This window comes from Hyperoodon ampullatus (assembly GCF_949752795.1).
Source record: "Hyperoodon ampullatus genome assembly, chromosome: 19".
Classification (NCBI taxonomy): Eukaryota; Metazoa; Chordata; class Mammalia; order Artiodactyla; family Ziphiidae; genus Hyperoodon; species Hyperoodon ampullatus.
Genome location: NC_136932.1, coordinates 1,336,490 through 1,624,847, shown reverse-complemented (window position 1 = coordinate 1,624,847; position 288,358 = coordinate 1,336,490). Strand labels below are relative to the sequence as shown.

The 288,358-nt window shown below is 41.7% G+C and overlaps 4 protein-coding genes across 13 annotated transcripts; 2 read left to right on the top strand and 2 right to left on the bottom strand.

Moving 5' to 3' along the window:
• Positions 1-55,351: 55,351 nt before the first annotated feature.
• On the bottom strand, positions 55,352-190,757 carry SPAG9 (sperm associated antigen 9; the record flags this gene model as incomplete). Of its 8 annotated transcripts, none has more annotated exons than XM_079725956.1 (30): positions 55,352-55,467; positions 57,818-57,967; positions 61,383-61,559; positions 63,873-63,986; positions 65,901-66,072; positions 67,072-67,220; positions 69,151-69,218; positions 69,921-70,001; positions 71,214-71,339; positions 72,771-72,966; positions 73,249-73,467; positions 75,410-75,581; positions 76,042-76,209; positions 76,460-76,549; positions 77,246-77,375; positions 77,921-78,094; positions 79,108-79,164; positions 81,775-81,905; positions 85,555-85,606; positions 86,075-86,227; positions 87,940-87,997; positions 94,623-94,744; positions 99,457-99,556; positions 100,099-100,306; positions 108,138-108,179; positions 117,519-117,669; positions 123,412-123,506; positions 128,182-128,252; positions 144,165-144,285; positions 190,287-190,757. In XM_079725956.1, 30 exons carry the CDS (start codon positions 190,587-190,589, stop codon positions 55,352-55,354), a joined length of 3,966 nt encoding a protein of 1,321 aa, XP_079582082.1. The 8 variants fall into 8 exon arrangements, with proteins under 8 accessions (XP_079582082.1, XP_079582085.1, XP_079582084.1 ...); XM_079725959.1 differs by lacking the exon at positions 108,138-108,179 and adding an exon at positions 89,638-89,649; XM_079725958.1 differs by lacking the exon at positions 108,138-108,179 and adding an exon at positions 62,479-62,517.
• Positions 190,758-210,994: 20,237 nt separating this feature from the next.
• Positions 210,995-224,234, top strand: LOC307067801 (nucleoside diphosphate kinase A 1). Of its 2 annotated transcripts, none has more exons than XM_079725409.1 (5): positions 210,995-211,049; positions 218,811-218,940; positions 221,958-222,059; positions 223,105-223,217; positions 223,925-224,234. In XM_079725409.1, the coding sequence occupies exons 2-5, from the start codon at positions 218,815-218,817 to the stop codon at positions 224,040-224,042; spliced, it is 459 nt and encodes a 152-aa protein (XP_079581535.1). In that variant the 5' UTR covers positions 210,995-211,049; positions 218,811-218,814; the 3' UTR covers positions 224,043-224,234. The 2 variants fall into 2 exon arrangements, with proteins under 2 accessions (XP_079581535.1, XP_079581536.1); XM_079725410.1 differs by having other exon boundaries at positions 211,016-211,033.
• Positions 224,235-225,458: 1,224 nt separating this feature from the next.
• On the top strand, positions 225,459-229,264 carry LOC307067800 (nucleoside diphosphate kinase B). Its single transcript, XM_079725408.1, has 5 exons — positions 225,459-225,600; positions 225,881-226,010; positions 227,224-227,325; positions 228,115-228,227; positions 229,008-229,264. Exons 2-5 carry the CDS (start codon positions 225,885-225,887, stop codon positions 229,123-229,125), a joined length of 459 nt encoding a protein of 152 aa, XP_079581534.1. The 5' UTR covers positions 225,459-225,600; positions 225,881-225,884; the 3' UTR covers positions 229,126-229,264.
• A 5,998-nt stretch (positions 229,265-235,262) lies between these two features.
• On the bottom strand, positions 235,263-274,176 carry MBTD1 (mbt domain containing 1; the record flags this gene model as incomplete). 2 transcript variants are annotated; one of them, XM_079726354.1, is made up of 15 exons in its annotated part: positions 235,263-235,381; positions 245,172-245,249; positions 245,741-245,975; positions 246,379-246,461; positions 247,456-247,603; positions 251,903-252,007; positions 252,350-252,405; positions 253,227-253,461; positions 253,671-253,759; positions 254,031-254,165; positions 256,555-256,672; positions 267,241-267,323; positions 267,894-268,017; positions 269,502-269,635; positions 274,023-274,176. In XM_079726354.1, 15 exons carry the CDS (start codon positions 274,174-274,176, stop codon positions 235,263-235,265), a joined length of 1,896 nt encoding a protein of 631 aa, XP_079582480.1. The 2 variants fall into 2 exon arrangements, with proteins under 2 accessions (XP_079582480.1, XP_079582481.1); XM_079726355.1 differs by having other exon boundaries at positions 267,903-268,017.
• Between the last annotated feature and the right edge of the window lie 14,182 nt (positions 274,177-288,358).

The window sequence follows — 288,358 nt, the reverse complement described above, 5'->3', positions numbered from 1 at the left end:
TGTCATTATGATTACAAATAAAGCCAAGTGGAGAGTTTGGACAACCAACAGCTGTGCATTCTGTGCTGTGATGAGCCTGCCTCCCCATCCCCCACCCCCTCCCTGGAGAACCCATTTTCCAACAATAGATTTGTGGCTTCATTGGCTCAGATGGAAAGCTGAGGTCTCAGAGAAGCCTCACGCTTCATTGTTTGGGAGGAACCCAGACTGATGTTCTAGGGGCTAATTAGCTTGGGTATCTATTGTAGCAGCCGCTTGAACTTACAGCCCATAGCAGTAAATCAGTTCCAGAAGTCACATCTCCTACATGAAACCTCCCTGGGCATGGTATACATTCCTTCCCACCTGCCTCGTCCAGGCTGGACCAGCTGTCCCTCAGATCTATCCCCTTCTCTCCATGCCCATTGTCCAGGCTTCCGTTCAGGACAACTCAGTTTGCACCTAGATTATTCCATAGTCCTCCTGGTTGGTCTCTCCATGTTATGCATCTCACTTTCTCTAACAAGATCTTCCTAAAACACAAATCTCTCCATGTCTTGCCCCTGTCTTCCAGGATAAACTAGATTCCCCTTAGCAGAGCACAGAGCCTTTCCTATCTGGCCCATCTGACCCCCACACTCCTGCTGTACCACTCCAAGACCATCTCAAACACAGCCAGCCCCTCATACCCCTGGACCTTTGCACATGTAATCCCTCTTCTTTGAATATCCTTCTGCCTCCTTCACATGGAAAACTTCTAGACACCCTTCAAGGTCCAGTCCAAATACCTTCTCCTCAAATGAGTCTTGTTGAACTCCTTCCAAAAGACACCATTCCTTGGAGCTCCCACTGGACTTTACATTCACTTCTCTAATTGTTCTCTCTCTTGCCCTTATATGTCCATCATTGCTTGGTCTAATATTTGTCCTCTACTGTCTTAGATCCTGTGTGTCATTGTGTCATTCTGGAAATGTAGATGCATTTTGGGCAGGGATTCTACCTCTGATATTTTTTTTTCTTTAAGGCCCAGCCCAGATAAGGGCCCTATGTAGATGGTGCAGGAATGTTCTACGTGATAAAGCTGCTGCTGCATACATGACTAAGTGTTTAAACCACTGCTGTCCACTAGAATTTTCTGTGATATTGGAAATGTCCTATATATACATTGTCCAACATGGTAGCCACTAAACCACTTGTGTTTATTGAGCACTTGAAATGTGACTGGTACAATTGAGAAACTAAAAGCTTAATTTTATTTAATTTAACTAATTTAAATTTATTTATTTAATAAATTTATTTATTTATTTATTTTTAGCTGCATTGGGTCTTTTTTGCTGCGCCCGGGCTTTCTCTAGTTGTGGTGAGCGGGGGCGACTCTTTGTTGTGGTGCCCAGGCTTCTTATTGCAGTGGCTACTCTTGTTGCAGGGCACCGGCTCTAGGCGTGCGGGCTTCAGTAGTTGTGGCCCACAGGCTCAGTAGTTGTGGCTCGCGGGCTCTAGAGCGCAGGCTCAGTAGTGTGGCGCACGGGCTTTGTTGCTCTACGGCATGTGGGATCTTCCCGGACCAGGGCTCGAACCTGTGTCCCCTGCATTGGCAGGGGGATTCTTAACCACTGCGCCACCAGGGAAACCCTAAGTTAAATTTAAACAGCCACATGTGGCTAGTGGCTACCATAGTAGATAGCACAGGTTTGGATCAAGCCAATTTAGAATAAAAGTTAGCCTAAAGAGGCAGCCTACCTGTATCAGATTTAGCACCTCACAGCTATATTACAATCTTTTTTTTTTTTTTTTTTTTTTTTTTTTTTTGCGGTACATGGGCCTCTTACTGTTGTGGGCTCTCCCGTTGCGGAGCACAAGGCTCCAGACGCGCAGGCTCAGCGGCCATGGCTCACGGGCCCAGCCACTCCACGGCATGTGGGATCCTCCCAGACCGAGGCACGAACCCGTGTCCCCTGCATCGGCAGGCGGACTCTCAACCACTGCGCCACCAGGGAAGCCCTATATTACAATCTTTGATTAAAAAAACGCTAACAGTGATGATAATAATAATGAGTTGAATGATATTTTCATGGCTCAAACTGGGGTGATATCACAGGGTCATCAACCCAGTCAAACTTTTGAGGGTCTGGGGCCATATCACCCATGGCCTTGATTAAAACATGTGCGGACTGGCAGGATCCTGCCAGTAAGTGCTTTCTAAAGAGTCAGAGCTTGAAAACAACTAAGTGAGTGACTCCTAAATGGGTAGTGATATTTTCCCAAGCAGGGTGAAAGGTTTCTAAGGTATCCTGAGGTCTGAGAGACATTACAGCCCAAGATTCTTATGAAGAAGATCTTAATTTACCCTTAAGGAGCCATTTATCGGCCTGCGCCTAAATACTTCAGAACAGGGGGAGAATAGGACCAGCCCAGCAAACGTGCAGTGCCAGGCTCATAGATTTCCTTAAACTCCTGCTCCAATGGAAGATCTTTATTTTGCCTGTGCTTTCCTACCTCTTGGCAATTAGCAAAGCATCTGAACACAGAAAGAAAGATTCAGGACTTCCCTGGCGGTCCAGTGGTTAAGACTTTGCAGGGGGTGCTAGTTCCATCCCTGGTCCGGGAGCTAAGATCCCACATGCCTCGGGGCCAAAAAACCAAAAGCGATATTGTAACAAACTCAATAAAGACTTTTTAAAAGGTCCATATCCGAAAATGTTTTTTAAAAAAAAAAGAGAGAGAGAAAGGAAGAAAGAAAGAAAGAAAGAAAGAAAAAGAAAGGTTCATCCTTTCTCTTTGGACAGCTGCATCATTTGGAGTTAGGGGCATCCAGAGCTCTCTGGTAACTGATGGCAGGTGGGACAATGTGACAGGGAGGTGAGAGCTGGGGTGGGACTGACAGCAAAAATGTGAAGTTCTCCAGCTACAGGCTGCCTGCTCCAGCTATCAGCCCACGCTGGTGAAGAGGGAGGGCTCAGGAACAGAAGTACCCACCGCCCCCGGCCTGGGGAAGAAATGGTTTTACCTTGGGGGTGGCAGGCAGGGAAATCAGGGTGAGGCTGCCAGTGTGGCAGTAGCTCTGTTTAAAAACACTCTCACGGGATGGTAAGAACTAGCAAAAGGAAAATAATTATGGCATTTCAGCTAACAATGCATCTGCTTAAACTCAGGTATAAATAGATCCTTAGGCCTTCTCTACACAGCACAGCCCATTAATCTCAACCTCGAGCGGCCGCTCTGCGGGGAGGGAGGGCAAGGGAATGTTTCCTGGAGAGGCAAGGGGGCTCCGTCCCGCTTCCTGAAGCACCAAACCACCTTACAAAACCAGCTCAGTGCCTGGGGAGAAGAAAAGGCCAAGATGTAGAACAGGGAAGGGCTGCGTTCAAAATCCCTCCCACTCATACACTGTAAAATGGTACAACCATTTTGGGAAACAGTTTGGTGGTTTCTTAAAGAGTTAAACGTATGCTTATCATACAACCCAGCAATCCCACTTCTAGGTACTAATGCAAGAGAAATGAAAACATACATCCACATAAAGACTTATACATACATGTTCATAGCCACTTTATTCATAATAGCTGCAACCCAGAAATAACCCAAATGTCCAAAAACCAGAGAATGAATAAACAATCTATGATATATCCGTATAGTGGAGTATTAGTCAGCAGTATAAAGGAAAGAACTACCAATAGACACGATGACATGGATGAATCTCGAAATTATCATGCAAAGCGAAAAAAGTCAGACACACGAGGACAAGCAGTATGGTAATATATATCAAATCTAATCTATAGGGACAGAAAGTGGATCAGTGGGTGCCTGGGGCCAGTGTAGGGGGCGGTGATTGACTGGGAAGGGGCCTGGAGGGAATCTTTTAGGGTGATGGAGATGTTCTACACCTTGATTACTGTGGTAGCTACACAAGTATATGCACTTATCAACTCATTGAACGGTACATCTAAAGTGAGTACATTTTATTGTGTATAAAATAGGTATAGTTTATTGTATGTAAATTAACCTCAATAAAGTTGATTAGAAAAATAATTCCTTCCCAAGAGCCTGGATGAGGGGCCAAAGCCTCCGTCTTGTCAGAGTGGCCACAAGCCTGAAGCTTGTCCTACAATAATCTTACCACGAGCCGGTAAATGTCTTCCCAGAAAGCCTAAGCGAAGATCAGGGCAGTCTCCCTCAAGGCCTGGTAATACCGCCAAGCAGGCACTCCCTGGTGCCCTGGAAAAGTCTCCTCTCTGGCCCTTGATCCTTAAAAGTCTGGAATTTCTGGCTGAACAAGAAGGCCTGGGCCCAGTCCCTGGGCAGCTTCTCCTCAGCTCGGGGCAGGACGCCTAGCCACTCCTCACGCAGGTGATGGCCTGCTGCCCAAGCACGGGGCCCGAGGGCCCTGGCAGGTCCCCCTGGGGCAGAGGTGGGAGACCGCCCAATGCCCAGCCCACCCTCTGCCCCCACACTGCACCACGGTGGCAGGGCCTCTGCCTAGAGAACAGGCTCGCAGGGGAAGGAAGCAAGGCCCCAGCACTCAACCTGCTCCCCCAAACAAACTCTGGGCCAGGGGGCCCAGAGAGTCACCCAGACCTTGACTCTGAGTGGGGATGGTTTAACAGCCCCCAGAGAGGCAGGGAGTCGGTGACAGGACAGGGCCTGGAGGCGTGGACTTTGAACTCTTAGCCCAGTGCCCTTTCCCCCACTTCAGACTGGGCTCCCAGTTACTTTCTAGGGGCAGGGTTTTTAATGGGGCTGGTTCTGAGCATGAGTTCTCCAGGGCAAGGCCTGTGAAACAAAGGGACTGTCTCCCGCAGTGGCTGGCGGCCCCTGGGGAGTGGGGCCTGGGGCCAGATTCTGCTCACCATAGGATCTGACCTTCCAGACTGCCCGGGTCCTCAAGGGTCCCAGGAGCCCCGCCTCCTCTGCTCTGTCTGGATCCGTCTGTCTCTCCTTGTCTCTGTCTCTCCCTGCCTCTGTCTTTGCCTCCCCTCCCCCATTCCCTGTTGTCACCTGCCCCTGTTTTTCCTGCCTTGCTCAATCTCGCCAGTCCACAGGCTGTTCATTCCCAGGGGTCCCCTCCCCTTATCTTCCTGGCAGCTGTTGGCCTTGGCCTGGAGGTACAGGACTAGTTACCTCTTCCTCTCCTCCCACCCACTGCATTTCCAGAGAATCAGCAGCAGCGGAGCACCAGGGGCCGCCCGGGGTTAGGGTTCGGGAGGTTTGGGGTCTGGCCCTCCCTGCCTCATCATGTGCCGTGAGCCGGGCCCTTGCCTCCTGCATCTCAGTTTTATCATCTGTAAAATGAGAGCATCTTCCCTTCGTACTATCCCAGCTCTGCACACCCCCACCCCCAGCACACACACACGCTCCACACGCGTTTTAAAAGTTCAGAGTTATCAAATTACATTTTTCAGTAATTATTAATTCAGGAGCCAATTTTGTATGAAATAAAACCAACCAAAGCTTCTGAGCAGCATGCCATGGTTTTGTTGCACATAAAACAGGATCCTGAATTAATAATTACTGAATAAATGTGTGTTTATCATAGTTTCCATTATAATTCCAGCAAAGAAACTTGACATTTTAGTTAAGCCTGTGTAGCCTTCACACAGATAAATGTTCTATTTCTGCTAGGCTTTTTGGAAAGCTAAAACTCAGCTCCAGGTCTCTTCCTCCCCGCTGTTTTCTGATCTCAGGTGCGAAGTGGGCAGCCAAGGATAGGTGAACTTTAAGACCCCTTGGATTGCTGGAGAAGTAGGTCCGAGTGTGTCTCACTGGCTATCATATCAGTCACTCATTAGGCACCAACATCATTGGTCCCGCCTACCAATGCCTGGCCTCCCAGCAGGTAACGAAGAAAATCGCCAGCAGGACAGGGCCTGGGCCCCAAGACATGCCCACAGCACAAACCCTTCTGCTCCTCACCTGCCAGTCCAGCCCACACGTAACCCCAGAATTCAGAGCTAGTGATCGTGGAAGCAGGAAGAAGCCATGGTCGTCAGGAACGCGTCAGGATTTTCCCAAGGGAAAGAAGCCAGTTGCCTTGGCAAGGAGACAGCATTTGGGAGGAGAGGCTGTACACCAGACCACCTCGAGGGGCTTAAAGGGAACGTGCGAGGAGACCTGGGCCCCCTGGTACAGCCGCCCACTCCGTACCCTTCCACAGGAGGGGGACTGAGGCCCAGGAGTGTCACTTCCTTGCCATTCTCTTTTTTTCTCTGTCCCCGCGCCCCCCTCCACTGCTGCCCGCCCGGCATCCCAGGTTCCCATGGAATAGGTCAAAGGCACTGAGCTGGATGGGATAACCTGGGTTTCTAATCTGGGACCCAAAGTGAATTCCAGGTCTGTAGCCCCTGCTCCTAACTTTGTTCCCTACTGGACACTGCACATGATGTCTTAGAAGTGCCTCCAATTCAACCTCTCACACAACCTCTCACACCAACCCACTTTCCCCCTTTGGTGGGGGAGTTGCCCCTCTGGTGGGGTTCCACAGCTTTGCACCTGGCCACCAATCACCCAGGCTCTGCCTTCTGACCCAGGGAACCCGCCACCCGCTACTCTTCACCCCTCTCAGCCCAGGCCTCATCCTAGCCCTCCTAGAGCACGGTGGTGGTCCCCCAGCCTCCCACCCACCCCCACACTAGAGTCAGAGGGGACTCATTCCCTTCACTTATGATCCATCACTCACAACCTTCGTCAAAACCTTGAGTGACTTCATCGTTCCAAGATTCTGCATATGTGCGGAAGGCAGAATGAGGAGAAATGAAGGAATCATGGAAGTTCTTGGAGGAAAAGATGGGGAACCATTCATCAGACTCAGAAACAGGGAGTGCCTGGCTCCAGGTCACCCAGCAAGGCAGAGGCAGAGTGGCATGTTTGGGGGACAGTAGTGCTCTCTGTTCACCAGGGCAGCTGACCACCCCTCCCCCGCTGTCGCCCCCACTGGATACTGGAGCTTCCATGTGCCCTAACCTTGCACACTCTTTCACACCTCTGCTTCTTTCTTCATGCATCAGTGCCCTTCCGCTCTTCCCCCACCTCCAGTTAGCCAGCTGCCCAAGCCTAGCTGAAATTCTTCCTCCTCCAGGAAGCCTTCCCTGAATGCCTGTCCTGGCACACCTCTCTCCACGTCACTCAGCACTCTTAGACTTAAGTTAGAATTATTCCTGTGCATGCCCGCTGGGAGGGGTGGGACTCATCTTACTCACCTTCATATCTCCACGAGCACCCTGCACAGTGCCTGGCCTGTCACAGGTGCTCAACAGGTATTTCTGGAATTAACTATCATTATATTTATATTGTCATTATAAACGTCTGGCATGGACGGAGCCCACATTTGAATAAGCCACTGGACTCTATGCAAGTCAGGGCGCATGTGTCTTCACAATGATTAGCCCTGATGATTAGCCCCATTTCACAGGTGGGAAGACTAAGACTCAGAGGAAATAAGTAACTTGTCTGGGTCTCACTGTTAGAAGGTGGCAGAATTGGTACCCGACCCCAGTGTGGCTGATTCTAAAGCCTGATGCAGCCCTGTGACTCTGGATGTCTGTGCTCTGTCTGCAGCCCAGACGACAGTGCAGCCGGGCCAGGTGAGCAGTTGGTGAGGGCCCCAGGACTCTGCCGGCCCCAGGTGGCCTTTCTAGCTTCATGACACAGGCTCCACTCAGACCTGCTTTGCGATGGCCCTGGTGGTTTAGATCCTGCCCTGGAATCCTGAGTCCAGCCAGGTGACAAGAGTCCTCCACTGGCCCCCTGCCACAGGAACACAAAGTACCTTTGCACACAACCTCTCTTTGCTGGTGATGGCAAATAGGGAAGGCCCAGGACAAAATGGTGGAAAAAGTCTGTCTTGGACGCTGTTTGCAGCCTCTCTGTCCTGTTCTCTTCCCACTTGGGGTTTCCTGCTGGCTGCCCCCGCCCCTTGCTGCCCACGGCACGCTGCAGTTTAACCCGTTTATAACCCAGAGTGGTGTGAAAGGACTGCCGAGGGAACCTGAGGCTTTTGGGGAGATTTGTGATGAAGCGGGGCTTTCTCCTTGTTCATGGAATCTGGACCAACCAAGAGCTGGTCCCAAAGAGAGCCTGTGATTGTTTTGCCCCTTGAGTGCCCCCCAGTCACAAAGCTCAGTGGGAAAGAGTGCTGTCTCTCTTGTTTCCCTCACTGGATCCAAGTCCCTGTGTGGAGGTCCCCAGATGTGGGGCCTGCACCGCCTCCTCGCCCTGCTGCTACTCCTGTCCCCCTCCCCACACAGGGCCTGCTCACACTCACCCCATCTTGTGTGCCAGGCCTGCACGCAGCCTGCAGACATCAGCTCACGTGATCATCGCTGGAGCCCTGAGCTCTCCACCCCATTGGATGGATGAAGATGCCGAGGCTCAGAGAGGTCCAGGGAGCTGCTGGGATGTGAACTTTGGCCCGTGTGGCTACAAAGCCCGTGCAGCCTTGACTTCCTTTCCATGCACTGTGCCCCTGGGCAGGGACAGAGCCTGACGCTTCTGCTGCCCTCAACTGCCCGGCACTGATGTCCCCAGGGGACAGAGGCCAGCCAGGGACGAAGGAGAGGGGCTGCCCAGCACTGCGGCGTCGCCCCGGACGCAGGGTCAGACTGCCTGGGTGGGCTCGTTCCTGCTTCTATGACCAACCTGAACCTCAGTTTTCCCTTTTGTGAACCTATTTCTAGGGATGCTTCTGAGGATTAACCGAGGTAGTTTGAACTGCGTGCTTCCCGGAGTGCCCCATGGCAGGCGCTCAAGAAAACCTTGCCGACTGCCTGTGACCTGGGTGGGGGCAAGGTGGGGAGGGGACGGTGATGAAATGGCACGGAAACCACAGGAAACTTCACCACAGAGACTGACAGCACATGCAAGGGAAGTATCAAAACAAGAAGAAGAAAACTTTAAAATCTTGGCTGAGTAAAGGCAACAGTATAATTACCATCATTTATAAAAACGACTTCCCATTAATGCCTAATTCCCATGAAGCGCAACAATGATTATCTCATTAACTATGTGTCAGATTAACTTTGTTGTAGGTTTTATTTGATTAAAACAGTGAACTCTCAATGTGTTTGCTCATTCTTCATAGTCTGTTAGTTTCTGGAGCACAGTCTTCTGCTGACAACTTTTTCTAAATTAGAAACCATATTTCCAGGGAAGTGGCTCGTAAAATTCAGTTATTTTGGTTTCCCAAAGCGACGTGAAGCAAGGCGGAGAGAGAGTCTCAGAGCTCCCGCCAGTGCCCACCTTGGAATCTGCAAAGGCCAGTGATGAAAGGTGAGTTATGTGTCAATGTTTTAAAAACTTTGGGGGCTTTTGTACTATTTGAATATTTTACTATGTGCATTTGTATTATTTTGTGGTAGTGGAGGATGCTATTTTTTCCCCCAATACATTGAAAACTCTAAAGTTGTTACATCCTGGATTCTACTTCCCCCATGGGGAGAAAACGTTGCTCTCTGTCACATGCACTTAAGCGCCTGACATTCTTCTCATGTTCTGATAGGCAGTGCAACCCCCTCCCCCCTACTCTTCACCCTACCTTAACAGAGAAAAGCTGCTGGCTGACAGCTCCCATCTCCACAGGGTGATCGCTAAGAATTTCCAATAGGGAAGTGTCGTGCTTTGCCAACTCTGGGGAAGACGGCATAACTGGCTGGAATCACAGACCTCGGCAATGGTGCGAGAGAAGACAGAGCTGGCTGGGGAAGGGTCCCCCAGAGGTGGGCTGCTCATCTTCCACGATGCCAGACTAGAAGCGTTGTGTCCAGAGGCCCAGGCCGTTCAGTGGCCCCTCTCACCTCCAGGGGCCCTAGTGTGTGCCGCTGACATGTGGGAGAGTCTCTGCAGCCCACACCAGACCCCGAGGACCCTCTTCCTGAGCTCAGGTTGTATGTTTGTGGTGGGAGGAGTTCAGAAGGAAGACTCCAGTGCAGAGGGGAAGATGGGACGGGAGCAGCAAAGGTCCCTGTCATCATTACAGAAGAAGGAGGCTGGAGATCCAGGAGAGGGTGTTATCCTCCTGTCCTGATTCCTCGGGGCTCTGTGCACACCAGGGGCCTGCAGGTGGAGGATGAAATGCCAGGTGGAGATGGCTCACTCTGATTCAGACTCGGCTCTCAAGGCCAGAGACAAGGGCAAACTTGGATCCTGGGGGACCAGGGTAGGAGGGCCTCAGAGAGAGGAGCCCCTGACAGTGAGGTTGGGGAGGCGCTTACTGGTTTCACCCCACCCTGATCAGAACCCCGTGCCCAGATGTGGTCTGTAAAAAGAGCCCTCAGCTCAGGGCCCCTGGAGACCAACCTCCCCCAGCCCCGACCTCACCCTTGTGGTCTGGCTTGCCTTTGGCTGCTGAGCATAGGGCCCAGGGCAGCTCTGTCCAGCTGAAATACGCCAGCACATACACAAGTTAAAATTTCTCTAGAGCCACATTTTTTTAAGTGTGAAAGAAACAAGTACAATTAATTTTAGGAATATATGTTGCTCCACCTCACGTTTCCAAAATACTGTCCTTCCACTACGTAACCAATATAAAAATTAGTGCGATCTTATATATTCTTTTTTTGTACTAAGTCTTCAAAATCAGGTGCGTAGGGACGTCCCTGGTGGCACAGTGGTTAAGAATCCGCCTGCCAATGCAGGGGACATGGGTTCGAGCCCTGGGCCAGGAAGAAGCCACATTTTGCGGAGCAATTAAACCTGTGCGCCACAACTACTGAAGCCCGCGCGCCTAGAGCCTATGCTCTGCAATGAGAGAATCCACCGCTCGCTGCAACTAGAGAAAGCCTGCGCGCAGCAATGAAGACCCAATGCAGCCCCCCCCAAAAAACAAAAAAAAGCAAAATCAGGTGTGTAGTTCACTCTTGCAGCACCTCTCAGCTTGGACTAGCTCCGTTCCAGGGCTCAACAGGGCACTCGTGGCTGCCACACTGAGCGGCCCAAGTCTAGGGCTTTCCTTGTGCCCTGCCACTCCCCAAAGGGTCCGTCGTTTGGCCTCCTCAGAGGCCCCAGGTCCAGATCCTTTTGCCTTTCCCTGACCCGGGAGCAAATCAGCCTTTGGGTCTGGGTGCTCATCTATTTTTCTTTTGTTGAACAACGGAGGCCCGTGGGGAAGCTGTGGCCTCCCCTCTCCGGGCCCTAGTTTAATCCTCTGTCAGGTGAGGGGTTTTCATTAGACTTGTGACTTTCAAGCAGTGGAACCTGTTTTTCAAAGGAGATCTTATGCAGAAGCCCAATATATACATCAGAAGAAAGAGTTGCTCTTCTATCTGTTTCAAGATGATGAGGGGCTTGGGCCCTGCTTCCTCCAGGGTGGGGCCTGGATCAGTACATGATTGGCCAGGCCCCAGAGTACCAAGAAGGAGAACCTGCATCACTCTGCAACTCACATTTCACACATCATTTTATAAACATGCAAAACTACACTGTAGGTTGCTTATAGACCCATATATATAGTAAAAGTATGAAAACACATGGGAAAATGTATCGTTCTCAAGTTAGTGGCCTCTGAGGAGGGAGGGAGGAAGGAGATGGGTTAGGGATGGCACTTCGGTTCTATTGTCAACGCTTAATTTTTTGACCAAAGGAGACCTAAAGAAAATACAACAAAATATTAACATTTGCTCAATCTTAGTTGTGGGTGTGGCTGTCTAAAATATTACTCTGTACTTCTCTGTATGTTTGAAGTACTTTATAATTTAAATTTATTTAAAATTTTAAGAAGGGTAAAAATATATAATTTGATGTCACTTAAAGCAAAAAACAGTTTTTTTAAATAGTAAAGTAAAATGTAAGTCCCCTTCCAGCCACAATCCCCGCCCCCCACCCCTGCATTATCCCTAAGACCCCTTCCACCCTTCCTGCTCTGATAGCCCAGGAATCCAGGAGCTGAACTGACCAAGGGTTGGGGGCCTGGGGAGGAGGACTACAGCCAAGCAATTACGCAGTAAACATTGATTGTACCTACGGCTATCAGACATGTGCGGCCCCTGGGGTGACTAAGACCCAACCTGGTTCAAAAGAAGCCTAAGAAAGGAGACCTCCCATGGCCCCTGGCCTCGTGCTGGATGTGGGAGGGCTGAGGGAGGAGACTGGGGTCTCCTCCCTCCCTGGCTCCTGGGGCTCCCAGCCTGTAGACTTTAGGGAGGCCCCTCTTCTCTAGTTCTCACGAAGTTCCCCCTCCAATCCCAGCCTGCCTCTCCATTGCACGGTGGATTGCTCTGGACTCCTCTAGCCAGCTCCGGGGGACACTGCTTGCTCACTCGTTTGACTGTCTGTGTCTTCTTCCCTGAGCCCTGGCTCTGGCTCCTCTCAGTAGCCCCTCCTCCCACCTTGGCCCTTGAAGTCCCGGAAGCTGAGGAAGGTCACCTTGCTGGGCTGGGCAAGAGGGAGGTGGAGGGCTGTGTGCGGGCAGCCATGTACTGGGTCCAGTGGGGTTATTTCATTCCAGCAAACAGGTCCTGCTGGTTTGCCATTTGGAGATTTTGGCCCCAATTCCCATGGGCTGGTTAAATGGTAACTTGTCTTTGGTTGTTTGTGGAAACATGACAGAGAAGGAGCCACCAGCTCTGATGAGGAGCGCTGAGTGTGAGACCCCGCTAGCTCTGGGTGCTGGACTGCAAGGGAAACTTATTTTCTTTGTTTTTTACTCTTTTCTGGGATCTCCCCCTGGCACACAACTTCCCAGATGAGTAAGAGCAAGGAGGAGTGGTGATGAGAATAACAGAGTTCCACAGCCACCCAGGCCTTTCACGGGGAGACTGCTTAACCAATAGCCGCGGTGCCCATTTTACAGCAAGAGTAAAAAAGGCCAAGTGGAGTGAGGTCACTATGAGTCACTGGCCTTCCTGGCTCAACAAGGCTGGGCCAAGAGGCCGAGCAGGCCAGGTGTGGGTGGGGCTTCACCTTACAGCCTCCGCTTTTTCCAGCAGAGCCGACTGTCCCTACTGGCCTTCAACCCTGCATTGTGTGGTCTGGGGTGGGGCCACCATCCTCCCTTTGTTCAGCATTTGCCTGATTACAGAGCTGGGCACACAGATCTCAGCTGCTCCCACGACAGCCCTTGCAGGCAGGGCTGGTTTTGCAGCTGAGGGAACCCAGAGTCAGAGAGATTAGGGCCCTCTTCAGAGTGTGGCAGCTCGTCAGCCTGAAGGAGACCAGGTCTCCAGGCACCAGCTCAGGATTCAGGCTTGTCTGAGGCTCCCAGGCTTGTGCCAGGCCTGCCTCTGCTTCCAGAGGAAGGACCCCGGAACGCAGCGTTTCTGGTCTGAGTGTGGGAAGGATGAGGGCTGGGAACCCGCGGGGGTCCATTTTGGAGTGGACAGCCCATTTGAGAGCGAGGCTTCGGACCAGCCCTCCGTTTTCCCCTTTCTGCTGGGTTGGCCTGTCTCAGCCCTGAGACGGTCTGTCTGCTCACTCCCAGGGCGTCAGTGCTGCCATGCTTACTGGCATTAGTTTGGCCATTTCTCAAGTAGGGTCCCACCTGTCACTGTGTGCTCACCTGGTGTCAACATCCTAGTGAGAAGAAGGAAGAAGGAGGGTCCCCACCCCCGGCCCAGAATCCCAGGTGGGCAGAGGGAGTTCTCTCCAGCTTCTGGAGACCTTGGGGAGACAGGTGCCCACCCACCTGTTCCCAGGGTGGGCGCCGCTCCCCAGTCAGAGACTGTGTGCAACACAGGACAGGCCTGGGTCATCCTGGCTCCATGGAGCATGAACGGTGACTCCTGAATTTCCTCCTCTGTTCCCTGGAAAAGATACTACCTTCCTCAGCAGGTCTTGTGAAGGTGCAATGACGGAACGTGTGTGCAAGAGCCTCAGGCAGGGCCTAGCTCACAGTGTGGGCCCAGCAGCCCCCTCCCCCATGGCTCCCTGGGCATCTCTGCTGTGATTTCAGCCTCGGAGGAACGGGAGGCTCCAGGATTTCCCCAGGAGGGAGCATGGTGTCCTCACCCTCAGCAGCTGGCTCCTGCTTCATCGAGGCCACTTGCGGCCATGCTGGGGCCAGAGGATTTTGCTGAGGAATCTGCAGAGGTTAGAGGGAGGCAGGAGCCAGGGTCACAGGGCAGGTAGGCTAAGGTCAGCTGCCCATGGCAGGCCACGGCTGGGGCTCTCCCCACGCTGAAGGCTGGCTGGTTTCCTCCTGCAAAACCATGTTATGTAAATAGGTGTTGGGTTGAGCACACACAAGTGAGCGTGGAGGGTTGAGCGCCCAGGGTGTCCAAAGGACTGTCCCAGTGTGCAGCATTGTTTAGCACGCTCTGGAAGCCTCTCTAAGGCCAGAGCAGCTGGCCCAAGGAGCTGGGCTCCTCCCCAATGTGTTCTGGGAGGGGACACTAGGCCTCTGGCCCCAGTGATGGGCCCATCCTCCTGCAGAGAGGATGCTGAAGGATGTAGCTTTGGAAAGCCCGTCACCTGGCTTGGGAGGAGAGACCCTCTCGCCAGGTACTTCCAACCCTTGGTCCAATTTCTCCCTCCCTCCGGAGACCCAGATGGGAAAGGGTGTGGCTGGTTTTCCAGGGGCCCATGTCTGGCCACTGCCCTTAACAGGGTCAGGCAGTTCCCACCTGCTGAGAGAGTGTGTCTCAAGTGGGCACCAAGTTCCATTTCCAGGGGTGCTGGGACCTCTATCTCAGAAGGGTCGTTCCTTTCCTCTGCACGCTTCTGGACCTCCTGCTTCCAGACACTTGCCTCCTCCAGGGCACCCCAGTGGGTAACTCTCCCACTCCTAGGACACTGGCCTGGGGCTGTCCTTTCAGAACCAGTTTGAAGCCAAACAGTGACATGTCCCAGTCCAACTGAGCAGGAGGCTACAGTGGGGTCCGCACAAGTCAGTTCAAGGCTAAGAGAGACAAAAGATCCATAGAGACCCAAGGGTAGACCATGGCATGTGTGCAGTATGTGTCCCCCCCCTGGTCTGCAGGGACTACGTGGTCTTACAAAGTAACCCGAGGGTCCCTTCTCTTCCTTGTGGCCCTATCAGAGCTTATGATCAGCACAGGCCTTCCTCTCTGCAGCTGAAGGCCTATCCCTCGCCCTGGGGGGTGAAGGAGGGGGAAGAGAATGAGGGGCTGTGGCCTCCATAACATGAGAGAGGACCATTTAGGTCCAATTGGCTGTCTAGAACTTATAGAAGCACCCTGAGAGGTTGACCAGTGACCCCTGGCTCCGTGGGAAGTCTGTCCTCCCCCCAAGGGAGCCGAGAGTCCTGAGAGATCTCCTGGGTTAGAGGGCAGCCCGGATGGATGTTGGGCAGAGTCTGGCAGGACGGGGGCCAGAGCACGGCTGAGCCATTGTTGGGGGACAGGCCCTAGCAATGCCCTTGGAAATTGAGAGACTGACAGGGCACAGGCTGGGAGGGGAAGAGCTGGTGGGGGGCTGCTGGACAGGCAGCAAGCTCTGTGGGGCCCAAGGCCTCTTCCTAGAATTGCCCTCAGTCATGTGTCTGAGGCCTGGGGAGGCACTCACCATGTGTGCGGGGGCAGGCTAGGGTGGGTGCGGAGGTACTCTGGGGCACGCTGCTGGAGAACACACGCGGTCCCTTGGCCGGAGCTTAGGAAAAAAACTGGCCTAGGGCACCTTCTGAGCTTGCTGCCTGGCCCCTGCCCAGAGCCTCTGAAGAGGGAGGCAGCAAAGAGAAAACCCGAGGGGCCTTTCTCAGCCCCTGGCTGCCTGGCTTCCCTGCTGCCAGGCACCGCGGGGGTGGACTCCAACCCACAGCTCCACCCACCTCGAAGGTCGCACCCTCTCCCGCTTTGTGCTCCTGACTTTCTGTTGTTGATTTCCTGCAGAGCAGTCTGTTATTCCCACTGTGTGGAGAACAGCGGTGGCTCCACCCTCAGGGCCCACCCTCTGGGCACCGGGGACTCTTGTTGACAACCTGACTCCATCATAATGCAGGGCATGATTGGGCCAGTCACACCCGCTACCTGACCCCTAAATCCTCATCTGCTGACTGAGGGCGTGAGACCAGAGCCCCCCTGAGCCGCCATCCAGACCCTACAATCTCCCAGCCCGTGACTTTCCTCACCAACACCGTCCTTTACCTGCCCCTCATCCAAGGGGAGTTGATGGCTAACTCTGCCTTCTCCTGCCCAGTTTCGAGGCGTCTCTCCCAGATCCCATGTCCAGGGGCCCAGCGGTCGGGGGGCCTCCCTTGGAAACACCCGAAGTTGCCACTCACCACTGAACCAGGTTTTTACAGTTGACCACGCACCTGTCTGTTATCCATGATTTCCTTTCACCTTCGTTGCAAGGTAAATATTGTTAGTTCTATTTTACAGATGAGAAGACTGTCTCAGGCCCTGTGACTTTGCTTAAAGCCACCAAGCAAGTCAGGGGCAGGGCTGGGTTTTGAACCCGGATCTGCATGCAGCCCGGAACTGGGTCCCAGCAGGGCCCCTGGGTCGCCCTCCTCTAAGGGGTTGCAGCGGGAACACCCAGGCGCCTCCATTCAGGGCTTGTCTCTGCAGCCGGCTGAGCCTAGTGATGTCAGCATTGCCATGGAAACCCTTCCCCTGGTGTCGGGGAGGCTGGGGCAGGACCAGCCTCCCCGGCGCAGTTTCCCTTTGTGTGGACTTTGCAATGCGTTGCCAGGGCAGTGGGGCCTGCTGGAGGGTTCGCATGGGGTGGAGAAGGCAGACAAACCCATACTGCATCCCAGCAACGCAGCCCATGGTGCCCTCAGGAGGGAGAGGCTGCGGTCTAGGGTCTTGGGCTGGTGGCCAAGGCCATGAAGGTGTGTGGGGGGAGACCCTGCACCCCTGCTTATGGCCGCAGCCTGGTAATAGCTCTCAGCATATTTAGTGCTGTCTTGGGGTCCTGCCACTTCAAAATCACCTGGGCCGGGGTCTTGTGAAAAAGGCAAACCCCAGGGTCACTGCAGAGCTACTCAGCAGGGGCTGGGAAAGAGCCTCAGTTTGACCTCGTCCCAAGGCAGTTCGGGTGTACAGTCAATTCTGAGAACCGCCGTTTAGGGAAGGTGAGGTTTACTGAGCACCTAGTTGTGTTAGGCCCTTTGGCCTCACTTATCTTGCATAATCCTCTCGCCAGTGCTGAGAGGGTAGGTGAGCAGAGGAAATGGGTTTTCGGTGGGTCTTTCTAAATCCCCGTTTCACAGTGGAAGTCACTGAAACTCAGAGAGCTTAAATCTCCTGCCTGCCTACCATCACCCAACTTGAACGTGGCCGAGTCTGGATTCAAACTCAGGGGTCCGAGGTCCTACCCCGTGGCCTCCCCACTGGCTAGGGCCAATGGCATGGGCCAGCAGCCTGGCATCGTTAGCTTCCTCCTCCTGCTGGTTTTCCAGGAAGAATCCTAAAGTACCTTTGTAGAGTGGGCCAGCTCTGTCCTGAGCCTCCCACATGCTCCCGGATCTAAGAGGGCCTTGAGCCAACAGAGAACCACAAAGCCGGTGCCTCCCCGCCTGCGTCTGCGGCCCGCCCTGCCCAAAGGAAAGCCATGCTGTGCCCCCTCTCAGCCCCGCTACACCCTCTTCTGCCCGACTGTCTGCCCCGACATCCTTGCTCTCTTGAAGGAATCCTCAAGTCCCTGGTCTCTCCCCCTGCCCTGGGGTAGGTGGCCGCTGACCCAGTCCACAGAGATGCCCCTTTCTTGGAAGTCTCCAGGAAGAGAAACTCCGTGACCTGTGCCTCTGGGCTGACGGCCAACAGCCTTCCTTTGTCCAGCTTCACCCCTCCTGCTTTCTCTGACTATTGGCTCCTCCAGCGCTGTCTCCCTCTCTCTTAACCTCTCAGGGTGCTCAGAGGGACTTTAGTCCTGGGGTTCTCTTCTGCTGGTAACCCTGGGAGGAGGCTGAGACCCTGGCTGATGCCACGGCCACCGGGCTGGAGCCCCTCCTCCCCACCTGCCTCTCCTGCGTTAAAGGTCAACAAACACCAGTGATGTTGGATGAGGGCCGAACACACACCAGGGATGCCAGAAACTGTTGGATGGGGAACGGTGACGGTACCTCCAGCCCTGTGCTGGGTGTATCTAAAGCCAGCCAGCGTTCCAGCCCCGACCATTACCCGACTCTGCTTGTCATTCTTTCATTGAACAAGTATTTCCTGAAGTCTGTGCTACATACTAGGAAGGATTAAAAAAAAAAGAAAGTTTCCAAACAAGCCAGAAAAGATTGACAAGAATAAACAAAACCCAAACAACGGAATACCTGTGATCCCCGCCCCCACAGACGAATGGAGTCTAGTTGTAACTCGTGTTTAATATCACTTCGGAAGAAAGGAAAGCTACCTCCAATTTACTCAGAATGGTCATCTTTAGCTGGTGGCATCGTGGGGGACGTTTAGTACCTTTGTCATGTTTTCCAAACTCTGTAAGATGTTACATAAGCGGAGCTGCCCCAGTAAACACAAGTGTTCCCTGGGATCCTATTAAGAACGTATCCTTTACAGCCTCTGGGTCTGGAGGACAGGTCGGAGGTCAGGTGGGCCATTCCCTCTCCCACAGGGGCATGCCCAGACAAGTGATAAGTTCCCCAGCCACGCCTCTGCAGGGAGGGTGAGGCTGCCTGGGCAGAGAGACCTGGCCACGGGGCCCTGGAGATTCCGACCCCAGCCAGAGAATGCAGAACAACCAAGGCACAGAGGGCAACTCCTACCACAGGCCTCTTAACCTCCTCCCTGGGCCTGCCAGCCTCAGGGAGCAGAGAGGAGAGATGGAGGGTAGAGATTTCCTGAAGGGGAGAGGCACCGACAGACCAGGCCTCTCCCATTCTCAGTTTAGTCATCTGTAGATGAGGGCGTTAATACCTCTTGCACTGATAGGGGAAATTCAATGAGATAACTGGCCCCTGGGCACTGAGAGGGCACCTGGCACACGGCAGGTGCCACTGCTCAGTGGAGGAATGCACAGCCTGGCTGTTCTCCCTTACTGAGGTGGACCTCCCCATTTTTACCTCGAAGCTGTAGAACTTTTATAATCTGGGTGAGAAGTCCTTCCTACTCCTCACATTCTGGAGCACAGGCTGCAGCAGAAAGCCCAGGGCTGAAGACGCCCTGGTGTCCAGCTCTCTGGAAGTTTTCCCAGTGCCCTGGGGCCCAGGCAGCCCCAGTGGGACTGCCACGTCCAGTCCCACCACACCCCAAGCAGCAACCACAGGAATGAAAGGGATTATGGCTGTCTTGTGGGAAATTCAAACATTTAAAAACCCTGTGAAGGCCAGAAGTCCATCTGTAGGCTACAATCTATGTTCTAAATCTCAGCGTTAGTCTTGCTAAAATAACACCTTTGCATTTTATCAGGGCCTTTCCTCCAAAAAAAGAGACCATTTGTGAGGGAATCGCAGGCCCTTTGGCTGCCCCTGGGTCACACCAGGCATCCGTGTGTCCTGTGCTGACTGACCCTGTCTCCCCACAGTGCATTTATTTATTTATTTATTTATTTTCCAGTACGCGGGCCTCTCACTGCTGTGGCCTCTCCTGTTGCGGAGCACAGGCTCCGGACGCACAGGCTCAGCAGCCATGGCTCACGGGCCCAGCCGCTCCGCGGCATGTGGGATCCTCCCGGACCGGGGCACGAACCTGTGTCCCCTGCATCGGCAGGCGGACTCTCAACCACTGTGCCACAAGGGAAGCCCCCCACAATGCAATTTTAGGCACCAGTGGATTAGAGATTTTGTCAACAGTCTGAGGCATTGAGTTTTGCCAGCAAATAAGGTGGGGGCCTCTGTGGAAGGAGAGAACATGGAGCCATATCCTGCATTTGCAGAGAGGGGGTCCACTGCACGGCTGGGCTTGGGATTCCTGGGAGGCCCAGAAACAGCCCCTCCCACTCTGAGTAGATCGGGCTTTGCACCTGCGCTTGCCTTCAGAAATCCCTGCATTTGATTTTCTAACCAACCATGAATGAGACCATGATTCCCATTGCAAGTGAAGAAACTGAGGCTCGAAGGATAAATTACCAGAGGTTGCACAGGGAAGAAATTCAAGCCCAAAGAACTAGGATCACGTTATAGCAGATTTCCCAAAGGCCCTGTCCTGTCCTATCTCCCCCAGGAGACTGCGTCTATTGTGGCTAGTGGGATTTCTTTCCCTTTGTAAATTTTATCTTGTAATCATTACACAAACCCCATGTTAATACCCATGACAAGAACCCAAAAAAACCAAAAGATAATCTGTAACCAAAAAAAGTCAGTTGTATTTCCACGTTTCCTTCCAACCATTAGTCATAGCAAATTCCTATTTCAATGCCTCTGAGATATGCATTTTTCACTTTTCTAAAATATAAATGCATTTATAATTGACGTATACACATAATGTGCCTGTATTTTTCTTTTCTGCCCATAAAAGCTCTTGGTAAATCTCTTGTGTCATAGAATCAAAGAAATAGGGTAGGTCATTTTGTGGAGGTATATTAAAACCGTCAATGTGATTTGCCTCCCACTCCATTCATTTCTCTGTAGATCTCTCCACATCAGCAAAAGTTTTAAAGACGTCCAGCCCCTACTGGATGAGACCCAGTATATCATAATCCCCGGTTGGCTACCCTCACACAGAGCCCTCGGGTGATGTGACTAACGTCAACACAAATCAAAACAGCAGTAGGACGTATGTAAGCCACAACTTATAAATTCCAAGGGGAAATAGAAAGGAAAGACACTGACATTTAAGTGAGCACCTACTCTGTGCCAGCCTTGTGTTGGGGAATTTGAGGAATGAGGAGGGCTCTGGCCCCATATGATAAAGGAGGCGTGCTTAACAATTCTGAGGTCAGAGTGGGGAAGGTTTCCAAGGGAGAGTAACCCAACCTGTAGTGTTCCCTGACCTTCAGGAATCAATAAGCCAGAGTAAGGTGTTTTTTTTTAAAGCATCTTTAAACTGAAGGTGTCTTGTTAAGCTGCTTGTTTTCAGATGCCAATTTATGGGCAGCCACCACCTGTGCCTCCCACCTCAGTCTGAAATGATGAGTCTCAGAGTTTATTGAGAATCAGAATCACCTGGAGGGTAGGTTAAATCACAGATTGCTGGGCCCCAGCCCAGAGGTGCTGAGTCACTTGGTCTAGGGTGGGACTCCAGAATTTGCATCTCTAACAAGCTACCCTGGATGCTGGTGCTGCTCGTGTATGCCTGAGGATGGCCTGAGGAGCTTTTAAAAATGCTGGTGCCTGGGCCCTCCCCGAGGACTCTGGGTACAGTCTGGGCAGCAGGATTAGCAAAGCTCGCCTGTGATTCTAATGTACTGACAAGATTGAGAGCCGCCGGGGTTTATGGCAAAAGCCACCAGACATGATTCAGGTTCCTCAGGTCTGGAGGGCTCCTTGGATTTCAGGGACAACCTGCTCAGTCTTCCTAGATCAGGGCCTGCCAGGTAGTGGGTCTCTGAGTGTCAAAGGGAAGCTGTCTCATGCAAGCCACACTTCCATACCTGTTTCTTTGAAACCAAATAAACTGTTTGCTAATGCTGGAAAAAATGTGTAAGCCTATTACCCACGTATAAATCAGGAGATGTCATAAAACCAAGCCTTCTGGTCCCTCTGGGCAAGCATCTGGGCACGTGGCAGTGTCTGGCTGGAGCTGAGAATGGCCACCCTTTCAGATAGGCACGCACTTGACAGCTCGCCACAGTTCCCATCACTTCCTGTGAATTAGCTGCCCTGGGCCTGACACACCCACTGATCTTGGCTCCTTTTAGTGGGTGGGTATGAGTGGACAGGTGACCTAGGAATGGGAACCCAGACTGTTACCTTCATCTGGAGACAGGAGACCTGGGGAAAGGACTGTGGCAGTGTGTGTGTGTGTGTGTGTGTGTGTGTGTGTGTTTGGTGTGTGTGCTGGGTGTTGGAGAATGAGGTTAAGCCCTGCTCTTAGCCTGGAAAGTCAGGGTGGTGGGGGGCTCGAGACTGAAACTCAGGAGACCCAGGATTTCAACCCAGCTCTGTCACCAGTTTGCAGGGTGACCTGAGACGCTAACAGCCTCTCTCTATGCTGCAGTTAACCTCGCTTGCCAGGTGCGAGTGTGAGACTTGCCGACCTGCTGGGTCCTTCCCACTCTAGGAGATAAGAGAAGAGAGCCCGGGTCCTACAGCCATCATGAGTTGAGAGGAGGAGGCCTAGGGAGGAGAGACAGCAGGGCCCCGGCTGCGGGCTGGGCAGGGTCTTGCCTGTGCCTATCTCACCATAGGCCTGCGCCAGCCCCAGTTCCCTCAAGCTGGGCTTTTGGGTCCCCACCCGTGGGCTCAGGCCCACTTAGTCCCTATACCAACTCTAATGTGAGGCACTGTGGGTAGCCAGATGGGTCTATTCCTGTGACTTTGCCACCTCCCTGGTTGTGAGGCCCTGGACGGTTTCTCTGACCTCCCGGAGTCTCAGTGTTCTCACACGTAAAATGGGCTAGTAATGGGTTGCTATGACGATCAAACAGCTGAAGCGTGGAAAGCATGTGGCACAGAGCCCTGGGCGTAGTAGATACTAAGGGTCACCCTCCTCCTCATCCTCCTCCTCCTCCTCATCACCAAGAGGAGATACTCAAGTTGCACCCTGGGTCCTGTCCATCCCCTGAAATCTCAGTCCCAGCCCCAAGATGCATCTCCTGATAACAGGGATACCACTGCCCTCTTAGGTTCCGACTGAGCCTAAGTTCCCTGAAATGGGGTTCTGGCCCAGGCCCGATTCACCTGGGTGGCTCCCCAGCTTCCCTGCAGACTCAGGCCCCTGGAATCGGGCTGACTTCTGCGCCCCAGGCCTGGCCCGACTCCTCCCCCTGTCGGCTGCCACGAGACAGCCCACCCCGCACCCGCTGTGTGGCCTTGGGTCTCTCTGAGCTTCTGTCAAATGGGAATGATCACCTCCACTGTATATCCCTAAGCTCCAAGAGGACTGGGACAGTGTTTTACTCACCAATACATACCCAGCACCTAGTCTAGTGCCTGGCACATAGTAGGTACCCAACAGATATTTGTTGAATCAATGAATGGATTAAATTTAATAATATATGTGGAACATAGTACCAGGCACACAACAGGTGCTACATTAATGTTTCTTGGATCTGAATCTCCTGACTCCCTGGACTTCTGTGTTTTCTTCCTTGTCCTTTCTTAAGGCCCACTATTGGGACATATCCCAGGAACTTTGACCATGGATCACCAGGCCATTGGTTATCCCATCTGGCTCCCACCTATGCCTCCTTGGCCAGTTTCAGCAGTAGAGCCAGTCCCCAGGGCCTGCCCACATCCCCTCAACACGTCATCTGCCCTATGGCACTCAGTGGCCTCCTGGTACACCTTCATTCATTCACTCATTCGTCCAACACCTTTTATGGAGAGTCTGCGGTCATCACACCTCCTCCCCAGATCTCTCCCCAAGTTTTGGACTGAACATCTAATGAGCTGCTGGACATCCCCCCTCGGACCTGTCAAAACGCAGCAAAAAGGCCATATCACACCTACTCTTCCTCCAGGGCTCGCTCAGCTGCTGATGCCACTGCCCACTGGGCCCCCCAAGACGGAAACCCAGGAGCTGCCCTCGGCACTCCCAGCCGGGCACCCAGGCCTGACAATTTATTTCCCAAACGTTTCTCACATCTCATCCCTCCCCGCCTTTTCTAGCTCTTTCCTATTCCGAGGTTGTTGCCTCCTCTCCAGTCTATCACCCCTGCCCCCCTCCTCTTCTCCGTCCTCCTCCTGGCTGCTGCCCCCAGAGGTTCCACTTCCTGCCTCCACCTCCCAGCTGCTCTCCTGCCCTTCAAGGCTCCCACGATCTGGGGTCCCTGCCACCTGCCCAGCCTCATCTCCTTCCCGCTCCGTCTGCTGCTTCATCAGGGGCCTCCCTGCTCATGGTCCCTTACTCACCTTTCAGAACCAGGTCAACGTCACCTCCTCCAGGAAAGCTTTTCAGAACCCACCCAGCCTAGATTAGAGACTCCCGCTCTGTTCCCACATTACCAGAGCATGCCTCCACTGGTGTGCTTACCACATTATTTTGTAATTATCTGCCTCTGTGTTCAGCTTCGCCATTAAATTGTTATCATGTTGGGGGCAGAGACCATTCTTTTTTTTTTTTTTTTTTTTTTTTTTTTGCGGTACGCGGGCCTCTCACTGCTGTGGCCTCTCCCATTGCGGAGCACAGGCTCCGGACGCGCAGGCTCAGCGGCCATAGCTCACGGGCCCAGCCGCTCCGCGGCATGTGGGATCCTCCCGGACCGGGGCACGAACCCGTGTCCCCTGCATCGGCAGGCGGACTCCCAACCACTGCACCACCAGGGAAGCCCCCAGAGACCATTCTTATTCATCAGTCTACTCCTCTGCGCACAGTGCCCGTCACAGAGTAACCCCCCTTTTCACATACTACTGCTTCATAACAAATCACCCCACAATTTAGTGGCTTAAAATCGCCATTCTGTTTTGCTCATGGTTTTGTGGATCTGGAATTTGGGATGGTCTCAGCCGGGCAGTTCTCACTTGGGGACTGCCATGGGCTGCAATCATGTGAAGAAGTTTCCACCGGGATGGATGCACAAGATGGTGTATGCTCACGGCTGCGGCTGATGTTGGCAGTTGGCTGGGGGCTCGGCTGGTCTTTCGACGAAAGTGCTACAGGTGGCCTCTCCAGCATGGCAGTCTCTGGGTAGTCAGACTTCTTACATAGCTTAATTTCCCCTAGAGCAAGCTTCCCAAGAGAGCCAGAAGAAAGCTGCCTGGCCTTTTCTGATCCAGCCTTGGGGCTCAGGCAGTGTCACTTCTATTGCATTCTATGGGTTATAAGTGAGTCACTAAGGTCAGCCTAGCTTCAAGGGGAAGAGACAGGGACCCCACTTTCTAAAGGGAAGAGTGTTGAAGAATTTGAAGACACGCTTTAAATCCTCCATAAGCCTCAACTCATTTGTTGGATGGATGGTTGGGTGGATGGATGCTCCCCACCTATCCTGTCCTATGGGTACTTAGTTCTTTCTTTACTACCTCCTTCTCCTGCCCCACCATGACACCAGCTATCTGAGAATGGGCAGGGCAGAGCAGCCTGGTGGTGGAAGAGCCAACTGGCTAACAACCCATGGCCTGCTGCCAGCTTCTGGGAAATGGTGGGGCCAGTCCCTATCTAGTCCTGGGCTTCAGTTTCCCTGCTCAGATAACAAGGCGCTGGGCCACATCTCTCTAAGGCCCTCTCTGCTCTAACTTTAAGAACATCCAGACCTTCCTTCTTGCTTTCTGAGAAGGTGGCTGGAGGTGGAGCCCAGTCTCCACCTGCAAGGAGGTTTGTTTCTAAATGACATAAGCACAATACATGCTGGTGTGAGAAATTCAAATGGTGCAGAAGTATAGGGAGGAAAAGCTGAACTTCCCTCTGACTTTCCTTCAGGCTCTGCCTCCCTGCAGAGGGGACCAGCCCCATGAGTGCAGGGACCACCCTCGTGGCCCTTTTAAAAAGCATCTACTTTCCTGTACATTGCAGATGCAGGGATAGCTTTGCTGGGGATATGTGGTTTGCTTTTTCTTTAACATAAATGAGACCATATTGTTCATGTTGTCCTGCAACTTGCTCTTTTTCACTTAATTCTGCATCTCTGACATCTCTGAATAGAGATCACCCCCAAGTCTTTTGTACTCCTCTAGAATACACCACAGCGAGAACGCTCCATAGTCCATTTGCCCATTCTCCTTATCGTCAGACATGTTGGTAGTTGCCAGTTTTCCATTATTCCATGCAGTCTTGCAGTGGACATCCTCAGGCTGTGTCCAGCACCCCCGGGGCTTGCAGGGCTGCGCAACACTGCATCTTGGCCCAGTGATGCCGAGAGGCTCTTTCCGGGCAAATCCAGTTCAAATCCTGAGTGCAAGTCCGGAGCTGTGCGGCCTGGGACGCCTCACTTAGGCTCTCTGAGAACTCGCAAAGGAGCCGATGAGCACAGCGACTGCCTCCTCTGGGCAGGCGGCCGCAGAGGCAGGAGGGCCCGGCCGCTGGCTGCTGCGCTCCCCGGCCCGGCTCTGGTGCGGTTATGTAAGTGGGCCGCTAATGCTGCTTTCATGGTCGGTGGAACCCAAATTTAAAAAGGAAGTTGTCCTCCTGATGCTCAATTCGCCTAATCCCCATCTGTCTCTCCCCTGGTCCCCCCTCCCCCACCGCGCTCGCCGAGCGCTAGCGTCTAAGGGCCTTGAACGCGCTCCAGATTTCTAATTTAGTTTGCTTATGCAGCCAAAAATATTATGGCCGCGGCTCCTGGGGGTGACTAAGTCTGTATTCTGGGCTCCAGGCACACTAAAAACGGCAGCGCCAGGGCCCCGCGCCGCGCGCGCGCGCACCACACGCCGGCTTTTTTTTTTGGTTCCTCCGAGGCGCCGGCAGCTCTGCAGCGGTGGGGCCGCAGGAGGGAGAGGCCGCCGGGCCGCCCGGAGCGGGGAGGGCCGGGGCAGTCCGGGAGGAAGGAGGGCAGCGCCGCGAGGGCCGGCCTGGGGCGCCCGCACGCGCCGGGGGACGCTCTGGTCGCCGGCGCCTGCGTTCCTCTCGGAACGTCAGCCTCCTCCCTTTTCTTTTATTCTCCGGCTCTCGTTCCTTTGTGCCCGGAGCAGGAATCCGTCTCTCCCGCCTGTGCCCTTACCCAGAGCTCCGTTGAAATGTGTTTGCTGCACCATTGTTTATTCTGGAAGAGCGAAAAATTGGAACCAGCGCTTCTATCAATGGGGATCCATCTAGTAAATGAGGGGAACTTCGACCCTCTGGGGTACTGCGTAGCTGATAAAAAATAATGGGTTGATCAAGATGGCTTGACGTGGATTCAATTAAATTAAAATTAAATTTAAAAAAAAGGCAAGTCACAGAAGAATAGAGTACGGTTTTAATTGTGTTTTTAAAAAATCATCAATGTGAAAACGGAAGGCTACAACGGACTGTAAGGTGGCCGCCTCTGGCGGGCGGACTGAGACTGGAGGTGGGGAGGGTGACCGAGATTCTTGGGTTTCATCCTATTTCTGCATTTTTTGAATCATACAAAGAGACTATATTCGTGTATTACTCCCATAGTTTTCATTTGCTTTCAGTGTTACAGGGGAGCGGGAGAGAAGAGCAGGGAGCTTCCCTGACTCATCTGAGTCTCTGGAAGCAGTGGTCAGATCAGGAGTGGGACGGGCAGGAAGGCATCTGCTCTCTGCCTGCCCCTGGTTAGGGCTTCCAGATGCAGGACTACTGTGCTTTGAGGTCTTGCTGCCGGAAGTTCTTGGGGCTGAGGGCCGGATGGGCACCTGGCCTGGCAGGGCAGATGCTGAGGGGCGGAGCCCTGGACTGGGAACCAGAAACTCGGCTTCTAGTCCTGAAGGTCTGGCTGGATGGCCCAGTCTCCCTTCTGCCCGCCACGCTGGCATCCACTGCCCTGATGGCCAGGCCGGGGCTGGGTGGGAAGGTGTGGCGACCTGGTCACCAGCTCTGAGGCCTGGGGCCGAATGTGAGACCTCGGCCACTTCTGGAGAAGTGTCCCCTGACTTGACTTCTCCGGGCAAGGCCAGGGCTCCCTGAGGCCCCAGATGCAGAGGGCAGGACGTGTTTCCCAGGCCTAAGACAGGCCCAGTCTGTGTCTGCACAGCACTAATCAGCCAGGCAATGGAGGCATCCGCACCGTCACCAGAGAAGCAAGGAGGCTGCCCGTACACAACGGGGCGTCTCTACAGTGTGCTGCAGACGTCCCCAGGTGGGCGCTGACTCCTCCAGTAAGGTGTTGTCATTCCAAACCAGGAAGCCCTGTGCGGGACTAGCTTGACCAAGTGTCTTTACTTCATTACTTCTTGAGGCCTTCAGTCTGCTCAAGCACATGGAGACTCTTCACAAGGTGCACTGAATGCAGCTTTTACCCAGAGTAGGTGACTCGGGAGCCCTTTCCTTCCAGAGCCTCTCAGGGGCTCAGAGCACTACAAACCAACGAGCTAGTGAAGGCGGGAGATGGACGGGAGGCGAAGGCTGCACTGGCACAGTTTGGGGAAACTTCAGAGGAGCGTGATGAGGTACAGGGATGTGTGGGGGACACGGGGGCCACCTCATCTGTGAGAGATGAAAACTAGCGGTCCTGCCAATGGGGGGCACATCTGCCAGGGCAGGCGCAGGGAGCCAACATTAATCTGTTTCCTCAGAGCTTGACCCCCTGCAAACGCGCATCACAAGCTCACGTACAAGCCTGTACTCACACAGCTGGCGTGCAGGCAGGCGCACAGCACCTCGCACGAGCACACCCACTCGTGCACACTCCCACACACCCCCTCACATACAAGCAGGCTCACCACACATGAGAAGAAGAGCACACGTCCGTGCACACTCCCAGTACACACCCACACAAACCCTCGTGCCCAGGCAAACCCACGGGTGCTCACGCACAAGAAGGCAAGCACACAAAAGACACCAAAGCACAAACAGGGTCACACGCGTCCACACACACGCCAGCACCCACCCACGTACACACACGTGCCGGTGAACACGGATGCCAGCCCACTGGAGCTGCTCAGGCAGGCGCACACAGAGGACACACCTGCATCTGCACGCTCATGCCCTCATACACATGGCGGATTTCTTTTTTTGTTGTTTTTTTTTTTTTTTTTTTGCGGTACGCGGGCCTCTCACCGTTGCGGCCTCTCCCGTTGTGGAGCACAGGCTCCGGACGCGCAGGCTCAGCGGCCATGGCTCACGGGCTCAGCCGCTCGTGGCATGTGGGATCTTCCCGGACCGGGGCACGAACCCGTGTCCCCTGCATCGGCAGGCGGACCCTCAACCACTGCGCCACCAGGGAAGCCCCACATGGTGGCTTTTAAGGCCATAGCAGGTTCCCTGCTTCTTCTTGCAAGTGGGGCCAGCGGGTGTGGAGTGAAACTGTGGTTTAGAGGGAAGCTGAGGGACTCCTAAAGCACATTTAGCAAAGCAGTTCACAGAGGCATATGTCCTTCGAGTATTTTTATCTTTAGCACTCATATGTCTAGCAGAGTCTGGGTGGCTCAGTATTGCTACCAGGAAGGAGGACAAGTGGCAGATGGCCTCCGGTGCAGAGAAAGGGTACCCCTTGCTCCTCATCACCCTCCCCCCCCACACACCACAGTGTTCCCTCCCCCAACCGATTGGGTTCCCCAGAAGCCTGCCCAGGCTGCCCCCTTCCCACGAGGAAAACAGCCAGCAGGGCAGATTCTCCAGCCCCCACCCAGATGCCTGGAGAGAGGCTCAGCCAGCCCCGTGCCCCCCGCCTCAGGAGCTCAGGTCTCCAGAGCACTTGGGGCCATAACCATCAGCCTTGGGCCTGGGCTGTGGCTGATTGTGGGAGGCCTCTCCCCAGTTCCCCCAAATGTATGCATGGATGGTGTTTTCCACGACTCCTGAGCTGGCAGAAGGTCTGGGCATATGCCCCAGCCCTCTGGCTGGTTGCAGACAAGCCAGTGGACTTCGAAAGCTATTTAATCCCTGGGTTCTGACACACCCAGTTCACCACCAAGCAGGATCTAGTGCCTACGGATCTGATGTCAGAGGGCGGCCCTGGCACAGCTCCATCCTTCCTGCCCACATGAGCGTGGCGGAGCCGACAGAGAGAAAGAAGAGCCCCAAAGCCTCACCTTGTGAATCACAACCATTTGCTTCACGCTAGGCCTGCAAACATCAGCACCTTCTAAAAAATGATGCTGTGAAAGAATAACAGCAAAAGGAAAAATAATCAGGAGCTATCAAATGAGGAGAGCAGATAAGCAAAACATTATGACCTTGTGTTTATTTTAAAACAATACTAAATGTATTTAGGCAGAGAAAAAAAATGGAAAAACTAAAGCAATTATTTCTAGAAATTTATCATTCAACAAATATTTGTTGAGCACCGAGTATTTGTCAGATTGTTTTAGGTGCTGGGGTTATAACAGTGAAGAGACAAAACCCTTAGGGATCTTGGATTCCTGGGAGTTAACAGACAATAACAAACACCTAAGCTCAATATAATTAATTAATTAATATATATATGCTAATATATATATGTTAAACCGTGATAGGTGCAACGGGAAGAGGGCAAAGGAGAAGAGATGTGGGTCACTGGGGAGCTGTAATTTTTAATAGATTTTATTTTTTAGAGCAGTTTTAGATTTATAGAAAAATTAAAATAGTACAGAGAGTTCCCCCAAATCCCTCCCCCTGTACACAGTTTCTCCTGTTATCGACATCTTAGAATGGTGCATTTGTAACGCCTGATTAATGAACCAATATTATTATTAACTAAAGTCTATTGTTTATTCAGGTTTCCTTAGTTTACCTAATTTTCATTTTCTGTTCCAAGATCCCATCCAGGGCACCACATTATACTTAGTTGTTTTGTCTCCTTAGTCTCCTCTTGGCTACGAGTTTCTTAGATTTTCTTTGTTTTTTCTTTTGTTTGTTTTTTTTTTTTTGCGATACGCGGGCCTCTCACTGCTGTGGCCTCTCCCGTTGCGGAGCACAGGCTCCGGACGCGCAGGCTCAGCGGCCATGGCTCACGGGCCCAGCCGCTCTGTGGCATGTGGGATCTTCCCGGACCGGGGCATGAACCCGTGTCCCCTGCATCGGCAGGCGGACTCTCAACCACTGCGCCACCAGGGAAGCCCAGATTTTCTTTGTTTTTGATGACCTCAACAAAACTATGAAGTCCTGGTCAGGTATACTGTGTTGGAATTTGCCTAATATTTTCTCATGATCAGACTGGGGCTATGGGTTTCCAGGAACAAGATCACAGAGGTAAAGTGCCATTTTCATCACATATCATATCAAGGGTACATATTATCAACATGATTTATGGCTCTTGATGTTGACCCTGTTCACCCGGCTGCAGCAGTGTTTGTCAGGTTTCTCTACTCTCCCCTCCCCTCTTTCCATACTGACATCTTGGGAAAGAAGTCGCTTGGGAAGGAAGTGAGTGCAGCCCACACTGGAGTGAAAGTTATGCTCCGCTGCCCCCATTTAGGGTGAAGTATCAACGTAAATTATTTGGAATTCTTCCACATGAGCGATCGGTCTCTTCTCTCCCATTTATGAATTTACTCAACACACTTATAATGGACTCACAGATATTTATTCACATTTGGGTTATAAAATCCAATAATACTTCATTTTGTTGCTCAAATTCTTCCAGCTCTTTCACTAGCTCCTGTGGCCCACTGACATGCCCCCATCCTTTTTTTTTTTTTTTTTTTAGCACTCCCTTACTCTCTGGCACAAGAAGATGCTCCAGGCTTATCTTATGTACTTCCTGCCCCAGTCCTAGAATCAGCCATCTCTCCAAGAAACCCTGGATCCTTTTATTGTAGAATGATACTAGAAACCAAGATCTGGGTACTAGGTATGCTCTGTAATTTTTAATATGATGGTTAATGAAAGCTTCTCAGAGAAGGTAATATGTGAGTGAAGGCCTGAAGAAGGTGAGAACAAACCATAGAAATATTGGGGGAGGATCACTCCAGGAAGAGGAAGACTGCAAGTGCAAAGGCCCTGAGGCAGGCATGTGCATAGTATATGCAAGGAACAAGGAGGCTAGTGTGGCTGCAGCCAGATGTGGGGGAGGTGTAGATAGAATAGAGCTATCACGAAGGGCTGTGGCTTTCCTCAGATTGACAGGGGAGCAGACGGACAAAATGATCTACTTTGCTTCTGGGTTTTTTTTTTGACACACCACGCGGCATGAGGGATCTTAGTTCCCGACCAGGGATCGAACCTGTGCCACCTGCAGTGGAAGTGCAGAGTCCTAACCGCTGGACGGCCAGGGAGTTCCCCTAAGTTATTTTTTAATAAAATCACTCTGGCTATTATGTCAGGAATAGAATGAAGGGGACAAGCAGGTACCATTGTAGGAATCCAACGAGCAACGATGTTGGCTTAGATCAGGTTGAAGCAATGGAGGTGGGGTGAGGGGCTGAAATCCCCAGGCAGAGCCGACGGCGTTTTCCGACAGATTGGATGCTGGGCGAGAGCTGGGAGCTGATCATCTGGAAGGAGGCCGTTGTGACTAGTCCCATTTCGGGAAGACTGGAGGAGCCACAGTTTTGGCAGGGTTTCAGGAGCTCACCTTTTGGACACATTAGTTTAAGACGCCCACTGTTCATCCCGTCTGGAGCTCAGGGGAAGGGTGGGCTGGAGATATGAGATGAGAACAAGGCCCAGGCGAGAGCCAGGTCTCCAGCCTCTCAGCCCAGCACTGAGATGCTCATTGATTTTAGCCAGTCGGAGCCTCAAGGCCATGGGCTTAGGCCTGTTTGGGGCCGATGCCACTCAGCCCAAGCTGAACAAAGGACCAGGAGCCACAGCCCTCAGCCATGCAGGGGTGGAGGAGTCCCTGAGGGAAGTGGCCCCAGATCTGGGTGAGGGCTTGGCCAGTTCCCAAAGAACCCTTGGCTTTGCTTTAGACCAGGATTTACCACGCATATCTGGGGCTCAGGGCATGGAAATGCTCAAAGTGGGGGTGGGCTTTCTCTCCAGCTGGGTGCTCCCCAGGGTGGGACTTGGGAACCACATTTACTTTTTCCTCAGCACCCAGCCTCTGGGCCCCAAGCCAGTCATCAGATCTGCCAAGCGAATGAAGGACATACTCTGGTGGGCAGCACCTCTGGTCTGTGGGCCAGAGGTCACTGGAGCCCTGAAACAGGAGGGATGGAGGAAGGGAGGGACGGCAGTAGAAGAGGGGTGAGGTGAGGGGACAGGAGACAGGGCGAGGGAGGGGGCGGGGGTGGTGGGAGAAGGAGAAGAGAGGGGACACAGGGGAGGCCGGCAGCCCCGGGCCTCTCAGGACTCGGAAGCCTGGGGAGGGGGCAACAGCCAGGAGCCCTGCTTGCCTTCTCCCTTTCTCTCACCCACCCTCCTACCCGTCAGCAGATGCTGTGGGCTTCACCCACGGCTGGACACGCAGTCAGACCACCCCTCCCCCGACTGACCGTCTCCACCCTGTCCAGGCCACCACTTTCTCCTATTTGCGCCTCTATAAGAGCTTCCTCCTGCTTTTGCTTCTACAGTCTGTTCTCCTCAGAGCAGCCAGAACTCTGCTTCTACAACAAAAACAAGGTCAGGCCATCCCTTCAAAAACCCTGGAATGGAGAGGCCTCCCCCTGGCTCTGCTCGACCTGCCTCCACCCTCCCGGCTTCCCTCCAGGCCTCTCACACTGGCCTCCCCAGTGACCCTGACACCCCAGGCCGTGCCCGCCTTGGGGCCTCTGCACTTGGGGTGGCCTCTGCCCGCCCGACCACTTTCCTCCACTTTCCCACGTGCCTTTCCCCCTCATTCTCTTCAGGTCTCAGTTCAGATGTCACCTCAGGCCTTCCCTGGGCACCCTCTACCACTGCTGCTCACTACCCCCTTACCCAGCTTAGTTTTTCTTAATACTTATCACCGGTTCATATATATATTTAAATTTAAGATTTCCCCCATGAGGATTGTTTTGCCACCAAATGTATCCCCAGTACCTGGAACAACTCCCAGACAGGTAGGCACTTCATAATATTTGTCAAATAAACTAATGACCATCTCTCACCTCAAGAGTCCCCCAGGGCTGGTGCAGGCCGTCCTCATCAGGTCTGACCACTTGGCTCTCAGAAGTTCTTAGACCTAAGTAGAACCTGCTAAAGATGGGAAGGAAATGCACCAAAACCGCAACAGAGCCAATCACACCCTCCTGCAAATCTGCAATTCCACGTGAGGCTGAAACCTCACACTTTCCCAGAGCCTCCTCCTCCCCTAAGCCTTCCAGCCAGCCAGGCCCCAGAGCCTACAGGTCACCTCCAAAACATCTCCTCAGCCCCCCTCTTGTCCAGCCCCATTGCCCCCTGCTCATCAGCTCACAGCCTCAAAGCTTGCACAGGAACCCGGCGTGGTCTTGCTAACAAGCGCATCAGGACTGTTCCCCGCCCCTGCTTAACTTCCTTCTGCGCTCATCAGGATAAAGTCCAAAGTCTGGATGCATCTGCCTCTAGCCCCAACCTCCTCTCCGGCCGCCGCCCCCCGACCCGGGTCCTCCTTCCTTTGAGCTCCTGTGGGGGATTGGCCCCATGCTGCCCTCGCACGCCCCCTCCTCTCCACAGCCCTCTTCTTCAGTGACTGCAGTTAGTGGTGTAGCTGTCGTCCTGCCTTCCCACTTTGAGCTCTCAGGGCTCTGTCTTGAGTCCTGTCGGCACGGCAAGCTGGCTGACCTGTTTGGAAGTCTGCCAAGAGCGGCTGTGATGGGTGAGGGGCGGTGGAGGGGGGACCGTGGACGGAGGAGACCAGGACGGTGCCGAGGCCGCTGGCCTAGCCCTTGGCGTCACCACTGCTGACCTGGCGTCGGACCCTAGGCTCCGTGGGCAGGACTGGGTCTCTCCGCTCCAGGGCCTGACACAGAAGAGGCTCTTAGGAAACATCCAGTAACTGTTTGGCTGAATGGTTGACTCCAAGTAGTAGCTTGGAGTGATATCTTCTTTTCTATGTTTCTGTATTTTCCAGTTTTTTAAAATAAGGTACATCCCTCAATGTTTAGAATGAAAAACAAAAACTAACCTTGACAAATCATTCTTATTAAAATGTTGATTAAAAAGTAACACTTCCTGTATCTTCCAAAGCTGAAGAGACGCACACCCCTTGCCCTGCAATCCGTCCTGTGGGCATATACCCAACAGAGATGCGGCCCTGTAGTCACAATCGGTCAAGACTAGAGTGTTCATGGCAGCCGGGAACTGGAACCTACCCAAACACCCACCAACCGCAGAATGGGTGAAAACGTTATGACGGGGTCACTTGGTGTTCAGCTACCAGCCATGAGGACTTAAAAAGACTTAAATAAAACATAATATTAGGCAAAAGAAACTAGAACAAAAGAGCACATGCTGGGCTTCCCTGGTGGCACAGTGGTTGATAGTCTGCCTGCCGATGCAGCGGACACGGGTTCGTGCCCCGGTCCGGGAAGATCCCACATGCCGCGGAGTGGCTGGGCCCGTGAGCCATGGCCGCTGAGCCTGCCCGTCTGGAGCCTGCGCTCCGCAACGGGAGAGGCCACAACAGTGAGAGGCCCGCGTACCGCAAAAAAAAAAAAATATATATATATATATAAATAAATAAATAAAATAAAAATAAGAGCACTGCTGTATGGCTCCATTTCTGGACAGTTAGTATGTACAGTTTAGAAGCAGGCCTAGGGGTTTAGTTTAACTCTGGGGATAGTAAGTGAAGGTGTCCTGAGGGGGCTTCTGGGTGCTGGTGAGGTGCTGTTTTTTGATCTGAGTGCTGGTTCCATAGGCATGCTCAGCTTGCGCAAATTCATCCAGTTGTACACTTTTGAGCTTTACAATTTTCTGTACGTATGTTTAACTCCAGAAAAAATGTTAAGGCAAGAAAAGGGCATGCATCCTGGAATGAGTTAAATCCGCCTCTATTTTCTGTCCAAAGGGAGGTAGAGTGCAGGTGTCCAGGGTCCCTGGTGTACTGGCCTCTCACCGGTGCCTCCAGAGTTCCCCTCCCGTCTCTGAGACACCCAACCCCGAGACTCAGAGATTCTGTTTCCATCAAGCCTAGAGGATGCCCAGAGCTCTGGGGTCAATTCCCACCATCACCATTTAGGACCTAGAAGCAGGGCTCTGGGCGGCTACAGGCTGTCGCTCGCTGGCTGGGTTATTCTGGGCTTCCCTGCCACCAGACGCCAGCTGTGAAGCAGGGCTGGGACTGGGGGCTGGGGGCAGGGGGCGTGCTCCATGTGGGAGGGCAGAGCACAGCACAGGCCGCCTGGGTCCTTGAGTCCTGTCTGGCAGCCTCGTGGCACCCTCCCGTCCCTGTAGGGCAGCCTGGCAGGAGCGGCTGTCACACTTCAGTGCCTCCGCCGCAGCCCCCATCTCCAGCAGAGGACAGGGAGCAGGCACCTGCTTCCCTGCACCCAAGGGCAAGGGAGGCCCAGGGACCTCATCTGACCTTGTACTTAGCCCCCAGAGGTCACCACATCGGGGCTCTAGGGGCTCAGGTCGCCACAGTCAGGATGGGGGAGAGCAGTGATCCGTCCTAGCCGAGCGGCAGCCCGGGGAGCGGCGCGGATCCAGCGCTGCCCTCCGCCATGGCCGCCAGTGAGGTTATAAATAAGCCCCGCGGGTCGCGTTACCTCCTGACCTCCAGCTGGAGCCCAGCGATCCGCAGCGATTAGCATCTCCTCGCTCGTCGCCCGCTGCGAACAAATACCCCTCTGTGTGCCTCCCGGGCGCCGGGCCTCACCGCTGGGGCCGCAGGAAGCAGGATGTTGGCCCAGAGTCAGGCACCCCAGGATCCCCCCCACCCCGCACCTCCCCGGCCTGGGTCTGCCCACAGGGGTGCCCCCTTCAAAGCCAGGGGGAAGGAGGCAACACTGGTGACTGGACCCCCTCCTCCCAAACGTTTCTGGAGTCACACAAGACAAACAGCATTCTCCCCAGCAGGGGCCCACCTTCCTAGATAGCAGCCGAAGCTCAGAGGGGGATGTGACTGGTCCAGGGTCACACAGCCATACATGGCAGACCCCCTGCTCCTGGCGGACAGGGAAGCACCCAGATGTCAGATGTCCTAATTTTGACCCTGAGTAGCCGTTGTAAAAGGAGACTGGGGATGGGGAGATTGGCTTATTCATTCAACACATGTTTGCTGAGCATTTACTAGGTGCCAGGCACCGTTCCAGGCAGAAACCCTTACCCTTGTGGAGCGGTAGTCTAGGGGACGGGGTCACTGACTCCCTGGAGCCTGGGGTCTCTTGATGGAGCCATAGTCCAGGCAGCTGCTGAGGGCCTTGAGGCCCAGGGAGGGAGACTGGGTCAGGGGGTGAGAGGGCCAGGCTGAGGGCGCTGTGGGCAGGTGGCCACGGCCAAGTGAGTGTAACATCCCAAAAGCTACGAGGGATTTGTCTCATTAGTGGGCGCCCTCCCCCACAGCGCTTCAAATGACCTTGCACCCAGGGCAGAGGGTGAGGTCTCACACAGTGCCCAGTCGCGGTGTCCGTCCTGGGGGAAGCCGCAGGACTGGGACTAGTTGAGGAGCTGGCTCTGCCCAGTGCAGAGAGGAACTGAGTCAGGAGGTTTGCAGAGGCCAGCGGTGAGGGAGGGGGCCTTCTGGATGCTTCCTTCCTTTTCTGCCATGCTCGCAGACACTTGGAAGCACTTGCAAGAACTTGGGCTGTGTGACTTCACCATCTCCTTGCCCTCTCTGGGCCACGATTTCCACAGGTAGGAATGGAAGGGTCTGGCTGCCTGGGGCCCTGTTCTCGGGACTCAGACCCCCCCCTCCGAGCCAGGCTCAGCCTGCGCGCGTCCCCCGTGCCCAGTGAAGCACAGGGCAGAGGCCAGTGGAGGAGCCGGGTGTGGCCAAGTGGCTGTGCGTAGCCAGTGCTGGCCAGCCCCCCACACCGTGTGTGCAGAAGTACTGTGCACACGTTGCCTGTGTGAGCGTGCGGGACATGCTTGCAGCCGCGTGCGTGGGAGTGTGCCTGGTGGGCCGGTGGCTGTATAAAGCACGTGCGCAGAAGGGTGTGTATGTCCTGGTGTGTGGGCATAACTGTTTACGTGGGGGAGGAGATGGGATAGTGTGTGTGAGAGTGCGGAGTGTGCGGGGTCCCTCGTGTTGGTCCAGGTGTGCACACGGAGGGCAGTGTGTGTCTTGGCCGGGCTTAGCTTGAGGCGCAGGATGAAAGCCTGGCGGGCGCTCCCGCACTCTGCAAACTCCCTCTGCCCACAGGGTCAGCCTGTGGCCGATGGGCCCTGACCAGTCAATGAACTCAGGGTCTGGAAGAGTCAGCAGCTTTTCCAAATGAGATGTCAGCACAGAGGCAGGGGTAGGGGTACAGGCTGGGGAAGGTGGCAATGACTTTGTGACAACTGGCTGCTGGGGAGGGGGTGGGAAGCTGGGCCTGGCTGGAGTGAGGAAACCTGCCCCACAGGCCCCTGTTTGGAGCAAGGCCTGGGGACCCACTCTGGGTGGGAGCAGCAGCCCAGCCCCAGGCTCACACTTCTTGGGGACCCCTTGGTTCCCTTTGTGGGGGGCGTGGTTATGCCAGTTTCTCCCAGGAGGGCGGGGAGGGGGACCCTGGAGCACCGAGCACCCTCCAGGGGCTTTCACAAGCCATCCCATAAGCTTACAGCAACCCCATGAGGTAAGGACTCTTATTCCTCTTTTGCAGATGAGGAAACTGAGGCTCAGAGAGGCAAAGGGATAGAAGTATCTGAAGCCATGAAGCTAGAGTAAGTGGAAGAAGTGGCCTAGGAACGTGGGTCAGTGTGTCTCCCACTCCACCCCACCGTGACACGGGACGGCGGCAGGGGTAGCCCTTCAAACGGCTCCTCTGTGAAGGCCTTGAAGTTTAGGCATTGGACCTTCTCTGAATCCTCAGACCCTCCATGTACTTCTCTACAATTTGGGGGACAGTAGACATCACTCACCATGCAGTGGGGCCACCACAAGTCATCAGAACCCTTTCTCTAAGCACAGGTGAGAGGCTGGGCCCTGTTTTGAGCACAGTGCCTTGGTCCAGGCTGCCTTGACTCACAGGGATCAGGCTTGCTCCGCTCCTTTGTGGGGTTAGAGGGGCCCCAAGGTCACAGACCCAGGGGTGGGTGTGAGTACCATCTTTGCACCCAGAAGCTGAGATCACCTTTGGGGTGCTGTTTCTTCAGCCATTTACTAGTTTCTCATAATAATAACTACCCCTGCCTATGCCTTATAGTTCATAAAGTACTTTCACAAGCATTCTCTCATTTAATCCTCACACCTGCCCTGTGATGAGGAGTTAATATACCCATTTTTTGGAACCAGAAACTGAAGCACGGGAGGTTCTGGGACTAGTCTCAGCTCTCATGGCCAGGAAGTAGCAGCCACCCAGCCTTCCTGACCCCTGCCCAGACCCGCTCCTTCCACAGCAGCAGCCCTTCCCAGAGGAGCGTGGTGATCATCCGACTTCGCCAGAGGCAAGCGTGCCCCACTCCCCGCACTGAGACCAGACAATGTGCTCTTTTCATCTGGGACTGTGTGAAGACTGGTCCCCATCCTCCCCTCCTGCAAATACTGGGGGCTGGGATGGTGGGGAAGATGTACAGAAGCAGAAGTGACTGCTGCAGACGAGAGCTGGAAGTAGGTGCTGGGGAGGGTTCCCCATGGCCCTTGGCATTGGGCCCAGCAGAGGGGTGGCCAGGACCGGCGGTTCCTGGAACATGAGCCCTGTACAGCTGTTGCCATGTTCCCATCTGCTTGTGGCAAAATGAGAAAAGTAAGGACAATATAGTGGGGTTTTCGTACAGGTCAACCTGCTCAATCTGAAGGACCGTCCTCTTACCTGAGTTGTGTATTTTCGTGTGTGTGTGTTTGTCTGTGTGTTTAAAAGCACTTTTCCTTTGACATTTCCTTTTAATGTCCTTAACTCAGCAAAATGAAAAACTGGTGACCATGTCAGAATCTAAATTGTTGTTTTGGAAATATGAGTGACCTGAGAAATCCTAAGACTGGGAGCCACTGAGCCAACTCCAAGTTCTTGGTGGGACCTGGCATAGAAGCTGTTTTTTAATTGAGGGATGATATCTGAACAGCTGGAAAAGCCCAGGGGGCAGAAGGGGCTCGGCGGGGTTACTGCCCAGACTCAGCCCCACAGCCCCCGAACCCAGGTATCCCCAGGAAACCTGAGCGGAAGGCACATTTGAGTGATGCACAGGGAATTCCGAGAAAGGCCTCAGGGCGAATTCTCCATGCCACCCGCCCTCAGCTTCTTCTGTGGTCCAGAGGCAGGCACAAATGCTCCCCTAAACCTCACCCCTGCCTTCCCCAGCCGTCTCAAGGCTGGTTCCAAAATAGCCCCAGCCCTGGAGGAGACGTCATGGGTCAGGCTGGCTGCCTGCCCCTCGGAGAGGGCGCATTGGTAATGCCAAGGCCAAATATAGAGGGACCCAGAACACCGATGGGGGACTCCGGGCCTGGGGAGCCGCACCAGCTCCGAGATGTCTACCCTACCCCACCCGCGCCGAGGCCTGTACCCGCTAAACCCGGGCAGCTGGGAGGCAGTGCCTCCTGGTCTGGCCGAGGCCCAGGGACATGTCCTAACAAGTCCTGACGGGAGCTGGAAGGGGGCCGAGGGGTGCTGGCCTGGGCTGGGTGTGAGCGCGGGGGCACTGCCTCCGTCTGGGGTCTCTCAGCGCTTTTATAGGCGTCATTTCCCACAGGCTGTGCCTGAGATCAGGAGACTCAGGGGACAGAGGAAGTGGGTGCCTCCCAAGTGGGAGCACTCCTGCCCTCCTTTCTTCCCAGCTTCCGAAGGAGACCAAGGCCATAAACCCAGGGGTGGGAGGCAGAGAAGAGGGCAGGCAGCCAGGCCAAACCCCAATAAACTGCTTGGCTCAGTCGAACTGCAAATAATTAGTCCTGATCGCCAAGGTTGCCTCCACCCTCCACTCCCGGGAATTAAAAGTCAAAGGGCAGAGCTGCTGACGCAAATGTCAGGGGAGACGGGTGCTTTGGAACAGCTGGGATCCTGCTTCCCGGGCTCTGCCACCCCAGTGCCCTGGGCACGGCGTCCTCCAGGCCAGGGCCCGAGAGCCCAGTGTCCACGCAGGGAAGGGGGTCCACTGCCTCTCCCTCTTCCCGGTTCTAAGGTGAAACATATTTGATTGGAGGTTAATCAGAAATTCCCATGAGGGCTTCCCTGGTGGCGCAGTGCTTGAGAATCTGCCTGCCGATGCAGGGGACGTGGGTTCGAGCCCTGGTCCGGGAAGATCCCACATGCCGCGGAGCAACTGGCCCCGTGAGCCACAACTACTGAGCCTGCGCGTCTGGAGCCTGTGCTCCGCAACAAGAGAGGCCGCGACAGGGAAAGGCCCGCGCACCGCGATGAAGAGTGGTCCCCGCTCGCCGCAACTAGAGAAAGCCCACGCACAGAAATGAAGACCCAACGCAGCCAAAAAGAAAGAAAGAAAGAAAGAAATTCCCATGACATGGCGTTGCCGATGCCCGGGGGCCTGGGGAGAAGCAGCGGCTCAGCACCTTGTGAGCCCGTCTCCCTCCCACGAGAACTCCGCCCTCTCTACCGGGGTGGGGGGCGGCTCCCTAAAACCCGATGTGCGTCCTGCCAGGTCCACCCTCCAGCGGGCAAGCCCTGGGCAGCTGCACCGTGGTCTGTGCACCAGTGGTGACCCCCAGTGGTTAGTGTGGGACTTAAACTTGGGCTACTGCAGACCCAACCCTGAGCCTCAGCCCAGAGCAGTGGCTGGGGAACTCCGGGGTGTGCAAAGGTTAGGGATTTGATTTTGGTAAGAGGGCTGTTGGCATTTGGAAGTACTTTTGGATGTGCTGATTTTTCCTAATTGAACTGTGGCTGGATCTCGGCCTACAGGTCCCACTGTTGGCGAGTCAGCTTCAGCATGTCTACGAATGCATTCATCTGCTAGCCCTGAAACTGCTCCTCCTCACTTCCCTGTTTCTATGAATAGCATCACCACCCTCCCAGTCCCTCAGGGGCTGAACCTCGAGCCTCCGAGTCATCTTCCACTCGTCCCACCCTGGGCTGGGTGCCTGGTATTGCCCCTCCTCACTCTGCAGGTCACCCTTAGCACCCTTTTCCCTGGTACTCATGGCCGCCGCCCCAGTTAGTCGTCCTATCGCCCGAGCTGTCGCCACCCTCAACAATGCCTCTGGGTCAGACCTGGGTATGGGACTGGTCCTCCACTTACTCGCTGTGTGACCTTGGGCAACTTACTTACCTTCTCTGAGCTCAGCTTCCTCAGTTGTAAAATGAGGATAATAATTACAGTCCCCACCTCACAAGCATTGCAGAAATTAGATGACAGAATGTACATAAAAGAGCCTATCAAATAGGAAATGCTCAGTGCATGTGAATTATTAGAAATCATCCATCCAGTCCAACTTCTCCAGTTTAAACAAGTAAACTGAGGTCAGAGGCTGGAATGAGAGCTAATGTCTGGCACTGAGTTCCAAGTGCCTTTACAGCACGCTCCAGTGCAGGGCAAGTGGAAGTTCCTGGAGTCTTGAAGCTCCTCCACCACCACCCCCATCATCATGTTCTAAACCCAGAACCAAAGGCCACCTTCTGAGTTCACTGGGCCCACCTGCCTCCTTCAGGGGCAGGTATGCCTGGTAAGAGTTGAGGTCACTCAGCCATAGCAAATATTTTCTGGGATGAGACAACTACAGATCACGTCGAGTGGCTGTGAGTCAGGGCGACCCATCTACAAGGTGCTGAGTGAGGTCCAGCACGTTGACCTGGCCTCCTTGGGGCTGCTGGCCATGCAGGGCTGTGGCCATAGAGCAGAGGTCAGAGGAGGGCAGGCTCCTACTCTTGCAACCCTGCCCTTGCGTCCCTCTGCCCACTCACACCCACCCCACCTCCAGGCCCCTCGGGACTTCGCTTGGGGGTCGGAGGGAGGGCAGGCTGATTCAGCCAGCTTCCCATCTAGGCACAAATGGGCACCTGGCATCCACAGCCTCATTAAAATGGAAGGTGGGACCCTTGTTCTGGGAAGAGATTTTCAAAGGGACTTTTAAATTTTTAAATAAATTTATTTATTTTTGGCTGCGTTGGGTCTTTGTTGCTGCGTGCAGGCTTTCTCTAGTTGCTGCGAGTGGGGGCTACTCTTCGTTGTGGTGCGCGGGCTTCTCACTGCGGTGGCGTCTCTTGTTGTGGAGCATGGGCTCTAGGTGTGCGGGCTTCAGTAGTTACAGCACTCGGGCTCAGTAGTTGTGGCTCGTGGGCTCTAGGGCGTGGGCTCAGTAGTTGTGGCACATGGGCTTAGTCCGCAGCCTGTGGGATCTTCCTGGACCAGGGCTCGAACCCGTGTCCCCTGCATTGGCAGGCGGATTCTTAACCACTGAGCCACCAGGGAAGTCCCTCAAAGGGACTTTTCCCCACAAAGAAGCAGCAGCAAGAAAAGCAGATGACCCAGGTTCAAACGTGGGCCTATCCTAGGGCCCTTGGACACCTACTGTCTAAGACAGTGGCTCTGGAAGAGGGATGGTTTTGTTCCCGAGGACACCTGGCGGTGCCTGGAGACAGTTTTGGTTGTTATAACTGGGGAGGGGTGGTGTGCATATCCTCCTGGCATTTAGTGGGTAGATATTTAGCAGTCAAGGATGCTGCTAAATATCCCATAATGCACAGCACAGACCACACGACAGAGGATTACCCAGCCCAATGTCAACAGTGCCCAGGTTGAGAAACCCTGGTCTAAGAGCCATCTGTTCAGCAGGGGAAACCTTCGCCTCAGAGCTGCCTTGAAGATTGAGGGAAACAATGCATGTGAAGAACCACGACTGGACCTAGCTCATGCTCCATGTCTGCAAGGGACCTTTGTTTTCTGAGGCCTTTTCTTGGCCTGGGATACCCTTGCTGGTGGGCGGAGGTGGAGTGGGCACACCCCCTCACATGAGAATTGATCTTTCTGAATTGATCTTGGTGTTTCTGCCCCACACAGCCTGAGGCAGAGTTTCTAGAACAGTCTGGTGCTCACTTGCAAACCCTTTCAACAAACAGAAAGCAGGCTCTGGAGGAGGAGCCCACTGTTTCGGCAGGTGGGTTCCGTAGGGAAAACGGGGCACTTGCCTTTCCACCCATGCCTCTCAGCCCTTGGGCTCATCAAGTCTCCCTGTGACCCACCCATCCACCCCTTTCACTCGAGTCTGTGAGGCAGAGAGAGGGGAGAGGACAGGAGGCAAAAAACACCTCCTCCAAGCTGTCCTCAGGCCTAGCAGATGCCCAGCAGGGAGGAAGATTTGTTTAGAAGCAGCCCCGCGCAGAGGCTGCTGTGAAGCACAGTCAAGGGTCCGGCCAGCCCTCCCTGCCACTCACCTCAGCTGGCACCTGGCTCTCCTTCAGCCTTAACAGCCGAGGGGTCGTGTCTTCTCTACAAAAATCGGTCCCAAATAAATCATCACCTTCTCCTCTGCGATGGGACTGGTGAACCCCGATCAGAATCCCCACACCCTGGCCCCTGAGCTCTGCTTTGCTGGTCTACCAGCTCAAGCATAATAGATTATCGGATTATAGCCCCGATGGGGGTGGAAGGGTCAGGCCAGTTGATAAAGATGGGACCCTGAGACCCCTTCTGGCACTGCTCATTTGTGGGGTCTGGGGGACCTGGGGGATTAAAATCACACCCTCCTTCTCTGGGTCTCGGTTTAAGGCACCTGTTCAATGGGGGACACCACCACCTTCCAAACCTCACTGATGGCAGTAGGCCAAGCTGGGGGTGGGTGGGGTTTCTGAGTCTGGAAATCCAGACTCCAGGACAAGCCCAGACACACAGCTGTTCTCAAAAAGGAAGCAGCAGCAGTGGGGGAAGGGCAACACACCGAGAAGGGGGGAAAGAGGAGACCCAAGAACTTCCGACTGATTGAGCACAATTAAAAGGGCCTAACGAAAGATCTGTTCTGAGTCTCCAGGTCAGAGCTGCCTCCTGCCACAGGAATCTCCTTCCTGGGGAAACACTGGTTTTTTCCTTTTCTTTTGGCTGCACTGCTAGGCTTGTGGGATCTCACCTCCTCAACCAGGGATCGAACCTGGGCCCTCATCAGTGAAAGTGCAGAGTCCTAACCACTGGACCCCCAGGGAATTCCCTCTGGGGAAACATTTATGGGCTTCCTGCTCAAGGGGTGATCCCATCATGAAAGTTCTAGGCTCAAGCTGCTCACCAAATGTTCCTTCCAAGGACCCTCATCCCTCTGGCTGTTCCAGCTTCCAGGTTTCCTGTCACTTTTTTTTTTTTAATAAATAAATAAAGTTATTTATTTATTTTTGGCTGCGTTGGGTCTCTGTTGCTGCGCGCAGGCTTTCTGTAGTTGTGGCGAGCGGGGGCTACTCTTCCCTGAGGTGCGTGAGCTTCTCATCGTGGTGGCTTCTCTTGTTGTGGAGCACAGGCTCTAGGCACGTGGGCTCCAGAGCACAGGCTTAGTAGTTGTGGCGCACGGGCTTTGCTGCACCATGGAATGTGGGATCTTCCCGGGCCAGGCTTGAACCCGTGTCCCCTGCAATGGCAGGTGGATTCTTAACCACTGTGCCACCAGGGAAGTCCCTTTCCTGTCACTTTCTAATGCCACAAACTTTCTGACATCCTCCCCTCCCAAACCAAGCTTTTCTCCCAAGCTTTTCCCTTCCTCAACTAGCTTTACACTGGGTGCCCCCAGATGGTGGGATCTGGCCTGTAGCTTGGCACAGGTGGCTGGGCAAAGATGGACAAGCTCCGGGTGGTATGTGGATGGTAGGAGCTGTCTGTCTCTCTGACCCCAGGCAGGAAGAGGGGGAGTGAGCGACAGAAACTGTGTATGAGGCCTGTCGGCCCCTCATACCCACCCAAAGGCCCTGGAGCATCCCTGAGCCCTCTCAGGCACTGAACTCCCCAGGCTTGAGGATGGCAAATATCCCTCTTCTCCAGGTGTGTGGCTACTCCCCTGTTCCCGTTTCACCTGTTTTGTGTGTGAGTGCGTGCGCGCGATGCGTGTGCACACACACTGACTGGTCTACAGCACTTGAAGGCCAAGGGGGAGGTGGCACGGGTCCTTTACCCTGTGCCCCCCCTGCCCCATCCAGGGCAGCTGTGATCCCCCCCCGCCAACCAGTGTTGGCCGGCCTTATCTCCCTCCTTGGGGCCCTCACCTGCCTCCATTAATGTAGTAATATCTCACAATACCCCTTTCCCATCAAGAGGATCCGACAGATTCTTGCACCTTTGGTGGTGGTGGGGGTGGGGGTGGGTAATGAGCCCTAATTTCCACTCTTTTGCTCCTAATGTTTAGAATCATGGGGGCAGAAAGGGACCTTGAACTCACCCAACCCCCTGAATACAAATGAGGGCTGAATACAAAATGAGGGCTGGAGAGAAAATGACAGCCTAAAGCTCGAGGCTACTCGCAGCAGCTTGGGACAGGGGTCTGAGTTTCCTGGCACGAGGCCCAGAGTGTCTGGATGCACTGTAACTCAGCAAGCCCCTCCAAGAGTTAACTGAGTGGTGGTGTGGAGAGGCAATTGGAGATTTATTCCAGTCACACAGATTCTATCCCTCTAATCCTCACGCCCTCCTCGTTTCCTTTTCAGCAGTGGTTATAAAATCCAGGAAATAAATGTGGATTGATGGCCTATAAAGGGCTTAGTTGGTGCTGTGACCTACTGAGTTATGTAACTCCTATTTATCATCAGCCTTGGATGAAGAAGTTTCTTATTGAAGCAACTCACTAAGCTGATTCCATGCTATTTCTTTTTGCCTTGTTCAGAGGTGGCAGTAGCAGAAATTCCTTTGCAACTTCAAAAACCAGAAATAGGCGGTATGGATACTTTCAAAAATTCCCTTCTTTAATCCTTTGGGCCAATGTTTCTCTCTTACCCATAAAAACCCCTGCTCACCTCAGCAGGGTCCCAGGCTCTAGACCACCTGCCTTCCCCTTGGGTTCCTGGCCTATAGGTTGCCTTGGCTGGGGAGGCTCAGAAACGGTGTTTTCCCTGCCCCTGGTGAACAAAAGGAGTGAGCCATCAGGGCTATGGGGATCTAGAGAGAGTCCAGTAGAAGGAACACTTCAATCTCTGCTGTTGGCTAACAGCCACTCTGGGCCTCTGCTTGCTTGTTAGTAAAGGGAACCAGTTTACCTTATCTGTACACTTTGACCCCCAGTAGGCGCCCTCCTTGATCTGGTCCAGCCTGGTGAGGATGAAGGGGAGGGACGAGGGGCCGGCAGTCTTTGGAAGGCTAAGCTCACCGCAGCGCCACCTTGTGTTCAAAGGGCAGCAGAGCCCAGCCTCTCCACAGCAAGGCCACTTTCCCAAACAAGTTCATTTCCTGTTCCCCCACCCTTTTCTGCTCTGGGAGGGGGGCTGGTACTGGGAAGCCAAGGATCCTCCCTAATTAAGCATCACTTCTCAGCCTTTCTCTTTTTTCCCCAAGTGATGCCACAAAAGGGCCCTAGGGAGAAACTCTCTGAAGGCTCAGCTGACATTCTAAAGTAGACTTTTGGAGACCTGTTCCCAGGTTCAGGGAGGGAAAGATGGACACCCAAGGGAAGCTCAGGACCCACAGAACTCAAGTGTCTCTCTTCTTAATAAGACATATTCCTTCCATTCATGGGAGTGATACTCTGATGCCTCAGGGACACACTGGTGCACAGGGACAAACTGGTGCATCAAAGCAGTTGGTTTTACCAAGTGGTGTAGGCTACACGAATTCCATTAAGGGTCTGGCTGGGGGCATGAAGGCTACTAGTCCACACAACTCAAACTGCACATGGCACAGATGAGCCAGCCTCAAAGAATATCACCCTAGAAGAAGCCTTAGAGCTCATCTGAGCCAAGTCCCAACTTTTACAGGTAAGGAAAGCTGAGGGTCCAGGGAGAGCGATGACTTTTGGTGGATCCGTAGCAGGAAAGGCCAGAACCTTTGGTTCTTTAGGAAGATGTGGCTTTTGAGATGTTTTCTGGTTCCCATCATATCACACCAGAGTGGGCTTTCAAAGAAAGGGCTGTCACCTTGGCACCCCAGAAACATGGACATAATAGGAGGCAGAATAGTCTGATAAACCTTCAACTGGGTAAAAGCCCAGGACTGGGTCTCTAAATCAGCCAAGGTCTGCCTTGAGGCATCTGCCCAGTTTCTGCTTATCCCCAGCCAGGCTCCTCCAGGAAGGAAGGATGTTTGAGATGCCTCTTAGAATCAATATTGGAGTCTTTTCTGGTGAAGAACATGCCAAACTTTTGCTCCTAGTTCCTTATTTACAGCCCCAGGCAAACTCTCCAAGATAGAAATGTAGATTTTTCCTACAGAATAAACGCCTGTTTCCACAGAAGCATAATGGGCCAAAATACAGTAAAAGGCCAGCAGCTGAAAATTCACTCCAGGATTTGTCACTTTGGGCTAGCCAAAGGTAAAGAAAAGTAAGTTTAATGAGAAAGGACAACAGGAAAAGAAATTGAGGCCTCAGTGGGGAAAGGACACAATGTTTGTTTACTGTTGAGTACATTATCTCATTTCATCTTTCCAACAATCCTTTGAACGATGTATCATTACTACAATACTCCTGAGGACCAAAATTCAAGTTTTTGAAAGACTGCTCCACTCTCTTTGGGGATTTCTGTACCTGAGATGGCCCACAAAAATCTTAACAGATGAGGGTTTGTGATCTTCCTCGGGCGGAGTAATGCTAAGCCTCTTAGTTTTGTTTTTTTAAAAAATATTTATTTGTTTATTTATTTGGCTGCACCAAGTCTTAGTTGCAGCACTCGGGATCTTTTAGTTGCGGCATGCGGTCTCTTAGTTTCGGCACGTGGGCTCTTAGTTGTGGCATGCAGTCTCTTAGTTTCGGCACGTGGGCTCTTAGTTGTGGCATGCAGATCTAGTTCCCTGACCAGGGATCGAACCCGGGCGCCCTGCATTGGGACCGGGAAGTCTCTCACCGCTGGACCACCAGGGAAGGTCCATAAGCTTCTTAATCATGTAGAGAGCATATGATCCTCCCTGCCACCACACCACACCCTGCTGGGCATCAGATGTTAATATTTTATTTAGCCCTGTATGTCTTCTTTCTACCTGTTTATATGCAGTGACTAGGAGTTTAATTCTTGTCATAAAGCATTATGAGCAACAGATACTGGAAAAGTATGTTCTGATGGCATCTAAAAATGTCAAGCTTACCACTGTTTTCATGTTTCAGCATGTCCCTCGGTGTGCCTGCCCAAGAATGAAATGCACTCTTAGATGAAAAAGAGAATATGGATCTCCTCCTGTGTTTAATTTTCATGGAACACTTCTTTCCCTTCAACTGGGGAGCGTCGGGGCAAGAGAGAAAGGCGTTCCCTGAAAGGTCCAATAGACCTGAGGTAACTCTGTTTCCTAACACAGTTCCTTTAGGACAGCCAAGGTCTAGAACACTGATAAAAAGACTGGAAATAAGAATATTCTGTACTACATAAGCACCGAAGACAGTTTTCCCCTTGTTTTTACCACATTACAAAATAGCCAAGCAGACACCATACCGGTATCATTTTTCAGCTAATGCCTCAACGAATGGCCATAATGCTTGACTCCACTTTACCATTTTCGTGTCTACTTTCCTCTCTTACCCTAATCTCCTTGAAGGTGTCTTACTCATCTTCATACACCTGATACGTAGGGACCGCCTGCCAAAGCCTGCTGTTGAGTGCCTAGTGGGGGTAGGTAATGTGCCGACTGCCATCACACCATTACTTCATTAAGCCATCACAAGAACCCTTTGGGATGTTACTCTCCTTTTATAGTAAGGAAACAGAAGAGTTAAGTGACTAGTGAAGGCTCGCAAAATTAGGGAACAGTAGACTCAGGACTGAACCCCAAACCTCCTGATCTGAGATCTAATACTTTTCCCAACACACTTGCAGTAGCCTCTAGTGTGGAGTTAGTCTGGTTATACCTCTGGTTATATGAGGACCCTGGGACTTCACTTATCTCAGCTAGACCTGTTTACCAACGGGCAAGGCCCCTCCTGTGGCTAGGCCTCTGGTTCACCTGAGGACAATAATATACTCCAAAGGGTGGCTCTGTGGATCATCTGTGAATTTATGGAGTAAACACCTTGAGAAAATTATTAGATGTTATGCATATGCAAGCTAGTCATAACAACTAAAAGGTTATAGTATTTTCTATGAAAAAAATAGCCTTACCAAATGAATGGAGATGAAATATTCCCTTTAAGCTTTTACTGTAGCAGTAAGTTCAAAGTACCCTAAACTTCAATTATCCATAAATCAAAAAGGAAAGAGCATTGGGTTGAGTCTGGGGTGAACCTGCTAGCAGGTCACCATGTGCTGGTAATAAATGGCTACTAAGAATGAAGAAGCTTTGTGCTCCTGGAAAACAGATGTTTGTGAATCCAGCTGGGCTGCTTGAGTTCCTCTTAAGCAGCTATTCCCAACAGCAGGATCAGGATCACCAGGGTAACTGTTTTACCAAACACACTAGTAGAATCTGATACTCCTGAGGTGAGAGGAAGAAGGAAATAATTTCATTCTGCAACTAGCTCCTGGGTGATTTTGGCCACACCTCCCTCTCCTGGCCTGGTTGAGAACTACAGCTTTTCCGTGAAGTTGCTGCCCACCCTGAGCCGTGACTTATTGGTCCATTTCTCCCTTGAGGCCTCAAATCAAACCATAACTACTTTCTGTCTGTGGGTGGGAGCCAATGTTCTGCCTGGACATAAAAGCAAGGAGCTAAACTGTCTCCTTTTGCACAGTGACGTTCTGATAAATTGGATTTTCACAGTAATCAAATTCCACCTGGACTGGGCAACCCTGGACCTGCAAGCAGGTATGGTTGGTGTCTGTATAGACAACACATCAAGGCAAATTAGAGACAGGGTCACAGAACCAGAAAGGTTAGAGCTAGGATTTTTTTTAAGATCACCTGGATACACCAACCCTCCTTTAACACATGAGAACTAAGGTCCAAAGACGTTAAAGAAGTCCTCAACCTAAGCAACACATCATGCTTACCTATGACACTTTACAGATGCCTGGGTCCAGACCCCAAAAGAGAGTCAATTCAACAGGCCTGGGGTAGTGTCATGCCTCTGTGGGTGGCTGTGGAGTACTGTGTTAAACTGAGTGGCCAAGGGTCACAGTAGGGGCAGGGCCTGCTCAGGACTACTGCCTTCTTTCCCACCAATACCACTGTCTCTAAAGGAAGTGAGTTGTAAAACTGAACTGTATTAATTACCAAATATTTAAGGTATTCTGAGAAGTTCCCTAACTACAATACCTTTCCTAACATACTGGCCACTGCTGAAGATGGAGTCCGTGCTTTTGTGGTCACCAGGGCTCTCCTGCCCACACCAAGTGTGGGAGGCCTTGGGGCTGGTGAGGAAGAGCTCGGAGGTTTAGGCAGTATCTTTCCACTAAGTTTTGAAAGAGAGTCTCACCACTGGGTGGGACTGAGGGCTACAGTTCCAGGTAAGACTACAGGGCTCCTGTCCTGTTCCCTCAATAAAATTAATATGAATGTTTGCTGTCCTGGGCTGTTACTCTAGTCTCTCACTAGAGACTGGCTGAATCACGGACATGATTAAATGAGGCTCAGAAAAAGCTTCCAAAACAGTGACTTGGCAGGCCCCAAAGGACTAAGGGGCAGTTAGGTTAGGTCCTGTAAAGTAGGAATGAGACAGGCTATTCATTATATTCTAGAGCATGCAACCTCACTGGATAGATGGCTGTGCCTTCATCTAGTGAACTGTCCTATCACATGCCAATCAGGACTACTTTTACTATCATGTCAGAACCCCACAATCTTTTTTTTTTTTTTTTTTTTTTTTTTTTGCGGTATGTGGGCCTCTCACTGTTGTGGCCTCTCCCGTTGCGGAGCACAGGCTCCGGACGCGCAGGCCCAACGGCCATGGCTCACGGGCCCAGCCGCTCCGCGGCATGTGGGATTTTCCCAGACCGGGGCACGAACCCGTGTCCCCTGCATCGGCAGGCGGACTCTCAACCACTGCGCCACCAGGGAAGCCCCCCCACAATCTTGTAAACAAAGCACATGACATTAGACTAAATACCACTGTACTGAATATGGATTCACACTGTGCTACCACATGGTCAGTTTTATAATCATCCTTCCTTCCGGAGTCTCTCCCAAGCAAATGGGTCACAATAAGCACACCATATTATTAACATCTACATTACAGCCTGCCTCTTATTCCTGAGTAATCTGGCAAATGGTAGGCCTTGGTATCATGTGTGGGTTGTTACTCAGCTCGCCCACATTTCTAGAAAGCCCTATTGTCTATTATTCATATGTCACTTAAACACGTGAGCCAAGCAAACATGTTCTTCATGTATTGCTCACTGCTTACCCTCAGCCAGTGCCAAACGGCGACAGTCCTGACCCTTGGAAATGACATGTTTGATGGGAGATGATTATTGGACTTTCAAATATAAATCAAGGTCAGACCCCTAGGAAAGGCAAAAACAAAACAAAACACTCCTCGTACATGTTTCATATACATATTTATATATATTTCATGTACAAAGTTACATTCCGAACCCCAGGGATTCCATAATAGAAATAAATACTGAAATAACTACATTGCTAAATGAGCTTTTTGCTCATAGAAATGAAGCATCAGCCTCTAAAGAAACAGCAAGTGGGACCCTCTAGAACCCATTTTTAAGATTATAGAGGCAAGTAAAATTCTGAGTAAAATGTCCTGGACAAAAAACAAATTCAGACCATAAAATGGCTAAAATATATTCAAGTGTTGAGAAACGTATGACAAAATTAATAATAAAAGCTTCATTTTTTTTAAAGAAAAGAAAAGACATTTAGTGTTACAAAATAGCATAACCCTGTTGGAAAAGCATTTATGATTTCCACTTTTAATTCTCTCTTCTCTTCCCTTAGTACAAACTGGGACCAAAACGAGTCCCTTTCTCAACATGATCAATTAAGAAGAGCCCTAAATCTGGTTGAATCCTTTGGTAATGGTCATAATACTCACAAGGAAATAAATATTCAGTTCCACAGCATTTGCAAGACACACGTTCTTTAGGACAGTTAGTATTATGAGACAATTGTTTTGCTTTGTTTTGTCACTAAGGCAACCTATGTTAAAGGGTCCATTCTCACACGTAGGAAGACCTTTACAAGAAATGAACAACACAGAAACTGAGAGAATGTATTTTAACCTTTTCTATGCAAACACGCTTCATGTGAAAAGTTATGTGCCGCATATTTTGTACTCAAAATGTTTTACATTCTCAACAAGCTGCAGCTATTAAGATATTCATTCCTATTTAAAAAATTTAGATCCACACAAATTAGAAAAAAACACTCAAAACTGAATTCCTAAAGAATATTATCCCTTTGCCTCACAGGGATTTTAACCTGCATTGAGCAAGTGAGTATTACGTTGATGTATATGATACTGTCATTTTTGTAAATCAGCACTGTTTGAACATCAGCAATTTCACATGGTTCAACATCACACATAACCCAAACATAACAGAATGAGAAAATTCTCAGGTATTCCTTATTTCTTCCAATAGGGGTAATTTTTTTTACATGGAGAGACCAACCTGAGGTACTCAAGCCTCTTCTTTACCACTGATGTGGTAGCTACAGGCAATTATACCAACCACTCGCTGCTTACAAGAAGCTTACATTTTGGCATTTTCTTTCTAAGGCTACCACCTTGACCAAAGTGAACGCTACAAGAATATAAGCCTATTGTTGGGGAAAAGGTGGAAGTAAAGCAATCTGCAAAAAATATTTAACTGAAATCACAAACATAAAGACAAAAGCTCCTAAAACAAAGTTTACAGACATTTCTGTACTCTCTAGTCCCTGAAGTTAACAGGGCCACAGATAACTGACAGTTTCAGATAAAATAACTACACACCTATATTCCTTAAGTTAAAGCCGGTAAGCTTAAAAACAGCAATAAACAACCATTGTAACATGTTTGCATTTTTCATCTTTAACTCCTGATTTCCTAAATTACAGTCAGTCATAGAAACATGTAAAAGACCGAACAGTACATGGGGTCTGATTCTGAGATGTTTACTTCTTGGGATTAAAATTCCCGAACACTTTGGTGTCTCTTTTTTGTGAATTTATACAACATTCCTCCAAAATATTTAATAATGTGGGGTTTTTATTAAGGTATTGCCAACAATGGCTCAGATTTATAAAATAAAATAAAATAAAGTAAAATAAAATAAAATAAAAACATAGCTTATAAGCTATGGAAAAGTGACCTAAGTTTTGGTGCCCTGAAAAAAGTGACTAAGTAGCTCAAGTAAAAAAATTATCCTTTTAATACAGCTTTTACCAAAAGAGTTTTTTTTCTCCTAGCCATCTAAAGTGGCCACAATTGTACTGTGTACATAATGTGCTTATAGACACTTGTGGCCAAATGGGTCCAAAGGCCTCCTCTGATGCATTAAATCCTGTGTACTTTATAATCTAGCCTAATCATCTATATGCTTAAAACACACTGGTAGTACTTTTTACAAATATCTTTCCATTACAGTTCAGAAAAAAAGTCCTTGGTCCTTAAGGATGCTTAGACAATCTGAGACTTTTGTTGTTTCCTTTTCCTGAAGCAGTCCTTCCGATGACTGGGGGGCCTTTGTCCAATAACTTCATATTTTAAGACAGTGCTTAAACTTATATTTAGTTTTGCTTAACGTAATGGATTAAGAATGATAAATCATAAATTTTCAAGAAGTCTGAGAGGGAAAAAAACTGCAGCATAATGGTTTTTAAAAACTTATTAAACAAGAAAATCAATTATACCCAGACTCTATTTTTTAAATGGGCAATTGTGAGTGAAAAGACTGTAATGTCAACTTTTACTTTAGGCTGTTTTGGCTTTGTCTTCTTCTCCTTCAAAGTCTTCTTCATTGAGGATGGCATTTTAATCTCACAAGGGCACAAAAGCTTAAATACCATTTACATACAGAATATCAAGTACTGGCAGTTGTATAGTTTTATACAGAACAAGAGAAAACACCGTTTCTAATTAAATCTCTCGTTCAGCTCATTAGGCCATTACTCCATCACCACGACAGCTTTACTCTTACTAACTGATAAGAGCAGTCCAAGAACAACTGGTAAACAAGTGAATTTTTTACACGGAAAAAAACTCATCCAACTACCATCATCCACTGATACAAGAAATCCAAAACACAATTTCCTTAAAAAAAAAATCCTCCCATTGCTGAAGTGTATCTTCTAAGCCTTATAAATAATAAACCTTTCAAACATGTCGGTATGAAAATGAGTGAGACTAGTCTCAAAAACAAACAAATAAGCAAACAAAAAACCACAGACTATTCAGAGAAGCAGGCCTCATAAACTTTAGAGCTCTAATAAGTCAGAAACAAGAAACTTTTATTTAAATAGTGTAGTCTTAATTTCTTTAATATAAAACCCCCCCCGCAAAATCTGATGAAAACAAAGTTTTATATACCATATAAACAAGATTTGTCAGATTTGAAAGTGAAAGTTAATTTACAGTTAGCTTTTAGCCCTCTCGGGACATTTAGATAAATCCTGATAATCTACCTGATATTAGTTTGTGTCAATTTTATAATACACTGGGGAAAACTTTACTATTGTACTTAATGGTACAGTTTCATTTATCAAGTGTTTCCATTAATTCCATTATGAGTGATAGCTAAAAAGTGACCCCATCAAATGAAGTAAGTGACGTTAGCTGTGGCAGAGTAAACCACAACTGGATTGCTTTCTAAAATTCACCAGTTTGCAGAAAGTAAACATTCTTTGATTTGTTCATAATATACTGAAATTGCCTATAACACTGGTGCAGTAGAACAGCTAGTTCCTGTATTGTTACAGTAGGACAGATTTTATAGCATAGTTAACAGAAAAAAGATGCTCATATATTATGTGGTGAAACTTATTTCACAAAGAGAGCATTAAATAAAGGGAAAAAGGGAAAATAAACCATGCAGAAGAGATGGCTTCCCCATCGCCACCTGTTTCCTATGGGTTCACTCACTACCATACATCACTTGCCACACTATCAAGTGACTCCTTTCCGCTTTGGTGACAGAAGGTTCGAGTGGAAGATCCTCTCCAAGAAGCTCTGATTCTCCACCTTCATCACCTGGTGGATGAAATGGAGACTCCGGTTAAGCATTTTGAAGATACAGGCTGATGCACATCAGACTCATGGTTAGTCCATGAGCAGCATGCATAGAACTTGTCTGACGCCCATTTCAGAGAACACAGTAAAAGAAATGCCATGCGTCACAATCTTCACTGCCTAACTTCTGAAAAAGACTACTGTGATCGATTTCTCATAGTTAAAATATTACAGGAAATGAAAAAGGAAACGGAACAAAAAAAAGATCAAATTCAATTTTTAAAAAGTATACTTACTATTAAAATCAACCTATGCTTTAAGACAAATTCTGCTTTTCAGGCTGGATTACCTAGAGATACTGACAAACCTGGTTAAGCAATTTTATGTTATTTTTAGGAGCCAAAATGGAAGAAATTTTTAGTGGAAATGAAAAGACCACATAAAGATTTTACTGACATACTCTTTAGTATGGTTCAGACTACCATATTGCAATCGAAGAAAAAGTTCCAAAAATCACCCAGCCTAGTGAAGGCCATCTCTCTCTATAAAGGAATTCTGCACCAACAGTCAGCTCACTTTGAAGTGACTCCATTCCTACTGACACCACCATTTCTAAACTTAACATTAAAAGCCCTGCCTTAAAAATGTGTCAACAAGCCTTCTGCATCAGAAATTTTAGTTTATACTAATTACAGGTGGCACACTGTCATTTATATGACCCTAAATTTTATATTCTTTTTTTTTTAACAGAATTAAAACTAAAGTATTAGTCACCAGTCTACAACATTATATTCTCTAAGGCCTTACGTTTAGAAACTTTTTCAATCATTGTGATTTTAGGCCAGTCCAAAAGCTTCCTTTGTTTATAGCAAATAAATAAATTTACATCACAGTGCTTTACAGTTTACAAAGCACTACACTTTCACAAACATCAATTCCCTGTGTTTTCTTTGAAACCTCTCTGGCCATTGCTTCTTAGATCCCTTCATAAGCTCTAATGATTCTTTAAATGGAGTATTAAAACAGGGTTCTATCCTAGAACCTTTTCTTCTGGCCCTTACATATTCTCTTTGGATGAACTCATCAACCCTTGTGACTTTTAGTACCACTGCATGTCAGTAGTCCTCATATTCCTCCCTCCTGAGATATGAAACCCTTATACCCAAAAGCCCGGTGGACATCGTCCACCTAGATAACTCCCGACTTCCACGCACTCCAAGGTCAGCATGTCCAACACAGAACTCCTCATTCCACTCCCTCCAGATCTGCTGCTTCTGTTCTGATAGTCATTAACTCTAAGTAAATGGATCACTACCTCTTCCTTCACATTCTGTTAGTTACCAATTCCCCATCATAGTGCTAGTCTACTCCTACTGTTTCTACCTTACTCATTTATTTTTTCCTAGCCCGTTCCCTACCTCTAGTCTTACACCTCTAATCCATTTACACACACATATAATCATACTGCTCTTCTATTTAAAAGTCCTCCAATAATTTTCCTTTGCTTTAAAGTGCAAACTCCTTAATGAGGTATATAAAGGCCTTCCATAATCCAGCCCCTCCCTCCATTTCTAGATTTATCTCTGGTCAAATTTATATTTGCTTCTACTCCATGCTCCAGTCATTTTTAAGTAGTTGTTCTTCATCTAAGGTGGTTTCACATTTCTAAGCCTTGGTCAAGCTATCTCTTACCTTGGAATGCCAGTCTCCCCAGGCTTCCCCATACCATCCCCACCCCAATTCTTCAGACTCATGCTCCTCAGTACTGACTCATCTCAAGCATCATTTCCTGACTTCCTTCTTCCCCTACCCCTAGGAAAAACTGACTACTCCCCATCAGAGCATCTGTAACACTGTAACTTATTAACATGTTTCTATCTCTGTATTGTCCTATAATTTATTGGAGGGAGACTTTGTCTGATTTGTTTTTGTATCTCAAGCTCAAGGCTAACAGGTACACAGTAGATAATTATTCTTTATAAGGTGAGAAAATGAACAAATGAAATGAATTTGGTTACAAACAACACTTTATGAAGTATTTTTATTTCTCCACTTTGCAGGTGAGGAAACTGAGGTTCTGGGAGGTTGAATGATTTCCCCAAGGCCTTCTGACTCCATGTGCTCTTCACATATACCTCAACATACGACCAAACCCTGCTATTTTCTAATGCTCCTTCAAATAAGCACACCTTGGTATAAAAAGGAAAAAAAAATCATGAAAGTAGGGAAAAAAGAAATATAAAATCATTTTCCAAGTAAAGAGTTCAAAGAAAACCTCTTAGAAATCATGTATCTGAGTTTCTTGCTTACTGTGGGTGAAAATCCACATCATGGAACAGTGGAAATGAAGCCCCCAGAACCAATGACCTACCCATTCGGAAGTCAATGTAGCCCTCTCCTCCACTGATGACAAGCATAGACTTCAAGGGTGTCTGGCTGCCAGGCTCCTGTGCAGATGGCCCTGCTCTGTCAACTGTTAGATCTGTGCCACTGCTGCCGCTTTGTGGGCTGATGACTTGACCTATTTATACAGGAACAGAAGCGAATATTACTTATCAAGCATTGGGGTGGGAGAGACTCATTTTTTCTGAATATTTTCAGAAAGCTGAACAAGGTAAGTACATTCTAATACAGCCAAAGTACTGGGGATGTTAGAAGCCTCTGCATGATCAGAAAACATCTATAAAGGTCATGAAAGCCCAATTTGAAATCCAAGTAAAGCTATTTTGTACCAAAACAGAAATAGGTCCAGAATTCAATATGAAATCTGTATATGGCTCAGCTGGTCTTAGCTGCCTGCTTCAGACTATTATAATCTACATTGTTTTATCTGAGGGGTAGTGGAAAGATCTCTCCCCTGGAAGGGTACATGTGTGTTTATGTAAGAGACTGAGAAAAGTCTTCAACTTCAGCCTTAAGAATTTGGATATTCATAATTAATATTTGAATTGATTTCAAATCCATGGTTTCCTCATATTTAAGAAAAGTACATCTTATTTTTAATTTAGATTATGCAAATAAAATTACTGGGTAATGTGTAATTTGTTCTAACATTTAAGTTCTAATGTAGAATCTTTAAGCATGAAATGATAGAGAGAAACCTTGAAATATCATTCACACTATAACCTCTATGAGTGTGGGGTATTTTTTCTTGCCAGGTCTGCTGTCCTTTGGTCAAACTACACAGACCATGCTTTTAGGTGATAACAGGACAGAGTCCCATGATGTGAAACACTTTATAAACAATTAATTTATGTTGGACATGGATAGGACAGTTTGATTTATTTTCACAGTGCCTCATTCATGCATTATTCAATTATACTCTAGAAGAAATCAAGCCTGCTAGAGATAACTTCTGTTAGCAGACTAGTTAGTTTTGCCACAGAAGCAAGAGCACAGTGGTATGATATTAAGGCCATCCTGAATGGTTTAATCCTTAGGGCCAACTGGCCAACAAACAACAATGTTGCCAATTCCACTTCCAGATTTATACCCAACAGAAAACTCTCTCCCATATGCACAAGAAGGTCTACTGCAGTACTGTTCTTTAATAGTGGAGGGAAAACAGAGAAAAAGCCTAGAAGTTGATCTATAGGAGAATGGATAAAAGGTAGCATACTTATTCAGATACTAGATTACCACGGTTAAATGAATGAACTAGACCTTTATGCATAAATATTAACAAATCTCAAAAATGAGAAATAAGTTGCAGAATAATATATATGTAACATAAGACTTAAAAATACAAAAAATACTACACATTGTTTATAGATATGTTCTAATGTAGTAAAAATACAAAAACATGGGCAGAAGGATACATTTCAACTTCAGGATAGTGGTTACAGATAGACAGGAAAGGAGGAAGGGAAGGGGATTAGAGAAAATACAAAGGAGACTCAAAGGGGACTCTACAGCATTCTTTTTTTTTTTTTAAAGCAAGAAAAGGAACTTCCCTGGTGGTCCAGTGGTTAAGAATCCATCTTGCAATGCAGGGGATGCTGGTTCGATCCCTGGTCGGGGAACTAAGATCCCACATGCTGCAGGGCATGCGCCCATGTGCCACAACTACTGAGCCTGCACGTCACAACTACACAGCCTACATGCTCTGAAGCCCCTGTGCCACAAATACAGAGCCCCACACAATCTGGAGCCTGCATGCCACAACTAGAGAGCCCGCACGCCACAACTACTGAGAAGCCTGCGCATTGCAACAAGAGCCCGTAGGCCGCAATGAAAGATCCCACGTGCCACAACTAAGACCCAATGCAGCCAAAAAATAAATTAAAAAAAAAATTCCGCTTCTAGAAGTTTATTCTGAGGAAATAACTATACAAAAATATACATGTACATTTCAAGAAGTTCATTACCATGTTGTTAAGAATACTGAATAATTGGTTAGGGTACCATATACCAACCCTATACTATATACATTTAATCATTTAATCTTTGGAACATCCTAGGGAAAAATTATAGTGGCCAATTTTATGTGTCAAATGTCTTGGCTCGGGTGCCGAGACATTTGCTCAAACTCTGTGAAGGTATTTTTTAGAAATAATGAACATTTAAATGAGTGGACTTTGAGTAAAGCAGATTACTCTCCATAATGTGGGTGGGCCAATCAGCTGAAGGCCTTAAGAGAAAAAGATAGGTCCCTCAAGGAGAAGGGAATTCTGCCTCCGGGTTGCCTTTACACCTGAGCTGCAAACATCAGCTCTTTCCCAGGCCTCCAGCCTGCCAGCCTTCTCTGCAGATTTCAGACTTGCCGACCCCCATAATCACATGAACCAATTCCTTAAATTAAATCAATCTCTCTCTCTCCCCCTCTTTGCACTCGCTCGCTCTCTCTCATACACACATACACACACACACACACACACGAACGCACACACGCACACGCACACACCCTATTGGTTCTGTTCCTCGGCATAACCCTGACTAATACACTGAGATACCACCATGTCCAACATCACACAGTTGGTGTGGCAAAGCCAGATTTGAACTTTGTCTAACTCCTAAACTTGCCTCTTACAGGGAAAAAAACCCCCAAACATAGGTCCTGCTTACAGATGATCAGTAACAGCACTTTAGTATTCTCAAGGGACAGAACATTTTTCATTGGACGTCATCACTGCCACCTTTCATCTGGATGGTGCTTTAGAGTTCCCAAAGCCCTTTCATTAGTCTTTACAACAAATGAGGTTGGCAGAGCAGATATTAATCACATCCACTTAGGAAATAAAGAAATGAGTATCAGAGGTTAAGCAATTTGCTCAAGACAACAAGGCAAGTGGTAAAGGCCCAGACCCCGGGACTCCTACTGTTTTTTGCCACAGCGCTCAAGGTATCAGAGCACATTTTCCATCCCTTCCTGAATATAGCCTTGATGATAGGGACTTCTTTCTAGAAATCTCCTTTATGAGGCCAAAACCATTTTCAGTATTCTGCAGTGACAAAATAATACCATTGCTTTTCAAAAGTAAAGAAGTCTCCAAATAAAAATCAAGTTTGTTTTTGGGGTAGAGGAGAGATTCCAAAACAGCTTCTATCAAGTATCTCTATAGCACTTTATTCATACCTCTGTTATAGAACATTTCATGTGCTATATTGGAATTATCCGTAATTTCAGTACTTAGTATTAGACTAGGGAGAGGAACCAAGGGACAGGCAATTACAGTTGGCCCTTGAATAATGCAGGGGTTGGGGCACTGACCCTCTGCGCAGTCAAAAATCTGAGTGAAATTAATAGTCAGCCCTCCATATTCATGGTTCCTCTGTGTCCACAATCTGCATCCAAAGATTCAACCACATGGATCATGTAGGACTGTAGTGTTCACTACTGAAAAACATCTGTGTACAAGTGGATCAGTGCAGTTCAAATGCACATTGTTCAACAGTCAACTGGACATACAACTTCTCAACAGAAAAATCTAACTCACCTGGGACTGCCACAAAGAATTTCACAGCATCCCTGTGCCCATGGAAGCAAAGCTGTGCATGTGCCATTGAACAATAGGGTATAAATGTCCCTGGTGTCACTTTATCACTGTTTTCATCACCATATACACGGATGACACTTCCAGGACGACTTCCTGATGCTCCTGAGGTTTTATTTGCTGCAATAGAAAACCAAACACCAAATATTTTCCCCTAGAAAACAGTAATGATGCAAGAGATTACTGGTTAATCCTTATGATATTATCTAAAAGCTACAGCCAGTTGAGATAAAAAGAGGGCAGCAATGCCAACTCAAGACAAAGCTGGAAAATAAAAGATACACAGCATGCTAGTTATTTTGAAGTTTCTCAGTAACTGGAGTAGGGGATTTTGCCAGTCTAGCAGTAGCTAAGTTTACTTTGTAAACACATCTATTAATTAAAAAAAAATCATTTCAGTGAACAAAAGAAAAGATGTCTTAGGTATGTCTGTTTTGTTTTTTAATCCTCATTTTAGAAAACTAACCAGTTATATAGCTTAAAGTAAATACGTATTTTTTTTAGCAGAAGTTTTGTAGTTTATCTTTTGATTTTTTTCTCCCTTCTGGTAAGAATATCTCCCGTGAAGGGTAGTAAAAAGTTGTGTTTAAAAGGATCCATCCAGTACAATAGAGCAGCTTTTATGTACACCAGACTGATGGTTTGCTGAATTAGTTTAGAATGACCAGACTCACAAAACATCCCCATTCCATGGACCAGTAAGTAAATGAAAGAAACATGATTGGTAACAGGAGTAAACAATGTAGATTAATGACAGTTTTCAGAGATGTTTCGTGTTTTTATTGGAGGGAAAACAAAGTCTGAAAGAAAGGTCAGCTGCAACAAAAGATGATAAATAGACTAAGCTGCTGAGCAGTAGCTTGGTGGCCATGTAACAAACATTAAAAAAAACAAAAACAAAAAAACACCTGCTGCAATGCAGTGACTGCAAGTGGATGACATTTAGGAACATTCAAGAGGGTATCTAGAGACGTGAGAACGGCCTCACGGTGGCCATGAGAAGCCAGAAGGAAGAGTGTGGTTCAGGATCTGCACTTACCCCTCAGCCCCAGTAAACGTCCCTGGTGGAGGATTACGGCTAAAGTGAGAAAGGAGGAAAGGGGACATGGAGAGGTGCATGACAGGGAGGAGAAGGATTACTATGAGATGCCACTCTCAGCGTCTTCTATCTGGCAACTCAGGAGCTCAGAGCTCCTAACTACATTAACAAAATCCAACTTGGTATAATACCAAGAAACACACAAAGTTCTTACCAAAGCCTCTAAAGAATATGTCTGCTCGAAAAGGACAAGTTTATTTACTGTGATTTTGCTTTTCTTAATTATAAAGCAATTTAAGTGAATGAGAACTTACTGGGGAACGTTTTCTAAATGCTAATATTTCCCCTTTTCTTTAAGAAATCCCACACAAGTAACTCTGCTAAAATGGAACTCTCGTCTATAAAGAACTGAAATGAACTCTGGGGATCCTGGAATCTCTTAAGATACAAGAAGTGATCTAAACATGTAGATTTATAAGTAGTTGTAGAAAATACAGCTGGGATTAAGAATTTAGGTTCTTTAAATTGGTGGTCCAGTGGTTAGGGCTCCTTGCCTCCACTGCCAGGGGCACGGGTTCTCTGCCTGGCTGGGGAACTGAGATCCCACAAGCCTCGCGGTGTGGCCAAAAAGAAAGAATTTAGGTTCTTTAAAGGCTCCAGATATACCACCATCCAGTCCTCCTCCTTTCCCCTGAAAATTCTGAGGTATTTATTTATTGACTTATTTTATGGACTTATGGCACTTTTTTTTCAAATCATTCCCTGCCCATGAATTTTGCAACACAAAAACACTTATTTAATGAATGATCAATGTAATGGAACATAATATGAAAAACACACAATGCACATTTTGTTCACAAAAATAATAATAATGAAGCAAATATAAAAAACATACAATGTACATATTGTTCACATTCTTTTCAAATAGAGGTAGATGGCTTGTCTCCAATGTCAGGAAGGATTTGCTGACCTCCTAAGAAACTTCTCCCACAGCTCTTAAGCCAAATGGAATATCCTAAACTAACTGCCACAGAGATATGGAAAACTAGGATATTAGATAGTTAGGTAATGTTTCTGGATACTAGTACAATAAAGCTGAAAGAAATAATGGACAGCAACCATTATTTGAGATGAAATAGGACCATGATGCCTGAAATGAGAAAGAGTTTCTCACAATGAAAAACTTTTAACTGTAAATATTGGTCCTGATATACTTGCTAGAGTCTATAAATTTCATAGAAAAAGTGAAGGAACAATAGTTAGATCTCTGCCATCAGTTTGACTTTCTGAATTACCACAGATTTGCCAATAACTAAACAATTCCTTCTACCTGAATTCCAGACAAGGCTGTTCCCCACAACTCTCCTGTGACAGTTACCTAAAAACGTACTTACTTTCTGTCAATGGGATGGAGATAATGACACCGTTTCCTGTCCCTACCCACAAACGATTGCAAGACACCATAAGAGCTGTGATCCTCACAAAAGAGAAGCCCAGTTTTCCAGTACCTGTATGATGGGAGAGAAAACATTTTATTGAAAAACTAGAGCAGATGATGTTTTAGGTTCCAAGTCCCTAAGAGTAGCTGGACTAATATAGCAGAGAGGAAATGTGACCAGAGCTAGTTGGATGTTTCCTGAAGAAGGTGCACATCAATCAAGGCGAACTCTCACTTGGCTTTATCATCTATCTGACAATTCATGGTTAATGGAAAAAGAAAACTCTAGAAGTGGCTGGCATTACATTATCATTCAGAAGGAAGATGCTGTGCATCAGGAAATATGATACAGGATTTACTTAAGGAGCTGCAAAACCAAACCAAACCAAACCAAACAAAACAAAAAAACCTCAACAAAAACAATTTACTAGATTGGGGAAATTTAAATGTCCTTCCATTTTATAAACTGAGAGAGTTCTTGCTTGCCTTAATTTTCTTTGCACAGGTAAGAAACAATCTTTGCTAACAAAACCTATACTCTTTCCTTATTTATATATTTGAGTCTAAAGCAGTTTAGAAATTTTAGGATACCATATGCACGTAATTTAGGGAGAATAAACGCACTTTTTTATTTCAAGGGAATTTTTAAACTGATCTTATTTTCAGGGATTTGAGAGGCAAAATTATTAAACAGATAATACATTTAAGACAAACAGCATCTAGTTACTCTTAAGTTCTACTTACCAGACATGGGAGTGTGATCATAGAATCACAGTGTTAGAAGGAACCTTAACTAGTCCTAGCTAGAGACCTTTAACTTAGGGGCAAAGTATATTCCTGAAATCAGTTTATGTCTATGTGTATATATGGCTGATCCAAGGGAGAGGGCACATCAGGTTTCCTGAGGGCGATGACTCTAAAAAAGTTAAAAACCACTGATGCAGTTCAACCTCTCTTCATAAAGAAACCATCTGTGACATCCCTAACAGTCATACAGCACTGGACTGGGATGCTAAGGACACTGCAAGGAACAAGGCAAAGGTAGTCCCCGCCCTTCATGAAGATTAAGTTCTGTGGGGGAGAGAGACAGTATGTATGATACTGGTACAACCACAGTAATGACAAGCCCATGAAGAAAAAGTATAAGAGGTCCTAAATAAAACTGGGAGATCAGGAAAGGTCTCTTCTGGACGTGACACATAAGCTATGCCCTGAAAGCCAAGTAAAAAGGACTAAGAAAAACTTCTCAGACAGAGGATACAGCACATGTGAGGGCCTTGAAATGGGAAAGAACCTGTTGAGTTTAGCTCCGTGTGGGCAGAACAGAGTGAGCAAGGAGCGCGGCCCAGACCATGTAAGTTCTTCTGATAATGTCACAAAATGTCATCTCACCTAAAGACAAGAATATTCTGAAAGTGGCTGGCATTACATAAGTGGAGGTATGTCACGGTGATATCTGCACACTGGTTACTATGCAGAAAACTGACTGGAGTGGAGATAGGAAGACCAGTTAAGAGGCTCACAGTCATCTGGGGAGGAAAGAATGGTGACCTGGCCTGTGGGAATAGTGGTGGATACAAAGGTGTAACTAATTTAAGGGAATTCCCTGGCGGCCCAGTGGTTAGGACTCGGCAGTTTCATTGCCAGGGCCTGGGTTCAATATCTGGTTGGGGAACAAAGATCCCGAAAGCTGCATGGGGTGGTCAAAACAAAACAAAAGACGTAACTGATTTAAGATATTCTGGGGGAAGACCTGACAGTTCCTGCTGATGGGTTAGATGTGGGGAACAAGAGAGGAGTCAAAAATGATCCCAAGTTTCTGTCAAGAACCACAGGGTAGATGGAGCATTCGCCTGACACTTTCAGTGATAAGAGCTCACCATTCCTGAGGCAACTTACTCATTGGTTCAACCCAGCATTTGAGACCATTTAAAAATAAACCATTTTCTTTGACTGACAAAGATAAAATGCTTTACAAGCTTACCTAGCATTTTGCTTACATAAGGCTCAATGTCCACATCCTGCAGATGTTGATAAGTGTGTGCATGATAGAGACGGAGTGTGGAATCCAAACGAATGGAGACCCACACACCATCACCCACCCAGGCAAGCTGCCGCACTTGGCTCTCCTTCCTGGGGTGTGCATCAAATGATTTCTAGAAAAGATTGTTCAATCACAATGTTACTTTTATTATGCAGGAGTTCGTGTTTAAAAACTGTGCAAATTTGCACAATCATTTGGCAGACTATATATTAAAAGAGGAGCCTAAATATGTTTACTCTTATATACACAATTGCTATCATCCTAGACTGCAAAACAAAATGAAGAACTAAAGGATGTTGGATTTCAGCACTGTGTAGGACATCAACTTATGAAAGCAATGCTGACACATCCATTCTATGTAACAGCATTCAACAAGAAGATTGAATTTAACCTCAGGATTTTGTATTGTTACCGAGCAATACACAAAATAAGATCCTGTTTATAATTAAACAAAAAGGAACCTACAGTGCTGTATGTGTGTGTATAGATATCCGCATGTAAGGAATACATCTAAAAAATAAACGCCAATGGAACTTCTAGGGTTGGGAACAGGATTTGGGACAGAACTGGGAGAGAACTTTCATCTTAAAAATTTCCTACTGTTTTTCTTTTCTTAAACAATTAGAATAAATTTATGTATTGTGGCAAAACTTTAAGAAAACAATGCTAATGCTAAGAGGTTTTTGTTTTCACAACCAATTCCCATCGCAATATTATTCCTCAGTCTGTGACACATACACGGATTTGCCTGTATACACACTGAGTAGTGGGGGAGGCTTGAGAGTACTGCTCTCAGACCACCTCTACATACCTAAACGTTTCAAGAACCATGTATTCAAATAATACATGTATGCGTCTACGGATACTCAGACACACATTTAGTCATTCATGTGTGAATCCTCCTTCCTTTTTAAAAAACCACTTCCCCTGCTCATAGTCAAAAGCAGAAGGAGAAGTAAAGTAACACAGAAAGCTGAGAATTCATCCAAAATATCACTGGAGTACAAAACACGCAGATTCAGATAACAATTTCTAAAGAAGAAAATAATTAAGTCTTAGGGTCTTCAGGTAATACAAATTCAGTAAGTACAGAAAACATGGGTTAACTTGCCTCTATTTTCATGGCCTTTGGCTGAACCACATAAATTTTGTTCCTATAGCCACACCAAACTTTGTCATGTACCACAGTCATGCATCGGATGGAATGGTGAGGTCGTCCAAGATCTAACAAGTGATAGTTTGACAAATCCCACTGCCCGTCTTTAAAATAAGAAACAGATGATTAGTTTATGCACACTACCTTTTACTCAATTTTAATTCAAGAAACATTCTATTTGGGTGTGTAATTAAATTTATTGATGAAGCATCCCCTGGATACCATGGATTCAGTGTATATTTACAGAGATTGAATTCTTTTGTTCTATAAGCTGCAAAGTTGGAAGAGACCTCAAAGGTCATATGGTTCAACCTGTCACCCAGTACCTGGACCCCCATGCTCTCAACAGCAGTGATGTGATAAATCAGTTATAAGTTACCTGTTTATAATAATATTTTAAGAATTAGAATGGATTTAAGGTTATTTTGGGGATAATACTGCTCTCGCTCACTTGCATTTTGATATATCTTCTTGGGTAGAAGTCAAGGGCAATGCACTGCTAACACTTTAGGAATTATGCATACTCTAATTTTAGTGATGACAGAAATACATACAAATGAGAACCAACCACTGTAAGCTTGCTCTGCTTGAACAATTTCAGTGAAAGAAAACATACTACCTCACAAAGCAGCTGTTCCATTGTAAGAAAGCTGTAATTGTCTTAAAAATATTCCCCATACCTAGCTAAAGTCTGCCTGCCTTCTTGTATGTAACCACTCATTAATCTATAGCTTTGCCTAATGGAAACACAGAATAAATCCAGTCCCACTTCATTGCTACTGCCCTGTCTTCTCCTTTCAAAACCAAGCACACCACAGTTTATGGAACCTTCATCCTAACTCCGCTTTGTCCAGATCCATTTAATGTTGATCTACTAGAGTGGAGCAGGATTATCACCAGCCCTGCTCTGGACTCTAATTTCTATGAGGCTTAGGATGTTAACTCGTATTGAGTTTGATATCACTCTTCAGACATACCTCCTCCATCTACTCTTCTGAACCCAAATGTAGGACTTTACAGGTATCCTTAGTAAATGTATTTTGTTTATCTTGTTCAATATAATTTTGGATTCAGTTTACCAAAATATTTATTATTCCATTTTTTCTAGGTTCTTCTACTCACTAGTTGAGTGACCATGAACAAGTGACTAAAATACTCTGTGCCTCAGTTTCCTCATCTATAAAGTGAGGATGACAATAGAATTTTCTTCTTAAGTTGTTGTGAGGATTAAACTCAGATAGTCTATAAAAGGGCCTGAACAAGGTAAAACGGAGGCCTCTCTTTTTGTTATGGAGTCATTAACCAGCAGTCTCTATCTAGCACCTGCGTATCATCTACCTCACATTTCTTGAGGCCCCAAAGGACATGAGACTTTGGGAAAAGCCTTGTGAAAATCTGAATTTAGTGGATCTACGTTTTTATAATATTTCCCTGATCTACCATTCTAGTAGGTAGGAAATGAAATATCACTTTTGTTTGATACATGTACCAAGGAGTTACATGCTCAATTCCCTTAATTTAATTCACTCAAGGCAGTTTTCTGACACCGCCACCCTTCTGTGTGCAGATGGTAGAAACACTGGTTTAAAGGGGAAGAATATGAAGAACGTGAACATGAAAATGATGAAACCTTAGCAAATTAAAAATTCTTTTTAAAAACATTCCAAATGTAAGTGGTTGCAAATTATTTTTAAAATACTGGGCAAAAGAAAACATATCCTCTCACTAAATTTCTCCTAGCTGAATAAGTATATGAGTGAAAAACAAATACCTCCATTGCACATTATATAAGAGGACCATGAGGACTATCTGCTCATTACGGTAAACAGGTTTTCACTGAGGTATACTATTAATGTCTGTCTGCAGGCAAGAACTCACATATTCACTGATGTCACACACAGTTAGTATTCAGTTTAAACCTTTATTCTTTCTCCTATTAAGTATCATTTCTTTAAAACATAAGAAGCCAATCTGCTTGAAAATGCTCTTGCAAAGCAACAAATTAGCACACGTTATATATTCATAACAACTCACCAACTCCTCTGTGAAAGATTGCAAGGGTACCATCAGCCAGGGCCACTAACACAATTCCTTTCACATGTCTGCAAACAGGAATGGGGATTTTAGAACTCTCCACTTGGGAATACGGAAGGCACTGCCTGCTACTGAGCTAGTTCAGAGTTTCTCAGAAGGCCAATCTGTGATGTATTAGGAACTTACACGAGAACCTAAATGAACATCATTCTTTTCTTCACTAAGAAAGTCTTGCTATGAAAATGTCTGCTCAACTAAATAAAAAGCATGTGTGGTGACTCAGTTGTTTCACTTTCTAGCCCCAGTTCCTCCTCTCATCACAGACTACCGACAAAAGGTCCACAGACCAGAGACACACACCCTAAGTAGAACTAACAGAGTCAGCTCTGTGGACCTAACAGACAAACTGACTTTTGATAGTCAACATACAGAAAAGGACTAGTAAATCAATGCCCCAATCAACATATTCACAAAGTATAAAGAATACTCTAAAACAAATATAAATTAATGGGGTTTAACTGGTTTTCTCCCCCAAAGTACTAAAGAACTCTCAGTATGGTGAGGAATCAACCTGGCAAGTTTTCTCTTATACTTAAAGTTCTCCGGTTTACTTCCTAGTTAAGAGTTTCAATCTCACTCATAAAGAGGGTTACAAAAAAATATGGATACTGACTTAGTCATGAGGCACATGTTAACTTTAATAGTCTTAGAATCTAGTTTACACCAAAATACATATTTTTGAATGGAAGAATTTCTAAAATAAAACTTACACAATACTGAGAATCGAATCTTTAAGTTTAATAGAATGGAGACATTTCCTCCACTGGGCTACAGATGAATGGACATACAAACTGCAAGAACAAAATCAAGACTGGTAAGGCATAGGGAACATCAAGTAGTTGTTTATATCTAATAATGAACACAAAGTTCTTTCAGAAGGAAAGAAGAGTAACATAAAAATTTTAGGAAAAAACAATAATGAGAGTAAGGGTAGGCCTAAAGCAGAGAAATAAGCTGCTTAAGCAAACAGAAACATACAAAGAATGAAAAGCCAGAACTAACGCATAGTTAGTTAGTTTCAGGTTACCCCATACTTCAGAATCCTTGGCTATAAACCTTTTTAAAAAAATAATCTTACTTTTCTACTATACTGAGCTGATGACAGAGTGATTTATATCAGGGAGCGGCAAACTAAGGCCCATAGGCCAAATCTAGCCATCTACCTGTCTTAGTACAGTATGCAAACTAAAAATGGTCTTTACATTTTTAAATGGTTGGAAAAAAATCAAAAGGAGAGTATTTCATGACATATGAGACATACGAAATTCAGTGTTCATAAGTTTTATTATTATTGGAACATAGCCACACCAGTTCACTTCAATGCAGTGGCTGCTTTTGCACCACAACAGCATAGTTGAGAAGTTGCTACAAAGATCATATGGCCACGAAACCTAACATATTTCTTATGTGACCCTTCATAGAAAAAGTGTGCCAAACCTTCATTTTGTAGTATGAGACCTTTATGGAAAAGATGTGCTAGTGATCCTGTTTAACCTTAGGAAAAGCACAAGTTCGTAAGACTCCCCACACTACTACAAAGTCCTATAATGTTTGTTATCACCTCCTAAGCTTTCAGACTCTGATTTGTCCTGGTTTTCCTAGAAGTTATGTTTACAACTGGGCCCTCCTGAAGCCAAAGAGATTGTTTAATCCTTGATATTCCCAGAACACACTCTAGCTTATATAAACCTTTTGTTGTTCAGGATCTCCTATTTCTAGATCACCCAGATTTTAAAGTTTTATTTACCTCTTTCTCCAAGAATATTATATAAAAGGAATATCTTGTGACAAACATATGGTTTACCATTCAGAACCAATGCAAGTCAAAGTCCAGTTTATGAGGTAGTTGCAACATAACCTCAAAATTGTATGTATATAAAATTCTTTGCTTTAATAAGCACTTTTTGTTTGTATTTGTATGTACCACATTTTAGTTATCTTCTGATTTCAAAAGCAAAAATGAAAGACTAAAGATTTCTAATATTAAAAGAGTTGGTACCTACCAGCCATTCTGAGCTCCAAGCCACATAGTTGGTAAAAGGCTACTCATTTTCTGGGCTTCCTCTCTCATCAGGTCTTGTTCATTTTGTAATACTGATGTTTGATCTTTGTATGCATCTGAGTCATTACTGGAAAAGGTGAGACAAAGGAAAAAAATCTGAATATGTTTAGCTACAGTTTTCAGGGATTGATCATTTCTATATTTTAGTTTACAGTTAAAAAAAAATTTAAAAATCGAACACTAAATTCCAGTAAAGCCAAAGTTAAATGCTTATATTAAACATTTCAAAGAGAGAGAGAGAGAGAGAGAGAGAGAGAGAGAGAGAGAGAGAGAAAGAAAGAAAAGAACAGAAAGGGAAGAAGAGAGAGAGAGAGAGGGAGGGAGGGAGGGAGGGAGGGAGGGAGAAAGTGGGGAAGGAAGGAAGGAAGACAGGCAAGGCAATGGGGTGCAGGGGGGAGGGAGAGATAAGAAGGAAATGAAAGAAATATAAATACATATATTTCAGCAATTGTACCAGAAGTAACATTAAGATACTAGGAAGCTCAAGGTACAGAGAATGGAGTTAAGACACAGTGATGAAAAATAGCAGCGAATATCCAGACTATAGTTAAGGTTCTCCCTTATAGTTATTTTGAATTTTATGAGTTTCTTCTGTGGGGAGAGAAAGAGGAGAGATAGTTTGTTTAAAAACTATACACACACACACACACACACACACACACACGAGGGTGAATTATAAAGAATTTGCTAAAATAAATTAGTAAGCTGAAACATGCTTGTATTCTACCCCAAAGCCTTCATTCTTTGGACTGTCAGAGGACATTTAGTAAAAAAAAAAAAAAAGCATAACTGGGATATCAAATTCAAAACAAACAAATCAGTAAGTCCAAAAAGATGACTTTATTCTTAAATTAACTATTAAAGGTTAAGAGACACTTGGTTGCTCTATTCACTAAGAGGAAGAACATTAAATCATAAAAAGACTCCAGTTTTGACACACTCCCATCAGCTTTCTATACAGCCTAGAGAAGGCAAGAAAGAAAATTAAAGAATTTGCTAAATGGGCCTTCTTTTCAAAGGAAGAGTCTAAAACAAATTGTTTTCTAATAAAATGTTTGACAGAAATCTAAATTAAAAGGTCATTAAAACCCACATGGGAAATTTAAATTTAAATGGCCAATTTCACTGATAGAGTGGGTGTGAGAGTAGGAGAAGGGATTAAAATCGCAGAGAGTTATTAACAGAATAGAAGACAGTGCGTACAACAATTAACAAAAAATCATACCAAAAGAGAAAATGACTGGGAAGATTTTGACTAACATACTTTAGAAGCAAGATTTTTTTAAGTTGGAAGGAATAGAGAACAAATGGGGGAAAAATATGTCTAGAGAGAATGCAATGGAAGGAAAAGATGAAGACATAGTTGGAATAAGTAATAACATCTAAATCTGCCACAACAATGTCAAATAGTAGGAATATTTTGACTGCTTGAGGTCATTTTGGTTCCTTTTATGTGTGCACTTATCTGGTTTCCTCAATTGTTAACCCATTTGTGTACCTTGACTGATATACTGGTGAGAGGTCTTCTGGGATTTGAACTCCCAAAGGATCTGTAAAAACATGCTCTGTGTACACGCCAGCTTGGGAGATGTCCACGGTATCTTCCGCTGACCCTGCATTGCCTTCTGTAGCTTCAGTTGCTTCTTCTGCTGTTGGAACATTTTCATCAACCTCACTATCTTCTGTTTCCTTTTCTACAAAATAAATACAACATGCTAACTACCCTAAGTTTGAGCTTTTCTTCCAATCCTTTTCCCCCACACAGACCCCCTCTACAGAATCCCACTCTACTACTCTCTGTTCCTCCACACTACATGATAAAACTGAGGATCCTTGATTTCATGTAACAGTCACCACTGGATCCTCTTTCAAGCTCTTTCATCCTTGTTACTTGAAGGTCTAAGTTAAGTCCATAATGAGGCATCTGGGACAGGCTCAGACTCTATACAGATGGTATCTGAGGAGGACAGACATACCTGGTGGTTTTTCTGTCACTGGAGACGTTCCGTTGGTACCAGGGGAAGTGGCAGCTGCTGTCACGCCTTCTGTAGAACAACCAACCACCGTGATGCCTCCCAACAGGCTGTCTGTCTCTGCTGAGCTATTGCTTGTCATGCTTCCACATAAAGATGCTTTGTCTACTTGTCCGGATTCTGAAAGTTCTTCTCCTGCGGGGTAGTCTGTTTCTCGTGCTCCTGAAAAACAAGATAAACCTTCGTTTAATAGCTCAGTAAACTCCTATAAATACCATTTTCTCCATTAAGGCAACAATAGGTTTGAAATGAGAGTGCAGGTGAGACAAAGAGCTATTCAAATACACTGCCAAGATGGTAACTAAATTTTACTTCAACTAATTTAAACTCAATTCACAATTTGAGAAAGTAGCTTAAAAAAATTAAGATAATACTTCTATTAACGCAAGCACAAGTAAACCTGAAAATGTCGGAAATGACATTTCTGTTCTTAATATGAGCTCTTAAGCAGCCACCTAATGAAATTGAAAACAATGAAATCTAATTACATCTGACAAGGTAGCAAAAAAAATTTTTTTAATTATCTCTATTACTATTTGAAATATGAACTTCCACCACTATTAAAAATTAATACAGGGCTTCCCTGGTGGCGCAGTGGTTGGGGGTCCGCCTGCTGATGCAGGGGACGCAGGTTCGTGCCCCGGTCCGGGAGGGTCCCGCGTGCTGCGGAGCGGCTGGGCCCTTGGGCCGTGGCCGCTGGGCCTGCGCGTCCGGAGCCTGTGCTCCGCGGCGGGGTAGGCCACAGCAGTGAGAGGCCTGCGTACCACACACACACACACACACACACACAAATTAATACAGGACTTCCCTGGTGGCACAGTGGCTAAGAATCCGCCTGCCAATGCAGGGGACACGGGTTCGATCCCTGGTCTGGGAAGATCCCATATGCCATGGAGCAGCTAAGTCCGTGCGCCACAACTACTGAGCCTGTGCTCTAGAGCCCGTGAGCCACAACTACTGAGCCCGAGTGCCACAACTACTGAAGCCCGGGTGCCTAGAGTCTGTGCTCCGCAACAAGAGAAGCCCGCGCACCACAACGAAGAGTAGCCCCTGCTCGCTGCCAACTAGAGAAAGCCCACATGCAGCAACGAAGACCCAACGCAGCCATAAATAAACAAACAAACAAACAAATAAATAAAATTAATACAGCCTAGGTGTATACAGTGCCTTAAGATATTAGTAACGCATTTAAAAACTAAGCATTTACCATAAAAAAATAAATCTCTTCAGTTCTCTTTATTTAGAAAGCTGTTTTTATTCCTATCACATTAAAAAAAACTTTTTGTAGTAAAATATACATATATACTACACAAAATTTGCCATTTTAACCATTTTAAGTGTACAATTCAGTGGCATTAATTACATTCGCAATGTTGTACAGCCATCACAGCTATGTCCAAAACCTTTCTGTCACCCCACATAGAAAATCTGTTCCGATTAAACAATAACTCTCTGCTCCCTGAGCCCCTACCACTGGTAATCTCTAATTTAATTGTCTTTATGAATTTGCCTAGTCTAGATAGCTCATGGAAGTGGAATCATACAATATTTGTGTCTGAGTTGTTTCCAAGGTTAATCTATGTTTTGGCATGTATCAGTATCTCATTCCTTTATATGGCTGAATAATATTCCACTGTGTAGATATAACATCAACCTCTTTAATTTTTCTTTTTTTTTTGGGGCTGCACCGCGTGGCATGCGGGATCTTAGTTCCCCGACCAGGGATGGAACCCGTGCCCCCTGCAGTGGAAGCACAGAGTCCTAACCACTGGATCGCCAGGGAATTCCCTTTAATTATTAAACCAATGTTTTAACATCACATAATATTTAATATAGAACTTCAGAAGGCCTTCCCTTACTATTCAATCTAAATAGCCCCTTGCCCTCTGCCACCCACTCATCTTCTCAAATTTCCATTGTTTTATTTTCTTCACAGTATCTGAAAATATCTTTGTTAGTCATTTGTTTCCAGTTTATTTTTGGTCTTCACCAACTAGAAAATAAACTCCACGAGAGAGTGGTACATAACTAGCTCCAGTAACCAGTCGGTTCCTGCCAGTAAGGAGCTGTGGACGGTGGGAAGAGAGGAGCATGGTACTCTTACCTGGTACACTTGCTATACACAGAACATGAGAGTTGCAAACAGTGAAACTATCTAGGATGTTGCCTGGTTGGACAGCATCAATAATGATAACTTTTGTAGCTGCATGAGTGCTGGTACAGATCCAGACTAGACTGGATAATTCTTCTTGATTTTTTAACTCCTTCTGCTGCTCCTGCATAGGCAAAGTAAGGAAAACGAATGTTTAAAATGAGACGTATGTGTAAATATCCATATGGCTGTGCTACTACAGTAAAGGACAATACTATTTCAAGTTTATTTCCAGATTATTTGGAAGGCTGAAAGTATAACCACCTTTCAACAATAATTAGTAGACTAAGAACTAGCAGTTAAAGCAGATCAGTGTTAAAACTGTTCTATATCTTGACTGTGATGATTGTTACATAGGTGCATACCTTTGTCAAAACTCTTTGAACTGTACCCATTTAGAGCGTACATTTTATTGTATGTAAAATATATGCCAGTAAAACTGATTTAAAAGAGAGAGAGGGGGATGAGGAGTAAGCAAGGGTGTAGTAACCCCAATTAGAAGTTGGACCCAGAAGTAAGTTTGAGACCAAAGAGCTAAGCGATTCGTCTCAGAAACTGGGTCAAATGTTAGTGCAAGCACTTACCTTAAGTTCCTGATCTAACTTGTCTAAACTGCTCTGAGACGCACTTCGCTGTTCACTGCCCTCTGCATCCAAACCAGCAACATCCTTATAAAAGACACTCGCTCCAACCACAGAGCCACCGTCTCTGGTCTTCCCACCTGACAAACTGACTCCAACAGCACACCACAGCTTTTTTGGGTTAAAAAAAGATCGTATTAAGTCACTTTCTCTCTAAAAATGTTTACAACTTTTCACATTTCTTTAAAAGATCTAATGATTACAAACAGAGGGCTCTAAAAGTATTCAAAGTATTCCAGTCTAAAACTACAAAATGAACAATAACCTTGCCCACAAAAGTAGAATTTAAACATTTTTGGTTTTAGGAAAAAATCCACCAAGATTTTAAGTAATATTACCATTAACTTCAAAATTAATTTACCTTCATTGATGTATCTTTTTCATCTAGAGGTCTGAGATAGACAGGTACAGGTAAATTTTTCATCTTATTTTCCCCTTGTCCATTGGTTACCTAATAATTGGGGAGGGGAGAGAAAGACACACTGGGTAAGCCTCATCAGAAGTGAACTTACAGAACCACTTACAGCACTGCTGTAACATATTTACTCTATGAAGTCAAGTTCAAGTTAACTTTGTCATTCTTATTTGAAAAATAAGCAGAAAATCAAGTGGCAATTAGAGAAAATAAGATGCTGCTTTGGGAGCTCAGAAAAGATACACTAATTCACAGACCTGTTAGTGCACACATGTGGTGTGACTGTGACTGTGTGTGTGTGTGTGTGTGTGTGTGTGTGTGTGTGTTAGGGGTAGGGAATATGGTAAAGTTCCTGAAGACCTGAATTGAGTTTTAAGTTAACAGTTTGAAAGCTCCATGACAAAGGTTTCTTAAAACTTTTAAACAACAGATAGTTTTTTTTTAAAAATCTTCAAATATTAAAACAGAATAGGATACCCAAGTCACATGTACTCAGCCACCTCCTATTGACCCCTCTCCTTCCTCACAGAACTCAGAGACATTTCTCTTGAGCTGAAGGGCTCTAGAAAACCACCTAAAAACCACTACCCTCAATACTTCTCTAAACGTGTGCCAAATCCATGCCACTTGAAACTGAGCAGGCTTGAGATGTGTAGTTCGAGTCTTCATGCCCAGGCCTACTCCTCCCCCCTGCATTTCCCATTAGATACTCTTACCATGTTCAGACGTTACCTGTTTGTACTTTTGAGGCAGACTCCAGCCAAAGGCCTGCACTCTACCATCTTCCTTCTGAACATGTGCCTTTACCTGACGATACTGTTCTCTCTTCTGTTCTCTGCGTGAGGCTAAACTAGCTTCAGTTCTAAAAGGAAAAGAAATTTCCTTTTTAAATTAAGTGAATATAACAACAGCTTATCTCCCCTCCCCTGCTAAAACAGCATAAATAACAAGAAAAAATTACCTTGTGTCAGGCAGTTTAGAGACACTTTATAATTTAATCCTAACACCTCTAAGGTAGGTTATCATACTCATTTTATAGGTAGAGACACTGGGGCTCTGAGAGATTAACTTTCCCAAGTTCATCTACCTAGTGAGGAGCAGGGTCAGGATGGAAAGCCAGTTCCTTCTGACAACAAAGGAAATGATCAAACAACGAGGACAAGGGCTTATACAGGTCTTCAACATTTCTATTAATATTTATCAATGTTGTCAAACTAGCAAAAAGGAGATTTTAAAAAATTTCTCCTCTTTGTGAAAACTAGGAGCAACGTACTTAAAGGCAGCAAGTTATACGAATAGTTTCTTTATAGATTTATCCAAACACTTATAGCTGATCTGATAAGGGGCAAGAATATTCTGAACTGTTAAGTTATTTAGGGTATAACCGCTAGTCTGAAAAACACTTACTCTTCGCTAAGGAAATCAAAGGCTTTGGACTTATCCCCAGGGAGTTGAGATAAGGTGCTGCTTCTTTTCTTGACGGAAGGAGTAACATGAGAGGTGGGTGCATTGTACTTCAGATTAACCGGTGGTTCAGGCTTCTTAGTAGTGTTACTGGAGGAGCTGAAAAGTCTGCTGAAACTTAAAGGACAATAAGAGAGGATGTGTGTGTGCAGTGTGTGAATGTATTACGTGCATGGTTAAGAACAATCCATAATTTTCCACAATTCCAGAGACCTTTTACAAGGAAATGAGTTAGAAACCAGCAAAAAGATTTTTTTGTAGTTACACACTGCAACCTCAGCAATAACTCACAGCCAAACTCAGACATTCAGGAAAGAGAAACTATTGCCTAGAATGGCGGATCCCTGTTCTTTAATTAGCAACCCTCAAAATGAAAGGAAGGAGCTCTTGAGTACAGGGAACTTCTCGTAATGAAGAAATAAAATAAGACGGTTCCTTTAGCCAGCCAGTGGTTGTTAAACAGCAAGGTTATGGCTGCACGGTTTGAACAGAAGCTTAGTAAGCCACTTCTAAAAATAGTCATAATAAAGTACTAGAACACAGACTACCATTTTAACACGTACCTTATACCTTTTCTTAGTAACTTCAATTTAAATAACTATTTTCACATCCACTCAAAAAAGAGAAAAAAACCTATGTCTATTAAATAGAGGAAAAAATTCATCAAAAAAGGGCAAGCTTTAAGCACAGTAAATGCACAGTACTTCCAGCACAAACACAGTTCAAGTCCAAAACGCACACAAACACACACAACTCAAACCCCACAAACACTAAAAAATTTCTAATCTTCACTTTGTAAAGTTCCTTACAATCACACAACCAGTGAATCAGTAACTTTAATGGGGATCCAGAAAATTATCAACTCTAAAAATAATTCCCCATTATTGTATTTAATTTAGTAGAGGATTCCACCAAATGCATAACCAACATGATGCATCTTACGATAGTCCTCAAGAACAGCCTTACCGAGCTGGCATACTACATACCAAAAAGAAAAAGTTCAGTTTAGCTATATACCCTAAATTTAAGAAAGAAAGCAAAAAGAAGGAAATCATTTGTGAAAATAAATTTTGATTCTAATCTCGTCTCAAAGTGCTATCTAATGTCTTTGTGTGTTTTTAGATACTTACAACTGCCAAATGCTTGACCTTTTTTTTTCCTGCATGGCTGGATTTTCTCTTGATGCACTACAGGGAAAGGGAAAGAGAAGGGGGGGGCGGGGGAGAGAGAGATGATCAGTGAGGTAGTCTAGCTTTCTATCTGAAGAACAAGGGACCCAAGAAGTTCATGAAATACATGGAGAAGAGTCAACAATTTCAGCAAACAGTTACTCTCACCTATTGTGTCAGTCAGTCTGTTAAGGCCAATACAACTTATATAAATAAAATTCCATTCCTCCCTCAAAGAGCTCAGACTACCGATAAGAGACAAAATTATTATCTGGGCTGGACAGATAGCCAACAAGTCTGAATGTTAATATTTCAATTTTTTATTGAAGAGATATCCTCCAACTTTCCTTTTTATTAAAATATTGCATTGTGGGCTTCCCTAGTGGCGCAGTGGTTGAGAGTCCGCCTGCCGATGCAGGGGACATGGGTTCGTGCCCCGGTCCGGGAAGATCCCACATGCCGCGGAGCAGCTGGGCCCGTGAGTCATGGCCGCTGAGCCTGTGCTCCACAACGGGAGAGGCCACAACAGTGAGAGGCCCTCGTACCGCAAAAAAAAAAAAAAAAAAAAAAAAAAAATTGCATTGTAATTCCCTGTCTCTACATAAAGGTACCATTTGTTTTATACTTCCAGCTCTCAAATATTAGCTTGTAACTTTATTGTTCTGATGGGTCATTTTTCACAGGACTAAAACTTTTCCATTACTGAAAAGCTTACCTGCCACCAGGACTTCCCTGGTGGTCCAGTGGTTAAGAATCCGCCTTCCAATGCAAGGGACGAGGATTCAATCCCTGGTCCGGGAACTAAGATCTCACATGCCATGGGGCAACTAAGCCCACACACCACAACTACTGAGCCCGTGCGCTCTGGAGCCCACACGCCACAACTAGAGAGAAGCCTGGGCACGGCAACTAAAGATCCCGACACAGCCAAATAAATAAATAAATATTTTTGAAAAAAGAAAGAAAAGAAAAGAAACTGCATTGATTCGATAATTCGACAAAATTTCAAAAAGAAAGAAAAGGCACTGCAAATTGATTTAGTAAGGTTGTAAGGATTCTGCTATCAGAGTCCCCTTTTCATTTCTTTTTTTAAGGACTGAATTTAAAACATCTTTTAATTCAATGAAGAAAGTTAAGTTACCATTTTTATTCACTTGTTGACTACCATTTCACTGCTAGAATTAAAAACAGTAATGAAAAGTGGAACCTGACAATATGCCTCAGTTTTTTAACTATTCACTCATTATTTATTCCATATCCCTTAAAAGCTGGAGTTAAGAACATATTTGTTAGTATATTAGTTTCTTTGTCCAATAAATAAAGATTAAGATGGTAATCTTCTTCCTTCTTAGCAGCTACAAGGAATTACAACTTTTGCAAACTGTAAATGTGCTATACAAAATGTTTTTACTACTATTAAGTAAAGGACATAATCATAAGGAAGTAAAAGTTGCTGGTTAGAAAATATTTTCATAAACTTTAAAACAAGGTGTCAAGTGTGTACTGTTATTGGTAAATCTGATGTGACAATCCAAACTGAAAAATATGGGCAAATTAGGGGACAACTAGTTTACAAACTTTTCATGAGCTCTTTCTAAAATTAAAATAAGGAATGCTGTTACTGAAGATATGACCATTAGATGGCAGCATTAGGTGAGATTTAAGACCCAACCGACAAAGATGTCAATTGAAGGTTGTTTTTTGCATGACTACTCAGAAAGCAGGGGGCAAAAATCAGGAATATTTTACAGGAAGTCACTGAGTAAGACTGATTTCATTTCCTATGTGGCAAATGAAAACTTTATCTCTTCCTGACATCACTGCAAAAGTAGTGTCAATTTCTACATTCTTTCAAAAAATGACTAAAGAAATTTTCACATATTGAAGTGTGGGGAAGTATTCTGGCTTACACATGATTTAACTCAAATGTTATGAGAACTAAAACAGCCTATTTGTGGCCTATCAAACATATACTGTACATATGCTTTCATTATTAAAGAAAAGGGTGCACTGACCAGAAGTAAAGAATGTCCGTGTTAAAGATAAAGATGAAATGCCTCCCTTCCTGGGACACCAATGCTGGTACTCACTCTTTTGAAGATAAGACTCCCTTCCCAGGTGTCAAGGCCATACTGACTCACTGTGTACATGCTGATCTGGTTTTTTGGAAACCTTGAAGGAATGTATCTGTGACTTGTTTGATGTTATTTGTTCTGACAAGGTATAAAACTGTGCTGAAAACCATGCCTCTCCAGAGCAGCTCCTCAGAGATATCCAACAGGCTGTCTCCCAGGCTATAGTCCTCCACTTGGCTCAAATAAAATTCTTTTCTATTCCAATTATAGATTGTTTATTGATTATTTTCACTGACAGACCATCATTTAATTGCCTTTTAGAGGTTGTGGGAATATTCTCCAAGAGGCCTCACTGGCCTAAAAGGGACCCTCTTTGATCACATTCTGTTACTAATTGCCAGTGTTTCTTTAGACCTCTCTTAGTAAACAGAAAAAGGGGCTTGGATCACCAAGGCAGGACTCTAGTTCTGAATAAAGAAATGAATATTAGTAAACAATTAGTAACCTAGTAAACAATGAGGAGAAAGACACCAGAGGTACTTCTCATACAAACCGAATCATCTCTGTCCATCGAACAGCTTCCTGAAGCTCCATCAATCTCTCTTTATATTGGTTTCTCTCCATTAGAACTCGGGCCATTTCTACTCTAGTAAACCGCTTCCTTTGGGCTGTGGGAATATCACTCTGTAATGAAAAGAAGACTACAGATCACTCTGGGAGCCTGTATCTGTTTTAGTGTTATTGCAGGCTTAAGTAAAATTTTTAAGCTTTTAACATTCCTTAATTTCTAATCTAATGGATAACAAAGAAAAATGGCCTAATAAAAATAAAATCAATAAAGAGATATACTTAATTATTTATGACTGAAAAAAGTAGACAACTTAATTCCTCAATATAAATACAAATATTTGAATATATTATAAAGGAAATACAAAGAATAGTGCAGATTTTGAAGAAAAACAAAAAAGCTGTTATCCCTATAGATTCAATACACTCACCTGGAAATGTTGTTCTCACAACAGTATTTTAAATTCATGTTCTATAACAAATGCTAGTTATTCAGAAAATAGTTACAAGTAAGTTCCTAAAGGGGTTCATTTATCTCAAACTACCAATCTACATACACACTCCAAGCCAGCGAAAAGCATAAAAACTTGTTGGCTAGCTACCAAGGTACCCAATGCTAGGAGTCACTAAAACACCAAAAGAAATATAACGAGATGGAGACAACTGTATTAACCAGAATTATTATTGGGGAGAATAAGGAATGTGAGCATGGTAAGACCCCAAAGGGGCATGCTCAAGTCAACTTCCTTCTACTGCTGATTTCTAAAGGCTCTTCTGGAGAGGAAGGCTGGGTTAACTGTAGGGCTTTTGTTTTGCTGAGTGCAGTATGCACATTTTGAATCAAAGCTGAAAGGCACGGGACAGTAAGAAAGAGGCTGAGCTTAGCTTATCCCTCAGCAGTCTCCTTCTTTGTCCTCCTGCTGCAGAACTTAACCTCTCCTTTAAAAAAAAGTCCAGGGCTTCCCTGGTGGCGCAGTGGTTGGGAGTCCGCCTGCCGATGCAGGGGACGCGGGTTCGTGCCCCGGTCTGGGAGGATCCCACGTGCCGCGGAGCGGCTGGGCCCGTGAGCCATGGCCGCTGAGCCTGTGCTCCGGAGCCTGTGCTCCGCAGGGGGAGAGGCCACAGCAGTGAGAGGCCCGCCTACCGCAAAAAAAAAAAAAAAAAAAAAAAAAAAAAAGTCCAACAACAAATGATCAAAGGATTTTGAGTTTGCAACACAGCAATCCCACTACTAGGTATATACCCTGAAAAACCAGAAGACTCTCACTGTAATGTTCATAATAGCATTGTTGGTGGTAGTAAAAAGCTGAAAATAACCTAAATATTCATTTACAGGAAAACAGATACAGAAATTGTAGTATATTCATAATGGGATATTATAAATCAGTGAACATGAATGAACTATACCACTATACTACAACTAGGGTAAATATAAAAAACATAATACTGAGAAAAAGAAGCAAGTTTCCAAGGCTAAACACATATAAAACACAAAAACAGTGAAAATTAACCATACCTTGTAAGGATACATGTGTGGTATGATAAAATTATTTTTTTTTCAAGTTAAGAAAATGATAAATACAGCATAGTAGTTTCCTCTAGAGGGAAGTGGTGTTGGGAAAACTGGACAGGGACATGTAAAAGTATGAGATTCGATCACTCCCTAACACCATACACAAAAATAAGCTCAAAATGGATTAAAGACCTAAATGTAAGGCCAGACACTATCAAACTCTTAGAGGAAAACATAGGCAGAACACTCTATGACATAAATCACAGCAAGATCCTTTTTGACCCACCTCCTAGAGAAATGGAAATAAAGACAAAAATAAACACATGGGACCTAATGAAACTTAAAAGCTTTTGCACAGCAAAGGAAACCATAAACAAGACTAAAAGACAACCCTCAGAATGGGAGAAAATATTTGCAAATGAAGCAACTGACAAAGGATTAATCTCCAAAATTTATAAGCAGCTCATGCAGCTCAATAACAAAAAAATAAACAACCCAATCCAAAAATGGGCAGAAGACCTAAATAGACATTTCTCCACAGAAGATATACAGACTGCCAACAAACACATGAAAGGATGCTCAACATCTTTACTCATTAGAGAAATGCAAATCAAAACTACAATGAGATATCATCTCACACCAGTCAGAATGGCCATCATCAAAAAATCTAGAAACAATAAATGCTGGAGAGGGTGTGGAAAAAAGGGAACACTCTTGCACTGCTGGTGGGAATGTGAACTGGTACAGCCACTATGGAGAACAGTATGGAGGTTCCTTAAAAAACTACAAATAGAACTACCATATGACCCAGCAATCCCACTACTGGGCATATACCCTGAGAAAACCATAATTCAAAAAGAGACATGTACCAAAATGTTTATAGCAGCCCTATTTACAATAGCCTGGAGATGGAAACAACCTAAGTGTCCATCATCGGATGAATGGGTAAAGAAGATGTGGCACATATATACAATGGAATATTACTCAGCCATAAAAAGAAATGAAATTGAACTATTTGTAATGAGGTGGATGGACCTAGAGTCTGTCATACAGAGTGAAGTAAGTCAGAAAGAGAAACACAAATACCGTATGCTGACACATATATATGGAATTTAAGAAAAAAAAAATATCATGAAGAACATAGGGGTAAGACAGGAATAAAGACACAGACCTACTAGAGAATGGACTTGAGGATATGGGGAGGGGGAAGGGTAAGCTGTGACAAAGTGAAAGAGCGGCATGGACATATATACACTACCAAACATAAGGTAGATAGCTAGTGGGAAGCAGCCGCATAGCACAGGGAGATCAGCTCGGTGCTTTGTGACCGCCTGGAGGGGTGTGAGGGAGACGCAAAAGGGAGGGGATATGGGAACATATGTATATGTATAACTGATTAAATTTGTTATAAAGCAAAAAATAAAAAATGAAAAAAAAAAATGAAAAAAAAAAAAAAAAAAAGAAAATGATAAATACAGCATAGTAGTTTCCTCTAGAGGGAAGAGCATAGGGTATCTTCAATGTTTGATAATGTTCTAGTTCTTAGGTTAAATGGTAGGTTCATAATGTTAATTTATTATAATGTTAATGATAAGTTATTATTCATAACTTACATGTCACATAGATTTTTAAATGTATCAAATATTATATAAAAACACAAATAAGAGATTGAAGGGGCACAAACTAATCATTCTGATCAGGACATCCATATATCTCAAGTTTGATATGTGACCGGCAAACACCTGTGATAGGAATGATAACCTAGCTACTGACAGAATAACTAGCATGCTAGTAACATTGGCAAGAAGTTCATATTTATTCTTTTGTATTTATATGTTGACAACAATATGGGCTAACTGCCTAGTATGAAAGTTTCTAGACTTCAGCTTTTTATGTTTAATACCATTAAACTGTTTTTATTCTTAAAGTTTTCATATATTTCTAAGTTAAAATTTGAAACAAAACAAAAACAAAAAACTCCAAAATATCCCACCTGGTCCTTGAGCTTGAATATGCAAACACAAGTCAGAGCACAAAGCCACGGAGGAAAAATGAGCACACTGTGTGTAGCTAGAAAGCTTAGCATCTGGATACTATGTGGGAGCATGATCTATCCTATTCATGATCATAAACACGATTTTAACTTTTTCTTTTCATCTTTATAATGCTATACCCAAAGCTTAATTAACAAGATTTCCCCAAAATACCAAAATATGGTAAGTTAAGAAAACAAGTCCAAAATTATAAACCTACATCATCATCATCTTTTGCTTTTTGCCTTGCATCTTCAGCTTCTGCACGCGCTCTAGTGGGGGGTAAAAAACAAAACATGTTATTTGAGTTGACTTCACCTTTTTAAAGAATAAAGAACAGGTCAAAAATTTTAACTACCACTAAATGATTATTTTTCTTTTTCCAAACAGGGTATTTAGCTGCTTTCATTTAGGGGAACATTATCATAGCACTGTTCTCAGAAAACCAGGCATTAAAGAAAAGGAAAATAATGAATGTTTACAGTTTCCTGATTAGCAATATTTGAACAGTTCTTCTAACTTCTTTCACATCATGACTTGCACAAAAAATTATAATATTCAATAAATGGAAGGGTCTGTTCAGAGCAGAGGCGATCAGCCAAGCACTTAACCCTATCCCAGACAGCTCTGGGGCCTTCGTGATGAGCACGCTAAAGGTAGCAGTCTCGGAGTTACACCTATAACCTTGGTGGCACACTGGCAAAGCTTGTTTGGTTTAGAACAACATAGCGAAAACTTACTTCCTAAGCTCTTCCTCCAATTCTTTGTTCTTCTCCTCTAGCTTCAGCTTGGCTTGTTTCACAGCCTCCAACTCCCCTTGCAGCACGTCTTTCTCACAGGTAAGTTCATCCACTTTTGCTATCAAATCATTCTTCACTACATTCAACGCATTTCTAAGAAACACAATTTCAAGAGCACCATTACAAGTAAATATTCTATCTCACAGCTTATTTCTCTTGTAGACTAAAGTAACTACAATCATAAAGCTAAATAATGACTGAAACCTTCAAAGGTATTCTACCTGATGCTGTCTGTAGATAAAGGTTTAAAAAAAAAACCCACAAAGCAATGGTCTGTTTTCTTATTAAACAAAGAATAAACGGAGGAACTTCCCTGGTGGTCCAGTGGCTAAGACTCCATGCTCCCAATGCAGGGGGCCCGGGTTAGGTCCCTGGTCAGAGAACTAGATCCCACATGCTGCAGCTAAGAGTTCACATGCTGCAACTAAAGATCCTGCATGCTGCAATGAAGATCACGCGTGCCGCAACTAAGACCCAGCGCAGCCAAATAAATAAATAAATAAATAAATAAATAAATAAATATTTTTTTTAAAAAAGAAGAATAAATGGATAAGGCAAGGCAGACCACTAAATTATTAAAAAGTCAGAATTAAATAAAATTAAACTTTTAACAAATAGCATCCAGGACTTCCCTGGTGGTGCAGTGGTTAAGAATCCACCTACCAATGCAGGGGACGTGGGTTCGATCCCTAGTCTGGGAAGATCCCACATGCCGCGGAGCAACTAAGCCCGTGCGCCACAACTACTGAAGTCTGTGTGCCCCAGAGCCTGCATGCCGCAACTTCTGAGCCCATGCGCTGCAACTACTGAAGCTGGCACGCTCTAGGGCCCACGTGCTGCAACTACTGAAGCCTGTGCACCTAGAGCCCATGCTCTGCAACAAGAGAAGCCACCCCAGTGAGAAGCCTGCGCACCACAATGAAGAGCAGCCCCCGCTCGCTGCAACTAGAGAAAACCCGCACACGGCAACAAAGACCCAACGCAGCCGAAAATGAATAAAATAAAGTGGTTAATTAAACAAACAAACAAAAACAAACAAAAAAACAAATAGCATCCATAAGGGTACCGTCCTTAATAAGTTCTGAAAAGATATTATCTAATCAACAAAGTAAAATTAATCCTTGAATTTACCTTTAATAATTAATAAGAAAGTCTAACCTTGAAAAAAATGGAAAAAAATCTAAGATCTAGCTCCTTTTGGGTATCATGGACATAGGACCTCATTAGAGCTACATTCTGTTTTTGGATATACACAGATGTTCCAAAGTTACTCTGACACAGCAAATTAACAAAGGGGCCTGATCTGCTTTTCCATGTAACTCAGGACCCACTGCACTAAACAAAACTCCAATGTGTTTGAGGGCCTAAGTAAGACTCCACAAATTGCTACTATGGAGGAGAGTTCTGAAGAGGTGGGCCGCATATAGATAAAAACATTTATGCAGAAATAAAAGAAGCCCCAAGAGGAGAGAGAAGAAAATAGATATCCCAGGGGAGGGAGCAAAAACCACATAGGACACATCCAGAAGATTAAGAGAAAGGCATGGATACTTGCAGGGTAGAAAGGAGATCAAAATCTGTTTCTGAAAAGAACAGAGTAATGAAACATACCATCAGTGAAATTAGGTCCCATTAACTATTTGCTTGTGTACGTGTGTATTCATAAGCCCACACACAGAGAAGGGGAAGGACATGGGGTAGTGAGACTGCATTTGTGCTATGTTAAATTAAAGATGTGCCATTGAATTGGATGAGAAGAAAATTCAGTATCTTTTGTTCCCTATTAAAATTTTGCATATACTTACTTGGTTTCCAACAGTTGTGTATTTTCCAATATAAGATTCTCAACTTCACGACCCATTCCTATCAAAGAAAAAAGACAAAAACTTTGAAAATAAATTTATTAAAATTATATAAACTTATAATAAGCTATAGTCACAAATTTTATTTTATAAATTTTATCTGTCCTTTAGTAATCTCATTTTGTCTATAATTTCATTTTATGTATCTACTTGTATAGATTATAAAATTATAAATAATTATCTACCACAAAACAAAGCTAAAGATTTTCTTAGTCTGTATTTTGCTTCTCATAGATAATATTTCAAAAGAATGAAGACTTTTCTGCCAAATATTCTAAAAAGTAGCAGTATTTAGGGGGAAAAAAGAGTAGCATTAATATGGATCAGAAATCATTTCTAAATCACACCTGTTATTGCAGGCTTTTGCCTAAAAATTAGGTCTTATTAATAGAGAACAGGAAGAAACAAGAAAGACCCCAATGCAGATGAAACCTTACCAAAGAAATTATGGTCTTAAAGCCCATGCATTCCATGTAAAGCAAAAACAAAGAACAAGAAATGTTTTATGTAAGAAACAGAATGAAAACAGATAATTAATCTGTAGTTTTAGACATGATATGAAAAACATCTGAAATCACAATGTCATGATTTAATGCATAATGATGTGCAAAAGACATAAATCAAGGTGATTTCCTTCATTCATAAGGATGTTCTGATATGTTACCAATTATTTTGCAAAATAAAATTGAATATAATTAGAGTGAAAATCCCAGATCAATAATATAAAGATTTCTTCAAAGTGCCACCTCTGAAATGATAATGCTTAGTGGTCAATTTATACAATCATGCTTAATAATTTAATGAGTATTGTAAGGTAGGCGGTAGAGCATTCAAGCAAGATCCAATGTAGTGATCTTTAGGGAGAAGAAAGCTATTTAGTTTGCTGCTCACAAGAAACTGAAGAAATCAAACAACTAGGGAATATACCTCAGAAAGTTACAACAGAGCAAAGCAAGCACCACAAAAAACCCATCACCCCACTAATATTGGTAAATCACATACAGTGGAAGTAATATTCATAACCCACCTAAAAAAGGAAGTAAATATCTCTAATGAAAACAATGTAAGTTAAAAGAGTTAACATGTCCCTTTATATTAAAAAAGAGGTAATATTTCAAATAACTTAAAGATAATTTAAAACGCAACTAATCTAGGAATGCTAAAAGTTCAATGCTCACATATGGACTCATATTTTGTCTGTATTATAATTACCTCAAATATTCTTAAAGAAGAAGGTACTTCTGCCACGAAGAATAAATATCAGAAACAGTAGCTTATTTAATCATCTACATATTTCCAAAAGCTGAAAATAAAGACAAACTAAAAGTTTCCAAATTCCAATTTAAAAATGAATTTTGACAAGATATGTTGAAATATTTGCTTTAAACACTAATGTTAACTTTTCAATAAAGCTATAGAGTCAAAAGAAATATGGTTAAGGTTGGGTGAAAAAAGTTTATATAATGACTATGTTTGCTAAACTCTCAAGCACATAGGGAGATAAGCATAAAAGCTGAAAATATATGCAGGGGGAAAAATAGTTGAGCAGAAAAAAAAAAGAGAAAGCATTAAATGAGAACAGCAGCCAAGACCACCTAGCTTAAAAAGCAGTAATATTAAAGTATTTAAAAGCATACACACCAGAATATTCCCCTGGGTAAGCAGCCCAAGAGAAAAAACGAATGAGAATCTCAATTAGATTGTTTTCAGAAAGCAAGATCTACACTCACTTATTTCAAAATGAGAGAGAGGAGCCAATAAAATTGAAAAGATGTAGAGAAACCAAACCCAATAAAGTATAAATATTATAAATAGGAAAAATTTTTGAAATATGTACTCTATGGAAATCATATCCTATAATGTAGTTTCTAGAGTTTACATCTTCCCAATGAGGAGTTCTCCTAAAATCTAGTGTATAAATTTAATATATAACCAATAGGATCGTCCAAAATTTTCATTTTGAAACGTATCAATAAAAACTAATAACTATAAGAAAAACATAACTTGAAGTGGCCCCATTTCTATTCATGACTTCAACTAAGCATAAACTTAGGTCTGACATATTTGGAAACCTTACCTATTAAAACAAGCAAAAAAAGTGCCTGACGGTTTTAAAAACAGACATCTCATTTGGATTTTAGCACTGATTCTCAAGCTCGGTCCATACATGGGCTCTGGATTATCTGTCACTTCCTTGAGAAAGTATGCACAATTTAATCTATTTCTGTATGTGCATTTTTCCAGAAGTACACTACTCTCTTACAAATTCTCCTGTAAAGGAGTTTTAATTCCAAAAGGTAAAGAAGCATAGGTTTAGAGGTGAAACAAAACTGTTAAAACTATTTAACAATCCATTCACTTAGCTGCTGTGCTATGTGCCAAAGACTCAACAGTGAGCAAAAGATACAGTTGTCTTTGCCACATTGAGCTTATCGTCTAGCCAGGGAGACAGGCACACTAAAAAACTACAATAAAGTATTATGAAGAGTTGCATAATAAACTGCAGTGCTATGGGAATATGTTTCCAGACAACGGAGCTTTAACTAGGGGATCAAGGCAGAACTCCTTGAGGAGGATATTCCATTTAATCAGAGGCAAGAAGGAGATATACAGACAGATACATAGATTTTCTTTTTTAAGAAAGGAAGCAAACAATCCTTCATGACTGGTTTTGAGGGAAGTGTGAGAGATTTAGGATGGAGAACTGAGTTGATGGTGAGGTTATTCACTGAGTTAGTATATGCTGGTATAAGAACAGCCTTTGGGGACAGGACAATAAAGAAAGATGTTGATGAACTGAGCTTTAGGCATATCAACTATAAAGTTCTACAAATCATCTTAAGGCATATCAACTATAAAGTTCTACAAATCATCTTAAAGATGTCTAATGGGCTGTTTGGAAGTAATAGTCTGGGGCTGTAGAAAAAAATCTTGGATGGAGAGAAAGACTTGGGAGCAATTAGCCATGAAAGCCAAGAAACAAGAGCAAATAAGACCTCCCAAACATGGAAGCAAGACTGGGCTAGGAACATCGGAAAAATGGGCGGAGAAAGAGGAACCTGCAAAGAAGACTGAAAAGAAATAGTCAGAGGCAGGAAAGAATGCAGGGAAGTCTGATACCACAGAAACCCAGCAAAGACCGTTTTAAAGACAAATGCTATTTGAGAAGTCATGTGAAATAACTTAGAAGGAACAGCTGGATACAGCAAACAAGAAGTTGTTTCAGGGAAGGTTATTGTGGGGCAGAATGCCAGATTGTAGTCAGATGAGGTGCAAGTGGAACTGGGGAAATCCTCCCAGTTAAAGGTAGCCACCCTTTCAAGAAGTCTGTTTTGTTCACTGGTGTATCACAAGCATCTAGAATAGTGCCAGGCACATAACAGATGCCTACCTCACCGATATTTCTGCAAAAAAGCACGCCTGGAAATGGGAGAAGAGTAAGTGATAGGGTGGAAAGGTACTAAAGATAGGGAGTCAAAGGAGGGCAGTAGCTTTATTTTAAAATGGAAAAGACGTGAACATGTTTAAATGATAACAGGAAGAAGTTAGTAAAAATAGTGAAGTTGAAAAAATAAAATTTAATCAAGAGAAAGAAAATCTCAAGAGTAGGATGTATGAATGTATGATTTCCAAGTTCTAGAACGTGGCCATGGAGGGTAAGTGACTAAAGTGAATAGAGAAAAGGATCATTGGAAATAAAGTCAAGAGATGAGACATCAATCAAGATAAAGGACAAACTGTGGGGGATTATCTCTTTTAAATTATTAAAATCTGAAAAAAGTAATCTAAATACTGACTACATGCATAATGATTTCAAAAACAAGGGAAGAGTTTTACAACAACACAGCAATTAGAAAAATGAATGATGAGTTATAGAAATGGACTATGTACTTATTTATCAACCAAAGTTCATTTAAGGAACTTTGTGAGAAACAATTTTACTAGTTTAACTATGTTCCATTTAGTGAGTATTACACTGCAATTACTATCGCTGAACTGACCAGAAGAGAAGCCAAGGAAAAACTATGTGCCTTGGAGATGTCATTTAACATCTATGACCAAAAGTATTCATGTAGGCTTAAGTCACTACACTTAAGGTGATATATTAAAACTTCTAATCTGGAACATTCTAAAGATAAATATATCAATATCTGCAAAAGGGAAAAGACAGTAGTTTACAGTCTATTTCTTTTTTCAAAGTGGAAAGGAAATCAGAATTTTGCTTTTAACCTATTTATTATGCTTCATTTTCTGACTTAAAGAATGGAAGCTTTCGGAAAATACTTGATTTAAAAGACCACAATTATTTCTAAGTACTATGTGGCTTCTTAACTCTACAGGGAAGAAAGTTTGGGGCCAATAACCTCAATAATGATATTATTCAATACTGGATTATAAGGAAGCAGAGTGTACAAAGAACATTTAAAAAGTACTTCATTCTGGTTAAAATACAAAGGGGAAGCAAGAAGGAATTTTTTTTAGATGATGTATATTGATTCTGGTGGTGGGTATACAACTCTATGCATTTGTTAAAACAAAAAATTGAACTTCACTGTATATAAATCTGAATATAAGTTTAAACATTAAAAAATTCTTCTTTCTAACATTTTTTTGCATCTGCCCCTCAATTTTTGCCAGGGAATCAGTTTCTTAAACCAATCAAATCTTTTTTTTTTTTTTTTTTGCGGTTCGAGGGCCTCTCACTGTTGTGGCCTCTCCCGTTGCGGAGCACAGGCTCAGCGACCATGGCTCACGGGCCCAGCCGCTCCGCGGCATGTGGGATCTTCCCGGACCAGCGCACGAACCCGTGTCCCCTGCATCGGCAGGCGGACTCTCAACCACTGCGCCACCAGGGAAGCCCCCAATCAAATCTTAAAAGGAACTTTTCATGCATAATTTAATCTTAACAAAGAGTATAAATTTAAATGTAAAAATGGAATGCTCCTTAAGAATTAATCTTTTAGCCTTTCTTGAGAAATGCAAGCTCATTCAATTACATCCAACGTTTTACTAAGACTTTAATGGTGGGAGTCTATGTCTAACTCAGTTTTATTTATGTACTTTCAATCTCTCTTACTTTACATAAGACTGTGAGCTCTGTTTAGACAGAACTTGTATTTCCTTCAAAAAATACCTGTCGGGGCTTCCCTGGTGGCGCTGTGGTTGAGAGTCCGCCTGCCCATGCAGGGGACACGGGTTCGTGCCCCGGTTCGGGAAGATCCCACATGCCGCGGAGTGGCTGGGCCCGTGAGCCATGGCCGCTGAGCCTGCGCGTCCGGAGCCTGTGCTCCGCAATGGGAGAGGCCACAACAGTGAGAGGCCCGCGTACCGCAAAAAAAAAAAAAAAAACAAAACCTGTCGAGGACATAACTAGTAACCAATAAATTTAACATAAATGAATGCAAGTAACACCTGTCTAGGTTCACAAGAACTGACAGACAGCACCTTTTGAGAACAGTGTAATCTGTACTGAATTTACACTAAGGGATACAAAACATGTTTGGAGACCAGAATCCATCCCAAAGGCATAGATTTTTTTTAATACTATAACATTTTCAATTTCTGTAAGGTCTTAAGTTATAAGAAAGGCACACCAAAGCTAATTGACATGTCATGTAAGTTTTTTTTTTGGCCGCGCCTCATGGCTTGAGGGATCTTAGTTCCCCGACTAGGGACTGAACCTGTGCCCCTGCAGTGGAAGCACAGAGTCTTAAGCACTGGACATCCAGGGAAGTCCCATTCATGTAATTATTGTTGAAAGGAACTTTAGAGATCACCTCGAGCAGAGCAAACCTTTTCTGTAGAGGCCAGATGGTAAATATTTTAGGCTTTGTAAACCACATAATCTGTCACAGACAACTTAACTCTGCTGTTGTGGGGTAAAAGAAACTATAAACAATCTGTGAAAAATGAGTGTGGCTGTGTGAACTCTATTCGTACACACAGGAGGTGAGCTGGCTTTGGCCCATGAGCCGCAGCTTGTCCAACCCTTGAACTCTTGCCCAACTCTTTCTTTTTATACACACAGAAACTAATGCCCAGAGAGGTTAAGCTATTTGGCAAAGGTCACCAGATAAATAGTAGAAGAGTCAAATGCATTATCCTTTTCAAACCAGATATTCTTCAACAATACAAACTCTAAAATGATTACATTTCCCAAAGAGCTAAAACAGAATACTCTGTGAAATCTCAGAAAAATCAAGTGTTATAATTTCTTACTTAATTAAGGTCCAGAGGATTTAATGAATGCTATTTAAGACAGGAATTAACTATCCATCAATCCATAAATCTATACATCTATACATATACCCCATATATATATATCAATCACTGTGCTTCTTCTATGTAATACTGTTCTCAGGATATAGCAGGAGTTCAATAAATTGTGTGACATGAATTCAAAATACAAACTAAAATGCAATTCAATTCTAGGCACATCCATAAGTGAAGATATTCTCATTTACAACTTTCATTATCTCAAAGAATACATTCTTATTAATTATGTAAAAGTGCAATAACTCTGCCCCACTGGACAGTTAGAGACATTTTAAAGAAATTTTCAATTAAATCATTTTAAAAATCTATTTTTAATACAGTATGATACTACTTCAGATAAACTATCATACCTAGTAAATCTGCTCCTTCATCCACATCTCCAATTAGACCTGAACCAGCTGAAGACAGTTCTTCAAAGAGAGACTCTGTATTGCGATCAAAAGCTTTGTTCTCTATGCCTTTGGTGGGAGTGCTAGGCAGAAAAAAACAAAACCAAATCAACAAATATGTCAAAGATGTTTTCAACAGTGCAAAATGCATACAAAAGGCTAAGTTACATAGGAATTTTTTACCTGTAATTTACATTTAATATAAAATATAATTTAAAAGTATTTCTCAAGGGTTTCATAAGAGATTCCCATTAAACTCCACAGAGAGAACTGTTGACGAATATACAGAATGTTTTTGCGATGAGATCCTAGCAAACACAAACAATAAATGGCAGCTAAAAGAGAGCACTACTCTGCATTGTTCAGGCACTGGTCTAAGTCCTTTCACAGACTACCTTATTAAAATCTTCACACCTACTCTACAAAAGATCTGCTGCTATTATCCCAACTTTACAGAATAGGAAACTAAAGAGGTTATGGAATTTGCCAAGATCATCCAGCAAATGAGTCAAAGAGGCAGAACTCAAACCCAGGCAGCCAGGCTTCAGAATCCATGATCTTAACTACCATGGTCCATGTCGTCTGGGTATAAATTAGCATGGCCATTTTATTTTTCTTTTAAGGGCAACTTGGCAATATCAAAATTTAAAATGTAAATACCCACTGACCCAAGAATTTGATGTTAAAAAAATTCCTACAGGGAATTCCCTGGCAGTCCAGTGGTTAGGACTTGGTGCTTTCACTGCAGTGGCTGGGGTTCAGTCCCTGGTTGGGGAACTAAGATCCCTCAAGCTGTGCAGCGTGGCCACAGATAAAAAAATAAAATAAAAAATAAAAAATCCTACAAAGCCCCTGTCACAAGAAGGCAATTATCTATGTAAAAGGATGGTCAGAGCAGCAAAAAGTTGGAACAACCCAAGTGATCATTAACAGGGCACAGATGAAATAAGTTATGGATATACCTAAAAGTTTCAACTTTTAACTTTAAAAACATTAAAATACAGCTTTAGAAATGAAAGAAACCCATTATATAAAGGTGCTTTTTATAAAGCAAGTTGTAATACAGTATGTATAATATAAGCCCCTTTTGCAGGGGTATGGAGGAGAATGGGGAAATGTACATGTTTGTGCATTAGTGTTACATTAATAGAAAAAAGTCTGCACAGGATTTCCAGTTAAATACGATGGACATAGTCATTTATCACCCAATAATTCAGAAACTCAACTAAAATGACAGTAAAGGAATTTAAAAAGTATACACCCACAAGGACATAGGGAACAGAAAAAGAAACTACAGCAGATGAAATGTGAACAAAATTATATAAGATGGAAAACAGATGGGCAAACAGTAGAAATTGATTTAACAGACCAGACAAAGCTTCAACTTAAGCCATTAGTGTTTAGGAAGGAAGTCAGCATGCTGCCAGAACCCCTGAAAGGCTCAGGAATTGAAGGAACCAAGCAATCTGCATAGAGAAGCATGCAAGAGGGAACATAAGATAGAGGGATGTGATGAAAGGCAGCACAAGAAGCTATATGAGACCTAAATCCAACCCTCCAGGACAGTGAGACCTCCCTTCTCCTGGCATTGCTCCCTGAACAATGGAAGCCAAGGTTAAATGTTATAGGCAGAAAACTGGAGAATCAATGTCATTTACTTAAGTATGAGCAAAACAGCCACAGAGAACCAGACGATCAAAGAAAGCCTCTAACATAAAATTGAGTCCAAAGCACTCAGAGTAAAAGGAGACAGTGAATGCAGACAGCAGGAAAAACTTTAAAAATTTTTTAAAATTTTATTTTCATAATAAACTTACATCCATAAGAGAACTGTAGGGTGCTATAAAAAGTAACTATCCAAGAAAAACAAAAAACTTTTAGAAAAAAAAATTGACGAGGGTTGAAAGAGAAAGTTGAAGAAATCATCCAGAAATTATAACAAAAATAGAAGAGACAGAAAAGAGGGGAAAAAGGGAATTATAAGGGTCAGTCCAGAATGTTCAATATCTACCTAATAAGTGTTCCAGAAAAAGAGAAGAAAAGACAACAAAAAGGAGAAATAAGAGAAAATTTCTCAACTGGGAAATATGAATTTCCAGATTAAAGGACTACTGCAGATACAAAAGAAGATGCCTACATCAACACATCATCATGAATTTTTAAAAAGGAAAAAACAAACAAAACAACAACAAACAGGGATAAAGTAAAGATCCTAAAAGCTTACAGAGAATATATTAAAAAAGCAAGAATCCAAATGGCAACACTCCACTAAACATGACAATGAATTAATGTCCTCACAATTCTGAAGAAAAACTTCTGAAGATTTCCCAACCTGGAATTCTATATCCAGCCAAACTATCATTCCTTTAAATGACATTTATCACATTCAAGTTCTCAAAAAACTTACTTCCAAAACAGCCTTTGCCAGGAAAGCTAGTAAGAATATATTCTGTCAAAACAAAGGCATAAATCAAGAAGCTAGATGTCATGGTATCCAGGAAATAGAAGATGGAACAAAGGAGAGAGGTGAAAAGAATTCCCAGCATGAAAATGAGAGCAAATTCCAGGACCAGAGCAAACACAAAAACGTCTACATTGGAGAATAGTGATAGAAGGTTCCAGGAAACTGGTTTTATTTATATTTGGCCATTTTGAGAATGTTTACATTTATGATTTGCAGGGTATCTGTTAGTGAATTAGTGATAGGTATGTAGAAACCTAAGCAAAAGAAACAAACAGAACAAAACCAAAAAAACCCTGAGGCTCTACTAAATTAAAGAAAAATGAAGTTGTAAAAGAAAGGAAATGTAATCATAGTATATTCTGTGGCTAGGCTGTTATTAATATTTATATAATCATAATGATATAAACAATGAATGTTAATTTAACAGAAACTGAGATATAATTATATTGGGAGGATGAAAGGAAAGATGATGGTTTAAAGAGCTATATCCTTGTCATCTTCCACTATAAAGTCAATAGCTAATATTGCGGCCTTTTTTAAACCAGGACTCCTTATTTGATCCACAGAATACAGAAAATGATTTGAGTAACTATTTGCTCAATTCTCTCAAAGAAAGTATATAGCTAGTACTGTTCTAGATGCACAGGAGTATAAATATTTATTTATTTATTTATTTTTTGGCTGCGTCGGGTCTTAGTTATGGCACACGGGATCTTTCGTTGCGGTGCATGGGCTTCTCTCTAGCTGCGGTGTTCAGGCTCAGTAGTTGCAGTGCACAGGCTCCCTAGTTGTGGCGCATGGGCCCAGCCGCCCCGAAGCATGTGGGATCCTAGTTCCCTGACCAGGGATTGAACCGGCATGCCCTGCATTGCAAGGCGGATTCTCAATCACTGGACCACCAGGGAAGTCCCTGCACAGGAGTATAGCTAATTCATTATATACAAGGGGTGCCTCAGGGCATTTGGACTTGATTTTCTCACTGAATCCCAACTGAGAAAGAGAGAGACCAAGGAAGAACAGCATAAGGATGTGATTTAGATACCTGAAGATAAATACCCAAAGAGACCTGAGAAGTGATAGAGATTGCCTCTTGGGAGTGGGAATGAAGGGTCAGTAGGGGTAAGGGCCTACTACTGCCCTTCATGTTTTGTATTACGATTTGACCTTAATACTGCCATACATGCTTTAGTCTAATAAAAATGTTTTTGATTTTTAAAAACAGGTTCAGAATGACAAGAGCGCACAACTGTTAGCAAGCAGCTACATCTCTTAGGTTTAGGAGAGGATGAATAAGAAGCAAATTTCACTGTTTACACTCTGCATTGTTTAATGTCTTAAATAAACAATAAAGAAAAAAATATTTCAATAGAGCACAGCCTTTGAAATCAGAGTCCTAGACTGAATCCCAGCTTGGTAATCTTGGACAAGTTACTGTACAACTCTGAGCTTCCTTATCTGTAGAATGGGGGTGAAGACATCAACCTCACAAGGTTATAATTAAGATAAAATGATATAAAACAATAATGTTAGCTAACATTGATTGAACTGGACACTTTGCCAATGATTTAACATATATTGATTCGTTTACTCCTTACAACCATCTGAAGATTATCATAATTCTCTTTCATGGATGAGGAAACTTACCTCAGATTCAAATCCAAGTCAGGATTTGAATGCATGTAGTCTTATTCTAGGCTCATGCTTTTTAACCGCTACTGCATATAATGTTTAGCAGTGATCAAAAAAATGGCACATATTTTTATAGTCACTATTAATTAAAAAATAAAATTTATGGAAGAAATTAAAAGGCAGCAGCTCCTGTGTGACATTCTTGAACATCAATATATTTCAGATGATCTTCATTAAGATGATACATACCATTCTCTTCTAACCTCTAATAGCCTCCCCATGTAAAATGATACTAAAATGAGACTAATTTCTTCTAGTCATGAGATCATTACAGTTTTGAAGGGAATATATTGTCTTCTTCCTGATTGGGGGAAGGAATAAAGCTTCTTCAAATTATATTTTCCCCACTTGCTGTTATGTTTTTCCCAAGTTCCACAAAGTAGGGACTACTCCTTGGCTGTCTTTTTTCCCCATCCGTCCACGTGCTCCTAGTCCCTGATGCTGCAAAGGTAACACTTCACAGAAGATTTAAACTATGTACAATATCCAGCTTCAAAAAAGAGAAAACTGAAATATAATATCAACATTGCTTCAGCAAAACATCTGAATGCATTTTATCTGGTCAGAGACCAGGGGACAACAGTGTGCTTTGGGAGAGGCGAAAGGGAAGGATAAGATGTCCTAATCGGGCTTCTACAGTACCTTGAGCCTTTATAGCCACTGAGGTCTTTGTCCATATCCAACTCAGGAGTGGATTCAATGATTGCCTGAACTTCTGACTTCTCTTCATTTTCAGCAGAGTCTTAGGAAGGAACAAGATGACAAAAATAATGCATATAACACATACTGCCCCTGTTATGAAAATTGCTTCTATGGTTGTAAATACATCATTTGATCATAAAAAATTTTAAAGAGTTGATTCTAGGAAACACAAGGTTAGATAGACAATATGTCATATATTCAATTAACAGTAAACATGAGCAACTAAAAAATAACCAAAGAAAGTTTTCATTTGTGTTTCTTTGGACACAGTGTAGTGTACACCAGGCCAGAACTCACTGTTTTCCTTGTATTTAAGGGGTGAAATACAGAGAAATTAAAGACAAAGACTAATGACCTAAGGTAGGGAACAGAAAAAGAATGTCCTCCTGCCTTTCAGGCTCTCAACCCCTCAGCCACTGCCCCACCACTTTTCTAAAACTTTATTTAATCATCACATCTTAAAGCTTATTTACAATTGAATACAGTTTTATAAATCTATGGCAGCAACACCCCAAAGATGTCATATCCACATCTGGATTTATTGAATACTGTGTCAGTATGTAAATAACTAGGGTCACTTACCTGTTGATACATTTCTAGTTTCTTGGACTACCTGTACTTCAATATGCTTGCTTCTCTCTGACTTATCTGGTGTATCTGCAACCTTCACAAATCCTTCATTCTCTTCATGTAAGGGCGTATCACTAGGAATTGCTGCCACATCTGAAGCAGCTGTTGATGCTGGAGTGGTAGCTTTAGATCCTCCCTGGCTAACATCAGAAAGTTCATCCTACGGATAAATATAATTAGGGAAAACATTCTGATAAGTAATTTATTTAAAACTATCTTTTAAATGGGTTAAGAAACTTGAAAGAAAATTCTACTAAAGAACAGTAAGTCACTGATTACCAAAGGAAATCAATAAATAATTTCTGCAGATTATTTTCAAGTAATTGGGAAATATTTAAGCAATCATATTTTTCCAGACATACATGAGATCCTTCTAAATAGAAGACCTGAAGATAAAAGTAGAGTGGCAGTATTAGCAATAAAATCATACATTACTGTCATCATCAGAGTTTGTAATGGCAGTCCGAATTTGTAAAATCATTTGATAATAAAGACTTGTTTCCAAACACTTAGAGCATGCACTGCGTGGTAGCTACTCTAAAACAGCAATGGAATAACAAGATTCTTAATCTCAGGATACAGTTTTGTAAACAGTGTTCTTAAAACATCCTGCATCCAGGGAATTCCCTGGTGGTCTAGTGGTTAGGTCTCCGCACTTTTACTGCCAATGGCCCGGGTTCAATCCCTGGTCGGGGAACTAAGATCCTGCAAGCTGCAAGGCGTCACCAAAAAAAGAAAAAAAGTCCTGCATCCAGATCACTTGAAGTGCTTGTAAAAAGGACAGATTCTAAGTCCAAGCCCAGACGTTAGGCAGTGAGATCAGGTAATCTGCATGTTTAACAAGCAATCCAGGTCATTTATATATAATCATTAAAATTTGATAACTACTTCTAAGATCCACAGATAGGCTTCAAGAAGTACATGCCCAGACTGAAAATTTATGCAAACATTTATGTACAATGAATTTTTCTAGGAAAAGAATCTACAACTTCTATCAGATTTTCAATGGGGTTTGTGACTCCAAAATAATCAAAAACAGCTGTCCAATAGCTACCAATAATGAGGCAGTTCTTTACAGCAAAGTACCCAGGTCTTAAAGAGAATGTGACAAAATGTTTAGTACTAGTAATGATGATGATGATGATTAGGGTGAATTTAGTGAATTTACCAAATGTATAATTTTGGATAAGTTACGTATTCTTCCTATAGCTATGTTTTCTCATCTGTAAAATAGAGATAATGGTACCTAATTCATTGGATTATTCTAAATGTTTCTATATAAAGACTTAGCGGTGTATTCACACATACTAAGTGTTTAAAATGTTGGCTATTTATTACAATTTATAACAATACACTATGCACAACTTTGAAAATTTTGCAATACATGCTTTAGGCCTAAGGAGAAAAAAAGAATATATAAATATATTAAATTGTGCTGTGGTGGGGGATGATTATTAGTGACTTTTATTTCCCTCTTTAAAATTTTATTTTTCTTAACTTATAAAGAACATGGTTTAAAATACATTATAGCTAAATCAACTATAGTTCAATAAAAATAAAACAAAATACATTATAGCTATAAAAATAATGGAATAGAGTCCAAGCAATTAAAAATAACTAACACTATACCAATCTTACACTGTCTGAGAGATTTAGGTTATTTTAAGTGCTGAAAAGTAAGAGGGTGTTCAAGTTTAAGACTCTCTACAAGTATAAGAAAACATTTTTTGACATATAGTCAACTTACACATGCTATGATGGACAGCAACTACAGTGAAAGTAATCACACTTGGAGAACTTAACCATCACCAAACCTCTTAGTTTTACAACATTAAAATGTTTCATCTCCATTTTCTTCTCTTAATATTTTAATTTACTATAATGCATTTTGATGTATGGCTGAACTAATATAAATCAATTAGCAGATGAGAACAAAGAGCATGCAAAAGAAAATATATTTTCTATGGCAAACATAGAGCTCTTTATCCCTTCAACAGTCCTCCCACCCACACTCTTCATCCCTATCCCAGGCTTTTGGAGGTTTTTCCCCCCTTATTTTTGTTTTTAATAATGAGAAATCTATAAAGTCACAGACTGTGACCTAGCATGTTGTACTCACTAAGAGTCTTGAGTATCTTAGCTCTTCTGGTGGGTTTAAGCTCTAACACGTGGATAAAACCCAAATATTTGCTGAAGACCGTCATCCTAGTAAATTTTTGCTAGTCTCATTTTCTGACAGTTTATATTGTACTTGGACTTTTATAATAGTTGGTCAGCTACTGATTATTTATTGCTCAACATCATTTTAAGAAACATATATATCCATGACAGATGATCAATTTAGCAAAAACAAATCTCATCTGAGAATCAGAATCTATCAAAAGAAAAATAAAGTGGCATATCCATATTAGCATACAATACTTAAAATGAATTTTCAATGACATAGGAAAATGTTATGTTAAATTAGAAAATATATATATATATACTTTTAAGGAAATAATCAGAGATGAATAGAGGATGTCATTTATAACAGCAAAGAACTGAAAACAACTTAAATGCTCCAAAATAGGAAATTAAGAAAATTATAGAACATCCATAAAACAGAATACTATGCAGCAATTTAAAAAACTGTGTTGTAGAAGAATACCTACTGAGATGGAAAATATTCACAATATTCTCCGAAGATACTGGGGACTAAAACAGTTCTGTATAGTATAATCAACTAAGAATGGCTAGAAAGAGCTATGTCAGGACACTCATGACAATTCTAAAAGTGGTTGCCACTGGGTAGTTTGATAATGAGTGACTTTTGCTTTTACTATGCTCTTGTTAGCACTTCTGAATATATATATTTTAAGTAGAAGAAAATTATAAAATTCAGAATATAAATCTATATATGAAGTATGGTCTCAAAAACAATTTCTATTTATTTGTTTGTATGGCTACATTGGGTCTTTATCACTTTATTTATTTATTTATGGCTTCTCTTGTTGTGGAGCACGGGCTCTAGGCACGTGGGCTTCAGTAGTTGCAGCACTTGGGCTCAGTAGTTGTGGCGCACAGGCTTAGTTGCTCCACAGCATGTGGGATCTTCCTGGACCAGGGCTCGCACCCATGTCCCCTGCATTGGCAGGTGGATTCTTAACCACTGCGCCACCAGGGTAGTCCCTCAAAAACAATTTCTTTAGGTATATAAAGAGACTAGAGATAGTAAGTTTTACTATAACTAGATGAAATTCTTTTCAATTTGAAAGTTTTGAGAAAAGAAAAACATTTATACTATTTATGGGTTGGGACTATCCATTCATTATTGCCTTGTGTTTAAAATAACTGATTACAAATATTGCAATATTAACCATATGCTAATAAAATCAGCTGAATTACACAGCCAACTATTTTCTTCTGTGCATCTCAAATACAGAGCTGATATCCAATGGGAAGAAAGACAAAATCAAATACATTAATAGTTCAATCCTCTATCACCTCCTCCCCTGTTAAAATTAAAAGACAAAATTATTTGACTATTTCCTGGAGCTGGAGACTGGCACCTAATATAAAAGTATCTGATAAAAATTTCATCAAGCTGGGCTTCCCTGGTGGCGCAGTGGTTGAGAGTCCGCCTGCTGATGCAGGGGACATGGGTCCGTGCCCAGGTCCGGGAAGATGCCACACGCCGCGGAGCCACATGCCATGGCCGCTGAGCCTGCACGTCCAGAGACTGTGCTCCGCAACGGGAGAGGCCACAACAGTGAGAGGCCCACGTACCGCAAAAAAAAAAAAAAATTCATCAAGCAAATTAGCTTGTTAGAAGTTGAGTCTGGAAAACTGACAATAATATTTCTGGAGCCAAAGAGGGCTATAGTGAAAACAACTAGAAGTCACCCTGAGTACCACTCTCTTGGTCTTTGTTTTGATGTGTACTCTATTTAACAGAAAAAATAGAAGTGGCATTATTTTGGTTAATCTAACAGCCTGGCTAATTCACATTTATGTTATCATATACATGAATTCTCAAGCTTTAAAAGTTTAAAATATAAAGTACATTTAAAAATTAATATAGGGCTTCCCTGGTGGCGCAGTGGTTGAGAGTCCGCCTGCCGATGCAGGGGACACGGGTTCATGCCCCGGTCCGGGAAGATCCCACATGCTGCGGAGCGGCTGGGCCCGTGAGCCATGGCCGCTGAGCCTGCGCGTCTGGAGCCTGTGCTCCGCAGTGGGAGAGGCCACAACAGTGAGAGGCCCGCGTACCGCAAAAAAAAAAAAAAAAAAAAGAAAAGAAAAGAAAAAAATTAATATAAAGAGTCCAGGTTCTGATGAAGTATTGATCAACAGCGCTTAAACCCATCAAGACTATGGATTCAGAAAGCCCTAGAGAATATCAAGTTCACCTACAATGAGAAAATTATATGCCTTTGAAGCTATTTGAAAAATAACTGGAGGTCGATCTTGACCTTGTCATTTCCATTTATCTCTCAAATAAAAGTCAAGTAGAGAAATTATTTCCTCTTCCTTCATATCACCCTACCCCACAAGGTCTAGCTATTTTTACCTTTAAAAAAATTCTGTAGTAATTTAAAAGTTCACAACATGAACAGCTTGGCAAAAGCCCTCTTCCCCAAAATCATTTGTGGATCTGGGAGTATGAAATAAAGTAACCAGGAGAGAGCTGAACCTAAAACAGGAAAAGGACTCCGACACTTCAGGGGATCTCAAGATTTAGGGCTACAAGGAAGTGGTAAATTAGGATCTGCTTAGAAGATGATATTTTAAAATGCTATCCAAATAACATGAGATTATTGATCTGTAACTCACCTCCCTTTTATACTTTTACCACATAAAAATATTTTACACACATTAAAATAGCTCACAGTGTGGGCTGTACTTCTGACAGCTGGATCCCAGGGATAGACCATGAGAGCTGAAGAGGGAAAAGCTCTGAATTTTAGGGAATAGTTTTCAAAAGACTTATTTCTCCTTGGTCTCCCAGATAGTGGAGACATAAAGCTCCCAAGATTAGCAGGAAAGCAATGAGGTGGGAAGTCTCTGTCATGTGTTTGGCCAAGGGCACAATATTCTTATATTGTATCTCCTATGGAAGAAATTAGAAATTCTGTCACTAACAATGCCTCCAACCAAAGATAGAAGGAAAAAAGACAAACCTAAATATTAGCCGGCTAAAAGAAAAAATGTATCACTTTTGGTCAACAATAAGTTCATATGATACCAGGTACAAAACGAGGGAAAATTTTTTACTAGGACCTAAATGGAAACTGGAAGCATTTACATAAATTATTCAACATAAAGTTATAGGGGAGTTGCATGCTGTAGCTTCGCATTCAATCTGTGACTTCTGGAGACTTCTAATTCCTATTTTATGCTGGTCATATGCCAGGTGTACTGTTTTGACTAATAGTTTTGACTACAAATGCTGCTTTATTTATCTGAAGACCACTGGCCTATCAATTTCAATTGCCTGATGCCATTAAGATATCCTTTTCAATGACACAGGTGGGTGCCAAAAATGGAGACTTACCAGGTGGTCAAGGCTCTTTCTGATAAACGTTACTTGTTTTGTAACCCCATTCCCACTCTTTCAGTCTTTAAGAAACTCTTACATTGTAGGCTTTCACGTCACTGGAAAATGCCCACAAAAACGAGCAACCTGACTTGGGGTTCCAGTGTTATAACTATAAAGGAATGGCACTCCTGTGCAACAAAACAAAATAACAAGTGCTGGTGAGACGTGAAGAAATTAGGACACTTGTGTACTGTTGGTGGGGTTGTAAAATGGTGCAACTGCTATGAAAACAGTATGGAGTTTCCTCATAAAATTAAAAATAGAACTACCACATGATCCAGCACTACCCCTTCTGGGTATAAAACCAAAAGATTTGAAAATAGGGATTCAAAGAGATATCTGTATACTCATGTTCACAGCAGCACTATTCATAGTAGCCAAGAGGTAGAAGCGACCCAAATGTCTACTGAGGGATGAAATGGATAAACAAAATGTGGTGTATGTATACAATGGAATATTATTCAGCCTTAAAAAGGAAGGAAATCCTGTCACATGCTACAACATGGATGAACCTTGAGGACATTATGCTAAGTCAAATAAGCCAGTCACAAAAGGACAACTACTCCATGATTCCACTTCGATGAGGTATCTAAAGTGGTCAAATTCATAGAAACACTAAGCAGAGTGGTAGCTGCCAGGGCTGAGGGGAGAGGGGGAAGGGGAGCTGTGGTTTACTGGGAACAGAGCTTCAGACGTGCAAGACAAAACAGTTCTAGAGATCTGTTTCACAGCAGTGTGAATACTGTTGACGCTACCGAACTGTATACTTAAAAATGGTCAAGGTAGGGCTTCCCTGGTGGCGCAGTGGTTGAGAGTCCGCCTGCCGATGCAGGGGACACGGGTTCGCGCCCCGGTCCGGGAAGATCCCACATGCCGCGGAGCGGCTGGGCCCGTGAGCCATGGCCGCTGAGCCTGCGCGTCCGGAGCCTGTGCTCCCCAACGGGAGAGGCCGCAACGGTGAGAGGCCCGCGTACCACACACACAAAAAAAAAGATAGTAAATTTTATGTTATACGTTTTTTGTCACACAAAAAACAGAACAGGTGTCATTACTTTTAGCTTCACTTGAGATACCATAGTGAAAACAATCTGGTCTTTGTGCTATTTTCCTACTGGTTTTAGATTATCAGGCTAAAAGTCTATAGGCCTTTACAAGATACTTCCAGATGTTCCATTCATCAAGTGCCTCCTGTACCCAGTGCTGTATAGAATACATATGTCATGTGTTATCTGGCATTGCCCCATTACTATTTATGTTCAGGAAGACTATAAAGTAAGTTCACAGCTATAAAAATAGATTATCCCACTAAGGACAACTTAGAAATGTTCCAACACAGTGTTTTCCTAAGTAGCCGCCTGATGTCATCTGAAATAAGCTAAAAAGGGGGCAAGCAACTCTGCTACAGAAGTTTGTCTTTAGCTTCAAAGATTTTAAGCCTAATGTAAGTAAAAGACAAAATTATAGAAAGTAACTAGCCCAATGGATACCTACTATAACACTTATCACCTTATATTTAATTTCTATGTTTACATTTCTTTCTCCCCAAGTTAAAGTTGTGTCCAAAGCAGTAGTTTTAACACTCTTTTGATTTACAACTCTACACCATAAGAGAATCACAAAATCCTGTGTATACAAGTATTTTATGGAGAGCTTCGTACCTTTAATTTGATTCCTAGAGGAGTCCGTGACCCAAAGAAACACTGAGAAGCATAATTCTAGACACATTTAGGTGAAATAAGTCTCGATGTAAATTATACTGTAGGTTCAAAAGAATTTAGAGAGGCACGGATGACCTACCTCTGAAGGTATTTCTGAAAAACACACTGTTCCACTGTCATGGACCTGCTGAAGGCCTTACCCTGGTTAACCCTGACCTAGTGGGTAGGAGAAAGTCTTATTTTGTCTTTATATCCCCAGGGCCTAGCATATCAAGCCTGACATGAAGTAGGCTCTCAAAAGATGTTTGCTGAACGAAGCTGAATGGTGCCCTGACTGGGGCTGAACAAATCTGTTTAAATAGGGAGGCAGCCCATGGTAAAATGACATACTAGGCTGTCTCCAGGATACATACAAGTTATGTACATTCTGCCCTGAGGAAGGTATTTGTGCAAAGCATACAAGTTTTCTTACCTAGAGCTGGATAAATAGAAATAGGCTGAATTTCCACAGGATTTACTTATTATTTTCTCCTTTATTTCAAAATGCTGACTTTAGAGAAGGAGTAAATTACAGATTACAGTAAAGCCCTAGCAACCACTGTAGGAGAAAAAATTTTCTTTTTTATTTCAGGGAATAACATCAGCAGTCTTCCAAACTGAGCACTTGATGTCTTGAAAATAGCAGCTGAGAAAGTAACCAAAAGTTAATCACTTTCATTTACTTTTTGCAAAACGTTTTGAAACCCCATTCTCACCTCCTGTTCTATAGCCTTCAGAGGTTCAGGACTACTGCTGACCTGAGAAGAGGGAAAGATTATAAAAGAGAAAAAAAAATCATGTATTTACTAGGTCTTAGCATATTTCTAAGTATCTTTGGCTTGTGCTACCTCTCAGAATAACAAGATCCATCTCTTTTACCTACCTCGTTAAAATGAGGGTTTAGGGGTTTTGTTTTGTTCTGACTTAAAATCACCTCCTTTAAGCCTCTTTTTTAAGCCATCTCATGACTCAAAAGCCACCTCTTGGGTCTTGTCTTACCTTATACTTTGTCAATAAGCAGTTTATCACTTAACCCTTTTTTCTGTTCACACAGCTGTGTGAAATCTTCCTGAAATTTATCCTAATCATTTTGAGTAATTAACATAATAAATATTCCAGTTTAGCACACTTGGAAACATTAACCACACTCTTCTCCCCGCCCACCCCCCTCATTTCTGAAACTGTTAAGAGAACACTAACAATCGAAGGGTAACCAAGATTCAAGTCCTTTTTCACAAAAACATCTATTTACTCATATTCTTCATTTCTATCTGTACATTTGCCCTCTTTGAGACAAAAGTGTTTTTCTTAAACACAAAGCAACTTCAAGTTTTAAATATTCTTAGTCTGGGGCTTCCCTGGTGGCGCAGTGGTTGAGAGTCCGCCTGCCGATGCAGGGGACACGGGTTCATGCCCCGGTCTGGGAAGATCCCACATGCCGCGGAGCGGCTGGGCCCGTGAGCCATGGCCATTGAGCCTGCGCGTCCGGAGCCTGTGCTCCGCAACGGGAGAGGCCACAACAGTGAGAGGCCCATGTAACGCAAAAAAAAAAAAAATATATATTCTTAGTCTGGAAATCCATCAAAGTCTTTTGAAAAGTCTAAAATACAGCTCTCCTAGCTCTCTGTTAATTCCCACAAAAAAAACCCACAGATGAGCAAGGCATGATTCACTTTTTTTCTTTTTTTTTAATTGAAATATAATTGACTTATAATACTATACTAGTTTCAGGTGTACTTCATAGTGGTTTGATGTTTTTAGACATTACAAAATGATCACCACGATAAGTCTAAGTACCATCTGTCATCATACACAGTTATTTCAATATTATTGACTATATTCCCTATGCTGTACATTACATTCCTTTGACTCCTTTATTTCATGAATGTAAGTTTGTACCTCTTAACCTTCCTCACCTATTTCACTCATCACCTCATGCCCCCTCCCCTCTAGCAACTACCAATTTGTTCTCTGTACCTATGAGTCTGTTTCTGTTTTGTTATGTCTGTTCGTTTTGTTATGCCTGTTCGTTTTGTTTTTTGAGGTTCCACGTATAAGTGAAATCACATGGTATTTGTCTTTCTCTGTCTGACTTTTTTCACTTAGCATAATACCCTCTAGGTCCATCCATGTTGTCACAAATGGCAAGATTTCATTCTGTTATATAGTTGGATGATATTCCATTTAATATATAGCATGATTCACTTTATACAAACCAGACTGCCTCTCCCTTAATATCTGTTTACATGATCTTTGATTCTGGATTCTCATCTTCAACTCTTCTCAACTATCATTTCATCAAAAGCTAGGTAAATAACTCTCTAAATAAAAATGAAAAGATTGTGAACATACATTTTAAAATGAAAAACAAAAAGCAAGCTGCAGGAAATACTTAGAGCATAAACCCATTTATCGTTTTGGGTTTTTTTTTGATGTGGACCATTTTTAAAGTCTTTATTGAATTTGTTACAATATTGCTTCTGGGTGTTTTTGGTTTGGTTTTTTGGCCACAAGGCATGTGAGATCTTAGGTCTCCGAACAAGGATCAAACTGCCATCCGCTGCATTGGAAGGCTAAGTCTTAACCACTGGACTACCAGGGAAGTCCCTAAAACCATTTATCTTACAAAGACATATATGAGTATGTATTATCTATATACATATATAAAGAAAAGGGTATGAATGATACACCAACTATTCACAATGACTGAGGCAAAGGAATGGAATTTAGAGTTGGACAACTATACACTTTTACTCTAGATCTTCGATATTATTTGATTGTGAAACATTATTAATATGACTTTTAAAAAAATTATTAAGCCTACTTTCTAAAATATTTGGACTCTGAGCTACTTTACAACATTTCTAGCATCTGACATTGTGTGTGACCTGGTAGGCATCAAATTTTTTTAATGCAAAAAGGTTAATTTTTCTTCAACAGGAAATACTTAGAGCTATTTTTCCTACTCAAAGAGCTTGTTTAAACATTAAATATCAATAGTAATAAATACTCATGTGCCAATTACTTCAAAAAAAGTCACATTAGAAACATAAGCTTTAAATACCATCATTTTTAAATAGTGCTGTTTATTTGGAGTTTTACCATTTTCCATTTTCCACATACTAGCATCTTGGTCAATAAACAACACAATAAATATGCCAAAAAGAGGAAAAAAATCTCATTGATTAACACCCACTAAGAAAGAATTAATTCTACTGCCTCTTCTCTAAGCAAGAGTTTAAAAGGGGAGAAAGTATGTATCTTATAATTTTATTTGTCAGTTACGCCTCAATAAAAATGAATAGGCAAGTACCAAAATATTAAGAAGAGTAAACCTTAACTCCCTTTTCCCTTCAAACTGCAACTGTCAGCTGTGGATGATTCCTGAAGTTATCTAATGAGGATATATATGAGTGGGAAAGTTTGTAAATAAAAATTGAAGTTATAGAAGAAATTCCTTACCCTCTGTCCCAAGCAAAACCAACCTGAAATATTACAACATATAATCCATTTTTCTTAAAATTCTATTTTTATTTTACCCTACTGTAAACACTAATATAAAAATCCAAAAGGAGGTAATGTATACTATAAACTAATGGAAAAACCCAACATAAGCATCAACGGAAGAAAGGGCCTAGAAGCAATCACATTCCAACCAGTAAGCACATTTAGTGCCTAGATCTTGGTTCCTAAATACCATTCTCCAATAAACAGAACCAAGGCTTCTTGGAGAAGCACTTGATTGCACAGCAGGGACAGGGAAAATGCAAGAGCCTGGAGCATCTGATGGTGTCAGGAAGGAAGAACTCAAAAGAGCATGGGCATGTCGAAAGGGTATAGGATGACTCCTGAAAGAGCTCCTGATGTCCAAGACTGAAACACTCTGAGCAACAAAATAAATAGTAATGGGACTTCCCTGGTGGTGCAGTGGTTAAGAATCCGCCTGTCAGTGCAGGGGACACAGGTTCGATCCCTGGTCTGGGAAGATCCCACATGCCAGGGAGAAACTAAGCCTATGCGCCACGACTACTGAGCCTGAACTCTAGAGCCCACGAGCCACAAATACTGAGCCCGTGCACCACAACTACTGAAGCTTGCGCACCTAGAGCCAGTGCTCCACAACAAGAGAAGCCACCGCAATGCGAAGCCCGCACACCGCAAGGACGAGTAGGCCCCGCTCGCCACAACTAGAGAAAGCCCACATGCAGCAACGAAGACCCAAAGCAGCCTAAATTAACTAACTAATTAATTAATTAATTAATATTAATAGCATTGGATGACCTACAGAACAAAATAATACCTTTGAGTTCAAATATGAAGGAAAGAAGGGAGGGAGTGAGCAGCTCTCCCTCCCCAAAGAATTCCAGTTAATGAATGTAGGATGAAGAAAATAGAAAATAAGCATTACAACACCACAGTAATAATTATTGTAGGTAAGATTCACTGATGCACACTAAAATCAGTAAATGAAAGTTTGAGGAGGAGCAGGATATTGGCGCAGTCTCAAAATATATCCACCAAGATATTAATTAAATTATAAACAGAAAGACAGTAACTTTACAGTGAAGAAATCTAACACACACCAGCTGAACCAAGCAATCGAGGTTTACATCACCACTACGGCACTCTACAGTATTCTTGCCAAAAATATATAGCCTCAATCTAATCATAAGAAATCATCAGAGGGCTTCCCTGGTGGCGCAGTGGTTGAGAGTCCGCCTGCCGATGCAGGGGACACGGGTTCGTGCCCCGGTCCGCGAAGATCCCACATGACGTGGAGCGGCTGGGCCCGTGAGCCATGGCCGCTGAGTCTGCGCGTCCGGAGCCTGTGCTCCGCAACGGGAGAGGCCACAACAGTGAGAGGCCTGCGTACCGCAAAAAAAAAAAAAAAGAAAGAAAAAGAAATCATCAGAGAAGCCCAAATTGAGAGACATTTTACGAAATAACTAACCAGTACTCTTTAAGCCTGAAGGTCATGAAAGACAAGGAAAGGCTGAGAAACCGTCAAATGTTAGAAGAGACTGAGGAAACATAACTCAATGCAATGTGGGATCCTGGATTGCATCCTGGAACTGAAAAAGAACAGTAGTGGGAAAATTGGCAAAATCTGAATACAAGTCTGTAGTTCAGCTAATAGTATTGTACCAATGTTAATTTCTTAGTTTTGATAATCTTACCATGGTTAGTTAACATACCAATGTTGGGTGGGTGATGGGTATCTTTCCTTCTGTACTATTTTTGCAACTTTTCTATAAGTCTAAAATGTTTCAAAATGAAAAGTTAAAAACAAAACAAAACAAACCAAGAGCTTTAACGGTTTTGAAATTTAAAACCACACATGCGTTTTACAACAGGATCTTTAATTACAAAAGACACAGGAATAAGGTCTAACTACTACAGAGGTTCAAGCTTGGGAAAACTAAAGAAATAGGAACAATTTAACACAAATGGAGGAGGATGGAAAATTCTTCTAAACAATAATGCTGGCTCTGTTCAGAAATTTTCCATTCTGCATGCTAAGCACGTCCCCTGACGAATGCAGCACACATTGACCACTGGCTTTATATACCAATCCTGCTAACAAGACCTTCTCACAGCAGTTCCACTGAAGTATTTCAAGTCATGTGGTTTCAAAAGTACTCTTTAAAACTTTCACAAGTAGGTAGCAATCCAATTGCTTTTTAGCTAAAATTGTTTTTCTCAGTTCTAAAAGTCACATTCTACTAATAACCAACAACCCAGGAGACTCTAAAGGAAAAAATAATACTTTTTCGGAGTATGTATACATATGTGTACACTCACACACGTCTTTAGGCATGTGCAGGTGCATACACATGCATAGGTGTATATATACATATATATGTGTACATGTGAAACTAGATGGAATCTATGAAATCACTGCCAAAGTGATACTAACCAAGGTCTAGAAAACAGCATGAAAATTTTATGTGTAGGATATTTTAAATGATATTTAAAACACTTTGTTTTCTTTCTATATTTGGGCACAAGGGAGAGATATCTGAACTCTAAACTTGTAAAGCAATGAAGAACTTATACAACATAGCTGGTGAGAATACAAACAGCTACCATCCCTTTGGCAGGCAATTTGGTGATATCTAGCAAAATCTTAAATACATGCTTTAATCCAGCAATCCCACTTATGGGAATCATAAATACAATTACAAAATTATGTACAAGGTTATTCAATGCAGCATTGCTTGTAATAGCAAAAGGTTAGGAAAAACTGAGACGTCCTGTCAATAAAGTCGATTTTAATGGCAGATGGGATATGTGCCCCCTGTCCCCTGGCCCTTCCTCAGTAATTCTGATGTATCATCATCGTCCTTCACTCCGTTGTTTTCAATTTCTTTTCCTACCGGACTCCTCGTCTAAGCACACAAACATCCCAGTCTCGCGCCTTCTGAGAGTCCTTTTCCCTTCACCCTCTGCCAACTGAAAACACCTTTTCACTGTCCTCCCACCACAGCCACCTTTCTTGAGTAATATACACTTTCTATTTCCTCCTTCGTGAATAGAATTCAGTTGGATGAACAACCTTACCTTAACATTTTTACCCATTTCCACCCTAGCATCTTTATAATACATTTTCAACAGAAAATGTCATTTAACGTAAGAGGTTCCTTTTTACCAATTTTGCTAGTAGCCCCCCATTAAGAAATTTCTGTTAATGATACAATATAAAATTCCTGTGCTTTCTGCCTTAAACTGATCTCTAAACTCGATTTGAGGACCATCAAAAGGTGTCAGGTGAAGCTTCATGTAAGCTGTGGCATTTAGATTGGCCTTGAAAGAATACTTCTACTGGTGGTAACCTAAGCAGGATACAAATACGTATGTGGGAAAACTATATAGAAAAGCAACTGGATGCACAGGTGTGGAGTTCAGAAAAGGGGTCAAGGTCAGAAATTCAAATTTGTGAACACTGATGGGTGGATGGTATTTACAGACATGAAACTTGAGCTACCCACGTTAAGTAGAGGAGGGGGCTGAAATTTAAGCCCTAGAGAACTACAACATTTAGAGGTGCAAAAGCAGCAATGGAAAAGGACCTGTGAAGAAAACCAGAGAGAGAGGGGGAGGGGGAGGGGGAGGGGGAAGAGAGGGAGAGAAAGAGAAAGAGAAAGAAAGAGAAGTATCCTGGGAGCAAAGTGAAGAAAGCATTTCAAGAAGCAGAAAGTGGGCTTTCCCTGGTGGCGCAGTGGTTAAGAATCCGCCTGCCAATGCAGGGTCACAGATTCGAGCCCTGGTCCGGGAGGATCCCACATGCCACGGAGCAACTAAGCCTGTGCGCCACAACTACTGAGCCTGCGCTCTAGAGCCCGTGAGCCACAACTACTGAGCCAACGTGCCACATCTACTGAAGCCTGCGCACTCTAGAGCCTGTGCTCTGCAACAAGAGAAGCCACCGCAGTGAGAAGCCCGTGCACCGCAACAAAGAGTAGCCCCTGCTCACCACAACTAGAGAAAGCCTGCACGCAGCAACAAAGACCCAACGCAGCCAAAAATAAAATAAATTTTTTTACAAAAGAATGATAAAAAACAATTTAAAAATAAAATTAGAAGAAAACTAAGTTGGAAAGACAAATTTTATTTAAAAAAAAGAAGAAGTAGAAAGTATTCAAATGTGTCAAATGTTGCTACAAAGCAAGATGGGAATGAGAATTTTCCATCACACTATTTATTTATTTATTATTTATGGCTGTGTTGGGTCTTTGTTGCTGTGTGCAGGCTTTCTCTAGTTGCGGCGAGCAGGGACTACTTTTTGTGTGGTATGCAGGCTTCTCTTGTTGTGGCTTCTCTTGTTGTGGATCACGGCCTCTAGGCATGTGGGCTTCAGTAGTTGTGGCATGAGGTCTCAGTAGTTGTGGCTCACAGGCTTAGTTGCTCTGCAGCATGTGGGATCTTCCTGGACCAGGGATCGAACCCACGTCCCCTGCATTGGCAGGCAGATTCTTAACCACTGTGCCACCAGGGAAGTCCCCATCATACTATTTAGAGAGATGGATATTTGGGGTAACCGTGAAAAAAGGCACATTGGTGCAGTAGGTAGCACTGAAGTCTCAGAGGAATGGGATGAAGAGAAAAAAATACATTCTTCAAACACACCAAAGTCTGTCCCCATCTCGGGGTCTTTACAGATGCTAGTTGGTCATCCTGAAACACACAGTCCTCTGAACCTTTCCATGCACCTGTACCTCCTTCATTTCAGGGCACAAGTCACCACCTCCAAGAGGCCTTCCTTCACCACTCTAAAATAAGCACTCCTCCTTACTAATTACTCTCTAGCTCCTTACTTAGCTTTTTAAAAATAGTACATAACACTACTTGAAATTCCATGATTTCGTTTGTTTGTTTGTTGATTTCCCCCACAAAAATACAATAAGTAAAGGAATAATATGTACAAATACTTCTTTTTAAGAACAACTTGTGTATTTTTCTAGGTGCATCAGTCCTGGCAGATTTTCCAGTACAGCTGTCCCTTGGTATCTACAGGGGATTGTTCCAGGACTCCCTGTGCATACCAAAATCTACAGATGCTCAAGTCCCTTATATAAAATGGTATAGTATACCTGAAGATTTCAGGTATACTATATAGGACTGGATTAAATAACAATCTTCTCTTTAAGGTATCTTTTTGGATAGTAGTTAAAATACAGTTACCATATGGTATACATTTTTGATATCCTAGAAGTATCCCTCCTACTTAATTTTGTTTTGGGAAAGGGACACGGCAAGTAGGCGATTGAGAGCTGGGTGTTTTGGAAGATCTATGAAACCAACAGGCAGGCTAAAAAAGTCAGTGTGGCCACAGGGGTAAGAACAAGAAAACTTCCTAGTGGCACCACTGTGGACTGATACCGAGCAGCTGCATAATTACCTTCCAATAAAGTGAGCAAAAAAGAAAGGAGAATGAGAAAAAGGTGAGGTTAGGCCTACTGTTAAAAATACTTTTCAGTGGGAGCAAAGCTATGAAATATTTATTGACTGTTTACTGTTTTGAGCACATTTCAAAGGTCAATGGAATGATTCTAAATGCCTCTACCTACTAGAGCTGAAAAACAGACCATTTATATTATCTTCAAAAAGAGTCTTTCTAACATCTAAAACAAATAATTCATTTGACAAACATGTTCTGAGTGACGATTATGTGCTAGACACCTTTTCTAAGTGCTAGGGATACAGCACTAAACAAACTGCATGGATTTGGAGAGAAAGTAAGTAAGTAAATGACTTCGTAATCTAGAAGTATCATAAGAGCTATCTATATAAGTACTTAAACCATGATAAGTAATTTGGAGAAAAAGAGACCAGAAAAAGGAGATAAAGACGTAAGTAACTCAACTGTATTCACTGTAGGTGGCCTGTTTGTTTTATGACAGAGTAGATTTTCTAATGTAACAAGGTTCCTTTATAATCAGTGTTCCCTTTATAAATATTGCACTTTATAAGATATACACTATAACTTCAATTATTTTCAATTATTAGTATATCTCCACTCTTAGAATATATTATTATTTATATTTATAAGTTATTTGGTGACAAGATCTTGGTCAAGAACATAATCTATAATGAACTAACACCAGGTCTTTTTAGCTAAACACAATGCACTTTTGGATATTGCTTTATGAAGGTTTTGAAGAAAGTATCTTTTTTTTTTTTTTTTAAGTGAAGCCCTACTAAATTGTGAAGCTTCCTAGCAGTGAACCAAGGATTTCAGGTGGCAATAATTTTCAATTCTAAAAAACATAATTAGGTTCACTGGTCACCCCATCCTAAATTCATATAATATAAATCAAATAGAAATAGCCTAAATCAAATAGAAATGCTTGTCATTAGTATGACAACCAAGATGTAACAACGCTTGACTCTGTTTTCCTATATAACTTGAAAAAGTATAATAAAAAACTAGAACTCTTGGGAAGAGCTCATTTCCAATTTAAAAAAAAGCATCTGTTTTACGAACTAAAATGTGTACATACTATTTCATTTTATTATGTTCTGGTTGTCTAGCACTTCAATTTGGATAAGAAAGCTTATAAAACATAAAGTGAAGATTTTCACAGAATAAAGCTTACCTTCAGGCTGGTATGAGAACGTGGTTGACTTAACTCCTGAAATTTCCATTGCTCTGATCCAGGGGTCTCGCCACCTTTCTGAGTGTCAGGTGTAAGCAATCCATCTCCAGCAGGTAATGGGAAAATCCCTAATGATATAGGGCGTTCTTTTCTATTTGGAGAGGGGAGAAAAATTAAGCATTAATTCGTTTTTAATTGTTATTCATCATGACTGTAAGTAATAAGCCTGGGCTGTCATTGCTTCAGAATTATCACTCTTAAATAATTCTGTCTGCCTATCTGAACAAGCAGACTTACCAAAGAGAAAGGACAGAGTCTCAGAAGCTAAATTAGCCCCAGGGAATCAACTAAGAAAGGTAGTAAAATATAGTTTAGGAAATCTTATTAAGTTACTGATGAGTCCCTTACCCCAACTCCTGCTTCTAGCCTTCCCAATTCCTCGTGTTAATCCCTAGATATTTACCATGCCTCTTCAGGGTATCTCTTTTCTGCCTAGAGGAAAATCAATATATGGTCTAAATCAGGGCTACTGATTAAATGGTAAAAAGAACATGTGGACCAAAAAAATGTTGCCTGCCATTTCAGTAAACAAACAACGTTGTCTGCCATTCAGCCATCAGCCACTGCAGCCAGCCCTGATGGAGGGCCCTGAAGGGAATTCAGGATGGAGAAAAACAGTATACTGACCCTAGATAGTTAAGACACATATCAAAGGAATAATTTCAATGAGCATCCCATACATAGAAAAGCATTAAAATCATTAACTTGAGATGTCTGTCTTTTGTGATTAGCAGAAATCTTTTGATGTTCCACTATATGTTGTTTTTTATTTATTTATTTATTTTTCTCAGCAAAAACTCCTATATATCCTGGTTCCTCCCTTTGCCGGTTTGGGACGATTCCTCAGAGCTATCTGAGAGGCTGTCCTGCTGGGCTATAGTCCTTAGTAATGTCTCTGAATAAAACATTAATTCTCAACTTTTAGGTTTTGTGTGTGTGTGTGTGTGTGTGTGTGCGCGCTTTCAGAGTTTTATCCCCTAAAGTAGGAAAGCTGTATTGTTCTACAGAACCAATATATGAGACCCTTTCCACCACGTTATGTATGAGAAAACAATTGTCAGTTTCTCCAAACAAGGAGGCCAAAAAATTCTATGAAAGACTGTAGAGTTTCCAGTGCTTTGTGGGAAATTCCAGTGAACAAGAGTTTCAATTTTAATAATAGAATTTTAACAAGAAACACATCCTTTGTTAATGCAAAGGACTTTTAGAGGGTAGGAATAAGCCTGGGTCATCCTGGGTCATTAACTCAAATGGAAATTAGCAAGAAATGAGACACTAAAGGTTTGGAGCTTCTAAGAACCATAGTGCTGCTGGTAAAAAATGTAAGTTAGAACAGAAACACTGAGGTTATAAATAAATGTTGGAAAATATTCAGTTTTTCTAAATAAGTCTTTATTCTGTAAGCTTATTTTCATACCAAGAAACTTGAGCCACTTTTGAAATGTGCCCTCACTGAACACAAAGGGTACACTGCTTTCATACCTAATGATAATCAGAAAGGATTAGTACAACTGTCAAACACCTTCTTAAAGATTAGGTGAAGCAAAAGGGTTGTGAGACTGCATTTTATTAAAGTTGTAGGCACAAGGAAATAGAACAGGACTTTTCTCTATCAAGAGTTAATTATATATAACTTCTTCACACTTGGGGTACTTTTCCTATTTGATTTGGGAGGAAAATTCAAACGCATGTAGGCAGCATAATAAAAGGCTAGATTTTAAAACCAAATCTAAGTTTGTCTCCACGACCTGCCAGAACAACCAAATAACAAAGTAGTCAGCTGTTCTTTATACCAGTTACTCCCAAATGCTGGTTCAGCAAGAAAGTTGTCACAAGTCCACAGCGAAGAGGCATTATTTATTATACCCTTACTGGGTAATACAGAACACGTTATACACATACATGCTTCCACATAGCACAGAACCTGTTCTTTCTTGAGAATGATTCACCCCTTTGCCACATCTTTTCTGCTTGATTTTAAAATGCCCTTTATTTCACCAAATGACGGTGACAACAATTGGAAATTTTGGGTGGGGAACGTATTTTGGGAACTGAAAATCTAAGGGTCTAAGAGCTACTAGATTACTTATTTTTTTTAACATATCTTAATGACTTTAGCAAAAAGTGACCAGGAATTTAATAAGATGGAAGTTAATGGAAGGCTCTCTAACCCCAAGTGCAAAGAAAGACAATACAAACTTCATTCGAATTCATCACACTGCCAACAGAAATCAAAATACAGGCCAGTCATGAGAATGATCTTCCTTCATGAATGACAACACAATCATTTTCACACATGTTAAATACTGGAAAATCTGGGGGAAGGAGTCGGCTGTGGGTCCAAGTTTTACTTTCCTACTCCTGTTAAATACTAAATCTACAACCCAAAATATAAGTAGAATTCAAACCTTTGTACTGCTTATATTTATCCTTCAGAAACTGCTTGACAGGGAGGGTATTTTTCTTCAGAGACTGATAGCTGTCAAGAGGGTCAGTGATGCTCTAGGTTACACTGTTCCAACTCTGGAAAAATTGTATTACTACACACATCTTTTCTCTCCTTTTTTTACTGATAAACTACGTAAGACTTGGCGGGGAGGGAGAAGGACATGTAATTATGCACGTTAAGTAGAGTCCTATTTTCAAAAGGAAACCCTGAAAAGTGAACATTAGTCCTGTACTATATTGGTATGCATGTTTGATACTCTATATATTAAACACTTCAGTAAAACTCACAAAAGAAACCAAAGAATGAAATACATGTGGGAAAATATCAAGTGGCAGATTTAAACCGCAGGTGTTTCAATAATGCATTACTACCTAGAAACAAAGCTATTATCAGCTATCAGAATCCTTGTTACATATTTTTAAAAACTGCCATATATCCATTTTTAAATTGGTTATTTAAATGTTACCTTATGTGCATAAATAACTTTGCAAATATGTTTTGAAACAGCTTTATTATTCCCATTTAAAACAAATAATAATTAATAAAATCTACTGTACATATTATAAAGAGCAGTAAAAAGATTACATTTGTTCAACACCCACCATGTGGCAAGCACTCAGATGGATGATTTATTTACATTATCTCATTTAATCCTCATAAGGAAATAGGAATTATTTTCCCTGGTTTCAGATTAGGAAAAGTGACACTCAGAGACTTTAGGCACTAGTAATCAGCAGAAATGGGATTCAAAGTCAGGCCTGTTTTGACTTCAAGACCCATGTACTTTCCTTGGAACTACCTATTTCTTGACAATTTAATCTTAATATTAAAGACTGAATATGGAAGACTTTCTTCAATCAGATCAACAGCAACTTTTATGTCAAGGAACTTTTTGAATTTAATCATAAGTTATTTTATGAATAAAACAGCTAGAGCTAAAATAGTTTTGCTAAAAATGTAGTAGATATAAGTGACTATGAAAATTATTTACTTGTTTAATTTACAATATATCTTGCGACTGATTGAATACGAAATAATCATCTCACGTGTTTTTTAAAACGACCCAATGGGGTAAGAACCTCAGAGGAGGAAACTCTGGCACAGAGAGTAAGCACCTTGCCAAAGGCCCCACAGCTCACATGTGGCAGAGCGTTTGTAGCCAGGCAGTCTGACTCCAAACCTCTCACCCACTGCACAGCACTGCATGGCACAGCACAGCACTGCATGGCACAGCACAGCACTGGCATCTTAAATGGAATGGAAACCTAAGCCAGCCCTTTGAGACTAATCTTATTTTAATAGTCTAAATATTCTTGAGTCAACGTATTTTTCAATTTCCTAAAAGCCTATATATACATACATACAAATCCTTTATGTATTAAAATATACACAAGTAATAAGATTTGCTCCTGATTTTTATAAAATCAGGAAAAAAAAAAATGACCAAGTACCTAGTTTTAAGACCACAGTTGAAATTTAATTTTTGGACCTTAAACTAATGTTGAACATGAATGGACCATGAATAAAAAAAGAACACATTGAGGGAATTTACTACTTTAATTCACCTTACTTTAAGTCCACAATTAGGAGTTGAGTTTTAAGTAAACACTTATAAAAAGCTATACACTATGAACCCTCATTTAAAACGATGCACAAAGCAAAAATCTCAACAAATCAGATAATTTTAGTTTGATGAGGTAGAAAACAAAAGAAACCAAAACATTAAATCTCTAAAATACAGAAGATGGTTCTTAGAGCGTGCAAGTAGAGTGAAGAGCAGAAAAGCTACAGAGATTAATGACTACCCCCACAAGCGGGCATGGATATTTGTCACCCAAGTCTACAAAGAAAAGGCAACATCTGACAAAACAATAGTGAATAGGCTCTGTAAAGCTTTCATAACTTTGATGTGTAAATAATTGGGGGAAAAAAAGGAATTCCTTGCCCTAAAAGGTTTAAATCCTTTTGCTTTAAAATATATTTAGTTTTAGGAAGAAAATATTTAAGTTGTCAGTTCCCATGAGCTGCTATCAAAAATTGCAAAAACTGCAAAAAGGATGCCTGAACCTCCATCAGTCAAAGGATAGTTGGGACAAAATAAACACCTATGGCCTGTGCCTAATCAACTACAAGTCCCACCATAAAAGATTATTTGCTCCTAAATACTCAGATACTAAACGAAGAGACTGTGCAAATTTAGACCCAGTGCTTGACTCCTGCTCTCCCTTTACTCTTTGAACACTGCTTAAAACAAGAGCACACTGATCTTGTACTTGTGTACAAGTACAATCTGAAAATCTTTTTCTTAAGTTGGTGCTTTCCAAACACCAAGCCGTATCCCTAAGTGATAGCCCATAAATTACTATAAATAAGAAATGAAATCTCAGCTTCAATCCATTTTCCATTGTTTCAATCTGCAACAGAAATGGTTACAAAGAAGACCTGTGAAGCTAAAAATTCAAGAAAAACCAACTAAACAGGGACTTCTAAGAGAGACTAAAGTACCTGAGTATCCTTGGTAGGTTCTGCGTCAGAGCTGGCACTCCGGTAGAAATAGAAAAGTGCACAAGCAGCAAAACAGAGAGAGACACTAAGATAGCAGAATTAATGACCACCGCCCCGCCAACAAAGCCAAACACAAACAGCAGCATGCATCCAGGACTCATGGCGCTGTGCTGGCATGGTGAAACACCGGAACCAGGAGGCCTACACGGGGGCCAAAGGGGTATCTTTGTAGTGAGGATCTGTCATTCAGCTGCTGCCACAAAAACAATGCCATCAGCAGCAGCTTTCCACTCCATCCTGCAGCAGCTCCGAAGCGATGACGTCATCCCGCTCTCCCCACCTCATAACCATAGAGCTGCTGCTCCTAGCATTTATGCAGCAATCCAGAGCGACTGCAAGCCTATTAACTGTTTTCCTCTCCACTAAGAGTCCTGGCTTAGCTCATTGGCTACAATGCTTGGAGATCTACATAATTTATTCACACTCCTACATCAAACAGAAGTCTTAGCTAACTAACCCTTTCAAACATGCCTCTCTGTAACAAAAAGGACTTTTAAACCAATTATACAGGAGAAATGAAAAATTTTCATCATTCTCACAAATCAGACAATTTTAAACCTAGTGTAATCTTCATTAAATATCAGAAATCAATCAAAATACCTCGACGTGTTGCCATATAGCATGGCTCACAATTTACCTCTTCATTAGTGAAAGCTGTTCTGTTCCATGCTACTCTCTCCTGTAGCATTCCAACTACAGTAGAGAGCTTTTTGAATCAGCTTAACTATTGTTCCAGGATTAAAGAACAGAGAGAAACAGAAACAAACAGATTATTTTATTTCCCTTTTTCCCAAGGCAAAAATGTATTAAAAAGCTTACCTAATTCTACTATGAGCTGTGGACTCTAGTTGATCACCCCCTGAGAGCTGATGAAGTTTTGTTCTTTCTAAGTGTTCCATATAATTATGGATCATCTATTTTGAAGAAAGAAAAGAATACACAAAATTTTAAGACTAATACCTGGAATAAAGACATACTATTTTAGCAAGGGAAACCTCTTAATATAAATTTCTTATTTATCAGACTACATTCCATGTAAAAGAATATTAAGGATGAAATTTTCTTTTAACGGCAAAGGAATATGCAAATGCTTACATTTAAGGATGCTAGTGTCCGCAAAAGTAGCCAACATCTTGCTTAGCATAGCAAAAAACTTTTTTCGAACCCTGGCCACGCTTTCACTGTTGTGGCCAGGGTTCAATCCCTGGTCAGCGAACTGAGATCCCGCAGTGGCCCAGTGTGGCCGGATAAATAAATAAATATATTTTTTAAAGTATGCTTTTGTTGTGAAAATTTTACTTGGCATGCATGCATATACAAAAATTAAGAAGTATGTAAATCAATTTGAAACTGTTATTTACTTCAAATAAACAAAAAGATGAATTCTGATGCATGGATTAAGATGGGTAATTCTATCAAATCAAATATAAAAGAATCAATCAGGCTGTTCCCCAATTAAAACTAGCCCAAATAAGAAATGTATCAGACAAGGAAAAATGAATACAGAATCACATGGATAAGGCATATGAAAGCATTTTTAAAACTTTTAAATTTAAAGATTTTCTCTTTATCACCATTTAAAAAACAGTTTTGCAGAAATACAGTTTTTGTCTTTGTGTCAGTGAGTCAGAAATAATGAGCTGTTTCCTTCTTGTATCAGGGAAAACTTTAAGGGAAAAAATTTAAATGAGACTAGTATAACAAAGTGATGGTTGGGCCAAATAGATACCAATTTAAATTTTCAAAAGATTTTAGAAAATCTAAGTCAAATACTTTTATAATGGAGAGTGATTATATGAATTTGATTCGTTCAAATGGAAGAATCTAAGTTTCTTTAAGCATTCAAATGAATAGAAATCTCCCCTAGACTGCTTTTATAATAATTTATTGATATTTATTCAATATAGACAAATAAAAAGATTAAATAAAATTCAAAGATACAGAATCAGTTCTACCCCAAATAGTGCATTCTATAGATTGATTCTTGTCTTAAATGAATACGTTAAAAAATTTTTAATTTAGATGTTGAATTCCAAACCTTCTTCAAATGAATGACCCAAGTAACTATTTCTGACATTCCAAAATGGTCGACATAATGAAATTGGTTTCAACCCAATTAAACTAACACTTAATAGGAAAGAACAACAACAACAAAACTGGCAGCTAATATTTATTGAGCACCAACTACAAATCAGCCAGTGCATGTACATTGTTTCAATTAATCCTCACAACAACAATATGATTTTCTAGATAAATTCCAGTTTAAGGAGGCTAAAATAACTTGCCCAACTTGACCAGCTAGTTAATGATTAACTGTGCTCTAACTGTCAGCTAGTTGGCTTTGTGGCCAGAACTCAGGTCCATCTGACTCAGTCATCAGAGTAGTTAAGCATTATAGGACTCATGGTGTATCTGCCCTTTCAGTCAATTCTGGAGGCAGGCAATAAGTTCATTGTCCTTTCTTCCTCACACCCACAAGAAAACCCCACATCCTAAAGCATTTCCTGATGTCTGAAATAAAATATGCACCATATTCTATATATGCACAAAAAAGTAGAAACAATAAATTGTACATAAAAATTTAAGTTTTAATTACAGGGCTTCACAGAGTAGCTCTGGTTTTCTTAATAAAAAACTGAGTAGGGGGCACTGCTGCCAGGTAGAAAAGGGAGGTAGAGTAAAATAGGATACGCTTTAGACAACTTACTATTGGGTCCAACAGCCCCATCCCTCCTTATCTCAGAATGGCAACTCTCAATTTTCTCAGGTATGCACATTAATTCACACATATCCAGGAGTCATTTCAGCAACAAGTAGCTGGGGTCATGAAGAAGGGTCCCAAGCACACTGTTTAGAACATCCCAACTCCCCTCCCACTTAGAGAAATCTTCACAGCAGAGGTTGACTGTCAACTTTGGCTAAAACTGAAATGCAAGGCAATAGTTATTAGAAAAGCAAGGCAAAAATAGAGGTTTTGAAGACAAGTGGCATGAATCCTTTTAATTCTGTTGGCCTTGAATCCTTCCATATGCAGCTCAAAATCCTATAAGTATATCCACAAAGCCACTATTCTTAAAGTGGTTGAGATGGCATAAAACAAAGAGGCAAAGAAAATTTTCTAGTGCATTTAATGTCCATGTGTTTCATAACCTAAAAGCATTATTGAAAATTCAGGCAAGGGAATCAGACAGACCCAGGTTCAAATCCAGTCACATACTAGCATGGCATTTGGGACAAATCACTCCATCTTCTCTTTCTAAGCTTCAATCTGTAAAATGGGGGTGGATGATAAGAATTTACTCAGAGGATGAGATCAAAATGCATTTAAACAGTCCCTGATGTAAGACCGGGGTTCAAGGTTTTAGTGACTAATATAAGAGTATGTATATTTCCTCCAATGCCCTCTTCAAGGCATGTCTTCTTTCAAGCAAATTCAGTAATGTGTATAAAATTTTGAAGTTAATTAGAGAACAGTTATTCACATTACAAAAAGCGCAAGAGATTTCCCTTAAGCAGCAAACAATGCTTTTGATAAAAGTGCTTTTAAACAACTTTTTTGTAGCCTATAACAAAGGTTACCTTAGTTAGAAGTAACAGTGGAAAGATCAAGGTTAAATCCTTCAGACTTCCTTTCCCTGAAGGTTTTCAGAATTTACCTTTAAAGGACACCTAGTTCTTTAGCATTGGATAGCTATTTATAATTGCTAATTGAATTGTATTTCTAGTACAGCTGTATAAACACAGAAAAATGTGGGCTAGAATAGAAAAGACCCACATTTTAAAGCAGCCATATCTGTGTTATATAAACCTTCCTTGAGGCAGAACGAAATACAGAGAGCCTATCAGGGCAGAGGATAGAAGCTGCCTACGACTAAGGGTGGGGACCCTATGAAAATGCTACATGTAAGATCTGCCTTGGTTACTAGAGAGACCCAAATCTCTGCCTTGGTATTTCGGATTTTCCTGAGATCTTTTCTTCTTCCTGGGCTGTCCTTCTCTGAAGGAACAGAAATAGAAAAATTATTATATCTTTTCATTTGAAATTAAGATGTCAGGTTGCTTTTTCTGCTGGAACACATCTTCACTTTTGCTAAATACGTATATGAGAGAAAATATGAAATTTCACTTTACAATGATTTTTTTTCTAGACTGCATATTTTATACATATTTCAGTTTAACAATCCTCAACTATTACAAAGGTTAAAACTTCAGTGAAAAAACAAAATGACTATTCATTATTCATCACTATCAACTATTTATGGCACATAAACCTATTCCCCCAAACATGCTTATAATTATCAGCATTGATAAGCACTACTAATACAGGGCATTGTTCAGGCACTGAATTGAATGGTGTGAAAAGAACCAACAATAGACCTTTAACAATCAACTGTTCTTTAACAGTCTTAATATCTACCAAGTACCGTCTTATTAAAATGTGGTTATTTTTTACATACTGAAAAGGCTGCTGTGTAAGCTGTTCCTTTTTTTCAAGAGATCTATGGTTCCAGCCCTCTGTGGCCAATCTTTTCCCTCCACCACTAAGTATCAATTCTGTGACACTTCATGCTTAGTTTGTGGTTATGTAAGTTAAAACAGTAATAATCAAGCCTCACATGTCAGGAAGAAATTCCAGCACCTCCCCAAGAAAGTGTTAAGCACACTACTCTCCAAAGCAAATGAAACAGTGCAGTGGGGTTTTACATTCCTTAAAAGCAACAATATAGGTCCCTACCAGAGGCAGGATAAGAGATCACCCAAACTAGTGAGAGGAAAATGGAAGCTGAAGACTGGAACCATCTGTATCATGGGAAAGACTGGACTAGAAAGGGAAAGAGAGCAATTATTTTTTTCAGGTAACAGTGCATGCATCTATGAAAATTCTATTTATTTAGGTATGTGAACCCCAGAATGACCATGATACACAGAAACAATTTTCACATTAAGGAGATAGAAAGAAACAAAGGAAACATATAAAAGGCTGACAGAGAATCATAAAAAGGTTAAAAAACCCTCAAGTACATTTTCTAAATTGCTTTGAAGTGATTATGTGCTAGAGTTGTTCATCCAAAATACTGAAATTTCATGCAGAAAACCTGTTTTAGAGTCATTTTAATACATTATAATTTGTTTGTTATTTGTTATGAGCTTGATGCAAATAAGTCCTTTATACTGTATAAAGTCCCTACTGAATGTAGAGACTCTGACCAACAATTTACCAATCCATCATTTCCCAACAGGTAACAAAACAAATTATATCTGTTCTCTCACATTAGTATCACGTGTACTTTTTATTATGCACACATTAAGTTCTTACTTAACCAGCCAAAGACACAAGTATTGGAACTGCCTTAATAATTACACTACTCTGTGGCACACTAATTCACCACATGAAAAGTTAATGCCAGATAAAGGACATTAAAAGTCAACATTTGGTAACTAAGTGTATGATACATGAAATTTAAAGTCTTCTCAAAATAATCCCCAAGGATTATACTAACTGATTTTCAAAGAGAAATTAAGACACATTTTCTAAGGTTAATTTCTTTATCTCAATATTAGCATGGTAAGAACAACCTAGAAACCCACCTCTGTGTGTCTCTGATGTAATGCATTATATTCCTTCTTCAGTTCTGCTTCTCTTTCTTCAAGTCTGCTAACTGAAATTAAGATACATACACTTAATCAAAACAAAATATAAGAAATTTACTTGAAAATTCTATCTTTAAAACTTGGAATGGGTTATCCATAATCCTTGATAACTTCAGGACTCATTGCTCCATATGAAATTCTTGACAAAGCTCGTGACCTCATTTCATCATCCTTAATAAAACTTTTGGAGAGGGAATGAACAGAATTTTTAAAAAAACTAAACATCTGATTGCTTCTCCTAATATGTATATGTTTATCAGGTCATCCCCATCTAAGTAGGTTTTTAACATGATATAGAATTACCTCTTGGAAAAACACTTAACAAATCTCCTCATAGAAGTTTTAACCTGGGACTATGGTCCAAATCATTGATTTCTAATATTATTCCAGCTCTTTTTCACTACTGAGCAGTATGTGAACATGTCACTATTTGTAAGTACTTTCTCTACTTCAGGTCTTAATTTCAGGGACTCATCTTCTTTCATTTAGCTCCCTCTGCTGATGGAGTTTGTGTGAGCCACTACGTGGCTCATGGAGCACAACTTTGATACTTTAAAAAAAAGTTTTAAGATCCTGAGATGTAGAATGTCAGAACAGGATTTCACAGGAAAGAATGGTATCAGAGAGGAGTGATTCTGAGAGAAGATGGAATCCAAGCAGGACCACGAAGAAATTACAGTACCCAAGATAGATAGTGATGACAGTAGAGCAGGCAGGCACTGTTATCACAGAGAAGGGAACACAAAACCATGGAGGTGGCAAGGAAGAGGGGAGACCAGCCAGCCTGGAGGAGCCCATACTGGCTAAGGAGCAGTGGGAGACAGTCTGCTGGGGAGAAGTAAAGCTGGTGCTAAAGGAGCTTGTCAAGATACTCATTTAAGTCTGTCTGAAAGCATGAGAGAGAGCAGTTGTAAATGGTCTCTTGGTATAAGGGTCAGCTAGCTACAAACATGCAAGGCTGTTTGTAAGTGACAGCCAGTGACTGTGTCAGCTGGTTGTAGAAGTAACTACTATGAACTATAACAGCACATGCATGAATGTTTTCATATGCCTAATATTAACACACCAGACACCATATATCACATAACTTGTGCTGCCTGGTAAACTCATTTTTGGTTTGTGTAGCTTTGTTTGAATATATTGAAAATATACCATTAATTAGGAAACCTGTAGCTTTGACTTTTGATTTGTTTCTAATCAAGCCTATGTGTTGGCTCATTAAATTTGCAACAGTGAGTAAACACACTACAGTATCCATAGAATCACACTTTATCGGGCCAGGCAAGGCTTGAGGACATGGGCTGCTTATCTTATCTTGTGGCTGAAAGCAATAAAAAGCAAACCTATAAGGCAGCTGTTTTGTGATAACACAACAGATACTGAAACCATAATAAATTTTAGTGCAGCTTCTGTGATTTTTATTTAAAAACAGGAAATCCAAGTCACTTACCAATTAAGTTAATCTAAAAGCATAATCCTAAAACCACTGAGTGAACCATAAGTATTTTTAATTGCTCATCTGTGTGAATCAAAATTTTCCTGGTATTATGCAACCAAAACAAAAAATTAGAGGCTGAGACTAAAATAAAATTCCAACTATCATCCATAACCCTCAATTTCAAACTTGTGCTCAACAGTAGAGCCCCATTACTCCTGTCAACTAACTTAGTATAAATTCATAAGATAAATTTATATCACCATCACCACCACTACTACTAACAGCTAACATTATACAGTACTTGTTATGTAACATGCACTGTCCTACGTACTTTATATTAACTACCTTGAGCCTGACATTAACCTTATGATGACAGTTTAATACATTTCATTTTAGAGATAACACAACTGAAGTGAATAGGGGTTAAGGAACTTGCCCAAGTTCACAAAGCTAGTAAATGGCAAAACTACAATTCCTAATGGAAGAGACTAGATCCAGAATCAGCTTTTAATTACCATGGTATTCTGCCTCTCAAGAGATACTCTTTTAATTTGTTTTATATATTGGAGTCTACTTTAAAATTTCACTTTGGGGAAAAAAAGTATAAAGAGTACTTCTTTATTACTTGAAATAAAAACCCCTCTGTCTGGAAAGAACCTAATCACAGATACTACAAAACTCAAAGATATCAAACTGCCAAGTAAAATATGTACACAACTTTATTAATCATGATGAAATGCATATTAAAACCAAAATGTGGGAATTCCCAGGTGGTCCAATGGTTAGAACCCTGTGCTCTCACTGCCGAGGGCCCGGGTTTGATCCCTGGTCGGGGAACTAAGATCCCATAAGCCAGGCGGCGTGGCAAAAAAACAAACAAACAAAAAAGTAAAAAAACAAAATGCAACACTACTAAATACCTATCAGAATAGCTAAAATGAAAAACAGTGTTGGTAAGGAACAAGTTCTGGTAAGGAACTTTTATACACTGCTGGTGGGAGTATAAATTGGTACACCCAATTTGAAAACTGGCAAGATTTAATAAAGTTAATATTTGCCAACCCTATGACAAAACAAGTTCATTACTATGAAATATGTCTATGTGTCCACCAAAAGGCATTTAAGACAATACTCAAAGCATCACTATTTGTGCCCCAACCTGGAATCAACCCAAATATCCACCAACAGCAAAATGGATAAATATTCATGTACTGGAATACTATATAATAATGAGAATGAGGAAATTATTGCTGTACACAACATCATGGACAAATCTCACAAACAGGATATTGAGGAAAAGAAGCAGAAGCAAAAGAATACAAAGTTCATATACATACATAACTAATCTAAAACTAATCTAACGTGTTAGAAGTCAGGATAGTGGTTACTTTTGGGGAGGAGTTATGACCTGATGAATTTACTGTGTATACAGCCCAACCCCACCCCAGTCCAAACATAATGTGTACCCATTCACACAAGCACTTTCTTTGGCTTGAATACTCATCATTCTTTATGTTCTCCAACAACTCCTATAAATTCAACATATAGCACAGGATTTAAACAGACTATTCAGAACCATAACAAATAAGCTGTATTGATTCATCATTAAAATGTATAGGGAGATGAGCAAAAAATGTTACCAGATTGGAGAATTTTAAAAAGAAATAGGGCTTCCCTGGTGGCGCAGTGGTTAAGAATCCGCCTGCCAGTGCAGGGGACACGGGTTCAAGCCCTGGTCTGGGAAGATCCCACATACCGCGGAGCAACTAAGCCCGTGAGCCACAACTACTGAGCCTGCACTCTACAGCCCACGAGCCACAACTGCTAAGCTCGCGTGCTACAACTACTGAAGCCCATGCACCTACAGCCCGTGCTCCACAACAAGAGAAGCCACTGCAACGAGAAGCCTGTGCACCGCAACAAAGAGTAGCTCCCACTCGCCGCAACTAGAGAAAGCCCGCGTGCAGCAACAAAGACCCAATGGAGCCAAAAAATAAATAAATAAATAATTTTAAAAACAAAGAAAGAGGGCCTCCCTGGTGGCGCAGTGGTTGAGAGTCCGCCTGCCGATGCAGGGGATACGGGTTCGTGCCCCGGTCTGGGAGGATCCCATATGCCGCGGAGCGGCTGGGCCCGTGGGCCATGGCTGCTGGGCCTGCGCGTCCGGAGCCTGTGCTCCGCAACGGGAGAGGCCACAGCAGTGAGAGGCCCGCATACCACAAAAAAAAAAAAAAAAAAAAAAAAAAACAAAGAAAGAAAGGAAGAAAGAAAAAATGATTGCCATCATTGGAGGATAAATCGGAATTACTCTTTTGAAGGTCACATTGGTGATATGTATTAAAATAAGCAATGTGTATATCCTTTGACCAATTGTTACTATTCATTTGAAAAGGGCCTAGAATAGGACCTCACACACCTGTGTCTTTCAAATACAACAATTAAAGGTACTGTTAAAATGAATGCAGTATTATCATAAATGCTGACATGGGACGGTGCCTAGAAATTAATGGAAGGATGTTGAATATTACTGCTATATCTGAAATTTAAAAATATAAAACAATGCATAGTATGATGTCACTAGGATGTCTACAAAGTCAAAACGAACTGATTTTCTCTCCCAAACATGCTCTTTCTCATAATCTTCTTACTCAGGCAAAAATCTTGCAACTAGGGCTTCCCTGGTGGCGCAGTGGTTGAGAGTCCGCCTGCCGATGCAGGGGACACGGGTTCGTGCCCCGGTCCGGGAAGATCCCACATGCCGCGGAGCGGCTGGGCCCGTGAGCCATGGCCGCTGAGCCTGCGCGTCCGGAGCCTGTGCTCCGCAACGGGAGAGGTCACAACAGTGAGAGGCCCGTGTACTGCAAAAAAAAAAAAAAAAAAAAAAACCACAAGGAGACATCATTTCATACCTGTGGGAATTGACTGTTACCAAAAAGACAAGAAATAACAAGTGTTTGAAACGATGTGGAGAAAAGAGAACCCTTGTATACTGTTGGTGGGAATGTAAATTGGTATAGCCACTATGGAAAACAGTATGGAGGATCCCCAAAAAATAAAAAACAGAATTACCATACAATCCAGTAATTCACTTCCGAATATTTATCTCAAGATAATGAAAACACTAATTCCAAAAGGTATATGCACCCTAATGTTCATGGCAGCATTATTTACAGTAGCTAAGATATGGAAGCAACCTAAGTGCCCATCAACAGATGAATGGATAAAGAAGATGTGGCATATATATATATATATATATATATATATATATATATATATGAAGTGGAATATTGCTCAGTCATAGAAAGAATGAAATCTTGCCATTTATGACAACATGAATGAACCTGAGGATATTACCCTAAGTGAAATAGACAGAGAAAGACAAGTACCATATGATCTCACTTACATGTAGGATCTAAAAAACAAAAGAAATATAACAAAACAGAAATAGACTCATAGATACAGAGAACAAACTACTGCTTGCCAGAGGGAAGGGTGGTAGCAGAGGAGTGAAATAAGTGAAGGGGATTAAGAGGTACAAACTTCCAGTTATAAAATAAATAAGTCATGGGGGATGTAATTATAACAAAGAGAATAGTCAATAATATTTTAATAAGTTTGTACGGTGACGGACGGTAACGACTTATAGTGGTGATCATTTTGTGATGCATAAAATATCAAATCATTATGCTGAACACCTGAAACTAATATATTTTAAGTCAATTATACTTCAAAATTAATGAAATGGTAATAAGCTTCTCTAGCATAAGTATTATATACTTCCATCTTCCTCTTCACTCCAGTACAACTACTTAGTCTACTTACCTGAGGCCCTAAAATAATTTATTTCTCTATCCCATTAAAATTAAATAGGTTTTGGGACTTCCCTGGTGGCAGAGTAGTTAAGAATCTACCTGCCAATGCAGGGCACACAGGTTCGATCCCTGGTCTGGGAAGATCTCACATGCCACGGAGCAACTAAGCCAGTGTGCCACAACTACTAAGCCTGCACTCTAGAGCCCACGAGCCACAACTACTGAGCCTGCACACCACAACTACTGAAGCCCGCACACCCTAGAGCCCATGTGCCGCAACTACTGAGCCCATGTGCTGCAACTACTGAAGCCCGTGTGCCTAGAGCCCATGCTCTGCAACAAGAGAAACCACCGCAATGAGAAGCCCACACACCGCAACAAAGAGTAGCCCCCACTCACTGCAACTAGAGAAAGCCTGTGTGCAGCAACGAAGACCCAACACAGACTCACACACACACACACACAAATTAAATAGGTTTTTTCTTTTGTATAGTTACACCCAGGTGTATTATACAAATCAAAACAAGACCACTAATATATTACCAGTTAACTAGTAGACAACCATAATCAAAAGAATATGATTCAAAGATAGTTCAAATATTAAGTTATCTACTTCTCCACTTATGAACTAGTAACTAGACTCATCAGGATGCCAATGAGAAACCCAAAGGATATCTTCCCAAAGTGGATGTTCACTGTATTAAACTCTACAAAACTAGGTAGGCTTTCAGACAGCCAAGGAAGAGTTTTGGTTGATTCTAGTTCTGAGACCAGCAGGATAAACAGGCAATTAAAGGGGTCGGGGGTGGCCATAAAATGTAGTATATATGCATATGATGGAATATTATTCAGCCTTAAAAAGGAATTAAGTAACGACACACGCTACAACGTAGATGAACCTTACGCTAAGTGAAAGAAGCCAGTCACAAAAGACCATATATTATATGATTTCATTTATATGAAATTCCAGAATAGGCAAATCCATAGAGACAGAGAGCAGATTAGTGGGTACTAAGGGCTGAGGGAAAGCCAGGAACCATGAGTGCTAACAGGTATGGTGTTTCCTTTTGGAATGATGGTGTTCTAGAATTTTATAGTGATGATGGTTGTACAACTTTATGAATATACTAAAAACCATTGAATTGTATACTCTAAAATGGTGGATTTTATTGTATGGAAATTACATTTTTTTAAAGGGGCAGGAAGTGTCATTCAAAGTCTATTCCTTAACATAAGCATCGGAAAATTGCATCTCAATTTAACAGTAACCTATTTTTTTAGAGTAAAAGTCAGGAAGTTAAGGGAACAAAAAAGAAAATCTCAACACTTAGTAAATGTTTGTTGAATAAATGAATGAATATTCAGTGAAGAGTTTTAAAGCGATAATAAAAATTAAACCAGAGTAACCTTGAAGTTATTAAAAAAATCAGATGAGAGTACAAATCATAAATGCTATATTTTCATTAAAGTTTCCTCACCTTCTCTTCCTCAGGTTACTCACAGTAGAAAGAATAGGCATATGGTTGCTAAGCTTTAGTTACATTCCCTCCCTTGCCTCAACACTTGAGCAAAATCACGTACCATCTACTAAGGCTGTTAGGCTAAGGCAAAGACTAGCCGATACTAACCAAAGCAGTTTCTCTTTTTCTTGGGACACATAGCTAGACTACATATCCCAGCCTCTGTAAGTGAGCTTCTAACTGAGTTATATAGCCAATGAAGTAGAAGTGAAAGCTATGTGTGCTACTCCTAGGCCTGGCCCAATAAAAACCTTCCACACAATCCTCCATTCTCTTTCCCCTTCCTCCAACTCAATGTAGGTATGACAAACTTGGAGCAAAGTTGGAAAGGGCGTGTGTCTCCAAAGGAGCCACCCATGTATCAGAAACATCCAATTTAAATTTCACATAGGGAGGGAATTCCCTGGCGGTCCAGTGGTTAGGACTCAGCGTTTTCAGTGTTGTGGCCTGGGTTCAATCCCTGGTTTGGGAAGTAAGATCCTGCAAGCCACGCAGTGCAGCCAATCAATCAATCAATCAATATAAAGAAAGAAAGAAGTTTCACACGAACAAGAAATAACATAACATCTGAATCATTATATATGTCTTTTGAAGCTTGTTTGCTACAGCAACTAGAGTTACCTTAACTCATACATTAGCTTGTAAACACACATTAAAAACCTTTTAAAAGGCATTCTAAATTATCAAAGGCATGTCACTTCGTGGTGCTTAAGAATAGTTTGTTATTCTGGATGATTTTCTGAATGTTGTTTTGGCCATTATTTTCTCCAACCTAACATCTCCAGCAAGTATCTTGACAGAAACTATCAATGACTTCCCACATTTCACGTTTTCTTTATCTGTACTGTGATTCTGAATATTAGCATTATATTTTTAGGTATATGAGTTAACCAAGATCATATAAAACAAATTCAGAACCTCTCACTCTCTTCTTAAAATACTTACATCAGTACAACAACACAGTCAATGGACTCAAGTTTTCTCAAGGCCTAAGTCACATGAGATGGTATAGTGTTTAACTGAGAAGTACCTTTAAATGCTGGGAAGAGCTTTATCTTCAAAGTCCTGAATGCCACCCAGTAATCAGTAAGGGGAAAAGAAAAGAGAAGTAGAAGGGAAGGGAAAGTTGGGAAAGAAAGGCCCACCAGGGCAACGATGGTAGACATCCCCCAAAACCTCAAGTATCATAAAGTTAACCTATACGTACACTGTTGTATTATATCTGAAATGTTTAAACAAGAAAAGATCGTTTCTTGTTTAACAGTTCCCATGTGAACCCAAACCTCAAAATGATCTCAGGAAAAATCCTCAAATCATATGATTTTACTCAAACTAGCTACAACCTGAGATTAACTTGAAATAAACAAGATTCTGCTCATCCTTCCTATCCCCAAACAACAGATAATCTGCCAATTTTTTTAAGCTGCTAATATTCTAGGGAGAAAAAAAAATCAAACAAATCAAGGCATTGAAAACAATAAGGGGGTAGGGGGAAAGATAAAAGAAGAATCAAAAGACTACTTCAAAATGTTCCCCTTATAATAGCTAATGAAGATACTTCAGCCTCATTTTAAATGCTCTTTCTTTCCATCCAGCTTTCCAAAGAGCAAGAGGATATGATTAAGGCAGGAAGAGCCACTTGCTCTACCTGCTCACAGTCAGAGCTTACCTCCTTAGATTGATGGCCTTTGCCAAGTTTGGGACACCTTCCATCTCTGCTGTCCTCTGCCCCATCAGACTGCTGATAGGCCTATGGGGGGAAGAAAGAGAAACAGACCTTCTAGAATGCCATATCCGACTCGTTATTCGCCTTCTCAAAAGGAATCATCAGTTCTTACTATTCGAGGAAGGCAGATAATCCAACTGTGACTTGGCCTCAGAAGATTGACATTGGTCTTTCAGAAGCTTTCCTTAAACAATTTAGCATCAAACGTCTCAACAGGTAAGCAAGAATCAAGGGCTCACTTAAGAGCAAATAAATCACAAACACAACCACATCAAAACAGCAATAAAAACCTCTGCTCTGCCAACTAAGTCCTTCACCATGTCCCTAAACTTAAAAAGATTTTTCAGACAGATATTATATGCCACCTAAAGTCTATGTAGGGAGAGTCCATGCTTTCCCTCAGCACATATTCCTACGTATCACCTTCATGGTCAAGAAGTACTGTCTCATGATCAACCAAAAACAACAAATTCATTTTCTCTGATTTAATCTTCCAAATTTACAAAAAAACAACTTGCTATCTTCCTTACTCATTCCTTTATGTTTCAAGAATAACCAAATCACTCATGTTTATTCTGTTCTCTAAGCTAAATCACCATCAATCCTTTAACTCTTACTCATAAAATTAATGTTCCATGAAACCTTTAGTTCTAGATATTAATTATGAACTACAACCTTAAGATTCTCAGTAAACAACAGTAGACTTCAGAAATGAACAGTCCAAATACAGATAATAAAATATAAAACAGGTTTGAAGACCACATAGATATTACCTAATGAAGCAGAAGTAATAAAATGTTAGCGTTTGCATAAATTATCTTGTGCCCAGTTATCAGTTTTCCCTCTCATACACAAGCTCTTTAAAAAAAAAATCCTTGGGCTTCCCTGGTGGCACAGTGGTTAAGAATCTGCCTGCCAATGCAGGAGATACAGGTTCGAGCCCTGGTCCAGGAAGATCCCACATGGCATGGAGCAACTAAGCCCTGCCCCACAACTACTGAGCCTGCGCTCTAGAGCCCGTGAGCCACAACTACTGAGCCCACACGCCACAACTACTGAAGCTCACATGCCTAGAGCCCATGCTCAGCAACAAAAGAAGCCACCGCAATGAGAAGCCTGCGCACGGCAAGGAAGAGTAACCCCCACTCGCAGCAACTAGAGAAAGCCCGCACGCAGCAACAAAGACGCAACGCAGCCAAAAATAAATAAATAAATAAAAATTTAAAAAAAATCCTTACATAAAGTTTATTAAATATACAGAAATATACAGATATTCTTAATATCGCAAAGATATTAGATTCAAGTTAAATGAACTAAAAAACTTTCTATATAACAAATTTTATTTTTGTAACTTTTTAAAATAAGGAGATATAAATCTGAATCTCCTCAAGCTGCCTTAATAAGTATGCTTTCAACAAAAATATAAATCATCAGTTGTCTACTTTCATCATTCTAAAAATAATGTAGAAAGGGACTGCCTCTTGACAAGATAAAATAAAAATGAATGAAGTAACCTATTACAGTATTATGGAAATTCTGAGAGTATTAACATTCTTTGCCAATTGCAAAGTACAGTAAAGGAGTTAATAAAGCTTTTTATTTGCCTGAAAGTATTTTTTTAAATAACTTAAAAAATAGTGACAGAAAATATTTAGGCCCTCTCAACTATTAACTTTGGTGTGAAGCTATACCTGTTAACTGAAAAAGATTATTTTTCTTCTGTGTTGTGAAAATTCTCAATTTATCAATCATATCACTAACACAGCCCTTGCTTATAAGTAACTCCCAAATCTGAAGTATGTTTTAAGCCATTTATTCCTTTAAAATTAAAAACATGTTTATGATTATACTACCGTCCCATTATTTTCCATCTAATGATGTGCTAATTCGTTTTTTGTTTGTTTGTTTGTTTTTGCTGTACGCGGGCCTCTCACTGCTGTCGCCCCTCCCGTTGCGGAGCACAGGCTCCGGACGCGCAGGCCCAGCGGCCATGGCTCACGAGCGCAGCCGCTCCACGGCATGTGGGATCCTCCCGGACTGGGACATGAACCCATGTCCCCCGCATTGGCAGGCGGACTCCCAACCACTGCGCCACCAGGGAAGCCCAGTGTGCTAATTCTTATGACCAAAAAGGAGAGTTTTCCTTCCAATAATGTGTTTCAGGTAAAGGCTTGAAGGTATTTTATTAGACTAAAATCTATACTAAGTTTAAAAAGCAAATGAATGTTATATGGGAGATGGGAAGTGTAGAAAAGTCAGAGTATAAAGCTCTAGCACAAATGTCTTCAGGTGTCAAAAATATTTTTCCATTTAACTTATTTATTTATTTATTTGGCTGCGTTGGGTCTTCATTGCTGCTTGCGGGCTTTCTCTAGTTGTAGCGAGCGGGGGCTACTCTTCGTTGCGGTGCTCAGGCTTCTCACTGTGGTGGCTTCTCTTGCTGCAGAGCACGGGCTCTAGGCGCACGGGCTTCAGTAGTTGTGGCACACGGGCTCAGTAGTTGTGGCTCGGGGGCTCCAGAGCACAGGCTCAGTATTTGTGACACACGGGCTTAGTTGCTCCGTGGCATGTGGCATCTTCCCAGACCAGGGCTTGAACCCGTGTCCCCTGCATTGGAAGGAGGATTCTTAACCACTGAGCCACTAGGGAAGTCCCCATTTAATTTTTAAAAATGGATTTTCATTCAAAGGAAGAAAGGGCAGATTCAGAGATTATTTAAGTAGCTTAAAATCACTGCCATCTAAATCTTGCCATCTTCTCCACAATTCAAGGAAAAGGTCATCTCTTATAAACTCAAGTAGCTTGAGAGCAACAGAATTTTCCCAAGAGAAAATCAAATAAATAATAAATGGTTTTCTACATCAGCTCTGGGTGCTAATATGTTGTAAATAATGATTCAAATTCATAAGTTATGATAAATAATGTGGAATTTGTTACTAATTCTTCCTTCTCCAATTCTGTTCATATAAAAAATGACCAAACACTACTAAATACCAAGAACCACTATAATGTTCATATTCCTTGCCCTACTTCTGTAACTATATCCTAAGAAAATTCCCAAAAGAGGGCAATTTACAGGGGTGAAAAAATATTCACTGTAATATGATTCACTACACTGGAAAGAATGTCCAACCAACCAACAGAAATTTTGTGAGTTTTTAAAAAAATTCGCCTATATTTATTTTTACCAATTCATTCAGTCCTTAATTCCACAAAGGATTTGAGATAGTTTATAAGAACATATCTTAACAATTCACTATATATGTATAAAATGTGGAACAGGAAAAAAACAATTTAAATATGCCACCCAAGTAAGACCCAAACCAGTTGTTATGGTTGTACTTCAAAATTTGTTCTCCGTTCCTGAGTAGCCAAGTTAAAAAAACAAAGTAGCCATTAAATAATTCTCACTAGAGAAAAGGAGAAAGCACACACAGTTCCTCAGGGAAAACAAGAATTCTTAATAGACGGCATAGCTTCTGGATGATAGGTGTTGACACATTTAAAAAATAAAGATTATACAATAAGGAAAATACTTATGATAATGTTAAAGGAAAGATGCAAAATTATATATACACTCTGCAGTGATATAAAAGCACGGTACATATGGAAAAGACGAGACGGTCATACACATAACCTTTTCCCCCACAAAACTATGATTTCTTTGACTGTAATGACCATATCATATTCTTCTGTGCCAAAACCATGCCTAGAGGCTGAATGCTAGGCAGATAGTAGTAGTTTTTTATTTTTAACATATTAAAATGTCTGTATTTACTTAAGATAGTATTTGGCTTACAAGAATAGAAATAATCAGTATATAACAGAAATAATGAATATAAAAAGTATTTTCTGATGAAGAACTCATTGCTGCCACACTATGAATGGCCAGGTTGATTGCTTACACCTTACATAGCTGAAAAGCACTAAAGGCCTCAATCCACAACTTCCTTATTCCACTCCACATATATTTCAGATTCTTCCTTAAGGCTTACAAGATGTTAACTACCAAGAGGTATTACTATTATACCCAGATACAGAACAATATGTGGTCTTTTAAAAATTGCTTTATTTATGTTGGAAAAGCCAAAATAATTCTTATGTAGTTCAAATTTTGAAAAGAGAGCAACCAGAAATCTCCAAAATCAAACATGACCATAAAATTATAACAAATTTTTTATATCATCAAAAATTTAAAACTCATACCACAACAACCTGATAAGATTCCATACTATTAACAGCTGTCAAGTGTGTTCTTTAATTCAGTTCCTATTTCTTGACTTTTTCTTGCTAGTCAAATAGCAAGTAACTACAACCAAAATTTCCCCTTTTAACATAAGAAGTAGTCCCAGAGCAGAACTTGGACTTTCATTGTGGCTACTTTTTAAAAGGGATACGTGCCCTAAAACACATCAATCAGAACTGACAGTCTTTTAAAGTTAAAGACTCTAACATATTTATAAAAACAAACATGGAAATTGGACAATATTGTTATCATACGGCACTCAAAAAATAGTACTAAACACAAAAAACTGCACACATCCTTCCTCTCTATAGGTATCATCATCAGTAATTTCTTTGGCCTTAAATGCTTATTTAAATACAGATGTTCAGAACACTAAAAAACACATTTAGTTTGTTTTTTTTTTTATTTTTTTGCGGTACGCGGGCCTCCCAGCGCCGTGGCCTCTCCCGTTGCGGAGCACAGGCTCCGGACGCGCAGGCTCAGCGGCCATGGCTCACGGGCCCAGCCGCTCCGCGGCACGTGGGATCTTCCCAAACCGGGGCACGAACCCGTGTCCCCTGCATCGGCAGGCGGACTCTCAACCACTGCGCCACCAGGGAAGCCCAAAAAAACACATTTAAAACATTTAAAAAGTTAAAAAAATGTTGGGTTAAAATAAATATAATAAAAATCACTATACAGTCTTAAAAAACCAAAATTACAATATTGAAGTCCAGATATTCTGTATCCTATTATACAAAAAGAGAATTAATATGCTCTGACATACATCCATTTAAATATGTCTTCATCTTTTTAAAAAACATATTCCCAGTCCCATTTTTCCAATAGGATAGGGCACTGATGATACTTAAATATTACCTCCTACCACCACCTTTTTAAAAAATAAAGGGACTTTGGGCTTCCCTGGTGGTGCAGTGGTTGAGAGTCCGCCTGCCGATGCAGGGGAAACGGGTTCGTGCCCCGGTCTGGGAAGATCCCACATGCCGCGGAGCGGCTGGGCCCGTGAGCCATGGCCGCTGGGCCTGTGCGTCCGGAGCCTGTGCTCCGCAACGGGAGAGGCCACAACAGTGAGAGGCCCACATACCGCAAAAAAAATAAAAAATAAAAAAATAAAAAAATAAAGGGACTTTGAGTCATATTGGAGTTCTGGGGAAGGGAAAACTAAGGCCGTAAAATGAAAAAAGTCAAACTGTTTCCACCCCCCCCAATTTTTTTCAGATGTTTAAAATGTGGTAAAATAAAGACTCAGAAGAAAATTTTTAGATATATTTAGATTTCATATTATATTCATTTAGAAAAAAACAGAAGAGCGAGGAAAACAATTAGATGGAAAAGAGAAAAAGATTCCAAGGTATCAAAGGAGAAGGGAGTAAGTTCCAAAGCATAAATGAAAGGAGACTCATTATAGCCTTAGCTCATGGACCAAGAGACTATCAGCTTTGTGCATCTCAATGGTCAATTCTGATTAACCACAGTTTTAAGTTATTTAACTGTTACTTAGACAACAAGATTTATTTCAAAATGGAATCGCAGGGGGAAAAACGGGGATAGCAGACATCCAGGGGGAGAAATTCTTGAAAGAATATTATATTAATAACAAAAATAAAGTTCTCAGATCAAATATAGCTCAAGACCATATCCAATACTTGGTGAGTAATTTACTCATCCCTTCCATAGAGAATTATCAATTATTTTTAAATGACACCTTATTTTTTAAAAAATTATTTGAATTAAAATAGGAAACATGGTAATCAGTATTTCTGAGAGAGAAATGAGAGAATGGACACCAAAGAACATGACAATTCCAAAAAAGGTAGGTATGACTCACTGGACTGGAAAACGATCTTAATTTTAAAAGCTACTATATCAAGTACAAGGTAATTCTTCCTTTAATATTTTCCTATCATAGAAGCAGATTATTTAGTGCATCAAAAGATTCTAGAAAAGGAGTTCCTTTCTAAGTCAAAAGAAAATTTCTTTATCCAAAACTTGATACTCCTCAGAAGTCAAGAGGTAAACGTACTTGGTACAAGAACGAGGTTGGTTCTGTCACAATTGCACCTTTAGTGTTTTGTTTTGTTCTAAAATACTATAGTCCCTGATATGAAAACGCAATCAAGTTAGGATTCACTGTTAACAAAGGAAGGGTACAGCACTCTAGGTATCTACAAGCCTAAAAGAACAAAGACATGACACATGGCTCATTTTGTCTCACTCTGGTGGCCTTCCATTACCAAATATCCACTAGCTCCCTTCTATGACATCTGCTTAATAGCCATTTGAGTTCTCCTTGAATTCTAGAATGCCTAAACTCCAGATTCCCAGTGATTCTAGGTTTAGCTCTACTGGACTCTTCCAGAGTCCTAAAGGGAGCAGCCAGTTATCATACACACTCTAAGCCTGGTAGTGAAGGTTATCCTTCATGAATGCCCGTCCTTTTACAGCAGGTGTCACTATGTAACCTCCATGGGTGGTGTGGGAAGAGTAACTGCGGGCCATCTAGAAGTTTACAATCCTGGGAGGGAAAACTGGAGAGTGATCTGCCTGAATCAAACATGAAAATATGCCATAAAGTTTCCTTTTTGAATTCTGACTTAATTAGGTCGACTTTCATTAGACAAAAAGGGGAAGAAGTCCTTGGAATTTGGAACAATAACTATATTAGAATCAAGAATATATGAAATTATATTAAAAATGAAATGATTCTGAAAAACGTCATTCTATTCCCCTCAATGTCCTCAGTTTTCCATAAGAAAGGAATGAAAAAGAATTCAGTAATTTTTTTATACATACTTCAAAGCTAAAGTTTCTCTTACATTTTTAAATTTCAAAGCAACACAGAAACCAATGGAACTTTGTGTAACTGATCAAAATTTGAAGAACTGATTCACATGTGCACACCCCAGAATCCTGCACAATGGATACAGCATAATGTTAACTACTATACAATGTAAGCTACAAACAAAAGCTGAGAGCTAAATTGAAGAAGAGAGTCCTATAGGTGTCTGACTTAGTCATTTCTGCAGACATGGGTACCACATGAAAATGTGAACAAAAAAGAATAAACCAAGCTCCCAAGTCTCAGTCTTGAGTGTGGGGTGACAATTCCAAGCATATATCTGTAACCATAGTCAAATGTCAGGTTGAGTCATTCCACTCTTTAACATATTTTACTTACTCTGGTCAGCATAGTTTTTGGCCTTGAGTTCAAGTTGTCTTGTTTGAGATTCTAAAGATTCCACTCTGGTCTGTAAATCCTTTTTTTCCTGTTCTTGAGAGTCTTCAAATTCAATGAATTTCTAATAAAGAAGAAAAATACATTATTTTCATTAGATAATGAAAAATTTTTAACATTATAAACCCCTGTGTTTCTTGGTATCAAGAATCACAACTAGGCATTAACTACTCAAGAAGATCTCAGAATCATGAACTTAGGTTGATTTTTAGTTTCTCTATAAAAATTAAGGTTTAGAGGACTTCTCTGGTGGTCCACTGGTTGAGACTCCGTGCTTCCATTGCAGGGGACACGGGTTCGATCCCTGGACAAGGGAACTAAGATCCCACATGCTGCACGGCACAGACAAAATATTAAAAATAAAATTAGTAAGGTTTAAAATCTCCAAATATAGAAGGGAAAAGATGACAAAATAATATTTATGAAAGTGTTTCCACTTCATTATAATAGGCATTCCAAAGAAAATACATAGAGATTGGTTCAAGATGGCAGAGTAGAAGGACGTGCTCTCACTCCCTCTTACAAGAACACCAGACTCAGAACTAACTGCTGAACAATCATCGACAGGAAGACACTGGAACTCACCAAAAAAGATACCCTACATCCAAAGACAAAGGAGAAGCCACAATGAGACTGTAGGAGGGGCAAAAATCACAATAAAATCAAATCCCATAAATGCTGGGTGGGTGACTCAAACTGGAGAACACTTACACCACAGAAGTTCACCCACTGGAGTGAAGGTTCTGAGCCTCACGTCAGGCTTCCCAATCTGGGGGTCCAGCAACGGGAGGAGGAACTCCTAGAGAATCAGACTTTGAAGGCTAGAGGGATTTGATTGCAGGACATCGACAGGACTGGGGAAAACAGAGACTCCACTCTTGGAGGGCACAAAGTAGTGTGCTCGTCGGGACCCAGGGGAAGGAGCATTGACCCCATAGGAGACTGAACCAGACCTACCTGCTAGTGTTGGAGGGTCTCCTGCAAGGAAGGGGGTGGCTGTGTGTCACCGTAAGGACAAGGACACTGGCAGCAGAAGTTCTGGGAAGTACTTCTTGGCGAGAGCCCTCCCAGTGTCTGCCCTTAGCCCCACCAAAGAGCCTGGGTATGCTCCAGTGTTGGGTCGCCTCAGGCCAAACAACCAACAGGGAGGGAACCCAGCCCCACCCATCAGCAAACAAGTGGATTATTAAAGTTTTACTGAGCTCTGCCCATGAAAGCAACAGCCAGCTCTACCCACCACCACTCCCTCCCATCAGGAAACTTGCACAAGCCTCTTAGATAGCCTCATCCACTAGAGGGCAGACAGCAGAAGCAAGAAGAACTACAATCCTGCAGCCTGTGGAACAAAAACCACATTCACAGAAAGATAGACAAGATGAAAAGGCAGAGGGCTATGTACCAGATGAAGGAACAAGATAAAACCCCAGAAAAACAACTAAATGAAGTGGAGACAGGCAACCTTCCAGAAAAAGAATTCAGAATAATGATAGTGAAGATGATCCAGGACCTTGGAAAATGAATGAAGGCAAAGATGAAGAAGATGCAAGAAATGTTTAACAGGGGCTTCCCTGGTGGCACAGTGGTTGAGAGTCCGCCTGCCGATGCAGGGGACACAGGTTCGTGCCCCGGTCCGGGAGGATCCCACATGCCGCGGAGCGGCTGGGCCCGTGAGCCATGGCTGCTGAGCCTGCACGTCTGGAGCCTGTACTCTGCAGCGGGAGAGGCCACAACAATGAGAGGCCCGCGTACCGCAAAAAAAAAAAAAAAAAAAAGAAATGTTTAACAAAGATCTAGAAGAATTAAAGAACAAACAAGCAGAGATGAACAACACAATAAATGAAATGAAAAAGACACTTGAAGGAATCAATAGCAGAATAACTGAGGCAGAAGAACAGATAAGTGACCCGGAAGACAGAATGGTGGAATTCATTGCTGCGGAACAGAATAAAGAAAAAAGAACGAAAAGAAATGAAGACAGCCTAAGAGGCCTCTGGGACAACATTAAATGCAACAATATTCGCATTATAGGGGTTCCAGAAGGAGAAGAGAGAGAGAAAGGACCCAAGAAAATATTTGAAGACTTATAGTCGAAAACTTGCCTAACATGGGAAAGGAAACAGTCACCCAGGAAATAGTCCAGGAAGTACAGAGAGACCCGTACAGGATAAACCCAAGGAGAAACACGTCGAGACACATAGTAATCAAGCTGACAAAAATTAAAGACAAAGAAAAATTAATGAAAGCAGCAAGGGAAAAACGACAAATAACATAAAGGGAACTCCCATAAGGTTAACAGCTGATTTCTCAGCAGAAACTCTACAAGCCAGAAGGGAGTGGCATGATATATTTAAAGTGATGAAAGGGAAGAACCTACAACCAAGATTACTCTACCTGGCAAGGATCTCATTCATATTTGATGGAGAAATCAAAAGCTTTACAGACACGCAAAACTTAAGAGAATTCAGCACCACCAAACCAGCTCTACAACAAATGCTAAAGGAACTTCTCTAAGTGGGAAACACAAGAGAAGAAAAGGACCTACAAAAACACACCCAAAACAATTAAGAAAATGGTCATAGGAACACACATATCGATAATTACCTTAAACGTGAATGGATTAAATGCTCCAACCAAAGGACACAGGCTGGCTGAATGGATACAAAAACAAGACCCATATATATGCTGTCTACAAGAGACCCACTTCAGACCTAGGGACACATTCAGACTGAAACTGAGGGGATGGAAAAAGATATTCCATGCAAATAGAAATCAAAAGAAAGCTGGAGTAGCAATACTCATATGAGATAAAATAGACTTTAAAATAAATGTTATAAGAGACAAGGAAGGACACTACATAATGATCAAGGGATCAATCCAGGAAGAAGATATAACAATTATAAATATATATGCACCCAACATAGGAGCACCTCAATATATAAGGCAACTGCTAACAGCTCTAGAAGAGGAAATCGACAATAACACAATAATAGTGGGGGACTTTAACACTTCACTAACACGATTGGACAGATCATCCAAACAGAAAATTAATAAGGAAACACAACAGCTTTAAATGACACAACAGACCAGATATATTTAATTGATATTTATAGGACATTCCAACCAAAAACAGCAGATTACACTTTCTTCTCAAGTGTGCACGGGACATTCTCCAGGATAGATCATATCTTGGGTCACAAATCAAGCCTCAGTAAATTTAAGAAAATTGAAATCATATCAAGCAGATTTTCTGACCACAACGTTACGAGATTAGAAATGAATTACAGGGAAGAAAACATAAAAAGGACAAACACATGGAGGCTAAACAATACGTTACTAAATAACCAAGAGATCACTGAAGAAATCAAAGAGGAAATCGAAAAATACCTAGAGACAAATGACAATGAAAACACGATGATCCAAAACCTATGGGATGCAGCAAAAGCAGTTCTAAGAGGGAAGTTTAGAGCTATACAAGCCTACCTCACGAAACAAGAAACATCTCAAATAAACAATCTAACGTTACATCTAAAGGAACCAGAGAAAGAAGAACAAACAAAACCCAAAGTTAGCAGAAGGAAAGAAATCATAAAGATCAGAGCAGAAATAAATGGAATAGAAACAAAGAAAACAACAGCAAAGATCAATAAAACTAAAACCTGGTTCTTTGAGAAGATAAACAAACTTGATAAACCATTAGCCAGACTCATCAAGAAAAAGAGGGAGTGGACTCAAATCAATAAAGTTAGAAATGAAAACGGAGAAGTTACAACGGACACCACAGAAATACAAGCAACCTAAGAGACTACTACAAGCAACTCTATGCCAATAAAACGGACAAAATGGAAGAAATGGACAAATTTTTAGAAAGGTATAACCTTCCAAGACTGAACCAAGAAGAAGCAGAAAATATGAACAGACCAATCACAAGTACTGAAATTGAAACTGTGATTAAAAATCTCCCAACAAACAAAAGCCCAGGACCAGATGGCTTCACAGGTGAATTCTATCAAACAGTTAGAGAAGAGCTAACACTCATCCTTCTCAAACTCTCCCAAAAAATTGCAGAGGAAGGAAAACTTGCAAACTCATTCTATGAGGCCACCATCACCTTGATACCAAAACCAGACAAAGATACTACAAACAAAGAAAATTACAGACCAGTATCACTGGTGAATATAGATGCAAAAATTCTCAACAAAATACTAGCAAACAGAATCCAACAACACATTAAAAGGATCATACACCATGATCAAGTGGGATTTATCCCAGGGATGCAAGGATTCTTCAATATATGCAAATCAATGTGATACACCATATTAACAAATTGAAGAATAAAAACCATATGATCATCTCAATAGATGCAGAAAAAGCTTTCGACAAAATTCAACACCCATTTATGATAAAAACTCTCCAGAAAGTGTGCATATAGGGAACCTACCTCAACATAATAAAGGCCATATACGACAAACCCACAGCAAACATCATTCTCAATGGTGAAAAACTGAAAGCATTTCCTCTAAGATCAGGAACAAGACAAGGATGTCCACTCTCACCACTATTATTCAACATAATTTTGGAAGTCTTAGCCATGGCACTCAGAGAAGAAAAAGAAATAAAAGGAATACAAGTTGGAAAACTTGAAGTAAAACTGTCACTGCTTACAGATGACATGATACTATACATAGAGAATCCTAAAGATGCCACCAGAAAACTACTAGAGCTAATCAATGAATTTGGTAGTTTCAGGATACCAAATTAATGCACAGAAATCTCTTGCATTCCTATACACTAATGATGAAAAATCTGAAAGAGAAATTAAGGAAACACTCCCATTTACCATTGCAACAAAAAGAATAAAATACCTAGGAATAAACCTACCTAGGGAGACAAAAGACCTGTATGCAAAAAACTATAAGACACTGATGAAAGAAATTAAAGAGGATACCAACAGATGGAGAGATATACCATGTTCTCAGATTGGAATAATCAATACTGTGAAAATGACTATACTACCAAAAGCAATCTACAGATTCCATGCAATCCCTATCAAATTACCAATGGCATTTTTTACAGAACTAGAACAAAAAATCTTAAAGTTTGAAGGGAGACACGAAAGACCCCGAATAGCCTAAGCAGTCTTGAGGGAGAAAAACAGAGCTGGAGGAATCAGACTCCCTGACTTCAGACTATACTACAAAGCTACAGCAATCAAGACAATATGGTACTGACACAAAAACAGAAATATAGATCAATGGAACAGGATAGAAAGCCCAGAGATAAACCCATGCACCTATGGTCAACTAATCTATGACAAGGAGGCAAGCATATACAATGGAGAAAAGACAGTCTCTTCAATAAGTGGTGCTGGGAAAACTGCACAGCTACATGTAAAAGAATGAAATTAGAACACTCCCTAACACCATACACAAAAATAAACTCAAAATGGATTAAAGACCTAAATGTAAGGCCAGACACTATAAAACTCTTAGAGGAAAACAAAGGAAGAACACTCTAACATAAATCACAGCAAGATCCTTTTTGACCCACCTCCTAGAGTAATGGAAATAAAAACAAAAATAAACAAATGGGGCTTCCCTGGTGGCGCAGTGGTTGAGGGTCCGTCTGCCAATGCAGGGGACACGGGTTCATGCCCCGGTCTGGGAAAATCCCACATGCCGCGGAGAGGCTGGGCCCGTGAGCCATGGCCGCTGAGCCTGCGCGTCCAGAGCCTGTGCTCCGCAACGGGAGAGGCCACAGCAGTGAGAGGCCCGCGTACGGCAAAAAATAAATAAATAAAATAAAATAAAATAAAATAAAATAAAATAAACAAATGGGGGCTTCCCTGGTGGCACTGTGGTTGAGAGTCCGCCTGCCGATGCAGGGGACACGGGTTCGTGCCCTGGTCTGGGAAGAGTCCACATGCTGCGGAGCGGCTAGGCCCATGAGCCATGGCCGCTGAGCCTGCGCGTCCGGAGCCTGTGCTCTGCAACGGGAGAGGCCACAACAGTGAGAGGCCCATGTACCGAAAAAATAAATAAATAAATAAACAAATGGGACCTAATGAAACTTACAAGCTTTTGCAAAGCAAAGGAAACTACAAACAAGATGAAAAGACAACCCTCAGAATGAGAGAAAATATTTGCAAACGAATCAACGGACAAAGGATTAATCTCCAAAATATACAAAGAGCTCATGCAGCTCAATATTAAAAAAACAAACAAACCAATCAAAAAATGGGCAGAAGACCTAAAGAGACATTTCTCCAAAGAGGACATACAGATGGCCAAGAAGCACATGAAAAGCTGCTCAACATCACTAATAATTAGAGAAATGCAAATCAAAACTACAATGAGGTTATCACCTCACACCAGTTAGAATGGGCATCATCAGAAAATCTACAAACAACAAATGCTGGAGAGGGTGTGGAGAAAAGGGAACCCTGCTGCACTGTTGGTGGGAATGTAAATTGGTACAGCCACTATGGAGAACAGTATGGAGGTTCCTTAAAAAACTAAAAATAGAATTACCATATGACCCAGCAATTCCACTACTGGGCATATACCCAGAGAAAACCATAATTCAAAAAGACACATGCACCCCAATGTTCATTGCTGCGCTATTTACAATAGCCAGGTCATGGAAGCAACCTAAATGCCATCGACAGACGAATGGATAAAGAAGATGTGGTACATATATGCAATGGAATATTACTCAGCCATAAAAAGGAACGAAATTGGGTCATTTGTTGAGACATGGATGGATCTAGAGACTGTCATACAGAGTGAAGTAAGTCAGAAAGAGAAAAACAAATATCGTATATTAACACATATATGTGGAACCTAGAAAAATGGTACAGATGAACCGGTTTGCAGGGCAGAAATAGAGACACAGATATAGAGAACAAAAGTATGGACACCAAGCGGGGAAAGCAGCGGGGGGGTGGGGGGGTGGTGTGATGAATTGGGAGACTGGGATTGACATGTATACACTGAGGTGTATAAAATGGATGACTAATAAGAACCTGCTATATAAAAAAATAAATTAAATTTTAAAAAAAGTGGAATTACTGTGTTAAAAAAAATACATATACCTACTCCAAACATATAAATCCTTTAACTTAACTAGTATACTTACATATTCATCTGAGTTCAATACATAATTTTTTACATAATTTTGTATATAATATGTAAAAGAGAAAACTAAAGGATGGAATATCAATAAATATATTTAAACGATTATTTGATTAATGAACAGTCTTCTAAATTACCTAAACCATGTGCTAGAAATATCTCCACCAAATTTAATTTACTAAAATCATTCTCATCATGGAGAGATTATCAATAAATCTTAGTCTTCATCTTGTTTTTTAAATAGTTTTATCTGCATCAATTGACAACCGATCACTCACTCCTCCTTAAAACTTTTTTTTCTCCCAGTTGGGTTTTTTCCTTGTTTTCCTTCCACTTTGCTGGCTGCTCCTTCTTGGTCTTTGTTCTTCCTCTTGTCCCCACCTTAACACTGGCAAGCTCAGTCCCTGGACAACTCTTTCTCTTCATTGTTTATTCTTATTCCCTGTGACCTCATCCAGTTTCAAAACTTTAAATACTAAATGAATGCTGACAACCTCCAAATTTCTAGCCCAGCCTCTAGCCCAGACCTGAATTTCAGATTTGTAACGTCCAGTTGCCTTCTGGACAACTCCATCTGAATGTCTAATAAGAACCTTCAACTTAACATGTCAAAGCCTGCTCCTCCTGGTCTTACCTAGCTCATTAAGTTACTGTGGTCAGTTGCTCAGGCCCAAAATTCTACTCTTTCTCTAATACGTGATATCCAATTCAACAGCAAATCTACCTTCAGATCTGACCACTTTTCATCATCTCCATCACCATCCTGGTCTGTGCCACCATTATCTATTGCCTGGATTAGTGCAGTAGCAATAGCCTCCTAACTGGCCTCCTTACTTCCACCCTTGTACCTCTACAATGCATTTTCCATACAGTAGTTAGGGTGACCCTTTTAAAACATCAGATCCGTGTACTCCTCTGCTTGAAATCCTCTGATTGCTTGCATTCTCCCGAAGTCCTTACCAGAGACCCCCAGGATGAATACAATCGATCATCCTCTTACTTCTTTGACATCATCTTCTACTACTCTTCCCCCAGATATCCAAGTGGCTTGCTCATCCTCACCTCCTTAACATCTTTGTTCAAATGTCAGCTTCTTACTAAGACTTTTTGTGCCCATCATATTTAAAACTGCAATACCCACTCCCTACTCTCCTTCCTGCTTTTTTTTCTCTATTGCACTTATCCTCATCTAACATACTATATATTTTGGGAATTTATCTTATTTATTATCAGCCTTGCCTCGCTAGAATGTAGGTTCCATGAGGGCAGGGATTTCTCTTGCTTGCTGTTGTTATTCCCAGTGCAGAGAATGATGATGGCACATGGCAGGTGCTCAAATATTTGTTAAACAAATGAATGAATACATAAATGAAAAAACTTTCACAGTAAAAAAAAACTAAAACCCATAGAGAAAACTGTATAATTCACAAATAAACTTAGATATCACTAAATACACTCTAGTTTTAATATGAAATTTGCTGTCTATTACCTACTTTATCTGTCCTGAAACTTTTCAATCACTGTAGTGGACACTGTTTTTTGTCTTGTACACGCTGTCTTCCTTTGAGGAACTTCTCCTCAGTTCCTCCTCATGCAAAATCTATTCAGTCCATGCAATTCGATTCGTGAGGACTCCATCTCCCTACGGGTGGGCATATGACCTGAACCAGATTGATCAGAGTCCTCTCTGGGACATTTGCCAGTTTTTAGGAAGAATACTACCTCTCTTCCTCTGGAATCCCAAACTCTTAAGAATCTAGCAGGCTTAAGCTGCAGAGGGACATCCTTTTCAACAGGTGGAAAGAGCATGTCTGAAAACAAAGCCAATGTTAAAGGAAAACAACAAGGGGGGAAAAAACCTAATTAAAGATACTATTTGAGTTCCTAGATTCAATATTTCCTGAGGCTGGCATTTCCCAACTGTTTTATTTCTTCAGTGACATAAACCAATAAATTCTATTTTGGGCTTCCCTGGTGGCGCAATGGTTGAGAGTCCCCCCTGCCGATGCAGGGGACACAGGTTCGTGCCCTGGTCTGGGAGGATCCCACATGCCGCGGAGCGGCTGGGCCTGTGAGCCATGGCCGCTGGGCCTGCGCGTCCGGAGCCTGTGCTCTGTAACGGGAGAGGCCACAACAGTGAGAGGCCCGCGTACCGCCAAAAAAAAAAAAAAGAAAGAAAAGAAAAATAAATTCTATTTTATATAAGCTTGAGTTGGTTTCTATCACAAGAAACTGAAAGCATCCTAATATATTCAGCTACTTTCCCTCAAGAACTATTTTATTTTCTCATTTTATTAGCCAAGATTTTCCTTATCTTTGAAGCTTGAAACCTCCAACATCTGAAACACATCTTAATCATTTGGAGCTCCATAGACTGATTTGGGAATTTGATATATCCATGAACCATGTTTCCCCAGAAGAAATGCCCTCACCCAACCCAAATTCTACCTATTTTTCTCAGAGGCTCAGAGACCCTTTAAGCCCTTCCACAAACCCCACATTTAGCACCCCTGCCCTCTACTTTTCTGTGAAAATATTCCATATTTGTCATTGTTTATTTTTTGTAGAATATTAATCTAAAAATGATTACATAAAGAAGGAGTAAAGGTTATAGTAAATGTAAGAAAAAAAGGTAAACTTGACAAATCATTCATTTACTCAAGAAATGACTACTTTAAAAGGGGGAGGGGTGGGATTCCCTGGCGGCCCATGGTTAAGACTCCACGCTACCACTGTAGGGGGCGCGGGTTCGATCCCTGGTCAGAGAACTAAGATCTTGTATGCCACGTGGTGCAGAGGGAAAAAAAGAGAAATAAAGAAACGACTACTTACTTAAACTACTTACTATGTGCCAGGCACATGGAATATGACTGTGAGTATCATACTATCCCTGCCTTCCAAGGGTGTTCACTGGCTACAAATTGAATGCAGGCAGACGATAACAAAGGTTACATTGAACAGTAAAGCAGCATTATGTAACAGGATGTTGCTGATGAAGTCTGAGTAAGTTATTTCAACATTTTACCTGGGGACAGAAGCAAAGACTAAGAGTTAATAAGAAAATGTAATTATTTTTTGGCCTGCTTTGAAAATGATGCTCCCTTGGCTAACGGAACTGCCATATCTGGGCAAATAACCAGAAAGTCTTATTTCAGGCTTGTGTGCTATGGATAAAATGTTGTTTTAAAGAACATACAGCAGATGTTTACCAAGTAACACCTAAAATGCTGTGCTATTAAACTCCTAACAAAACTTTTACCCCTAACAGATTGGTGGTTGCCAGGGGCAGGGAGTGGAGGTAGGGGATATGGGTGAAGGTGATCAAAGGGTACAAACTTCCACTTAAAGTTCTGGTGATATAATGTACAGCATGGTTACTACAGTTAAAAATACTACTGTATTGGGGGGCTTCCCTGGTGGCACAGTGGTTGAGAGTCCGCCTGCCGATGCAGGGGACACGGGTTCATGCCCTGGTCCGGGAGGATCCCGCATGCCGCGGAGTGGCTGGGCCCATGAGCCATGGCCGCTGAGCCTGTGCATCCGGAGCCTGTGCTCCACAACGGGAGAGGCCACAACAGTGAGAGGCCCGCATACCACAAAAAAAACAAAACAAACAAAAAAAACGACTGTACTGTATATTTGAAGGTTGCTAAGAATAGATTTTTTTTAAGTTCTCACCACACACAAAAAAAAGTATGTGAAGTGATGGCAATGTGTTAACTAACTTTTTGTGGTAATCATTTTGCAACATATACCTTTATCAAATCATTACATTGTACACTTTAAACTTACACCATATGTCAATTATTTCTCCATAAAGCTAGTAAAAAATCCAACTTTACCACTATCCCGCCTTTTCAGAACTCCTTTCTGAATGATAGAAGAAATATTGGCACAGACACACAGCTTCATTTCTTAGCGACCCAGTTTGGCTGCATAAGGGCATGAATAATCCACAACTATTTAGCAGTCACTATTATATGCTTACTCTTCAGGCCGACCTACACCCAGATGGTTCAAGCTTCCACTTTTTTCACATTTTATTACTTAAAGTAAATATCACCTTAAGTAAACAGGGCAAAAAAAAGAGAGGTTTTTTTTTTCCCCCAAAATGATGTGACCGTTTTTTGGACCGGCAGGGTTATCTTCAAATGGAAATCTCTTGTTTCTGCAGTTTCCCTTCACAGGAAATGACTGGAAATAATGAAAATATTCCAAAGCAAATACATAATCCCAGGCCTCTCCTTCAAGCAAATTAAAACAGATAAACTTAGAGACTTCAAAATGAACTGTTTCTCTCAAGGGTATGTATGTTTTTTCCTTTCTTATTCTAAACAGTGGATCTTAAGCTTTTTGGAATCATGAACTGCTTTGAGAATCTTATGAATATAGACCTTTCCCCAAGAAAATAAATATACAAAGCAGGGAATTCCCTGGTGGTCCAGTGGTTAAGAATCTGCCTTCCAATGCAGGGGACGCGGGTTCGATCCCTGGTCGGGTCCCACATGCCTCGGGGCAACTAAGCCCGCGTGCTGCAACGAAGACCCTCGCAGCCAAAAATAAATAAATAAATGTGAAGAATTACAAAGTATTAAAAAATATATACGAAGCAAACTATTCATTCAATTTCAGTGCATCTTCAAGCTCTATAAGAAATCAAGAATGATTTTCCCCATTTATAAAAATTATAAATGTTGACTGATTTTCAAAAATAAGTTTTTAAATTTCTCTCTTGAAAAATCCCATTTTGTTTGTTTGTTTATTAGGAGGAGGTGGGCTGCACCACGCGGCTTGCAGGATCTCAGTTCCCCGACCAGGGAATGAACCCGGGCCACGGCAATGAAAGTGCCGAATCCTAACCACTAGACCACCAGGGAACTCCAGAAAATCCCAATTTTAAATGTGTATTAAATCTTGTTTGGAAATGTAAAGCTGCCGCCTTCATTTAAAATGCTAATCACTATTGCACAACAAAAATAAATATGCCTCAGTTCTGATAAGGTATGTTAATAGATCACGCAGGGCACTGAAAGCCTGGTAGGATAAACACTTCTTTTTTAAAAAAATATTTATTTATTTTATTTATTCAATTTTATTTTTGGCTGCAACAGGTCTTCGTTGCAGCACGCAGGGCGGGATGTTTTAGTTGCAGCGCGAGGGCTCTTCATTGCAGCGCGAGGGCTTCTCTCTAGTTGTGGCACACGGGTTTTCTTCTCTAGTTGTGGCGTGTGGGCTCTGTAGTTTGTGGCACTCGGGCTCAGTAGTTGTGGAGTGCAGGCCCAGTTGCCCCGCAGCATGTGGGATCTTAGTTCCCCGACCAGGGATCGAACCCGCGTCCCCGGCACCAGAAGGCAGATTCTTCACCACTGGACCACCAGGGAAGTCCTGATAAACACTTCTTAACAGCCTTCAAAGAGTAATCAAGAAAAAGTAACAAATGATTGAAATTATCTAAATTGTCATCCAAGAGACATATCTGACAAACAGGCTAGTTTTTAGCCACTGTTTTGTAAAATATCCCTGAAAACAAAGATAACCTTGGGAACAGACGTTGCTATAGGGTAGGGTAACTCAAAAACACAATACTGATAATAAGTACAAAAAACTTCAGAAGATGACCTGGTTCTATATGGCACTTCGCAATAACGTGAAAGTGAGAAACATAAAAATTTAAGAAAAAGGAAATTGGAATAGAAATAGAGAAGGTGCCATGAAATTTAATCAGCTGCTAAAGTAAGACTGTTAGCAGAAAAAGGTTTAGATTCCTGGTCCTAATAGGAGTCCTTTTTCCTGGGTGTGGGTTAGAGGTAGAGCATAAGGGAGGTAATGAGAACTGTTTTTTTCTGTTCCTAACCTTCTCATACTATAGTGAAAATAATCAGGCAATAGCTGGTATGGATTACACTACGTAGAAAGTTCTCCAACAAGCCTTTCTACTTCTCTTCTACGCTCAGAGACCCTAAGTGGGCTAGTTAGCACATGTGAGTACTGTTGAACCTCTTTGTAATTTTGCAGACTACAAACACGTCTGACTCTTAAAGTCTTCTTAACTTACTTCGAAAAACATGTCCGCTTTCTACTCCTGTATTTTCAACTTAACACACAAACTGAGATAATATAAAAATAGGAACATAGCCCATTCTGTCACTTTCTCATCAAAGAAAAATTGTTGTCACAATTAAATAAAACCACACACTTATTTACAGTGACTGTTCTCCAGATGCCGGTAGAAATACAGAATAGGCAGTGAGGTAGTACAAAGATATTTATTACAAACTACTAGGTAATGACATTCATAAGGTTTACTCTTAACTTAAATAACATATTAACTAAAAATTTTTTATCCACCCAACCAGTCCAAGCACTTACTTCATGATAGCCACCAAAGAAACACAGTAAACAGTTATCAACATAACATGCTAAGTACTACAATGGAAGCAAGTATAAGGGGCAATAGAAACGTAGAGGAATAAGCAACTGAATATGTTTTAAAAAAAGAGAAGCTCTTTCAGCTGACTTTAAAAGAAACAGTTTATCTAACAAAGTGGGGTAAAGACACTCCAAGCAGAGGTAACAGCACATGCAAAGGCATAGAGGCATGAAGATCGGCATGTCCGGCATGTCCAGGAAGATAAAATTCGGGATTGGAGTTTCAGTAAATGATGTAACAGGTAAACCATTAGCCAAAGAATATGTTGAGGAATCTCTCCTCTGACTCACAAAGGGAATAAGTGGGCAAATAAGATTCCACTTATCCATCCACCCTTTCAACACACAACTTGAGTATTCTAAGGTGCTGAGAATGTAGTAGATTACAAAACAGATCTGCTCCCTATGCTCCATTGCTTGAAATTTGGCAGAAGAAAACAGACATTAAATATGTGTAACTGACGGGAATTCCCTGGTGGCCTAAGTGGTTAGGACACAGCACTTTCACTGCAGGGGGCCCGGGCTCGATCCCTGGTTAGGGAACTAAGATCCCTCAAGCTGTGTGATACAGCCAAAAAAAAAAAAAAAAAAAAAAAAAGTAACTGACAAAAGATCGATTTGTGAAGATAAGTTAACACAAAAGTTGCCCGCTGAAGTTAATGCTGATGAGGGATGGCTGGTATTTCTGTTACTTTTTTTTTTGCAGCAGCAGCAGCAGCAGTCACAGTTTATTTGGTAAATAAATCAAATTAGTACACTATACTATATTACATGTTTCACAATACAGAGAATTGTGTCTTTTCATAGAGTTAAAAGTTGAAAACTGCAAAACACTTTTTTAACTGTTTGTTTTTATTTTCAGAGAGACAATTTTTTTTTTTGGAGTATAGTTGATTTACAATGTCGTGTTAGTTTAAGGTGTACAGCAAAGTGAATCAGTAATACATATACATATATTCCACTCTTTTTTTAGATTCTTTTTCCATATAGGCCATTACAGAGTACTGAGTAGAGTCTGTTACTTTCTAAGTGACATCAACATGGGATAAGAACACAACCTTGGTTTACAACTCAGTCTCAGGCTCAGGCTTATATATGATGTGATACTTGCCAAGACTTTCTGAAATGAGGAGTTAACATTTCAAACTCTGAATACAAAATGAGACTTTAAAAAACCATTGTTCAAGTTCATACACAATGCAACAACACTGTAATCACATGGCACAAGAAACAGTACGAGATATCAGAAAAGTTATACGTATAATGGGAAACTAACTTGATACGACTCAAGGAAGACATTCCTGAGACATTGAAACTGAGACCTGAAGGCTAAAAAAAAAAGTTTATAAAGTAAAGAGCAAAAAGTTCATCAAGCTGAAAGAAACCAAGGAAGTCCAGAATGGCCAAGCTTAGAGATCTGGGAGAAAGAATGGCCTGAGATGAGGATGCAACGTAGATAAAGAACAAATCATATAGGGCCTTACAGGAGACTGGATCACATTAAGGATGTTTAAATCCACTCATACCTTGAAAAGCTCAGTCTGTGAGGATACGGAGAATGGGCTGTGCTGAGAAGGGAACAAGAGTATCTGAAGGGAGACCAAAGGTTATCACAGTAATGAGAGATGATGACGTGCAGTAGCAGTGAGGATGGAGAGATGAGGAAGAACTCAGGATGTTCTGGAGGTAAATAAACAGGATTGGTGACTGAATGAACGTAAAGGAGAAGAGAAAAGGAAGCTCAGGAAAAAGTCTAGTTTCTGATTTGGCCAATGGTGAGGATGGTGGTATCGCTTATCTAGGATAAACAGACGGGGGAGAGGTATGGGTAATATAATAGAACTGATTTTTAATATCAAGGTGAGCTACCTGTGAGGTATTCAAGCACACCATATGGAATATTTATTTGTAAAGGTATCTCATTATTAGGAGTGTAACTGGTACAACCCACGTGGAAGTTAGCAACGTGGATCAAAGTCCTTAAAGAATGTATGAAAAGAGTGTTACTTTTATCATACTTTAAGAGCTTTGATATATAACATTATATATAGTGTGATTCTATATTTACAAACTGGAGGAATAAGTAGATAGGCAAAATAAAAGCTTTGGAGGCATATATTAAAATGGCTGTTTAGCAGTGGTGGGATTTAGGATGACTTTATCTTTCTTTAACAGCCTTATCCTTAAGTAATGTAGGGTCTTCCCTGGCAGTCCAGTGGTTAAGACTCTATGCTTTCACTGTGGAGAGTGTGGGGTCAACCCCTGGTCAGGGAACTATGGTCCCGCATGCCACGCATCGCAGCCAAAAAAAGAAAACAAACAAAAAAAACTATTTTTAGGCAAAGTAATTAGGATTTTGGAGGCTCTACCCTAGCCAGAGACATTTTAAAGAAGAAAAAAAAAAGTAAATGAATGCTCATAAGAAGCCTATAAACATTCATAATTGATTTAATGTGACAACTTCTGCCAGAGGCATAACTTTATAAAGATCGTTACCCTCCACTACATTTGGCAAATGGTGGAGGTAGGGCAATATCAAAATCAAGGCAAGTGAGGGGCAGTTTTTCAAATTACAAAACCGTCCTACCCCTGGAGAATTCTGGTTACTCCCTCCAAAAACAGGAGAGTTTGTTAGATCCCTCAGATATGCTGGTGTAGAGTACACATCTCCCCCCAACCCCTCTGTCTGTCTCTCTCCCTCTCTCAGTTTCTCTCTCAAGCTTTTTTAAAAAAGTGTTGGGAGTGGGATAAGAGCCCGTGAATAGGCTTTTTTAGCATGTGTTATAAATACATCTTCACTGGATACCCTTTCTCCTCTCAATAGCTAATTAGCCAGCAACAAAGTAACTCTAGACAGAACTCTCCTGGGAGCAACTAGACACTTTAAAACAAAACAAAACAAAGCAAAACAAAACAAAACAAAAAAAGGCAGTAGACAACACACACTCATGTCAGGATCTAAAAAGAACAAGCAAAATGGTTTCAAGTCCAGATGGCTTATAGGGGCTGTTTTGCCCTACTGTTCTGGAGAAAAACAAATACTTTGAAAAGGCAAGCTCCCTAAATTAAAAAAAAAAAAAATCCCTAGACACTGCTGTTTATTGGAGAAAGATGTCAAGAGACAAAAAACAAAAACAAACAAAAACCCATAACCTTTAAAATAGCAACTTTGAATACGGCAGTTCTCTAAAAAACATCACCAAATAAAAGGCTGACTTACTGCTCAGAATCCACCCAGATATTATCCACCCCCCATTTACTCTGCAGAATGGGGGAAGGAAAATATTTCCATTATTTTAAATAATCATTGCTATCAGTTAAGTTCCGTTAAATGTAATTGTTTTTCAATGTAGTATCTTTTAAGAAATAAGAGGATAAACCATATTATTAAACAATGCCCAAGGGATGTGATTCCCCACCCCCCAATCCCAAATGTGGAAAAAAATTTCTAATACAAAGGACTCCATTTCTTCAAAACTAAATAACAAGGGGGTAGAAAAGGAGAACAGTTACAGATTAAGAGATGCTTAAGAGCCATCTTAAACCAAGTATAAATATGTGGACCATCTTCTTTCAACCCTAATTGAAACAACCAACTATAAAATTACATTTATGAGACAATTGGGGAAATGTGAACACTCATTAAATATTAGCTATTATTAAGAATAATCATTTATAACTTAAGTATGATAATGTTTGCTTTTTAAAAAAACTCTTTTAGAGATATGCTGGTGTACAGTCTTTGATCTGCTTTAAAATTATGGTGGAGATGCTGAGGGGAAGTGGGGAGGGACAAATGAAGCAATACTGGCTTGAGACTGATAACTGTTAAAGCTGAGTGATGGATATGTGGGAGTTCATTATACTATTCCCTTCTACTTTAACACTTGGATATTTCCAAAATAAAAAGTTTAAAGAAATAACTTGGAACAGAATTACTTGTAGCATTTAACTTAATGATGAAGTTTTGTAGTAAGAGCTTCCTGTCATTAAAAATCAAATAAGGGGCCTCCCTGGTGGCGCAGTGGTTGAGAGTCCGCCTGCCGATGCGGGGGATACGGGTTCGTGCCCCGGTCTGGGAGGATCCCATATGCCGCGGAGCGGCTGGGCCCGTGAGCCATGGCCGCTGAGCCTGCGCGTCCGGAGCCTGTGCTCCGCAAGGCCCGCGTACCGCAAAAAAAAAAAAAAAAAAATCAAATAAATACGCACAAAGGGGCATGTACAAGGATATTTGCTGAAGTGCTATTTGTAACAGTTCAAAACTAGAAGATAACTTAAATGTCCATCAATAGATAGTGAACAAGTAAATTATGATAGATCCATGTTATGGAAACCATGTAATTAGAGAATTAGAGTGAGTGTAAGGCTGAAAACAGGGGGAATGACTGGGAGAATAAAAGCACTAGTTAAGTAATGCCCCCAGCAGGTCCCTAGCATCATCCCAGAGCAGCCAGGTGGTCCTCTTTGCCCACCCACACAGAAAATAAGAAGTTTGTTTTCTTAATAAACTCAATAAAAGAGATTCTAGACTAGGGGAGAGATACCAGGCACAGCCAGGTGCCAAATGAAAAGAGAGAAATTAAATGAAAATCTATATGCCAAACAGTAGTACTGACAGTCCCCTTTCAGTTCCTGCTCTCACCCAGGTCTCGTAATAACTAGGTTTATCTACCACTCCACTCCCCCCACCCCAGAGAGATTAATTAATCTTTCCTTGGAAAAACTCAAATGTCTCTGAGAAAACACCATGGGATAATACCGAAATCTGAGTTCCCAAGACACAATAAATTGTGCCTAGGCACACAAAACTTCTGGCCATCCTTTTTTAGTGTCTTACTCTTAAAACGTGAAGGGATAATTAAGGGTTATCAGGCATCTGAAGCTCCAACCTGAAAAAGAGAGACCTAATATCAGGAAAAAAAGGCGGTTGGGGGGGTGGAGATACACTGAGGAAACAGACAAAGCAGGGAACAAATAAAAGCTATAATTAATATCCTCAGAGACCAAAGAAAAGTCATTGCACCCATGAAACCAGAACAGTATACTATTTTCAAAAGAATTGGCGAAGAGGGGAAAACAAAAACAAGAGAGAGCTCTTAGAAACTACAAAAGCATGAATCGAAGAATCTAGCACTTGGGGGCTTCCCTGGTGGCGCAGTGGTTGAGAATCTGCCTGCCAATGCACAGGACACGGGTTTGATCCCTGGTCCGGGAAGATCCCACATGCCGCAGAGCAACTAAGCCCGTGCGCCACAACTACTGAGCCCACGTTCGCAACTACTGAAGCCCGTGTGCCTGGAGCCCATGTTCCACAAGGAGAAGCCCGTGCACTGCAATGAAGAGTAGCCCCCGCTCGCCGCAACTAGAGAAAGCCCGCACACATTAGCGAAGGAAGGAAGGAAGGAAGGAAGGAAGGAAGGAAGAATCTAGCACTTATCCTGTCTTTCCTGTACACACTATACCTTACGGTAACCAAACCGTTGATGAGGAGGAAGTTTTCTTTTATAAGAAAATTCAGCTAGGGACTTCCCTGGTCGTCCAGTGGGTAAGACTCTGTGCTCCCAATGCAGGGGCCTGGGTTCTCTCCCTGGTCGGGGAACTAGATCCTGCATGCAGGCCTCAACTAAGAGTTTGCATGCTGCAACTAAGAAGTCTGCATGCTGCATCTGAAAAAAAAGATACCACGTGCCGCAACAAAGATCCCACGTGCTGCAACTAAGACCAGGTGCAGTCAAAACAAACAAATAAATATTAAAACAAAAAAGAAAAGAAAAGAAAGCTAAAAAATGCTGAATGAATAACTGAGTTAGAATAGAACCATTTCCCAATCCTTAATGAAATAACAGGGAATATCCAGTCACTATGCAGATTCTCCTGGTTGCCTCACAAATGCTTTTTATAGTCAGGATCCAAACAAAGTCCTTAAGTTGCATTTGGATGATATATCTCTTAGGACTCTCTTAGACTACAGATTCCCCAGTCCTTTCCAACCAATGGTCTTAGTAGCCATTGATGATCTTAGAGGGAATACTATAAAACTATTGTAAAGTATAATTTAGATCTATCCAGACACAGGTTGTTGCCAGTTATGAGTAAATGAAACTGAACAGGCAATTCATAGAAAAGGATCACATTAGTGATCTGAGAAAAGCAAATTAAAACAAGAGGTTATTTCACACACATCAGAGTGGCAGCAAAACCCAGAAAGTCTGACAGTACTGAGTGTTGGCAAAAATACAGGAAAATAACTCTTATACACTACTGGTGGGAATATAAATCACTACACCCCTTTTGAAAAGAAATGTGGCCATGTCTTTTTTTTTTTTTTTTTTTTTTGCAGTACGCGGGCCTCTCACTGTTGTGGCCTCTACCATTGTGGAGCACAGGCTCCGGACGCGCAGGCTCAGCAGCCATGGCTTACGGGCCCAGCCTCTCCGCGGCATGTGGGATCTTCCCGGACCGGGGCACGAACCCGTGTCCCCTGCGTCGGCAGGTGGACTCTCAACCACTGCGCCACCAGGGAAGCCCCTGGCCATGTCTTTTTAAGTTTACAAATACACATCTTAAAAACTGGCATCTTTATTTCTTCATCAAAGTATACATCTTCAATGCAGCCACTACAGAAAACAGTATGGAGATTACTCAAAAAAAATAAGAATAGAACTACCATATGACCTAGCTCTTCCACTTCTGGGTATTTACCTGAAGGACATGAAAACATTATTTCAAAAGGATAAATGCACCACTGTGTTCATTACAGCATTATTTGCAATAGCTAAGATATGGAAATAACCTAAATATCCATCAATGGATGAATTGATAAAAAGATGTGGTATATATATATACACACACACACACACACACACACACACACACATACATACATACAGTGGAATACTACTCAGCCACAAAAAGAATGAAATCCTGCCATTTGCAACAACATGGATGGATCTTGAGGGTATTATGCGAAGTGAAATAGGTTGGATGGACAAAGACACCATATTTCACTCATGTGTAGGATCTAAAAAATAAAACAAAACAAATGAACAAGCAAAATAAACTAAAAACAAACTCATAGATACAAAGAACAGATTAGTGGTTACCACAAGGCAAGGGGATTGTGGGTGGCTGCAATGGGTGAAGCAGGTCAACTGTATGGTGATGGATGGTTATACTTGTGGTGACCACTCTGTAGTATATACAGATGTTGAACTATTAATGCTATATATCTGAAACATTAAAAATAAATAAATAGATTAATAAAGTATATATATTTGAGAAGCTCTTGCGTATGCACTGAATGTTACCACATTCAATGTCTGTAGTACATTATGTAGTAAAATATAGGAAATAACTCAAAACTTTCATCAGTTGAAGAATGAACAGTGATATTCACATGATGGAATACATAGCAGTTAAAACAACTAGATACATATGTATGTATCATCATGGATGGATCTAAAAAACATTGAATAAAAAAAGCAGGGCTTCTCTGGTGGCGCAGTGGTTGAGAGTCCGCCTGCCGATGCAGGGGACGCGGGTTCGTGCCCCAGTCCGGGAGGATCCCGCATGCCGCGGAGCGGCTGGGCCTGTGGGCCATGGCCGCTGAGCCTGCGCGTCCGGAGCCTGTGCTCCGCAATGGGAGAGGCCACAGCAGTGAGAGGCCCGCGTACCGCAAAAAAAAAAAAAGCAAACCGCAGGGCTTCCCTGGTGGTGCAGCGGTTGAGAGTCCACCTGCCGATGCAGGGGACACAGGTTCGTGCCCTGGTCCGGGAAGATCCCACATGCCACAGAGCGGCTGGGCCCGTGAGCCATGGCCAATGAGCCTGCACGTCCGGAGCCTGTGCTCCACAACGGTAGAGGCCACAACAGTGAGAGGCCCGCGTACTGAAAAAAAAAAAAAAAAAAAAAAAGCAAACTGCAAAATTATATGAAAATGTAATAGGATTTAGAAAAAAATATTTATCCCCAAAATAATCCCAAAGCAATACTCTACATAGTTTATAGATATACATATATGTAGTGAATGTCTAAAAATAAGAAATAGAAGGACATAAACCAAATTCATGCTGTCACCTTTGTTCTCCTTCCAGTACCACTTCTCTCCCAGAAGGTGACTTTCCCTTTATCTTTAATGTTCTGTATCTTTTACTTAAGATAAATATTTTAAGTAGAAATAAACTGCTAATATTTTACCCTTCGTAGTATGTAGATGGTTATTTTTTACATTAATGTATTTAGTCCTCTATTATTTACTTTATTATTTTTTTATAAAGAATGAAGAAAGGTCCATGGTGGTGGCAGGGAAAAAAATAAATAAAAAGAATGAAGAAGGTCTTATGCTTCTAGTAAGCATATGTTTGAGCTTCTCTTAAGCAATCGTTCTCCATCTTAGGATTGAGGCAGTTATAATCACAAATACTCTGAGAGATTTTTTCCAAATATTACAGGCCAGCACAGCAGCACTTCTTACAACCAGTCTGACATACCTGTGGGGGTGGGGGTGGGAAGGTTTAAGGAACTGATTATTTGGAAACCTTCCCCCAGGTGGTTGGGGGTACTTCCTATTGTAATGAGAAGTCAGGAAGGGTGGCTGAACCCAGGATGGGCCTTGACTTTCAAACTCCCCTTGAGGCCTCAAACCAATTCCTAACTACCTTTTGCCTACAGGTGGTTATGATCCAACTGCTCAGTGTGGACAAAGAAAGATGTCCAAGATGTCTTATCAGTTAAAAGTAAAGTCATGTAGGGACTTCCCTGGTGGTCCAATGGCTAAGACTCCGTGCTCCCAAAGCAGTGGGCCCGGGTTCGATCGCTGGTCAGGGAACTAGATCCCACATGCTGCAACTAAGAGTTCACATGCTGCAACTAAAAGATCCCGCATGCTGCAACTGAAGATCCTGCACGCGGCAACAAATATCCCCCATGCTGCAACTAAGACCCGGTGCAGGCAAATAAATAAGCGAATATTTTTTAAAAAATAATAAAATAAAGTCATGTTACAACATACTACATACATTATGATTTCATTAATTTAAAATATACTCATATATGAAAAAGTATCTGAAAGACTGTGTATCAGGCCATTAGTAGTAAGCTCTCTAACAGGCACAATTCTAGAAGTATTTCAGTAACGTTTCTGTTTTGTTTTGTTTCTTTTTTTTATAAGAGCATGTAATATTTTGTCTGTAAACAAGAAAAATTAAGTAAATTAAAACAAATAAACCATTAGATGAAATAATAGCCAAACAAGTACCCCATGTGAAGGAATTTTACTCACTGCCTAAAATATCATGCATAATTGTATAAATGTAGTAGAACGCAACCATTTATTCAACATGAGTTCACTATTCTTGCATCTGTGTATTTTATATTCCTTATAGTCCTTGTGACCAATCACCACAGCAAACAGAGAACAATTCATTTTCTACTGTCTTACCCAAAAACACAAGAAGAGAAACTCGGGGCCTCCCTGGTGGCGCAGTGGTTGAGAGTCCGCCTGCCGATGCAGGGGATACGGGTTCGTGCCCCGGTCCGGGAGGATCCCATATGCCGCGGAGCGGCTGGGCCCGTGAGCCATGGCCGCTGGGCCTGCGCGTCCGGAGCCTGTGCTCCGCAACGGGAGAGGCCACAACAGTGAGAGGCCCGCGTACCGCAAAAAAAAAAAAAAAAAAAAAGAAGAGAAACTCACTGGCCTAAGACAGAGGCTATCAAGCAGGAATTGATTACCACACTGATAAAGCTTGAAAAACTGCAGAACAATGAAGTCGGCTACATTGGCCAAGTAATGCTTTACTGACTTTGTTTTACAGTTTTGTGCTTCTATAGGCATGTGATCAATAGTTTACATTTCTGACATTAATTTGCAGATCTTAAAGCTTGACAATGTGGTTTATTTCAAACCTGACTCTGTTATGAAAATATTCTTCTATTACTAAAAATAATCAGAAAATGTCATTCTGAAAAAAACTAATATTACTGATGAACATTTAGAAAACGTCTACAAAGAAAAAAATAGTGAATAATCATTTCTTGACAGCTGTTTTTCTATTTTCTTAAATGTTTAATGGGAATTTTCAAAAATGCATTAAAATAGAGAGAAAAATGGTATAAACCCCTGCATACCACCACCGAATTTCAACAATTATCAGCACATGGCAAATCTTCTTGTATCTGTATTCATCCTCTTTTCCCCCAACAAACCGCAACATCATATGATTTCACTATAAATACATCAGTATGTACAGTATTAAAGATACACTTTATTTTTTTTTATTGGAGTATAATTGCTTTACAATGCTGTGTTAGTTTCTGCCACACAGTGAAGTAAATCATGCATATGCATACACACATCCCCTGCCTCTTGGGCCTCCCTCCCCCCTCATCCCAACCAACCAGGCCATCATAGAGCACCGAGCTGAGCTCCCTGTGCTATACAGCAGGTTCCCACTAGCTATCTATTTTATACATGGTAGTGTATTTATGTCAAACCTAATCTCCCAATTCATCCCACACTCCCCTTCCCCCGTGTCCACACATCCGTTCTCTACGTCTACCTTTCTATTCCTGCCCTGAAAATAGTTGCATCTGTACCATTTTTCTAGATTCCACATAAATGCGTTAATATACAATATTTGTTTGTCTCTTTCTGACTTCACTCTGTATGACAGTCTCTAGGTCCATCCACATCTCTACAAATGACCCAATTTCATTTCTTTTTATGGCTGAGTAATATTCCTTTATATATACCACATCTTCTTAAACCATTCATCTATCGATGGATATTTAGGCTGTTTCCATTTCCTGGCTATTGTAAATAGTGCTGCAATGAACACTAGGGTACATGTGTCTTTTTGAATTATGGTTTTCTCAGGGTATATGCCCAGTAGTGGGATTGCTGGGTCATATGGTAGTTCTACTTTCAGTTTTTTTTTTTTTTGCGATACGCGGGCCTCTCACTGTTGCAGCCTCTCCCGTTGCGGAGCACAGGCTCCGGATGCACAGGCTCAGCGGCCATGGCTCACGGGCCCAGCCGCCCCGCGGCATGTGGGATCTTCCCGGACAGGGGCACGAACCCGTGTCCCCTGCATTGGCAGGCGGACTCTCAACCACTGCACCACCAGGGAAGCCCTACTTTCAGTTTTTTAAGGAACCTCCATACTGTTCTTCACAGTGGCTGTGTCAATTTACATTCCCACCAACAGTGCAAGAGGGTTCCCTTTTCTCCACAGCTGCTCCAGCATTTACTGTTTGTAGATTTTCTGAAGATGGCCAATCTGACCAGTGTGAGATGATACCTCACTGTAGTTTTGATTTGCATTTCTCTAATAGTTAGTGCTGTTGAGCATCTTTTCATGTGCCTCTTGGCCATCTGTATGTCTTCTTTGCTGAAATGTCTATTTAGGTCTTCCACCCATTTTTTGATTGGGTTGTTTGTTTTTTTGATATTGAGCTGCATGAGCTGTTTGTATATTTTGGAGATTAATCCTTTGTCTGTTGCTTCATTTGCAAATATTTTCTCCCATTCTGTGGGTTGTCTTTTTGTCTTGTTTATGGTTTCCTTTGCTGTACGAAAGCTTGTAAGTTTAATTAGGTCCCATTCACTTATTTCTGTTTTTATTTTCATTACTCTAGGAGATGGGTCAGAAAAGATCTTGCTGTGATTTATGTCAAAGAGTGTTTTTCCTATGTTTTCCTGTAAGAGTTTTGTAGTGTCCAGTCTTACATTTAAGTCTTTAATCCATTTTGAGTTTATTTTTGTGCATGGTGTTAGGTAATGTTCTGATTTCATTCTTTTACATGAAGTTGTCCAGTTTTCCCAGCACCATTTATTGAAGAGGCTGTCTTGTCTCCATTGTATATTCTTGCCTCCTTTGTCATAGATTAAGTGACCATAGGTGTGTGGGTTTATCTCTGGGCTTTCTATCCTGTACTACTAATCTATATTTCTGTTTTTGTGCCAGTACCATACTGTCATGATTACTGTAGCTTTGCAGTATATAGTCTGAAGTCGGGAAGCCTCATTCCTCCAGCTCTGTTTTTCTTTCTCCAGCTCTGTCTTTTGTGTTTACATACATACAAATATAAGTTTTTGTTCTAATTCTGTGAAAAATGCCATTGGTAATTTGATAGGGACTGCATTAAACCTGTAGATTGCTTTTGGTAGTATAGTCATTTTCACAATATTGATTCTTCTAATCCAGGAGCATGGGATATCTCGCCATCTGTTTCTGTCATCTTTGATTTCTTTCTTTCCATTCTTTTCAGAGTATAGGTCTTTCACCTCCTTAGGTAGGTTTATTCCTAGGTATTTTATTCTTTTTGTTGCAGTGGTAAATGGAAGTGTTTCCTTAATTTCTCTTTATAATCTTTTGTTATTAGTGCATAGGAATGCAAGAGATTTCTGTGCATTAATTTTGTGTTCTGCAACCTTACCAAATTCATTGATTAGTTCTAGTAATTATCTGGTAGCATCTTTAGGATTTTCTGTGTATAGTATCATGTCATCTGCAAACAGTGACAGTTTTACTTCTTTTCTAATTTGTATTCCTTTTATTTCTTTTTCTTCTCTGACTGCCGTGGCTAGGACTTCCAAAACTATGTTGAATAATAGTGGTGAGAGTGGACATCCTTGTCTTGTTCCTGATCTTAGAGGAAATGCTTTCAGTTTTTCACCATTGAGAATGATGTTTGCTGTGGGTTTGTCGTATATGGCCTTTATTATGTTGAGGTAGGTTCCCTCTATGCCCACCTTCTGCAGAGTTTTTATCATAAACAGGTGTTGAATTTTGTAAAAAGCTTTTTCTGCACCTATTGAAATGATCATATGGTTTTTATTCTTTAATTTGTTAATATGGTGTATCACACTGATTGTTTTGCATATATTGAAGAATCTTTGCATCCCTGGGATAAATCCCACTTGATCATGGTATATCAACTTTTTAATGTGTTCTTGGATTCTTTTTGCTAGTATTTTGTTGAAGATTTTTACATCTATGTTCATCAGTGATATTGGTCTGTAATTTTCTTTTTTTGTGATATCTTTGTCTGGTTTCAGTATCAGGGTGATGGTGGCCTCATAGAACGAGTTTGGGAGTGTTCCTCCTTCTGCAATTTTTTGGAAGAGTTTGAGAAGGATAGGTGTTAACTCTTCTCTAAATATTTGATAGAATTCGCCTGTGAAGCCATCTGGTCCTGGACTTCTGTTTGTTGGAAGATTTTTTATTTTTTTAACATTTTTTTTTTTTTTTTTTTTTTTTTTTGTGGTACGCGGGCCTCTCACTGTTGTGGCCTCTCCCGTTGCGGAGCACAGGCTCCGGATGCACAGGCTCAGCAGCCATGGCTCACGGGCCCAGCCGCTCCGCGGTATATGGGATCCTCCCAGACCGGGGCACGAACCCGCATCCCCTGCATCGGCAGGCGGACTCTCAACCACTGCGCCACCAGGGAGGCCCTATTTTTTTAACATTTTTATTGGAGTATAATTGCTTTACAATGGTGTGTTAGTTTCTGCTTTATAACAAAGTGAATCAGTTATACATATACATATGTTCCCATATCTCTTCCCTCTTGCATCTCCCTCCCTCCCACCCTCCCTATCCCACCCCTCTAGGTGGTCACAAAGCACGGAGCCGATCTCCCTGTGCTATGCGGCTGCTTCCCACTAGCTATCTGTTTTACGTTTGGTAGTGTATATATGTCCATGCCACTCTCTCACTTTGTCACAGCTTACCCTTCCCCCTCCCCATATCCTCAAGTCCATTCTCTAGTAGGTCTGTGTCTTTATTCCCAACTTACCCCTAGGTTCTTCATGACATTTTTTTTTTCTTGTTGGAAGATTTTTAATTACAGTTTCAAATTCATTACCTGTGACTGCTCTTTTTATATTTTCTAATTTTTCCTGGTTCAGTCTTGGGAGAGTTGTACCTTTCCAAGAATTTGTCCTGCTCCCAGTGCAGGGGGCCTGGGTTTGATCCCTGGTCAGGGAACTAGTTCCCGCATGCTGCAACTAAGAGACTGCATGCCACAACTAAACATCCCACGTGCCACAACTAAAGATCCCCTGTGCCACAACTAAAGATCCTGCATGCCGCAACGAAGATCCCACATGCCACAACTAAGACCTGGCACAGCCACATAAATAAATTAATAAATTTAAACAAACAAACAAACTAAAAGAAAGTAAAAAGACAATCCACACAATGGGAGAAAATATTTGTAAATCGTATATCTAGTAAGAGACTTCTATATACACATAATGGAAAATTATTCAGCCTTAAAAAGGAATGAAATTATGATATATGCTACAAAATGGATGAGCTCTAAAAACATGCTAAGTGAAACAGGTCAAACATAAAAGGGAAAATATTATATGATTCCATTTATATGAAGTTCCTAGGATAGTCAAATTCATTCAGACAGAAATAGAATGGTCGTTTCCAGGGGGTAGGAGAAGGAGGAAACTGGAGTTATTGTTTCATGGGTATGGAGCTTCAATTTGGGATGATGAAAAAGTTCTGGAGATGGAGGGTGGTGAGGTTGCATAACAATGTGAATGTACTTAATACCACTTAATTATACACTTAAAAAACTGTTAAAACGGGGGACTTCCCTGGCGGTCCAGTGGTTAAGACTTCACCTTCCAATGCAGGGGGTGTGGGTTCAATCCCTGGTTGGTGACCTAAGATCCCACATGCCTCAGGCCAAAAAGCAAAACATAAAACAGAAGCAATATCGTAACAAACTCAATAAAGACTTTAAAAATGGTTCACATCAAAAACCTTTTAAAAAAACTGTTAAAACGGCAAATTTTTTTACATATATTTTACCACAATAAAAAAAATTTAAGGAGAAAAAACATGGTGGCAACTATATAAAGTGAAATTTTCACAGAAGAAAAAATCAAGTTAGCCTATTTAAAACAAATGCAGGGACTTCCCTGGCGGTCCAGTAGTTAAGACTCTGAGCTTCCAATGCAGGGGGCGCAGGTTCGATCCCTGGTCGGGGAACTAAGATTCCATGGGCCGCACGGCACGGCCGGAAAAAAAAAAGCCAAACTTGACAGCACAGTCCTTTACTTTCTGACTCCTGATTAGCTATTCAACCTCAGTTCTTGTCACTCACCTATGTAAATACACAAAAGAATGTGTGTATTTTTTAAAGAACATATGGATAACTAGTATTTACTACTTAAATATATCAAAAAAATAAATATTATGTTTTGTAGTTCTCTGAATACATGACACACTTTCAAACCTCCCATACTTTGACTCAGTGACACATAACACAGTTAAATGCCACCCTGTCTCTGTGAAGTGTCCCGCAGGTTGACTTAGGCTTTTAGCATCTTGTACATACAGTACTTGCTAAGCAGAGCAACAGATGAGTGGGTAATTTCTGTCAAATGTTTCCCAAATCAAATCACAGCAAACAAGTACAAGTAGACTATTTTCACAGTAGAACCAAAGACAAACACTGGTCTTTTTAAAAAGTTACTTTTCTGGTTTTACAAAAGCCTATTTATTTGATTCCACAATTCTGTGCAACCTGTTTAACTTTTTAAAAGTTATTTGTTTTTGAATAGGCAGCAGTAACCAAAAAATGAGGCAAGGGCAACTAAGTAACTGAAAGAAAATTTAAATTGAGTATCTGATAATTAAAATTAGAAAGTTTATTTATACCATATTAGCCTAGAAGATGCTTTTAATCAATATAGATCTCAATGCCTAAGAAATAAATGTTTACTATTCTTCAGAATAAACTTGTCTTCAAAAATATCAATGTTGTCTTACTAACCATTTTATTTGTTACTATAGGGTACTATTGCTGTATCCTAATTAGAAATGTCTATCAAAAGTTCTAAGTAAAAATTAAAAATTAAGTTTTGGCATTTAACTGTCATTTCTGTGGCAAGTTTATTCAGACAGAAGAAATTATTTCTTAACCAGTAACTTAGAAATAAATATTTGTGGCTAAAATAAATTAAAAAACAATCAGAGCCTTATATCATGTGAGGACACAGTGAGAATACCGCCAGGAAGTGGGTCCTCATCAGATACCGAATCTGCCAGCATGATGACCTTGGACTTCCCAGCTTCCAGAACAGCTGGAAATAAATATTTGTTGTTAAAGCCACTTAAACTATGGTATTTTTGTTATAGCAGGCTGAGCAGACAAAGAGAGAACAGATGTGGTTGACACCACTTCTTCTCCCCTCTTTTTCTCTTGAAAGCAGACTTGATGTCCAGAGTTCTGAAAACTACTTTTTAACCATGAAGTATATTACAAGAGGTCTCAGAGTCTTGGCCTGGACTTTGATGCCAGCACTCCCTATCTCCACATTTCTTGCTGTGAGGGAAAAAAAAAAAATCAGACAGGGAATTTCCTGGCAGTCCAGTGGTTAGGACTCTGTGCTTCTACTGCAGGGGACATGGGTTCGATCCCTGGTTGGGGAAGTAAGATCCTACAAGCCGCGTAGCACAGCCAAAAGGAAAAAAAGACAACCAGAGAATCATGGTGCTAACATGACTTTTAAGATCACCTAGGCCAACCTTTGCTAACGCAGAAGTAATCTCTACAATACTGACAATAGTTCCAATGATATTAAATATTTCAATTTTTAAAATGCCTGAATATTTCTAGACTATCTACTATGTATAGGACAATGTAGGTAAAGTGTCTGTAATAACTATACTCAGGAGAAGTCATTTTTTCTGTATATGCCTAAGTCAAAGGATTTATTGAAGAACTTCCTGGAACTTTTTGGAAGTTTTATTTAGCATAACTTGGCTCCAACAGTAAGGACAATAACTTGAATGCACAAAAGAGAATTTCAAACAGCTAGGCTTTGCAATTTGACCTTTAGCATACCTATCTACCCACCATCCAACCAACCAGCAAAAATCTAATACCTACTGCATCCCAGTAGTTTAGTGGGGGAATTAAAGCAATAGGTTAGTTAGGTAAAACACTTAAAGTACTATGAGAGGAGAAGGACAGTATGCTGTGGGAAGACATAAAATGGGTACAATCCAAACTTGGGTGTCATAAAGGGCATTCCTGAACTGAAACTTGAAAGATGAATAATGGTAGCCAGGCAATAGAAGAGAAGGAGAGTGCCAAGCTAAGAGGCAGCTTTTAAGAACGCCTGGAGAGAATGCCTTTTGCATAACAAACTCAAGGTGTTCAGTATGGCTCTAAAAGGAAAAGATTGGACTGGTAAAATAAGGAGCAGCCAGATTACAAGGCCCTGTATGTTAGAAGCTTTAGTCATTTCAAGAACTTTAGACAGAGACACTAAAGGCTTTTAAGTGTGGAAATGATCTGCCATTTTGGAGAGATCCAGGTACAGTGTGGTGGACAGTTTATAGGTTGGCAATACGGGAAGCAGACAGATCAGTTATAGGACAGTTTCAGTTGTACAATCATTTATTCAGAAATTTTCAATGGGACTTCGCTGGTGGCGCAGTGGTTAGGAATCCACCTGCCAGTGCAGGGGACATGGGTCCAAGCCCTGGTCTGGGAGAATCCCACATGCCGTGGAGCAACTAAGCAACTAAAAAAGTGAGCAAGAGAGTCAAATGTTGCTGAGAAGTCAAGTGTGAGAACGTATAAGACAGAAAATAGAAGAAATGCATTTATGAGAGCTATTCACTTCTGTGAATTTTCTTATTTGGTTTTTTTTTTTTTTTTTTTTTGGCTGCGCCATGCAGCTTGCAGGATTTTAGTTCCCCGACCATGGGTTGAAACTGCGCCTAGCAGTGAAAGCACATAGTTCTAACTACTGAATCACCTTGGAATTCCCATCACTTTTGTGAATTTTTAAGAATATGAGTAGGCTGGGACTTCCCTGGTGGCACAGTGGTTAAGAATCTGCCTGCCAATGCAGGGGACACGGGTTTGATCCCTGGTCCAGGAAGACCCCACATGCCACAGAGCAACTAACCCTGTGCACTACAACTACTGAGCCTGGACTCTAGAGACCGTGGGCCACAACTACTGAGCCCACGTGCCGAAACTACTGAGCCCACGCATTGCAACTACTGAAGCCCGCGTGCTCTATGGCCTGTGTACTGCAACTACTGAGCCTGCATGCTGCAACTACTAAAGCCCGTGTGCCTAGAGCCCGTGCTCCATAACAAGAGAAGCCACCACAATGAGAAGCCCATGCACTGCTATGAAGAGTAGCCCCCGTTCGCCGCAACTAGAGAAAGCCCACACGCAGCAACAAAGACCCAACGCAGCCAAAAATAATTTTTAAAAAAATTACCTACAAAAAATGAAATTAAAAAAAAAGAATCCGCCCGCCAATGCAGGAGACACGGGTTCAATCCCTGGTCTGGGAAGATCCCACACGCCGCAGAGCAACTAAGCCCACGCGCCATAACTACTGAGCTTGCGCTCTAGAGCCTGCAAGCCACAACTACTGAAGCCCGCGCGCCTAGAGCCTGTGCTCCAAAGCAAGAGAAGCCATCGCAATGAGAAGCCCGTGCACCACAACAAAGAGTAACTCCTGCTCGCCACAACTAGAGAAAGCCTGCATGCAGCAACGAAGACCCAATGCAGCCAAAAGTAAATAAATAACTAATAAAATAAAAATAAAAATGAAAAAAAAAGAATGAGTAGGAGAAATTCTATTATACCTAAAGTTTCATATCTAAATAATTACTCTTCACATCAAAATAATGAGATGAATTATTTCCTGCATGGACAGCTTCCCTTTTATAAACTTGCTTGTTCCATCTAAAGTGCCTGCCTCGGGCTTCCCTGGTGGCGCAGTGGTTGAGAGTCCGCCTGCCGATGCAGGGGATACGGGTTCGTGCCCCGGTCTGGGAAGATCCCACATGCCGCGGAGCGGCTGGGCCCGTGAGCCATGGCCGCTGAGCCTGCGCGTCCGGAGCCTGTGCTCTGCAACGGGAGTGGCCACAACAGTGAGAGGCCCGCGTACTGCAAAAAAAATAAAAAATAAAAAAATAAATAAATAAATAAAGTGCCTGCCTCTTTACTCTGTATCACCTCACCTTTTTTTTTTTTTTTTTTTTGCGGTACCGCAGGCCTCTCACTGCTGTGGCCTCTCCCATTGCGGAGCACAGGCTCCGGACGCGCAGGCTCAGCGGCCATGGCTCACGGGCCCAGCTGCTCCGTGGCCTGTGGGATCCTCCCGGACCGGGGCACAAACCCGTGTCCCCTGCATCGGCAGGCGGACTCTCAACCACTGCGCCACCAGGGAAGCCCATCACCTCACCTTTTTTATTTCCCGTGTAACACCTATTACAATCTGTAGTTAACTGGTTTGTTTATTCTTTATTACAATATAAACTCTAAGAAGGCGACCTTACTTGTCTGATCTGTTTGTGGCCACATTCTCAGAGTCTAGAACAGTGCCTGGCTCAATATATATTTGTTCTTTCTGATTTTTCATGTCTCCTGTTTATCTACCTATGGGAACGGGGTAGGAAAGAACAAGAAGATCATGGAGTTTCTGCCCAACCATTAAAAACATACCTGCAGGAAAAGCAAGTGAAAATGCATTTTAAAGGACAAGAACAGAATCCAGAATCACAAAAACCCTAGACCCATCCCCTGTGGAGAATCCAATCAGCAGGACCTCAAATTACAAGGAAAACATTCTTCTCAGGCTCAATAAATCCTAGTGGAGCAGGTAAGCAGTCAGAAACAAGGTTAAAAAAGTTACTAGAGAAAACATTAAATGTAGGGTAGTTTCTCAATTTCTGCATCTCTAAATTTCAAAGGGGAAAAATAATCCATGGTATTTTTATACTATAATCTTAAATAAAAATTTTTAACCAATTTTGTTTTATAAATCTCAGATTTAAATTTCTTACAAAAAAGTAGCTAAACTGCAATCATTCCTTCCTTCCAGATGAGTGACATTAGTTCACTATAAAAATATTAACTTATCTCTATAACTGACATGTACTCTGTTTCTAAACATTAATTCAAATGGAATATCAGATATTAAAAAATGTTCTCCTATGTAAATAAAATTGTGGTTATATGGTACAATGCTTTCATTTTTAGGATAAGTACTTTAAGTACCGAAGGGTGATGTGTCATAACATCTGCAATTTACTTTGAAATGGTTCAGCAATTTAAAAATATGCATACGTATATATATATTTTGTCGTATGTATGTGGTGTGTAGGTAGATAAATAAAAGAACTACTGAATCCAGGTAACAAACATATAGATAATAAACAAACTTTTCATTTTTCTGTATTTTTGAAAATTTTCCTAATAAAAAGCTGGGGGTGGTTTACTGAAAATGTTTACTGACCTCAAAAATAAAAGGGGGGGAATACCCTGGTGGCGCAGTGGTTAAGAATCCACCTGCCAATGCAAGGGATATGGGTTCGATCCCCGGTCCAGGAAGATCCCACATGCCACGGAGCAACTAAGCCCGTACGCCATAACTACTGAGCCTGCGCTCTAGAGCCCACGAGCCACAACTACTGAGCCCGTGCACCACAACTACTGTAGCATATGCACCAGAACTACTGAGCCCACACGCTGCAACTACTGAGGCCTGCCCACTCTAGGGCCAGTGCACCGCAACTACTGAGCCTGTGAGCCACAACTACTGAGCCCACGCACCACAACTACTGAGCCCATGCGCCTAGAGCCCGTACTCCACAACAAGAGAAGCCACCGCAATGAGAAGCCCGTGCACCGCAATGAAGAGTAGGCCCTGCTCGCCACAACTAGAGAAAGCCTGCACGCAGCAACGAAGAACCAACGCAGCCACAAAATAAATAATAATAATAAAATAAAGTATGGGGCTTCCCTGGTGGCGCAATGGTTGAGAGTCCGCCTGCTGATGCAGGGGACATGGGTTCGTGCCCCAGTCCGGGAAGATCCCACATGCCACGGAGTGGATGGGCCCGTGAGCCATGGCCGCTGAGCCTGCGAGTCCGGAGCCTGTGCTCCACAACGGGAGAGGCCACAACAGTGAGAGGCCTGCGTACCGCAAAAAAAATAATAAAATAAAAAAAAATAAAGTATGTAGCAGAGTACATGATACAGAGCAGGTACTCAAAAATGTTAATTCACCACCTTCCTCTTAAAAAATAAAAATGGTATTTTTAAAGTTCCCAATAATAATTCTAAATCCTCAACTTAGAAACTTCTCTATTGTATTAACATGTAAATTCCCATGGCTCAGTTCAAACGTTTTCAGCAGAACTATGCCAAACTACTAGACACGAAAATTCTTTTTTTCCCCTTGAAATGTACTGTTTATTATTTTTTCTTTTAATTTTTATTGGAGTACAGTTGATTGAAAATGTTGTGCTAGTTTCTGCTGTACAGCAAAGTGAATCAGTTGTACATATACATATATCCACTCTTTTTTAGATTCTTTTCTCATATAGGTCATTACAGAGAATTTCCTGTGCTATACAGTAAGTCCTTATTAGTTATCTATTTTATATATAGTAGTGTGTATACGCCAATCCCAAACTCCCAATTTATCACTCTCCCCATTTCCCCCCCAGGTAACCATAAGTTTGTTTTCTACATCTGTGACTCTATTTCTGTTTTGTACATAAGTTCATTTATACCATCTTTTAGATTCCACATTTAAGCAATATCATATATTTGTCTTTGTCTGACTTACTTCACTTAGTATGATAATCTCTAGATCCATCCATGTTGCTGCAAATGGCATTATTTCGTTCTTTTTTTAGGCTAATATTCCACTGAATATATGTACCATATATTCTCTGCCCAGCCCTTTGTTGACGTACATTTAGGTTGCTTCCATGTCTTGGCTATTGTAAACAGTGCTGCAATGAATGTGGGGGTGCATGTATCCTTTCAGATTATGGTTTTCTCCAGATATATGCCCAGGGGTGGGATTGCTAGATCATATGGCAGTTTTATTTTAGTTTTTTAAGGAACCTCCACACCGTTCTCCATTGTGGTTGTACCAATTTATATTCCCACCAACAGTGTAGGAGGGTACCCTGTTCTCCACACCCTCTCCAGCATTTATTGTTTGTCGATTTTTGATGAAGGCCATTCTGACTGCTGTGAGGTGTTACCTCATTGCAATTTTGATTTGCACTTCTCTGATAATTAGTAATGTTGACTATTTTTTCGTGTGTTTTTTGGCCATCTGTACGTCTTCTTTGGAGAACTATTTAGATCTGTATTTCTTGACTGTGTCGTAGTAACCCTTGTCAGTCACTTTGTTTGCAAGTATTTTCTCCCATTCTGTGGGTTGCCTTTTCGTTTTGTTTATGGTTTCTTTTGCTGCGCAGAAGCTTTTAAGTTTAATTAGGTCCCATTTGTTTATTTTTGTTTTTATTTTCATTCCTCAAGGAGGTGGATCAAAAAAGATATTGCTGTGATTTATGTCAAAGAGTGTTCTGCCTATGTTTTCCTCTAAGAGTTTTATACTGTCCAGCCTTACATTTAGATCTTTGATCCATTTCAAGTTTATTTTTGTGTATGGTGTTAGAGAGTGTTCTAATTTCATATTTTTACGTGTAGCCGTCTAGTTTTCCCGGCATCATTTATTGAAGAGACTGCCTTTTCTCTATTGTATATTCTTGCCTCCTTTGTCATAGATTAATTGACCATAGGTGCATGTGTTTATTTCTAGGCTTTCTATCCTGTTCCATTGATTTATTTTTCTGTTTTTGTGCCAGTACCATACCGTTTTGATTACTGTAGCTTTGTAGTACAGTCTGAAGTCAGGGACCCTGATTCCTCCAGCTCCACTTTTCTTTCTCAGAATTGCTTTGGCTATTCAGGGTCTTTTTTGTTTCCATATAAATTTTAGAATTTTTTGTTCTAGTTCTGTGAAATATGCCATTGGTAATTTGATAGGGATTGCATTGAATCTGCAGATTGCCTTGGGAAATAAAGTCCTTTTGACAATACTGATTCTTCCAACCCAAGAACACAGTATATCCTTCCATCTCTTTGTGTCATCTCTGATTTCTTTCATCAGTGCCTTATAGTTTTCAGAGTAGAGGTCTTTTGTCTCCTTAGGTAGGGTTATTCCTAGGTATTATACTCTTTTTTTTTTTTTACTTGATATAGGCAGTTTTATTTTAGATTACATGGGCTTCTATTAGAAGTGTAAACCAACTGAGTTATCACCATACTACCCCTGGGATTTACTGTCCTGATGTCTAGTCTGATGTTACTAAACCCTACCCTGCAAGGCAGTGGAGGGGGCGGTGGGATGTCTCCACAGGTCTGGTAGGCAAGAGCCTCCCTGCCCAAAACCTGGCCCTTGGGTCTGTGGTTTTGAAGGGACGATCCTATCAGCTCACTTAACAAGAGGGATGAATCAAAATACTGCTACTTTAGAAATTCAGACGTGTGATTAAGAGAATGGACATTTAGGCTTTAATGACTAAAGCAGCTACTTGAGAAACCCTAGCTTCCCGATGCCTGGACCCATTTTTATCCATACTTTATTTTTCCCTATTCCCATCACATCTGTAGTTACCAAAACCTGTCATTCTTTTTGATGTGATGGTAAATAGGATTGTTTCCCAATCTTAGAGGGAATGATTTCAGCTTTTCACAGTGCAGAATGATGTTAGCTGTGGGTTTGTCATATACAGCCTTTATTATGTTGAAGTAAGTTCCCTCTATTCCCACTTTCTGGAGAGCTTTTATCATGGGTGTTGGGTTTTATCAAAAGCTTTTTCTGCATCAATTAAGATGATCATATGCTTTTTATTCTTCACTTTGTTAATCTGGTATATCACACTGATTGATTTGTGGATACTGAAGAATCCTTGCATCCTTGGCATCAATCTCACTTGATCATGGTGGATGATCCTTTTAACATATTGTTGAATTTGCTTTGCTAGTATTTTGTTGAGGATTTCTCCATCTATGTTCATCAGTGATACTGGCCTGTAATTTTTGTGTGTGTGTGATATCTTCTATGGTTTTGGTATCAGGCTGATGGTGGCCTCATAGAATGAGCTTGGGAGTATTCCTTCATCTGCAATTTTCTGGAAGAGTTTCAGAAGGGTAGGTGTTAACTCTTCCCTAAATGATTGCCAGAATTCCCCTGTGAAGCCATCTGGTCCTGGACTTTTGTTTGTTGGAAGTCTTTTAACCACTGTTTCAATTTCAGTACTTATGCATGGTCTTTGACATTTTCTATTTCTTCCAAGTTCAGTCTTGGAAGGTTGTGCTTTTCTAAGAATTTGTCCATTTCTTCTAGGTTTTCCATTTTATTGGCATGATAGTTGCTTGTTGTAGTCTCTTATGATGCCTTGTATTTCCTTTGTGTCAGTTTTAACTGCTCCTTTTTCATTTCTAATTTTATTGATTTGAGCCCTGTCCCCTTTTTTTCGTGATGAGTCTGGCTAAAGGTTTACCGATTTTGTTTATCTTCTCAAAGAACCAGCTTTTAGTTTCATTGACCTTTGCTATTGTTTTCTTTGTCTCTATTTCATTTATTTCTGTTCTAATCTTTACGATTTATTTTCTTCTACTAACTTTGGGTTTTGTTTGTTCCTCTTTCTCTAGTTGCTTTAGGTGTAAGGTTAGGTTGTTTATTTGAGATTTTTCTTGTTTCCTCAGGTAAGATTGTACTGCTATCAACTTCCCTCTTAGAACTCCTTTTGCTGTGTCCCAGAGGTTTTGGACCATCATGTTTTCATTATCATTTGTCTGTAGGTATTTTTTTCTTATTTTCTCTTTGATTTCTTCAGTGATCCACTGGTTGCTTAGTAACATATTGCTTAGCCTCCATGTGTTTGTGTTTTTAACAGTTTTTTTCCTGTAATTGATTTTCTTTTCTTCTTTTCTTTTGGCCATGTCATGCGGCATGTGGGATCTTAGTTTCCCCGACCAGGGATGGAACCCGTGCCCCCTGCATTGGAAATGCAGACTCTTAACCACTGGACCACCAGGGAAGTCCCTCCTGTAATTGACTTCTAATCTCATAGCGTGTGGTCAGAAAAGATGCTTGATATAATTTCAATTTTCTTAAATTTACCGAGGCTTGATTTGTTGCCCCAGATGTGATCTATCCTGGAGAACATTCTGTATGCACTTGAGGAGAAAGTGTATTCGGCTGCTAAGTCCATCTGGTCTAATGTGTCATTTAAGGCCTGTGTTTCCTTCTTGATTTTCTGTCTGGATGATCTGTCCATTGATGAGAATGGGGTATTAAAGTCCCCCCTATTATTGTGTTTCTGTCCATTTCTCCTTTTATTGCTGTTAGCATTTGCCTTATATACTGAGGTGCTCCTATGTTGGGTGCATATATATTTAAAATTGTTATATCTTATTCTTGGATTGATCCTTTGCTTATTACGAAGTGTCCTTCTATGTTTCTTGTAACATTCTTTTTTTTTCCTTTTTTTTTTTTTTTTTTTGCAGTACGCGGGCCTCTCACTGTTGTGGCCTCTCCCATTGCGGAGCACAGGCTCCGGACGCGCAGGCTCAGCGGCCATGGCTCACGGGCCTAGCCGCTCCACGGCATGTGGGATCTTCCCGGACCAGGGCACGAACACGTATCCCCTGCATCGGCAGGCAGACTCTCAACCACTGCGTCACCAGGGAAGCCCCAACATTCTTTATTGTGAAGTCTGTTTTGTCTGATATGAATATTCCTACTCCAGCTTTCTTTTAATTTCCATTTGCATGGAATATCTTTTTCCATCCCCTCATTTTCAGGCTGTATGTAGACACCAGAATTCTTAAGTGAATTCCACAGACTTGTATTGAAGCTAATAACAAAATATCACTGGCCAAAACTTCAAAATGTATAGAATTTACACACATTTTTTTTATATATATAAATTTATTTATTTATGGCTGCATTGGGTCTTCATTGCTGTGTGTGGGCTTTCTCTAGTTGCGGCGAGCAGGGGCTACTCTTCATTGCAGTGCACAGGCTTCTCATTGTGGTGGCTTCCCTTGTTGCAGCGTGCCAGCTCTAGGCGTGCAGGCTTCAGTCGTTGTGTCATGTGGGCTCAGTAGTTGTGGCTCGTGGGCTCTAGAGCACATGCTCAGCAGTTGTGGCACACAGGCTTAGTTGTTCCACAGCATGTGGGATCTCCCCGGACCAGGGATCGAACCCGTGTCCCCTGCACTGACAGTCGGATTCTTAACCACTGAACCACCAGGGAAGCCCTACACACATATATTTCTAAATGTCAGCTTTTTTTTTTTTTTTTTGCGGTACGCGGGCCTCTCACTGTTGTGGCCTCTCCCGTTGCGGAGCACAGGCTCCGGACGCGCAGGCTCAGTGGCCATGGCTCACGGGCCCAGCCGCTCCGTGGCATGTGGGATCTTCCCGGACCGGGGCACGAACCTGTGTCCCCTGCATTGGCAGGCGGACTCTCAACCACTGCGCCACCAGGGAAGCCCTAAATGTCAGCTTTTTGAATAAACACATTGCATACATTTTTAAACTGGGTCTATGCTGATACTTCTTATCTCAACCTAGTAATTTACTTAGGTAACATCTATATTCATTATGAGTGCTGAGCAGGGCAAAAAAAAAAAAAAAGGTGTTTTTAAAATAACTCAACCATTGGTCAAGGGAAGAAAAGAACAGGTATTTGGCTACAGTCTAATACTAGCTCTCCTGGGAACCAAAAGGTTCCATGTAATTTAAGTATGCAGTGTGGAGTTAAAGGTAAGCTAAGGAGTCCAAGAAACTTACGTACCAAACATAGGCACCGATTTGGATCAGTGACCTATGGCTTATACCACAGTAATCTAGTAAGTAGTTCTTACTCTACTAATCCATCTTGGTACCTTACCCATTCTGATAGTCTCTTTTGTGATTTTAAATAAGTAAAATATGAATGTCACCATCCCAAGAACACATAATGTATCTCAGTTAGATACTTAAATTCAGAAATCTCTAAAGGTAAAGGGTATGATCTGTCTTAATAGCTAAACAATGGTTAACTAACTGATTACCATTTCACAAGGTAACACACCCCCCCCCACCAATGTACACACATTCCCCTAGAGGACAAATACACTGTTCATTTCAGAAAGTGCCTGGAAGTAGGGACTGACTAGACGCAAGGACATATCTACTCTGACTAGGGGCAGTGTGAAGCTTATTTCAAATAGTTCTGCAAGAAAAAACAATGGTATTTTTTAAAATATGAAAATATGTGTTTTAAAATGTACTCATTTTATATACAAAATAATTTGGGCATACAGAGATCAATGAAGCACTAAAGTGTATTTTGAGCATTCTAAAACTTAGAAATTAAGAGGTAACATAACATTCTGAAAAGCTGCTGACCCTTGCTCTAACTGAACCACGAGAGAAATGAAGTCAGCACCTCAGTCAATCTTTGGACAAAAAATCTTTAATTCCCTGAAGATACCACAAGATACTGGTTTCAAGGAAAATAATATGGTGGCAAATATATAAAGTGAAATTTTCACAAAAGAAAAAATCAAGTTAGCCTATTTAAAACAAATGCTAGGACTTCCCTGGGGTCCAGTGGGTAAGACTCCACGCTCCCAATGAAGGGGGCCACGGTTCAATCCCTGGTCAGGAAACTAGACCCCACATGCATGCTGCAACTATGAGCCTGCATGCCGCAACTAAAAAAAGATCCTGCATGCTGCAACTAAAGATCCCACAAGCCGCAATGAATATCCCATGTGCCGCGACAAAGACCCGGCACGGCCTAAATAAATGTTAAAAAAAAAAACAAAACACTGAACAGGTGCCACAGAGAGACTTCACTTTTTAAAAGTGTTTGAAAACTTCATGTCAAATGTTAACAACTAATGGACCTACTAACAGATCGTCTGTGCATATAAACAAACTTCTTTTCCCGTACTGCTCCACTGAGTTTCCTGAACAGGGATGGAACCCATGACCCCTGCAGTGGAAGCTCAGACCTGTAACCACTGGACCACCAGGGAATCCCCATAATCTACTTAATAGCGAAGTAAATTTCTTTTGACACTAGAGTAATAGAATTAAGGCTAAAAATCTGAATAAACATCATAATTACCAATTTAAATAACAACTGTGCTAAAGACACAAAATAAACTTAATGTTGAAGCAAATAGGGAATTTCCACTTTTAGCATCCCAAGTCCTCAACAGCCACCATCAACAAATATAAGCTGAAGTATTCAAAATTACTCTTCACTCCTGTCTTGATAAAAAAAAAATCATAAAACTAAATTGAGAAGACTTCAAATATTCCTTTTTAAGTGTTTATTAAAGAAGTGAACTTTCATGGTAAATTGTTTTGCAAACAAATCAAAATTAATTTCCTTAACTTTTGATTAAAATATTTTTATGAATCAGTGAGAACTATAACATCAATTTTAAAAAATCAATATTAATGCCTGCTTTCCTGCCCACAAATCTTATCACTCACTCTCATGTTCATAGACTTCCAAAGAAAACAACCTGATTAAAGTCTTAATATAAAACATCCATTTTGTTACATCTTTAAGTGGTGATTCATTGGGGAAAAGTTAATTAGAATATTCTCAGTAATACCTCTCATCTCTGCACTTAATCACCCCAGTCTTCTTCAGACAAAAAGCCACAGAAAAGCAGTCATAAAATCAGATAATCGCAACATCTTCTTCCCAGAGAAGATATTCTCTCGTCATATATGCTCCTACCACGCACGGAGGAGGGAGAGGGTACACCTTCATTTTTATGTGCCATCTCCCTCTACCCAATCATGCTAAATAAACTCTAGCTTTGAAACTAAATTCCCTATGCATAACTGAATCACTCTGCTGTACATCTGAAACTAACATGACATTGTAAATTCTTTTTTTTATTTACTCAAATCATGTCTATTTTAAAAGAATCAGAATTTACACAAACAAAAACATAAAAAACACTAATATATTCTTCCCCAAGAATAACATCTTTCTCCAGATTTTTTTTTTTTTTTTTTTTTTGTCTGCACCACTCAGCTTGTGGGATTAGTTCCCCAACCAGGTGTTGAACCCGGCCTCCAGCAGTGAAAGCACTGAGTCCTAACCACTGGACTGCCAAGGAATTCCCTCTCCAGATTTTTTTTTAATTACTGATTTACAGGTAAATTGTTCATAGATTCCCAAGGCTTACTCTGGATAGAGTAGACAGGAAAAGTCTAACAGAAGTGAAATCTAGGCTGAGCCAAAAGTGAGGAGCTAGCCAGGGTGAAGTTCTGAGGGAAAAGCACTCTAGGCCAAGGAAACAGCATGGGCAAAGGCATCAGACAGGACTTGGTTAAAGAATGGAAAAAATATACATGGCTGGAGCAGGGAGCCCAAAGGGGAGAATGGTGAGAGCTATAAAATGACAGATCTCTTGATTAGCATTTGAAGCTGGTTACAAATCTATCTAAAATCAGCCCTCCTTCAGATTGTTTTTATAGACTCAAAACCATCAGGCTAACTCCACACAACAAATTCAAATAAGCAATTAGAAAGACAGAAGGTATTCAAATTAAGTAGTACCATTATAATAAAGATTAACTTCTGGATTCCTTGTTGAAAATTCCTCCAAGCAAGAGATTAAAGCACTTCACACCTCCTAAAACATCCTCATTACTTACATATCCTCCTAAATTTTCACAAAGGTGCTCAGAATTTACTTAACTTTCTCTGGTGATGGTCAATTTCCATACTTTCAAATATTCTTGCTGTAAATACCCTGAGGCATTTTTGCTGTAATACCAGACTGTTTATGGAAATAGTCTTCGTATTAAAGGCCACAAACACTCAAAGAAAATTAAACACAGAATCGTTTTTGCCTATTGGCCTAAGAGAGACTGAATTTCTGAGTACTTGGGTAAAACTTGATTTATGATCTTACATGAAAACTGATAACAAGATGGTTTTACATTTGTGGTCTGGAAGTTGGCTCATTCAGCATTACATCAATGTTCTGTATTCTCAGATCATGGCCCTTTGCCCAAAGGTTTCATTATAGAAAATTTATAGACATATTTGAAAAAGCATAAATTACAAAGAAAGTCATTGGATAATCTATTTTTTTAAAGTCATTTACTTAAGAAATTAATATACAATCCAGAGTCTAGCAGCTTAGTTTTATTTTGATTCTGCAACCTGTGGCAGATGGTTTCCTGGGCACGTGCGACCCTGGCATTTTGCCTGTGTTTACATGGACTGACAGGAGTTTAAGGCTGAAAGGAGTAATTTCTTTTATCTGCAGTAACAGGTCATGCTGGGCCTGTTCCTCACCTGTGTGTATATTCGGTTAATTCCACAGTCTTTCCATTTACATCCACACAATGGCAAGGACCTGTCTGAGCATGAAGACATGGCAAGTCATCTCAGGAGTAGTAGTACATAACCTCCATTCCATAAACAGTTCCGTAAACAGCTAACAAACCAGTGGAAATTTTGATTCCATCCTTAGATTTTCTTTTCCAACCCTTCCTTCCCTATATACTTGGAAATACTCTTGAAATAAAGTCAATTTTGTTTGGCAAATTCAATAGCATTCCTTTGAGACAAATGGATCACAAAATCAGAACTAAAAATCATCATACAGTCAAGCTTAAGAAAAAACAAAAAAAAACAGGGACTTCCCTGGTGGCACAGTGGTTAAGAATCCACCTGCCAACGCAGGGGACACGGGTCCGATCCCTGGTCCAGGAAGATCCCACATGCCACGGAACAAATAAGCTCGTGTGCCACTACTACTGAGCCTGTGCTCTAGAGCCCGCAAGCCACAACTACTAAGCCCGTGCACCACAACTACTGAAGCCTGCACACCTAGAGCTCTGCTCTGCAGCAAGAAGCCACCGCAATGATAAGCCCGCACACCGCAACTAAGACTAGCCCCCACTCGCTGCAACTAGAGAAAGCCTGCACACGCAGCAACAAAGACCCAACGCAGCCAAAAATAAATAAATAAATTTATTTTTAAAAAGAAAGGAAAGAAATAGAATTATGTGACCTGGTACAAAGGTGTGACAAAAAGTTTAAATGGTGGTACTACTTAGTCTTAGGAAATGAGCTGCACATCCTTAAAACTTTTCAAGTATTGGGGCTTCCCTGGTGGCGTGGTGGTTAAGAATCCGCCTGCCAATGTAGGGGACACGGGTTCGAGCCCTGGTCGGGGAAGATCTCACATGCCGCAGAGCAACTAAGCCTGTGTGCCACAACTTGTGAGCCTGCGCACCACAACTAGTGAGCCTGCACTCTAGAGTCCGCGAGACACAACTACTGAGCCTGCGTGCCACAACTACTGAAGCCCGCGCACCTAGAGCCTGTGCCCCGCAACAAAAGAAGCCACCGCAATGAGAACCCCGCGCACCACAACGAAGAGTAGCCCCCACTCACCACAACTAGGGAAAGCCCTCGTGAAGCAACAAACACCCAACACAGCCAAAAATAAATAAATTTATTTTAAAAAAGAAAAAAAAACTTTTCAAGTATTTTTGAAATACAACATGTCGTTCCTTCAATAATTAGTTATTTAGCTTCCTTCAATCACCATATATTTAACCAGGTTTGCTAGATGCTCAAGAAACAAAGATGAATAGGACACTTCACCTGTATTAGATAAGTTCCACAGAAATAATGCCTACACATCCTGAAAGCTAAAATCCTCTACTGTCTCAAGAAGTCAAAGACCTATCACTTGCACTCCAGAGCTGCAAAAGGTTCACAGACTCAAGGTTAGGGCACCGAGGTCACACTGCTGAGGCACTAAAGTTAAAAGCTGGCCAAGAGCACCTGTAAACCCTAGTCTTTGAAAAGGCTTGCCAACTGTCACCCACACCTCCTCAACCTGCCCCTCACCCCGTTCCCGTCCTCTTTATAAATAAACAAAGGGTTTTTAAAGGGAACTGTCCAAGGTTACCACCTGACAAGGAAGAAAGCTTTGATGTGGGATACCAATAAAATAAAATTGTATACTCTCCATATTTACAGAGTATTGTTATACAACATCTAACTGTTGACAAAGTGTCAACCAAGGCACTTAAAACATAAAATAAAACCTCTTTCTCAATAGGGTTAAAACGTCAACAAGAAACTGGCCGAAAGAGGGAGATCTCTAACTTCCCAAAGCAGCAACCCCCAGGAACGGTGCTGGAACCAGCGGAAGTTACATATCCAGGGCAGTGGTGTTTAAATGCGCCCCCCCGCCACCGCCCGTGGTAAAAGTTTGAACCGCCATCTGACTATCCCACGGTGGTCGGAAACTTCCCTAAACTACAAGAGGCAAGCAGACACCCTAAAATCTCCGCTCTCAGCCAATCTCAGGTGTCCTCAGGCCAGGCTGTGGCTTCCTCCCCGGGCCTTGCTTCCCCCATCTCACTCTCTTCTCCTGGACACTCACTAGCCTGCCTGGGCGTCCAACGCCGGCTGGGGGTGCCGGGACCTCGCGGCCGCCGGGCTCGGTCCGGCTGGCCTCGGCCTCAGGCCTGCCTCCAGGAGGCCGGCGCGTCTCCCATCCTGAGACGGACCGCGACCCCCGGCCCCCGGCCCGCCCTCGGGCCGGGCCCTCGCACTCCCAGCCGGCCGGCCCTCACCTCCTCGGCGTGCTTGCGCAGCGCCTTCTCTCGCTCGTACTGGGTGATGAGCTGCTCGTTGTCGTCCCGCAGCAGCTCCAGCTCCACCTGGTGCTCCTGGTCCTGCGCGAACACCGAGTCCAGGTTCTCCAGCACGGCCACCACCAGTGGCATCAGCTCCTTGACCACCTCCTCGTCGTAGCGCCCGATGAGCCGCTCGAACTCGCGGTAGATGGAGCCGGCCAGGCCGGACACCCGCTCCGACATCACGGCCCCGGAGCCGCCGGGCTCCTCCTGGTACACCACACCGTCCTCCAGCTCCATGGTGGCGGGCGGCCGGCCCGGGGCGTCGCCGGCTGAGGGGACGACAAGGGCCCGCACGGGACGGGCCGCTGGGGCTGGGGCTGCGGCTGGGCCCGGCTGGGTGGGGGCCCGGGACGGAGGAGGGGAGGGGTGAAGCGAGCGCACTCAGCCCTACCGCTGCTGCACCAACTGCCGGGGCGGCTAAGCCGCGCGCGCCACACGTCACCCGTGGGGCGGGATCCGCGCCGCGTCGGCCCGTAGGGCGGGGCCCCGCGGGAGGCCAGGAGCAGCCGGGGGCGGGACCAATGCGTCACCCTTCGCCGGCGGAGGCGGCGTGGCGTCAACACTCGGCGCCGCGACGTCGTTGCGTAAGCCAATAGGAAAGACTGCGAGAGGAGGGTGGTGAGAAGTGCCCGCCCCTGGCGAACCCCAGTGGAAAGGGAGGGGTTCTGGAAGAGTGACTAGCAGTCCAGAATAGCCAAAATTTTATTACTTTTTACAGCTCACAAAGGGCTTTCACATTTGTTCCTCACCACAAGGATGTTTGGTGCGGTAGACGTTTGGCCTTCGTTTCACAGACAAGGAAACTAGGCCCGGAGAAGTTATGGTTCACTCAAGGTCACGCAGCGAGAACGGGAAGGAGGCTCATCAGGGACTCAAACCAATTCTGATTGAGAATTCCGTACTCAGAGGAGCGGAAAACAGATGGGAAGGGAAAGCAACCTTAACTGGGACAAGGTTTGCCTCAGTGATAAGGTGGTCTTGAATAGGATAGAATTATTTTGGGGTTAAAGACAGTATGGATAGCCTTAAACAGAGGCCGTGCAAAGCATTCTGTAGAAGGGTAAAACGAACGCCACATCTTGTGCTTTGGCAAACACGGGTTTCTCTGCTTCCTCTGGCCAACTTGGGAGAGTGGCATTTCCTGGCTCCAGCCACCCTCCTTTCCTCTAATCTTGAAGCAGGGCAGGCTGATGGGGGGTTGGGGAGTAAGAAGGAAAGAGGTGGAGTCACTGGGGTGATTAAGTCCGATAGTACGTGAGGTCTCAGCCGCCTGCGAGAGAATCACGTGTGGGGAATGACAACACCCAAACCTCAGGCGGGCTGAGCCAAGGATCACCTCCTGGTGCTCTCTTCTAGCTGATACCGAGGGGGGCCCTCTGGGGCTCCTGGGCACAAAACCCTTTCTGTGTCCCCCATTTCTTTGATTACAGGAAACAGGCTTCGTTTAGCCTCCAAGATCTTCCCTGAGTTCCAGTGGGTAGTTTCAAGCAGCTGTTAATTAGGAAAAGGAGGGGATTCATCAATACAAGAGAGAAACAGTAGTGGAGCCCTGGGGCAAGGTCCTGGTTACCCATCAAGGGATACACACAACAATATCTTTGAGCTGTTTTGCAGATACTGAAACCGCCTCCAGGTGTGAGAAGTTAACGATGGTATGTTGCCCACAAGCATTTAGACCCCAAACCAGTTGGAACCTGAAGGTTGATGATGCTGATTCCTACTTACCTCACCACCAACCCATCAGAAGAATGTCCACGAGCTGATCACGCCCTCTTTGAAACATTACTATAAAACTTCTCACTATTGTCTCCAAGTTAGGACACAGTTTTTCCAGGCAGGAGCCCGTTGTGTCCCCCTTTGCCTGGCAAAGTAATAAAACTATCCTTTTCTACTTCACCCAAAACTCTGTCTCCGAGATTTGATTCAGCACCGATGTATAGAGAAGCTGTGCTTTTGGCATCATAGCCTCTGCAAATGGGGCAGAAGACACTCCCAAAAGCCCCTTATCTCTGCAGTAGGTGACTCAGGAGTACTGTGGCCTCAACTCCTCTAAGAATAGGGCCGAGGAAGGCAAGATTTGGATAAAGAAGGGTTCACTGCGGGAATCAGCTACCTCCCAGGATCATGAATACCATGGAGACCCACAAAAGCATTATGGAGGCTGGGCAAGGGCCGAGGTATAAAGAGACAAACATGAAAATACGAAGCCTTACGAGGTCAGACATGATCGAATTTGTGGCCTGTACTGTCCCCCTTCTCACCCTCACCCTACAGTCACCTCTGTATTGTTTGTGTATATGTCTGGATCTTACTTTCGCCTATCAGCTGGTTAGGTATGTGCCCCAAATGCCCCTTCTTTTCTAAATCTCACATTTGAAAACCAGAAGAGTCTTACTCTGAATCTTTCTTTTCTTTTCTCTTCTCTTCTTTTTTCTCTTCCTGAGGGCGCTTACTTGGGCAATCTACCTATGTATATGCCTCTATTTGCCTAGGAGTCAGAGGAGCAGGAAGACTTAGGCCAAGGCTTTACTTTGTCTTTCCACAGTATTCTCATACACATCAGAAAGTTTAGAGAACAAATGTCTGTTGATTTTCAGGTCTGAGATTATAATAAAGTCTTCATAGTAAGTATGCTTCTTTAGGTATAAATTCAAGATAGAAATATATGAGATACATATTTATATTGATTTTAGGCTTCTGCTAGCTCAGTGATCACATTTGTTTAAAATAAAATTCTGCCAAATATCCATCAACTCTTAAATAAAATACGGTGTATGCATATAAAGGAATATTTATTATTCAGCAATGAAAAGAAATGTAGTACATACTACAACATGGATGAACCTGGAAAATATACTGAGTAAAAGAAGCCAGTCACAAAGGACCACATATGAAAGATCAATCATTGCCTAGGGTTGGCTGGAGGAACAAGGGAAAATAAGAGTGAATGCTAATGGGCATGGGTTTCTTTTGGGGCTAATGAAAAGGTTCTAAAATTGATTATGGTGATAGATAAACAACTCTGAATATACTAAAAGTCATCAAATTGTACACTTTAAATAGTTGAATTATATGCTATGGGAATTGTATCTCAATGAAGCGGTTATAAACTAAATTTATGGCTATAATGACTTTTAGTAAACCCAATAGAACCACATAACTTAGTGTGATAGAGTGTAAAGATAACAGTTTTTAAATTGGGAACCTTATACCCTTAGTATGGACTTGTCATTTTGAAGAACTTAGGCCAGAAACAAAAAAGGCTAATGGTTACTGAATACCTACTGGGTACCAGTCACTGTGATAAGGACTGTGAGCCTCAACTTCTTCATCTGTATGATGAAGAGGTGTGTTACAGAATCTGTAAAGACTTCTTGCAATTCCTAAATCCTATGATTCTGGTTTGTAGGTGGGAGTGAAAGACGGGAGAGAGGGCCTTGAGACTGAGTCCCTTTAGTCGACTCCTAACATTGTAGGCAGTAATACTACCTCCTATACTCAACCACCTGGATAAATTTCCAGCACCCACCTCTAACCCCACGGGCTGAGATTATTGTTAAAGACTAAGAGTCATTCAGGAAAACAGGTTATGGTGTGGATTTAGAGTAAATGTTTACGGGACTTCCCTGGCAGTCTATTGGTTAAAACTCTACGCTTCCACTGCAGGGGCATGGATTCAAACTCTAGTCAGGGAACTAAGATCCCATATGTGCTGTGCGGCACTGCCAAAAAAAAAAATAAAATAAAGTACATGTTTACTTTTGGTTCCTACAAGGAAGGAAATTCCATTTTAAGAGATTCTTTGGCCTTTGCACAAATAGTGAGGACACTAATGGGAGCAGCAGAGGGGAGGAGCTGACGAGGGAAGGAAGGGAGGAGTTTCTTCCTAAGCTCAATTACTATAATCACTGGAAGAGCGAAGTTGCTGGTCTTGTTGTTTGTCTAGACCTCTGGAACTTTTTTTTTTTTTTTTTTTTTTTTTTGCGGTACGCGGGCCTCTCACTGTTGTGGCCTCTCCCGTTGCGGGGAACAGGCTCCGGACGCACAGGCCCAGCGGCCATGGCTCACGGGCCCAGCCGCTCCGCGGCATGTGGGATATTCCCAGACCCGGGGAACGAACCCGTGTCCCCTGCATCGGCAGGCGGACTCTCAACCACTGCGCCACCAGGGAAGCCCAAGACTTCTGGAACTTTTACAGTTGTTTCTATGTAACTCAATTTCTCTGGTTTCACAAACTACATTTTCCCACATGGGGAGAGTGGGTCGCTGGAAGAGGAAGAGAAAAGAGGGCTACTAGTGCACAAAACCCTCCATCTATGGCAATGTGAAATAAGTGATTTATCACCCCTTACAAATTAGAACGTGCTCGGTGAGGCAGTCCAACTATGGAATTCAGGGCTCTTGAAAAGTGCCAGAGGACTTTTCTGAGCCCTCAGTTTTTCCTTTCAAAGCCTTTTAAGGTGTCAGGATAAGATGGCTAAATCTGTCCAGGTTGAAGTTGCAAGAAGGCCTATTCCCTTGTAGCACCCTCCCCCACCCTCCAACCCCCCATCCAGAACATCGGACTACCAGAAATGCCTCTAAAATGCGGAGGCTGAACATTTGGCTGAACCAAGAATTCCATTATAGAGTCTGTTTTCGATGCGACCAAGGTCTGTTGGTCATATTTGTGTTCAGGTCTATTTTCTCTCCACCTCCTTCTGACCTGGGTTGGTGGAAGAATTGGAAAAGAAGGCCCATCACCCACCTCTCAGTATACTTTTAAAAAAATATTTATTTATTTATTATTTATTTATTTTGGCCACACTGGGTCTTAGTTGTGGCTCGTGGGCTCCTTAGTTACAGCATGTGGGATCTTTAGTTGCAGCATGTGAACTCTTAGTTGCAACATTCCTGTGGGATCTAGTTCTCTGACCAGGGATCAAACCTGGGCCCCCTGCATTGGTAGCGTGGAGTCTTAGCCACTGGACCACCAGGGAAGTCCCTCGGTATACTTTTTATAGCTGAAGTTCACTCTGGGAATAAAAGACATATTTTCAAAATAGTGGGTTAGTTGGATTTTTCCCCCCAATTATAGACAAAATGTATACTCACTATAGAAAATTGGCTAAATACAGAAAAGCACAAAGAAATTTAAAACCACCCAGAAAATCCCATTTCTAAGATATCACATGGTTAATATTCAACAATCTGTAAGGTGATCCAGGAAATCATTGTCCTGTGGGAGAAGAGTCGAGTGCAAGGGGACCCTCTCTGTCTGGAGCAAGTAATCATCCAGTGAGACTCACCAGCAAGAAACCTGAATTTTGTTCACCCACCCCATCACCCCTCACTTGAGTCTCCTAGGTAAACAGATGAGAAAGGTATACATTAGATTTTTAGGAAACATCAGACAAACCCAGAGCCCATTTCCAAAAGAGTCTTTAAACAGATTTCACTGGGGATGACACTATCAATCCACTCTAGTTTAGAAATTAATTTTGACATACTTTTTAACAGTCATGCTGAGAAAGGAATGGAGATGAAAAGAAACTGATTTTTCTGAATTCCAATCAGTTTGTGTGTATGATTTGAGGGGAAGGTCTTAATTACCCAAAACATTGCACCTGAAATCCACCATCTTTAAGAACTCAGTGCAATTCAGCCAGCACTTGTTGCCTATTAGATGCTGGTCCTGTGTGAGGCCCAAGCTGAAGGTGGTAGGCCAAGGTCGAGATGAGTCAGGCACAATATTTTCCCCCAAGACAAGCAGTCTAGTGAAGGAGGCAGGTCTGGAAGCATAAGTCTTGTGCAAGTGCAACAATCTAAATATGTATAAAGTGCAGTGATAAAGAAGAAAGAATAGTTAACTCTGTTTGGAGGTTATTTAGGTGAAGTTCTCCTGGAAGATTTTGCCAAGGGGAAGGTAATCTCAGCAGAGGATTGGCTTGGGAGTTAACTCACAGATTCAGATAAGCAGAGAAAAATGATTTATTTGTTTTGTCTAAACCTAATCTGGCCTACTTTCTGAAACCTCACTCACAGAATCGACCAAGTTCAAAGGAAAGCTTGGTCTAAAGGGATTATTGAAACAGTAACTTTAGGTCATGTGCAGTCTCTCTTGGATAAGAATGATGAGACTTTTCAGCTAACCTCTCCCCTTCCTGGTCCTCCCCTTTAGAGTATTTAGATTATAGGGAAGAAACATTTCTTCAGCCACTTGATCAAGGTAGATAAAGGTGAATGGGGTCTTTGGATCCAGAAGTGACCTTCGCTCTTTTCTCTGGTCTCTAAGCAATGTTCCTTGCTTGCCTAGTCTCTAGACATCCAGCTGGCCTTCAAAGTTGAAGTTTTGAGGGACTTCCCTGGTGGTCCAGTGGTTAAGAATCCATGTTTCCACTGCAGGGGGCACAGATTCTCTCCCTGGTCGAGGAACTAAGATCCCACATGCCATGAGGCGAAACCAAAAAAAAAAAAAAAAAAAAAAAAAGGATTGAAGTTTTGAACTACTGGAACTCAGGGTCCATTCTTTTGGCATCACTCCCCATCTAACTTGGCCTTCTTTGACTCTGATGTTACCTGAGACGTCCCTGAGGTCTGGCTATGATGGTAGCCTTCCCTGCAGCCCTCACCTCAGAGCTACCTGCTGCCTACCGCCCATCCCCACCCCAAGTTCCCAGGCCAGATTAAGGAAACTAAACCTCTGGGACTTCCCTGGTGGTTCAGTGATAAAGAGTCTGCCTTGCAATGCAGGCTACGCAGGTTCGATCCCTGATCAGGGAGCTAGGATCCCACATGCCGCGGGGCAACTGAGCCCGCATGCCACAACTACTGAGCTCACATGCCTCAACTAGAGCCCCCCTCCTGCAAACTACAGACCCCACACGCTCTGGAACCTACACACCACAACTACAGAACCCACGCGCCCTGGAGCCCACGCACCACAACTAGAGGGAAGCCCGTGCACTACAACGAAGAGCCCACATACCGCAATGAAAGATCCTGCATGCCTCAACGAAGATCCTGGGTACTGCAACTAAGACCCGACGCAGCCAAAAATAAATTAAATAAATAAATAAATAATAAATAAAACTAAAAAAAAAAAAAAGAAAGAAAGCTAAACCTCTGAGCTTCCCACCACCCAAGTCCACAACACAGCCAACTTGAGGTACTTGTTCCCTAGGTTGACATGGGGTGGTCTTCAAGGCAGCATCATCCTGAGCCCCAGATAAGAGGAGGGTAGAGCCCTCAATGTTATTTTCGTTTATTCAACACTTCTCCTACTCTCTGGGACAAAGCCTGGACTTCCAAAACTGTGGATGCCCGTCTAATAGTTTTATTCTCTATTCCTGTTCTCCTTGCCCCCCTCTTACCAATCTTTCAGTCTGAAATGTGAGGCCTTTTCCCATATATTCTTTCTCCATCTCAACTTCAACTCCAAGTTAAATCTTAATAGTGAGCAGAGGTATTTTCTCTACATTTTGGGAGCCCTGCAGGCTAGGCTACCGATCTGTTAAAAAGTGGTGGTGGAGGTAGAGTGCTATGGGTAGGGGTCAAGAACTTTGTCTGGTTTGCCAGACTAATGTCTTGGTGCATGCACTTAAATTGGTCTTACTTACATCTTGCTGTTCGCATTCCATCTGTATCTGCCTAATCTCCCTCCCTGCCTCTCCATCCTTTATGTTAAGGCAATGGCAATGGTATGGGTGTGAAAAATATTTTAGAAATCCAGTGGACAGAACTTGGTAGATTTAGAGGATCATAGAAAGGGACCCACAGGTTTCTGGTCTGGGCAAATGGGTAAATGGTGGTATCACCAATCAAGAGATTTAATTCAGGGGAATTCCCTGGCTGTCCAGTGGTCAGGACACAGAGCTTTCACTGCCAAGGGCTCAGGTTCAATCCCTGGTCAGGAACTAACATCCCACAAGCCGCCTGGTGCAGGCAAAAGAAGAGAGAGAGAGAGACAGAGAGAGAGAGAGAGAGTTAATTCAAGAAGGAAAGTAGTTTTGTTTTGTTTTGTTTTGTTTTTCCTCGAGAAAGCACGGCAAGGATTTATTAAGTGATAGTACACTCTCAAAGGGAGAGCAGGCAGACTCAGGTGAGTAGCTGTCAGAAAAGTAGCTTTTTAAAATAAAATAAGTTCATTTTGGACATTTTTGGTTTCAGGTGCTTCTGACTGGATCACAAAGAAAGACGGTAGCTGGACAAACCTTTCTAAGTCATTAATTTATGAATGTGGATAATACTCCCAGGAAGAATTATTTTATGAAATACATGATCCAATATTCACCCTTTATATTTTGTTTAGTCAACTGTTTTCCACCAAATAGCTAGTTGAAACCAGCAACCCTGAGGGAATGGGGAATTTTATTGAGTAAGGGAAAGAATCCTGAGATAATTTTAGAGTTTGTTATTGCTCCTTAGCAAGGCATATTTGGAAAAAGCAGTTAGATTAAGAAAGAACTTTAGTGTTTTCCTCCTCCAACTTTCCTCCCATTTTACAGCTAGGAGACAAAGGCTGAAAAAGTGAGAAGCTTTGAGCAGAAAGCAGAATGAGGGCACGGGCCACAGGAACGGAGGGTGGGGAATGGAGAGCCCAGAAGGTGAGAAATAATCCCCCAAAACTAACGAGAAAGACCACCTTAAAACAAGGCATACTTCCTTCACAATTTTTCCCAGGATGGGTCTTGTCCCCATAAGACTTCACTACCTGGAGAGGATGCTGGGAACCTATCCTCAGGTTGCCACATCACCAGGGGGTGGCTGACCAAAGAAACTATGTATATGTAATCACTTTGTAAACTGTAAAGTTCAGTTGCAAATATTGTTAACATCAACCTCTATTCCTCAGAAAAGTACAAAACCCAGCTCTAAGGAAGAGGCCAGTGTACAAGCATTGAACAGGATATGAACAAATGAAAACACAATAACATACTGTTGAATATGTTCTCTATTTAAGGTATACAGCTTGTCTGAAATAAAACAGAAAAAGAGGGGCTGTTTGGGAACAAGGTGTGGTGTCTGGTTGGAAGGGAAATAACCCACAGTTCCTTTATGACCTTTGTCACTTTTTTCCTCCACATATTCATGTATGAAAATGACTCAGCCCTAACACCAGTGGCTTATTTTTAGTAGGGGCAACAGAGCCAGTTACTAAGCATAGTAACTATTGCCAATTGACAGCTTTACACGTCAGAAACAGGGAACACATGCTCATTTGTTCATTTCAGTTTGATATGTGTGACTCAAGAGGCACCAGAGAGTCTGCCTCTTTCTAGATATATACTTGTTCTTTCCTTCTGCCACAGTGCTGGAAACTCCCGGTGGGAAAGTCATTCCTTTGGACACAAGATTTCAGCATTTGGAGGTCCCTTAGAGTGAGTGGAGTCCAATTCTCTCATTTTACAATTGAGGAATCATGGTATAGTTACATTTAAAATTATGGCTGTAAAAAAAATTATGGCTGTGTTGGAATTAGTATCTAGAGCTCTGGAGTCTTAGCTCAGTGACTCATTCGACCTCCCTTTTTTCAAATTCTTAGGTCAAAAGCCAAATAATATCATATGTTTGACATAAGATCATAGGTCTAAAAGAAGAGGACATATCCTGGGCTGATGTAAAGTATATGTTGCATGTAAGGGAATAACATTCTGTTGTTCACTATCAAATTAGCAGAAATCAAGACTCAGAGGGATGTTTTCTTTACTGCTTTGTAAAAAATATTAAAATTCAAAATCTTAATCAGGCATGAAGTAGTAAACAACAGTGACTGAGGAGTACAAGAGGTCTGGAATTAGTTGCTGGGATTTGAACTGTGCTTCTGCCACTTACTAACTGTGACAACTTGGGCAAGTTACTCTTTGTACCTCAGTTTCCTCATCTGTAAAATGAGGTTGAGAGAACTTCTCTGGCGGTCCAGTGGTTAAGACTTTGCCTTCCAATGCAGAGGGTGCGGGTTCACTCCCTGGTCAGGGAGCTAAGATCCCACATGCCTCATGGCCAAAAAACCAAAACATAAAACAGAAGCAATATTGTAACAAATTCAATAAAGACTTTAAAAATGGTCCACATAAAATAAAATATTTTTTAAAAATAAATAAAAAATAAAATGAGGGCTTCCCGGGTGGCGCAGTGGTTAAGAGTCCGCCTGCCGATGCAGGGGACACGGGTTCGTGCCCCGGTCCGGGAAGATACCACATGCCGCGGAGCGGCTGGGCCCCTGAGCCATGGCCGCTGAGCCTGCGCGTCCAGAGCCTGTGCTCCGCAACGGGAGAGGCCACAGCAGTGAGAGGCCCACATACCGCAAAAAATAATAATAATAAATAAATAAATAAAAATAAAATGAGGTTGAGAATAAGAGGACCCATCTCATAGGGTTATTGTGCGGATTCGATGACACAGTAAACATAAAGCACCTGGAATAACGCCCGGCACATAAACGTTCAATACATGTAAGCTAAGATTATTAATCGATATAGAATTTATTAGCAATGAGCCAAGCCCACCTCCCTCTCCTATGGAGATCTCTTCTTACTACAAGTCACTGTTTCAAAAATCACACCTAGCATGTCTGAAGCAGTGTCTCCATTCTCAGAAGGATTTTGCATTTTCTTCTTAAGGTTTATGCAAGATGATATTATCCCTTGAAAACTACAAATGCCAGGTATACTCTGGGGCAAGTGGTCTGCTTGGAAATGGGACTTGAAGTGTGGACATGAGAAGAATGCTTGAAGTAACTGGACATGATTACCCTATTTAAGAGGGCCTCCAAGGAGATTATGGAGCCGTCTTGAAATAGCAGGTCATGTAGGGGGAGGACTAGAGGGCAGCTTATAATCAAGGCTACAAGGAGGTACTTTTTTTCTCAAGATAAGATCTTTATTTATTTATTTTAAAAATTTTTTTAATTTATTATTTTTGGCTGTGTTGGGTCTTTGTTGCTGCACACGGGCTTTCTATAGTTGCAGCGAGAGGGGGCTACCCTTTGTTGCAGTGTGCGGGCTTCTCATTGCGGTGGCTTCTCTTATGAAGCTATTATCAAAGGGATAATAGCAGTGGCTTCTAGAGCCCACGTGCCTAGAGCACGGGCTCTAGGTGCTCAGGCTTCAGTAGTTGTGGTGCACAGGCTCTAGAGCGCAGGCTCGGTAGTTGTGGCGCAAGGGCTTAGTTCCTCCACGGCACGTGGCATCTTCCCAGACCAGGGCTCGAACCTGTGTCCCCTGCGTTGGCAGGCGGATTCTTAATCACTGCGCCACCAGGGAAGCCCAAGATCTTTATTTTAAACGCTTAATAAAGCTAAAATTAAAAAATTTTTTTTTTTTTTTAATGAGTGAGAGTTGTCTAAAATAGTCAGGGGGATCTTGGGAAATAGTGGAGTCCCCAGCACTGGAGTTGTTCAAGCCCAGTTTTGGCAGCAAATGGCAAGGATGCAGTCAAGGGAAACACAAGATGGGAGTTGGAATAGGTGAGTTTCAAGATCCTGTTCACTAGATTTGTGATCTTAAAATCATTGGGCAGGGCTTCCCTGGTGGCGCAGTGGTCGAGAGTCCGCCTGCCGATGCAGGGAACACGGGTTCGTGCCCCGGTCTGGGAGGATCCCACGTGCTGCGGAGCGGCTGGGCCCGTGGGCCATGGCCGCTGGGCCTGCGCATCCGGAGCCTGTGCTCCGCGGCAGGAGAGGCCACAACAGTGAGAGGCCCGCGTACCGCAAAAAAAAAAAAACCTTGCAGGTCTCCATATAACACCTCTATCCTCCCAGTCAAAAGGCCAAACTCAGCAGAGTATCACTTTGTCCAGGATTTGAGGGCTATTACTGAAATACTCCAAAACTTACACCCTGTGGTGCCTAATCCATACACTCTGCTCATAACTATTCCGGGAGACTACGGCTGGTTTTCAGTCCTTGACTTAAAAGATGCTCTTTTTCAGGGGCTTCCGGTGGCGCAGTGGTTGAGAGTCCGCCTGCTGATGCAGGGGACACGCGTTCGTACCCCGGTCCAGGAAGATCTCACATGCCGCGGAGCGGCTGGGCCCGTGAGCCATGGCCGCTGACCCTGCGCGTCCGGAGCCTGTGCTCCGCAACGGGAGAGGCCACAACATTGAGAGGCCTGTGTACCGCAAAAAAAAAAAAAAAAAAAAAAAAAAAAAAGATGCTCTTTTTCTGCATTCCTATTGCATTAGAATCACAGCAGCTATTTACTTTTAAATGGTAGGACCCAGAAACACAGGTAGTCCAACAGTATTGTTGGACCGTCCTGCCTCAAGGATTTAAGAATTCGTCTACCTTGTTTGGGGAGACGTTGGCTGGAGATCTTAGAAACAATACTGGATGAAGGACTCTTGCTCTAATATGTGGACAACTTGCTCATAGTGAGCCCTACATATGACAAATGTCTACAAAGTACCATCAGAACCCTGAACTATTTGGCCAGTTTTGGATATAATGTCTCCCAGAAAAAAGCCCAGATATGCAAACAGCAAGTCATGTATATGGGCTTTGTCCTCTCCCAAGGACAGTGGGATCTTTTGCCTGACAGAAAGCAGGCAACTGAGAGGTTTTCTGGGACTGGCAGGGCTCTGTCAGATTTGGATCCAAACTATGGGCTCATAGTAAAACCCCTCTAGGAGGCACTGAAGGGACATGTTCTTGAGCCCCTTACTTGAACTGAAGAGTGCCAAACAGCCTTTGAAACAATAAAAAGGAAGTTAGTCTCAGCCCCGGCTTTGGAACTACTGGACTTTAAGAAACCTTTCAAACTGTATGTACAGGAGAGACAAGGCAGAAGCCTTGGGGTATTAATTCAAACTCTGGGGAATATCCCTCGACCCATTGCCTACTTCTCAAAATGACTGGAACAGATTGTTAAGGGATGGCCCCCTTGCCTTGGAGCTGTAGCAGCTACTTGTGAGGTACTTCAGGAAGCTGAGAAATTTACCCTGGGGCAACCCACCACTGTATGTTCCTCACCGTGTCCTTTCTTTGCTGGAACAGAAAGGGGGCCTGTTTATATTAAATGACTGTGTATACATTATACACATGAGATACCTCTACCTCTGAAAAATATTATCAAAACTGAGTTTATAAAGAGTTTTATTCAATTTAAAAGTAAGCGCTTACAAATTAAATATAAAGAAACCAGCCAAAATGACTTTCAGGTTCATGGGTACTGGGAAATATTCAATATTAAGTTGATACCTGGTATTAAAGTTTGTTTGTTGAACTAATTAATATAAACATGTCTTTAGAGTCATTAATATTAAGTTTAATACTTTATTGTACCTAGGAATCAAATAAGACCTTATTACATCTGTTGCAAGGAAAATAACTTGATATAATTAAACTTTAAAGTAAATGTAAATGAGATAAGAACTTTTAGGTAAACTCTTTAAAAATAATTATATTTTAGAAATGTCTACTTAAAATGATCTTTCCAGGGCTTCCCTGGTGGTGCAATGGTTAAGAATCTGCCTGCTTGGCTTCCCTGGTGGCTCAGTGGTTGAGAGTCCGCCTGCCGATGCAGGGGACGCGGGCTCGTGCCCCGGTCCAGGAAGATCCCACATGCCGTGGAGCGACTGGGCCCGTGAGCCATGGCCGCTGACCCTGCGCGTCCGGAGCCTGTGCTCCGCAACGGGAAAGGCCACAACAGTGAGAGGCCCGCGTACCACAAAAAAAAAAAAAAAAAAAATCTGCCTGCCAATGCAGGAGACACAGGTTCGAGCCCTGGTCTGGGAAGATCCTACATGCCGCGGAGAAACTAAGCCCATGCGCCACAACTACTGAGCCTGTGCTCTACAGCCTGCGAGCCACAACTACTGAGCCCGTGTGCCGCAACTACTGAAGACTGCGCGCCTAGAGCCTGTGCTACGCAACAAGAGCAGCCACCGCAATGAGAAGCCTGTGCACCACAAGAGTAGCCCCTGCTAGCCACAACCAGAGAAAGCCTGCATGCAGCAACAGAGACCTAACGCAGCCAAAATAAATAAATTTTAAAAAATGATCTTTCCAGATATTTGGTAACTTTAAGTTCTAGAGTTATGCTAATTTAAGTGATGGAAGTTTATTGAATAGCTAGATAAAATCCCCCCAAAAAACCCGAAGTATGTCTCAGAGATGGTTGGTTTTATGTTTTCATTTTTAAAAATATTTTATTTATTTATTTAGACTGCACTAGGTCTTTGTTGCAGCATGCGGGATCTCTGTTGCAGTATGCGGGATCTTTTTTTAGTTGCAGCATGTGGGCTCATAGTTGCGGCATGTGGGCTTCTTAGTTGCGGCATTTAGACTTCTTAGTTGCAGCATGTGGACTCTTAGTTGTGGCATGCATGTGGGATCTACTTCCCCGATCAGGGATCAAACCCAGGGCCCCTGCATTGGGAGTGTGGCATCTTACCCACTGGACCACCCGGGAAGTCCCAGAGCTGGTTGGTTTTATGTTACAGAAATATCCTAGTTTCCTGCTGATTGCACTGTACTCAAATCTTTAACCATGCTATTTTAAGTTTTGTCTTGACGCTTTTACAAAATGAAGATTTTCAAGAAGACTTATAAAAAGGAACTTTTTTTTTTTAACAAATATAAGTTTCTGATAGCATTTAGGTAATACCACTGGACTGGGTAACATATGACAAAACTAATGGAAAACCTGATTACTTTATCCAGATCAACAGGAATTAATTACATGGGACTGAGTGAACTGATGAATATGATTTGTAACTTTATGACTTTGGGAAATATACTAGCCTTAATCTTTGTTTTCCAGAAAACCTTTTTCTCTTATGCTATGACCTACAAGTTGATAAAGTATACGCTTATAAACAAAGATGAAACATTTACTTTTTTCTCTCTACCTGATCTTGCCAGAATTTGGCTTCTCCAGCTGGCTCTCCTGTGGACTTGATGGTTTATTGTAACTGGATTACATGTTTTAATTTGTTCTTTGTTTCCAAATTGTTTATGCGTTGTGTCTCCCTGCTGCACTATGACTTTGTCAATGTTACTAGCTGCATTACTTATATCCTGTCTATTTTATAAGATTGTTGTCTCTTACAGTACCCAGTGTGTAACCAGGCCTCCAACAAAATTGATGATGCTAAACATCTTGAGGAAATAGATCACATTTATGACTTTTATAGAATAATTGTAATAGTGTGATTCTAAGTATGGGAAGAAGCAATAAGTAAAAACATTTCCTGGATCATAATAGACTAGTAAGACAGCGAGTCCAGAGAATTTTTAATTATCAACAGGGTCTAATCCAGAAACAGCACGTGGAGTGGCATATCAACAGGAATTTTTGCCTGATCTGGGATGAGCCTCAGCACCATGGGACAAAATTTGGTCATGAATTGTCTCCCAAATATTGGTCAAATTCCTGACCAAGAGGAGGATCTGAGAAATGGAATATTTCCTGCCATATCCGTAAACAAAGGATGTCACAGTCATCAGCAACTGCAGCCACCACCGATGGTGAGCTGGTGAGCTCTGAGGGAACTCAGGAAGGAAAAAATACCTGCCATCTAGCAGCCAAAAGACTGCAGCCACTCCCTATGGTGAGCCTTCAGGAAACTCAGGATGTGAAAGCACAGGATACTGGCCCCCTGACAGCTGAGGTGCAGATCAAAGGAATGATTTCAGTGAGCCCAGACTCTTGCATCTTCCTACACATAGAAAAGTGCTAAATTCCTTAACTTGAGACTGTAATTTCCTTATAGCTGGAGAAGGGTGGGTCAATCTACTTTTTAAATCCTGTTCTACTGAAAAACACAGAATCAGGTTCAAATAACTGAGAGTTGTACTACTTACTAAAAATTCTGAGAATTATTCCCTGCCCAAGGCTGATCATTTCCATTCCATGATCACCCCTCATCCCGCCCCCCCTACACAGCAGGAAGCAGTTAGAGCGGTCATTGCCCCTTATCCTGCAAGATTGCAGAATGGACATTGACAGTGGGGAATTGTACCATGGAAGAACAAATCTGACTCCATGTTGGATCTGTTTCTCTTACTTTGACCCTTGCTTTCCATTGCTTTTGTTCTGTCTATAGCTATAGGCATATACAATGGCCTGCCTTGGGGACCCCTGCTTCTCTGCCTGAATGTTAAACTAAAGCGCCTTTGTTCAGCTCTCAGGGAAACACCCTGACCCTGTCCACCTGTGAATGGGTGCAAAAAAGAAGAAATTAACACATCCCCTCACCATGGCTGGCCAAAACCAGGAGATGTTTTGCAAGACTTATGGCCTTTTTACTTTATTTCCTCAACTCCTCTGCCTCTCTGTTCTATACACACCCTGAGAAGACGGTACTCTAGGACACTAGTCCACCATCTTCTCAGATGCCTGGCTTTCCAAATAGAGTCTCTATTCCTTGCCTCAACAGCTCATCTCCTAATTTATTGGCCTGTCATGCCGGTGAGCAGAGTGAGCTTGGACTTGGTAACACTACTACTATAGTCTCAACCAGTTTTTCTGATTCTTTTTAGAAATTGCTAAAATTTTGAAATAATTATAGATTCATGGGAAGTTGCAAAAAAATAGGTATGAGGAAATCCCATGTATCCTTCAGCCATTGCCTCTAATGGTAACATCTTGTATAACTGTAACATAATATCAAAGCCAGGAAATTGACATAGGTATATGTCACAGAATTTATTCAAATCTCATCAGTTTTACATGCACTCATTTTTTTGGCATGTGTATAGTTCTGTGCAACTTTGTCACATGTGTAGATTTGAAACCGAGTGGGGCCCTGTGGGGCTCTCATCATGGAGGCCCTTTTGTCCCCCATTTTTTGTAGGCAAGACTCCAGCCTCCATGACCTTCCCTGAGTTCCAAAGGGCGGATCTGAACAGTTGTTAATCGAGGGAGGAGCAGCCAAGAAACCACCCAAGGCAAGATTAAAGGGATCAGAGAAGTTCATCAAGATTAGGAGACCAGCTACCTGAGATGAGATTAAAGGAGTACAGGCCCTACACACACCCTGATCTTGTCAGAGACCCCACCCTTGAACCACAGTTATAAAACCTTCATCAAATCCTCTGGGGTTGGAACACATAGTTTTTCGAGGCAGAAGCCCAGCGTGTCTCCTTTTGCCTGGCAAAGCAATACCACTATCTTTTTCTGCTTCACCCAAAACTCTTGTCTCTGAGATTTGATTCAGCACTATTGTACAGAGAGAGGCTGAGCTTTCAGTAACAGATTCATGTAACTGCCACCAAAATCAAGATACAGAATGATTCCATTACCACAAGACTCTCTTGTGCTACCTTTTTAGGACATACCCATGCCCTCTCCCCAATCACTAACTCCTGGCAACCACTAACCTATTCTCTATCTCTATAATTTTGTAATCTCAAGAATTAAAAAAAAAAAAGAGAATGTTATATAAATGCAATAATATAGTAAGTAATTTTTTTGTGATTGGCTTTTTTTAGTCAGCATAATTCTCTTGAGATCTGCCCAAGTTGTTGCATGTATCAGTAGTTTCTTTTTTTTTCTTAATTTTTATTGGGGTATAGTTGTTTTACAATGTTGTGTTAATTTTACATGTACAGCAAAGTGAATCATGGACATATGGGTTGTTTCCAGTTTGGGTCTATTACAAATGCTGCTATTGTTATCCGAAAACTGGGTTTGCCTCTTGGTGGGTGTCAAGCCAAAAGACACAACCAAGCCAAAGAGTGGGAGAAGGAAGACTATTACTTACAGCAAGTAAGGAGAACACCAGGGATCTTTCCCAAAGCAGTATCTCCCCAACAGCAAAACTGTGGAAGTTTTAAGCTAAGGGTACATGCGTATTCATGAAGGGGCTTGAGCAGAGGAGAATTTAGCATAGAATTGGGACAAAGGTTAACAGAGTCCAAGCTTTAGTTGATTGAAGTCATTAGGTTCAGTAAAGGTCAATATTATTATTACTTATGTTCTGACCAGTCTGGGATCTCAGCCTGTAGTTACCGTCCTCCAGCTGGGTGGGGGCCTTAGTTCCTGCAGAATTCAAAGATATGTATTAGATTGTTATGTATGTCCCTTGGATATAGGAAGAACTAGGAGGAATTAAGGGGAGGAATTAGGACTCTTTTATTACTGAGCTATTGTTTCTTGATTGCTTTCCCTTTGTTCCTGCATTTTTTAGTTCCCTTAAATCATTAATTATTGAGACCTCTTTGAGGGCAAGCATTGTGGCCAGGCTTGGATCACAAAGTGGCTTAGGCCAAAAATGGCTTCTCTTAAAGTAAAACAAACAAACAAAAAAACCAAGGTCAGTTCTCTTTCTCTGAGGACCCCCTATCCTATCTACTTACACTATAAACATTTGTGTACAAGTTTTTGTGTGAACAGAACGTAAGTCATTTTCTCTGGGATAAATACCCAAGAGTGCAATTGCTGGGTCATGTGGTAAGCACATGTTTAGTTTTATAAGAAACTGCCAAACTTTTCCAGAGTGGCTGTACCATTTTACATTCCTGCCAGCAATGTATGAGTGGATCCAGTTTCTCCACCTCCTTGAGAGCATTTGGTGTTGTCACTATTTTTTATTTTAGCCATCATCAAAGGTGTGTAGTGATATCTCATTGTGGTTTTAATTTGCATTTCCCTAATGGCTAATGATGCTGAATATCTTTTCATGTGCTTATTTGCCATCTGCATATCCTCTTCAGTAAAATATCTTGCCTTTTGCTCATTCTCTAATTGGATTTTTTTTTAACAGTTGAGTTGTGAGAATTCTCTATATAGTCTAGATACAAGGGCTGTGTTGTGTATGTGGTTTGCAAATATTTTCTCCCACCCTTAGCTTGTTTTTTCATCCTCTTCTCAGGGTCTTCTGAAGAGCCAGAGGTTTTCATTTTGATAAGATCCAGTTTATCAACGTTTTCCTTATATGAATTGTGCTTATGGTGGCAAGTCTAAACACTCTGCCTAGCCCTTGGTCCTGAAGATTTTTTACCATGTTTTTTTTCCTAAACTTTTTACAGTTTGACTAAAAAAACCCACACAGCCTAAAAGTAGTGAGGTAAGTTTTATTTGATGACCCTACTGATGACTATAGCTTGGGAGACAGTCTCTCAGATAGCTCTGAGGAACTGTTCCAAAGATGTAAGGGAGAAGCCAGGATATATAGTTTTTGCTGAAACAAACAAACAAACATGTTAGTGGAACATCAAAAGATTACTGCTAATCAATTTAGAGAACAGACTTGCGGTTGCCAAGGGGGAGAAGTGTGGGGGAGGGAAGGATTGGGAGTTTGGAATTAGCAGATGCAAACTATTATATATAGGGTGGATAAACAACAAGGTCCTATTGTATAGCACAGGGAACTATATTCAATATCCTGTGATAAACCATAATGGAAAAGAATATGAAAAAGAATATTTATATGTATAACTGAATCACTTTGCTGTACAGCAGAAATTAACACAACATTGTAAGTCAACTATACATCAATACATTTTTTAAAAAATTACTGCTAATCACACAAAAAAGCTGCATTGGATAAAAAAAAAATACTCTCATTGAAATTATTCCTTTGATACGCATCTTACCTATCTAGGGCCAGTACCCTGTTTTTCTCCTGATTTCCCTTCAGTGTTCACCATTGGGGAGGCTACAGTGGCTGATGGCTTGATGTCAGGCAACAGTCTTTGTTTACTGAAATGGCAGGCAACATTTTCTTTCTTTTTTTGTCCACAGTTTTACACTTACAAAACTATGATCCATTTGGAGTGAATTTTCATTTAAAGTGGGAGGTTTAGGTAGAGGTTTTTTTTCTTCTTCTTCTTTCGCCTATAGATGTCCCATTGCTCCCGCACATTTGCTGAAAAGGCTCCTGATTCTGCTTTGTATCTTACTCCATCCATTCCTCCTACAGCAGTCAGAATGATTTTTTAAAAAAATGTGTTATCAGATATGATGCCCTACTCAAAATCTTCCAATCACTTCCCACCAAAACATAATCTTGCTGCTCTCCAACCGCAGTTCCTAGCGCTCAACGCCCACTATAATACTGGCCCTTGGGTAATCACCAGAGTTGCTCCCTCACTTCATGCAGGTCTATTCTACTGCCACCTCCTTTAACCTTTAAAGTAGTTTACTGCTTCAATCTTCCTTCCGCCCTTGCCCTGCTTTTTCTTAACAACATTTGCATACTATGATATATTTCATATTAATTTGCTCATTTATTTATTGTTTGTCCCCATTCCCAACCCCAAAACCAGCTCCAACAAAGTTTACTGCTATACCCCAGACCCTGAAACAATGCCTGCCACACAGAAGGTACTCGATAAAAAATCTGCTTGACAGGCTGGAAAGAATGAGTAAATGTAAAACGAGGGCGACCGTCTACTTTTAGGTCAGGCGCTCGTTCAGACTCAATGAAAAGTGTGAGCGCCACCTCTCGGGAAGCCAACTTGCCCGAGAAAAAAGACAGTCTCAGAATCTTAAGGAAAAAAAAAAAAGATGGCGGTAGCCAGCCAGAAGAGCAGGAAGAAACAGTACCGGAAGTTGAACTTTGGAAATTGCTCCCTAGAATGACACCCGACTGTCAGGAGGAAGCGTAGGCGAGTGGTGTTCTGCAAAATGGGCCCTCCCGCAGCGGATCTGGGCAGAAGCGTTCCGGGCGGGCGGGTGCCGGGAACCACGAGGGGCGGGGGCGCATTTCCGGTGCCGGTGGCAGCAGAAGGAGTTGAAGCCCAAGCAGCCGGATTGGTGAGAAGGGTTCGAGGTACTGAGAGGAAAGGGAGAGGAAGGGGGTCCGGGAAGGGGGAGGTGAAGAGGTCGGATGAGTTCCGCTCTGAGGTGGCCAGGGTGATGGGGTGGGAGGGAAGCGCCTGTCGACAGGTGCAAACCTGTCAGCTGACGTCCCACGCCACGTGGACTCACCTTTGTCCGTGGCTGCTTTTCCCATCAGGACGCGACCGTAAGGGTTGTGCCTTATTTGTTTCTGTCTAGTGCAGTGCTGGGCTCTGAATGAATGACAGGTGTGTGTCAGGTGGATGTGGAGGACACTTAACAGGGACTGTTTGTAGCTCTTTAGCTCCGTTTTCTCTTGGGCAATCCATGCTTGTCTCCAACTTTCCCTGGGAGGTCTCCGCCGGTTCTTGGGCTTTGTCTCTTTTTCTTGGAGGTGTAGGGTGATTATCATTTAAGACATTTTCTTTGCTCTTATTGAGTGCTAGGCCCTGTGACTAGGTACCAGGGACAGACACAGAAGTAATCCATCCGTGTATACAGGCGGCAGGCCGGTGGAGAGACAGAAAACAGAAAATTCAGACATATTGTTAAGGTGCTGAAAGAAGCGGTAAACTATAAAGTACAGGAAGATAGAGCCAAGAGGTGGTGCTGTTATCCACAGAGGGATTGACTTTCAAGGTGAAGGGACTCCTTTCTCATCTTGTGGAGACAGAGCAGGTCCTCAGCCCGATCTTTTTCTCTGTAAAAGGAAAAGTCTGAAATAGATACTTTCTAGGCTTCCTTCCAGCATGATGTCGCATATCAGATATTACTCATGGCAATAGTTCTCCCACAGTCCACTGTTTACTGGTTAGTCAGAATATTCATTACATCTCATGATATAGCATAAGTTGCATAGGGTTGGGAAATCTGGATTTTGGTCCTCATTCGGGTGCTCTAGATCTGTTTCCTCATTTGTAAAAGAAGGGGATTGTAATGAAATAATCTGTAAAACCCCTTCTAGTTCTAATACCATGACTGTGTTGGTAGGTCAAACCATATTTTAGACTGCCCTGTACCAGATATCACTTTCACATTATCACTGTAGTGTCCCTCATCTGGATAACTGAGAGATAGTGTCTTTTTTTTTTACATCCCCTGCCTTAGTTCTGCCCCAGTATTGGGTACACAGTAGATGCTTATGTTAGTTCAAAAACTGGCTCCTGTACACAGAAGGAAAGGAGAGACTGAAGAAAGGCAGACCACTCCAGATTGGTAGGTAACAGGTGTAGTGAGCAACGGAGCTTGAGGGCTATCTTGGGTGGTTGCAAGATGAGTAGATCTCTGCTCTCGCCCACCAAAATTTTAAAAGTATACGTAGGGCTCCCCTGGTGGCGCAGTGGTTGCGAGTCCGCCTGCCGATGCAGGGGACACGGGTTCATGCCCCGGTCTGGGAAGATCTCACATGCCGCGGAGCGGCTAGGCCCGTGAGCCATGGCCACTGGGCCTGCGCGTCCGGAGCCTGTGCTCCGCAACGGGAGAGGCCACAGCAGTGAGAGGCCCAAGTACCGCAAAAAATAATAATAATAATAAATAAATAAAATAATAAAAGTATACGTAGAGGCCTTAACTAGGTACAGTCACATGTTCAGTTCAGATGGTCTCAACAACACCTTACTCTCTCAAGGCTGTGTCCTTTGAACAGCCCCTACTGTGGGGACAGTAGGCAGAGTGTACATTCTAAGGACAGGGGTGGGGGTGAGGAGCCTCCAGTTTCTGGGTTCAGCTGGAGGGTCAGCTGATAGTTATGACCTCCTCCAGTACTCCACCGCTTGTGACTGGCTCTTACAGCCTCACCCCCGTCCTTCTTCAGGGTCAGAAGTGTGCCCTGAGAGGTCAGCAAGGGGTTCTGCCAGCATGGCTCATTTGGCAGCTGTCTGACTGCGGTGGAGGCAGATGCCACAGCAACAGTATAGAGGCACATCCAAGAGAAAACATGGATTAAGATGATTCCCAAAATAAGTAACAGTTTTCTCTATGAAGAGCCCCATAATCTGAACCATTGACTTCCTACGACCCCTTATGAGGCAGTAATAATGTCCAAGGCGCTTCTGTTTTGGAGGACAGCTTTTCTCATGAAAGATATTTCAGTGATTGGTAAAGACAGGCTTTGCAGGCTGTCATTTAAGACTTGCTGGGTGAAGTTAGTAAGGGCTTCTCTGTATGCTATAATGTCCTCCAGGCCAATGGAGGGGACAAAGATGGTGGCTAAATGATTGTACCAGTAGAAAACGGAACATGCCCATCTGGCCTGGAGGAGAGGGAGGTTGGTGGCTTTAGGAACTTGACCCGGTTGTACATACCATACGTATTGGCCAGGGCAGGCAGCGGTGGACTGGGGGCAGGATATGCCAGACCAGGGACCCCACCTTCTCCCCTCTTTCAAAGGTGCGTGTTTCATTCCAGCTATAGCACATTTCAACAGTCCGGCTTGCAGTAGGACAGCAGGATCCCAGTGGGGATTGATTAAGTCTCCTTTACCCAGAGGTGTGAATTCACCCATCCCGGTGAGAAACCCCATTGCAAATTCCAGTAGATAACTCCTTTCCCAGGTATAATGGGGCTTGGTGTTCTCAGCAGCACAGCACACTGATCCACAGTGTGTTTGGGCAGTGGCTGTTTCCCAAGACTTCCTTACTTGTATGGCATTGGGTGTCTTGTCAGGGGTCCCCAGTCTGGCATTTGGGGCCATAGGTTCTACTGGTTGATCATTCAAATGTATCAGAATCTGGGACAGTACTTTAGTCCACCTGGCCAAGGTGGTTTTACCTGTTAGTAATTTAATCTGCTGCTTTACTATTCCATTTTTCCTTTCTGCCAGTCCTCCTGCCTGTGGGTTATAGGGGAGATGGAACTTCCATTTGATGTCATATTCTTTTGCCCAGTCATGACCTTTGAAATATAACCCCCGATCACTGTCTATTCAACAAAGGTATCCATGCATGGTCTTAGCTTCTCTAATCCCCTGATAGCGGCAGCCTGGTTTGGGAGGCAACAGGGGACAGCTTGGGTTGGGCCAGATGCAGTGTCCACAAAAACCAGAGCATATTTAGAACCCTCACTAGGAGGGAGGGGGCCAGTATAATCAACTGGCCAATTGCACATCAGCTGGGAGCTCTGGTGGGTGGCTCCAGACTCCTTTGGCAGTTGCCTTGGCTGTTGTTTAGAACACACAGGACATGCTATTACTGCATTAACTGAGTCACTGTATTTCAAAGGCAGTCCAGCATCCTTGGCAATATGTCATCCCCCTGGGCACTTCAGTGTTCCCTCTTCCTATTCACCCAAGTGTCAGTTGCTAGGACTCATTTCTGGCCTAGGGCATCAGCTTCCTGATTGCCAGAGGATGTCAGTGCCTTATGAGCCGGGGTGTGGAAGACAGTGAGGAGTGCCTCAGACTCTTGCAGGTGAACCCAAATGTCTTTTTACATATCCAGACCCCAGCAAGGCTTGTTTATGATCATTCACCCCTTGTCTTTCCATTGTCTAAGCCATAGGGTCAATCCCTTTAGAACAGCCCAACTGTCAGTGCAAAGCATTAATGGCCAGGGCTCACCAGCCCTCTGGAGGCTGCAGTTTGCTCCTCTTTCCAGGCATGTGTATACCAGGCATCAGTGGGAATTTCCCTCACTCCCTCTCTACAGGCCGACACAGGAACAGGGCCAGGACATTTGGAGGATCTACATTCTCTACAAGGGCCTAGGAGCCCCCACATTTCTAGACAGCGGGCCGGTGGTAGGGTACTCTTCTGCTGCAAATAGACGTGTCATTTAGTCAGTGTGGGGGGTTTGAGCCATGGCAGAGGTGGGTAGATGGAACATATTCTGAACAACCCCTTCAAAGGAAGGGAAGTCCTTACCATGATGTGCTGTTTCTTTGTGAGAGGCTGTACCTGGAGGAATGCTGTGTACACTGCTAGAAGCTGGTACTCTGTGGAGGTGTATTGGGTTTCTGCTCCCTTCCAGGGACCAAAAATCCTAGGGGTACTCTCTTTCTGTTGTCTCTCCCACAGTGCCCAACCCAGATCTTCTGGAGTCACAGAAACATCTAACTCAAAAGGTAGTCCGGCTTGGGAGATGCCCAGAACTTTAATTTGCTTCACTAATATTTTTGCCATCTGAAAGGCGGCTTGCTGCTCTAATCCCCAGTCCCACGTATGCCCTCTCATTACCAGGTGGTATAAGGGAGGGATGGAGGCACTGTGCCAGATGGGGAATGAAAGTCCTCCCAAACCCCCACATTCCTACCAAGGCTGGCACCTCTTTCACATTCTTAGGGGTTGGATAGGCTTGTACATTATCAATGACAACTTCTGGGACAACTTGAATCTTACCCAAACGAAGGGCGGCCAGAAACGTTACTGAGGTGCCTGGGCCTTGAATTTTTTGTGGATTCACTGCCCATCCTCTCCGTCACAGATGTTCCCGCAAAGCCTGCAGAGTGTCCTGCAGCAGGGGCAAGTCTTCACATGTGAACATTATATCATCAATGTAATGGGCCCGTTTTACTGAAGTGGGGAAGGGGAACAGGCGCGGGTCTTGGGCTACCATCCCGTGACATGTGGTGGGGCTGTGCAGGCAGCCGTGAGGAAGTCCTTGAAGTGTCCAGTACTGCCCCTCCCAACATGAAGGCAAATTGATCTTAGGTGTCAGAAACCTATGCTTGTTGAAGTTTTTCCATAAAAGTCCTTGAATATGAAGCACTTTTGCAGGAACAGTTTTGCAAAACCATCAGAGTGCAGCAATGACTATAAATGAAAAAAGACTTTAAAATGGCCATGGTTAAAGATCTGATGAGAGTTCATTATAATGCAGTTGACAAGGGAATTTGATTGTTTTTGTGACATACATTTTAAAATTATAACTAATAACATCATACCAGGACATATCAGATTTTTAGGAATTTCATACAAATATAGCCCAAAGAAAGTTTAACATCACTTCTTTTTTTTAAAAAAATATATTTATTATTTATTTATTTTATTTTTGGCTGAGTTGGGTCTTTGTTGCTGAGCGCAGGCTTTCTCTGGTTGCGGCGAGCAGGGCCTCCTCTTCGTTGCGGTGTGCAAGCTTCTCACTGTGGTGGCTTCTCTTGTTGCGGAGCACGGGCTCTAGGCTCGCGGGCTTCAGTAGTTGCAGCACGCAGGCTCAGTAGTTGTGGCTCATGGGCTCTAGAGCGCAGGCTCAGTAGTTGTGGTGCACGGGCTTAGTTGCTCGGCGGCATGTGGGATCTTCCCGGACCAGGGCTCGAACCCGTGTCCCCTGCATTGGCAGGCGGATTTTTAACCACTGTGCCACCAGGGAATTCCCTAACATCCCTTCTTATTTGACAGTGTTTCCCATATAATTTAATATATCAAATAGTCTAATTAGTTTAATATCTCTATTTTATAAAGAAGGAGAATACGTCTTTTGAGATGTTCCAGGGGCCCTCTGGAAAATCCCAAAGTTAGTTCTAGGTCAGCATAACTTTATTTAGAATTAGATTTTGGGGGAGCTTGTCAAAAATACCAAAAGGTTTTAAAACACTAGATTAAATAGGATCTTAGCTCACTGTGAAACAATACTTAGTTATCTATTTAACTTAAGTGACAAAGACTCCAAAGGCAAATACAGAAAGTTACATAATTGTAAAAAAAACTTAGCTCTTTTAATAGAGAAGATTCAGTTTTCTTAAGTAATTGAAGATGTGATAAAGACAACGTGAAGCACAAGAAATTATTTGGATAAAACCACAGAATCTTTTTTTCTGGGCAGGTTACTCAAAAGGTAAAGAAAAACCTCTTACAGTCCCATAAGGAACAGACCAATAGTCCAACAAAACCTTGTCCTTTGAGCAGATGAAAGAAAATTGTTTCAGCTTTATATAAGTACACTATTGATATCAAAGCTTATTTTTCTTTAGGCCAACTAAATAGAGCTCTTTTACAAATTAATTTTGACAATACTCTCCGGAGATAGAGAAACATCACCTATATATAACAAATCCATAGACATACGAACATACTGACAGACACAAACAGAGAATCCATAGCTTTCTCTCCAGAACTTTAGCCATGAATCAAGTATCCACTCACATGGCTGAAGCCTTTTACTAATATTTGTGGAGAAGATTTTTAAAATTTGGGACTTCCCTGGTGGTCCAGTAGTTAGGACTCCAATGCTTCCACTGCAGGGGGAATGGGTTTGATCCCTGGTTGGGGAACCAAGATCCCTCAAGCCGCGCAGCGTAGCCCAAAAAAAAAAAAGTTTGTACTTGCCCTTGGTGAATAATCTTAGGGAAACTGTGGCCTAGATTTTGTGTGAGGGCGCTCCCATAGCAGTCTGTGTTTTCACCACTGCCCCCCCTTTTTCTTTGGTCTGTGAGCAGTGTTTTAGTTATTTCCTGTGGTGTTTACATTTCAAAGACATGGTAAGCTTTATAACTTCAAGGAACAGAGAAAGAATGCAAGTTTTCTCTTAAGAGTTTTGGGGTGTATTTCTCTATTATCAGAAGTCTAGGGTAATTACTGTTTCAAGTTTTTCTTTGTATTAGGGGTTGGACAGCATGGGGCCCTTCATCTGTTTCATTGTCAGTCACCACAACATCCTCCCCTTTGTGCTCCTCACTTTCCCAGGGATTCTGTCTCTTAGTGTCCTAATCAGGCTTTGTCACAGCACTTGGACATTAATCTGCAGCAGTTTGTGCTCTCCTAGCTTTGCCATTTGACAAGCTAAGATCTCCAGTTTATAATCCTGCTCTCTCATCTTGTCTGCCAGCCCCAAAGCTGGCAGAGCAGTGGACACCTGCACGTTCTTCTCTAACTTCAGCTCTTCTTCCAACTGTCTAACTCGAGCTTCAGCCTCTAGTTGTGCATCTGCGGCCAGTGGCCTGCCCTCAGTAGAGGCCAGCCCACTGTGGCAGCCATTCATTTCCCTTCTTTGCTGCTCTGTGTAGTTTCTCTGATAAATGCACTAAAGCAGCCGGTGTTCTTGGGGCATCCTTGTTTTCATGTGGTGGTCCACAAGTATCGAACATACAGGCCACCCTCCCCACATAGAGGTCGATGTTCAGCTTGGGATTTCCCCCAGGGATGCCTCTTTCCCAAGGCCCATTTCTTCAGTCTCCTGGCTGGCTCACAAATTGTTAGTCCACACACTGGACCCTGTACAGAGAGGACCAGGAGAGACCAAAGAGGTAGAGACCACTCCAGGTTGGAAGGTGGCAGTTTTAACAAGTAAGGGAACATACATATGAGGCTTGTCTTGGCTGGCTGCATTGTACCCACCCACCAGAATCTTAACGTTTATATAGTTTATATAAACTTATATAGTTTAACTGGGTTCAGTCACATGTTCAGTCCAGGTGGTCTCAACAACACCTTACTCTCTCAAGGCTGTGTCCTTGTAATGGCTCCTACTGTGGGAACAGTGTACAGAGTGTATATTCCAGGGACAGGAAAGGGGTGAGGAGCCTCCGATTGCCTGAGTCCAGATCGAGGGTGAACTGGCAATCATGTCCTCTTGACATGACTTAATAGAAGCTTATTAAATCAAATGAAATAGAAATTATAGGCCCTGCTTTTGGACCCTTCCCCACTCTGGGGTATTAGTTCATAGATGAGGGGACTGAGGAGGAATTAGGTTTTACTAGAGAGTCCTGGAGTTGACGTTGCAGATTTAAACCAGCTTTATGGAGGTAATCCTCTTGAGAAGGATAACGATGTAGGCAGGATAGCCAGTGTTGCTTCATCCCTCCACCTGTCTATCCCCAGGACCATGGCCAGTAGCGAGCGCACCTTCATTGCCATCAAGCCTGATGGAGTCCAGCGCGGCCTTGTGGGAGAGATCATCAAGCGTTTTGAGCAGAAGGGATTCCGCCTTGTTGCCATGAAATTCATGCAGGTAAGCGGACTTCATTCATGCTATTCCTATTATTTCATAGAAATAGGAGAACATCGTAGGTCAGCCTCTCTGTTTCTCCCTTCAGCTCATTTTAGGCGTCTCCATTTAGGGTGAACACAAATGTCCTAAAACCCGGAAACTCCTCGGTGGCATCTCTGCTGAGTCTTGGAGCAAAAAAGTCATTTGCGACTTTCAGAAGTTGCCTCTCTTTCCTCTTGGCAATGCAGGGTTCCACATATTACTGCAGCACTGTGATTTCTGACTCAAAGCCCTGGGCATGTTTGAGCTCCTGATCATGAGCTTCCTGAGCAGATAATTTGAGAGACCCCCCCTCTCCTCCCCACTGTCCCCACCGTTTGAGGCAGGTTGTTTTTCAGCAAGGAAGTCTTTCTATCATTGTTTAACACCTGCCTACTGTCTAGCATATATTAGGCACCATCAGGGCCTGTAGGGGAAAGTTGTGATTTTGCCCTTTGGGCGGTCCACCTGAAACAGCAGAGGGCAGACACACTTGCAAGATACCTACAAAACAATATTTCAAAAAATGCAAAGGATTGATTGACTAAGAACCCATCTTCAAACAGACCTGGGAAATAAGAATTTAAATTCTCAAAGCAAATACATTAGGGGATCATCTTTTTTTCCTATTAAGAGTCAACTTTAATGAATGAATCAGAAAAAAAAGAGTGGGGGGGTGGGTCGTGCAGCTTGTGGGATCTTAGTTCCCTGACCAGGGATCGAACCTGGGCCCTGGCAGTAAAAGCGCCAAGTTCTAACCACTGGGTTGCCAGGGAATTTTAAATTTAGTTTGATTTGCATTTTAGTTCCTGTGTGATGCTTTAGAAAAACTGTGTTAATATAAAAGGGAGAAGACTGATGTTAATGCTGAGGGGAGAGTGTGACAGGATGATTAGAGCAGGTATTGGACAAGCAGTGCTTTCCAGAGAGTTTGTATATTAAATTAGGTTTTTTTTTTAATGCAACTTTATTGGAGTATAATTGCTTCACAATACCGTGTTAGTTTCTGTTGCACAACAAAGTGAATCAGCCATATGCATACACACGTCCCCATATCCCCTCCCTCTTGAGCCTCCCTCCCACCCTCCCTATCCCACCCATCTAGGTCATTGCAAAACACTAAGCCCATCTCCCTGTGCTACGCTGCTGCTTCCCACCAGCCAACTATTTTACATTCGGTCGTGTATACATGTCAGTGCTACTCTGACTTCGCCCCAGCTTCGACCTCCCACCCCATGTCATCAAGTCCATTCTCTATGTCTACCTCTTTATTCCTGCCTTGCAACTAGGTTCATCAGTTTTGAAGGTAAAGTGAAATCAAAGTATTGTTGATTGGATGTTTACCACATGCTGGGCACATGTGTTTTTTCATCTAGCTCTCATGACAACCCAGAGAGGTACTTATTCCTTTTCCCGTGGTTGTTAGTGATAGGAAGCTGAGGCTTGGAGAAGTTAAATAATGTGTGGTTATCCAGTCAGTGATGCAGCTGGGATTTTAGCCCAGGTCTCCCTGACCCCTAAGTGCATACACTTTGTCCTCTACGCTGAGCTTCCCATCAAGGGCGTGGACTTGGTGAAGAATGAGAGGAGGGATGGCTGCCATGAGCCTACAGGTTATTTATTTATTTATTTAATTTTTTTCCTTTAAAAAAAAAATAGATTTAATTAATTAATTATTTTGGCAGCATTGGGTCTTCATTGCCGTGTGCGGGCTTTCTCTAGTTGCCGCGAGCGGGGGCTGCTCTTCGTTGCGGTGTGAGGGCTTCTCATTGCGGTGGCTTCTCTTGTTGCGGAGCACAGGCTCTAGGCTCACAGGCTTCAGTAGCTGTGGCTCACGGGCTTAGTTGCTCCGCGGCATGTGGGATCTTCCTGGACCGGGGCTCGAACCCATGTCCCTTGAATTGGCAGGCGGGCTCGTAACCACTGCTCCACCAGGGAAGCCCCTACAGGGTTATTTAAATGTGGAGGGAGGTGAGGGAAGACTTGAGCCCCCTCCCCACTTGCCCCTACCCCCCAAAAAAACCGCCTGTGACCTGTTTTGCAGAGTAAAGATAATCAGAACCAATTAATAGAATTAAAGGAGTGTTCTGGTAAGGGAAGATAATCAGTGTATTAGGAGACTACCACTGCAAGTCTTCCATTTGGATTGAAAGGGATAGGTCAGGGTGAACACTAACACGGGGTGATGACGTGGTTGTGTAATTTTACTTTGGCAAGTGACAGACAGCTGGGGGCTGAATGGTAGGATGTTCAGGATGTGCTCTTCAACAGCAAATCCCCACACTTGTGTGTATCCCTGAAGTGTGCAGTGTGCTGTACGATGCAGTACCACAGACCTGGGAAAGCGAAGGGTCCTCATTAGACCCTTAAAAGCATGTATATGGTGGGGAAGAGGGAACACAGCTGAGTCGAGCTGGCATTGCTAAGCAGATAGTTTGCTCTCTACCTAACTTGATTTGTTCCCAGATACCAGCCTTGGATTGTGAAAGATTCTAATTCATTCTTCAGTAAAATTACTTATTACTAGATGTCATGTACTTTTGGGTGGTTTGCAAATACCTGTGGTAATTGCATGGTCACCACACTGGGCCTTTATTCTCTGAATAAATATGAAGAGAAATGGCCTGGTTCAGTTTGCTTCTCATCCAATGCTGAGACCACCTCCCTGTAACATTTTAGTTGAGGCTTGCTTGGGCGTGGAAATTTATTGTATTGTTAGTTTTCCTGTGTAAAATACCATGGCTGGATTCAATTCTAATGTTCTGCAATTTTATGCTGATCAGTCAAGGACAGTAGGGAGAAAACTGGTACAAAGCTGAAGCACTTTTAGTCCCTGTCACTTCTTCCCTTTGGTAAAGTCAAGGGTGAATTGGGTTATAATAGAACAAGTGAGCTGAGAGCTCACGTTTTAAACAGCAGGATGGGTAAGTGGGAAATAACTAAATTGCTGGTTCTTAGATAGTTTTGGGATCAATTCTCTTCTCTATCCTGTGGGATAGGCTTCTGAAGACCTTCTCAAGGAGCACTATATTGACCTGAAGGACCGTCCATTCTTTGCTGGCCTGGTGAAATACATGCACTCAGGGCCAGTGGTTGCCATGGTGAGTGTAACATGTGTGGGATGTTGATGTGAATGACTCAGTTGGGAGTGAAGAGTGAATATTGTGATTCTTGCTTCTAATGCCAGGTCCTCATTGATGCAGAGGATTCTGAGGCTAGGGCATTGGACATTTAGGGTATGAGTCAGCTCTCTGGCTCACCAAAGACAAAATACCTTTGCTTGCTGAACTGAAGACTCACATCTGGGAGAAATCAGGAGAGACATGCCTGATTGTAAGCTCCTGGAGGTGAGGGAGACTGTGTCTTGTTTATTACAGTGATTCTTCTCTTAGTATGTATTGGTTGTCATCTTTGTGCCAGGCTCTTTTAGACACTGGGGATACAATCATGAATGAGACAAAATAGGTAACTGTTTTCATAGCTTTCCTCGCCTACGTATCCTGAAAAGGGAGGATGGGCAGATAATAAAGAAACCAAAAAACATATATATATCAGCTAATGATTAGTGATATGCACAGAAATGAAATAGGATTATGTGATAGCAAGTGAGCGCTTTAGACTGGGTGGTCAAGGAACGTGATTTTCAAGCTGAGATCTGGATGAGAAGGAGCCGGCCATGTACAAATTCACAGTGAAGAGCATTCTCAACCATGAAAATAGCATGTGCAAAGGACCTGGGGTGGGGGACTTTTGAGGTACAGAAAGATGCTTGGCGTAACTGAAGCCTGGTGGGTGAAAGGGAAGGTTGGATGAGATTAATTCATAGGCACAGGCAGAGGCCAGATTATGTAGGGCTGTCTCAGCCCTGTACTTCCTGAGTGCTGGGAAGCTATGGAGGTTTCTACACTTGGTATTTTAGAAAAGCCACTCTGTGTCAAGAATGGATTGTAGAAAGGCAAGAGGAGGGCAGGGGGACCAATATTCCCAGTGCTGGAACACTTAGATGCCCCATAAATATTTGTTCAATGAATGAATGTCATTTTAAGGGGGGCTTTTTCTTTTTCTTTTTTTTTGGAATTAATAGTTTTCAGATTTTCTGCTGAGATTGGTTTTCTTCCTTGACCATATCTTCGTTTGTCCTTGGAGGTCTGGGAGGGGCTGAATGTTGTGAAGACAGGTCGAGTGATGCTTGGGGAGACCAACCCTGCGGACTCCAAGCCTGGGACCATCCGTGGGGACTTCTGCATCCAAGTTGGCAGGTGAGAGTCGGTGCATTTTACTCTTTTCTAAAATCCAAGTGCCACAAGAATTTGGGTTTCTGAAGCTGAGGGTACACATGATACCATATACAGAGCAATTTGTAATCAGAGTTTATTGTTTTCCTCCTTCTTTTTTTTTTTTTTTTTTTTTGGCAGTACGCGGGACTCTCACTGTTGTGGCCTCTCCCGTTGCGGAGCACAAGGCTCCGGACGCGCTCAGCGGCCATGGCTCACGGGCCCAGCCGCTCAGCGGCATATGGGATCCTCCCGGACCGGGGCACGAACCCGTGTCCCCTGCATCGGCAGGTGGACTCTCAACCACTGCGCCACCAGGGAAGCCCCTCTCCTCCTTCTTAATTGGTGTTTGGCTTTGCAGGCCCTCTGCCTTTGGTCATCAACATCACTATGGTTGTGCCTTTGTTGTGAGAGTAGAACCTGGTACAATGTGCTTTGCTGGCCAGAGTCCTTCCTGAGGCTCCCACTGCTTGCATCAGTGTTGCTAGGAGGGCTGGATGTGGAGAGGGCATTCTTTATCCTTACATTAATGGCAGTCATGGGTTTTTTTCTTTTGACATGGAGTAATGTATATGGAGCTTTGTTTTTTTCTGCTCCGGTGGCTGTAGGTTTTCTGGCAGTGGAAATGAGGGGAGCTTCTGGGCAGTTTAATCCTCTGACCTTGGTAACGTGGCCGTCTCTTTCCCATCCAGGAACATCATCCATGGCAGTGATTCTGTGGAGAGTGCAGAGAAGGAGATTGGCTTGTGGTTTCACCCTGAGGAACTGGTAAATTACAAGAGCTGTGCTCAGAACTGGATCTACGAGTGACGTGGAAGCAGACCACAGTGCTTGTCCCACCCCAGTTCCCCTCCCTCTCATGGGCAGGGGCCAGGTCATAGCAAATCTAGTTATTTCGGAAAACTTGCTTTTCATCTGAAGGGAAACTCTTGGAGCTATGGATGCTCCCTGTACAGTGTTATGTGCTATCATCAGATTAAAATGTTTCATCTCAAGGAGGGAGTCATTGAGTAAGGTACTTTGTATTGTTGTATTGCTTTGTATTCTTTTTTCTTTTTCACGTATTCTGGCTAACCTAAGCTAATAGAGAGTGTAAATACTATATAAATTATATTGGCCTGAGAGATCACACATACACACACATTCTTTGCCTGTCCCTCTCTTCCCCCTGCATTCCATCCACTCTTGGCACTGAGCCAGTCAACAGCTATCTGTCAGGGATCTGCTAGGTTGCCAAGACTGACCTACACATTGAAGATTCCCTGGAAATAAAAGATACCCTTCCTGCTCTTGAGAAGCTCTGAGGGATTCAGTGGCTGGGGGAGTGTGAGAAGTTGTAACTACTCCAAAGCAAAAAAGCTATGTGGATAGTGGGCCTGGATTTCTGGGATGACCTCAAAAGCAGCAGAAGATATCTTGTAAGTAGTTTTGATTTGTTAGGATATTGATTTGGTTGCTTTAATAGAGACAAGATGGAAATTTACTTATCATTTACTTAAAAATTCAAACTGGAGATCTGATGTAGATCACTGTGACTCTAGTTAACAATACTATGTATATTTGAAATTTGCTAAGAGGGTAGATCTGTGTTCTCATCACAAGAGAGAGAGAGAGAGAGAGAGAGAGAGAGTGAGGGGAAGGGAGGGAGGGAAGGAAGGAAGAGAGAGAAAGAAAGGTAGATAGAAAGGACAGGAAATGGTAACTGTAGGAAGCCGTTGTTATGTTAATTAGCTTGATTGTGTTAGCTAACCCTTGGATGCCATCCTCCAGGCAGGAGGACTCATCAAAGCAGGGCCGAAGGTCAGATGGTGTTTGAGGAGGGTGCTGAGGGAGGCTCCTTGCGGGGAGAAGTGAGGTGGACGCGCATTGGGAGGCCGCCAGTTCGGATGAGGGAGGTGGAGGGCTTGAAGCAGAGCTCAAGCAGAGGGGAGGGAAGGGGAAACTGGATTTCACAGGTAAGATAAGGACTTGTGCTAGACGGGGAGGAGAGAAAGCAGCTCTGGGTGCTCGGTGAATGGGGAAAAGCAGATGGTACTGGCCGGGGTACTGACTCAAGACCAGGAGAGGTTTGCGTGCGCGCGTGCGCGGAGGTACTGAAGACAGGAGTTGGGATTGGACGCGCGCAGTTCTACTTCTGGCACATCCAGGTGGGGTAGAAATCACTTCCTGCCCCTGGAGCCCTCGCTGGCTTACTCTGCAAACCCGGGGCGTGGACAGAGACGTCCGGAAGCGTCCGGCCTCGCGGGTTGGGCGGAGGGCCGTCCGGGGTGTGGCTTCCGCCGGCCCCTCCTCCGCGGGCTCCCTGCGGCGGTGGTCGCTCAGCTCTCGGCTCAGACCCGCATCGCCGCCCGCGCCCGCCCGCTTACCGGTAAGACGGCGGCTCCGATCCCTTCCCCACCTCGGGCCCCCTCGGGCCCGCAGGCCGGGCGCTCCCCCGGGACCCCTGCCGAGTGTCCTCCGCGGGCATCCGGGGACGGCTGAGGGGCGGCGGCCCGGTGCAGGCAGGGCTGAGGCGTCCCGCAGGCCACGTGTCCCGCGGTAGCGGCGGGCGGGCGCGGGAGCCACGTGGGCTCCGGGCCGGGGTCCGGACCCCCTCGAGGCCTGTGTGAACGCGGCCGCGACGCCGTGACCGCACCTGCCGCCCGCAGGACCATGGCCCACGCGGAGCGCACCTTCATCGCCATCAAGCCCGACGGCGTGCAGCGCGGCCTGGTGGGCGAGATCATCAAGCGCTTCGAGCAGAAGGGATTCCGCCTTGTGGCCATGAAGTTCCTTCAGGTGACGCGCCCCGCTCCCCTCCCCCCGCGGCGGCGAGGTTGCGGGTGGTTTTCCTTCCCCGTAGCGTCGATCCGCGTGTCTTTTCCTAGTCGGAGTCCCCCTTGGCTGATTTCGGACCCGCGAATACCCCTTTGCTTTGGGCCTCCAACCACCCCTCCCCCACCCAGGGCGCCGCGGGCCCGCTAGACCCTTCCCCGAGGCCCGGGGGGACAGACGCCCTTGGAAGGTTAAGCGGAGGTGACGTGGCTCAGGCTCTGGGGCTGCTTCGTTCCCGCGGCTGCGACGGGCAGTGGGCCGCAGGGGGGCAGCAGGGAGTGGAGGACGTCTGCGCCCCGGGCCCACGCAGGTCCACCCAGGTCCACCCAGGCACGGGATGGAGGCTGGAATCCTTTTGTGCTTCAGCTTGCAACTCTGAGATGATTGGGGTCTTAGGTGGGGTGTGCCTTACTCTGCCCTTTCTCTGCAGGGCTCCCTTTGGCACAGGGCAGTAACTTTATCTTCCACATTAAATTTGGGGTACAGATCTGGACCTTAGGGGATAAGTACCTAAGAACTGAAATTTATTTATTTATTTATTTATTTATTTATTTATTTATTTTTTTGCGGTACGCGGGCCTCTCACTGTTGTGACCTCTCCCGCTGCGGAGCACAGGCTCTGGACGCGCAGGCTCAGCGGCCATGGCTCACGGGCCCAGCCACTCCACGGCATGCGGGATCCTCCCAGACAGGGGCACGAACCCATGTCCCCTGCATCGACAGGCGGACTCCCAACCACTGCGCCACCAGGGAAGCCCGCTAAGAACTGAAATTTAAACCAAGCTTTCTCAGTTAACGTCTGAAATGTTTAAAAGGGCATTGGGAATGGGCCAGGGGGTTTGATATGACCTCTGTCTGGCATATTTCCTTTGATTGCAGCCAACACTTAACTCCCTAGCCACCTCTAAGGATTATAACATCCGTCAGGTCATTGACATGAGGGTGTCTTCATGATCAGAACAATCTTTCCGCTAAGATAGCATCAGTTTCATGGTTTGGATGGTTTTTTTTTTTTTTAAATACACACCTTATGAATGTGAGCTAAAATACACACCCAGACTTTTAGAGAACCTACCATGTTACTGGCGGGGGGGCGAGCGGGTTCTGAGGATGGGATGGAGCCATATTTGAGCCTTTCTAGTTTCCTTCCTAATTGGTACCTCCTCTTCAATGCCAGGCCTCTGAGGAACTCCTGAAGCAGCACTACATTGACCTGAAAGACCGCCCATTCTTCCCAGGGCTGGTGAAGTACATGAACTCAGGGCCGGTTGTGGCCATGGTAAGTGCTTGTGGTGGAGGAGAGGGAACCAAGGAAAGTAACAGCTGATAGGTAACTGGGTTTGCTCAGTGTCTTCACGTTCCTTTTTAGACATCTTCTGCAGATACTCCAAATTCCTTGTTTTACAAAGGCAGCCTGCTGGAGTGAGTTAGTTTACATACCAACTGGGAACTTGGGAGGAAAAAGGAAGTGAGAATCAGAACTTAAAAAGAGTTCTCTGTGATCCTGTGCTAGAAATGAACTGGTCTGTTTCTTCCTGTGGCATTAATGTCCAATTGGAAATGAATAGACGTAGAGGGTATAATAGGGAGTTACTAAAATTGTTGGGAAAGAAGCCCTACTTCCTGTTCCCTGAGGGCGACCTTTTCTTCTTTCTGCTTTTCCCCTGGAATACATCGTCCCCTTTCATGTCCGTCTTTGCCGTGTCTTTGCTCCAACAGTCTTCTGCAATGCCCTTCCCACTTATCCTGTTCCAGGCTGTTCACTTTTCTTTACCCTTTCACCACTGTTTTTTGAGAGTTTGTGGCTGCATAAAGATTCTTCAGTCTTGTTAATCTCTGTCTCAGCCAGAGTGGGAAGTCCTCAAGTTGGGCAGACTTTTTCTCTGTATCCTAGCAATACACTTGGGATGGAGTATGGAGTATTTTATATCGGCCCCTACTACTACTGGGGTTGGCTGATAATCATGTCACTGATTGGTCTTACTGATATGTGCTGTTAGAGGTAAATGTTTGTTTTTAATCGTCCTGAATGGCAGAACTGATGAAATTCCTTTTCCCTAATGTTAAGGTCTGGGAGGGCCTGAATGTAGTGAAGACAGGGAGAGTGATGCTTGGGGAGACCAACCCAGCGGATTCTAAGCCGGGCACCATTCGTGGCGACTTCTGCATTCAAGTTGGCAGGTAAGTTCCAAGGGACACTAATGACTTTTCCTCAAAGCCACTTAACTTGGGTTTAAAACAAACATTTTTGGCATATTCCAATTTTAGAAAAATTTGAACGTTTAAATTAGGTGGTAATTATCATTGGATGAACGCTTTCTTAAATAGTTACTTCTCTAGGCTACTTAAAATTTTAGCCAAGGCATTGCACAAGGGAGCTGCCTGTGGTAGGTCCTTCGTGATAGCAGAAAGTGCGGCGAGTGGGGCAAGGAAGGGGTCTAGCCTTGGCTCTGCCCTTTGGGGTGCTGTGTCCAAGGGTGCATCACTTTTAGCCTTTTTGGTTCCCTCACTCATACAGAATCTCTACAAAAATTTTTATAGTTATGAGACTCAAATGGAATAAAGGGATTGTCAATAAGTGTGAATGTTTTGATTGGACTTTGCAAATTAGTGTTGTAAGAAAATACAGCAGCAATGGCTGTTGATAATGAATACGTCACATCTAGTTTGGGTTTTGGTCTGGGTATTCCTGTATTTTTCAAAATTTGAGAAGTAATGTTTTGTGGCAATCTTGGGTACAAGCACTGTTTTGAAAGTTTAGAAGCATAATAAAGTTGAATCAAGTGATGCTTTTGGCTTAAGTACTTTTATAGTTGCTTTTAAGAGGAGATACTTGGGGATGGTCAGCTGCTTCAAGGAACAACTGGCTGAAAAGGTCTTCAGTGACTGTCCTTTGCTTTATCCATTAAACAGGCTTTTGTACTTTAAAATGTGGTAACTAGAAATTGTTCTCCTTCTTAGGAACATCATTCATGGCAGTGATTCAGTAAAAAGTGCTGAGAAAGAAATCAGCCTGTGGTTTAAGCCTGAAGAACTGGTTGAGTACAAGTCTTGTGCTTTTGACTGGATTTATGAATAAGAGGTGGATGGAGCATCAGTCCCCTCTGGCACCACCTGATGTGTCCCTGGGCACAGCTCTTCATTCCACTAACTTGGAAGCAGTAGAATGGATGTTTCTTTCTTGAAGTATATCTACCAATAAAGCCTTTGAAAATGGGGTGCAGCCTCTGGTGATTACTGGTTACTAAGCTGGAAGATGTGACTTGGTTCCCTGGCTATCGTAGTGTTATCTAGAACAAATTAATCCTGCTTGTTATGGAAAAATGATTTAATCCTTCTCAGCACCTGATATACTTCCAGACTCTAGGAGGGAAACCAGTGAGGCTGAAGAGGACAAGTGTGGCACTGGTTGCGGATCTGAGGAAACTAATAAGGAAATAATGAAAATAATAAAGATCCCAACCACTTTAGCTGATGTAGAAATGCACATTTCTGTACAAAGAATTTTTTGAAACTTGGTAGAATGAAACATCGACTAGTCAAGTTGTCCAGATTTACATTCTTGTTGATTGCAAATTGGGCACGTTACGTATGAGGAAATGGAAGCCTAAGGACACCTGTAAGGTGAAGATGATACCATGGCAATGCAGGATTAAATGAAACACTGCATGTAAAGCAGTTAACCTAGTGCCTGGCCCATAGCTGGTACACAAATATTCCCTGCAACCCTACCTCCCTTATTCTCTACCCTGGGATGAGATATTTATCATGCCTACTTCCTGGGCTAGTAGTAAGTGGTTACAAAATCCATATTGCCTGTTAATTTTGCTGGATTGGTACAGTTGTAAAATGATGCCAAAGAGCACCTATCAATATAAATTTTCACTATCATCTGGAGTCTGCCTTAAAAATGAGATTATAGAAACGTGGGTTTATGAATACCTGTTTTCTTAGGAAACTGGTGAAAACTTTTCATGCCACTTCCATATAAAAGACTCAACATTTTTTTTTTTTTTTTTGGCCACATGGCTTTGCAGGATCTCAGTTCCCCGCAGGGATTGAACCCGGGCCACAGCAGTGAAAGCCCAGAATCCTAACCACTAGGCCACCAGGGAACGCCCTCAACATTACGTTTTTTTATGCACATTGCTATACTATAAGACAATGACGAACATCAACAGCTTGGTACAAAAAAGTGTCAGGATTCTAATTTCAAGTCAACGATTGACAAGAAATTTAACATTTTCTAAATTATTTTTTAGTTTCAAATGAATCTCATGTTTATATATGCTACATGCTTTCACTACATTAAATGGCAGTTTATTGAAATTAGATCCTGGGGCAGGCCTGGGGTCTGCATTTTAACGTGGAGGTGCCCACCCTGGATCCACATGCACAGTGGCTAAGATACCTGTAATCAGCAGCAACAGTTATTATGCATAGGCTTACTCTGTGCCAGGGATGTTCTAAGAACTTCACGTACATGAATTCATTTAATGTTCACAACTCTTAGGAAGTTGGTGCTAGTATCCTATTTTATAATTGAGGAAACTGAGTCAAGTTAGCTTAACAAGTGAAGGAGTCAAGTTCCAATGCAAGCAGCTGGCTTCAGACTCTGCTCTTGGCCACTGTGCTTTACTACCTTTATATAGTTTTGCAAGTGACATGATAAAGTCATGAGTTTGGAGGGTGATGAAGTCAAATTTGGAGTGGTGAGAGCTGAGAGGGAGGATATGAATGTTAGGACTTAATTTGGTAGAACTGAATGAGGAAGGGTAGACTATGGTGAGGACAAAAGCACTGCCTCTGGAGTGAGGTTGGGTTTTGGACCTGATCCTATACACCAGCTGGGTGTGTGAAAGTGGACAACTAATTCAGAACCTTTTATGCTTTCATAAAACTGTATTTTAAACATATAATAAATGCATTTTTAAAAATGCATTACTTTTTATATAATTATTTGTTGTTAATAGGCAAGCCCTGCTTTGGCCTGCTTGTGAGGCTTGGAATTCTTAACAGGCCAAAAAGGGATGTTAACCTAGCCTCAGTAAGAGTCTGCAGAAATGAAATAGTTGCTGGTCTCCCCGTCTCACAAGGCTGGATAAACAACACAGTGCTAAAGTTACTTGTTTTGGGGAAACATTTGTTCCTCTTAAAACATGGGCATAAAGCACTTTAGGAAACTAGTTTCCCAAGAGGCGCGTAAGGGTTTAAAGAAGAATGTATATGTCAAAGCTCGGGATAGTAATTGAGGCCAACCTGGGAATTCCAATTTACTAGGGCAACTGTTTTCAAGCCATTTAAGGTAGGAAGCAGGGCAGAAATTAGGTTCTGTTTTTCTTGGAATGTGTTATATGTTTCTAAAGTGATGAAATTAACTACTAAAGATACCCAATCCATCTCAGTACTATCTAACATCCATAAAACTCTCTACAAACTGCTTCTGCAGTAAAAGTTGGATAATTTCCCACAGAGTCAGCTGTTGATAAAGGAGGGTGTCTGCGTTCCCTCTTAATGTAAACAGCAATAGCAAGCTGGGATAATTCATTTACATCCTATGAACCTTGTTGCTGAGGTTAATGGAGCTGGAAAAAAAAAAGCCTTCTGGCCATCATGTCAACCCTGAAACACCATGTTCTGACTGAAGTGATTTAATTTCCCCACAAGGGGTCCACACTCACCCCTCCCGTGGTTTCTGCCTATTCCCTCCAAGTGAGATCCTGGCTCAAATGCAACTATGGCCATATATCCACCCATATTCTCTTCCTCTCGTCAGCCAAGCAGTAAATTCTTCCTCACTTGTGCTGGCTTACCTTATGAGAGTACAGGTTCTGTGAGGGAGGAACTGGTCTGACTTTCCCAGGGGCCTTCGACTGCTTATAGAAGGCACTCAAGGGACTTCCCTGGCCGTCCAATGGTTAAGACTCCGTGCTTCCACTGCAGGGGGTGCAGGTTCGATCCCTGGTTGGGGAACTAGGATCCTGCATGCTGCGTGGCGCGGCCAAAAAAATAAATAAAAAAAGGCGGCACTCAATATTTTGAATAAAAAAGGAAATCCCTCAAATATCAAAGCATATTAAAGAACTGCTCATATACAACTTAACTTTAACGTTTTATTTTGTGTAAAAAAGGGCAAATTTAGTGAATTATTTTCATCTTGTACACAAAGTTATAATTTTAATGCTTTTCACATCCATGCTGAAAATTTGCAATTTGGTAAAAATGAAAGGAACATAAATTTCTCCAAAGGAATTTTTCACGCCATTATATACACTTTACGAGAAAGTTTCAAACACTTTCTCAATGATCACAAGTTACCAAGAAAATAAAAGATTAAATTTGTACAGATATTGATCTATTTATCAAATACATACAGAAATGATGTAAAAACCTTATGCAGTTTACTTTGACCTCTGTCCTCAAAAGATTTGCCCAGGGACAGATACTTTTTCTTTTGTATAAATGACTGTGGCTTTATTTAAAATATGAAAATCAAAGGAAGAAACCCAGTTTAATCACAGTATTTTTAAAATCCCTTCCCAATAGTAAAGGATCATTACCAAATATATAGCACCATAATACAAATATTGACGGGAGAGGGTATTCACATCACACAAAATTAATAATAATAAAAACAAACAAACACTGAAACCCGTGTTAGTATCCGTAGAATAAGAAGTTGATAACAGCTTTAGCTTTCCTCATACACAGCAAGGAAAAGGTTAAAGAGTTTAAACTACCAAAAATCCCCAAATAATCATAACAGGAAAAAAACAAAACAAACCCAAGGTCAGCAGTACATTTGAACCGTAGAATAGAATGGGGCTACTGAGTTGTACACTTGGAGTTGTGGCTAAGACATAAATCTCCTCTGCATCAACTCATTTTCTGTTCATCAGCAGCAGGGAGTTAGAGTCTGAACAATGAAGAGGGCTTCAGATTGTGTTTATTCGGTAGGAAGTCCTTACCAACATTTAACGTTGGTCACGGGATTAAGACACGAAACACTTCATAAATAGGTGGGAAATCTGAAAACACTCAGAGCCTGGCTTTGCTGTAGAACTGGAAGCGTATAAAACCTGGCTACAAATGAGCATTTCACAGAACTAATTACCAGGCTCCAAATCAAATCCCTCCTGGTTTATTCAGTTCCCTATAGAGCCCCTAAGCCCAGGGTACTGTTAGAGCACACGATACAACTGGCTTCTTGTGCCCATATCATGGAATCGGAGTCCTGGGTTTAATTCACTCAGCCTGAGAATAAAGATTGTTGTAACCCTTGCTTTTTGGAAGTCTTCCAGGCTTTAAGTTTATAGGAAGATTCTTAAAAGTTAAAGATTTGGGAAGTGTGAGGATGTCACATTTACAGTAGGTCCCTCTCAGTAATGTTGTTTAAGATAAATATCCAGTAATTTAACAGCTGAATTCACATATATCTGACACATGAGAATCAACTTGGCATTGATATGATCTGCATTTATGCCCCTAAAGAGTCAGTATTAAGAAATGTTGACATGCGATTCCATACATTCTTACACTATAAAGTAACAAATTTTACTTCCAGTAGCAACTATAAAACCTTATGATATTAACCCCTCTTGCATAGAATGAGGTAAACCTGTGCATATTACCAATGCTATTATTCCCAAAGTAGAGCAATATTTTAGAAAATAAATTGCTGGTTTTTAATGTTCTATGCATTTTAAAATTCAAACAAAAAAATCTTACCTAAAATGGTCTCCTGGGGCTTTCCATTAACATTTTTTAAAGCATTCCATAGGCTGAAGGACTGTAGAGGTTAATCATTTTGATTAATTTCTAATTAGCCCTACCTATATTCCAGAGGAGATGGTCAATATTACCACTCTGAAGAGGCCAGGCGAAGACCCAGAAGCACTTCTAGAACAGATGCAAGTAATTCCTGAGAGTTTAGTTTATGAACCTCACTGGTAAATGCTAAAGCTCTCTCATTCAGTCACAACTCAGAAAGTCAAAAAATGCAGAGAGCAAACCTTTCACCAATTTACCCTTATATCCTTTTTTCAAAGGAAGCCATGTGAATTTTAAAATAGGGAATGTTCAAAATGGTCCAAATCCGTTATTATTGTTAAAATTAATTCCGAATAGAGTTAAAGACAATTCATACTAATTATAATTAGTATGAATTGTCTTTAAATTTTAAGGAAATTAAATTCTCTTTCAAATTAGTTTTCTAACAAATCCAGGATAGTTAAAAGCAGAGCTGGAATGATTTTGAAATCTAAACTTATCTTGGCTTTAAACAACTGTTAATTTGATTCTTCTGGTAATACAGAACATGTGTTTTGGGGTGTGGTTATACCAAGTATTATCTCACAGATGGAGAGAAATGGCAGAGAACTGATGAGAATCCCTTTTGTGGGGTATTTTTTAGTAAGGGAAAATAAAATAAACTTAGGACAATACTGCATTTTCCCCAACCCCTCAACATGTAGACTGAGATCTTGTATATCTTGTCAACCATTCCAGTTTAACACTTTAGTGTTAGGATAATAATTTTACTCATTTTTTAACTAAAAGAGAACATATAAAAGTATCCAGAGTTCTTCCAGTTTTATACAGAACTCCAAAGAAATTTTCACAGAATGAAAAACATTTCTGTACAAATATTTAAAATGGGCTGCAATAAAATGCCAACAAACAGAATTACCCTTCCGTGATCTATGTGGTGATGAGCTCTCCATGGGGCGGGGATGGGGGGATGTTCAGTTGCATATTCTGCAGCAGAGGAAGCTGGAGATGTGACTGGCCTAACTTCCAAAATCCCAAAATCTCCCAACAGGTACCAAAAAGGTTCATTTGTAATGACAGTTCATTTGCATTTACAACTATATCCTTCTTAAATCATTTCTTCAATCCTGCTACCTAAACTTTAATCTTACCAAAAAAGTTAGAATTTCAGTTCTTGTTAACAATGCACATAAATCCAAACTTGGAAAATATTACAAAATTCTTTCAAAAGCTTCAAATACAACACAAAAATTGTCCATCTTTATAAATTGAAAAATTTCCCCCCACAGCTAAAATAGTTTCCCTACTCACTTGAAAAATCTGGAACTGAAATTTTCTATGTTTAGCAAAATGTCCCAGTAGAATAGCCCCGCTGTACAGCTGGATTGATTATAAATCAGTCCTGTGTAAAATTCTTTCCCTCCCGCCCTCAGTTTCTGAGCAACCTCAGGGCTCTTGTTTGATGTAGAAGTTGGCAGAGCCGTTGCTTTCCTGATCAGATGCTCCTTGGAGGAAATTATAATCCTCTCCATCTATCAACTCCTCCTTCAGCTGCAATGCAGTCACTGTAAGAAATAAATGTACAAGATGTTATTAAGTCTTTCTAGAATATTCAGATTGCTTCATGTTCCACCAGCTTCACAGTTAATAAGACTTCATGTCTTCAATAACTCTTAAAACTAACCCCCACGAAGGAAGAGCATTTAATTAATTTTAATTTTCAAAGTATATTCGTAGTTAAGAAGAGTTCCAAAAAGGAACAATACTGCAAATTGGACACTGCACAAATGGACACTGTCAATGAAATGTTGAAGGTAATAGTGATCACTAATTTGACCAGAATGATTAGAATTTTTCTCATGATTAAGTATGCACTTTTTAAAAAATTTTATTTATTTATTTATTTATGGCTGTGTTGGGTCTTCGTTTCTGTGCGAGGGCTTTCTCTAGTTGCGGCGAGCAGGGGCCACTCTTCATCACGGTGCGCAGGCCTCTCACTATCGCGGCCTCTCTTGTTGCAGAGCACAGGCTCCAGACGCACAGGCTCAGTAATTGTGGCTCACGGGCCCAGCCGTTCCGCGGCATGTGGGATCCTCCCAGACCAGGGCTTGAACCCGTGTCCCCTGCATGGGCAGGCAGACTCTCAACCACTGCGCCACCAGGGAAGCCCCTAAGTATGCACTTTTATGTCAATGTCTACATAAACAGCATATTTCTTGGATAGTTCTGAATAATAAGTAACACAACAAATGACTTTAATATGTTATTGTCTCCAAGGAGTACCTACACTCCCTTCATAAAAAAGATATAAATCTGATAATATTAAACCTGTATTAAAACTAAAATCAAGAAAAACTGAAGTAATCATTTAAGGTAAAATAAAAATTGATTGACACCAGCAACGTGAAAATCCTTGGTATAAAAAACAGCTAACTTTGGGAATTCCCTGGTGGTCCAGTGGTTAGGACTCTGCACTTTCAATGCCGAGGGCACGGGTTCAATCCGAGATCGGGGAACTAAGACCCTGCAAGCTGTGCAGTGCAGCCAAAAAAGAAAACAAAACCAAAAACAGCTAACATTACCAACGGGATCACTTAACAGTAGTACTACCTGTCTGAGTTCTTACCTGAAGACTTCTTTTTTTTTTTTTTTTTTTTTTTGCGGTACGCAGGCCTCTCACTGTTGTGGCTTCTCCCGTTGCGGAGCACAGGCTCCAGACGCGCAGGCTCAGTGGCCATGGCTCACGGGCCTAGCCGCTCCGCGGCATGTGGGATCTTCCCAGACCGGGGCATGAACCCGTGTCCCCTGCATTGGCAGGTGGACTCTCAACCACTGTGCCACCAGGGAAGCCCTGAAGACTTCTTTTTTAATGAAAACAAACAACAGTATAGGCAATCCTCAATTTATGAACAGGTCATGTTCCAATAGGTCTTTATTTTTATGGACAACTGTTTTTCAGTTTCCAGTATTTTCAGTGGGGTTTAGGTTTCTTGGTAGTCACTGAAGTCATGCTAGTCATAATTTTTAGTGACAGGAGGGCTCTTCTTACTGCATGGACAAGCAAGAAGAAAAAGAGGAATGTTTTCTTTGCTGGTCCCAGCACTGGTTTTAGGCAAAAGTTTAGGCTGTTTAATTCTGAGATTTTCCTATCTCTTTTTATAAATATCTCTTAAGTTACCTCAACGCAGTTAGCCAGTAATTTCAGGCTGCCCTAAATTCTTTCCCTGAAGCCCACCTTCTACTTCCTATAGAACACCTCCCTTCAAAAAAATTACTTTCCTACCTTTTAAATGAAAATGACCTCAGCTAGGTGTTAAACAAACACTAGTCTTAGTAACTGCCAACATCTCAGAGATGTATTCGAGTTTCTTAAAAAGTTACTGTTTAACCAAAATTGAGTTGGTAAATTTCAAATAATTTAAAGAACAGGTGACCTTTTATGCTTATATTCTCACTGGAATCTAATCCCATGGTGAGTAATGCTAATTTTCTTCTTCAATTTCTTCAGCACAGAAACCTGTTAAGTCAGAGGTCACAAACTGGGCTTTTCCCTCCCTCACCTCTGCCCTGTGGTTCTTTTAAATTGACTGAATATTCTGAAACAGGAGATTTCATATAAAACCATGAAAAGTAGGGAGACTTGGTAACATAAGACTAGCATTCTTGAAGGGCTATTAACAGTGGGAACCAATGTAGCCTAAGGCCTCCCTCTGCACAACTTGTGACTCTCAGGCTGGCTGCTCAGCCACTGAGTAACCACCTATCTGCTTCCTGCAGGGACTGTCTCCAAAGGAAAGGTGAAATTTTTTTGTTTCTTTTTTTATGACTCTTTTCATAACAATTGGAGTGAGAAGATGAAGATATATATGGAATGTAAATTGGGAACTGCTTATACAGGGGGAAAAAGGTCAATTTATGAGAAGAATTAGGACTCAAAGAGTATTTAGATGAGTAGTAAGCCAACTAAGTTTCATGAAACAATAACACCACGTGGAACAATATTAAAATGGCTACTTTTAAAGTGAAATAGTGATAGAAAAATACTTCGTGTCTTGATTTTAGTTACAAAAGATTAGTTTCAAAAATAATGGTCTTTGACATCTTATCTAATAATTTAAAGAATAATCTTTTGGGGCTTCCCTGGTGGCGCAGTGGTTAAGAATCCGCCTGCCAATGCCTGGGACATGGGTTCGAGCCCAGGTCCGGGAAGATCTCACATGCCGCAGAGCAACTAAGCCCGTACGCCACAACTACTGAGCCTGTGCTCTAGAGCCTGCAAGCCACAACTACTGAGCCCGCGTGACTACAGCCCGTGCTCCACTACAAGAGAAGCCACCGCAATGAGAAGCCCACACACAGCAACAGAGATCCAACACAGCTAAAAATAAATAAAATAAAAAAAAAAAGAATAATCTTTTGAAATAATGCTAATTCATTTTATTTTACTTTGGCACTTGTTTTGGTAATGGTGTTAAAAAATTTAATAGCCCAAAGACTGAAAAGTGAATACACTATGCCTACAATAATAGCAAAACACATACCAATCAGACTGCTGAAAGGTAAAGAAACATGACTGTGCTTACTTTCTTTAAAAAATCCTTTAAAAGATTAGTTAATATGATAAAAATGCTTTTATGGAGGATATCAAACATATAACAGTTATCCTTCAAATCAAACCAACATGCATTGTTAAGGACATTTGAACAATACCATGAAAATAAACACATGGAAAAGGAAAAATCCCAAATTTCATTAAAGGTGCAGTACCCACAATAAAAGGTTGATTAAAACAATATCTTGTTATATGATGATCAGATGGCTAAATGAATGAGAAAAGAATTACTGTGCTTCAAGACCAAACATGTTCCATTCAAACAGATGCTTTTTGTTTTTTTTTTAATGTAAGAAAAGTAAATTGAAATTCTAAAGCATATCCTGAAACTATTTGCACTTATTATTAACAACAAAGTTCTGGATTATGCTTCTACTCATGTTAAAATATGGAAACAATGTTCTTAAAAAAAAGTAACTCAAGATAAAGGTGAAACAGTCACTCAGATGTGTAATGTTCTAATGCAAAGTTTCAGTGTTTTTAAGGAACCTAAAATAAAGCCTGTCTGGTATCTTCACACTAATCATTTCTCCTTTACAGGCCTTATTCTCAATGAATGATGGATGAAATAAAATAGATCCTGTGGCTGATGTCACTTTCTACACAAATGCATTTTCTTGGTTCTGTTTTTAAAAGGAAGTTACTTTGCTGACTTTAATCACTAACATTTCAGAAGACAATCTAACAGAAATCACATTTTCCTAGTTAGCAGTCCATAAATAATAAATTCTCTCAATAGCTAAACAAATCATAGCTTTCAGAGAGTTAAGACAGCAACGTAGTCCCTACATAGTTTCACCACAGTAAAATCACATTAAATCCCACAAGATGTGCCCCTAGCTCAGAAGACACACACAATAGACACTAGTGGAAAGGGAAGTCACTTAGGAGGCCTTGTGGGTTCCATCCTGTATGCCTACTCCAAGTTCCTGGGTTTTGCCAATCCTGAAAGTCAAGTTCTCCACAAAACGTGACACACGCCTTCAAAATCAGTCTAATGCTTAAAGAAAATACATCTAAAATGCAATAAAAATTCAAACATATTCAGAGCTCACAATATTATCTATAGTTAATCACTTAGGTTACAGAAAACTTTCATAATAACAAGTACAAAAAGAAAAAAGTTACAAAGACAAGAAAAGAAGTTGAAAGGCTCTTTAGACATTTGAAGGTATTTCCATAAGAGTAGATAAACTTGCATTTGCAGTCCTAATCCATTTCTTATACAAGAGAGGTATAGTAATTTTCTCTAGATATAAAGATATGAGTGATCTTCAGAGAAACAGACTAGGAAGGATCAAGATCACCTAATACACTGTTTAAGAAGGCAAAAGCTAAAGAACACATTTTAAAATGGAAAAAAAAAGGCTGATGACAACTTCAGGTGCAAAAATATTAGCAAACAGAGGAATGAGAAGAAAATAGAGCTAAGTACTAAGTCCCATCATGGTTTTCAACATATAAAAGGCATTTTAAAGACTGCAAATTAGATAAAAAATTGTTTAAAAGCAATAGTTAGGATATGGCAGAATATAAGCCAAGGTAGATACAACTTTGGCTTTGGGGCTATTTGATCTGTACTCACGTCTAAGATTCATCATATGCAAGTGAAGCCTCTGACATTCTACGGTAACATGTTTGTTCTTAGCATTTACAAAGGGCAGTCTTCCTTATACTCTACCAGCTTAGCCTAACCAATTCAACTCAAATTAAATGTCATTTACTTACTTAATCACTGTACATATATAAACATGAAATTATAGAAATAAATTTCACTCAAATTCAATACCAAAATTATACAGGTGTTATATTTCCAAATTCATGTTATTCAACTAAGATTATGGTAAATGTTACTACCAGAACTAAAATCACACAGGAATACAATACACATCCTGTCTACTGAATGAGACGCTATGGAATGCTATGAACAAAGCCTCATTTTTGGATCTGATTAATCAGATTGCTCCCTTATGGCATACTTCTCCCGCAGGTCAAGTCACGTGGAATTCTGCAATGCAAAATGTTCAACTATTTTAACGAAACCATGAAACAGTACAAGTTGTCTCACAATTCCATAAACTGAAATCACCGCTTTACCCGAATTTGAAGCTCAAAAGTGGCTTGTAACAAAACAAAAATCTGAAATCACATAAACTGAAATCACAGCTTTACCCGAATTTGAAGCTCAAAAGTGGCTTGTAACAAAACAAAAATCCTTCCCTGATTATTCATTTTAGTGAAGTGACTACCAAAGACTAATGAAAATGAATTTTTTAGTTGAAAGAAAAAGAAAAATTTAATGTCAGTATCTGTCATGCCAGACCATGCTTCTGTCTCCCACCACCCTAACCCAGACTTTGACCCTCTGCAGTACCTGAGGTGCTGATGTGACCAATTACCTGTTTTGAGGCTGGGACTGAACTCTCGGCTAGTGCAGGGAGGTGGGAAGACCTCCGGGGCTGTCTGTGCTGGAAGGGCTTGATACAGAGGGGGAGTCAACGCTTCGCCACCAGAAAAGCTCCTCTGTACCCCACCTGTCATGGGCAGGCTCGACAAACTGACAGGCTTCTTCCCAACTGGCATCTTCCTCTCTAAATATCAAGTTAAACTAAAGTAAGCTTTTACTTACATGTGTGGTAAGAAAACTGCATCATAACTAGGAAAGGTTGTGCTGCACAGGATACTTTGAAAAGAAAAACAACTATGCAAGGTTTGTATTTCTGAAAACAAGGTGTGTGTTGGGGAGTGGATGATGGGGGAGATTATTTCTAGTCTCTCAGAGTCTGGTAATCCTGGTTCTTGACTCTCTAATCCATTTAAAACAAAACAACGCAAAATGAACTACAGAGAGCGTCGAATGTGGAGAATAGCTGGCTAATTACCTTCAAAAAAATTTTAGTTTGAGGGGGACTGACAATCCAATGGCAGAGAGGGTTCTAAAACTCTACTTGTAGGCATTTCACTGCCCATATAAGCCCAAACACACACTGTCCTTCAGGGAGAAATCAAACAGTTTAATTAATGAATTATACGAGTGGCAGGATTTTACTGATATGAAATGTGCTCCCCTAACTTTCGGTTTATAATTCACTCTTTTAGAAAACAATTATAATTCTTATTCTGAAAAGCAGTTCTAAAATTTAAATGTTTGTTGCCTGCAAGTTCTTCGGCAATCTAGTTTCTTTTGAAACACCCTTTGGTTACGGTATCATAAGCACACATAAGCTTTCAAAGACTTACACAATGCTTTTACCAACAACAAAAAAATAAGCTTTGTAAATACTGAACAACCAAACATACTGCATTAATTTGATTGAAAGCTGAAGGATACTTACATATCTTTGTGACTATAAATTATATCTGTTTTCTTCCAGAGTTTACAAATGACTCAGGCAAGAGCAATCAGAAATTATCCTTTGCAAAATCAGAACTAAAAGACAAATCTAAGTTAGACAGTATTCTTATGTAAAATGATCTGGAAACCAAGCTCCTGTGCGTACACATTCAACTCTCAACTGCCAAACCAAAATCACTTGCAGCATTCATTTAGACGAAAAAGTCTAATGTACTACACACTTGGAGGTAAAAATGCAAGGAGAATCTCCAACTCTCTGCTACTTACAATAGCCCCTGAAGATGGTACAGAAATTAGTGCTGGTTTTCCTGCTCTAGGATTACTAAGCCTTGAGGAAAAAAAGGTTTTTCAGATTGGACAGATCATGTGCACACAACAGTCTATATGATTCCCTCGACAGAACATCACCCTTATTTTTCAGAAGCACTGGTTAATAGTTATCCCTTTGTAGCATGAACACAGCTAATTAAAAAATAGGCTAGAACCCGCGCACCACAATGAAGAGTAGTCCCCTGCTTGCCGCAACTAGAGAAAGCCAATCTACTGTCTAGTTCTGTAAAAAATAAGCCTTACCAAAGAACACACTGATGGATGATTTTAGGTACAAAAAGATCAAAGAGCCATAAGATGGAAACAACAGAGCCAGAATATAATAATCTGTAGACAAACTTAAAAACAAATAAAAGGTTTTGTGGCCTATCTGACTGATATAAATCTGCATGCAATGGATGAGTTAGGTTCCTGGACCCCAACCTCTTTCTTATTTTGGCAAGTAAAGTTTTGTGGAAAAAATTTCTAAGAAATTATTTGCTGAGTAATGTGAAAAAACAAAAGGAACAGTGTCCTTACAATGAAGATTGCTTCTTCATTCACAAAGCACTACAATTCCTTATCCTCAATTCCAAAATTCAAAGGTTTTTTTTGGCAAAACTTTGGCAACAAAATCAAACCTCACTTGGTGATACTATTTATAATCTTTATTTGGCCCATTAAATGTAACTGTTTATATATATTTTGCTTCAAAAAATGCTGCAGATGGGGCTTCCCTGGTGGCGCAGTGGTTGGGAGTCCGCCTGCCGATGCAGGGGACACAGGTTCGTGCCCCGATCCGGGAGGATCCCACATGCCGCGAAGCGGCTGGGCCTGTGAGCCATGGCCGCTGAGCCTGTGCGTCCAGAGCCTGTGCTCCGCAACGGGAGGGACCACAGGAGTGAGAGGCCCGCGTACCGCAAAAAAAAAGAAAAAAAAAAAAAGAAAAAAAATGCTGCAGAGTCTGCAAGGGGTGTTACATAATATATGCTACACACACTGTACTTTTCTAAAATCCAAAAATTTCTAAATTCCAAAACACATTTGGTCTCTAGGATTTCTAATAAGGGACTGTGAGTCCCTAGTTCTTTTCTTTCTTATGTCCAAAGGACAATTTAAAGGCATTAGAGGGACTTGCCTGGTGGCGTAGTGGTTAAGAATCCACCTGGCAATGCAGGGGCCATGGGTTCGATCCCTGGTCCAGGAAGATCCCACATGCCGTGTAGCAAGTAAGCCCGTGTGCCACAACTACTGAGCCTGCGCTCTAGAGCCCGCGAGCCACAACTACTGAGCCCGCGTGCCACAGCTACTGAAGCCTGTGCGCCTAGAGCCTGTGATCCACAACAAGAGAAGCCACTGCAATGAGAAGCCCGCACACTGCAACGAAGAGTAGTCCCCTGCTCGCCGCAACTAGAGAAAGCCCGCGCATGGCAATGAAGACCCGACACAGCCAAAAATAAATAAAATAAATAAATTTTTAAAAGAAGGCATTAGAGATGATGTCATAATATTAAGAGTTATTAAAATGTTAAAGAACAAATTATATTTTTAGCTAAATTCATTTCTTCAGCTAATCCAGAAATCTGATAACGTTAAATGTCACTAAAAACTGGGATAGTGATATCATCACTTCATTAATTTCACATTTCTTCCCATGTCCCCAGCCCATTAATTCAAAATAATTAAGTCCCATAAACCATAAACAAATCATGTAGGTGTCACACTGAGGAGGTATGTGAACTGTGTATACAATGCTCAGAAATTCGTCCTAAAAAATGTCATAAAGCCACTAATAAAAAGCATTCTTAAATTCGACACATTGCAAAGAAAATTCTGAAATCTCATAATAATAATAAATAAAAAGTGAAAAGACAAGCCAAAGCAGCCTGTCTTAGAGAAAGCTTAGTGATCACGTCTGCTATGGTTAGTCCACTCACATGAAGTTACTACATGACTTCTTGCTAATCAGTTCCAGATAAGTGGGAAATCACTTTCATCTACCTGGTCTGGCAATGTTCTCTAGAGTTCTTTTAGGTGAATATCAAACACGGTAAGCAGCCAGTCAGCAAAATAATTTTTGGTCTGTGGGAGGCTTATGTCCATAATATAAAAGAGAGGGTAAGAGACAGGCCTGATGGTTATCACTATTGTGAGGCTGACTTGGGTTTCATGTGGGGAGGAAACTAAAGCACCACTGCAGTGGTTGCTAGAAGTCTCCACTGAAAAAACAATTAACATCAACTATAATCAAACGTGTGAAGGTATATTTGATTCTTCACACTATTTCAGTCTCTTGGTTGTTAATGAGACAGATTAGCACTTACTTGAACATATGGCAAGTTAGTTGCAAAAATCTGTTTTAGTTTTAATCCTCTAATATACTTTTTACTTTAAAAAAAATCTTTAAGTAAAAATAATCTTATCTGAGAATGAAATATTCCATGACAGGTTTCATGAAGAGAAAAATCTGTAGTTTTCTATGGGGTGGAGGAGGGAGATTTTAAAAGAATCAGAGCTATCAATATATTTTATATTATTTTGGCTATTAATGTCAGTAATCATTCATTGTAAGGTAAAATATAATATAGACAGCATATTGAAAAAGATTTTCTTAAGCCTGATTGTGTTAGCTATCAACTTGAATTTCTTTTCTTTTTTTTTTTTAACTTCAATTTCTTACAAGTATCATTCTAGAAAGAGAGTTTTGGTTTATAAGAAGGATGGGTTTATTAGTCTCCAAGTCTACTGTAAGCATCAAGCATCTGCTTTTACAGTTTAATAAAAAATTTTAAAAAAGGATTAATTTTCAGAAGGTTTACATATTACTTCAAGAATCATTCACAGACTCTATTCTTTACTGTATATCAAATATTATGGTAATAATTTTTCCTGTCAATCAAAGGTAAGTGCTTCTCATTATTGAAAAGGTTTGCCTTTTATGGCATACTGCACCTTTAAGCATAATACAGAATGCACAGTTATCAGCTCTCACAAGGGATACCATTTCTGTGCAACAATACCAAGACCCCAGTTGGCTGACAAGTTAGGAAATGTATATAAACACCACGTGGTGACCCACTTTTCTTATGTCCTTTGTATTGCTGGGACTTAGCTTTTTTCTTCTGTTTTGATGAACCTGATTGGCTTTCTCTTGATGCTGAAAAATAAAAGAGAAAATTGATATCAAATAATTGCTTACAACTCTAGATACAACTTAGATGAACTATCTTCACCAAAACCATGACATTTATAAAAGTACACGATGCTTTGAAAATAAGGGTACTTGTTCCTGCAAAACCATGAAGCTCAATACCAGATTCCATTATTTATTCAATAAGCACTTATTATATTATATATCACTAAATTTTAGCCTATAACTTTAAACTCATCAAAGGAAGTCTAGCTTAATTTGGTGAGTGCTCTTAATGTTGTGTTTCTATAGTCATTAAACAACTATTGAGTTCACAATGCCATGGTACCCATGGTCTGATTCTGTGATATTGTTGTTGAGTCTTAAGATCTTACCTGGCAACCAATCAGACATAGGTATATTCTTGTCCTGTGAGCTCACAAGATGATTTATGTGAGATAGTCCTCGGAGAATTGCTGATTTTTACAAAAGGACACCTTTTCTGTATACCAACTTACACTGTGATGCTGGAGGCTGTAGTTGATATCCAGTTAATTGACACCACCCTACAGGATAGAGGTCAGGGGATTCACAGTCTACCCACTGATCATATTCTTCTTCCCATCCATCAAAATGTATCCTCAAGAGACGATGAATAATTCGAGTTACTGTGGCTACACATATTAATCGTGGCTCCATGAGATCTACTGCTTCTAATTTCATTCCTACACGAAATCCGTGATTTGGAACATCCTAACATCGAGAAGCAAAATATTAACACTGGTGAAAAGAAGAATGTATAACTCTACTAACACTAAGAAAGACAAGAGAAGTAACATAACCAATTAACAACTTAGACCCCCAAAATCCCAAATAATTAATTATTGAAACATAGGAAGGTGAAGCATGTAAGAACTAGTTAGGAAACGTATTCATTCCTATTTTACTCAGATTAAAAATGAAACAAAGTTTGGAAACAAGCTTCAATGCCTATGTAAAGGAAATACGTACATTGTTTTACTACTATATATTTGTTTATATTAATCTCCACTAAGAAATTCTAACATAAGGCAAAGACATTTTGATCAACAATGATTTGCATTTGTGAAGCATCAAAAAAAATCCACATAAGTATTATGCGATCTTTTAAATTTACCTTATTAAATAGTTTTACTGGTGCTGCAATGGAGCCAGTTTCCCTGAGGTAGTCAAACCATTTAAAAGGAAGTTTTGTGTAACCTGAAAAACACAACTGGTTTAACTAGGAGTTCACCTAAAATTAGTGTAATATTAAAATGTAGATATAAAGTAATTCAGTGCACACTATAATCTCAAGTGCTAATGCTGTACAGGACAATAGTTCCTCCCTGTTATATGGATATTCTTCTTTTTCTAGGCAGAAACAGGTGCGCCCATTTATTCTAATGCCAAAGTAACTCTCTTCTCCTCAGTGTATAAGAACTATAGACTTTTGCTTTTTAATCCTAGGCTTAGAACAGTCTAATATTTAATATTTTTTCAGTAGTATTTTTCTTTCTTTGTAAGAAAGAACACTGGCTGGGCAAATACTATTTTTATAGTCTTCTGTTTTGGCTTTTCTCTTTCTTAAGAGAAAAATCCAAGGCTCAGATATTGAAATTAGGAAAGTCACTGGTTAAGCCATATGAGCTATTTAAGCGTATGTACTCTTTTAAAAAGTCACATGGTAATCATTTTTACTTTTTAATTTTTTTTGGCCACACCGCTTGGCTTGTGGGATCTTACTTCCCCGACCAGGGATCGAACCAGGGCCTCGGCAGTGAAAGCCCCGAGTCCTAACCACTGGACTGCCAGGGAATTATTCCCTCATATGGTAATCTAAAGATGAAAACTTGCTTTCTCTCAAAGGCTAAAGTACCTATTTTTTTAAAAAGTTCATGAATGCAGTAGCTCTTTGAGCCTACATCAACATCTCAACAGGGCTTGAGAATACCAATTCTTATTATAAAATGTACAGATGCTGAGGGAAAATTCTACACCAATGTAATTTATTAAAGCTACCTAGGATACAGTTCTTTATGTTTTCAGAGCACCCCCAGCTCTTGTTATGTACGCATATGTTTATATATACATATACACACATACTGTATTTTCATACAGCAAGAAATCTAGGGCTGTGGTATATGTTGTCAACTGGTACCATGCAAAAGGAAAGCTAGGATGAAAACCCAGTGTATATATTAGGAAGAAGTACCTCTGGGTGGAGTAAGTTCAATCATGTTAATTTCACAGAAACCAACAGGGAAAATAGAAGGGGAGGTTGCATGATAACAGAACCAGTCAGATCCATCTGCTGCTTCTGAGCCATCGATCCCAATCATCAGGAATCCATCAGCCAGCACCTTTTAAATTAACAGAATTCCAAGTATTTAAAATTAGGTACCCACAATGTTCACTGCAGCACAATTTACAACAGCCAGGACATGGAAGCAACCTAAATATCCACTGACAGATGAATGGATAAAGAAGTTGTGGCACATATATACAATGGAATATTACTCAGCCATAAAAAGGAACAAAACTGAGTTATTTGTAGTGAGGTGGATGGACCTAGAGTCTGTCATACACAATGAAGTAAGTCAGAGAGAGGAAAACAAATACCAGATGCTAATGCACATATATGGAAAAAAAAATGGTACTGATGAACCTAGTGGCAGGGCAGGAATAAAGATGCAGACGTAGAGAATGGACTTCAGGACATGGAGGTGGGGGGAAAGGGAAGCTGGGACGAAGTGAGAGAGTAGCAGTGACATATATACACTACCAAATGTAAAATGGATGGCTAGTGGGAGGCTGCTGCATAGCACAGGGAGATCAGCTCGATGCTTTGTGACCACCTAGAGGGGTGGGATAGGGAGGGTGGGAGGCTCAAGAGGGAGGGGATATGGGGATATATGTATACATATAGCTGATTCACTTTGTTGTACAGCAGAAACACACATTGTAAAGCAATTATACTCCAATAAAGATGTAAAAAAAAAAATTAGGTACCACTATTATAAAAATGATCCTTTTAGTGACATTCTAAAAGAAAGGAAAATCTATTCCATAAAGATCTCTTAAAAGTGAAAAATGTTTATTTAATTACCTTAAATAACTGAAATTATAATGAAAAAAATCTGTGTAAGTTCTAGTGTGTACCAGAAATAACAGCATGGTTACACAGAAGTGATTTCAGAGGTCTAGGGAAAACAGTACCTCTGCCAATGGCCAAGGCTGAGTGCTCTTTTACAATTTAACTATCTAGTCTCAGCTAAGCTTTAAATCTTACTCAGTAATAACTTTATTTCCTTCTGATTTATCACATAGAGAAGTTTTTCTAAACCTTTTCCACCTTCCTCAAGCTCCAACTTTACCTCTCTCATGCTCTGGATGATCGTGCTCCTCTATCACAGAAACTACGTGAGGGGCCTCACAGTCCATCCTTTGCACCTCAGATTGTTGTAAGTAGTAGTCCCTTCTTTGCCCCTCAAGACAAACTTCTCCATCTTGACCTATTGTCACTGGTACCTTGCTCCTAAAACACCATCTCTTATACTCTAATGTCTCCCAATTCCCATTACATTAAAAATATTTTATTTTGAAACAGTTCACACTTACAGAAAAGATACAAGAATAGTACAATAAATTCCTATATACTCTTCACCCAGAGACTCAATTCAGGTTATATACTACGTAACTCCTTGAAGTCTGACTTCTGTCCTGACCCTACTAAACTGCTAAATTCACCGATGACCTCCTAGCTTGTCAAATCCAGTGCCTTTTTTCCAACACTTCAGCCTCCCTTACAGTATCCCATACCAGTGGACTACTCAATTTTTTGAAACATTTAATCCCATACTCTCATTACATTACAGTCTACTGGTCCATCTTCTCACCTCTGTGTTCATTCCTTCACATTATTTTGGTGGCCACCCTTTCACCTCCAGCTCGTTTCTGATTTTAGCCCTTTTCTTTTGTTTTCATGATGGCATCCACTCTTCAATGGTTGACTTTTTTTTTTTTTTTTTTTTTGCCGTACGCGGCCCTCTCACTGTTCTGGCCTCTCCCGTTGCGGAGCACAGGCTCCGGACGCGCAGGCTCAGCGGCCATGGCTCACCGCCCCAGCCGCTCTGCGGCATGTGGGATCCTCCCAGACCGGGGCACGAACCCATGTCCCCTGCATCGGCAGGCGGACTCTCAACCACTGCGCCACCGGGGAAGCCCAATGGTTGACTTTTATGCCAACAATTTCTCAAGTTTTATCATGAGTTTGTCACCCTCCCAGTGTCTCAGTCCTGCATTTTACCTGAGTGCTGAACATATTCTCTGAGAGTTAGTACAGGGCATCAAACCAACAACTTCCTTCTCCTGCTCCTTTCAAAGGCAATCAGTCACTGGGTCCCCACAGCTCTCCCTAAACATTCAGTCCTTTTATCCTGGCCATTAACTAACTCTCTCTCCATTATGTTGTTTGATGTCATTGCTTCCAGCCTTCCTTCATGGACAACTCCTCTCTGACACAGTTATTAAACTTTCCTTTGGTATGACCTCTGTTCATTCCAGAAACCTTTACCAACTTATCCTGTTCATAAAGAAAACTCAGACGGCCTGATCAAGCATTAAAGACTGCATAATCTAATTCCACATCATCTTTTTGTCTTTGCCTGCAGGTTCCTTTCTCCTAGTTATTTCTACTATATTGGATATGTACACTAACTTTCTCTTCAACCTTAACAGCTCTAAGACCTCTGGAAAGGACTATCTCCACTCACATGGGTTCTTTTCTCCCTTTCTAAATACAGCTGACTGGATCAGGGGTTAGTATTCAACCTTCAGAGGCCCAGGCCAAAGGCTGGGCTCAGTTGTTTAGATTCTCTCTCAGTAATTAGAATGAACAGACACAGAGATAGTAGTCAAGCCATCAGCTGGAGCTGGCACTGAAAGGTTGTGATACAGACAGGGACAGGGACTACCACGTGCAGACTGAGTGAGCAGGACACCAACAGAGAAAGAGTGAAAGAAGAGTGGTGCAGAAACAGAGCACGCGTGGAATAAAGAGGCCCCCGAGAGGTGGAGGATAACACTGAGTTTATGCCTTCCCAGGTCTCATCCCTGTGTCCTTGCATGTCTGTGAGCGTGCCCATTGCAACCTTAGAGTAACTTTCCTAGAGCTCACTTGAGCGGGTTTCTGTTCCTTATAAACAAAAAGCCTGGTCCAGAATATTCAAAGCAACTTGTTTGATGTGTACTGTGTGTGAACCACTCTCCATTTCCTAAATGTGACCTGTACTTTCTTTGCACTCTTGATGCTTTTGTGCATATTCACTTTCCATGACACAATTTCCTCCTGCATCTCTGCTTGGCAGAGTTTTTCCCATCCTTCAAGACAAAGTTTTCAAATGTCCTCTCTTCCATAAAGCTTGCCCTGATTCCTCTGAGAAGATGTGACCTCTTCTTTATTTGAATTCCAACAGTACTTGTACCTTTCTTAAATCATAGTGATCTTGTATGTTAAACTTATTTTCATACATCTTATCTTGTTCTACAAGACTGTAAGCTTCTTAAAGTCCAAACCAAACCTAGCATGGCAAGAATTCATAAAGTATTTTCTGAGTGAAGCTGGGTATTCTACTCGCTGGACACTTTTTTTCCTTTCACATAGAGCATGGTGCTGGTTCCCAAACCTGGCTGATTTTCAGAATTACCGAGAGAACTTTTAATTTTCTTTATTTTTTAAACAAATACAGATATCTGGGCAATAATTCTTGTGATTCTGATTGAGTAGGTCTGGAGTAGGTCATGGAAATCTATGTTTTAAATAGTACCAGGTGGTTTGGATCACTAGTCAGGTGAAGAAGAACAACAAGGTTTGGAGCCTGTCTGGTCCAGCCGTGTGACCTGAACACAAGTGTTTGGGACATGGCAGCCATCACAACTGTTTTTAATTCTTCTGGCTTAAGGCTTAAAAACTGTGTTGAAATGCAAATCACAATTTAGTTACACCTTTACGTAAGCAGATTCTGGATCAATGGTTCTTAACCTTGGTTGTACCTGAGAATCACCTGGGGACTTAAAAAAAAAAAAGAAAAAAACCAATGCTAGGGCCCCAAACCAGGCTGATTAAATCAGAATGGGAGTGCGGGGTTGGGGAAGAGGCCTAGTCAATGGTATTTTTTTTGTTCCCCAGGAGATTCTGATGCCTACTGAGAACTGAGAACCACTCTTCTACATCTTTTTATAAAAACAGTTTCAGAAGAGAGGAAAAAAGAGAAAAGAAGTAAAGTACTACTAAAAGGGGAAAAAAAAAGCACACAAAGGAAACTGAAGATAAACTTGGCCTTGTTACAAATTCTACGCTGGACAAGCTTTGACCAGGAAGTAAGTTAAATAAATATTCCTCCTCTAACTTAAGGATATACTGCCATAAAATAAAGGTAGCAGACTCAAGATAACAATCTTGACAACAAGATATATACAAAGAAAAGCTCCTAAGAGAATTCAAATTCGTTTTGAAATTATTAGTACCATTCTCCCCAAGGAAGATGCAGCTGCACACATTTTATGTCACAATGAACACATTAGGGGCCTCCTTCTCCTGTTACCTGAAACCTAGTTCCTGTAACTGCATTGTTTCTATACTTTAAAACCTATTCTCTTACCTTTCTAATGGTCGCAACACATATTGTGGAAAGATTTAATGGGTCTATAGCTTCCAATTTCATTCCTTCCTTGAACCATTCCCCACTCTGGTCTACTTCTTTTACCTAAAGAATTACATGAAAGTACATCTACTGTCACAAGTGTTATCAGTTTAATAATTATAATAATACCAAGTTGAAAAAGTTTACCAGATGAAAATAAAATACCAAGTGTCTTCTCCTACCTACCTAATATTATAACTCAAACTTCCATTAGGGAATAGAGAGAATTCAGGCAAATAGAATTGAAGAATAATTATAATCAACAGTTGTGACACATATGGATTACAAGGTCTTAATCCTTTTAGGTGAACATATGTAATTACGATTTCCATAATATTAGGAAAAAACCCACAACCCTCTTTCAAACCTAATTTACAAATGAGGGTTCTTATAAAAACTTCTTACCTTAGCAAATAAATGTGGTGGTGTATCAAAATGTCCATCTTGTTTCTTTGTAATATCTACAAGGAAAAGTTACATACTAATCTGTCAGCATTTTTGAGAAGACCAAAAACCATGTTTCTTTGAAGGTTTCAAACTCACAAGGTATGTATACTCTAAAACATGGCAAAAATACATGCCTTCTACATTTATGGTGAATAATATTCTTTAAAAATCTTTCTCTCTTTAGAGTACATGTGCTGTTATTCAGCCAATCAGAATGCTGGAAATTCCCTAGTTAGGGAATTACAACTTTAGAAAGTACGTTTTAATGTGTTTAGTATTAAGTCTAACCACATTTAATTTCACTATTTCATCTAAAATTGAATGGAAAGGGAAAGGCTATCTTTAGTTCTTTCAAACAGGCTGGATAAAAAGGTGTAAGAAAACAAATGTAGTTGTGACCAAAAGTGCATTATTATTATTATTATTTTTTGTGGTACGCGGGCCTTTCACTGTTGTGGCCTCTCCCGTTGCCGAGCACAGGCTCCGGACGCGCAGGCTCAGTGGCCATGGCTCACGGGCCCAGCTGCTCCGCGGCATGTGGGATCTTCCCGGACCGGGGCACGAACCCGTGTCGCCTGCATCGGCGGGCGGACTTTCAACCACTGCGCCACCAGGGAAGCCCCCAAAGTGCATTATTTTTTACTTGAGCACAAGTGGAAGGAATATAAAGGAATTGTTAGGACATTAATACCCTGGTGTGAAACTTTCCTATTTAAGGTAGAATAAGCAGCCCCGGCAACTAGTTCTGATCTATGCTATTCTGCAGAGAAAAATAACCAAGTAGTACAATTTAGCCTCAGTGATATTTTCAACAGTTCTCGTGACAGGTGCTTACCAGATCTTTTGAATCGATGGCCTATGCTTCGAGACCAACCGATATGATGGATTAATGGGCTGTGCATATGGCACCAGAAGTCATCTGTTCTATCTTCACTCTCTTCATACACTAGTCTTAATCTTCCTCCAATTACACTTTCCACCACTGCCACTCGTGTTCGACACAAATGCCTCTTGTCAACCACTTCTACTCTCATGCAAGGTTTGAAAGGATACTGCATGCTCTCTGAAACCTTGAAACAAAAGCAGAACTGTTGGGAATTCATGACAAAGGTCTACAAATAATTTTAGTATTGTACTATAAAAATACCGAGCGCACTTAATAGTTAACATAGGTTATCTGACTCACTAATTGAAACAATTCCTTAAAAAACTTAGAAGTTACTCCATTTTTTAGAGTTCTCATTTGCCACTTCAGTCCTTTCTAAGATCCTGTCTTTACCTTTTGTGAGAAATCGGGAGGAAGTGTTTTGGCACCAGTAAGTCGTTTCACTAGAAAAGCTTTCCAGTTTGTATACTTATGCTGAATAGCTAAAATAAAAGAAATAACCAGTTACACTTTAGCAAAGAATAGAATTGCTTCATAAGCTGTTAAAAAAAAAAACAACACACATTTCCCTGCAATTAAAGTTCTCAAGAAGAGTAACAAAAATAGGAAAAATAAGCATGTCTTGCTAGCAAATAAGTTACTTGAAACCAAAAAATATTATTTTAATTTCTATGTCACTTTAATGTTACTAAGTGTAAAACTGCATTAAAGTGCAAATACTTACTCTACATTAAGGGTAAAGAAGCTACTCACTTCTAGGAGGGACAAGAGGTTTTCCACTGGCTGCACACCAACCAACTGGATGGATATCAGAACCACATATATTGCACCAGAAGTCCAGACCAGAGTCATTTTCAAATCCTTCATATCTTAAAAGGGCATTGTAGCCTGAAACCAACAAAGCAATTGCCGCATAATAAGAAAACCAAATGAAATAAAACAGGATATAGCTGCTGGTAGTGGTTGTCAAATGTCAGTGAGCACCTGAAACAGATTCATGTGCAGGGCTTGTGAACAGACAGATAGCTGGGCCTCACACCCCAGAGATCCAGATTTAGTAGATCTCGGGTGAGCCTGAGAATCTGCATTTATAACAAGTTCCCAGAGGCTGCTGTCACTAATGGTATAGATGAAACTTTGAGAACTATCTGAACAATGTAATTAGTTTAACTGTTTTCAGAGCATGGCCTACTCCTCTGAATATATTCCAACTTGACCCATAGTTTCTTAAATTCTAGAAAAGAAATTCTCAAGTGAAAAGAGGGGTGGGAAAGTTCTATTAGAATGTGTAGTTTTGGAAATAAAGAAGATTGTGGTAAGTTAGTATAACCTTGTTAAGTCACAGAAATCCAGTTAAAGTACATTTCAAAGAAACTGCTTTATCCAAGTGATCAGGTGACCAAATTATTTTTGGATAATTTGGATGTGGCTCCCTTAAGAGCCTAAACTTTTCTGTCTTGTTTATTTGGAAATAAGATTTGAAAATGAGAGGTAAAGAAGTTCAATAAACACAAATAAAAGTATGTGAAATCACTTAAAATCTATATGTACTAAACAAATCGGAAGAATTATTTCCTGAAAAGAACAAATAGTATATGATATATATTGTTTATAATTTAATAAACCTTGTATTGATAATAGATTAAGGTTTAATTTAAGGCCTTTAGTGGAATAAAAAAGGCCCAATAAACTTGTATTTCAGGCTGGGAGCTAAGTTCAGTCAGCATTTTCATGTGTTAATATTTACGATGAAAATTTATAGCATTAAACTTTTAGTTTTAAAATTCAATAATTCACAGAACAACTCATGACTTTGCTAACTGTTGCTGATTCTGGGTTCACCATCAATATCAGGCTCACTTCTAAAATGTCATTAAAGGGGCTTAAAATGAGATATAAGTTGCAATTAGATAAAACAGAAATGTAAAACCAGGTGGAAAATAGAAATAATTCTTGGATATTAAATACACTGATCTTTAGAGCCATTTAAATGCAACTGATTTAAACATCAAGCAAAAAAAATATATATACCGCTGTTTTCAATTAAGGTGTAGAGAATAATACAAGCATTTAGAGAATGCTTATATAGCTGGGGAAATGTTTCAAGGAAAAGGTGGGAACTGAACTGGGTTAAATACGGTGAGAGAGTGAGAGTGAGTAAAGGCATGGAGGTGACACAGAACATGCTGTATGAGAGAGGAGGAAAACTAATCTCACAAGAACAGATCATTTATGTTGGGGAACAATAAAAAATCTGGTCAGTGGTGTATGGTGAAACTCATCAACAGCTGTAAATGCTGACCATCCTGATCCTTTAAGGACAAAGAAGCCACTAAAGACAGAAAAATGGAATTGAGATCATTTTTAGGTAAATTAAGTCTATCAGCAGTACATAGGGAGCAATACGCAGGGTGTCTGGGGGAGAATGGCTGGAGATAAGCCTAGAAAGAGTAGGAGGAGTAAGATACCTCTTCCAGTAATCTCAGGACAACTTTTATCATCTCAGCGGCTGCTCCCCCTCTGAAGCACTACAGTGTCCTACTGCACCACTCACTAAGCACCTTGTGTTAAAATGTATTCAACATTTAGCAGATGTGGGCTTGCTGAAAAAAACAAATCTTATACGTCCGCATGTCCCCTGCCCACGGTGTCTAACACAGCAGACACCTAATGCGTTTACTTCATGAGCAACAACGTAATAAGGGCTGGGGTACTTGGAAGAGGTGGGAATGAAGAAAAAGGTAGTACCCAAAATAGATGAAATTTTCATCACTAGTTTACTTCTCATATTATGGACCATATCACTTTTTTTTAGTACTTCGACTTTTCTGTTACTTTCCAAAGCATCTCCCTCTATCAGGGGTTGGTAAACTATATATGGCCCACAGATCTGGCCTACTGCCTGATGTTTTTTAGTTTGCCATCTAAGAATGGTTTTTACATTTTTAAATAGCTGAAAAAAAATCAGAGGTAAAATAATATTTTATGACACATCACAATAAATAAAGTTTTACTGGAACACAATCATGCCTATTCATTTATGTACTGCTTCGGCCGCCTCTATGCTATGATGGTAGAGTTAAAGGGTTATGACAGAGACTGCATTGCTCACAAAGCTGAAAATATTAACTGTTTGGTCTTTTACAGAAAAAAATTTGCTAACCTCTGCCCTACATCATACTTATTTGGCAATACTTGAAAATTTATAAATATGCTTTCTTATAAGTTACAAATATAATTGACATTTTTAAAGTAAATTATTACACATGCTTTTCACCTGCTAATTTTACAATCCCAGCAATCCAGAAGACTTTGGTAGGTAGGCTGCAGTCTGTATTGGGAACTTCTACTCTCACATTTTCTGAGATATCACCCCAGCAGGTCCCCATAGGTGCCTGTCATATAAAAATTATTAAATTATCATCTTATTAAATAAAGCCTAAAACACATTCAAAATTAAGCACTACTATCAATCATGGGAACATTAAACTAAAAATACCATTTAATTCATTCATTTTTCTCTAAAAATATAATTATTATTCCCTGTGTCACAGAATTCTATTTGGAAAAAGCCGATGTCAGGGACAAGCTCAAGATGAAGAGAATTCACATATATTAGAATAGATCCAAGTCGAGTTCAAAATTCAATACTGCCCTAAAACAAGACTTGAGCAGCAATTTTTGTAAAATCCAAATTACAAACTTGATAGGTTTCAAAAGAAAAAGCTGATTTAAGAAATTCATTATTTTTAATATGAACTGAATGAATGTACTTTACCTTAACCTCTAATTTTAAAAGATCTGGTCAAAGAGCAGAAAGAAAGATAATTCCAATCAGCAATGTGGTTTCAGAAACACAGAGAAATAAAACTTAGTTATCTATATTTTCAACTTCAGTTAAATTCATAGAATAGAAATATAGTCTGTTACAACTGACCTGTGGCAAAAGCACCAGATAAAGTTATTAGAAAGGTGGAGTTGAAGAGTTTTTGGAGAATCGTACCATGGTAAATTGTTAAATAATTTATTATTTCAAAATTTCTCACACAGGAATTAACATAAACAAAGAGAAAACTTCCAGTGTTAGATCTGGTAATAAATAGCCTCCACACAAATGGTTAAGATGGGGACACAGAAAACCTATTAAATGAATACCATAAAGGGATTTTCCAAAATTTAATGTTTTCAAATTACAATTTCCATTATATTTTAATCCTTAAATTTGAGGCAGTTTGCAATTATTTGGAACTTAGCAATGGTTAACTAAACCAAATAAATGAATATAGGAATTTAAATGCTGATAATACCAAACAGTTTCTGCGGTCCTTGATAATCAGCTCCTCGTTAAATACAATTTAGAACCTTGATCACAGAAAAAAGGATTAGGTAAGGTTATAAAAGACCTGATAATATGAACAAATCAGGAAAAGACAAAATAGCTTCAAAGCTAAAAGATGACTAAACAAAGATATCCAAGAGTCACACAAACTAGTCCATCTGAACACTGGGCAAATGTCTTCTATGCAAGGCAGCTCATACTTGGGTGGATGCTAACCCAAGAGGATTAGCTTAAAACAGTACTCAACCCTTATGCTCTCAATAGTTTAAGGAATTTCTGAAGGAGAGGAAGAAAATGTCAAACAACACTGAACGAGGATAAGTCTCGAAACCAAACACAGAATCAACTTATGGCTATTTTTTAAAGTAGCAAGCAATGAATATACTTCAATCATTTGGAGACAGTGGCCTATCTCAACTATTTGTAATTCTGGAAGGATACACATAACTATCTTCCTGAGCTGTGCAAAAAAATAATACATCCATTATGACTACCTCTTTCTGCTTTTTTTAAATTGAAAGAATGGACTCTTCAGGTTCTGCTATCTCCCCCTATATCATTCTAGACTGTAGGGCCATCCCTATTGCCAGCAGATATGATTAGAAAAGGAGAGGCTGGAAAGAAGATAGGTAACAGATTAAGCTACCATATATTAACACAAAGACCATGTGTTAATTTCTGAGGATGAACCAATTAGAGCAGACAGATGCAGTGAAATGTATGCATTAAATTAAGGTAGGGTATCCATTCCTCTTTGTTTGGCTGCCAAATCTTGTGGAATGGGCTTTATTTTTCACTGAGAAGGAAGAAGCATGGTTATGCTGACAAGTTGTGTGTTAGGTGGGCACACTGCTAAATGAATTTGGCATATAGGACTGAATCCCTTTTGAGCTAGATGTGACAATGCCATACTGACTTTCTTTTTTTTAAGTCTTAACAACTGTTTGGAGAAAATAACTTCTGGTCACATTTTACTAAAGAGAATGTGTCAATATGCTCACTTAGAAAATAAAGTTAATGCTCACTTTAGTGGGGGATGTTATGTTTTGCTCCCTACAGTCTGGATTGGTATAGGAGAAAGTAGCAGAAAGTGACATTTGTTCTTGCCTGTAAGGTTGTGGTTCTGCTAGGCCCTCTTAAACCAATCCATATGGTTCACTCTAAGAAAAAAAATGAAGAAACAAAAACAAAAACGAGCACCATAGTCATTGCATAGTATGTGCTCAATGTGTTGAAATAATAAAATCATTTCATAGATATATCTGCCCTTTTATTTAAAATGAATATTCTTAAGTGTGGAAGACTAAATGACCCAGGGCTTGAGAGCCATCTTCATCCAAGTCATCTGTCTTCTCTTGCTGGCAGGAGGGATACCTCTGAAAGTCTGGATTGGCATAGCATGAACTAGCAGAACCATAATTTACAGGTAACAACAAATTTACCTTCCAGACTCAGGACGAGAGGTCCACCTCAGGTTCCTCCCAAACCAGGAAGATCTGCTTCACCACTTCCTGCTCCAGGGCCACTCGTGAGGGCTATCTGGGAGCGACTCTCCTTCCCTGCAAGGTACGCTGTCATCAGGTCCTGCAGGACATGGCCAAATCCAAATGTTGAGGGCTCCCCAACACAAATGTATTATAACCTCCACCTGACTGTCTATCTGTAAGAAAGTAATTGGGTGGGATTCTTACTTTTCTGTGCTTTAAGAATATTCCCAGATAGTCCAACAGCTCAGATGGCTAGTATTTAGACTCTCGGAGGGCTGACACACTGTACATGTGATGCTTTATGGGAGAAATACAGATTTCCCTCCATAGAGCTGACAACCTACAACTTTTGATAATCACAATCTTCAGCAGTGACACAGAATTTAAGTGGGCAGAAGTTAGCCTTCAAGTTGCACATAGGTAACTATTATTGATCCTAATAATGATATGGCAAATATACAAAAAGCCACCATTAAAATACTTTGACTAATAGGCATTATGATGACCAAAATGAACCTAGTAGAGAAAGATAGACTATCATTTGGCCAAAAAGGGGAGAAAAACTTATAGGAAATTAACTAGAAAGAAATTAGAACTCCTAAGTATTATTTGCTAGAATTGATAGGAAGTAGAAACAGAAAAAATAATTGTTCCCTCTTTCCCCAGAAAGTCCACTCACCTTTTGATTTGATAACACAATCTACTGGGTTGGCCAAAAAGTTCGTTCAGTTTTTCCGTAAGATGGCTCTAGTAGCCCTTAGTTGTCTTTAACTTCATTTGAAACAATTTTGTTAGACTGCATTGTGACAGCTGTCGTATCAGTGTGCACTTAAAAAAAAAACTTATCAAAACTGGTGAATTTTTGTGTAGCCATTTTAATATTGAAGATGGAAGAAAAAAAGCAAAATTTTCAGCGCTATCATGCTTTATTATTTCAAGAAAGGTAAAAAAGCAACTAAAATGCAAAAAAAGATTTGTGCAGTGTATGGAGAAGGTGCTGTGACTGATGGAATGTGTCAGTGGTTTGCGAAGTTTTGTGCTGGAGATTTCTTGCTGGATGATGCTCCACGGTCAGGCAGACCAGTTGAAGTTGACAGCGATCAAACTGAGACATTAATTGAGAACAATCAACGCTATACCACGTGGGAGATAGCCAACATACTCAAAATATCCAAATCAAGCACTGAAAATCATTTGCACCAGCTTGGTTATGTTAATCGCTTTGGTGTTTGGGTTCCACGTAAGTTAAGTGAAAAAAAACCTTCTTAACTGTATTTCCGCATGGGATTCTCTACTGAAATGTAATGAAAACGTTCCATTTTTAAAACAAATTGTGATGGGTGATGAAAAGTGGATACTGTACAATAATGTGGAATGGAAGAGATCATGGGGCAAGCGAAATGAACCACCACCAACCATACCAAAGGCCGGTCTTCAACAGGGTGGGAATGGAAGGGAGTCCTCTATTATGAGCTCCTTACGGAAAGCCGAAAGATTAATTCCAATAAGGACTGCTCCCAATTAGACCAACTGGAAGCAGCACTTTGCATCGGCAAAGCGTCCAGAATTAGTCAACAGAAAATGCATAATCTTCCATCAGGATAATACAACACCACGTGTTTCTTTGATGACCAGGCAAAAACTGTTAGAGCTTGGCTGGGAAGTTCTGATTCATCCGCCGCATTCACCAGACACTGCACCTTTGGATTTCTACTTACTTCGGTCTTTACAAAATTCTCTTAATGGAAAAAATTTCAATTCCCTGGAAGACTAAAAGGTACCTGGAACAGTTCTTTGCTCAAAAAGATAAAGCTTTGGGAAGATGGAATTATGAAGCTGCCTGAAAAAATGGCAGAAGGTAGTGGAACAAAAGAGTGAATACGTTGTTCAATAAAGTTCTTGGTGAAAATGAAAAATGTGCGTTCTTATTTTTACTTAAAAACCGAAGGAACTTTTTGGCCATCCCAATACTTTTTGGGGTGGTGGTAGCAGGGGGATAGGGAGTACAAGGAAAGTTCAAAAGTAAAATGGGATGTTTGGGGTGAAAGTAAGATTAAGAATGAGGGAATGCTAGTGTATGTAAAAAGAGACAGGAAGCAGTGGTTACTAATTTGAAAGGCATAAAACAGCTCATAATTTTAAAAAAACATATCAAATGAAAATAATCTAGATTATTTAGGCCTTCCTTAAAACAGGTGATTTTTATTATATCAGAGTCCACTGCTTTCCTGCAGAGAATCTATTTTGTGGCAACACTCATAATAGCTCAACTGGATGGAGTACTAACAAGTACCAGAAACTAATTTAAGTTTCATTTCCATTAGAAAGAAGTTTTGCAATCTAGGATGACATACTGAAGATTCTAACTTTAGTTAAAATGGATGTGAAATCACATTTATTTTCAATTTTCAATGGAGTTACGTATGCATGGTTAAGGCTAGGGAAAAAAACAAAGAATAATTTTATTTGAAAGAGATTATTTTAGTAATAAATACAGACCTGAGAAATAAATCATGAGTTTTACTATAAGCTACTGTTACCACACATACACAAACAAGGCTTTTGTTTTTGTCCTTAAAATCCAAAAATATACTTGTAATATGTGTTGCAAAGAAATATGGATAACCTTATCCCCTTCAAAGTAGCTGGCATACAGGTCTGGTACCAGAGAGAGAATTAGAAAACATCATGTAGGGCTTCCCTGGTGGCGCAGTGGTTGAGAGTCCACCTGCCGATACAGGGGACACGGGTTCATGCCCCGATCCAGGAGGATCCCACATGCCATGGAGCGGCTGGGCCCGTGAGCCATGGCCACTGAGCCTGCACGTCTGGAGCCTGTGTTCCGCAACAGGAGAGGCCACGACAGTGAGAGGCCCACGTACCGCAAAAACAAACAAACAAACAAAACATCATGTAAGCAATACAAGGTGATATCTGTGGAGGAAGGATGAAATAGTATAGTAAACTCAGCTTTGAAGTTATGGCACGCATGTGTGCAAAGGACCTTTTTAAAAAATATCTAACTACAGCTATTTTCAAGGGAGAAAATAGGATGACTACATTTCTGGTTTTGGCAATGACAGTATCAACAAGACACCAGAGTATATAGTCCAGGTACCAAACAAAAGAAATCTGAAGTCTGTAAATACATAACTAAAGGAATATGATTTTAGCTTTTTATGATTCACGTACATTTGATATTAGCACATTTTGGCCTGTGCTGTAATGCTTAGGAAAGACATATTCTACTTGATTTTTTTTTTTGGCCACACCATGTGGCTTGTGGGATCTCAGTTCTCTGACCAGGGATTGAACCCGGGCCAAGGCAGTGAAAGCCCGGAATTCTAATCAGTAGGCCACCATGGAACTCTCTGTACTTGATTTTATAAGGCAAATAATGGGGAACAGGAGTGCTTCTATTTAAAAGACTATAATATTAAAAAAATTAAGAATGCTTTAAAGCTAAATGTTCTGCATACACAGAACAACTCTCTTGGGTTCAAACATAAATTGTCAATAGGAGAAAATAGTCTGTGAATTTCATTAACGTAGAGTACCTAACTGGCATGTGATACTGCAGTAGTATTTTGGAGACTATTCCACAGTTAGTAAAGATAAGGCTAAAAGCTGCTTTTAGAAGCTGTGAAATAAAAAAATGTATGTATTAGTCTCTGGCCCTGCTCCTGGCACAGAGGTCTTAACTAAGTGATAAGAGTACTAGAGGTATCTTTTGTTTTAATATTTGATCTTTGACCCTAATTCCAAGACACAGACCTCCTAAATCCTTTGGAATTTCTCGGGTGATAAGAGTGTCTTTTGTTCTAATGAGGCAACTCTTTGTGGGCCCCTAGATAGCTTCAGGATGGTAGCTGGTCACCACATAGATCAAACTATGATTAGAAGCTTGGAACTTTCAGCCCCATCACCCATCCTCCAGGAAAGGGAGAGGGGTTAGAGACTGAGTTAATGACCCATTATGCCTATGTGATGAAGCCTCCATAAAAATCCCAATGTACAGGATTTGGAGCGCTTCTGGGTTGGTGGATAAGTAAAGGTGCTAGGAGAGTGGTGCACCTCGGAGGGTATGGAAACTCTATGCCCCTTCTCATATACCTTGCCCTACACATCTCTTCATCTGACTGTTCATCTCTTTTATTATATCCTTAATAATGAAACAGTAAACCTAAGTGTTTCCCTGAATTCTGTGAGCCATTCTAGCAAATTATCAAACCCAAGGAAGGAGCATGGGAACTCTGATTTACAGCTATCTGTCAGAAGTAGAGGTGACAATGTGGGATTTGCAACTGGTGTCTGAAGTAGGGGCAGTCTTGTGGAACTGAGTCCGTAAGTGTGGGATCTGATGCTAACTCCAGACAGACAGTGTCAGAATTGAACTAAACTGTAGGACACCCAAGCTGGTGTCAGAGAAATGCTTGCTATGCGGAAACCCACACATCTGGTATCAGCAGCACTGTGTGGTCGAGTTGTGTAAGTAAAGGGGGAGCACAGGAGAGTTTTCCTATAGGGGCTTCATTCAAAACTAGGTTAAAACCCGAACAAATAAGAAAAACTGCATGAGAAAAAGCAGGTTAAAGCCCAAAGTTGAAAATTTCAATCCAGCTACTGAAAAATGTAGCAGGAGTTCCTTCACTTATAATGAGATGGAGTAGGTGGACTGGATGACTTTTAAGGTAACTTACAGCTTTGTGACCATTAATCTAGGATTAACTTACAATGATACGACCCAACACCTGCAACCAACACAAGACTGTAAATAAACTATACGCCAATGAAAATTGTTTTAAAATGGTATTAACCTAATTCAGTGGTTTCCGACCTCAGAGACTGCCAAAGAAGGGAAAGCCAAGGGTCAGGGGCCAAGGCTCTAGCCATACCACCCTACTCTTGCCAGACCAATCAGTATAACTTCCCCTTATGCTAGCTATGTTTATTAGGGAAAGGGGGAATCGTAATGCTTTAAAAAAAAAAGTCTGAAAACTACCACCTAGATGAAATGAAAGTTGCATCAGATATATAGCAATCATAATATACAGGTTTCTAAGTAGATATATTTAATGACAACTGGGCTCCATTTACACTGATAATTATAAAAAATGTCAAACACTGTCTTAATGGAGTGATTAAGTATAAACCATTATACACAATTACAGCAATATTCAAAGAGAATATTGTCCTATGATATACTTTGCAGAAACTTCCCAGAAATTTAAAGACAGACCATGGAAAAGAGGAATTCTACTGAAATTCTATGGTTTAAGAACTAATCACTATCATTTTTAAGTGCTGGAAAATATATTTACCTGGGGTCCCTACTGCAGAAGAGGTTGAGTTACCTTAAAGAAGCAAGACAATCGAAGCTGTGACACCACCCCCACCCCCAAATCCTGGTTCAACCAGAACAGCTGTTTCCATGTACACATTGATTTTTTTTTTTTCTTCTTTTGGCGGTGCCAGTGCCTTGCAAGCTGCGTGATCTAAGTTCCCCAACCAGGGATGGAACCTGGGTCCCAGCAGTGAAAGCGCCGAGTGCTAACCACTGGACTGCTAGGGAATTCCCACAGATTGAATGTGTTAAAAAATTATGCTTGAAAAAGAAATCCCTTAGGCTTCCCTGGTGGCGCAGTGGTTGAGAGTCCGCCTGCCGATGCAGGGGACACGGGTTCGTGCACCGGTCCGGGAAGATCCCACATGCCGTGGAGCGGCTAGGCCTGTGAGCCATGGCCGCTGTGTCTGCACGTCCGGAGCCTGTGCTCCGCAACGGGAGAGGCCACAACAGTAAGAGGCCCGCGTACCGAAAAAAAAAAAAAAAGAATCCCCTAGGAGCAGAGAAAGGCTCCCAACCTGTGCTCAAGTTGGACACAATGCAGGTATAGAGTGTGGAGGAAGAGGCCCCACAGATGAACCAATGTTAGAGCAGAAATCAAGTGTTAGAAGATTAGAAGACTGATGATTCAAGGCAGGACCTTGTGCTTGCAGCTGCTCCTGGCAATAGGTTTTCTAAAGCTAAAGTCAGTTATTCTCCTTGGAGACCCCAAAAACTATCTAAGGGGGAGAACCATGAAGAGTCAACTCTAAAGGACAAAAATCAAGTACAGCACAAAGTCTGACCTCCTAAACCAAATGACTTCAAATAAAAATGCTGGTTAAGGCAACAAAGCAAACTCATTTTGTACTAAAATATACTAAGACATTACCAGTATAAAATGTTTCCTATTTGGTAAGGAGAAGGCAGTAAAGGAAGATGAGTGGAGCAGGAAGGCACTGGGGGACAGATACCTTGCTTCTGAACGAGAAACAGGAGGTCTCACAGTATCATTATGAATCATACAGCTAAGGCTAGCTGCTCTATGCTATATGATAGAACACTTTAATCTTAAAAAAGCCAAGTCGAAAAAAATCAGTTTCATTATAATAGAGATTTTCTTGCAAAGAACTTTAACATAGTATTACTATTCAAAGATACGGACATGAAATAAAATATTATACTTTTGGGACTTTGAAACGCTGTTTTAAAAAATATCCTGACTACTTATATAAAATAGCTGAACATGGCTTATGATATTAAAACCTAAAAAAACAAAATATTAAAATAAAGATAGGAAAAGAGGGGCTTCCCTGGTGGCGCAGTGCTTGAGAGTCCGCCTGCCGATGCAGGGGACACAGGTTTGTGCCCCGGTCCGGGAAAATCCCACATGCCGTGGAGCGACTGGGCCCGTGAGCCATGGCCGCTGAGCCTGCGCGTCTGGAGCCTGTGCTCCGCAACGGGAGAGGCCACAACAGTGAGAGGCCCGAGTACCGCAAAAAAAAAAAAAAAAAAAAAAAAGATAGGAAAAGAGACAAAGGATACTCAGAAGGAGACAACAGACAAATGTCCCAGGAATCTGGGATGAAAGACTTATTATAACTGAGAACTTAATCTAATTCTTATCTTCTTAGTACCAAAAAGAACTATCTCAAGAGAGGAGAGTTAAAGGCTTGCTTTGTAATTCTCATGAAAGCTGCTGCTGCCATGTATTTAATGTATCTCATAAATGTGACACTACTATCAACACTACAGTAAAATATATCAGCTACTGTATACTAAGATAAAGTATCTAAGATTCCACTTAGGCTGATTCAGATGGTCAGCATGCCACCGACTAAGGGCTTAACACCTGTAATTTTAAGAAAGAAAACTTAGCAAATGAATGAATTTGGCTTTAATTCATATTTCTACCACTGAATTAATATGTTTGGCTTTGATCAACATCCTTTATTGGACACGAATGAATTAAAATTCATTTGGATTTCCACAGCAAGAACTCAAGCTCAGTTTTGTTCACATGCTATTATTTAACAGTAAAGCCCTAAGTTAACAATATGTTAAGTGTATACAAAATTTCATTAACTTTCTAAATTCTCTTTCCTTCTTATACATGGTCAGTAGCAGATAGAACCTTTAAATATAAAATTAAGCTTACAGTAAGGTTAAAAAAAGTATTGAAGAGAACTAATCAGATAACTGAATCAAAAGGAATGAAATCAAAAGGAAAGAATTTATCATTAGATATATTTTAAACCTAACTCTCAATTACTTCAGATGTTCTGTGACGCTACTTGTTAAAAAGAACATCTCCCAACAGATCATTTCAGCCCATGATACTGTATTACTAATAGTTCCTTCTTTGTTTTTGTGATTTTACATTTGAGGCAAAACAAAACTAGAAGATCTTTCCTTTTCTCAATTATTAGGTCAAATCACAAAAATTTAGGTAACATATACAATGCATGGTTTCTATGAGGTTGAACCATATGACTTTGCCAATATACAACAATTTTTGATACACAAAACCAGCAATTTTATATGGTTCAACTTAATACGAAAATTGGATGAGACTAGTGCCTTTCCCCGTTTGAAACAATTTCAACTTGCAATGTCTTTATAGGAACCTTTTACTTATAAAACTTAGAGAAGTTATGTAACTATTCATAGTACAATAATTAATAAAAAAAGAAACATTTCCATTACAACATAAAATAAAGACCTTCTAAGGGTAAGATGCTTAAATGCTATTGTGCCTTCAGATTTAAACAATGACTAAGCATTTCAACATAAACTGAGAAATTCCATACTCACATGTTTAAAGCAGGTAACTGGAGCTGCTATAAAGCTATTGCTATTGATGTAGTTACCCCAGCTGAAACCTTCCATGGAGACTGCTACTGAAATAAAATAAATTTAGATATATTACAGTTCTCAAATTTGTTAAGAAGGCTATTATTTTAAAATGTGAAATGACGCAAATTTAATTTATCACCTCTAAAGAAAGTTTCTTCTGTAAAGACAGAACTTCTCTAAATAAACATGAACTTTAGCATATATCATATTTGCAAACAAATAGCAGTTTAACTCTTCTATACACAACATATGCTCCTTGGGAAGTGAGGCAAGAGCTCTCCAGTTGTAAGAAACAAAGAACAGCGGAGAGCAGATACCTTCAGGATAACAAATGCTGTTCTGGCTGCTCTTGTGTTTTATTCCCATGCAGCTGTTACCGTGCACTTCAATGAGATTTCTATCCAGTATCCATCATCTAATAGCACCATAACTTGTGAACACTATTCTATTCTAGAATAATTTACTGAAACCAAAACCACTACTAGGAAGCCCAGTGTCATAATGTGCAAATACAGTATACAAATAGCTTAGTTAACAGAATCCAAAATTCAAATGTTATTAATTAAAACTAGATGAATCAGTACCAAGTATTTCACCTCCACTACATTCACCCATATTACCTGATTTAGTCTTTGCTTGATTTTGCAAGGTAGCTTGATACTGAGCATATGCAGCTAGTTTAGCAACTAAAGGTTGTTTCTGAAGAACTTTTGCTTTCTTTGTTGGAGGCTTACCCTAAAACAAGAAGAGTTAAGTAAATAGGATTCTTTCTCATCCCCCCACCCCCAAATCTGAAAACTAACTTGACTGCATACTACTCATTCTGCTTAAGTAAACATCGAGGGTTTAGAAAATTATTAAAGCAGAGGAAACATACAAGGAATTTTAACATGAGAAATGTTTTCTGGAGTTCTGCTACAATGTAGATACGTAATATGGGTAGCAGAGCTGGCACAGACTAAAATAGCAATATGCAAATTAATATGTTAATAAAAAATTATATCCCATAAGATGTTAAAATATAGGCTGTGGTGGATAATTCATTCCTTCTTGTACTAGATAAAACCAGTGGTTATTCACTCATGCAGGTTGCCAAGCATTGCTATTCATATAAGAAAAGATAATTTAATGTTTAAAGAGCAAGTGACTGAGGTTTATACCTTTAGCGCTAACGCAAAAGATCAATGACAAAATGATCATGGGCCAAATTCAGTGTGACAAACTGCCATCCATTTGGGTACAGACCATTGCTCAGGATCTTTAAGTACTGTCTATCTGAAATATAGAAATACATCTAAGTGATGTATTTCCTTAATCTGGGGAATTTAAATAATCCTTTCAGTGCTATGTAATGATCACAATAAGGTAAAGAAGAATATGAAAAATGTGATCATTCAAATAAAATATATTACAAAAATCAGTTATGTGATGCCTTTAAAAAGTTGTTTATATGCTATAATAGTAATAACTTAGTCAAATGGTCAAATCTCCAGTCATTTTGTAGGCACTGACGTATATTTACAGAAAGATGATTTTCTTTTTGTATTATGAATTTTTCCAAAAAGTTAGTTGGATAACCAAATACACTTGGTCAAGGTATCAAATGGGTTGCAATCAAAAATACAAACCAGGGCTTCCCTGGTGGCGCAGTGGTTGAGAGTCCGCCTGCCGATGCAGGGGACACGGGTTCGTGTCCCGGTCCGGGAAGATCCCACATGCGGCGGAGCGGCTAGGCCCGTGAGCCATGGCGGCTGAGCCTGCGCGTCCGGAGCCTGTGCTCCGCAACGGGAGAGGCCAAAACAGTGAGAGGCCCGCGTACCGCAAAAAAAAAAAAAACCAAAGATGATGGAAAAATAAAACCAAAGGGTGAATCATTCCCCCTCCCAACACTGAAAGTTTCTACTTTGATGTTAACTCCAAAGAAAACCAGGGAGAAAAATGGCTTCAATTCATATATATAAAAAGATGTTTATTACATTTATACTTATTTAGAAAAAAGACACAAACAATTCATAGTTTATTTTGGATAGTATGCCTTCTCTATTTATAACAGCTACTCAATTTTATAGAATGAACATATATCTTAAAAATGTGGGGTATAAAATGATAACTGGCCAATTGGGCAAAGGTAGAGTGCAGTGAATCACAATCAAATGACAGATAAACAGTGAAAACCATAGAAATAACAGATATAAAGAATAAGGTTTCTGTACCGTTACCTGAAGTCTGGCCAAAATGCTTGCCTTCTTGGAGTTTGACGAGTAACTTCTTGAACATGAAACACTGCAGAAACGCTTTGTTTTAGAGTAAAAAGCATCTCGCACACCAACCATCCCACACATTTCGCAGGTAGCTAATTAACAAAAACATTGGTGTTATGATCATATAATAAAAGCAATTTTCATCTAACAGTTTAATAATTTCTCCAATTATCTAAAGGTTTTAATTTAAAAAATTTCTTTAAAGCAGATAGAAAATTTCTTCTATCCGTTACATAAACGATATAAAAACCTAATAAAAGGTAGGGGAAGGACTGGAATGATACCACAGCTACAGGCTCCAGAAAGTCTGACAATAGCTTAAGGTCTGAAAAGGCTTTAAAAAGGGTCAAAAGACACACAAATATAAGTTAGATTCAACTAACATTTCCTTAGTGCTCACCTTGTGCCAGACATTATAAGCTTTGATGTTTGGAAGTATTATAAACAAAAGATTTTAAAAAGTGCAACACAACTGCAGATTAATACAAAGTGCAGCACAGGTCTTTAAAATACTGTAAAGAATGAAACATAAAAATGGCCAACTCAGAAAAATGCTAAAGGCAATATGAGGATTCTCTCAAGTTATATTCAGGAGACAAGAGAAACAGGATAGGTTCAAAGATTGAAGTACGTGCACTATTATTAACTGATAATAGAGGGCAACAAAACTCTAACCACTGTTGGGTCTTTTTGGTAAATTAGCATAATGGACAATAATTTGAAAGGCAGAATTAGAAGAACAGGGTAATAAGAAGTGAAGCTCCAAAAAGATACATAGGTTGTGGGATTGCTGAATTACACAACAGTTCTATTTTTAAATTTTTGAGGAATCACCATACTGTTTTCAATAGTGGCTATACCAATTTACATTACCACCAAGAGTTTATAAGACTTCCCTTTTTCCACATTCTCCTCAACATTTGTTATCTCGTCTTTTTGATACTAGCCATCCTAACAGGTATGAGGTGATATCTCATTGTGGTTTTGATCTTCATTGCCCTGATGATTAGTGATGTTGAGCACATTTTCATGTACTATTGGCCATTTGCATGTCTTCTTTGGAAAAATGTCTATTCAGTTCCTTTGTCCATTTTTAAATTGGATTATTTGCTTTTTTGGCTATTGAGTTGTATGGGTCCTTTATATATTTTGGATATTAACCCCTTATCAAATATAAGGTTTACAAATATTTTCTCCCACTCTGTAGGTTGCCTTTTCAATTTACTGTTTCCTTTGCTGAGCAGAACCTCTTTAGTTTAATGTAACCTCACTGCTTATTTTAGCCTTTGTTGCCTGTGCTTTTGGTGTCTTATCCAAGATATCATTGCTAAGACCAATGTCAAGGAGCTTCTTTCTTATGTTTTCTTCCAGGAGTTTTACAGTTTCAGGTCTTACATTTAAGTCTTTAATCCATTTTCAAGTTAATTTTTGTGAGTGGTATAAGATAGGGGTCCAGTTTTTCTTTTGCATGTGGATATCAAATTCCCCAACACCATTTACTGAAAAGACTATCCTTTCCGCATTGTGTGTTCTTGTTGCCCTTATCAAAAATTAGTTGACTGCAACTCAGTATCTCAAAGAGATATCTGCCCTCCCATGTTCATTGTAGCATTATTCACAATAGCCAAGTTATGGAAACACACTAAATGTCTTTTGATGGATGAGTGGATAAAAAAAAATGTGGTATATATCTATATCTATATCTATATCTAGATAGATATGGTATCCATATATATGGAATATTATTCATTAAATTGGAATATTATTCATTATAATTGAGTATTATTCAGCCATAAAAAGAAGGAAATATTGTCATTTCTGACAACATGGACAAAACTGGAGGGGATTATGCTAAGTGAAATAAGCCAGAAAGAGAAAGACAAATAGTGTGCGGTATCACTTATATGTGGAATCTTAAAAAAAGAAAGCCCATTTCATAGAATGGTGGTTGCCAGGGGTGCAAATTTTCAGTTATAAAAAGAAAAAGTTGTGAGGATCTAATGTGCAGCACGGTGACTATAGTTAATAACACTACTATATTGTATACTTGGAAGTTGCTGAGAGTGGATCTTGCGCTCACACCATGCGCGCGCGCGCACACACACACACACTCAGTTAACTTTGTGAGGTGACAGATGTGTTAATTATCTTGATCTTGGTAATCATTCCACTGTATCCATGTATATCAAATCACCACATTTTTAGACATTTATACATTTAAACATATACAATTATATTTGTCAATTATTCCTCAGTAAAGTTGGGGGAAAAAAGATAACAGAGCAAACAACTATGTTGTTGAGTGGGTTGAGTGGGTTCAAATCTCCATCTAAACAGTTATAACTGGAGGAACTTACAGGTTAACCAGTAAGTTCTCATAACAAAGGATGAGAAATCATGGAAAAAAATGTAAGAAGCCGAGGATAAGAGATAAACAAAGGGTGTCTAAGGGAAAAAAAGCCTGAATGATTTTCTGTTGTAAAAATTCTAGAACAGATTATTTAAAAGGTTTGTGGATCATCTAGGTAAAAAAAAGAAAAAAAGCGATCCCAAGGGGACAGTATATCTTCGCCAAGAACTGAACGTGTCAAACTAGAATTCCCATGACCAGGATGTAAGCTCCACCAGGGAGTTTATTCTATATTGTTCTTATTTGTATCTGTAAAACAGAGTCTGGCACATATAAAGCTCCCTTTTGTGACAAGATTACCAGACTGGTATATCATAACTAAACCACGACAAGATGTATATTAACAGGAGTTAACACATTTGATAAAATCTCTCATGTAGCTTTGTCAGTAAGGATTGAGAAATTCAAGCTGAAGTAGAAAACACCTAGGTAGTAAAACTGGTTGGATGACCACACCTAGTGAGTCCTGATAAGTGAAGTTCTTTGATACTATCTGCAGGACTCTGTACCAGGCCCTTCGATGCAACGTTTTAATCAAAAGACTAGAATATAGGGCTTCCCTGGTGGTGCAGTGGTTAAGAGTCCACCTGCCAATTCAGGGGACACAGGTTTGAGCCCTGGTCCGGGAAGATCCCACTTGCCGCAGAGCAACTAAGTCCGTGTGCCACAACTACTGAGCCTGTGCTCTAGAGCCCGTGAACCACAACTACTGAGCCCGAGTGCCACAACTACTGAAGCCCCCGCGCCTAGAGCCCATGCTCCACAACAAGAGAAGCCACCCAATGAGAAGCCCGCGCACCAAAACGAAGAGTAGCTCCCACTCACCGCAACTAGAGAAAAGCCCACGGGCAGCAGCAAAGACCCAACACAGCCAAAAAAAAAAAAAGTACCAATGTCATTAAAGGCCAAAGGAAACGAATTAAAAAAAAAAAAAAAGACTAGAATATGACTTACAGGGCATTATTATCAAATCTGCAAATGATGATCAGATGACACTGCATTCAACATTAGATGAAAGAATTAGGAATAAAATAGTTCTAAGACCAAAATTTAGTAAGAAAAAGGTTACATGGAGAGTTTTAAAGTCTTAACACCTTGGGTTTAAAAAATCAACTGCAAAAGCTCAAGACTGATTTAAATTGGTCTAGTTCGTGTGGTTTCAATTATTTGCAAATTCAGTATTAGTTTTTAAAAAGTTAAAGCAATTTTGGTGGCCTGAATGGAAACACAGTGTCGTAAAAAAAGGAGATAAAAGCTGAACTACCTTCTGTCCTAATCACACAGGGTGACCAACTATTTGCTGAGGTCCTTTTCCAGGATGTGGGACATTTAATCCTAAAACCAGGACAGTCTCAGGCAAGACAAGTTGTCACCCTACTACCACATAATCTGAAGTATTCCCAGAAGAAACTGAGCAGGATACTGATGAATTAAATCACTGATGCTATGAGAAATGACTGAAGCAATTAGGTTTACTTAGTGTGTCCTAGAGACACACTAGAAATAAGTGTTGTAGTGTGATGGGAAGAGATGTCTTTGTTACAGGGATTAGAATCATTCTGTGTACCTTTAAAAATCAAAATTAAGACCAAAAGACAAAAGTTAGAGCAAGGATAATTTTGGTTCAATATAAAGGATATTCTGGTAATTAGAGATACCCTATCGCCAAAGTGTTAAAACAGAAAACTTATAAGGAATCGTTAAAGAGAAGGGAGACTTAACCTTGAAAGTCTCTTTCAACTCTGTAAGTCTATTATCTTACACACTTCCAATTACATAGGGATTTATTATTTAATTATGGAATTTAAGTCCCATTAAGTTTCTCAGTTGCCTTTTATTTTCATTTTTTTCTGCTTGTTTTCTACCAGCAGGTGGTAGGTATGCAAAATAAAGAGATCTAACACAAACCCAGTGATCTTATCTAGAACTACAAGTTTCAGACTGTTTCTTCAAACTGTTCTTTAAAATTCTAAGGGAAATGACAGGAGAAATGGAATCAAAACATACCCTCAAGGTGTGTAACAGGTGAAGGCTGTTCACCTGAGCTGAAGTATATACTCTATACTCACCCATGCCAGATTTACCATCTGGGTATGTGTACACTTGGCCATTGTTTTTGATAATTGGCAGATTAGAAGGTAAAGGAGCAACTTCCTCTTCACTCTCCTCAGAGCTGGAGCTGCTACTCGTGTCCTCACTGCAGCTATCATAACCGTCAAACATCCCGAAAGAGTCTCTTCTTTTCCTTTCGGATCGTGAAGAATGTTCAGTCTTAAAAGTAGAAGAAATCAGTAACACATGACACAGCACTCATGTACACTACCTAAAAGACCTTAGTTCAAATTGTGATAAATGAGATTTGAAAAATGAAAATCTAGCCCTGAGAATTATAATTTTATTTTATAATGAAAAGCTAAATGTTTGTGTCAAGTGGAGCCCTCCACTTCCATGAGGCACAAATCTATTAGCTACCATGTTAGCTAAAAGGAGTAACAATAATGATGGAAAAAACACTAAATGGGAATCGGAAGATCATCATGTAATTCAAGTTTTGCCATAAACTAGATATATCACTTCTCTATAAAATGCGATTAGATCAGATGATTTCTTTTTTTAAAACAACTGTGGTGAAATACACATAATACCTATTTCAAAAATTATAGAAGACAGCATTTCTACATGTAACACTATTTCATTTTTTTAACATACATAATTACAAAAAAACCCAATCATCTCCAGCTAAACACTATTTCCTTTTCAAAAGAAAAAGCACAAAGATACTATATATCATGTTCAGCAAATGCTACTCATATGTTCCTCCAAAAATGTTCCCTCACTCAAGCCACCAAAAAACCCCCAAACTAACACCTACCACCACTCCAACTTTTCCTGAAATCAATTCCAAAGCTTCAAGTTCAGTGAGAAGAAAGTTAAAGCAGGAAAAAACAAAGAGAAAAAAGAAACGGAATATTTGAAATGAAAAAAAATCAAACCATCACTAAACATACAGTGAGTTACAAGTAGAGTGAAAACTATCAACCAAAAAAATCTTTAGAGTTTGGTACCTATCTTATTCTTTTGCTTCAGTTATAATTTTTTTTGTATCATCTTCCAGCTTATGCACAATTTCTTCTCTGGCTAGTTTAACGTCTTAACGTGACCAATAACAAAGCTGAAATCTGTTGTCCAAAGTTTGACAAGATAAAACCATCCGAATATGTATCTTAGTTTTATTGAATAAACTGTCATTTTCAGATACGCTTGTATTAAACATTTGCTTTGAGATGGGGAACTGATTTTCATTTGTATCAGGTGTAACTATGAAAGCAAGAAAACTAGTTTCTTAATCCACGCAATGGAAATATTATATACTCAAATGAATACTGTCTTTTAAGAAGTCCCCTTGGAAGGCTCTACAAATGTTCTACTAATATTGCCACAACTTCTCTTTTTTTTTTTTTTTTTTTTCTTCACTATTCTTCTTTCAGAACTCTCTTTTAGGTCCAATTTAAAAAAGAAAAGCCGACTGAGGTCACTTTAGAATATTCCCCCCTCCCCCACTATTGGTTTCCCCAGCCTGATTATTTAGCAGATTTGGTTCTGAATAGCTTTTAGTTATTTCTATAAATTACATGTATCTTCAAAGAATCAAAATCTGCTACCACCAGGAGATTTCAAAAGAATAAAGACTCTGAAGGCAATTCAAAAGGAAAAGTCTAAATATTTGAACTGGTAAGGTGGCAGGGAATAGGATAATGCTTGTTTAGATAAAGTATGGTACTAGCAACACAGAATTCTGACAGACCCAGGTTTGAGACTCAGCTTTGTCATTTATTAGCTGTGAACTTGGGCAAGTGATGAGTTTCTTTCTCTTATTCATTCAACATTCAACAACTATTTATCAAGCATCTGTGTGTCTCACAGTAAGAGGTTAAGAGAGATCAGCGGTTCTCATAAGGTTAGAGTCTACCGGTGGGAGAAATCCAAGCAAGACCATGTGACAATAGAGTAATAAGGCAAGTGTAGTCAACTGAGATTCAGTGGTGAGGAAAGACTCTGAGGACCAAAAAGGCAGCCACTTGAATATCTGGTGTTGGAAGGAAAGGGCAAGACAAAGGCTTTTGGGCTGGAACAGACTTGGTGCATTGAAAGGCCAATGTGGCTGGTGTCCAGTGTGAGAGGTGTGGGAGATGAGGCTGGAGGAGGATGCAGTGGCCAGATCACCAGGGCCCTTGAAGGCTACGTTAAAGTTTGATATATTTTCTTCCTGAGGGCAACATAAAGACACTATGAAATATTTATCACAATGCCTGGAATATACATTTAGTAAACACTGGCTAGAACTCTAAATTTTAATAAATTCATACACCTTAACTCAATACAGAGATGATCTTTTACCTCCAGAGTTTTCATATAAGTTTGTCGTCCACTTTATAGTCAGCTTGGTTAGCAGCTAACATATTTACTGATCCTGAAATGTCAACACAGAATATCTTATTCTGACTCAACTTGTTAGAGAATATAAACTTAAAATTTCAGGGACCCAATGATTACAAACATTTTGGTTTCAGTAAGTATAGGCTGTTAACATTTTTAAAAAAGTATTATGGTCAAATACATTTGGGAAATTTTCCTTACTTCAAAGCCCTCTTCGAACCCTTAAGATGCTGGTGAACATTACAATAATTTAAGAGGTATATATATTATGCAGTGTTTTCCAAAGCATCTTTTTTTTTTTTTTTGGTACACGGGCCTCTCACTGTTGTGGCCTCTCGCATTGTGGAGCACAGGCTCCAGACGCGCAGGCTCAGCGGCCATGGCTCACGGGCCCAGTCACTCCGCGGCATGTGGGATCTTCCCGGACCGGGGCACGAACCCGTGTCCCCTGCATCGGCAGGCGGACTCTTAACCACTGCGCCACCAGGGAAGCCCCCAAAGCATCTTTAAGGACTAATGTTCTAGAGAAATGCTCTCTATATCAGACCAAAACCCCTGAGGGGGCTGCAACTTCAATATAAGTTGTAAAATGGGTGGGAAAAAAACTGACTACATGTAGGGAGTTCCCTGGTGGCCTAAGTGTTAGGATTCCAGGCTTTCACTGCAGTGGCCCGGGTTCAATCCCTGGTCAGGCAATTGAGATCCCACAAGCTGCACAGCTCGGGTACCTACAAAGAAGCCTTTTTGTCCATGCTCTGGGTGGAGAGGCTTCTCTGGGATTTTGTAACCAAAGACCTGAGGTTATAACTTATCCTACCCTATATGGTCAGAAAATTCCCATGTCAAGAAATTAAAGTGGTTCTAGGATACCAGTGCCCCTTGAGACCCAGCAAAAGCAATCCTAAATCATTTCAGGAATAATCACCTACAATTCCGGCCTTTCAGCATTTCCACAGATTTTTATCAAATATCAGTACACAATCAAATATCAAACACACGATAAGCAGTCCACCGCAAGCGTCAGCAGAAATAGATTAGATATCCCAAATAGTTAGGCACTGCAATTGTCAGAGACAGAATATAAAGTAACCATATAAGAACTAAGAAGAAATAAAAAATGTTATTGAAAAATGAACAGAGAATACAAAGCAATCAGAAAGAACCAAATGTAATTTCTGTAAATGAAAAATACAACTGCTGTAATTAAAAAAAAAACACAAAAAAACCCTAAATGGATTAGACATGCCTAAAAAATAATTGGGGAAATGGAAGATAAACATTAAGAAAGAACCCAAAACAGCAAAGAACAACAGAAACATAGAAACTAAGAGGTTAAAAGAGAATGTAAAGATCTAATAATAAATGTCAGTAAGAATTCTCAAAGGAGCTGGACTTCCCTGGTGGCACAGTGGTTAAGAATCCACCTGCCAATGCAGGGGACACGGGTTCGAGCCCTGATCTGGGAAGATCCCACATGCCGCGGAGCTACTAAGCCTGTATGCCACAACTACTGACCCTGCGCTCTAGAGCCCATGAGCCACAACTACTGAGCCTGCATGCCACAACTACTGAAGCCCTCGTGCCTACAGCCCGTGCTCCGCAACAAGAGAAGCCACTGCAAGGAAAAGCCCGCACATGGCAACGAAGAGTAGCCCTTGCTCGCTGCAACTGGAGAAAGCCCACATGCAGCAACGAAGCCCCAACACAGCCAAAAATAAATAATAAATAAATAAATTTATATATATATAAAAAAATTCTCAAAGGAGAGACTATGGAGAATGGAAAAAGGTAAAGCTGAATGAGATACGGGCTGAAAATTTTGAAGAAATAACAAAAACATGAATTCACAGATAGAACTACAATATATGTTAAGCACAACAAAAAGATATCCACATCTAAACAGATCACAGTAAAAGTGCAGGAGACCAGAGAGATTTTAAAAGTAACCAATCACAACAGTGAATCTCACTAGTCAACAAGCCCAATTTAGGCACATTTAGTCCCATCAGCTGCTTAGTAACTAACCATTAAATATGAAAAAACAGGCAAGGATTACCAGTCATTTGTGAAAGGCCTCTTAAAAATGTGAAAAACCAGGAACTTTCCTGGTGGTCCAGTGGTTAAGACTCCTCGCTCCCAAGGCAGGGTGCCCGGGTTCGAGCCCTGGTCGATCCCTAGTCGGGGAACTAAGATCCCACATACTGCAACTAAGCACTTGCACTGCAACTACTGAGCCTGCACACCTCAATGAAGAGCCCATGTGCCGCAATGAAGACCCAGTGCAGCCAAATTAATTAATTAATTTTAAAATTAAAAAAATTAATTAAAAAAATGTGAAAGACCAAAACAAGTCTTCAGAAAAAAGAATCTACAGGAAATAGAAGTAATGCAGGGAGCAAAAGAAAACTTCAAAAAAAAAAATAATTCTTCAGAGAAACATAATAATAGGATGCTATCAGTGAACAAGACAGATCTTGGAATTTAAAAAACAGAAGAGGCAAAACAATAAATTAATACATGGATGGTAAAATCAAGGAAATCTTTCAAAAAGCATCTGTGTATGTGTATACATGAGACAAATAGGTAGATAATAAAAGAGAAAAGATAAAAGTTAAATACAGAAGATACAAAATCCAAAGAATAGAGATACTGAAGAAAGAAAACAGATAGGAACAAAGAAAAAAATACAACAACAACAAGAATTCCAGGATCAAAAGACAGAGTTCCTATACTGAAGGGACCATGCAAGCCCAGCTTAATGACTTAAAAAAACCCCAAACTATACCAAGGTACATCCTTACAAAAATTACAGAACTTTGCCATACTAAAAGCTTCAAGAAAAACACTATATCACACAAAAAGAGAAGGGAATTAGGATATCAGTGGGTTTCTCAATGACAAGATTAACAAAAGTAATGCCTTCAAACTTCTAAAGGAAAAAAATTCTTATCAGAAAAGCTATACTCGAAGCTCCAAGTGAAAATCAACTAACTAAAAAACAAACAAACAAAAAGAAGAAAAAAAAGAAAGCAGGGCTTCCCTGATGGCGCAGTGGTTGAGAATCTGCCTGCCAATGCAGGGGACACGGGTTCGAGCCCTGGTCTGGGAAGATCCCACGTGCCGCGGAGCAACTAAGCCCGTGAGCCACAACTACTGAGCCTGCGCGTCTGGAGCTTGTGCTCTGCAACGGGAGAGGCCGCAACAGTGAGAGGCCTGCGCACCGCGATGAAGAGTGCCCCCGCTCGCCGCAACTGGAGAAAGCCGTTGCACAGAAATGAAGACCCAACACAGCCAAAAATAAAATATAAAATAAATAAATTAAAAAAAAAATAAAAAAGAAAGCAATAGCCGATTAATGAAAAAAATTCTTATCATAAAATCTATACTCAAAGCTCCAAGTGAAAATCAACTAACTGAAAAACAAACCAAAAAAAAAAAAGAAAAAAAAAAATGAAAGCAATAGCCAGTTCTTTGAGAAGATCAATAAAACTGATTAGAGATAAGCAAAAAAGAGAAAAGACAAAATTTCCAGTATCATGGATGAGAGGCAGCATCACTACAGATTCTGGAGATATTAAGAGGAGAGAGTAAGAATATTACCAATAACTTTATGCTAATAAATTTGAGAACTTAGAGGAAATGGACAAATTCTTTGAAAGACATAAAACCAAATCTCACATATAAACATATTACCTGAATAGGTAAATAACTATAATAACCTGAATAGGTAAAGAAACTAAATGTGTAGTTACAAACCTTCACACAAAGAAAACTCCAGCCCAAATGGCTTCACTGGAGAATTCTACTGAAGAAATACTACTGATTCTACAACAACTCTTCCAGGAAACTGAAGAGGATGAAAGAGTTTCCAACTCCTTCTATCAGGCCAGCATTACTCTGATCCCCAAACCAGACAAAGCTATTACAAGGAAATTACAGAGCAATATTACTCATGAATATAGGATGCAAACATTTTAAACTAAATTTTAGCAGACTGCATCAAACACTACATAAAAAGAATAATATAGGATGGCCAAGTGGGTTTATCCCAGGAAGGCAAAGCTAATTCAACATTTGAAAATCAATAAATTCATCATATTAATAGACTAAAAAACAGAAGTCATATGATTATCTCAAGAGATACAGAAAAAGCATTTTACAGAATCCGAGACCTATTCCTGATTTAAAAAAACCCCTCAGCAAACTAGGAATAGAAGAGAACTTCCTCACCCGATAAAGAATATTCAGGAAAATCCTAAACTTAGCATGAAATTTAATGGGGACTTCCCTGGCAGTCCAGTGGTTAAGACTCCATGCTTCCACTGCAGGGGGCACGGGTTCGATCCCTGGTCGGGGAACTAGGATCCTGTATGCTGTGTGGCGCAGCCAAAAAAAAAAAAAAAAAAGAAATTTAATTATGAAAATCTGGATGTTTTCCGATTAAGACTGGGAGTTTATATATTTGCTTTTGCCATTTTAATTCAATATTGTACTAGAAATTCTAGCCAGTGCAATTAAAAAAAGAGTACAGAAATAAAGAAACAAAAGAATCCAGATTGTAAAGAAGTAAATTTAACTAAATCTTTATTCCCAGACATCATGATTGTAGAAAATCTGATGGAATATACAGTAAGTGTTGGGCTAAAAAGTGTTTAGCAAGGATGCAGGACAAAATATCATTACAGAAAAATCAGCTGTATTTCTATATACTAGCAACAAAGCTCCAGAAATTGAAATTTCTGGAGTTCAATTTCTGGAAATAAAAAAATACCACTTACAATAGCATCAAAAAATATGAAATAATTGGGGATAAATCTGGCAAAAGATGTGCAAGACCAATACCATGAAAACTACTAAATGTTCCTGAAAGAGTTAAAGAAAGATCTAAATAAATGGAAAGATGTATTGTGTTCACGGATTAGAAGAATAAATATTGTTAAAATGCCATTGGAGGATGGAGATAAAAAGGGCGAATGTCAACTTATATTTATTGCCTGAGTTATAAATTTTTTCCATAAAGCGTTATTAAACTTAAATGACTAAATGACTACTCTTTATTATAAGATTATGTCCTCCCTTCTTTAAGAATGGTAATACATGGCTATTTTTGCAAAATATTTCATCTTTACTTACAAATGATTTATAATGTAGTTCCAATATATTTACAGAAAACTTGAAAATACAGCAGATTTCCCATATTATGCCCCAGTTTCCCCTATTAATATCTTAAATTAGTATTGTACATTTGTTAATGAACTAAAATTGATATAACTGTCATTTAACTAAGTCTATATATACTTTATTCAAATTTCCTTCATTTTTACCCTATGTTCTTCTTCTGTTCCAAGATCCCACATTACATTTAGTTGTTAGGTTTACTTAAGTTCCTCTGGGCTGTGAAAATTTCTCAGATTTTCCTGGTTTCTGGTGACCTTGACAATTGAGGAGTACTGGTCAGGTATTTTGTTGAACGTCGCTTCTATTGAATTTGTCTCATATCCTCATGATTAGACTGGGGCTACATCCTGTCAACATAACTTATCCCTGTTGATGTTGACCTTGATTACCTGCCAGAATAATTCTTTTTTAATAAATTTATTTATTTATTTATTTATTTATTTATTTATTTATGGCTGTGTTGGGTCTTCATCGCTGCGCGTGGGCCTTCTCTAGTTGTGGTGAGTGGGGTCTACTCTTCGTTGCAGTGTGCGGGCTTCTCATTGCAGTGGCTTCTCTTGTTGTGGAGCATGGGCTCTAGGTGCGCGGGCTTTAGCAGTTGCAGCACTCGGGCTCAGCAGTTGTGGCGCATGGGCTTAGTTGCTCCATGGCACGTTGGATCTTCCCGGACCAGGGATTGAACCTGCGCCCCCTGCATCAGCAGACAGATTCTTAACCACTGCACCATCAGGGAAGTCCCACTTGCCTGAAGAATTATTTGGCAGTTTTTCCTACTATAAAATTACTCTTCACCTCTCTCCATACTGTACTCTTTGGAAGGAAGGAACTATTCAAAGCCCACGCTCAAGGAGTGGAGAATTAAGCAACCCCTCTTATTTATTTATTTATTTATTTATTTTATTTTTTTTTTTTTTGCTGTACGCAGGCCTCTCACTGTTGTGGCCTCTCCCGCTGCGGAGCACAGGCTCCGGACGCGCAGGCTCAGCGGCCATGGCTCACGGGCCCAGCCGCTCCGCGGCATGCGGGATCTTCCCGGACCGGGACACGAACCTGCGTCCTCTGCATCGGCAGGTGGACTCTCAACCACTGCGCCACCAGGGAAGCCCACCCCCTTTTTTAAAAAAAATTAAATTTATTTAAAAAAATAAAGTAGCACTCTTAAACAAATTAATTAAATAAAGTAGCACTCTTCACCCCATTATTTCTCATTTCAGTATCCTGTTTGTTTCTTTCAGAGAATTTATTATGAATTTGATTTTAAGATTTTTGTGTGTACTTAATTTTTTGCCTATTTTCTCTGAACTGTAAGTATTTCTGTCTTGTTCACAATATTTTCAGAGATCAGCATTGCAGGACTCAAATATTTGTTGTCTCTCAAATCGGGGCAGTGGATATTAGCCCCCTGGTAGATATTTGGCAATATCCCTTAAGAGGACTGGAGGAAAAGAGTCACATTCCTTTGCATTAACATGACAGGAGAGTCCAAAACGTTGTTTAGTGCCACTGGTGAGAAACCCTGATTTAAACTGAAGCTTTATGTTTTTGGTTGTAAGTGACAGAAACCTAATTAAACTGTGGTTCCTAATTTGATGAAGAAACTGAATTTGGTAGGGGGTAAGCAGAAACCAATTTTATTCTCTCATTATTGTCCCTGAATATTTGAGGATCCCTCTCTATTCCTCAGACAAAATCTTAGTCAAAGCCTTTAGCTTTTTTCCCTGGTATTATGATCTCTTTATCGTTCATTTCTTAAATTAGCCATCTTACAGTTCTAAGAGCAGAGTTCCTAGTTTAAAAAATCCCAAATAATGGGTATGTTGTCTTCACCTGGGTTAAGTGCATGCCTAGGGGTATTCAACCAGAGGGTCAGGCGCATAAAAGAACAGAGCAGCTCCAAAGACAATTATGTGGATGAATGTAATGAAAATTTCCAAGAGAGAAAAATAGGGGGTCAGGTCAACTCAGTATCACTCACTCTCTCTCTCACACACACACACACACACACACACAAATAATATTGGTTTAAAGGCTGAGAAAGAAGATTTCTGATGGGCAAGAGGAGGATTTTTTTAGGCAGAGAGAACAGCATAGGTGAAAGCACATCAGCAAGAGGCCATTAAGCACCCCCTCTTTGAGCGCAGACTATCTACACAAATTATTTGCAATTCTTTCACATAGATTTCCTCTCCTTTAAAAATTTCCCCGTTTTGGGTTTGCAGTTTTCTCATCATTAGATTCAGACTGTATATTCCCAGTTGAAATACTACATAACTCATGCTACTCAGGGTAGTAAACCCAGACTATATGATGTTCATCTGCCCCTTATTGGTGATGATAAGACTTGGTCTAGCTGTGGGATCTGGTTCTCCACTGGAGTTTTACTGTTTTCCCTCTTTTAATAAGCAACCTATGGAAGACACTTCAAGACCATGCAAATATACTGCTCATCAAAATTTCACTCCAGATTTAGCATCCAATGATTCTTGCCCAATCTTTTACTATGATTTTCCAATCCCAGAATTCCTTCCATATTCATCAGTTGGCATTCTTCTGTCAGGAAGATCCGTCTTTTTTCTCTTATGGGTATTAACTCCTGGATTCCAACTTTTCAATGGTTTGTAATTCCTTATTGTCCTTTGTTATTTGGGGGCTCAAATCATGACAGATTCAGCCAGTGGGAACCCATTCAAGCTGACTCCTGTGTCATTCTGACATGCCCCTATCATGTTTGAACAATTTTTTGCCTTCTGGCATAACAAGACATTCTAGGCTTATCTCACTTTCCTGTCTCAGCTCTGGAATCAACCATTTCTCCAAAGGGCCTTGGTTTCTTTTACTAGGAATGTCAGAAATAAAGATCTAGGTGGTCTATGTGTTCATTGCTACTGGGGTATCTCTTTGCTTCTGGAGCCCTTCAGTGCATGTGAATTGGAATATATATGCACACATGTATGTGACATATGTCTTATGTATATACAATGTATTTTCAAAATCATGAGTTCACACTTACACCTCCAATTAGAATCCATCCCCAAAGGGCTTTTCCTTACCTTCCCACATCCGTATTTGTCTCTCTCTTCTTCTATTGAAAACCCTGGCTTTCAACAAAATTAACATTTATTAATTTGCTCCATCCTTTTATATATTTAAATAGTTTCAGAGCATAACACCCATACTGCTACAAAAATGAACTTTTGAGTTCAGAATTTCTTTGTAGTCCCTTCTCCTCAAACTGAGGAACAGAGCTTTCAACAAAATTAACATTTATTAATTTGCTCCATCCTTTTATATATTTAAATAGTTTCAGAGCATAACACCCATACTGCTACAAAAATGAACTTTTGAGTTCAGAATTTCTTTGTAGTCCCTTCTCCTCAAACTGAGGAACAGAGTACTGAGTTTTAGAGTTATTTGGATTAGCTATGTCTCGCTCCTTCAATTGTCAGTTTGAAATAAGTCGGGTTTGGTTTGCTTTTGGTTTTAGTCTCCCTTGACATCCTTATTGAGTTAATTTCATTTATTGGGACTATCAAAAGAATCACCCTGCTTTCAAATATAAAGAGCTATACAAAAAGGTATAACTTGGAGAAATATTTCCTTCCCTTACCTCGCCACTGTCTCCTGTAGGTGGGTAACCAACTTTATTGCTTTCTGGTTCATCTTTCTTATGTGTGTATGTTTTAAAAAGGTAAACAGGTATATTTATGCTTCCTTATTTCCTCTTCTTTCTTACACAAAAGGCCACATACTAAATTCCTCTGTCCTTTAATTTAGAAATACATCCTGGAAACCACTTCGTTTCAGGGCACAGACATCTTCCTCAATCCTTTTTAAGCTGCACAGTTCTCCACTGTGCTCATGATTATTCAATCAATTTCATTTGGACACAATAGTTTTCAATGTTTTGCAATAACAAATATTGCTGCAATGAACATATATACATGTATATATACATATACACATATATGTATATAAATTGTTTGAGGTATAACTTCAGGGTATATTCTCAGAAGTGTGACTGCTGGGTAGAATGGTGAATATATATGTAATTTTGTTAGATATTGCCAAATTCCCCTCCATGGAAACTTTACCATTTTGTATTTGCTCCAGCAATACTGGGAGTTTTTTGTTTGTTTGTTTTTTGCCATATAATATGCTGGATGAAAATGGTATGTCAGTGTAGTCTTTTTTCCCTTTTTTTTTTAAAAAAAAAACTTTTTACTTGGAAATAACTCCAAATTTACAGAAAAGCTGGAAAAATAGTACAAAGAAATCCTGTGCATTCTACTCAGATTCACCAATTACTAAAAAATCGCTCCATTTGTTTTATTCTTCTCTCGAAATACATAGATGTTTTTCTGAACCATTTGAGAGTGAGTTGCATACAATTTTTTTTTTTTTTGGCAGCAGCATGCAGGATTCTAGTTCCCTGACCAGGGATCAAACCCATGCCCCCTGCAGTGGAAGTGTGGAGTCTTAACCACTGGACCACCAGGGAAGTCCCATACATGTCTTTTTATTCCAAACTACTTCAGTGTGCATTTCCTGAGAGTATAAACATTCTCTCATCACTATAGCACAGTTATTAGTTTCAGGGAATTTAACATTAATACTTCGCCCTAATTTACCATCCATATTTCAATGGACCCAATGTCCTTTATAGAATTTCTTCCCTCCAGTCCAGCATCACATGTTGTATTTGTTTCCTTTAATCTAGGAGATTGTTTTCGGAGAATGTAGGCCTACTCTCCTCTTTTTTTTTTAAATAAGCAAGAAATAAGGAAATTTATATTAGTAGTAAGTTACAATATAAGGACAAGCAATATATATATATATAGAGAGAGACAGAGACAGAGACAGAGATAAATGTACATACATCACCAATTTGGGAGAACTTACATCACCAAGTTGGGAGAACAAGCATACAGACAGAAATAAAAGCGCATACATCACCAATTGGGGAAACACCTACATCCAGACCCAAGCAATGCCGGGAAGACCTCTCCTCTTTTTAATGGGATGCTTTTCATTTGGCGTTCATCTGAAGTTTCCTCATTTTCAGGTTATATATCCCCATAATACTACGTACGTGATATATCCTTCTCAAGAGTATTACATCCAGAGGCACAAGATCCATATCTGCCCCTCAGTGGTGATGTTCATTTTGATCACCCTGCCAAGGTGTTGTCCAGTTTTTCCAGTATACTTACCATATTTCTCCTTGCAACTAATAAGCAATCTTGGGGACACATTTAAAACAAACTAATACAGTTGTTCATTGAAATTCTACCCGCCTCATCCCTAAATTAGGCATCCAATAACTCCTGCAGAACCAAACATTATTATGATGTCTGCAAAATGATTTTCTAGTGCTAGTACTCTCTTACCAGTCAGCAGGAAACTCTCATCATCCCCTTTATAGATCTACCTACCTACTCATTATCAGTATGAGTTCACTAACTCCTATTTCCCCATCCTGCCCCCATAGTTCATAATTCATTATTGTCTTTAATTATTTGGGGGTTCAAATTATCCCAGATTTGGCTACTAGGATCCCCTTGAACTGACTCCCATGTCATTTTGACATGCCCACATCAATTTCTGAATGATACCTTACTTTCTGGAATATCAAGATATTCTAGGATCATTTTAAACCCTACACTGCTCCAGCTCCTAAATCAACCTTTTCTCCAAGGAGCTCTCATCCTTTTTAGTGGGGATTGGTATTAAAAACCAGTATAGTTCTACACTAAACCATTTCTGTACCTTTCTGTATGTGTGTGTGGACTTGTCCTTATCTCTTGCCCCTTTTTTAGTGTCTTTAATCTTTTAAATGTTTTTTCAAAACTCTTTGTATTTAGGAATTTACTCTAAATTTACCTCTGTTATATATGGCAAATTTCGATTTTATGGAGTTTTTTGCCATACAGTTAAAAAATTTTTTTAATGTAGTAAAATTTATCAGTGTTTTCTTTCATTGTACCTTGAGTCACAGAAAAATTTCCCTTATACCATGGTATAGGAAAATTCACCCATATTTTGTTATTTGTATAGTTTTTTGATATTTACATCTCTGATCCATTTAGAGTTTATTCTTTTTTTTTTTTTTTTTTGTGGTACGTGGGCCTTTCACTGTTGTGGCCTCTCCCGTTGTGGAGCACAGGCTCCGGACGTGCAGGCTCAGCGGCCATGGCTCACGGGCCCAGCCGCTCCGCGGCATGTGGGATCTTCCGGGACCGGGGCACGAACCCGTGTCCCCTGCATCGGCAGGTGGACTCTCAACCACTGCGCCACCAGGGAAGCCCCACTACTTGCATTTTTTATAGCTTCTGATTTACACAGATTGTTGCTGTTATTTGGTTCATATATATAACTATTGTATCTTTGTTGTGAATTGTGGTTGTAGCATTATAAACTGTCTTTTGTCTAGTTCAATGCTTTTTGGTTTGATTTCTACTTTGTTATCAGCATTGCCAACCCTGTTTTCTAATTATTTGTTTGCCAGGTATATCTTTGTTCATTCTTTTACTTTTACTGTTTTAAGGGCCTTTTGTACGTTATAAAGTGGGTTTTGCTTTTCTAAGCCTATTTGAAAATATTTTTAATTGGCGATGCGCCACTATTTCTTGCTGTGTATGTTGCTTTTGAGAAACCCAATACCATTCTAATTCTCTGGCCCTTGTAAGTCACTTCATCTTTTTACCCTGCAGGCCCTGAGAATTTTTCTGAATCTTTAAAGTTGTATAGCTTTACTAGAATATATCTTGGAGTTTATCTTCTGGTATGAACT

Excerpts from the sequence above, each read along its gene's own strand:
- LOC307067801 (XM_079725409.1), top strand. The coding sequence starts at position 218,815 with ATGGCCAGTAGCGAGCGCACCTTCATTGCCATCAAGCCTGATGGAGTC. Across the intron at positions 222,060-223,104 it reads CAGGGCCAGTGGTTGCCATG|GTCTGGGAGGGGCTGAATGT; the intron begins GTGAGTGTAACA and ends TTGTCCTTGGAG. Across the intron at positions 223,218-223,924 it reads TTCTGCATCCAAGTTGGCAG|GAACATCATCCATGGCAGTG; the intron begins GTGAGAGTCGGT and ends TTTCCCATCCAG.
- LOC307067800 (XM_079725408.1), top strand. The coding sequence starts at position 225,885 with ATGGCCCACGCGGAGCGCACCTTCATCGCCATCAAGCCCGACGGCGTG. Across the intron at positions 227,326-228,114 it reads CAGGGCCGGTTGTGGCCATG|GTCTGGGAGGGCCTGAATGT; the intron begins GTAAGTGCTTGT and ends CCTAATGTTAAG. Across the intron at positions 228,228-229,007 it reads TTCTGCATTCAAGTTGGCAG|GAACATCATTCATGGCAGTG; the intron begins GTAAGTTCCAAG and ends TCTCCTTCTTAG.